We start from the raw sequence: 288,358 nt of genomic DNA, 5'->3' as shown, positions 1-288,358 counted from the left end.
TCAAAGAAAAGTTTACTTTTTGGTACCTTGGCTACTTTATGCTCCAGGAACAAAGCCAAGGTCAAGGGAGATGGTATAGATAGGTAAAGAGATAGATAGATGCACACATATGTATATAACTGTCAATTTCTCCGGTATACTAAACTCCAAGCATACTCAGTCTGTGTACGTATATATTCACCACTTTGATGGGACTACTGCAATATGCACATGCACACACTAGTGTATGTATATATGCATATATACAAACACATACGACTTGATGTCAATAGATATGTCTATCTGTAGATATATCTCTATATATACATACACAGATATGTTTGTGTATGTGAGAGAGGATAAATATTTATATAAGAGAAAGTAGGAAAGAAAAAGAGAGAACAGAAAGTCAATATTCCATGTTAATAAATTTCTTGTGTTGGACACACATCTAATCTTAGGTGGGTGTCGTAAAGTTACCTTTTTTTAAAGCTAATTTGGAAATTGGTATTTCAGACACACTTCAAGTATTCTTCTGCTTATCACTGAGAATTATATTAAACAGTACATAATAGGCATGAAAGAAATACTTGTGGCTGACCAGGCATGTGCTTCTGGTTGAATCATAAGAAAGTCAGTGAAATAAAATAAGATTTGGAAATAGATTGTAAATATTTTAGATGAGACCAATGAGTTTGAAATCTTTGCAAACAGTATGTTTACTGGTCCCCCTGCTCACTCTAGCATGCTCTATGTTACCTGGTTGGGAACACTTTTTTTTTTTTTTTTTTTTTTTTTTTGAGACAAAATCTCGCTCTTGTCACCCAGGCTGGAGTGCAGTGGTGCTATCTCGGCTCACTGCAACCTCCACCTCCCAGTTTCAAGCAATTCCGCCTCAACCTCCTGAGTAGCTGGGGTTACAGGTGCCCATCACCATGCCTGGTTAATTTTTGTACTTTTAGTAGAGACGGGGTTTCGCCATGTTGGCCAGGCTGGTCTTGAACTCCTGACCTCAGGTGATCCACCCTCCTGGTCCTCCCAAGAGAACTAACACTTTTTAATCGAACCATTTAATCATATTATTCTCTGCCCTTTTTTTTTGTTTTTTCAGAGATAGAGTCTCACTCTGTTGCCCAGGTTGGAGTTGTGTGGCACGATCTCGGCTCACTGCAACCTCCGCCTCCTGAGTTCAAGGGATTCTCCTGTCTCAGCCTCTTGAGTAGCTAATTTTTTTGTATTTTTAGTAGAGTTGGGGTTTTACCATGTTGGCCAGGCTGGTCTCAACCTCCTGACCTCAAGTGATCTGCCCGCCTCAGCATCTCAAAGTGCTGGGATTACAGGTGTGAACCACCACACCTGGCCTATGCTGTGCCTATTTAAAAGCAGCCTGCATTTCAGGCTTTTTGCCCATAACTTTACTATAAGTAACAATGCCTAGCACATCACTCTTTTGTTGTTTTTGTTTGTTTGTGTGTGTGTTTGAGTTTTCCTAATGTCCTAAGCTGTGTTTAGGTAATAAATCAGGCACTCAAGCAAAGAGCAGTATACATTAGCATAATCCAACCTCAGTGATGCAGACATTAGCTCAAGCAGCGGAAGGGCGTTGGTCTAGGTCTGAGGCACTGGACTCAAGTCCTGACATAACCAGGGCCTGGCTGTGTGGTCTTGGCCAAGGCTCATAATTTCTCTGAGTCTTTATTTTTTAATCTATAAAATGAGAAGGCTGTCCCTACATGATCTCTAAGGCTCCTTTTAGCTTTAAAAGTCTTTGAAATGAAATCATATGGAAACTGTCATTTGGAATAATTTAATATCCGTTTTCACAGATTTGGGGTCTAGATCAGGGGCTAGAGTGACAGTGATCTGATGGAGAAGAAGCCACTCTGTGGAATATGCACGTGGACATTCTGCATCCTGGAGGCAGACACAGAGCTCCTGCAGCCCTCCCTTAGCCTCCTCAGAGAACATGTGGTTCCATGTGACAGGCAAAGTCAAGAACTCACAAAACAAAACACAGTGGCTTTGAAATGAGCGCTTGCCACAAATCACAATTTATCAAACTACCTAAATGGAATGGTGGTTTTCTCTCAGCAGCTGTTTCCCCTCTTCCTTTCAGCGAGTTATAAATTCAAGAAGCTTGGGATGCTTCCACGTGGCCTGGGACATCCTCTGCCAATAACTCAGCCCCCGTGATGTATCTCTTAGGTGCAGCTTTCACAGAAATTACTTAATAAATCAGTGTTTGACATCCATTTTTATTCGCCGGTGTTGTGCACTGAATATCCTCCACAGCCCTTGGGTTTATCACTCTTAAAGACATTGAGCTTGGAGATGGGATCACTTTGAATTCAATGAGGCATCAATGTAATGCTTTGACATAGGTAAGAATGTCATGAGACATATGCCGGTTTATTTGGGCATTTTAAGAGATGGGGCAGGACAATGCCACTTTCCTTAAAAGGCACTGTCACAATCCTTTGTTCTTCCACCACAGTCTCTTGATAGGGCCTGCATCTGTCTTCACTCTATATGCATTAATATTAGATAATTAGCACCCACAAAGCTCCAACTCTGCCAAGTCGAACAAAGAATGTGGTATTCAGCTCTTTGAGGATTCCATCAGAAGTAGTTCTCTGTTCCTTCTGGAAAGCTTTGGACAGAAATTGAGATATTGAGAAAAATAATATTTTGTACCTGTAAAACACAACCTTCAAATGTTTCAAAAATGTTAATTCTATAATATTAGATTGCTGCAAAAGTATTTGCGTTTTTTGCCATTAAAAGTAAATTACTTTTGAACTGCAATTATTTTGTACCAACCTAAATATTATAGAATTAATCTTAATGTCAGTTTGAAGAGGGTAAGAAAGTACTAACATCATTATTTTATAGCTATAAAATTCAAAGAGAAGTGACGGGAGTTCTCTAGAATTTTACTGCAAGTATGAAGTTCATCAGGAAAAAGAGTAAGACTTTTTGCTTTTTGAGATAGTCTCGCTCTGTCATCCAGGCTGGAGTGCAGTGGCACGATCTCAGCTCACTGCAACCTCTGCCTCCCTGGTTCAAGCACTTCTCCTGCCTCAGCCTCCTGAGTAGCTGGGATTACAGGTGCCTGCCACCACACCTGGCTAATTTTTGTACTTTTAGTGTTTTCATCATGTTGGCCAAGAACTCCTGACCTCAGGTGATCTACCTGCCTTGGCCTCCCAAAGTGCTGGGATTATAGGTGTGAGCCACTGTGCCTGGCCAAGACCAAGACTCCTTGGTTGTAGTGTATGTTGTTATGCTTTTATCTTTCACTTTATTTCTGTGTCATCGGTCTCTCAACAATCCTTCCATGCAATATCGACTGAACGTCTGCTAGCACAGGACACTTTAGTAATAACCAATATTTATGAGTATATTTTGTATTCAGGCATTGTTACAAGCACTTTGCAAGCCTTAACTGATGGAAGTATCTTCACCACAACCTTTTGAGGTAGATGCTATTATTCTCATTTTAAGGATGAAGAAACTGAAACACACAGAGGTTGAATAATTTTGAGTAAATTACTCAAAATCATCTAGCTAGTAAATGATAGAGCCAGGATTTGAACCCAGGTAGTCTGAGGCCAGTGTCCATACTCTTCACCACTCACCATGGATTCTTCCAACAGAAGTGGGTATTTATGGGAGTGGACGAGGCAGTAGATTGTACCTAGACTTCTAAAACTCGGAAGATGAGGATAATATTATAGGAAAGATGAAACTATGTTCAATGTACATACAAAGGAGAGAGGGATGAAGGAATGATGGTTATGGGATGATGCATTATTGTAATATTATAGGAAATTGGTCTTTCTAGATACTCAAGATAAACTCTTGAGTATTAAATTTGTACTTTCATGATATTTACATGTAGGCACAGTGAATATTATCACTATGCCAGTTACACAGATTATCTACTCTATTTGAAGAAACACTTTGAAGGTATTCTTCACAACTGCATGAACTTATTAATAATAACTCATCTTCCTTCACTGTTAATTGGATTTTTTCTCCAATTGACCCAATCTTTTTGTTAATAAAATGACTGTATCTACATTTTGATTTATGACTAAAAGTTGTGCAAGGGCAGTAAGCCCCCCCTGAATCTACTAAATCTTCCCTAGCAAAAGCAATACTAAGTAACTTAGGTGCCTATCTGTCAGAATTAATTGGATTGCTAGTGAAAGATTATGAAATGTCATTCATTGCCTTTTGAAATACTCATAATGTCAAGTTTACATTCTGCTGAATCTTGTCTCCTTGGATGATCTTTTCCAGAGTTAACTCTCATTTTTTCTGAATTCCTTGTAGCTCTTTCAGCAAGTTCTTCTAGCATTAATTGTATTTTGCATTGCATGTTCTTTGGCTTTACATTTAGGAGTATTATGTTTTCTAAGCAATTTGTCATCATCACCAACATCATCATCTCAAGAAGGAAAATATCTGCTATTTCTTAGTATGGTCAGTTTCTGCTAGCATTGGGCACACAGGAGTGTGAATGAATAAATGCTGTGGACCTGGTTCATCAGTGCTGGTTAATGATCTGCTGATGTTCTTAGGTGTAATTCAATCTGGTGGTCAGACCACTGGGCTGGGAAATGGGAGGCTTGGATTTTATATCCCATTATCTGTGACTTTGGATGGGTCACTGAAGCTCTCGTTTTCTTCCCAAATAACTTAGAGGAAGAGTCTTCGTCTACACCAGTACTTCTCAGCCTTGACTGCACATTGGAATCACAATGACATGGCCTCCCACTTCCAGAGATTTTTTACTCCATGCATCTGGGCTTGAGCATTTTAAACAGCTCCTCGTGTGCTTTTGCGATGCTGAAGTGCAGAAGAACTTGTCTAGGGGATCCAAGAAGTGTTAATGAGATGCTAATAGCCTGGTGTAATACTCATCACCACCCCCATCACTACTCACCTCCAAGTTCTGTGAATTTGCTTCCTGACTCTTTCTGAAGTCTACCCCTTTCTCTGTATTTCTTGTGGCACTTTCTGGCATTATTTAAAAGTTCCTGCCTTATCATTTGTAAAATAAGTGTCCAGGGCAATTCTCATTCTCTGATCATCCTCCTGCCACATTGGTGGGCTTCTGAAAACACAAATATAATTGTGTTCATTTTAGGCTTAGAACTCGTGGCTGTGGAATTGAATGCTATCTCCTCAGAATGTCAGGCTGGGTGGGCCCTACGTAATCTGCAATCTGCCTGCCTCTCTAACCACATGTTTCAACACATTTCCTGGCACATCTGTGTCCATTCATGATGTTTCATGTCTCTGTTCTTGAGCTTGTGATGCTATGCTATCTTCCTAGGGTAATTATCTTCTCCTTCCCCATGATTTGCTCATTCATCACCAACTATTCATCACTGAAGCTTCAGCTAAGATGTCATTTCTGTCAGGAAAACTTCCAGAACTTGTCTTAGTAGGCTTGATCTTCCCTCCTTTATGATAACTGGATATTTTACATATATGTATCTATCTATCTATCTATCTATCTATCTATCTATCTATCTATCTATATAATATGTATGTATATATAATATATGTGCATATATATAACTACCCTTCTCATGCTATATTACAATTACTTATTTGCATGTCTAATATTTGAGAATAAGAAGTATGTCTAGTTCATCATGTTTTCTTAGCGCACATCATAAAATCTTGCACAGAGTAGAAACTCAACAACCTTGGTTGAATTAAATTGAATTAATGTTAGTAAAGAGTTTGGAATTCCTTAAGAGTAAGTACAAATATGCTTGGCTTAAAACAAAGAATCAGCTGGGTGCAGTGGCTCACACCTGTAATTCCAGCCCTTTGGGAGGCCAAGATGGGAGGATTGCTTGAGGCCAGGAGTTGGAGATCAGCCTGGCCAACACAGTGAGGCGCCATCTCTAAAAAAAAAAGAAAGAAAAAAATTTTTAATTAAAAAAAGTCCATTTAATGGGTGGACTCCTCAAACCGAATTTTTCTAAGATAATTTTAAGCACACATTCTGTCAAGGAATTTGTAAAGTTAATTGACTCCCTATTTGGCTTTTGCATAAATTCACATTTTATAGATTTTTTAAAATAATGTTTATTGAAGTTGACTGAACAAATATTTATTGGGTGTGTTCTGCGTGTAAGACACTGTTGTCATCCTCAAGGAACTCAAGAGATACAGACAGGTCAACAAGCAATTACAATTGTAGAATGATCAACTGGTATGATAAGCATAAGCACAGACTTCTTTTTATGGTCAATTAACCATCTCTTGGGTATCAGAGAGAAGTCTGTGAATTTAAAAATGTTAAAGAGTACATAATTGTTTAATACTATTTATTTCAGTCTCTTTTTCCATCTCGATGCACATGAGTGCTGGCATGCACACAACCAACACCCACATGAGCAGACCTAGATCTCGACAAAACTGAACACAATTGTGTGGGGCTAGTGAAACATCACAATCACTTAATTATCACACCATGATTATAAATAGCACACTGACAAATCAACCAACTTGAGCTTTGGCAAACTTGGCCATGGATTAAGACAATTCCCAATATAATGGCTGAAATGTCATCCTTTTCTGTCCCACTCAAGGAAGCATGGTTAAATGGAAATTAATAAAAGTGATTTTATTGTAGGGAAAATCTTGCACCAACTCAACATTTTTTTAAAGTAAATAATTCACAAATCTTGATACTTTAGCTATAAGTAGTAACACATTCCCTGTGACATACTATAGAACGAATTGGAAGACACAAGAGACATAGGAGTGTCACATTATCTACTTTTTTTTAAGAGGGAAAGAGAACTACTTCCTTCGTGTATTTGTGATACATTTAGTTTTGTACAAATTTAGATTATATAGTTTTTTAGGAATACATCCATGCATATTGTAACCAAGAGAAAGCCTGGTCCTTTAGGGAATTGTAAAGAACTCAAATTTAACTGTTGTTGCCAGTGTAGGGTAAGAAAATAGTTGTAATTTTACTTCTTTGTTGCCAATTCTATCTTCTTCCCTCAGTTATTTTTGTGGATCTGACTCTGAAACAGGAATCAGTGTACCATTACATTTGTAGGAACCCTAATTTCAGTTCCTTTATCAGCACTGAACCTTCCCATATTTCCTTTAATTTCCCTAAGACCACACTAAGGATTAATGGGCTAAGATGTGGTGATAATGTAAAAGATACACTCACATATAAATGAAAGTAACTGCATTACTCAGAACATGCCAGGTATGAATGAGCTAAGGTCATTATATTGAAGCGATTTCACTTAATCTGTAAAGTACATCAGTCATGTAATTAGGGCCATTAATCTCAAAGGGCAGATTGGACACATACGCAGCTTAGCAAACAGTGTTTATAAGAGTCCTAGAAGTCCTACCTGTATCCAAAAACCCATCACACTTTAAAGATTTTGTAAATCTAGTAAAAAATAGAAATGAAATGCACACTGTTGAGATGGCACAATGATCTTAGAACTCATGTTAAGATGTGAGACTGATAGAATGCCAGAACCATAGTGAACTCTCATTCTGTGTAAGTTCACAGAGGAACACACTGAAGAAGGACCATGAGTGGTTCCATGAATCTCGTCTTTCAGGAACCAGCATATTATGGGGCTCAGTGTAGTACAAGGTCCTGCCTTGATTATTGAGATTTCTTTTCTAAAACTCCTAAGTCTATCTAGCTCATGGCTTTTCGACCCCATTTAGAACTGTTTTCAGGAGATATGGCTGCCAGAGTGTTTTAAGCTAATTTCCAACCACCAGATTATGATAACCAGACTGTCGTTGTACTCCTTAAATCAAACAAAACCTATAAGACTATTGCCGTCAGATGTGTAATTGCCCCCTTAATTTTACCTGACTCCATTACAAGTATTTCATTAGGCAGAAGGAAGTCGAGTTTTTCAAATTCCTTAATCTACTGTAGCCCTCCAAAATACACTGTAATATGCTACTGTATCAGAATGTTGAATGTTAAAAGACATACATATGTGTGTGTGTATATATATTTTGTTTGTTTGTTTCTTTCCAAGTCCCTCTTCACCCGCCGATGAGAGAAGATTAAATTAATTCTCTTATACAAAAGTATTCTGAAAACAATTTTTTGCGGTAGAGTAAAAAGTCAGTTTCCTTTTTACAATAACAAATGTAACATGTTACTCATGGAAATATAATAGAATCGCCTTCAGAAAAAGGGCCATTTCTTTGATTTCTCCACTCTATGTTGTCATTTTAAAAATACTTGATGAATTTTTGGCTACACAGAGAAGAACAGCTTTGGCTCAACGTTATTGTTGTAAATTGAAAGGGCAAGGCTGAGACTGAAATCCTGTAATGCATAATCTGGAAACAAATGGATATTTTCTAGACACAAAGATTATTTTTTGAAATTCTCCATTGCTTTTTATGTTTGTTGTGCCTCATTTTCCCATTTCCCTCTATCAATGCAGTGAAACCTGACTTCCAGGTATGTTGGGTACTGACCTGAAAGCAATTTGTTCTGCATGGACCATTATCTTAGTAATAGATCTAGAAAACAGTGTTTAGTTGGCCAGGCACGTTGGCTCATGCCTGTAATCCCAGCACTCTGGGAAGCCGAGGCGGGCGGATTACCTAAGGGCAGGAGTTCGAGAAAAGCCTGGCCAAAATGGTGAAACCCTGTCTCTACTAAAAATAGAAAAATTAGCCGGGCATGGTGGCAGGTGCCTGTAATCCCAGCGACTCCGGAAGCTGAGGCAGGAGAATCCCTTGAACCTGGGAGGCAGAGGTTGCAGTGAGCCGAGATCATGCCATTGCACTCCAGCCTGAGTGACCGAGCAAGACTCTGTCTCAAAAAAATAAAAAATAAAACAGTATTTAATTAACTTTAAGGGGGAAAATAGACTCCTCGGTGAATGTTTCCCTCTGCTCACAAAGCTTATCTTTCTATTTAATTTGAAAACCCTAATTTGACTTTACATTTTCTGAGGTTGTTTTACATAATTACATAGAAGTGCTCACATCTTGCTTTTTTCCCCAAACCAGGTAAGAAGTTTTATTTCAATTCGAATTCATGTGTAAGGTGATTTTTTAAAGACCATGATTATGCAAAGGAATAGAAATATAGTAGGAAGTAGTAAAATCATCTTATCCTTTTTCTAAAACTTGTATCCCTACTGATTTCATGCCACAGATATAAAATTGAATTTTGATCATTTAAGTCCAATCCAAAGTTTACTTTTGGAGGAGATTAAGTTGCTACCTTCTGACATAAGCCCTAAGTGGAATCTGGTTTTAGAGAGAAAGAGGAGTGAGGTATTACTTTCCTTCTTCTTGTACTATAGTTCTCATTTTTCCCCCTAAGAGGACCTCTGATCTGTGTGAGAAAGTCATTTTTAACCGGCATGCAGATGAACAGTGAATGGGTGCTAAGGTCCTTTAGCACAGGGCACGTCCATTTCTGTTCAGCAACAGATTTAGCTTTGGGGGGGTCATTAAATATCAGCAATAAGTGACTTTCCCCTTCTTCATTTATTCAGTGTCTGCATTGGGCCAGGTTTATGCTAAGTGTGGGCATGCAATGTTAGGCAAAAGCAGACAGGACCCCTGCTCTCATGGAGCTTGCAGTCAAGTGCACCAAAGAGACATTAATCAAGTAATCAGCCATATAAATGTAATGTAATGTAAGTAAGTGCTAAGAAAGTGGACGCTTCGTTCAATGACAGCATTGCTAGAAAATCTGAACTCATTAAGGAGGTCAGCTGAGGCTTGTTGAAGAAATGAGGACGAGGCCAGGATTTGAAGACCAGGGTCTTGTACTAAAAGGTCAAGCAGAAAGTAGAAATAGAAATCTAGGCAATTGAGGCCTGACTTCCTTCTACATCTCTACTGTTGGACATTTTACTCGTCTTATCTGGGTAGTTGAAGCAAAAGATTCTGAAGGTCATCACTAAACTGGGAAATGTCCTAAATATCTAAAGCTGGAGAAATTCTTTCCCCAAATCTGCTTGCCTGCAAAAATCAGCAAGACTGTGAAAATATTATGGATGACACTCAGGCAAATGGTACAAAGGACACTGTATTTATAACCTTTCTGTGTTTGCTCTTCAGATGAGGGCCAGCCTGCCCAGCTCATTTTGGAGCAATTTCTGTTCTAGTTCATGAACACACGAATGCCACTGAGGCTTGGTGGTCTCAGCAGTACCCCGGTGCACTGTGGTTTAGCTAAGACACTCCTTCTCCTCTGGCCTCCAGTTACAGGTGACCTGGGATTTAACTGCCAGAGCTCCTCGTTAGCTGTTTTAACTACCCTCCACTCCAAGATGATCTGACCATACTGTGACTTTGTGAAGTAATGCCCTGGTTAATTCTTTGTGCTGTACTTTTTTGTGTTGATTTTTCATTAATATTCAGGTTGGTTTTGCTTAAGGAAACACGGTGTTCATGGTTGAGTTGACATGAACAGTTAGGAGAGAAGCAAATGGCTTGTTAGGACCCGAGAACACACACAGCTGATGTTGCGTTGTCTTTCCTTTTGTATCCAGCTCCCTGAGCCTGGGGCAGGCAGCAGAGGCCAGCAGTAACCAATCTTTTCAAAGTGCACCTTCAAAGCACTGAGCGAGCCTATTTCATCAGCAAGCCAGAAACAACGGTGCTTGAACTAGCTTCTAAAATAGAGGGAACCTTGGAGGAGGTTTAAATGTGTCGCTAGATGGCAGCATTTCTGAAGTTCCTTGGGAAGGAGCCATAGTTGGCATTACAGCTGCTGTTCTATTGAAACGTCAGAGTAATAAATTATAACTACTATTTATCGAGGGCATATTAGGTACCTAGCTGCGTGGTGTCTTATCTCCTCTTATGTTCACATCAACATGGTAAGTTAGTCAAAATAATTATCCTCTTTTCACAGATAAGAGAAAAAATGTTTAAAATGGTTAAATGATAACAATAGGAACAGGAATCTAGCTATGCATTTTTCAGGTATTATATTGTTTCGCTCCCAACTGGTCTATGCCATAGGTATTAGTACAGTCCTCATTTTGAAGATGAGGAAACGGAGGCAAAAAGAGGTTAGGTCACATGCTCAAGGTCACACAGCTTGTAAGCTGCGGAACCATGATCTGAACCAGGTCAGTCCAACTCCAGCCCATTCTCTCTTTTTAATTTCTCTCTTTTGTTGTTGTTGTTGTTTGTTTGAGACGTAGTTTCGCTCTCTTGCTCAGGCTAGAGTGCAGTGGCGCGATCTCGGCTCACTGCATCCTCCGCCTCACAGGTTTAAGCAATTCTCTGCCCCAGCCTCCTGAGCAGCTGGGATTGCAGGCGCCCGCCACCACGCCCCGCTAATTTTTTTTTTGTATTTTTAGTATAGACGGGGTTTCACCATCTTGACCAGGCAGATCTTGAATTCCTGACCTTGTGATCCACCTGCCTTGGCCTCCCAAAGTGCTGGGATTACAGACGTGAGCCACCGCGCCTGGCCTCCAGAGCATTCTCTTAAACACTCCTTCCTTCTTTGACTGGAAAAGAAAAGGATTAAATATGCCATTGTTTTTCCTGACCTACATGGGCATTAGTAAGTGATAGAGTATGAACCTAAGCTCTCTATGCAAATTATTTTTAGTGACGGTAGTGAGAAAACTAAAAATTATCAGAGGAGAATGCTGTTGTCCTAAAAATTAAAGCATAATATTTCTCACAGATTCAAGACAAATTCTCCAGAATTGGTATATAAAATTCTCCATTCTTTAATAGTATAGCTTCTTAGAACTCCTTAAAAAGATGGAAATGCTGCTTTCCTGTTCTTTTCAAAACTAAGATTGATGAGGTTATGCCCCCAGCATTCTTATGCAACTTTATAACTCAAATTAAATTTCTCAGAAATGTACACCAAAGTACTACTGCTGCCATGTGATAACATACTTCTCTTATGAGACATTTTAGCCAATTTTCTTAAAATTATTCACGATGACTCAAAGCTACACAGGCAGTGGGTTTAGGACTTTTGTTTTTCTGTTGTTTTATCAGTCTACTGACACAAGGTGGTTTGCTGACATTTTGTTTAATCATGGTGAACAGTTTCACAGAGCACTGCATTTGTGGTCAGTGAAGTTATTCCTAGAGTACAGTGGTGAAAAGAGTCTGTAATTTATTGATTTTGGAGAAAGGGTTGGGGTGGGGGGGGCGGTGAATTAACAAAAAAAATTGGCTGGGCACAGTGGCTCATGCCTGTAATCCCAGCACTTTGGGAGGCCCAGGTGGGCGGATCACTTGAGGTCAGGAGTTGGAGACCAGCCCAGGCTACATGGTGAAATCCCATCTCTACCAAAAACACAAAAAATTAGCCAGGCATGGTGACAGGTGCCTGTAATCCCAGCTACTCGGGAGGCTGAGGCAGGAGAATTGCTTGAACCTGGGAAGCGGAGGTTGCAGTGAGCTGAGATCCTGCCACTGCACCCCAGCCTGGGCAACAGAGTGAGACCGTCTCAAAAAAATAAAAAATAAAAAATAAAAACCCAAGAGGAATTTGCCGACTGAAATGCTGTAGGTGCCAATTTTGGTAGAAACATCTGTATTCCAAATTTCACTCTTCTGAAATATTTCTCACTTAATTAAAATTTTTCTGGAAGTAAAATTTAATTGATACCTACTAGTACGAGCTGCAGGCACCCTTGTGTTCCAGAGACGTATTAAAGAAGCTGAGAAGCTCAAACACAATAAATCACTTTAAAAACTAGCCTCTAACAATACCTAATCTAAAATGCCCAGACGTCTTCCAGATTATGTAACAAACTTGGCTGTGACTGGCTGCCAGGTAGGAACAATGGCCCTGTAGTCAATGAGATGATAAGGAGGGGGATGACAACAAAAGCTTTTTGCCATTCTTTTCAAGTGTCACTTCCGAACTAAGTGTTCTCTTAGTCTTTGAAACAAACAAGAAAGGAATTTCCCAATGTCTTAGCAAAGATTCATGTTCACTGGCATTTGTGACCCTCTGGATTGCTTACATGTACACTTTTTCTTTAAAACGGTTCTCTAAATTTAGTTCATTTGTTTTGATTCGGTGTAAGAGTAAACTTAGGAGGGATGCTGTATTGAAAAGCATTTGTGTTTCTTAGCAGCTGCAACAGAGGAGGCAGTCATTGGAGGTTCTGAGATGAAAGAGAACACAACCTTCCGCTATCAATAGTTTCTAGAACAACTCTGATTATCTTCAAATACTTGTTTGAAATAGCAGAGAAGCTGATTACTTATGTTTTTCTCTTTCTCTCATTTTCTTTTTTTTTTTTTTTCTTTTGAGATGGAGTCTTGCTCTGTTGCCCAGACTGAAGTTCAGTGATGTGCAGTGGCACTATCTCAGCTCACCGCAACCTCCACCTCCCAGGTTCAAGGGATTCTCCTGCCTCAGTCTTCCAAGTAGCTGAGATTACAGGTGCCCACCACCACACCCAGCTAATTGTTGTATTTTTAGTAGAGATAGTGTTTTGCCATGTAGCCCAGGCTGGTCTCAAACTGCTGATCTTAGGTGATCCACCCGCCTTGGCATCCCCAAGTGCTGGAATTACAGGTGTGAGCCACCGTGCCCCACCTCTTTCTGTCCTTCTGTTTGTGCCTCAGGTATGGGAGAGAGAAAGGAAATGCTGTGTGAGAGGAACACTTGCACACTGCCTGGAGTGTAAAGCAAGGTGCTTTCAGATGCAATACTGTCTCTTCAAGGCGACATACTTTCCCATTCTACCAGGATAGTCCCTTTTTGGCAGACAGCGATGCTTTTTTAAAATTATCCATTTCACTTAATAAGAAGGTTAAATCAAAAAAGAGACCTCTGGACAACAAGCAAGAGAATACTCTTCCAAAATATACACAATATATGTGTAATTAGAATACAGTAGCAGCCACAATGTAGTTTCTTCCTCAATACTTTGGGCAGTGAGACTCTGGGGCATTGCTTGTAATATGGATAACCGTAATAAATGCATAAGAAAAAGTGTTCCTATATGTATGATCTCACCAAATTGAACAAATGGGAGAACAGCTTTGTATGGGCAGGCAACAGATTTTTTTTTCAGGCAAAGATTTTTCTTCCTGCAGAGGAGTAATTCATAGGATAAATATATATATATATATCTGAGTATTGGGGGGGGTTGAATAATTTTATGGGCTTTAATATCTTAGAAGAAAGAATGACATTTTTGATAGGTGGGGTCAAGTCATCATCAGATGTTCATGTCAAATACATAATGTGTTGGGAGAAAGCTACAAAATACTTTTTAAGTATTTCATCTGTTGAATTTGGCCTCTGGCTGTCTTCAGGAATTTTTGGGCTGGGTGCGGTGGCTCATGCCTGTAATCCCAGCAGTTTGGGAGGCCAAGGCGGGTGGATCATGAGGTCAGGAGTTCAAGACCAGCCTGGCCAACTGGTGAAACCCAGTCTCTACTAAAAATACAAAAAAAAAAAGTTAGCTGGGCATGGTGGTGAGCGCCTGTAATCCCAGCTACTCGGGAGGCTGAGGCAGATAATTGTTTGAACCCAAGAGGCGGAGGTTGCAGTGAGCCAAGATCGCACCACTGCACTAAAATGTATAAAACCAAGCTGTACCCTGACCACCTTGGGCACATGTGGTCAGGACCTCCTGAGGCTGTGTCATGGGTCCGTCCTTTACCTTGCAAAACAAACTTTCTAAATTGATTGAGACCCGTCTACAGATACTTTTGGTTCACACGTTTCCTACTCTAAGTCACATGTGTTATCCTGTCTTCTTTGCTTTGCCAACTTTCTCGACCAGTGATTTAAGAGATGGACATTTTTGATCCTTATACTTCACCTTCCCATCCCTTCTCTCCCAGTTCAGTATCTGAAAGCTATATTGTTATTTTCAGTGTTCAGAAAGGCCAGACCAGATAGTAACCACTTGATTTTCTGCCATTTTTTTTCTCTTGCTCTACTTTATGAGAGGTTTACACCTTACGAGAGGTTTACACATCTTTCTCAGTACTTCTATTACATTTTTCATTTTGGCAATAATATTTTTTAATTACCAAGGAATATATTTTTCTAGCATTGCTCCTTTTTGATAGCAGCCTACGGTTTTGTTTTATGGTTTCAATATCTTCTTATATATCTCTGAGGATATCAACAAGAAATTGTAAAGCTCCCTTCTATCTTCTGATTTACATCTGTTTTCTCTGCAGCTAGTTGTTCTGCTTATTCATCTTGGTTGTTCTTTTTTGTGCAAATTTACTCTTTTCCCTAATCTTATTTGTGCATGAGGTTAGGATGGTAAATACAGTAGTGGTTCACAATGCTCAGTGTTAGGAAGAGTGGAGCACCAGGGTCTTTTGTACATTGGTATGTATTTATGAGGGAAATTAAACAATATGTATAAAGAATCTCAAAGTTGTTTGAATCTATTGACACACAGGCCTACTTTTAGGAATCCACCTTTTTGGAAATAAGCAGATTATGCACAAAGATATTCACATAAATACAAATAAATAGAGGACTAGTTAAATGTATTTGGTGGAATATTATGCAGCATTAAAGTTTATGTTTGGAATGAATTTTTAATATTATGGGAAAGATTATTCATGTATATGTATCTTTATTTATTTGAAGATTTTTTTGGTTATTCTTTTAAAAACCACATATGTAAGTATATAATGTGTCAGCAGTTTAAAGCATAGAAGTTACTTAAAAACAAGTTAGGATCTGATGAACAAGGGCAGTTGGAACACGCCAACGAGCCACGCCTTGCTCCCCTCTCTGAGTTATCCGAATTCCCTGTCCCTGACTCCTGGATGAGCTAGTTTCCTGCCTTTGGTTTTATACTGGGAATATTGACTGACTGACTGGAGATGGATGTGATTTCATTCTCAATCCCCAGTCCTGTGACTCTCTACTTCGTCATTGTATATGTGTGTGTGTGTGTGAGAGAGACTCCTTTTGCTCATCCTTCTCTTTTGCCTTAACTTTTACCCCAAATATGTTTCACCAGCTTTACTCTGGGAACTCCAAATCTTGACTATAGTCTGTTGAAAGATAAACTTAGGTGCACTGAAATTTTAAAGAGTTTATTTGAGGAGAGTGTGATTCATGAATTGGGCAGCACCAAACAAAAAGTGGTTTGGGCTTCATGGAAGGGGTGTGCAGGGAAAATTTTATGAGGTGTTTGCAGAAGCAAGATAAAGAACACATTTGATTGATTAAAGTGGAATCCTCCTAGTTAGAGGTTAGTTGGTTGTTTCTGATTGGTTACGGTTAAGTTTTATTTTACTGTTTACATTGAATTGCTTACATAAGAAACCAGGGTACTGGAGCCATCTCAGCCTAATGGGTCCTCAAATGATATTTCTAAACAATTCCTTTGGCATATTCCTTGAGGGAGTAGCTCACCTGTCCTCCCCCACCTCCTTTTTTTTTTTTTTTTTTTTTTTTTTTGAGATGGAGTCTCACTCTGTCACTCAGGCTGGGGTGCAGTGGCACAATCTTGGCTCACTGCAAACTTTGCCTCCTGGGTTCAAGTTATTCTCCTGCCTCAGCCTCCCAAGTACCTGGGATTACAGGCACCCTCCACCATACCTGGCTAATTTTTTTATGTTTTTGGTAGAGACAGGGTTTTGTCATGTTGGCCAGGCTTGTCTCAAACTCCCGACCTCAGGTGATCTGCCTTCCTTGGCCTCCAAAAGTGCTGGGATTATAGGCATGATCCACCACGTCTGGTCTCACTTGCCCCTTTCTGCAGAGCCTCCCTCTGCCACTTCTCTGTGCTCGCCCTGCCTAGTGGAACCCTAGCAACTGGTAAAAACCAAGATTAGGAGGAACTGTTGATAAAGTTGAAAGAGAAGGACTTTATAATTCAGGCCCTGCTTCCTACAGAGTGAGGATTCACTGGGGGTTTGTACATGAGATTAATGTGATTAATATGGCAGTTTTAAGAAGGCTGATTGGAGGGCAGTGTAAAAAACTGATTAAGTAAGAAGAGACTGAAGAGGGAGAGAAAAATTAGAGCACTGTTCTAGTAATCCAAATGTGAGGCAGTGAGTAGCTGAACCAAATTGAAAGAAATGTCAATGAGAAAAGAAGGCAGAGATAGAAGAAAGATTGAGAAACATAATGAGAACATGGTAACACATGAGTCAAAGATGAGCTTGGGTTTTTAAAAACTTTATTCTGACCCACCCTGTTTATTGTAGCAGTATTCAAAATAGCCAAGAGGTGAAAGCAACCTCAATGTCCACTGATGGATGAGTGGATTACGAGAATGTGGTAGATACACACAATAGAATATTATTCAGCCTTTAAAAAAGAAGGAAGTCTCATCACATGCTACAACATGAATGAAACTTGCAGACATTATGCTAAGCAAAATAAGCCAGTCATAAAAAGACAAATACTTTATGATTCCACTTATATGAGGTATCTAAAAGAATCAAACTCAGAAACAGAAAGGAGAATGGTGGTCACCACTGACTGAAGGTTTATTCATCAGATATATAGAGTTTCAGTTTGCAAGATGAAAAAGCTCCAGAGATGGGTTGCACGAGAAAGTCCATAGAGTAAACACTGTTGAACTGTACACTTAAAATGGTTAAGATAAAAAATGCACTAAAGATATGTACCCCTGGACATAGAGAGTGGAATGCAGACAATAGAGACTCAGAAGTATGAGGGGGCGGGAGGGAGATGGGTGATGAGGAATTACTTCATGAGTACAATGTGCATTATTCAGGTGATGGATACCCTAAAAGCCCTGAGTTGACCACTATGCAATCTATGCATGTAACAAAATTACACTTGTACCCCGTACATGTATATATCAAAAACATTGAGATAAAATAAAATTTTTAAATGGCTAATATAAGATGGAATACATCTTTTGCCTTTTACAAAAAAAAAAAAATTAAGATGGTAAATTTTATGTTCTTTTACCACAAGAAAAAATTTCTGAAATATTTCAGATTTACAAAAAATGGTTTAAAGAAAGTAACATGGCAAACATTAGGTACTGATCATTCATAAAACTAAATATTACCAATACAGTTGACACTCTTTGAGTAATACTCCAAAGTTTTAAGATTTTATTTGTTCAACAATTACTTTTTGAGCGCCTACTAATTGCGAAGCTCTGTCGTGGCACTGGAGATGCAGCAATATCCCTCTCCTCCCCTTTGGGAGACATGCATGGTGTGGAGAAGGATCATACCTTGACAGATATAGAGAATTGAATGGGAAAATTGTTTTGGAAGGTAATGATGCATTATGCAATTCACAATATTTGATTTGAGGTAACAACTGAAATGTCCACATTTAGCTGCACCTCCAGAAATAATTCTAGGAAATCTATAAAATATTGAACTTCTATTAATACTCCTATACAAAAAATTTACTGAGTAATTACTCTGTGTAAGTCACTTTGCTGGTCACAATATTTAATGAGACTCTACCATGTGCCATTCACCATGGCAGGTATTGTTCTCTAGTGTGTGAGACAGACAAGGATAAGACAACCGCAGTAAAGATAGACAAGGGTTAAGGTAATGAATATGGTGGTGAGTGCTGAGGTAACACCAACCATGTACCAATATTTACCCTAGCTGGAAGGAAGATTTCCTGAAAAAGTGACATAGAACCTGAGATCAGATAAAAAATATATAAAATAGTAAGATTCAGTTCTTTCCCTTTAGAGTCTTCTGGTATACCACAGAAATAGATAAAAACAAAACCCAGCAGTAGGTGCAATAATACTTTTCTGTATAAAACACAAATGAGATGAGTTTGAAAAAGCAATGACCTAGACCTAGAAATTAGGCCTTTCATGCATTTCTAAAGAGATAAAGGTCATTTGGGGCAGAAAGTAGAGCAAGAGCAAAGACGCATGGGTTAAAATCTATGACATCTGAGGATTCTCATGAACTTCGCTTTGCCTCTATCAGTGTACACTTATAGAGGCTCTATCCACTAAACACTATACACTCTATCCATTGTATCCTGTAATTTTTATTATAAAAATGTTCTGATTTGACTCCAACCATAAAATAGTGATCAAATATGTGTAATCGTATACATAAATAATATGGGAAATAATATACATAAATAGTATAATACATGTATGTGATGGCTCAGGACACATTATGCCAAAATATGACACCTTGGCATAGTGAATGTTTTAAGCTGAAGAAATTTGAGAAACGGCATGTGCAGGAAGGACTTTCTGATGTTCCCCCAGCCTCCTCCCCTGAAGCAGGTCAGAAGACCCTCATATGAGTGAGAAGTGCTCCCCCTATACCTACATGAAAGGAGCATCCCTGTCTCCAAAGATGAAGGGGCACGGAGAGGACTCTGAACCAACAGGTCTTGCCGAGTTCCCTCCAGTTCGCTCACACCCTTTGTCTTACCACATTCTCCATGACTCTGCTCTTCATCAAAGCTAGCAAATCAACCCCCAGGTTCAACTGCTTCATTGGGTCTTAATTTCCTTATGAAGTCTCCTGTGTTGTGTCAAACTTACATTAAATAAATTCATATGCTTTCATCTTGTTAATCTTTCTTTTGTTATGGGGCCCCAGCCAATGAACTTAAGGAAAAGTTCATTTGGAGCAAAAGGAAAACATATTTTTGCCCCCCACATAATCAATAATATATGAAATAATAAGTGTAAAATTACTATGTAGGTGACACAGTGCTCAAGCAGTTCTGCTTTTGTCATCCCTTTAAAAATCGTAATGACATGATTATTTGGCATTATTATTTGGTCTTTGGCATGGAATTTTGTCAGAATTTTTTTGAAATCCTCAGTAATGTCTTTTAGATCTTTTGGTCTGCTCTTTGTCCTTTAGGACATGGGTTCTTAAAAGCATTGGTTGTCTCTGCCATCATGCTGTGCTTGCCTAAGAATCCAGTGGTCTGACACTGAACTTTTTTGTACACAACTGGTGCCACACGGGTACTAGCATTTCTTCCGGGACACACAGATGAGAATGAGAGAAACTCCTCAGAAGGTCAATTTTGGCTCAACATATGGAAGAACATCCTAAGTTGCCCAAAACAGATTGAAAAAACGGTGTTTATGTAAACTTCATTTGCATAGTTTTACATAAAACTAAAATTATTTGACTTATGAGATCGTCCTTTATTCTGAGATCATATCTTTTCAGTTTTTTTGTTAGAAAATATTCTTTCTTTTAGAAATGATGACATTAGTGAATTATAGTAGTTTTATTTAAATGTCCTTACTTGGCAAATAAAGGCTGAAAACACATTATTTGAAATTTTATACACCTTGATGTCCATAAAATCTGACAACCCCAGTTCCCCTGACTGCTCAACTCTGTTCCAACCATCACATGATGTCAGATTTTCAAGTTGTTTATCTTATTAAAAAATAAGAAGGAAAAATTTATTTGAATAATTTCGGAAAATTGTTTGCATATATTGATTTTTACTTTCTGGCTCATTCAAGTATTCTGCCTTTTCTAAGAAGAAAGTTTATTCCCTAGGAGGAAATAAGCTAACATAAATGAATCAGGAGAAGTAGAACCAAATCTAGTTAGCTGCACAACTAATGAGAGGTGTTTGCTTATTCTGGTTCTTAGTTTTATAGTCTGAAAAATAAGGGAATGAGAAAGTGGTAAGATCTATTTTAGTAATAAAATTTAATTAAAAAACATAGTGTATATGCATGTATATATATGTATGTATGTGTATATCTATCTATATTATACACATATATACCTATGTGCACTATACACACATTTGTACAACATTGGATTCTGTGAGGATTAATCATTTTTGTTAGTATTAGAAACTCAATCTTTGAAACGCTGAAAACTTCACGGGGAATTAACGCTTCGGGAGGTTTTGTTTTGTTTTGGTTTTTGTTTTTGTTTTTTGAAAAAACAAACCAAAGGTTTTTTAATCTTAGAACCTTGGGGAGTATAAGAATATTGCCAATATTTGCAAGGTGAAAAGAAATTGGACTATAAGCTATGATCGGAAATTTTTTATGTGCACCAATTTGCTGATGGGCTAATAAACATTTACGTTTGCTGATCTTGTAGTTAGCTGCTTAATTACCAATTTGTGCATGCAAATGGTATCGTTTGAATGTAAATGGATGCAGGTGCAAATCGGCATGACTAGTATTAGGGTCTTATTTGAAACTTGCTCATGATCCTTCATTACTCTATACAGTACTTGAAAAAATCAACCCTGGTTTTCAAAAATAGTCCTGAAACAAAGTAAAATCCTTATGGGCAAGATCATATTTTTAATGTGTTCACTCTCCCTAGATTTCTGTTTTGGGATTTTCATTTTTTATTTCTTTGAGACAGATTCTCACTCTGCCGTCCAGGCTGGAGTGCAGTGGTGTAATCACAACTCGCTGCCGCCTTGTCCTTCCCGGTTCACGTGATCCTCCTGCCTCAGCCTTCCCGAGTAACTGACACTACAAGCGCACACCACCACACCTGGTTAATTTTTTGTATTTTTTGTAAAAATGGGGTTTTGCCATGTTACCCAGGCTGGTCTCAAACTCCTGAGCTCAAGTGGTCTGCCAACCTCAGCCTCCCAAAGTGCTGGGATTACAGGCATGAGCCACTGCAGCCAGATGGGATTTTCTAAAGCTATTGTCTTATGGTGATCTTCGTAGCTAATTTATAATAGCTTGAAAAAAATAATGTGTTATATTTAGAGTTGTTAACATAAGTTCTCAAGAATATTTTGGGTCTTAGGGACTCAAAATCAAAATCATAAGAATATGATTAAATGCAGTGAGAAATCCAATTTGACGATGCATTTTCTAGATTTCATAGATTTTCTCTGCATTACTCAGCCATTATATGTTGTGTTAAGCTAGATATCACAAATAACTCAGTGGCCACCATGTTAGAAAAGTGTGATGGGGAATATCAAGTCTATACTGTACAATTTGGTATTCATAATACCTAATGTTGGGGGTGCTTTGAAGCTTACAAAACACTTGTCTACGTACGTTATCATGCTTGATCCTATGACTTTGCTGTGAGCTTGACCCCTATCTTAGAGATGAGAAAAGTAAGGCTTAGTGAAATAAAATTAATAGCTGCGATTTCACAAATACTAAGTTGCACAGCACAGCAGGATACTCTGTTTTATAGTCTGACCTATTTCAGTTATTTTACATTACTTTGATTTTATTGTTTGCTCTTGATTTGGCATGCTAATTTCCGTGACCTTCACTCTTGCAACAATGTTATAAAACTCTTAATTGTAAAGAGCATAGTTTATTCTTAGCTTTTTGTACAATGCTGAGGATAGATCTGCACACTAATGAAACACTCCCAAAATACTTGTCCTTTGTTTTTGATGAGGGAGGTAAAGACTTGGTAGCTAAGCAATGAAATTTAACTCATCAGTAACCTTCAATGAAGTTGGGAGTTAGAGCTTGGCTTTCCTCAGTACCCTCATGCTTCTAGCTTGTGCCTGCAAGGACAGTAGGAAAATCTTGCCCCAGAATGTAATGAGGAATGACTGGCAGAGGTGGCCTGAGATATACATTTCAGCAATGCAGAATGTACTCAAGATGTGATAAAGGCATTTTCATCTCTAACAGACATCCAGGTATCCTCTAGTTAACAAGTCTGGCGTGCTTTTCAAAAACAGAAATTATGAAAGTAAGGACTATAAAAACTCCAAAGCAATCTCATAGATAACAGATTCTCATCCACAAACATATGATTTCTCATATTAGAACAGGGAGCCTAAGGCGTTTCTATTTCTCTACTCTGAAGAAATCCTTCCTTCTTGGGAAATCAGCTCTGATATTCTCATCAGGGTACTTTCACCTCAACATCTAATTTGCTTCTAAGATGCAAGACTGAATGAAGAGCTCAGGTTGTTTAAGAAAATATTTCTGGAGGGAATAAATATTCTCAGATCTTGCTAATCAAGCTGTTTTTATTGTGCTCTGTGGAGTGCAGGCTCAAGGTTTTACCACATGCCTCTGCAGAGGGCAGCGTAAGGAAGATGACCTAACAATTCTGGCTCCCAATTTCCAAGGCAAGCATGCCCCCAGGATAGGAGAGGCCACATTTCCATATGTACAGTCAGGAGTTTATGTGAAAACTCCTCTAACCTTTTGGGCTGCTCTGCCCAGTTCCCACTGGAGGCAGGCGATGGAGTAAGTTGGGAAGAGGGCTCTGTCTACTTTCAGGATCCTCTGGTTTCTCTTCTTGGCCCATCTCAAGGCTCCCAGAGGTGCTGCTTGCTTGCTGATATCCAACCTGCTTGTTGTTGGGCTTGGTTGGAAGGATTTATAATGAGATGGCTCATTTATTCAATTGACACTAAAGGAATATGATGCTAAGAAACTGCCAATAAAAATAATAACAGCAGCAGTAGTTATTGTGTTCTGACACCACTCTCCAGACACCAGTAACTACATGTTATTTAATTCCCGTAGCAATCCTCCTACAGGTAGAAAAATGGGAACATTAAGGTTTGAGTAATGTGAAAGAAAAACAGAATCTCAGGACCCCAAACTCACTATGCCAAAGGGAAAGTTAACTTGGTAACTGAGCCATACAAAAACTGTCTTCCTTTTGTTCCCAAACAGATAGCTGTAATTTCACAGGCTTACTTTTATGGAAAATGTAGATTTACCGAGCCACAGGAAGAATTCATAATTGACATTCTCTCACTCCCTCCTTTTTATATGTAAAATGTAGATTCACTGGGCGCTAATCAGAGCCTTATCAGAATGTAATCACTTGCCTCTTTGCCTACTCCCTTCCTTTCTGGTCTTCCCCTCCTGCTTGCTCTTTCCTCTTTCAATATTGAAGTTCCCCAAATCTTTATAAGAAGCACAGGTCACAGATGCTATTGTGACTTGTGTTGCTTTTTTCTGGGTGCATCCTCAACCTTCACAAAATAAAACTCTAATAGATTGAGGTCTGCTTCAGTCACTTTTTGGTTTACAGTAACTTGCCAGAATTCACATGGAAGAATCAGGTATTGCACTCAGACCTGTCTGACTCTAAACCAATGCTCTAATCACTAGGCCACGCTAACCTTGAGTCTGACAGACAGACTTCTTAGAGAAAAATATGTATGTATATTTAATTGGGGGAAAATACCTGCTTCTAACGTTTGGTAGCTTTTCCTATTTGGTAGCTGCAGCCCAAATGGATAAATAGGAGGGGATTTTCAAAAGGGAGAGGGAAAGAGTCTAGCTCCTTTTTGGAAGATGTGCATAAACAAAGGTTTCAGTCCTTCATGCCACTTTAAAAATGCTCCCTCCTGTCTCCCTGCCATTTTATTGTGACTGACCTCCTGCATTCTTCCTTTAGATTCCAGCAAGCTCCAGCTGCTTCTGTTCCTGGCTTTGTACACCAGTGTGGATGTGGCTCCCTCTGCCCAGACTGCCTGCAGCCAAATTCTTTCTCATGAGAATTACTGATTCTTCAAAGTCCTCTTCTGCTGTCATCTCCTCTGGGCAACCTCCTCTGAGCTCTGTAAGTAGGTGCTCACCACCACCACCCTGCCTCCAAGGACCTCTTTTCTGTCTCTTGGGTGCACACTTGTTCTTGCATTTATCACAATGGGTTATCACTCATTCCCGACTAGCTCTCACATCTCCACAACTGTAAAATAAAATTTGTAAGGGTTGTGTTAAGTTTTATTCATCTCTGTGTCTCTGCTGCACAATCTGAAAATATAGGTGCTTAATGAATATGTGCAAAACCAACTTGCAAACTCTTCTATATGACACAGCTAAAGCCATGAGCTACTTTCAATAGCTTTCCAAGACAGATGATGTGAGTGTCTTGGTAGCAGTGCATTATGCTTTTTTCATCTTCGGTTGTAAGTATATTAAGGATGAAAGATGTGTTTGTACTACTGTGAATGTTGCTGGAAGTAGCCCAGAAAGGAGAAATGAGATATCTAGCCCACAGCTCACTGTTCCAGAGGCCTTCGTGTTGAGAATTATTTCTAAGAAAAACAGCAGCATTTGATTGATGCAAAAATCACCCACCCGTTTCTCTCTGTGTTGTCATTAAGAACTGTGGGTGTGTGGGTTTTTATGTTTTATTTATTTTGGCTTTTCTTGCAACAGGCAAAGGATGTAATGCTACAAAATGATGTATGATTTGTAGTTGGTTCAGCTGGGTAAGCATTGCTTTTTCTCAACCACTATGAAGTTATTTGTTCAATCAATCACTTTAACAGTGTACTACAAACCAGGAAATAGATGGTTTAAAAAGAATAATACTTTGACAGAATCTGCTCAGAGCCCTCTGATGTTTATGAAACTCTGACTACCTACTGTGTAGATTTGTCTTAAAGAGAAAGTTTACAGAAGTCAAAATTATTTTATTCAAGAGGCTAGATATTTCTAAATTTGAGGAAATTCTCACTCTAATTGAAATTCTCACCTGCAATCTTTCTATTTGCCCTTATCCCTTGTAACTCCTCCTCCTAGGAGAGACAAGAGGATCATAGGAAACAAGTTTGGGTTTGAAAATAGAGAACAGATAACATGACCAGCAAGTGTGGGTTGAGTTTGGGTACTTTACCTACTTCAGTGACATTGGACAAGTATATCACCTCTTGGAATCTGTGTCCACAGTTGTAATTTTGGAATAAAATGTGTCCTGATTATATCTCAAAGAAAAAAATGAGTTCCCAAAGAGTGTGACCTTGAGGTCCTAGGCAGGCTGCAAATTTAGTTTTTGTCACTTCAGATATGAGACCTTTACTCTCAGGCTGTTTGGAATGAACCTGAAGAACCTGGGAGAGTTTTTCTCCTCCTGAGTTGACGTACAGACATGTGTGGAAACTCATTTGCAATTTACACATATTTACAAAACATGGAACTGAACCACATGGCAGAGTGACTATAGAAAAACAATTTCTTTAAAATTCTCCTCAAGTTAATTGGTGCTTTTTGTGTTGTTCATTGTTGTCAGATTAGCAATGTCTTCATAATCACTATTACTCTATGTCTCCAAATCAAAAGTTGCCAAAGCCCACAGACTTAAGTCATGTGGTATCCTGGTATGCAGCTATCGATTTGGAATTGCCCTGCTGGCGAATTCAAAAAGGACCATGACTTGAGAGTACAACATTCATTACTGCAGCTATACAGTAACAGAGCGGTGTTCTGGGCTGACTCTTGGACTCTTACTTTGTTGGTGCTTATCCCTTTTCCAAAAAAGCACCTGGCCCAGAGGCTCCACAGGTAGTTTGCCCATTTCCCTGCACAGCCAGGTTGTGTTCAGTGCTATAGAGGATTACTGCAAAAACTATCTTTCGAGATAGCTTTGGGATAATCTCTTTCTCCCGCCGTCTGCTCCATTCACTCATGAAGTCAGCTTCTCTCCTGACTTGCTTACAAAGTTTTAGAAGATGAAAAAGAAAGGAAGAAAAGCACAAGTGATAAGCATAGGCTAGGTATGAAAATGAGAAAACAAGTTTAAAAGCTCAGAGCAGTCTAAGCTGCGTAAGGTATGCAAAATTGAGCAGATCCAGAGAGAAGAGTATGAGACTTCAGTCATGGCCCCTACACCCGTGTCTGGGTACAATTGTTTAAAGGCTTTTTTTTCCTGACTAGCTACCTCATGTATTATCTTAATATCCCTGAAATTCGTAGTACAAAAAACAATGACTAACCAATCAACAGCTTATATTATTTTAGTGTAAATTCTTGGTAAACAACTTAGGAATTGCCTCTTCTTTTTTCCTTAAAAACCCACTTATAACTGCTGCTAATCCAAAGATATATTCCAGGCAACTTGAATCTATGTTCCCGGATGCCAACCTCAAACTTTGAGTTTAAATTAAACTCTAAACTTCATTATATTTCATTAATTTTGTTATTTAGGGTTGACAAAAGTAGTGCTAGAATTTATATATAGTGATTATAGTCCCTGAAACAAACATTGCAATTTGCAGTCTCACAAAAGGATAGAATATTTAACATCAAGACTAGATTGGAAGACCAGAATGCATGGTCTCCTTATTGGCCACAATTACAGTAAGATGTCCAGTATAGTTTTTAAAGGTAACAGAAAACTAGAATGGTTTTAAAGAGTTGGATGCCTCATTGTCAGAGAGGATTAACGCACAAGGTAGAGAGTTGGATGTGCTGACATTTAGTTTTGTTCTAACAAATTCATTCTTCATTTACATACTTGTTTGATGAACAGTAATTGAGCACCTACCACATGCCAGAGACTGATGGAAGAGAGGTTAAAAATTAAGGTAAATTTTAGACAACAAATGATGAAATCTTTTGTACCATGAACCTATGAACTGGGTTCTTTATTTACTACTTGCTGTGGCTAAGTTGAACCATTTATTATATTTTACTCTGGAGAACATTGTGTTCAGTTCAGTTTGGCCTTCAATTTTAAATCAGATATTTTGGAAATAATTACAAATGTTTCTATACAGGACAAGAATGATAATTGAAGGAAAGCAGGATCAATGAGAATACAGTAATCCCCTCTTATCCGCAGGAAAGGTAGACCTATGCGCTAATTTCAGAATTGCATGTCCCTGTTTGCATGATTACTATATGAATGAATGCTGTGTTTATACATGTTAAATATTTATGCAAATAGAGTTTGGTTTAGAGTCACCAGGCTCCTCTGGCAGGGATGATAGAGAAAATATTACATCATTAGCTATTAACTATTTCCAGGCTTTTATTGTACCAAGAAAGAAGGACACAAAATGATTTTGTCTATGCCTCATGCTCACTCTCTAAGTAACCCCTGTTGCTCTCAGAGAATATTTTGTTGTTTTCCCTTCCTCAGTTTTTTAGTGAAGGAAACCATGTCTTAATCATACTGAATTCCCAGGTCTTAGCAGGCACTCAATAAGGTGTAATGAATAAATTATAGCTATGTAATGTGTGCCCTGGTAGTGAGGGCTGAAACCTCTTATTGAGTTGCTAGGCTAGAGCCATCTATGCTGGTGAGATCCTGGTTTTGGTAAGAGGTGACTGTGGATCATGGGGAGTAGGAGAGGCTGGATCTGTTTTGTGATGAGACCCAAAAGCAGCCCTTAGACTGAACTGTTTCACTGACACTTGTCAGCTGACGAGAAGATAGCAGGTGGAGGATGGAGCAGACATGAACAATGAGGGGTAGAAGGGCGTGGCCTCTGTAAAGAATAAGTGATCTCTCCTCACCTGGTGAGGACAGGTCAGACTACAGAGTAGATGCTAACAGAACTGGCAAGGTCTGCTCGTATACTATGATGATTCAATAAATGGAATCATATTTACACAGGTATGTTTTCTAAAATCTATCACCGACATCATTTTCACTATCCTTTCCTTACATGATTACCTTCGCAATGTTATATTTGACAGCAGTGAACAGCAGTCGTAGGAAATATGTGAAGAATGGTGCCAAGGGATATTTCTCATCTTTTATTAAAATTTTTATGTATCAAGAGCTGATATCTGATATCTGACTGTCTCTGATATATTCAGATTGCAAGAGTGTTCATCTTCATGGCTGTCTCATAGCATTTTTCTTGATTGATATAACTACTAGCATTATTTTGCTTTGAGCATCTGGAGGGCAGGGGATATGCTTTATTTATCTCTGTGTCTTCAAGCTCTAGGACAGCTACCTGGAATTATAAACTCTCAATAAATATTTATTATAGAACAAAATAAAGGAGAAGAAAAAGAAGGGAATGTTGACATTGTGACAGACCTTTATGAATGCCACCTGTTGGTGGCTTCTGTGGAGGTCTCCCATCCACTGAGGGGTGCTGCTATGTTTAGTGTTTGTGGGAGTCCTGAAAACAAGTAATCCTACTGTTGCTCACCTGAGATACAAATCCCTTGGCCTGCTCTCAATCAAGCAAAATGATCAACTCCTTCCAGAGAGGCCTGTGCCTTTTTTTAGACTGGACCTGCTGGGACAAAGTCTTTTAGCAATACTGAGGTTGGAAATTCCACCATGCTTCACATTTTTTTTTCAAAGTATTATAAGCCCTTTGGGCTTCTTTCCTTTCTCATAATCTCATGCCACGTGTCACTGTGTGAATTCTTTCATCTGGCTCAAAATTATGTAATTCACTGCTCTTCCTTTTCCTTTGCTTCCCTTCCATTTCATTCCCGCTTTCCCCTTTGAGAACTTGGAGCATTTAATGTAGTAAATGAAATCTTTGACATCTGTGTTAAGTTGTTCTTGCGTTGCCATAAATAAATATCTGAGACTGGGTAATTGATAAGGAAAAGAGATTTAATTGGGTCATGGTTCTGCAGGCAGTACAGGAAGTATGGTGCCGGCATCTGCATAGCTTCCGGGGAGGCCTCAGGGAGCTTTTATTCATGGCGGAAGGCAAAGTGGGAGCAAGTGAGAGAGTGTGGAGGAGGAGGTGCCAAACACTTTTAAAAGACCAGATCTTGTGTGAACTCAGGCTGAGAGCTCACTTACCAACAAAAGGATGGCCCACGCCATTCATGAGGGATCTGTCTCCATGATCTAAACACCTCTCACCAGGTCCCACCTCCAACACTGGAGATTACATTTCAGTGTGAGATTCAGGTACAGACAAACATCCAAACAGTATCAACATCTTTAACTTCTTTGTTGAGAACCCCTTGCACCTGCTTTGCTTGAACTGAAAGCTGGCATCCCCTTGAAGATACAGAATGTTAATTGGCCCTTTTAGATGGATTTGGTCTATTCTTCCAACCTTGAGTAGATTCAGGCTGAGATTTAATCTTAGTAATCTTTGTATTCTCCATGCCACTCTTTTCTGTTTCTGTTTCTTCTTTTTCTCTTGAGACTGAGTCTCACTCTGTCACCCAGACTGGAGTGCAGTGGCATGATCTCAGTTCACTGCAACCTCCACCTCCTGGGTTTCAGTGATTCTCGCGTCTCAGCCTCCTAAGTAACTGGGATTCCAGGCATGTGCCACCATGCCCAGCTAATTTTTTGTGTTTTTGGTAGAAATGGAATTTTACCATGTTGCCCAGGCTGATCTCAAACTCCTGGGCTCAAGTCATCCACCCCTGGCCTCTCAAAGTGCTGGGATTACAGGTGTGAGCCACCGTGCCAGACTTTCATGCCATTGTTGAAGCGTTTGTCCTTCTTCCTCGTGTAAAAACTATGGCTCCTTAAATTCAGCACCTCTTCTGGCAGCTGTAAACTCTTAATATCTTCTACTTGCACTGTGGCAACATTTATTATTCTTAGTATTCCAAAGTCTGTGTCTCCTATCCAGATCTCCACTTTGAAGTTTGGATGGCAATATTCAAGCTCTTCCTCTACAATTCTATCTGGATGGCCCATAGACATCTTAGACTCCAAGCGACCAGGACTGAATTCATTTTGAACCACCCTCATGTTCACCTGCAAGCCTGCTATTATCTGGACTGATCCATATTTTTACTGATAGAAGCTATCTGATTAACTCATTCATCCTTATTCGAGCCATAGGGAATCATTTGAGCACAGGGAACCAGATAGCAATGCATAATAACAAAGAATTCTACATTCTAATTATGCTCTCCTGGTCTCCCTTACGATCACCACACAATAATCAACTTATGAATAACATTTATCCTGCCCTTATGCTAAAGTAAATAGATTTTCCAGTCTGTATTATTTGCATGGAACCAAGGAGCTATTACTACTTTTATGTTCATAAAACATAAGTACCATCTTTTTTGACCTAATACAGGTAGATTCCCAGTAGTAAAAATAGCAGTGGGGCTTTATATGAAATAATTTCTAACAGGAATTTATTCTTTCTTCGAATCTTCAATCTAATTGATATTTGTCTATGGCATATTTATTTATGGCAACGCAAGAACAACTTAACACAGATGTCAAAGATTTCATTTACTACATTAAATGCTCCAAGTTCTCAAAGGGGAAAGCGGGAATGAAATGGAAGGGAAGCAAAGGAAAAGGAAGAGCAGTTTAATCTAATTCCTTGGGTATCTATTTCTTTGTGTGGAATACAGGGATGATTTCCTTAGGTTTGGACCCCTTGCTAAGTAGCATGATGCCTCACGAGTGGTAGATTCACAGTGCATGCTTGGTGGTTGTTATGAGAAAAACCTGGGATTGTAATTGCCCCCACCTCCGAACTGGGAAGGGGCCAAGAGACCAAAGAATGACTTGGATGAATCCAGCTTGATGAGTAGATGAGTTTATTAAGACTTATATACAGGGCAATCCTGGGTGGCAGCACACAACTCCCCTGTCACCCGTCTCTCAGCAGCTTTTAAGCTAATTTTCTGGCTATTTGCCTACTGTGTATTTGCAATGAGACTATTTTCCTTGGTATGTTCCCACCTACATTCTGGGATGTTTGAGTTCTCAGGGACACCTGCTCCTCGGCTGGGCACCATGGTCTTGGCTCACTGCCTGGCCTTCGTGGTTCAAGCAGTGGGTGTATACCCTTAAGCAACCTGATAGGGGACCTGTCACACTACAGTGGTGGTGTGATGGTCTCCTCACTGACTTCTCCCAAGCCTTTGCTTTCTAATGCACCAAATAACAACAGGAGCAATTTATGCCACGTCTTCTGTCCCGTCACTCCATGTAAACAAATGCAAACCCATTGAGGTGTTTTGGGGGAAGTGTGTAATCCTTATGGTTTGGTAAATGTTTAATCATTACAATATTTTTATCTGGGTCACTGTCATTGCTGGCCAAAAATGCATATTCTAGGAAGATGCTGTGCTTGCATGGATTCACCCTCAGTTCTTAACTAATCTTCCTTGTGACATTTGTACTGTACCGGATGGCATTTGTATCATAAAACAGAATATAAATAAATACACACACTACAAACTACAATTTGTTACAGTGGTATTAACGAACACACACAGTTGTACTTTATTGAGATAGCAGCTTTTTATGATACTGGGGAAATCAAGATGAAGGGATGCTTCAGGGTCTGCTCATAGGGAAAATACATTCCCTGGACAACTATGAAGAGGAGTTAGGATTTATTTATTTATTGAGACGGAATCTCACTCTGTCACCCAGGCTGGAGTGCAGTGGGCTCACTGCAACCTTTGCCTCCCGGGTTCAAGCAATTCTCCTACCTCAGCCTCCTGAGGAGCTGGGACTGTGCCGCTATGCCTGGCTAATTTTTTGTAGTTTAGTAGAGACAGGGTTTCACCGTGTTGCCCAGGCTGGTCCCGAACTCCTGAGTTCAGGCAATCTGCCTCTCTCGGCCTCCCAAAGTGCTGGAATTACAGATATGAGCCAGCGTGCCCAACCAGGAGTCGGGATTTCATACATGCATCAAGAGAGCTGCTGAGGCCAGCAGATATATGGGGGGTTTTCTCTTCGGAACCCTCTCATTTTAGCAGATCCACCAAAATGACCATAAGTACCCTCTCCCAATCCAGCCGTTGAAGAGAACTCATGTGCATCTCACAGCTTCCTCTGACAGCAACAGCATATAGCCTGTCATACTATCATTTTGCAAGTGTCCAACTTTGAAAAGTTTTACATTTTAGTGAACCTTAATTAAACCATTTTATGAGCGTAAAGGATCACAATTTTTAAATGATTATAATTTCAGTAACTAAAGAAATACAGATAGACAAAATGTCCTTTATATTAATCTCACTACACTCAGACACTTGCGATCTTGAAGTATTCTAATTAAACTTTCATTATCTTAGTGCTTAAAGGAGAAGTCCTGTTCCTAATGCAGGCAGTTTGCATTTGTAAGTTCTGACAAGCTGCTTGGTACTAGACAGTCAAAAGTGATGAACAGTCTCGGCAGATTAAAATGTAAATTTGATTGAAGAAAACAACCTACAAAAATGTATGCTTCTGTATAATCTATGTGATTAAATGTTACTTGTTGCAAAGCTAATGTTTCTGACACTTTCAATTACAGCTTTTGGAAGTTTTATTCCACATCATTTAATCTATTTTAAATAACTCTCCCTTTTAAGCTTTGCACATAGTGATGTATATTTAGCATCAACCTCAAATGCAAATTTGGAAATAATCCAGTCCAGTCTACAACAAAACTCAGTTTATATGGGGATAACAAGCTTTAAAAGCTAAACCTTCAATTCTTTTTCTTAAGAGTAAGGAAGTATTTAGTCTCAGCATGACTACTCTTGTCCTTTCTAAAAAAATGTTAAAAAACACATAACATAAAATTTTAGTAAAGCTGTGATAACTATTATTCCCATTGTCATGTAACAGATATCCAGAACTTTCTCATCTTGCAAATGGGAAACTTTGTACTCATTGAATAACAACTCTCCATTTCTCTCTACCCTCAGCTCCTGGCAACCATCATTCCACCTTATATTCTGATGAGTTTGATGACCTTAGATACCTCATATAAGTGGAATTATACAGTACTTGTCTTTTTGCGAGTGGCTTATTTCATCTAAGATCATATCCTTTAGGTTCATTTATGTGGCAATGTGTGACAGGATATCCTTTGTGAAGGCTGCAGAATATTCTGTTGTATGGATATACCACGTTATCTTTATCCATTCATCTGTGGATAGACATGTGGGTTGCTTCTACCTCTGGGCTGTTGTGAATAATGCTGCAGTGAACACAGGTATACAGAAATCTCTTTGGGATCCTGCTTTCAGTTCCCTTAGATATATACCCAGAAGTGAGACTGCTACATCATATAATAATACTATATTTTACCTTTAGAGGAACCACTACAGTGTTTGCCATAGCAGCAGCAGCACCATTTTACACTCCCACAAAGCTATTGCCATTTTTATGACAGATTATATTAGCTAAATATTGAATAATACTAGTAATTATTTTAAAATAAAATACTAATCATATAAGATTGTTAGACAGCCATAGAGCTGAGCTTCCAGTGCTTGCATTAGTTTGTAACAGTGAATTTAGTGATGTGCTGTTTTGCCACTGTCCAAGTTTTGCTTCGTTTTGTTTTAATTCATGGATTTGAAGTGTCAGAATGCTGTTCTATCATAAGCCAATTGAAATGAAATTTTCATGTAATGCAAAGAAAATTATAAGCCTAGGAAGAAAATTGCCATTTCTAAATTATTTCCTCAGTCTGAGGAAAATTAGAAGTGAGCTTCTATGGTTCAGGTTGACTGATAATGCCCCACAAAGTGAGTCAGGCCTCCCTGTCAGCTGTGACCTCCTACTGAGATAAGAGGCTCCTTATGTTGACATTCAACCTAGGATGTGGCATTACATCTCATTATAGAACTTTACTTCTTGTTCTAGTTCCTATTTGAACCAGTGTTATAGGGTAACTCCTGTTGCAAAGGGTTCTGCAGTCTTCCTTGCTGTATATGAAAAAACAATGCCCAACTCTCATGGAATTTGTGTGTGGGGTGTGTGTGTGTGTGTGTTTGTGTGTTTGTTGTGTGTGTGTTGTCAATATGGGAACTTTATCATGGGTTTCAAGGTGGGAAAATGATTTTGTACACATAAAAGCATTTTAGCCTTTGATTAATCTATAAATTTAATTAAATTCCTATCAAAATTCAGCAAAGTTCCTATAGACAAAAACAAGCTTATTTTAAAATGTATGTGGAAAGTCACAAATCCTATAGTAGATAAGAAGATTTTGAAAAAGAAGAATCAAGTTGGAGGAATCACTGCACCTGATTATTTTTACTATATAGCAGTTATCAAGATGGTATGGTATCGTGAGAGGGATAAATGCATAGATCAATGGGATAGAACAGAGAACCTAGAAATAAACCACACACATATGCTCAACTGATTTTAAAAAGCACCTTGTGCCTCATATGAGCACAAAATCATATTTTTATTGATTTCAGCCTCTTGTGCCTCTGGGTTTTTGTTTGCAGTGTCATCTCCACAAACTGCATATTTCTCCTCTCTTCAGAGAAGCCTTTGCTGACTCTTCCAGGCTGAAGTAGTATCTTCTACTTCTAAGATTAGGAAGAAGCATTTCATATTTTGGCTTCTTATTCAAGCCAGGGGTCCATAATAGGAAATTAAGAGATTTTAGCCTTCACAATGAAAGCAAGAGACTATAGTAGAGGAAAAGCTAGGACTGCTGAGATTATTATAGCCTGGTTTTCTCCACTGAGCTTCAAAACGTTTCTGAGAGTGGTCAATAGAATGGGCTGTAAGCTCATCGAGGCAAGAGCGGTTTCCGTCTCATTCAGTGCTACATGAGTTTGCCGTGTGAATTGAGTGCCCATCAAATATTTATATTTGATGGAAAAGTTAAATATTTTTGGTGGTATTGTTATCAGCAAATCAGGTGATTAAAAATGAAGGAAATTTTAAAATGTTAGAGTACTGTATAAACACAACATAGTTTAATATTTCTCTTACTAATCCCAGTGTGCATATTTAATGATTATATTTTGCTATTAAAATAATTTCATCTGTAATAAAATCTTGCCAGATGTGATTCTCTGCATTTTTGTCAATGGGACAACTGGACTGCAGATATTGAGTAGTTCAAGGTCACACCACAACAGGAATGGGACCATCCCACCAGAAGGTTTCTGACCCCTAGCACAATGTTGTTCCAAAATACCTTGTGAAATTAATGGAGAAAACAGTTATACTCATCCTTTTTCACTTATTAAAAAACTTTTGTACTATAATAAAAATGTGCAGATGGCAATAAAAGCACCAAGGTAAGATGATGTCAAAATGATTGTAGAAAGATCTTCTGTGATAGTCATCATGCCTTTCCTTCATTCAACAGTTATTTATTGCGTGACCACATGTCACACACTGTGCCAGGAGATACAGTAGTGACAAACATGAGAGACACTGTTTGTACAGAGTTCCCAATAAGAGAAGAATTCTAGAATTTTTTCTTTGTTGTCATTTGATCCATATTACTTCTTGTTTCTACACAGCTATTCATTGACTTACAAGATAGGGTAGAAGAGATTTAAAAAATTACAATAATAATTGACCTTTTATCCTCTATGAGTCTCATCATCTGATAAAGATTTATTCTCAATTATATAAAAATCATCAGTTATTGTTGAATAAGAAACTCAATATATGTAGACTCCTCCAATCTCTTGAATTTACATATATAGTTTTAATTGTACAATACTATTGTAAAAGTTAATATCTTTTCAATGTATCTGATTTAAAATTACCCCAGAGCATTGCGGGATTAAAGGAGTACTGTGTCAAGGGAACACTGATTTTTAGTCTATATAATTCAGTGGAAGGAATCAGAAAACAACAGCTCCCTGCAGGGCCCCAAATGGTTAATTAACATTAGCTGAGTGACAGACTTGGGATCTCTGAGCTGATGTGGTATGAAGCTAAAAGATCTCCAGTAGCAACTGACAAAACAATCATTATAATTTGCCTCAATGAGACAAAGAAGAAATCAAACTCCTGAAGGAGCTGAAAATTTTCCCTAAGCAGACATTTACTATAATTATTATTTTTATTGCTACTCTTCATATTCCTAATAGTTAATACTGTTACCATGGAGTTTAAAATCAACTGGTGGCATTGACTGGCATGAAGATGAATGTTCCTAATAAAGAACACACACCAAAAGGGGTCTTCCCATGATGATATCTGACAGGGGCAGAAATCATTGCTTTTAGGTTCTAATGAACTTGAAGTATTATGTTTTCAACTGTTCCATAAATTCAAAAACTTCCTAAATAATACATATTTTCTTCTAAAATGTGCTTACTTTCCCTTCTTTAATTTTTTATTTGAAATTAGTATTAATGCATGATATTGAGTGTTGGTATCTTCCAAATAATGTTCAGGGTGGATTTTTCTTGTAGGAATCCAATATCATTTGATGAAAGTAATTTAGAAAGCTATCACACAAATTGCTACAATATCCCTTTCTTGGTATGATTTGAACATAGTCCCACATCATCTGTGTTTACTGGCATTTAGGGCTTAGCTTTAATTACCATAACCTCCACCCAGGGCCTTTATGGATTAACCATTTACCATTATAGCTTTGACCTCAAAGGTTGATGACATGTAGGAAATTTGTATATAAATTTATACCACACATGCTGAGTTATAGGGTATGGGAGTGGATTGCTTGGCTCCTGAGCACAGCTACATCTGTGGTTTCTTGTTCTCTACTCTTTTGAAATGATACAACCTTATTCCTTTTCAAAAAAAGAGACTGAAAGAAAGCCAACTGCTAGTCCTGATAATGCATGTAAAAACAAAGTGAGGAAGATGTATTTAGAATTAATGTTTTGTATAAACAGTGGAATTATCAGGGAAATGCAAATTAAAACCACAACGAGATACCAACTCACTCCTACAAGAAGGAGTAAAAAGTCAAAAAACAATAGCTGCTGGTGTGGATGTGATAAAAAGTGAACACTTTTACACTGCGGGTGGGAATGTAAATTAGTACAACCACTATGAATTCCTTAAAGAACTAAAGGTAGAACTATCATTCAATCAAGCAATCTCACTATTTGGTATCTACCCAAAGGAAAAGAAGTCATTATATGAAAAAGACACATATGCATGCATGGTTATAGCAGCCCAGTTTGCAATTGCAAAGATACGGAATCAACCTAAATGCCCGTTGACCAAAGAGTAGACAAAGAAAATGTGGTATATATACACCATGAAATACTACTCAGTTATACTACTCAGTTATAAAAAGGAACAAAATAATGCCTTTTACAGCAACTTTGATAGAGCTGGAGGCCATTTATTCTAAGTGAAGTAACTCAGGAATAAAAAACCAAATAGCATATGTTCTCACTTATAAGTGGGAGCTAAGCTATCAGGATGCAAAGGCATTAGAATGATATAATGGACTTTAGGAACTCTGAGGGGAAGGATGGGAGGAAGGTGAGGGATAAAAGGCTACACATTGGGTACAGTTTACACTGCTTGGGTGATGGGTGCACCAAAATATCAGAAATCACTAAAGAACTTAGCCATGTAACCAAAAACCACATGTACCCCCAAAACTAGTGAAATAAAAATAAAAATTAAGTATTAAAAAACCCAATGCTAATAATACCTGAGTGACAGACACCAGAGGGAGCAAGAGATTAAAAACTGATGAAAAATGAAACTGGCAAATCTCCCAAGTGAGGAATCTACAAGCACGCATCCTGAAAAGTCACATACACAAAATCGGTTTAAGAGGCCCCTATAACTTCTAGCATGACTGATTGGTACAGGTCTTTCTCTATACAAAGCCAGTCCAAAAGGACTGGCAGAGGTGGCTGTTTTTTTCAAATACACGAATACTTACACAGAGTTACAATAAATATGAAGAAATAAGAGATGAGCCAAGAAAAATGATGCATAAACAAAATGAGAATTTCTACACAGAAATAGAAAATGTAAAAAATAACCAAATAGAAATTTGGAGCTGAAGAATGTAATAACTGGTCTCAAAAAAAAAAAAAAACCACTAGATGAGTTCAAAAGCAGATCTGATCAAGCAGTAGAAAGAATCAGTGAACTTGAAGACTAGTCATTAGAAATTAACCAGTCAGAGGAGGAAAAAGGAAAAAGGAATGAAAGAGTTAAGAAAGCCTAAGTACTTATGGGGTTTCTAACATACTCATTATGAGGGTCCTAGAAGGAGAACAGAGATAGAAAAGTACAGAAAGCTTATTTAAAGAAATAATGGCTGAAAACTCACCAAATCTGAGGAAGAAAATTTACATTTAGATTTAAAAAACCCAAATAACCTAAAACAGGATCACCCTAAATACCTAAATCCCTAAATCCAAAGGAATCCATACTTAGAGACATTATAATAAAATTGTCAAAAGTCAAGACAAAGAGAGAATTTGAAAGCAGCAAGAGAAAAGCAACTCGTTTCATAATGTGAACCCCATAAGGCTATCAGTGGATTTCTCAGCAGAAACCATGCAACCCAGAAAGGAGTGGAATAATATATTCAAAGTGCTAAAAGAAAAAATACTACCAATCAAGAATACATCTGCCAAAACTGTCTTTCAAAAGTAAAAAGAGACAAATACTTCCTCAGATAAACAAAAGCTGAGGGAGTTCATCATTTTTAGAGCAGTCTTACATGAAATGCCAAAGGGAGATCATCAAGCTGAAATGAAAAGATGTTAAATAGCAAAGCAAAATATATGGAAGTATAAAGCTTATTCATAAAGGTAAATATATAGACAAATACTGAGCACTGTAATACTGTAACAGTGGTGCCTAAGTCACTTTAAATTGTTCTACAGAAGTTAAAAGACAAAGCATATAAAACCATAAAAGTATGCTAATGGATACGCAATACAAAAACATGTAATTCATGACATCAATAACGTAAGTGTGTGCAGAAGGAAGTAAAATTGTAGTTTCTGTATGCTATTGAAGTTATCAGCTTAAAATTGTTTGTTGTAACTATATGATGTTTTATGAAAGTCCCATGGTAACCACAAAGAAAATGCCTGTAGAAGATGCACAAATGGAAATAAGAAAGAAATCCAATTATAGCACTTAAAAAAATCAACAAAACACAAAAGAAGACAGCGAAGAGAAGAAGAGGGACGAAAAGGACAAGGCAGACACAAAAACATTTAAATTGTTTTAATAAGTTTTCTGTATCAATGATTACTTTAGATGTAAATTAAACTTTCAACTAAAAGACATAGTAGCTGAATGGCTAGCATCATGGTCCAACTATATGCTGCTTACAAGAGACCCACTTTAGATTGAAGGACACACATAGGCTAAAAGTGAAAGGATGCAAAGAGAAATTCCATGCAAATAGTAACCAAAGAGAGCAGATATGGCAATATTCATATCAGACAAAATAGACTTTATCAGACAAAATAGACTTTAAGTTGTAAACTGTTACAAGAGAAAAGATCATTACGTAAGGATAACAGGGCCAATTCAGCAGGAGGACATAAAAATCATAAATATATATGTATAGGCAATATCACAGCACTTTAATATACAAAGAAAATGTTGACAGAACTGAAGGGAGAAAAAGACAGCATCACAATAGTAGGAGATTTTAATATACCATTTTTAATAATATTACATTGAGAACAAAGATCAGTATGGAAACAGAGGTCTTGAATAAAGCTATAGACCAAATTAACCTAACAGATATTTCACTCAATGGTAGTGGAATACACATTACCACAAGCACATGGAACATTCTCCAGGATATATCCCATGTAAGGTCATGAAACAAGTAAATAATTTTAAGAAGATTGACATAATAACAAGTATCTTGTCTGGACACAGTAAAATGAAGTGAGAAATCAACTGCAGAAATAAGACTGGAATTTCACAAGTATGTGGAAATTTATTTTTAAATGAGTCAAAGAAGAAACCAAAAGGAAATTTTTAAAAATATCTTGAGACAAAGAGAAACGCCTTTTTGTTCTAGTCAAGTCTTCAATTGACTGGATAAGGCCCACTCACATTGGGAAGGGTGGTCTCTTTTACTCAGGCTACAGATTCACATGTTAATCTCATTCAGAAACACTGTCACAGACACACCCAGAATAACACTTAGACAAATGTCTAGGTACCCCATGGCCCAGTCAAATTAACCATTACATCTGTCATATGCTACAACATGGTTGAACCTTGATGACATTATGTCAAGTGACATAAGGCAGTCACAGAAGGACAAATATTGCATGATTCCACTTACATGGTATATCCAAAGTAGTCAAATTCATCTCATATAGTTTGGATGTTTGTTTCCTCCAAATCTCATGTAGAAATGTGATTCCCAATGTTAGAGGTGTGACCTGGTTCAAGGTGATTGGAACACTGGAGCAGATCCCTCATGAACGGTTTAGCTCTCCTTGGTGATAAGTGAGTTCTTGCTCAGTTCACACAAGTTCTAAATGTTTAAAAGTCTGTACCCTGCCCTTTCCTCTTGCTCCTGTTGTTGCCATGTGACATGCTTGTTCCACATTTGCCTTTCACCATGAGTAAACACTTCCCTGAGGCCTCCTCAGAAGTCAAACAGATGCTGGTACCATGCTTGTACAGTTTGCAGAACAGTGAGCCAATTAAACCTCTTTTCTTTATAAATTACACAGTCGTAGGTATTTATAACAATGCAAGAACACCCTAATACATCATCGAAGCAGAAAGTTGAATGTGATTGCTGGGGCTTTGGGGAAATGGGGAATTATGTAATGGGTATAAGGTAGCAGTTATGCAAGATGAAAAAGGTCTGAAGATTTATTCTACATCATTGTGTTTATAGTTAACTAATGTCTTGCACATTTAACAATTTGTTGAGAGGGTAGATCTCACGTTTTGTGTTTTTTTTACCACAATAAAAAAGTGATATGAATTAGTTTTTTAGTAACTATTTACTCTTATAGATTATTAAATGCCCACCTTATGTAAAATCATTAAAGTAAAGGTCATGAACCAACTTGTAAAATAATTTACAAAGTTTCTGTTTCCAAATAAGATTTCATTTTCAAGTTATAAGAGTTAGGACTTCAGCATATGTATTTTTTGAGTGGGGGCCACAATCTAACCATAACCTCAATTTGTCATTCATTCATTCATTGTAAAAATGTCATTAAAGCAACTGTTATGGACTGAATTGTGTGCCCTCCTAAATTCATAGGTTCAAGTCCAAATGCCCAATGTGACTGTATTTGGAGATAGGGCTTTTAAGCAGGTAATAATGGTTAAGTGAGGTCATAGGTTGGGTCCTTAATACAATAGAACTGGTGTACCTATAAGAAGAGGAAGAGATACAAGAGAGCCCTCTCTCTCCACACATGCACAGAGAAAAGGCCACGTGAGGACACAGTGACAAGGCCCCAACTGCGAGCCAGGAAGCGAGGCCTCAGAAGAAAGCAATGCCACTGGCACTGTGAGCTTGGACTTGGAAACAGGTGTCTGTGGTTTAAGCTACCCAGTCTGCAGTATTTTGTTTTGGCAGCTTTAGCCAACTAATACAACAACTTAACAATGAAAACACCATGTATATTTTCTAGTACCTTTCACATATCCTATATCACTCTTCAAATAGGTGAAAGGATATAGAATAGGATGAAAGAGTAAAAGAGGAAGAACATTTGTAGCCTTTTAGTACCTGTGGCTGTTATGATTTCTTTACATTACCAGTGTTAGCAAATTCTCAATAAATATCTGAGATTAATTAGGCCTATAGATTTTCAGATACAAGTTATTAATAAGTAATTGTTTAGAGTATCCTTCAAATTAATTGCTAAAGAAAAAAAAGCAAAAGAAAAAAAATTTTATTTCTCATACCCAATATGACAGTAATTAAAAAGAGGTAAAAAGTGACAGTTTGATAAGTTACTGATGAAGAATATCTATAACTCACACCTCGCCCACAATCTCTTACATTATAAACTAATGTTTAACATTGGTGTAATTATTTATGATAGGACTGGCATCCCAACTTCTAATGTAAACATCCTCTTAGGATTTCTAGGTCCAAACTGTTGCTGGATCTGTTTCCCTTCACTGGTAGTATGGATATTGGTTTGGCAGCATGGTAGACAGAATCCTATGTTCTCTTTAGGGACTTAGAGACCTTCAGAAAGCCCCCCCACCCTGCCCCAACCCACCACTGTAAGCTTGGAAGGAGGTCATGTGCCAGGATATATGGACAGCCCCTAGAAACTGAGAATGACCCCTAGTTGACAGCCAGCAAGGCACCAGGGACCTGAGTTCTACAAATGCAGTGGACTGGATTCTGCCAATAACCTGGATGAACTTGAAAGAAATGCAGTCCTGCTAATGCCTCGATTTTGGCCTTAAGCTACTGGGAGCAGAGAACCACCTGAACCACCTGAGCCATGCTATAATAAGACTTCATATCTACACATCTATGAAATAATAAATATGTCATCTTAAGATGCTCTATTTGTGGTAATTTGTGACAGCAACTGTAGAAAACTAATAAAATGAATACAGGAAGTGATGGATATTGAACATTCCTTCAATGCTACAGGACAATTGTTTTTTACCATTGAATATTTAGCAATATATATTACTGCAAATTGTATATTTAGTTTTCTAATGTTCACAAATCAGGGAAATGACAAGAAGAGAAAAACAAGTAAAAAATCAGCAACATAATAGGAAAGGGAACTCTTCTGCTTTTTGAAAATTAACATTAATAAAATGAAAGGACAAACTGCATATTGGCAGATAATAGGCACAACACATTTATCTCACAAAGGACCATATCTACAATATGTAAAGAATTCTAACAATTCAATAAAAAGAATCAACCCAATTAAAATGCACAAAACATTTGACTAGACCCTTCACAAAGGAAGATGTATGAATGGTCAATAAGCATAAAAATGCTTAGTTATCAGGGAAATGAAAATGCAAATCACAGTGCATTACCACAACACACCCAATCAAATGGCTATACGTGTGTATACATATATTTAAATATGTATATGTATAGAATGCGAAGTGTTGGCAAACGTAAGAGCATCTGGAACACTCATACATTGTTGGTGAGAATGCAGAATGGTTTGGCCACTTTGGAAAACTATTTGGAAGTCTCTTACAAAGTTTAATATACCCTTAACCTTACAACCCAGCAATTTCTCAGATATTTACTCCAGAAAAGTGAAAACAAATGGCCTGTACTGGAATATTAATAACATGTTTATTCATATTGGCAAATAATTGGAAGCAATCCAAGTGTCCATCAAGAAGCAAGTGGATAAATTGTGGTACATCTATACAATGGTATATTTCTCAGTGAACAAAGGCAACACTGATAAATCTCCACGTATCATGCTAAGAGGAAAAAAGGACCACATACGGTATTATTCAATTTATATGAATCTCTAGGAATGAAAAATTTATAGTAATAGAAAGTAGATCAATATTCTCGGAATGGAGGATAGAGGAATAGAAATGGAATGGGAAGAAGCACAAGAAAACCCTTAAGGTGATGGCGATAGTTGATATCTTCATTGTGTGACATGTATATAGATGTGTACATTTGTCAACACTGAGTGATCTGTACACATTTTATAGCATGTAAATTATAGCTCAGTTTTTGATTTTACAAAGAAAGAAGAAAAGGGGCTGGGTATGGCGGCTCATACTTGTAATCCCAGAACTATAGGAGGCCGAGGCAGGCGGATCCCCTGAGGTCAGGAGTTCAAAACCAGCTTAGCCAACATGGTGAAATCCATCTCTACTAAAAATAAAAAGAAAATTAGCTGGATGTGGTGGCACACACCTGTAGTCTCAGCCACCTGGGAGGCTGAGACTGGAGAATCACTTGAACCTGGGAGGTGGAGGTTGCAGGGAGCCGAGATCACACCACTCACTGCACTCCAGCCTGGGTGACAGGGTGAGACTCTGCAAAAACAGCAACAACAACAACAAACAAAACAAAACAAAATAAAAAAAAAAAAAAACAGAAGAAAGGGAACTAATAAATACTAGTAATGATGACCATTGGTTTGGACTTCAAGAGAAACTTGATCTATAACACAAAATAAAAACCTGACCATAACTTCAAGGTAGGTATTCTGCTGAATTGATTTATCCACGCAACCTTTTTACAGCATGGAGAGACTAAGTAATCAATTGGAAAGCCTCTCTACTAAATGCCTCTCTGCCCTGCTTCTGTACTAAAAATACGACCCTGTTCCAAATCTTCTCATTATTGCCAGGCTTTTCTAGATCCACCCCTTCGAACCTCAGGAACCACAAAATACTTGGTCACATGTGAAACCGTGTACAGGTTGTGGGTAAGAAATAGGGAGCAATAGTGGGTTGGAGAAAGCATTCTGTAGAATTTCAGTTTCAGCCTTTACTTCCAGCTATTGGCTGCTGAGATGTTTCTCTTGCAGCCAGAATTGATTGGAGAAAATTGCATCTGGGTAGAGGAACACGGACCTGAGTCTGGAATAATACCATTTGGTTTCTGGCCATATAAATAAGGTGAAGTCAGGTCGCTGATGAATCATCAGCTCAGAAATAAATGTTCTGGCTTCAAGTCTTGTCCTGAAGCCACTTGACATAGTTCCTTCTTCCTTTAGACTGCTTATGCTTAATGCGACACTAGATGAATTTTTCTTCCCTAATAACGTGAACCATTATAGCAGTATTAAAAGTACCTTTTCATCCTTCAATTTCAGTTCAAACATCATCCTCTTAGGGTGGGCTTCTGTACCTACTTTAGCTAAAGCAGTCATCTCTCACCCTCCACTCATGTCACACTCAATCACAGTATCTTACATTATCATCTTCATTGCACTCATCAGTATCTGAAATTATCCTGCTGCATATTTATTGTCTGTATTGTCTTACTAGAATGACATCTCCATGAAAAAGGGAACTTGTCTGTTCATAGTATCCTGAAAACAGTACTTAGCTCAAGTGGGTAATCAAGGACTATTTTGGAATGAATTTAACTAAACAATATAGGAACACATTTTTTAAAAAAAAGTTAGGTCGAACCTACATTTAAATCTTTCAAATATTTCAAACATCTCTATTCACATTCTTTTTTTTTTAGATGGAGTTTCGCTCTTGTTGCCCAGGCTGAAGTGCAACGGTGCAATCTCGGCTCACCGAAACCTCCGCTTCACGGGTTCAAGCAATTCTCCTGCCTCAGCCTCCCGAGTAGCTGGGAATACAGGCATGCGCCACCATGCCCGGCTAATTTTTTGTATTTTTAGTGGAGATGAGGTTTCTCCATGGTGGTCAGGCTGGTCTAAAACTCCCCACCTCAGGTGATCCGCCCACCTTGGCCTCCCAAAGTGCTGGGATCATAGGTGTGAGCCACCACACCTGGCCTCTATTCACATTCTTAAACAGTCACAATTAATTAATTAATTAATTAATTTATTTATTTTTCTGAGAAAGGGTCTGGCTCTTTCACTCAGGCTAGAATTCAGTGGCATAATCTTGGTTCACTGAAACCTCTGCCTCCCAGGCTCAAGCCATCCTCTCACCTCAGCTTCCCGAGTAGCTGGGACCACAGGCACACACCACCATGGCTGGCTGATTTTTGTACTTTTTGTAGGGACAGGGTCTCACTGTCTTACTTAGGCTGGTCTCAAACTCCTAAATTCAGGCAATCCTTCCACCTCGGCCTCCCAAAGTGTTGGGATTATAGGCATGAGCCACCGCGCCTGGCAATATTTGCTTACAATATAAAATTGTGTTGCATATTATTGTAAGCTACTAATGAGAGCGCTATAGACAAAAGTTACTAACATGCAAATTGCTTTCTTTAAACTTTAATTTCTTTCAAAAGAATTTTTAAATTCTTAATGTAAGATCAGAGTTTAGTCTTACTGATATATTTAACATTATTTAGCTCTCTAGCAGATACACACATTTGCTTTATGGAGACATCAAAGAACTTCAGATAATTTTTAGTCCTTTTTTATGGTTTAGAGATTCTTCTTTCAAAACTGTAAATAAAAGTTAACTGAAAATGTGGAAAATTTCAGGATGAAGTCACTTGGTGAATAAAGTTGTAACGAAGAAAGGAAAAGTAGGCAACCAAACTAGGCAACGTTTTGTCTTTCTTTGATTTATTGCTGTAAGAGAAAGAAAAGTGTGGTGATGATGCAACAATTCTAAAAATCTTCATCCATTTTAAACTATTTAATGAAAAAATATTTTTAAGTAGAAAAATGCAACATACAGAAAAAAATATAAAAAGAGGTCTCTCCATCAGAGACTTTAGAAAGAACTCTGGATAGAACACCCCAAAAGCACTCATCTGAATAGAGCTTTGCTACTCCTCTTAGGTTCAGAGTTAGATCAATGAATTCAAGTTCCAGTCTCATTGTCCCTGGCCTCCTGGGCAGCACAAAAACTTGGTTTTAGTAACTACTTCCTTTGGAAATAATAACAAGTAAAACTTGTTGTGAAGGATTACATTGTGTCCCTCCGACCCCCCAAATTATGTCCGTGTCCTAACCCCTGGTACTTGTGAATGTGACCTTATTTGGAAATAGGGTCTTTGCTGATATAATCAAGTTAAGGATCCCAAGACGAGATGATCCTGGATTTTGACTAGGGCCTAAATCCAATGACTAGCATCCTTGTAAGAGAAATGGGTGGGAGATTTGATACAGAGACACAGAGGAGAAGACTGAGAGGGAGACATGTGAAGACAGAGGCAGAGATGGCAGTGATGCCTTTACACACCAGAGAATTCTGCATTGCCAGCAAGCACGGGAAGCTAGGAGAGAGGCATTGAATAGATTCTGCCTTTGAGCCTCCAGAAAAAGTAAGCACGGGAAGCTAGGAGAGAGGCATTGAATAGATTCTTCCTTTGAGCCTCCAGAAAAAGCAAGCACGGGAAGCTAGAAGAGAGGCATTGAATAGATTCTTCCTCCGAGCCTCCAGAAAAAGCAGCCCGGTAGACACCTTGATTTCAGACTTCTGGCCTCCAGAAAAACTGTGAGAGAATACCTTTCTGTTGTTTTACACCACCAAGTTTGTGGTCATTTGTTATGGCAGTCCAAATACAGTTGTATATTGTTACAAATAGGCTTTCTTTTGTGGTATGGAAAAGTTTGCAGAAAAAGACATCTTGTTACTTTGCAGACCACTGTGGGGTACTATAATCTGTATCTTTGGGAAGCAGTCTTTAAACGATCTTAATGAAAGGTTCTGTAGGCTTTGCCGCAATAGAGCCTTTATTTCAGGGAACAACAGTGATAACTCGAGACTCAGGAAAAAAAATTTTTGAGCTAGCTTGGGGCCCATAGAAAATCTACTTTCCCAGTTAATAACACATAATATTCTCAGGGAAACGAAGTTATCATTTAGTAACCATTTCCTTTGGAAGTAAAAGTAAATTTTCTTTGAAATGATTGCTTGGCATAGCTGTTCTTTGTTCAGTGGTGCTGCAATATTTTATTTTAATGTGCCATATGAAAATTAAACTTCAAATGACCAATATAATAACAGAAAGTAGGGCCAGGCAGAGTGATATGTGCCTGTGAGTTCCCAGCTGCGTGGGGGGATTGCTTGAGCCCAGGAGTTCAAGACCAGCGTGGACAACAGAGTGAGAATATCTCTTAAAAAAAAAAAAAGAAATGAAAGTAGAAGAGAAGGGAGGTTGATAGTCCATTTTCTTCAGTGTTTACAACATCCACTAAGGGCTTAGGCTATATATTAAATTTATGATACACAAAGTAAACATTTAGAAGCTATTCTATTTAAAACGCATTTGATCTTTCAGAGCTCAGTACATAACTTTACTATTACTCAGTCATTTAAACAAGAAATGTTAGAAACATTCCTGACAGTTACTTCTCTTCACCGCCATATGTAACAATTCTGCAACTCTCATTTAAATATCTCTTCTTAGTTCCACTGTCTTAGAAAAGGCTCATGCCATCTCATGACCAAGCATTGTAAATGCTCTCCCAGCTTTATCATCTGTTTGTTCCAATTCATCCTCCATCCATAAGACTTCTAGGTTATATTTTTTCTAAAACAAATCACATCATCTGAATACAATAGTACAGAAGATCTTTTGTCCTGGCACCTGCCTAGTTTTCTAGTCAATTCTAACAACTCTCCCAACCCTCATGCTGTGCCTGTTTGGGCAGATGTGCACAGTTGCCTACTGAACATCTCATCTTTCCTTTTTTCTTATTCTTAGAACTCCAATTGACTTCGAGGCATCATCATTCCTACCATTATGTTTATGGCCTTACTGTGAGAGTTTTACATATATGTACATCATTTAGGACCTCAAATGGACTACTTTATGGATACATTTCATGACTTCTCTCCTGGTGCTTCTAGCAGTAGGGGGTAACACCTAAAATGAATATTTACAATTCAGGTTCATTCTGTGAAAAATGCTGCTTCATTCATAGGACTGTCCGGAATCTAAACCTTACCTGAAATTGTGCATGGGTCCACCTGACTTGGATACTCTCCCCTTAGAAAAGTATGAAAAAATTTAACTTATAATCTATTATGTCAAAGAAAGAAAATAATATTTAAAAGAATTGTTTTTATACCAAGAAATGAATAATATATAGAATTATAGTTGTATATATGTATATACACATATCTGAACATACAGCCTGTGTAGTTTGTTTATGTACATATATGAAAGATATAAACATGCACACAAAGTGTGAATTCTATATAGCTAGAACAATAATCCTGAACTAACATGAATCTCTCTTAACCTAGGACAATATCTCTCAAACTTTAATGTTTATGAAAATCATCTGGGGATATTGTAAAAACGCAGACCAGCCGGGCGCGGTGGCTCAAGCCTGTAATCCCAGCACTTTGGGAGGCCGAGACGGGCGGATCACGAGGTCAGGAGATCGAGACCATCCTGGCTAACACGGTGGAACCTCGTCTCTACTAAAAACTACAAAAAACTAGCCGGGCGAGGTGGCGGCGCCTGTAGTCCCAGCTACCCGGGAGGCTGAGGCAGGAGAATGGCGTGAATCCGGGAGGCGGAGCTTGCAGTGAGCTGAGATCCGGCCACAGCACTCCAGCCTGGGTAACAGAGCGAGACTCCCTCTCAAAAAAAAAAAAAAGAAAACGCAGACCAAGAAGCTGGGGTGGGGCCTGGGATTCTGAATTTCTAACAAGCTCCCAGATGTTGCCAGGTACCACACTTTGAGTAGCAAGGATGTAGTGAAGCTTTAAGCTAATGAAATCTAAGATAAATGTCTGTATCTCAATACAGGTGTGAGTCCTCTGCTATCTCATTTTTGGTTCTCTGCTATCTTCTCCACTGAGAATCCACCTTGGAGAGCGAACTCTTCGAAGAAAAGGACTACATTTTCTCCATCATTGGGCCCATCGTGCAGCATCTAGTGCAATGCCTGGAACTTAGCACTCATTCCTCACACTGTCTACCACTATGATAAAAAGTTACACGAGTTAAGTACCACATGGGCTACACAGACATTGTCCTAAGAAGCCAAGAAGGAAAGGAGCTTGCCAAAGGGGGCAAGTTTTATGAAAGAGGATGTCTTTGCACTGTTCCATAATGGATAGATGGGATTTTGCACAGCAGACATTGGGAAGATGTCAGTGAAGTCAGAGGAATAGAAAATTCAAAACATGCTCAGAGAGCAGTAAGAATTGAGATAGGAGGAGCAATTAAAAGTATTGACATAATTTATGTACATAAGAAAAAGATTTGAACTAGAGTGGAAAAGGAAAAGAGGCAGTAGATGTAAGAAAACAAAACTCATCATGTACATCAGGCCAGCACTGGTAGGTAGAAAAGGTGAGGAAGTCTGCTCAAAGGAAGCAGGAGTTATGTGTGGGAATAGAGTCTCCTATGAAGCCTTGTAGATCTTCCTTCCTGTGTCTCTTACTGGGTTGAATATCCAGTAGGATTTAGAACAGAGTAACCTCAAAAAAGGCTTAGACTCTTCAAGAAGTTAGATTTTAAACATGTTTCATTACTCCATCTTGTTTCAAAGAAATTGGGCTTCTTAATCTACAAGAAAAGACAGAGGACTAAATTCTGTCTTCAAACCCATGAAGGTGACACAAGAAGGGAAAATGAGTAGCAAGACCAGGAGAGCAGTTTGTGTCTTGGCCGGACACTGGAGAGTGTGTGTCAGGCAACTTTTGGCATGGCCCTCACCTAGTGTTATTTGACCAGAGAGGGACACCCAAGGAAACCACTGGGAAACAGATCATAATTTTGTACTTGATACAATGATGGGATTCCCATGTAGTTTTTCTTCTTTAAGCTACGTTTATTTCCTGCATAATGGGCTTCTCAGTTCTACCTGACCATGGCTTTTTCACCCCTACTGACACCTCAACAGGAATGTTTCCACACGCTTATCCTAAACCTGAAGGCTAATGATGCCAAAAAAAAAAAAAAAAAAAATGGATTCCTATATGAAGATAAGAATTATCAAGACAATGAAGCAATGGAGTGTTTCTGGAGCCCCTAAAAAATGATATATGAATAGAATATTTATTACCCCTGGAACTGAACATATTCTTGAGTTGAATGCCCAAAAAATAGAATATAGTGATTAAGCACCTGAGTTCTACAGACAGATGGACCTCAGTTTGCAATTAAGTTCTGCCCACTATTAGTTTATATGACTTTAATTGACATCTCCAAACCTCAGTTTTTTTAATCTGTACAACGTATACCTACCCACAATGGAGGCAAAGTGTTTCCACAGTGCCTGGCATAATAAAAATGCAATTAATGAGAAAGCTTTTTTCTCTCATGCACAGACTCTCAGTGTCTCTCATGTATGGTTGCTAGTTCATTTTTGGATTGCAAGGGCTCTCAAGAAAAGCTAGGTTTGATCTAAAATTCAATCCTTTCTTCTAGAAAATGGTCACTGGGCATACAGACATACTTTTATATGACTAGGGGCTACTTACTAATGATCTATTAAGTTCATTCTAATGTTAACTAAAATTCAGTGCTTATATATTAAAATGAGCACATTCAGCTGGGCACGGTGGCTTATGCCTGTAATCCCAGAACTTTGGGAGGCTGAGGCAGGCAGATCACTTGAGGTCAGGAGTTAAAGACAAGCCTGGCCAACATGGTGAAACCCCGTCTCTAATAAAAATACAAAAATTAGCCGGACGTGGTGGCAGGCACCTGTAATCCCAGCTACTTGGGAGGCTGAGGCAGGAGAATTGCTTAAACCCAGGAGGCAGAAGTTGCGGTCAGCCGAGATCACACCACTGCACTCTAGCCTGGGTGAGAGAGTGAGACTCTGTCTCAAATCAATCAAACAAACAAACAAAAAACAAGTACATTCTTGAATTTTCTGATGATAAATCTAGTATTCTATTAGGTGTTTTATTTCTCATGGAGCACTTAACAAATCTTTGCAGAGATCATGCTTTCCATGAGCAATCACAAATATTTGATGTGGCAGAGGTTGGCTGCCTGCTCTCTAAACTCTTTTTCTCTTATTCTAAAACATATAGTTCCACTATTTTCTCCAGCCTCTATTTGAGTTAGGTGTGGCCACATCACTAAGTCTAGCCAATGGGATGTAATACACGCTACTACCAGTCCTGGCCCAAACAGATTTTCCATATATGATCCCCCGTGCTTTTTCCCTTTCCATTGACTTGGTACAGATGTAGAAAAGGGAAAATGCGACTTCTCTCTCTGCCCACTTTAGGTTCATTGACTATGACTAAAGCAAAGACAGATTAATAGAAGAAAAGCATACATGTTTATTTCATATATATTATCTGTGACATGGGAGCCTTCACAAGGAAATGAAGACCTAAAGAAAAGGGTAAGCCTAAGCATTTTTATACAAGGTGTGATGAAGAGTGGAGTGCTGTGAAAAATGGGATAGGACAAAAGGGGAATGAATTAAGAGTAGTAACCTGGAGACACCTAGCAAAGGCCTCTTCACTCAGATTCCGCTCAGCATCCCTCCTTTTTCAGAGATTGCTCCTTTTCTCTGGGTATGGAGAGGGCATCTCTCACATGGGGGTCTTATTGTCTGCTCCAGGGGAAGGTCAGGGAGTTTATCCTGCATGTACCACTTCTCAAATTCCTTCAGCCTAAAATATTCAATATGCCAGGGTGCCATATCTTGGGGTAGGATGTTCTGAACCCCATTCCAGATGAGCAACACCTGGAAACCACGTGTTAAAATGACAGAGACGCAGACTGAAAGGAGCTTGTGATTCTGTGTGACTGCACGTTGGAGAGTCACCTGCTATTTGGGATCATTCATTTTTACCTTATGTAGGTGAAATATAAAATTCTATAATTAATAAGCCATTATACACTTTAAGATATGTTTTCTTTTTCTTTTTTTTGAGATGGTGTTTCACTCTTGTTGCCCAGGCGGAGTACAGCAGTGCGATCTCAGCTCAATACAACCTCCACCTCCTGGGTTCAAGTGATTCAGCCTCCCGAGTAGCTGGAATTACAGGTGTGCACCACCACCCCTGGCTAATTTTTTTGTATTTTTAGTAGAGACGGGTTTTCACCATATTGGCCAGGCTGGTCTAGGACTCCTGACCTCAGGTGATCCGCCCACCTCAGCCTCAGAAAGTGCTGGGATTACAGGCATCAGCCACCACACCCAGCTTATGATATGTTTTCATAGCAGAATTCCTACCCTAGAAAGGGTATCATAATATCAGTGCTGGCCAATATTGCTTTATTCTTGCTCTAATGGTTATCGTTTTCAATTGTCTTAAATAAAACATTTTATAAAAACGTGTGTGTGTAAATGTAAATTACTGTTAAATTAGCTTTCTTTTATTAGATGAACCAGGCTAATTGTAGGCCATAAAATAATTCATATTCTAATTTGAATAGTTGCTGTTTTATTCAGAATGAGAAACACTGTTTAGAATGCATCTAGTTTTACCAATGAAATGATACATAGAAATTGCAGGAACTTTGTTTGTTGTAAAAATTAATAGCAATATTAGGAGTAAATTTCATGATACTAATTGCTCTTTAAAATACCTAAAAATAGAGATGCCCTCAAACTAATGAACAGATTGCCTTTTGAAACTAAATTTCTAATGATTAATATTTGAAAGTATCATAAGAAAGGACATGACAATTCAAAATTCCCTCTATAGGTAAGCAGTTCCTATAAGATGTGATCATTCCTAAATTGGAAAGTAAGAGGGATGTAGAAGTATTAGAACATTTGTAAAGTCTCAGAGACATAAGAAAAGAGTACAAGGGATAGAAGGAAAAGCAATAGATTCTGTTAGAAGTCACAACTAATTCTTGTACTTTCACTTGTATAGTCACATTGTTTGGATAAAAGCCTTTCATATTTCATAGGATTATAACTACTGGCTGTAAAACATATTGTGCATCTCTTAAAATAGATGAAATTAAAGGGATTTTTGAGCCCTTTCATTCCAGGAATGGAACAGAGAATTGATTTCCATATAATAGACTATTTTTGAAATAAATTATTAAATGGTCAGACTTGCTTCACTTTTTATCTCTGAGTATCATTTGTGGCCAAGGTATTATTTATAGAAAAACTTGGTTAATCTTCAAATGTGAAAAATATGAATAAATGTATTTTCTTATATCACACATTTTTGTAAAACTAAAATAAGCAAAACTCTATTAACCTGTTATCCAGAGCGACAGACTTTTAGATAATCGCTTATCAGCTGTCAGAGCCTCCAGGGTACTAGAAGACAGGGGACATTTGCATTAGTGACAGTCGAAATGACCTCCTCAGCGTCCTGTTAGTCAAATGTTTCAGCTTTTACCTGCACCAAAGATTTCCTTCAAGCATCAAGCAAGTAATAAGCTGTAATACTACATGATTTGAATTTTGAGTCAAAATCATTTCTTCTCTTTTTGAGAAGGTTTGAACGAAATGTTACAAGGTTTAAGCAGAGTCAGTCAGCCAAGGAGTACAGGCTGAATCTGGACCGTGGAAGTGTCCTGTTGACCTGCATGCTGTCATTTATTTTCTCAGGGAATTAGATATAAAAATCCAGACTGGGGCTTTTCAAAAACACTTGAAGATCTGTTACCAGTGGGCCAGTATCCTGCTTGGGGGGCCACCTGCTTTTGGTGAAGAGAAGCCTCCTGTGTTCTCTTCCTGTTTATTCTCTCAAAGCTTAGATCATGCCCTTGCCTGCCCAGCCCCTGATGGCATTTCAGGTTGTAATTGCTGCATAGGGACAGGTGGGGGTGTAGGGCAGAGGGCAGGTGATAGTGACAATAAAACAAACAGAAAAAATTTAAAAATCCACTCTTTGGATGTTCACTCTAGAGGAAAAATGAGAAGTCATGGCACTAATACCATTTCAAAACAAATGCATCTTTTCTTATAACAGATTTGATCACCCACAGCAGGTAAGTTGAAAGTCAAAGACAATAAAAAATACTCTTTTGTTAGCTAAGAAACCCTAAAATACCTCAAGTCTTTGTTGAGTTTTCCTTCAAAGAGATGGGTAAGGAAGGCTGAGACAAAGATGTAACAACTTAATTTAGCACCAACGTGTTTATCGTTTCATCTACCCTACTTATCAGGATCTTCTGTCTTGTTTAGTTAATAAGGTACAAACTGAGAAAAGTACATTTTCATCTTTAAATTCATGACTTTGTAGTTTTCACAATGAATCTCTAAATTGCAACTCAGAATATAGAAATCTTAAGTAGAAAATAAGTCAAAAGATTTGCAATCTCTCTAAATACTTTGCAATTCTTAATGTCTAAATAGTTGCATTTATGTTTACATTGTGTACCTTTCAAACCATTTTAACCATCCTCTTCTTATTTCTGTTTCCATTAATGGCTTGTTAAAAGAAAACTTTAGACAAGATGAATTTAATAGACGTTGAACATTTAACAATTCATGAATCAGGCGGTACTCAAACCTGAAGAGGCTCAGAGGGCTCTTCTGGGCAACGTGGGCAGAGAGTTTTTATAGCCTGAACTAGAAAGTAAAATACAGAAATAGCTTGATTGATTACAGCTAGGTGCTTGTCTTTGAACATGGTCTGATCAATTGGCTGCCTGTGACTGGCTGAAGCTTGACTGCTTGTGATTGGCTGAGACCCTATGATCTGTTAGAAAAAATATACTCCCACATTAGGTTTTGAGTTGTTTATGTACTGTTAGGTTGCAGTTCATTATGTACAAACAGAAAGTAACAGGAGAGCCTCAGGCTATATCTACCTGTTTATTTAATCTAATAATGAATCTGATTGATTAGTTAAATTAATAATCATTAATCAAAGGCTCTACCCCTACTTGTGGCAGCTCTAAGCAGAAGAAAAAAATAAAGTCATTCAAATGAAAGCTAAGATGAGCACACTGGATATAGATGCATTGCACATTTCATGGTCTTTCGTTAACTACAACCATTTAAGAATTGGGAACAATTATACATTTTTTTTAAATGGCATTTTTATAGATGAGGACAAATGTGATTAGCTTCTTAAGTTACACTGTTAGACATAAGAAGGATGAATCCATCTTTTATAAATGTCTTTGCTTTTTTTTTACTTAACTTTCCCTTCTCATTGCTCTTATTCTTTATATATTTCAAAAGAAAACCAAACCAAAACCGAACGGTAGTAACAACAGTGACTTTCTCTAGTGTGTTCTTTCTAGACACAGATTCTTGAATTTCCAGTCAGAACCTGCTCATTTCTGAGGAGGGTTACTTTGATTTGGGGAAATTTCAGACTATTGTGGTCTTAAAAACTCCACATCATGGCGCACACCTGTAGTCCCAGCTACTCGGGAGGCTGAGGCAGGGGAATCGCTTGAAAGTGGAAGGCAGAGGTTGCAGAGAGCCAAGGTTGTGCCACTGCACGCCAACCTGGCGACAGAACAAGACTCTGTCTCAAAAAATAATAATAAAAAATAAAAAATAACTCCACATCAGCCTGTAATTCCAGCACTTTGGGAGGCTGAGCAAGCGGATCACTTGAGGTCAGGAGTTTGAGACCAGCCTGGCCAACATGGTGAAACCCCTGTCTCTACTAAAAATACAAAAATTAGCCGAGTATGGTGGCGGGCACCCGTAATCCCAGCGACTTGGGAGGCTGAGGCAGGAGAATAGCCTAAACCTGGGAGGCAGTGAGCTGAGATAGAGCCACTGCACTCCAGCCTGGGCAACAGAGCAAGACTCCGTCTCAAAAACAAAAACAACAACAAATACAAAAAGCATTCCACATCAGAGGAAGAGCCCCTCCTGTCAAAAGTGGTGATGTTTTTCCTGTTTCTGAAAGGGATCGTTACCAAGGTGGCAAATTACCCACACCCTTGTCCTTTCCATGTTTTCCTTCCAGTTATTTGCTGTTTTGTTTCTTAATTGGCAATTTATTGATTACCTGTGTATTTATGCATATCCTGCCAAACACAAAAAGAGTTAAGGTTGTTAGACACTTAACATTTTGCACAATAAATTGTAAAATGGTTGAAATAGGAAGTGACAAAGGCAGGAACGTAAGACTGGAGATCATATACTGCATGCACCCCAAGATATTGATGGGTTGACTAGAAGAAGGTTCCCCATTACTCTCAGCCACCTACCCTAAGAAAGGGATGCACCTGACTGCAGAACTCACCTGGTCACTGTTTATTGCTACAACCAGATGTGTGGCAGGACGCAGGAAAGGGAGCAAAATCTAATGATTTAAATGTCCTCCATGAAAACTTCCCAAGTCAGTCAAACTGTAATTGAACTTGAACCTCTATAAAAATGTTTGAAGCTCCATTAAGGCATTTATCACTTACTGCTTTTATGAGAGCTATTTGCATATATGCTTATAATTCCATAAGCTCCTTGAGAACAGAGGCTGTGTCTAATTCATCTTGCACCCCCTTCATGGTATGCATCAATTGATTTACTCATTGATAGTACTCAAGGGTGGTCCTTTTGTAGAGGAACATTATAATTAAATTCTGAAGTTCTCTGCAGCTGACTGGAATTCTTTTCTGTATTTCACTCTTTTCTCTGATCCTTACCGTCTTCTCTTACTCATTATTGCAATATATTTTAAAACAAAATCTTTACATTTTTCAGAGAAAAGGTACTATTTAGAGATCTCCTAATTAAATACGTATTATTTTGAATTTTTACAAAAGAAAGGTGATTGAGAGAGTAATTATTATTATATATGTAGTAGGAGGAAGTTATAAACAGTAACAACAATGAAATATGAAAGCAAGCAAAATTATGAAAGCAACTCTGAACAAGAGGTAATTATAGAAACAAAGGGATTTAAAAGCTTCAGGCTCTGACTTTTTATAGGGAGTTTGATACAAAGGGCATATTACAACTGACGGAGAACAATGTGTAAATCCGAAGGAATATGACTTTAGATAATCTAAAAGTAGATTTTTCTTTTAATTCCAGAGACAGCAATATAGTTACGCAAATTCCAACAAAATGAAAAAGTAACATAGAGTGTGTAGCAGCCATTTAAGCACACAAAAGTTGTTTTGGTATAGTGCCTAGACTTCTGGACAGAAATATTGTTGAAAATGATCATAGATTCATTATAGATTTAGTGATTTCTTACTCTGGAAACCCAATAGCAATGATACTGGAATCCCAGATTTCTTTATCACACTCATAAGCAAACACAGGGCTCAAGCTAACTTGAATCCATTAGAGATTCTGCAGGTTAAAATATAAAATAAAGGGCCGGGTACATTGACTCATGCCTGTAATCCCAACACTTTGGGAGGCCGAGGCAGGTGGATCACTTGAGGTCAGGAGTTCGAGACCAACCTGGCCAACATGGCAAAATCCCGTCTCTACTATAAATAAAAAATTAGCTGGGTATGGTGGTGCATGCCTGTAATCCCAGCTTCTCTGGAGGCTGAGGCAGGAGAATCACTTGAATCCAGGAGGCAGAGGTTGCAGTGAGCTGAGATCATACCACTGCACTCCAGCCTGCGCAACGGAGGGAGACTTTGTCTCAAAAAATAGAAAATAAATTTAAAAATATAAATATAGATAAATATATACCTGTCTCTTTTTTCTCCTTCAATTTTTCTGTAATGAACATTTGTTGCCTTATAACCAGAAAAAAGGTAGAACAATTTCCAACTCGAGTATTGTAGAAAAAGCAGCAGCTGTAACTTGGAGGTGGTTACTCACTGTCTGGCATTAGCCATTAACACAAGCAATAGTTAAATATTTATCAGTCAGAGACTTGCACAGTGGCTCAGTGGTGAGACAGTGGACTAAAAAGTCAGGTGGTAATAGTCCTATTATGCTCATATTTCTGGATGATTCTGTCAAAGCACAAATGACTCCATTTCTACATTTCTGTGTTCTAATCTTACTAGATTTCAGTTTGAATGCCTAGAGTAAAAATTTATATCATTTAATTATTAATGGGCCCAGGAAGTCCAGTTAACCTTGGACTATCTCTACTAAAAATACAAAAAATTAGCTGGGCATGGTGGTGCATACCTGCAATCCTAGCTACTTGGGAGGTTGATGTGGGAGGATCGCTTGAACCCAGGAGGTGGAAGTTGCAGTGAGCTGAGATCACATCACTGCACTCCAGCCTGGGCCACAGAGTGGTACTCCATCTCAAGAAAAAAAAAAGAGCTAAGATACTTGAGGGCCAGAGTCATTAAACATTAAAGTGATTGCAGCTGTAGTTTACCAACCCCAAGGACTTTATTTCCTCTGTAGCAATTTCTCATATCCCATATATTCAAGAGTCTGGAGTAAAATTGCTAGATAAAATACAGGGCACTGGTTAGATTTGAATTTCAGATAAACAGATTTTTTTCTCATATAAGTATGTCCCTGGCAATATTTATTACAATTTCAAATATTGTCAGAGACATACTTATACAAGAAAAAAATCATTTGTAATAAATTTTGCCAGACATACGAAAAAGCTATCTGAAATTCAAATTTAACTGGACTTCCTGGGCCCACCACACTATTTCTCCTTCTTCAGAACCCCCAACAACATTGAAGCACATGTCTTCAGCCTCTGCCATCAACCACTCCTCCTTATTGAAGTTGTCTGTCATGCTTATGGTCACTCTTGCCAAATCATTGATCATTCTAGCACTTGGTCCTTCTCTTTCTTCCTCTCAGTACTTATTTCCAGTATCATTCTTTATGATTATGATATCCACATAGACCACAATTCACTATCTCTGCTTCTGATTTCCTTTACCTTCTCATTTCAAACACTTCCTCCATTTCAGTTCAAATGGAGAGAAGCATAAAGAAGATAAAGCTTTTTTGCAATATTAAATAGGGTGGTCAGGGAATCCTCAGTGAGGAGACAATACTTGAGCCATCATCCTGAAGGAAATGAGGGGCTCAACTCTGCTGACTCTGGAGAAACATAGTCCAGGAAGAGGAAACAGTAATTACCAAGGCCCTGAGGCAGAAGCCTTCCAGGCTTATTATAGAAAGTTTCTCGAGAACAGGGATTAAATCTTACACTTGGTGATGTGGATAATACTTTGCCTGCAGGAGTAATTCATGTAATATGACGATTCATAGAAGAGCATGATAAATTCTTGATTAATAAATAAGAGGTACTTTGGTGAAAGGTTATTAAGCATATTTGGAAATCATTTCCTGCCTGTAAGACCTTGTAATCAAATGGCAAGACTTAGGGTTCTCAACAATACACAAAATAAAAGCATAAATTAAATAATGAATTAATATTATGTACAATGAGTAAAGTGCATTTTGAGAGGCACTATTTGAAAAGAACTTCAAAATTGCATATGAACTTCATATGCAGAATATTTTTCTTAAGGGTTCAGATCGTTCTACACATTTTAATTGGAGGGCTTTCAAACATTCTAGGCTTAGAATGCATATTAACCTCATGTCTTCTCCCCTACAGGCCACATCTCGGTAGTTTTTCCATGCTCTTGATTCTTTTGCTTCTAATTCAATAAGAATATTGAGGAATAGAGGTAACAAAGGATAGTGAAGATCAGACATTTTCAAGCGATTTATCCAATGAAGCATTATTGGGTACCTGCCAAGTGAGTGAAACCCTGAGATGTATATTTAGTGCCGAAAACTGAGTTCCACACCTAGCAGATATTTAGTAAATTTTTGTTTAATGAATTAAGTGAATGAATGAATAAAGGAAAGGAAGTGTCTTCTCTGAGGTATCCGGATGTAACGCCAAGAGGGTAAGAACCACATTTTCAATCCGCCTGATAATTTCTAGAATATAATAGAGAGTGCGAACAAAGAGAAAACAAAGCAGTGAACTTCAGACCTAGAAAGCACCAACGCGGCGGCTGATTTTGTCTGCACACGGCCCCCGTAGCCTTTGCGTCCTAAAGTATTTAAGGAGCCGCGACCGGTAGTGACGTCACGAGATTTGGCGCTCGCGGGAAACCTTGTCTCTGTGTTTGGAGGAAGACGCGGGCTCGCGCGGGACTTTCAAGCGTAGGTCCCCGGGAAGTCGAGCTGCCATGAGCCTCTGGGTGGACAAGTATAGGCCCTGCTCCTTAGGACGGCTGGACTATCACAAGGAGCAGGCGACCCAGCTGCGCAACCTGGTGAGTCCGTGGGGGCCGGGAGCATGGGAGAGCGGAGGCCCCCTGGCTCGGGGTTTTGCCCTCCCCTGAGGAGCAGTGCTGCTTCCTCCTGCATTGGAAGGCGATAAGTGCTATGGAGAAAAATAACAAAGGGAAGGAGGAAAAGGTGTGGGAGGCCGGCTTGTATTTTTAAACAAGAAAAGCTCCACTGAGAAGTGGCATCTGAGCCGAGACTTGAAGGAAATTGAAAAGTCATAAATACAGAAATCCGAGCAAAGAGTGGAACAGGTAAGAGGGGACAGCATGTGCAAAATTCCCGAGCAGGAATATGCACGGCATATTCTAAGAACCTCAGGAGGCTGGTGTAGCCGATAACGGTGAACCAGCGGGAAGGGTAGTCGGAGTTGGGGGTGCAGACTCAGTAAGTCTCAGAATAAGATGGGAAGCTGTTGGAACATTTTGAGCATAGGTGACACCATGAGATTTGCTTTCTAACTGGCTTAAGATCTCTCGATATCAGTGTTGTCATTGACAAGTAAAGTGTTGTAAATATGTATTTACTCCAAAGATCATAAAATTCTCAAGTAAATTGTACTAGGACGTTCCTGAGATTAGTTGTTGTTGTTGTTGTTGTTGTTGTTGTTTTTGAGACGGAGTTTCGCTCTTGTCGCCTAGGCTAGAGTGCAGTGGCATGATCTCGGCTCACTGCAACCTCTGCCTCCCGGGTTCAAGAGATTCTTCTGCCTCAGCCTCCTGAGTAGCTGGGATTACAGGCGCCCATCACCACGCCCGGCTAATTTTTGTATTCTTTAGTAGAGACGGGGGTTTCACTACGTTGGCCAGGCTGGTCTCGAACTCCTGACCTCAGGTGATCCACCTGCCTCGGCCTCCCAAAGTGCTGAGCTTACAGGCGTGAGCCACCGTGCCTGGCTGAGATTAGTGCTTTATGAAAGATTCCCTCCCCTCTATCCTGATGCCTCATTGTCTGTTGTGGTTGATAAAAGTGTCTAATGGCAATATTTTGTGAGGAACGAACTGAATCTTTCAGGGAGTAGAGAGTAAAGAAGGATCTTTAGGAGACTAAGTTATTTAGTGTCTGTGGAAGACATTTGTTCACTCCTATTAAGGACCTCAAATTAATATATGATGCTGTTGAAACGTTTTTGCCCAATACCCTGGTTTTCCCTTACCGACCTTTCTTAGGTTTACAGATACTATTTGTTAAGTGCTTCTTAAAAATGAGAAATAATAAGAAAAGACTGTACATACGAAAGTCATTAGACTAGTTGATAGTGTTGCGAGATTGATCTTTAATTAATGATACTGCATGTATACTAATTTAAAGTAAATTGATTATGGCAGTATCCATAATTTATAGACAAATTACATTTTCCATCAATAGCTTTGTCTTCAGTTTTCCTAGTCATAGAATACATTTTATTTTCTGTGGCCACTTTTTGTTGTACAGAATTTGGAATGTATATTTTGGACATCAATTTTATATAATGATCTTAAGTGTTAAATTTGCTTTTAAGAAATGTTCACCTGTTTACTCTTTTATTTGCAGCTTAATCAAACTATGAAACATTTAAAGCATAATCCTTATTTTTGATTAGATTGAAGTTTAAAAAACAAAGGCAGTAAGTGTCTGTGGGACACTTACCATTTTCCAGGCACTGTATTAGATTGAATAGTTTTTTCCCTTGAGACTTTTCTGTGACAGAGATGGATGAGTTTACAAGGTATTAAAATTCATTGCAATAAGCGCTTCTCTTAAGATATGTATTCCATTTTTTCTTTTCTTTTTTTTTTTTTTTTTTTTTTTTTGAGACAGAGTCTCGCTCTGTCGCCCAGGCTGGAGTGCAGTGGCGGGATCTCAGCTCACTGCAAGCTCCGCCTCCCGGGTTTACGCCATTCTCCTGCCTCAGCCTCCCAAGTAGCTGGAACTACAGGCGCCCGCCAACTCGCCCGGCTAGTTTTTTGTATTTTTAGTAGAGACGGGGTTTCGCCGTGTTAGCTAGGTTGGTCTCGATCTGCTGACCTCGCAATCCACCCGTCTCGGCCTCCCAAAGTGCTGGGATTACAGGCTTGAGCCACCGCGCCCGGCCTCCATTTTTTCTTTATTTTATTTTATTTTATTTTTATTTTTATTTTTAATTTTTTGAGACGGAGTCTCGCTCTGCTGCCCAGGCTGGAGTGCAGTGGCCAGATCTCAGCTCACTGCAAGCTCCGCCTCCTGGGTTTACGCCATTCTCCTGCCTCAGCCTCCCAAGTAGCTGGGACTACAGGCGTCCGCCACGTCGCCCGGCTAGTTTTTGTTGTATTTTTTAGTAGAGACGGGTTTTCACCGTGTTTAGCCAGGATGGTCTTGATGTCCTGACCTTGTGACCGCCCGTCGCGGCCTCCCAGAGTGCTGGGATTACGGCTTGAGCCACGCGCCGGCCTCCCATTTTTTCAAATGGTAGACTTGCCTTAAGTTTAGCGCTGAGGCTAGGTCTGTCACCACTCATCGATAGCTTCGTAGCTCTGTTCCCAAACAGTTCATCAGCACCTGCGCGGCGCGGTGGCGCGCCTGTAATCCCGCGCTTGAGGCCGAACGGCGGATCACGGACCACCTGCACAGGTGAACCCGTCCGTACTAAAATAAAAAACTAGCCGGGTGAGTGGCGGCGCCTGTAGTCCCAGCTCTCGGAGCTGAGGCCAAACCGGGGACGGACTCATGCAGTGAGAATCCGGCCACTGCCTCCACCCGGGGACAGAGCTAACTTTCAAAAAAAAAAAAGAAAAAAGAAACACTGAAAACTCCTCCATCAGCAGATACGGTTAGTGCCCTACCCAGTCCTCTTCCTTTTAAGTGCACACAGACTGACTTCTGACTTCTAACTTTGTAGATCTGTACTTTGCCTGAGGGCTTTTCTCTCTGTGACACCCATCAACAGATTGGAAATGCCTGAAGTTAATGCTCTTTCGTTTCCCCCATCCACATTCCTAAGCAGACTTCAAGGAAGAACTAATCAGAGATCATCATATTGCAGCTTCCCCACCCCCTGGGTAGGCTGACACTGGTGGGTGTTTATGTTGGCTTCAAGAGTTTCCCTAGCAGGATCAAACACAGATACCTGGAGGCATTCAACTTGAAAACACACTCTTAGTGGCTGCCTTCCTTTCCCTGTTTCGCATCCCCACTCTCCTATGAAGTTTTCCTTTATCTCACAAGTAACCTGCCAAAGGAGCCAAATACACTGAATTGTTATCACAGGGACTGTTTCTAATAGTTCAAACTAAGAAAGGCCTGAATCTCAGAGTTAACAGAATCCTAATCTCATGGATGATACGGTCTATTCATTAGTCAGTCCTTTATTTAAAAAGTTTTCTAGGTGCTTCTGATAGCCAGGTTTAGGAGTTCTTGCTTTCTAGCATTTAGTTTTGTGTCTTGCATGTGCTGTGTCATGTATGTAAGTTATACAAAATTAGTGCCAGGCGAATAGTAAACATTTCAGAATATATATACATATATATGATACACAATATTTTGTTTACCCATGAAACTCCAGGTTTTACACATATATAAAAACTTGGGTATATCTACCCATGAACTTGGAGTTTCATGGATAGATACATAAAATATTTGATACTTAAAAAGTAGTTTGGTTCTACCTAGAGCAGCTCAGTTTGACTAGGGAAAAATGCCTTGTTCTTTTTTTCAGGTGCAGTGTGGTGACTTTCCTCATCTGTTAGTGTATGGACCATCAGGTGCTGGAAAAAAGACAAGAATTATGTGTATTCTACGTGAACTTTATGGTGTTGGAGTGGAAAAATTGAGAATTGAACATCAGACCATCACAGTAAGCATTTCACTTTGAGGCCCTGAAAGTGATTTATAGCAGGGACTTTCAGTCTTGATCATGTATGCCCCCAACCCAGTTGCTTCCTAATGTATAATTTAAATAAGAATTCCACAGGTAGTCTTGGGGCACAGGATTTGAGAGGTACTGATTTATAGACCTGTTATAACCAGAGCAAAGCCATTTATGTTAGATAGGAAATAAGAGCAACAGAGGATTTGGGGTAAAATGTAGAGGGTGAGATTAATTTCAGATTGCCTAATAAGACAATGTTTTAGCTGGAATTAGAACTCAGGTTTCCAAACTTCATTTTTCTGAGAGCAGTAATGAGGATAGAAAGAAAGAGAATCATTTTGAGAAAAATGTTAAACATGGTATCAAGTGACTTGTTAAAGAGTGGGCAACTGACTGACTGGGAAAGGAGGCCTGAAACTCTGGGATGTTGAGAGGCTTCCTATGTTCTTGCCCTTGCCAAGATGTCCAGCTTCATACCATGTAGCGCATTTTTATGCTTTTCTATTATGGATGATGTTTAAAATCTAGCTGAAATGTATCCTTCTTCTTCCTGCCCCATTAGAATTAACTTTTCTTCTACAACTTGTAGTTTATACTTTTAAGAGTACTTACTTTGTTTTGCTTTGGTTGTAGTAGTTTATACATCTTCTACTTTGACAAGATTGTATTTGTTTTGACTGTATGTCAAGAACATATATTCATTTTCATATCCTCTGGTATAATGTCTTTACATATTAGGCATTGAAAAAATCATATGCTGAGTGTGGATGGCAGTGCTATAAACAGAATCTTCGGGAAGGTAACTGGATTTTAGGCTAGTGTCGATTAGCATATATTTAGATACATTGAGTTTGAGATGCTGGTTGTATGTTGTGTTGGAAATTCTTATATAGGGACAAATTTAACAGTAATGGTGTGGGATCTGTCAGAAGAAACTAATATCTTATAGAGAGACAATAAATAGCCAATCAAATGGAATGTTGCAGCATGTTCCCAGATGGGAGGCTTAATAGTTTAAGTGATCTGTTTGCCCCAGGTGACACTATAAATTTCTATGAAATTCTAATTAAAATTCAAGTGGTTGTTATAATTGTATGAAATGATCTTAAAGTCCATCCATATGGAACAGTACATTTCTAAGACTAGCTAAAGTAATTATGAAAAAAGGCTAGTGAAGTAGGGCTTGTGTTACTGTATGATTATTGTAAATAAAACAGTATTATATTGGCATGAAAATAGAGAATTAGACAAGTGAAAATGGAAAGAGAGCTTAGAAATGTGATAGAGGTTCTATTTCAAATCAGTGGAAGAGGATGAGCCAGCAGAGTGTGTCATCATAACTAGTTATATATCCAGAGAAAACAAAATTGAGTCCCTATGACGTACAATTTAGAGACAAATTCCAGATGAATTAAAGACTTAAATGTTAAAATGAAACACTAAATATCTTAGAGTAAAATTTTTTAGACTATATGAATTGCTCATGGATAAATAAAACCTTTTATAGGAAAACATGGAAACTGTAGAAGAAAAGTAGACACCTGGATATATGAATTTGAAAAATTGCGGCCGGGTGCAGTGGCTCACGCCTGTAATCCCAGCACTTTGGGAGGATGAGGTGGGCGGATCATGAGGTCAGGAGATGGAGACCATCCTGGCTAACACGGTGAAACCCCGTCTCTACTAAAAATGCAAAAAATTAGCCGGGCGTGGCAGCAGGCGCCTGTAGTCTCAGCTACTTGGGAGGCTGAGGCAGGAGAATGGCGTGAACCTGGGAGACGGAGCTTGCAGTGAGCTGAGATCGCGCCACTGCACTCCAGCCTGAGCCACTGAGTGAGCCTCCCTCTCAAAAAAAAAGAAAAATTGCTATGGCAGAAATTATACATAAAATCAATAGAAAAAGTAAAGATTGTTACAAAATATTTGAAAGGAATGTATAAATAAGAGATTTTTGCAAATTGATAACAGAAAGACAATCTGGTAGAAAACTGAATAATAGATTCTTCTGTAACAAATAGTCACAGGAGAAAAATATAAGTGGCAGTAAACACATGTAAGGGTGTTTGACCTTTGTGATTGTCAAGCAGTGTGAGTCTATTATATACTCACCAAACTGGAAAATTGGAAGGCATGATAAAACCTACTGTAGATGGGGAATGTTGGGGAAGAGAGTTGCCAGTGGAAAAGTGAATCGTTAGACTGTTTTATGAAGCAGACTGGTCAGTACGTACACACACATATGTATTATATTAAAGTTAGAAAACACATTCCCTTCAATCCCAAAAACTGGGAATCTCTTACATAGAAATGAAAGCAGTATATGTACACATATGTTAATTGTGGAATTGTTTGATTTCAGAAAACAAAATGTCTATCAGTGTGACCAGCTTTGGAACATCCATGCCATAGGTTGGTGTGTGACTATAACACTGTGCTAGTTGTCTGAGAGGATTGCCAAGATATATTAAGTAGGAAAAGCAAAACACAGAGACTTGTGTATGATTTCCTTTTTTTAATTTTAATTTTTTACAAGAAATTGACACTCCATGAAAATATATTTGTGTATGTTTATTTTTGTGTTAACATGGAAAAGACTAAAAGGAACAGATCGTTTGCAATGATCTGTGTTTCAAATGGTATACAGATTTGGTTTGGGGATTTCTGGAGATAAGGAAAAGAAAAAGGTAGTCACAATAAAGCAGGATGTGTGATTTGACCCAATTTGTATAAAAACGTGTATCTGCACATTGAGAAAAGAGTGGGATTAACAAAGTTAAAACATAGAATGGTGGTTATCTAGAGTTTTACTTTGTATAATAAAAGGAAAACCAATGGAAATACAAAAGAGTGGGGAAATAGGCAATAAATAAATGTTAAAAATACCTTTTTCTTTGTCCACAGACTCCATCTAAAAAGAAAATTGAAATTAGCACCATTGCAAGTAACTACCACCTTGAAGTTAATCCTAGGTAAGTTACTACTATATAGAAATTAAGCATTTTTAGGGAAATTGGTTTTGGGCTTTCTTTTTTTTAAAGATTGAAACCCTTTTTTGAAGTAAATTGATACGTGTGGAAGCACAGTTTATAAAACAGATTAAAGTGGAGCTGCCCTGCTTGAAATGGGAATCCTAAAGCCCTTCCCGTTTTGCCTTTTGTGTCAAATAATTTCAACGATGTATTTACCTTTTCTAGCTCTAGGGAGCTTATTGATGTACACACAGTATATTATATTGTCAGTAAATTTTTGTTAAATTATATTGGCTCATTCATTGCTGATGAGCAGTGTGTCTAAAAAGTTTACAGTGTTTGGAGTAAATATTTCAGAAATTGACTTTGGGTTGCCAAATCTTTCTTTGTCGCTCTGTTTGTTTAAATTTCTTGATTGGAGGTATTATAATAGTCCACCAACCAATATCTTTATTCTCTGTCATGCAATAATAAGATTAGGAACTTGTTGGAGAGGCAGCGAAAACTCATGCAACAGCTGTTAAGTATTAAGTGGTGTAGAAATGATTCTGGGAGCTAACTGGGTAAGCTGCAATGATCTGTGGCACTGTATGAGTTCTTAAAGGAGAACAGAATTGAGGATATTGTCAGGCATACTCAACATAGGCAGTGGCACAGAGGCAAGAGTGAACACCCATTTCAGGGAGAGGGAGGAGACCAAATGGAGCAGGAGGAATAGCATTACAAGCTAATGTGTGTGTTGTTTTCAGTAGCAGGCACTTTGTGAGAAGCTTTACCTGGATTATTACATTTAATCCTTAAAACAACCCTAACAGATAGGTATTATTATTTTCTCTAGGCATCTCAAAAAAAACTAACAGAAACAAGGTTGTTGGGAATGGGTTTGATCATAAAAACAAAGGGAGTGTTAATTCCATAGACAAATGGAGAATGTTTTGGATTCTTGGCTAGGAAAATGATTGTAAGAGCAACACTGTAGGTATATTGATCTATAATAGTAGTAGTGACTTGGGAAAACTTAGTGGCTGTTTGAGAAAATAAAGTTAACCGCTTTGACCTGTTTTTATCATTGTGCGTTCTTCTGAAGCATAGATAACCCATTGGAGAATAAGCCAGTTGCTTTTGGGGTGATTGAAATTAACATTCATTCAGCCTAAATTGACTTCTGCTGGTTTGAGAGGTCCTTGACTGAAGTGCTAAAGCAATAATATTGGTGTAAATGACAGATCAATACGGAGTTTTGACTTTGTGTCCTAAACTCAGTTTGCTTATCTCATCGCCTTACTGAATCTCCGAATCAGTTTCATTCTAGTGCTGGGAGCAGACTTCTCTTTGTTCTCTCTTAGATCTTTGCTATTTTGGGGATGTGGAAGAGGAATAGGGATTGAATTTCTGTTTCAAAGAGTTATTTTTTGTATTTTCAACAATTATAGATAGTTGAGAAATGAACTGTAATTGGGTATTAATTTTCTATGGTCAGTACAGAAGTGTCAAAGTATTTGCTAAACTGTTACCTAATTATTAGTAGTTGCTTTTTTTATGTTAACAGTAAACTTAATGTAAGAACATTTTTAGTGTTTTCAGTGATGTTAATCCAATTGGAATATTGTTAGTATTTTTAATGACCCTAAAACTTTTTACTTTTAAAGAGCTTATAATTATAGTTAGGTGATATTAATTTTGATTAAAATTTTGACCACTTAAGAACCTCAACATTTTCCTTATAATAACAATATTAAGGGCATACTATATGCCATTATTTTTGTTTTGTGTAGTGATGCTGGAAATAGTGACCGAGTAGTCATTCAGGAGATGCTGAAAACAGTGGCACAATCACAACAACTTGAAACAAACTCTCAAAGGGATTTTAAAGGTAAGTGATCAAAAGACTTTGTTTTATGAAGCTGCCAAGCATTAGTGCCCTCTCTCTCTTTTTTTTGAGTTATGAAAGTGAACAAGAGAGAAGTATGATCTCTGTTCTCATGGGAGTTTATAGTCTAATGGAGTTGAATTTTATGTGAAAGAGGATTATTTGTGCCATCCATTTGATATTTTAGAACAAGATGAATAAAAATATGTGATTTCAAATCAGAAAGTACATGATTTTAAAATAACTGTTCTTATGACCTGAGTCATATGTTCATTATCAAATATTTAGATAAAAAAGAAAATAATATCAGCTATATTCCCACCATCCAGAGACAGCTACTATTAACAGTTTAGACTTTTATCTTCCAAGCGTTTTTTTCTGTATATGTGCATACATTCTTACTGGTGAGATTTTGTGATAATAAATGTGCCATCATTTATTGCTTTTGATATTTTTTGCCAAATTCTCTATCTGAAAGAGGGTATAGATTTATACTACCAATAGCAGTGCTTGGGAGTGCTCATTTCTCTGTGACATTTACCAACACTGAAGACAATTCGTTTTAACCTTTGTCAGTTTGAGTGGAGAAGGTAGTGTTTTGTTCCACCTTACTGAGTGTGATAAATTTTTCCTTTGTTTAATATTGCTCATTTTTATTATTTTGTGAATTCCCTGTACATATTCTCAGCTGATTTCTTTCCTCAGTCTCCATATTTCAAAATAAATTTACATTTATGAATTTATTTTTTGCTACTATATATGGAGTCTTATATTTTCTGAATGTTTTATATATGTAAGTTACTAACATTTATATCCTACTTTTATATCTTGCTGTGTTACTAAATTCTCTTACTGTTTGTAATTGTCTTTTGATAGTTTGAGGTTTTTTTAGATGTATATCCATATAATCCGTAAATTATTTTTCCTTTTTCTTTCCAATTTTTATGGCTCTAAATACTTTTTCTTCTCTAATTATGTTGGCCAACCCTCCAATAATGTGCTTAATAGTAATAGAGATAGCAGATGTCCATGTCATGACTCTGGAAGGAAAGCCTTAGTGTTTTCCCATAATTAGTTGCTGAATTTTGGTCTGAGGTATATATATTTGATCGTGGTAAGAAAATATTCTCAAGCTCCTATTTTACTGAGTGTCTTTAACATAAATGTGTGTTAAATGTTGTCTGATGCTTCTTTTTCATCCATGAATGTGCTTTTATGATTTTTCTTTAGTTCATTAATATCATAGGTTATATTACTGGATTTTCTATTACTAAAACTTTTGCTAGGCACAGTGGCTTATGCTAGCAATCCCAGTGCTTTGGGAGGCTGAAGCAGGAAGATTGCTTGAGCCCAGGAATTCAAGGTTGCAGTGAGCTGTAATTGCACTACTGTACTCCAGCCTGGGTGACAGAGCGAGACTGTATCCCTAAAGGAAAAACAAAACTGTTCTGCATTTCTAGAGTAAACGTCACTTGTCATGTTGAATTTTTAAAAATATGCTGTTTTCTGCCCAAGTACTGCTTAGTCACTATTTCCAACATCACTATACAAAATAATGATATGTATATGTAAATATAGGAAATACTGTGCCGTTATCCTCAATCTGTTATTAATATTATAAGAGAAATGTTGAAGATCTGTTACTATAAGAAATTTAGTTGAAGTTTAACATTTTAGTCAAAATTAATAATACCTAATTATAATTACAAACCTTTAAAAGTGAAATGTTTTAGGGCCATTAAAAATACTAACAATATTTTACCACCCAATTACAGTTGAAATAACCTTTCACATGAAGCTTACTGTTCCTTTAAAAGAACAGTAACTATTAATTAACAGTTTAGAAAATACTTCGACTCTTTCATATCCATAGATGTTATTCTGCTCCTCTGCTCGACTCTCTTACATAACTGTTTAAATTTGGCGATGATCCTTTCGTGTTGATCATTTTGTTGAAAGTAAAGTGAGTTTTCCTGTACTTAGGAAGCAGAGGCAGGCCAGAGAGTTTTTTCTAGGTCTGGGGCTCTACAGCTACCTCTTGTATTAGTTTTACAAAGTGATCAAAAATATATGACACTTTACCTGAGGCCAGGAGTTTGAGACCAGCAAGACCTAATCTTGCCAAAGGGGGAAAAAAAAAAAAGGCTCATGCCTGTAGTCTTAGGCTACTTGGGAGGCTGAGGTGGGAAATTGCTTGAACCCGGGAGTTTGGGATTGCAGTGAGCCATGATCGAGCTACTGCACTCCTGCCTGGGTGACAGAGTGAGACCCTGTCTCTCAAAAAATAAAATAAAATAATAAATTAAATAAATGACCTTGTGTTCTGAGCTCTATTCCCTATCTTATTTTCTGTCACCTTTATTGGGATTCTTTGTCTCTCTTTTACCTGTTCTCAGTTTGGATTCTGTTTCTGGAATTTCTTCTCATTGTGGAGCATTGTCTTATTCTCGAACTCCTGTCCTCAAGCCATCCTCCTAGCTTGGCTACCCACAGTGCTGGGATTGCAGGAACAAGCCACTGCACCAGCCACAGCCACATGGAACATTGTCTTAGGAGGGAGGTTCATTTTAGTATTCTCAGAGTCTACTGTTCTGTCAAACCTTACTGCGTTAGGGTTCCCTTGGTCTCACCCATAAATTGGGCTCTGTCGAATCTCCCACCTCGGTAAGACTGCTGCTTTCTTTGAGACAGTGTCTCACTGTGTTGCAACAGGCTGGAGTGCAGTGGTGCCATTACAGCTTACTGCAGTCTTGACCTCCTGGGCTCAAGGAGTCCTCCCACTTCAGTCTCCTGGGACTACAGGTGCAAACCGCTAGGACTGGCAATGTTTTGTATTTTTGTAGACATGCAGTTTTGCTGTGTTGCCCAAGCTAGTGTTGAATTCTTGGGCTCCAGGGATCTGCCTTTCTCAGCTTCCCAAAATCTTGGGATTACAGGCAGATTACAGGCATGAGCCACTGTGCCCGGCCAACTGCTGCTTTCAAACTGGCCCCATCATGGTTTCTAGTATATTCCCGTGGGTGATTTTGAGCTTTTCCTGTCATAAAGTCTGTCAGAATCTTCCTCCCACACCGTTGCTGATACTATGTGGGCCTTTGCAGTTTTAGTTTCTTATTCTTGTTTGCTCATATTTGGGGTTCTTGGATAAAGCTTGTTGCCTAGTTTCTGTAAAATGTTCATGGGTTCTTTGTCTTGGAATCTTTAGTTGTTCTGTTTATTTTTATGGGGCAGATCCAAATGCTGCATGCCACCAGTTCATCTTCTAGAAATAATTTGTTAATGTAATGAAAAATACAATACTGGATTCAGTTTCTGTCTATACATTATTCCTGAACCGTGTTAAGGCTGATCTGTGATTGTGGCCAGATGGAATCTTACTTTATGGTGGCCAAATATCTTTATGCCTTGTTGCCTACATCTCTTGCACCACTGTTTTCCAAAGTCTATTCCTTGGAATTTAATATTTTAGATTAAGATGTACCACAGAAATGTGCTGCTGAGTAAAGTTATTTTGGGGAAATGTAGCACAGTACTTCCTTGTCTTGGTAAATTTTAGTGCATATAAAGAAAGGTTGCAATGATTTCTACTACAAAGTAACCTTTTAACTTCATTTAGCCTAGTGTTTCTTGGTCTTGTTTGATTATAGATTCTTTTTTTTTTTTTTACTAGCTCTGCCAATGCAAGGTCTCACAATATTAAAAACTCAGAACTGTTCCTATCCATAGAAAGCTTTAGTAAAAGGCAAAAGATTTATATGATCTGAAGAGAAACCGGAGTATGATTGTAGTGTTTTAAAATAAAAAATAATTTTACCGTACTTATAACTTTATCTTTGCCAAAGGGAGGAGTAGTATATCAGGCTTATTATTTAGGATTTCACCCTGGATAATGGGGAGGAAGAAAGAGACAAGTTAAAGTTTGAGTGAACTCAAGTTAAAGTTTGTTTTGTTTCTCTTTGACTCAGTGGTGTTATTGACAGAAGTTGACAAACTCACCAAAGATGCTCAGCATGCCTTGCGAAGAACCATGGAAAAATATATGTCTACCTGCAGATTGATCTTGTGCTGCAATTCTACATCTAAAGTGATCCCGCCTATTCGTAGTAGGTGCTTGGCGGTTCGTGTGCCTGCTCCCAGCATTGAAGATGTAGGTCAAGTTACACTTTTCTGAAAAATCAGTTCAGATTCTCTGTATACTGTATGCTTGTTGTAAAAGAAGAGAAGCATATCAGTAGTTCAGGAACATCTACAGACCTGGATGCAAAGCATTAATATATGAACAAACCAAAGCGTATAGTTATAAATACCAGATGCCAATATATAGAAAGTGTTTTTGCCTTTAAACCGTCTTTACCTTGAACAAGTAGGTATTACGAATTCCACTAAACTAGGTAAGGGCTAGTTATTTGCTGTCTTCTTTCTCAAGCTGATTTAGTTGGCTTTAAGAGGAGGCTGGAGCCGGGTGCGGTGGCTCAAGCCTGTAATCCCAGCACTTTGGGAGGCCGAGACGGGCGGATCACGAGGTCAGGAGATCAAGACCATCCTGGCTAACACGGTGAAACCCCGTCTCTACCAAAAAAAGTACAAAAAGCTAGCCGGGCGAGGTGGTGGGCGCCTGTGGTCCCAGCTGCTCGGGAGGCTGAGGCAGGAGAATGGCGTGAACCCGGGAGGCGGAGCTTGCAGTGAGCTGAGATCCGGCCACTGCGCTCCAGCCTGGGTGACAGAGCGAGACTCCGTCTCAAAAAAAAAAAAAAAAAAAAGGAGGCTGGATTATTGAGGAAATAGATTTTACAAAGAGATGATGTGGGAATACCTAGTCCCTAGGAAGGGAATTAAAGTTACTATGAAATAACATTAATATTTATATATACACACACAGATATATTTTTTTCTCTATCATTCTTAACAACCATCAGCAAAAATTATGATTCCTCACATTAAATATCTTTCCTGCTTTTAATAGATTTGGGGAGATTTCATGCAAAGTAGGGATAATATGTAACATTGTGTTAGATGCAGAGTGGTAAGTTACTTTTATATAAGTTTCACTTACAAGAATTTTGAGAGTAATACAGTTATAAGGGTCTAGGAGGATATCAACAGAAATTACTCTGCTTTTTAATGGATTGCCCATTTTTGTTAACTTTATTTGTAGATTTGCCACGTGTTATCTACTGTGTGCAAGAAGGAAGGTCTGAATCTTCCTTCACAACTGGCTCATAGACTTGCAGAGAAGTCTTGTAGAAATCTCAGAAAAGCCCTGCTTATGTGTGAAGCCTGCAGAGTGCAACAGTGAGTGGAAGGGGTAGTTACATTCTAGGACTTCGGCTGCCAACCTTCTTGGCACCGGGGACCAGTTTTGTGGAAGACAGTTTTTCCATGGACTGAATAAGGGTGGGGAATAGTTTCAGGATGAAATTGTTCCACCTCAGATTGTCAAGCATTAGATTTTTGTATGGAGCATACAACCTAGATCCCTTACATAAGCAGTTCACAATATGATTCATGCTCCTATGAGAAGCTAATACCATCACTGGTCTGACAGGAGGCGGAATTCGGGCTATAATGCTGGCCTATCCGCTGCTCACCTCCTGCTGTGTAGCCCAGTTCCTAATGGCACAGACCAGTGGTTGGGGACTCCTGTTTTAGGACATAAGCGCACTTCTGTTTAACTTCTTGTGTTCTCTTTTTGTTGTGTAGATATCCTTTTACTGCAGATCAAGAAATCCCTGAGACAGACTGGGAGGTGTATCTGAGGGAGACTGCAAATGCTGTTGTCAGTCAGCAGACTCCACAAAGGTACCAGTATAAAATGATGACAGTAAAGATTTCATTATCAAGATATCATAGAACATGTATTAACTACTTTATGCTAATGCCACATCACTTTGAATTATAATTAAATCCTGAATCTACATATTAACCTTTTAGGGAAAATGTAGGATTCAACTTCAGAAATTTAGTGGTTCAGAATAGTTAGTGTGTGATATAGTGGCTTTTATTAAGCCGTAATATCGTGGCTTACATGTGATCATGTAAAAGTGGAGTTTATGTTAATTTTCCTTTTAGGATCTCAGATGACTTAATAGTAACATATAACACAAAGCTAGGCATAATGTGTGTAGCTTTCTAGGAAAGGACAATGTATAACTTTGCAATTGATGATGCATCTTGTGCTAGAAAGACACCAGACTGTAAGTCAGACTTCTAGTTCTTGTTCTGAACTTCTAGCTAAGTGTTCTTGATCAGGTAACTTCATTTTAGAGTTTTATCTTCATTTGCATATTAAAGATATTATTATTGCCTCACCAAGGGTACTTGTGCCTTTCTTGTGAGGAGCGAAAGAGTTATTAATGGTTTGAATAGATGACCATGGGTTCTACTAAGGATAGTATTGTGTATATACCATTTTTAGAAAGTATTTTTTGACACATTTGCTGCAAAATTGTTTCCATTACTTCTGTAGGTCTATTATTTGTAGGTTGACGATTTTGAAAATACCTCAGCCGCTAGTAGTTTCACTTATGGCAGCTTTGATTGAGAAGCACAGTTTGCTTTTCTCCAAATAAAAAATGACGACGTTAAGGCCCGCTAACTTTGGAGAGTATGGAGAAGGTTCCTTAGACTTGCTGAAGCGCAGTCTCATATCCTTGTTGGCTTTCTGAGCTTAGATATGATCTTTGGACCTTACAGAGGGTAGTTGATCATTTTAGGGTTCTGAATAGACTGAGTTCAGGATATAGACTGAATAGGCTACAGCCAATAGAACTTATGCTTCCCTGGTCTAATGAAAATAATAGTGAGAGGAATATGCCATGTTTCTCCTTTTAATGATACATCTGATGAATTCTAATTTTTATGAGAAATTCTTCAAAGGTATTGTAATATATAGATTGGTGGAGGTGGATAGTGAATCATACATAGTGGGTACTTAGTATTTCATTTAAGGTTTGCTTTGAATTCTCAGAATTCAATTATTTTAGTTGAAGAAATCAGTATTTTTTCTCCAACAAGTACCAAACATAGTAAGTAGTCTCATTAGAAAAGAAACTTCGTCTTTAGAAAAAAAATGTTCATTTTATTTTATAAAATGTTGATTATCAATAAAGAGACCTCACCCTTTAAAGAGATAGAATTCAAATAAAGCATGTCTTAGGGGCCTTTTACTTTTATAAAAGATTTCTGCACTGAAGATGACTTTCTGGTTTTTGTTCTGATATTAAAGAAGAACGATTGGTAGTAGTAGAACTTACCTACTTTTAAGGGATTTAGGTACTTGATGCTGTAATGTTTTTCAGTTATCACATGCATTTTTAAAACTACTTGATTATTCCTTTGCTTAATTCTTCTAGCTGCTGTTACAAATTTCTTCTGGTTTTCCTAACACATTTTGGCAGCTTATAAATGAACTTGTGCAAGAAGAGGTGCTCCTATTTCCTGTTCATACTAACAGTTGTAGGAATTGATTCCATTGTGCTGCATAAAAAGAAATTTTGCTCAATTCCCGAAAGCCCTGGGGCTGGCCAGAAGTCCTGCAAGTCTGATTTTCTGATCGCTGGGCCGCACAATTCCAAATGATTACTTCTGATTTCTGACTCCTTTGTCTTGCTGGAATATTTGTGGTCTTGATTTTTCATTTAATCTGTCTTAGAACAGTCATAATTTTCTAATTTGAATAGCAGCTAATATTTCATGAATGATTATGTCAGCTCTTACACCATGTTATTTAATTGATATAACAGACCTATGAGAAAATATTAACTTTTTAGATAAAAAAATGATGCTGACATTTGCGGAGATTAAGTAACTTGTTTAGGGACATTCCGTTATTAGTAGAGACAGTTCTAGAATACCCATGTTTCTCTGACAGGAGAGTTTGTACTCACTTGTAAGCTATTAGGAAATAATGACACAGACATGGTAAATGTAGAATATATTAATTTTGTAAAACAGTAATAAGACTAACAAAAGATACATGTTAACATGTATGCACTACACACAGTATAGTTACTTCAGTTGTGTAGGTAACTACATCGTGAATCAACTTTTCAGAAATAAGCTATATGCATATATTAAAATAATTTCATACCATATGTCACTTATTATTCATGCTTTAATAATCAAGTGTTATCCTTGGGATGTCAGAGAAATCACAGGCTTTTGAGTCAGGACTGAATTCAAATGCTGGCTGGAATACATGAGTCTTGATGGAAGCCTGACCTTTCTGGACTTCAGGTTTGTTTCAGTAAAAGAGCATCATTGTTGTGGGGAATTAATAGCGTATTGCAGTGAACCTAATACAGAATTAAGGTGTTAAATACTTTCACAGACATTGGAAAGGGTGTGGACTTTGGAGTAAGACAGATAGATCTGTGTTAAATCATGCTTTGCTGTGGTCAGTTTTATCAGTTACTTAAACTATCTGGGCCTTAGTTTTTTCATCTGAAATAAATGAGCTAGAGTAAGGACTGAGTTAAATTATTTGTTTCAATTCTTACACATAGCAGATACCCCCAAAATACTAGTTCTTTTTTTTTCCCCCCCACTTTTTTTAAGATTTAATGTGCCAGGGCTTCATATTCCTGATGTCTTTAGGATTGACTTCTGCTTTTTTATCTGAGGTATGGAACATCTGTACTGTTATTTTAGTAAAAATTTAGAAGTTTTTTCCCTTTGAGATATGTGTATTTGGAACTTTCTCTCTCTCTTTTTTGGTTTTAAAATGTCGTATGTACATTTCCCTCCTCTTCCCCTTTCCCTCCCTAAAATATGAGAAGGGCCTACAATGAAGGACCCAGAGGCTTGAATGTTCCCTGTTCACTTAGTCTGGTTCCATGCTTACCTGTAAACCTTTGTGCCGCCGCTTTTATGACAGGGACAGCTCTGTATCCCTGCCACATTGCTTTTTTACTGTGCAGTCTAGGCAGTGGCATTATATTATATTTCATGCGTGTATTTTGTCACCTATGTAGTTGACTTTTTAATCTTTTCGTGACCATTTTCTGGATGTTTCAGGTATCTATCTGGAGAAAAGAAAAGAAAAACATTACTTGACATGTCATTAAAGTTTGTTAAATTCTATGGTGTGAATAAGCTCAACCCTCGCTCTTCATGAAGTCTCAATTTCTGTCTGGTATTTTCATGGTTGTTTTGATATAATTAGGAACCCTGAATATAGACGTCTCATTTTAAAAGAGTTCTGAAAATGTTCTGTTTGAAAAATGAACTGAAGTTAGGAGAAGCCTCCATATGTTTATCCTTGTATGATAACCTGTTTAAGAAACAACTGTTATTTCTTACTGGATTGTTTGTTAATTCATAAAGTTAGTTTATAAAGTTGTTAATTCTGTATTGGATTGTTTGTTAATTCATAAAGTAAAACCATACAGTGGGAACTTGGAAAAATTGCCCCTTATTTTCTTCACAAAAGATCAATTATTTTGTTTTATGTAGACTCCTTGAAGTTCGTGGAAGGCTGTATGAGCTTCTAACTCATTGTATTCCTCCTGAGATAATAATGAAGGTAACCCAATTTCAGATCTTGAACTTTTTACAGCTATAAAATTTGGACGCTGGGTATGTGATCTTAGGGCTTTTTGCAGTATCAAGATATCACCTCTTTCTCTCCAGCTCATTAATTGCACATATTTACTGAACCTCTATTGTGCCAGGCACTATAGAGGAATGCTGAAGAAAAGAAGGGAGGGCCTGCCTAAAGTGAGGTTATATTCTAGTGGTGTGAAAAGGAGAACAAATAAGTAAGAGAATTTCAGAATGTTGTAAGTGCTATAAAGGAAAGAGCAAGATGCAGTGATGATAATGGAGGGTGGGGCTACAAAGAAAAAAGTGAAGGTCCACCCTTCCATTTTCACAGAGGTAACCACTTTTAACAGACCTCTTTTCTGTTCACATAAAAACAAGTATGTGTATGTATGTGGTTTCACAAAACTGCTTGGTCTTCTGCCTTTAGTATGGATCTTGTGTCATGACCATATGTATAGATTTACTTTGTTCTGTTTAGTGGATAAATGGTTTTCTGTTGTGTGACTGTATCATACTTTTTCCACACATGACCTCCATTGGTGGAACTTTAGGTTGTCTACAAATTATTATTGTTATTATAAATAGTGCTGCAGTAAGTGTCTTTACACTTGTATTCTTGCACCTTGTGCAGTTGAATATTTGGAATTTAGAATGTGGTTGATACCCACAACATTTTTACATCATGGAAAAGGTACCACAGTTTTTGCTTTTGGATAAAGGTTGTTGATTCATGTAAAAAATTAAAGATTTCACATATATAAAAGAGAGTATGTTTAACTTTGATCTTTTTGTGAATGGGAGAAATAAGGCATGCTTAGCTATTTTGTTAATGATTTTTAAACTACTAATTATTTTTCTTTAGGGCCTTCTCTCAGAACTGTTACATAATTGTGATGGACAACTGAAAGGGGAGGTGGCCCAAATGGCAGCTTATTATGAACATCGTCTACAGCTGGGTAGCAAAGCCATTTATCACTTGGAAGCATTTGTGGCCAAATTCATGGCACTTTATAAGAAGTTCATGGAGGATGGATTGGAAGGCATGATGTTCTGACTTCTATCAGTTATTCTTGCAAAGATTTCTCAGTATCAGTATTTACATACAGCTTATATTTAAGAGCTGTGGGTAAATTAACTGTACTTAATCATGTTGTATTTGTGTTTTTCTGGTAATAACTTCTCTGTGAACTATTAATCATCCTCTAAGTTAAATAATTGCTCCTATACTGTAGAAGTATGTAGTTTTGTACATAACTTAGAGACTTTAGAGTCTTAAGAAAATGATTTTAATTTACTTTAAACATTTGTTATTCAAGTATTCATTGTTGATCCTCCTATTCTCTTCCGTCTAATCTCTCACCTGCTAAAGGAGATTTACACATTAGAAAGCAAAGATTATATTCATTTATCCAGATGGCCATTTTCTGCCACAGGTAACATAATTGTTTGACAGGTCATTATATTTAATTCTAGTTTCTCTCAGTGAATAATCATAGTTTTGTAGGAATTGTAAGAATTCATTCTGAAACGTAATCCTTGGTATGGACAAAATTGCAGATACCATTTCTGTTGAGGCTGCAGATTTCCAACTTTTATTTCAGTGGTTCAGATTAGTATTAGGTCGGTACTAAGAAGTTTTCATTAATTTAAGTACTTGAGACTCTTGAAGAAAATTCAGAATGAAGTTCTGGAGAAAGGTATGTTACTGTAGTAATTACTCTGAGCAGGTTTTGTTTTTTGTCATTAGTTCTGCCCTTTTTAATTAAATATTTCAGTTCATAGACCAAAGGGTTTACTTGGCAAATTTGTGTGACAGACTCCGAACAATTCCTTTACTATGAAGTATAATTTATAAAATAAAATATACCCATTTTAAGGGTACAGTTTGAGTTTTGACCAGTGAAACTACGATCCCAATCAAGGTATAGATTCCGTCACCGTCTGTATCCCTACATATCCCTTTGCAGTCAGTTCATCCCTACCCTGGCCCAGATGATCACTGATCTTGTCATGCCAGTTCAAGAATTTAATGGAATCAGATATTGTAAACATTCTTGTGTAATACTTCATTCTCTCTCATTATTGAGATTCATCCATGTTGTTGAATGTTTCACTAGTTAATGTTTATTGTTCATTATTTTTGTATATACTTTTAAAGCCTATTCACTTGTTGATGGGTCTTTGGTTTGTTTCCAGGTTTGGTTATTATGAATAAAGTTGCTGTGAATACTTATGTGTAAGTCTTTTTGTGGACAGGTTTTTATTTGTCTTGAGTAACTACATAAGAGTGCAATGACTGGGCGTACAGTATTGTAAACCTTAACTTTTAAGTTGCTAAACTTTCCTAAAGTTGTATTACTTTACACTTCTACCAGCAATATAAGAGAATTCCTGTTGTTCCTATAGTATTGGCTTAATTGACTTTCTATGTTGTCGTCCGTTTATATTTTATTACCTTTTTTATCTTCTACTTTTTCCCTCTACTTATTTTTCTAGATTATGAACTTGGAAATTTAGATAATTAACTTTAGACTATTCTTTTCTAATGTCATTTAAAGTTATAAATTTCACTCTGAATACTGATTAAGCTTTTTAACATTCTCCTACAAATGTTGGTATTTTAGGTTTTCATTTCTACTTAGTTCAAACTTTTCTAATTTCACTTGTGATTTTTTTTTAACCCGGTGGATTACTTGGAACTGTGCTGTTCAGTTTCCAAGTACTTAGGGATTTTCCAAATCTACTTTTATACCTCCTCTGTCTTTCTTACTTTTTAGTCTTTTACTGAGAGAAATATTGGAATCTCCCTCCATAATTATGCATTTTCTAATTCAGTTCTTTTGGACTTCATGCATTTTGAAGATCATTCTTAGGTACCTGCATATTAGGATTGTTATGTCTTGATGTATTGACTCCTTTATCATTATGAAGTGCCCAGTCGCTTCTCCGTCTTTTGGCTAAGATCATGTGTATGAAATGCCCTTTTTTATTTCTAGTAATATTCCTTGATTTGATAATCTCCTTTTTCTAATATTTATGTAGACACTCCAGCTTTCTTTTGATTAGTGTTTGCATGGTAGGAGTATTTCCTATAGCGTACGTCTCCTAACAAGTTTCTCAGTTTTTGTTTCTCTGGAATGTAGTTTACCATTTACAGACTTCTTGGTTGATTTGGGTGTTTTAAACCCCCACCACTTTGAATTTGTCATTCTGCTGCCTTCAGGTTTCTGTTGTTTCTGGTGAGAAGTTAGCCAGTAGTCTTGAGGTTGTTTCCTTTTACATGATGAGCCAATTTTCTTTTGCTGTTTTCAGTATTTCTTTTTTCTCTGGGTTTTGGTAATGTATGATATGTCTACATGTAGTTTTCTTTGTATTTCTCCTACTTGGGCTTTGTTGAATTTCTCGAATCATTATTATGAGTTATGTTAGTTGCTTTGAAGTATTTGTTAAACATCTGGCCCCACTCAGAGTCAATTTCTTTTGGCTATTTTTCTCCTGTGTACTGTTAAACTTTTCTCTTTTTTTCCTGTCTGATAATTTTTGACTGAAAACTTGACGTTTTAGATAATATATTTTAACAACTTAGGATTCTCTTTTCTTTTTCTGATATTTTTTCCTCGTGACGGTTTTTCTTTTTTTTTGTTTCATGGATTGCTTAGATGTCAGCTGTGTGATTTGTCTCCACCTCATTGTGCAGTCACTGATGTTTCTGCTCAGTTGCTTTTATTTTAGCCTGGCTTCATCTTTCTGTCTGTGTAGTTTAGTGACCAACCAATGATGTGAACAGAGTTTATACTTAGACATCATGAGACTACAAGACAACTGAACTACATGTGGAATGAGGAATGCATTCAAGGTTGCAACCAGTCCTCAGTACCCCTTGGTTTTTATTTCCTTGTTCAGCCATCCATCAGGTATATGTGTGAGCTTAGCTTAACCCCTCTATGGTTCTTCCACTTCTAGGAACTCGCAGTTTAATTTCTGATTTGTCTGTCAATGGCCATGAACTAGGCCTAGCAACTTAGGGCTAGCAAAGCTATTGTATGGATTTTCCCCATCCTTTTTGAACCAAGTCTGCCATTTGTGTCCAGCAAAGCAATGAGTTTTCCTTGCCCCGACCTGAATCAAGTCCACTGCTCTGGCTGCATCCAGCCCTAAACTTATAAAGCTACATTTTTGCTGGCCAAGTGACAGGTATATGGTTGTATCACCAGGCATAGAGGGTCATAATGTTGCTGCCATTTTTATCTGCAGCTGATCAGTTTTGAAATAATAGACATTCTTCAGTTTGTTGTTTGACTTTAATCAAGTTTGAGTATCCTGAATTTTTTTATGTTTTTGATGAGTTTGTTCACTGCTGTACTTAACTGCAGTTGGAAATCACCCGGTATCTTCCTGTTTCCGTTAGTAGAAGTAGCCATCCACTGATTCACTTCTTCATTGCTTTTGTAGATTCAGATTTCAGTCTGGTATCAGTTATTTTAAAGCCCAAAAAAGTTTGTCATTTCTTGTAAAGCAGGTCTGCTGGCAAATTATCTTAGAGTTTTTTGGCTTAAAAATGTCTTTGTTTTGCATTCCTTTTGGAAAGCATTTTCAGTGGACAAAATACAGATGGTTTCAAAATACAAAATACAGATGAAATACTGTAGTTTGACAGTTTTTCTTCCCTGTCTGTATTTTGTCTTCTGGGTTGTATTGTTTTTGAAGAGAGATCTGTAGTCTTATTTTTAATTTTATTTACTACTATGGCTGCTTGTAAGATTTCCAACTTCTCTTTATGACTAGTTTCCAGCAGTTTGAGTAAGAAGTGTCTTGGTGCGATTTGTGTGTGTGTGTGTGTTTATCTTGCTTTACACTACTTTGGGTTTGTTGCACTCCTTAATTTATGAGCTTATGTATTTTATTAAATTTTGAAAAAATTGATTTTGAATATTTTTCTACCCCCTCCTCTAAGACTAATTACATCTCTATTTGATAGTGTTGCATAAGTCACAGAATCTCTCTCTTTTCCTAGCTTTTTTCTCCCTGTTCTACAGTTTGAATCATTTCCTTCAAGTTTTCAGCTCTGGCAGTTTGATTTGCTGCTTTTTCATATTTCTCATTGTTTTTATGTTTCTCTTTAAATCTTTTGAACACATTTATAATAGCTCTTCTGGAGTCTGTCTGCTCATTGTATCTGTCGTTTCCGGGTCTATTTCTGTTGACTGATATTTTTCTGGTCGCGGGTCAGATTTCTTGCCTTTTTGTATGTGCATTAATTTGGATTGGATTCTGGCTCTTTCATTATTACATTGTCATGTTACATTATCAAGTGTCTGAATTCTGTTTGTTTTTTTCTTAAACTGTTGGACTTTGTCTTGGCAGACAATTACAGTTGATCCTTGAACTACGCAAGTCTGAACTGTGTGTGTCCATTTATACGTAGATTTTTTTTTCAATAAACAAAATTTTTTGAGACTTAATTTGAAAATACTCATAGAAAAACACATAACCTAGGAACATTTTTTAAATTTTTAAAAAGGTACATCATAAATGACTAAAATATGTATAGCTATAGTCTGTTTCATCATTTACTATGGTAAAATATATACAAATCTATTATAAAAGGTTAAAATTTATCAAAACTTTCGCAAACTCAGATCATACATGGTACCACTCATAGTCAAGAGAAATGTCAACAAATGTAAAATTCAGGGGTCCTGTGCCCCCCATGGCCTGTTAGGAACTGGGGCCACACAGCAGGAGGTGAGCGACCAGTGAGCACCAGAGACTATTACCACCTGAGCTCTACCACCTGTCAGATGAGCGGCGGCATTAGATTCTCATAGGAGTGGGAACTTTTGTTGTGAACTGTACATGTGAGGGACTTATGTTGTGCCTCCTTATGAGACTCTAATGCCTGATAATCTGAGATGGAACAGTTTCATCCTCCTCTCCTCCCCAACCCAACCTGGGGTCCATGGATAAACTGTCTTCCACAAAACTGGTCCCTGGTGCCAGAAAGGTTGGGGAGTGCAGCATTAAATCATAACTGCATAAAATTACAGTACATACTATGCTGCTGTCATACTTTTGTAGCCACCTCCTGTTGCTATTTTAGTGAGCTGAAGTGTTGTGAGTATTCATTTAAAATGCCATGTAGTACTAATATCTCTGAGTGAGCAGTTCATCTCTCCAGTAAATTGCATATGGCAATAAAAGTGATCTCTTGCCGTTCTGAAGTATCTTTCACTATGTGTAGTGCAATAACATAAGCCTTGAATAACACCATGAGACCCATACAGAGGTTACTGGTGGTGGTGCTGCAAGTGCTCAAGAAGCAGAGAAAAGTCATGACATAAGAAAAAGTTAAATTGCTTGTAAAGTACCTTTATAGATTGAGGTCTAAAGCTGTAGTTGCCCTCCATTACAGGCAGTGTATTCATCTTGAAGTATCAGTACAGTACTGTAGGTGTAATTTCTCTTCCATATCATTCAATATTTTCTGTAGCTTGTAACAACACAGTACATAAGACATAAACAAAATGAGTTGACTTTATGTTATTGGTAAGGCTTCCAGTCAACAATAGGCTATTGGTATTTACATTTTAGGGGAGTCAGAAGTTATACAGGAGTTTTTGACTGCTATGCCTTTAACTCTTGTATTGTTCAAGGGTCAACTGTATTTGATTATCAGCTTGTTCTTTTTCATGCTTGTTTGTAAACTTTGTTGGAGTTGGCCTGGAGTCATCTTTAGTCCTAATTTAACTGTACAATAGGGGCATGATATTTCTGGGGTCTCTGCTGCATGCCCTAGAGATCATTGAGGTGTAACCATTCTGGGTCACCAGAACTCAAATATCTTCCAGCCTTGTGGGAGCTCTGGAAACTATTCAGCTTACAGTTTTTATTTTATCCGTGGTTTTAGTTACCTGTGGTCAACTGCAGTTTGAAAATATGTGGCCAGGTGTGGTGGCCATGCCTGTAATTCCAGTACTTAGGGAGGCTGAGGCAGGAGAATTGCTTAGCCCAGGAGCCCGAGATGACCTGGGCAACATAATAAGACCCTGTCTCTACAAACAATAAACAAAATAGAAAATTAGTTGAGTGTAGTGGCATGTGCTTGTGGGCCCAGCTGCTAGCGGGGCTGAGTTGGGAGGATTACTTGAATCTAGGAAGTTGAAGCTGCAGTTGGCTATGATTGTGCCACTGCACCCCAGCTTGGGCCACAGAGCAAGAGCCTGTCTCAGGAAAAAAAAAAGAAAAAGGAAAAATCCAGAAATAATTTTTAAGTGTTAAATTGCATGCCATTCTGAATAAGGAAATACAATCTAATCTTCCACCATCCTACTCCATCCCACCTAAGATGTGAACCCTCTTCGTCCAGTGGATCCAGACTGTATCTGCTACTTGCCCATTAGTAATGAACCAGAGATACAAGGTGGCTGTGACGTAGGAGTGCTTTTCTGGGTAACGCTCTGCTTTCCAGATCTCTGCCCAACATAGGCAGCCACCTCAGCCTGTCTGAATTCTGCTCCTTTTCCTCAACTCAGTGTTATCACAGTTCTCTATCTGGGTTTTTCCTTCCTACCTGCAGCCAAATGTAGGGTGGGAAGGAAGGTTTTTCTTTCCCACCCCGCAGCCACTTTCCTCCAGGCAGAAAGCCAGAGTGATGGTAGAGTTGACCTCATTGGTTGCTTTATGTATTTTGTCCAGTTTTCTAGTTGTACAGTGGGAAGGTAAGCCCATTATCAGTCAGTGGCAGTATAAGTCTTGAAGTTAGGATTCTAACCTGAGGCCCTGGTTTCCATGCGTGAATCACTGTTTCATACCATTCTTTAAAAATCTATGACTTTATGTTTTATAAGTTAAAATTTTGTTCATGGGGTTTGTAGTTGTGCAGTATACATCACAACAGAAACTTGTGGTTTTAAGTGCTGTTTTACACTCTCAAATTTATCAGAATTGAGTAATAGTACAGTAGATTTTTTTAAAATTATAGCACTCGCAATCACAAAACACATTCCTTAAAAAGTAAAACACAAAACAAAAAAAAACCTCAACTGTTGGCAGCAATTTTCTTTGTACTTTGTTCCCAAGTAAAACATAATCGTCTCATATTTTTCAAATTGATTAACAGATTTCTTTAGTGATTTGCTCCTGTTTTTTTTTTTTTTCCCCTGTTTACAATTTCTGTGGAAATTTGGAGCATTATCACAAGATGTTCTCTGTTTGATTATAGTGTACAAGACTTAAAATAAATTACTTTCCTTTCTGTAGCTTTGCAAAAATAGTGGTCTGCACAAACCTCAGCTCCTATCTAAATTGCAGCCTAATGCCAATTTACAAACACTATATGGTATCTTTGTGGCTTAGTAGCTTGTGCGCCTTTTGCAGTTGTTTAATTAGCTGATTGCCCACTGAAGTTACCTTCTCTGTAATATAGCAGCCCCAGAAACTTAAGCAACTTCCTGAAGAGCAGCTGTGCAAAATAATTACTAGCTGTAGGCGTGGAAAGAACTTGACACAGTTTTTCCAGAATAACATTAAGTACCTTTATGTGATGCACTATGCTAGATTCTTCACAGGCATTCTCTCATTTAATTCTCCTAACACTCTTTGAACTAGACCTTATGATCTTGTTTTGCAGATGAGAAACTGGATCCAGCTGATCATGGGTGCCGCTCTAATAAATTCACAGCTACCAACCAAGAAATGGGCTGTCAACACTGCCCAACAGACATATGTTTCTCTGATCAAGTCTCCACAATGCCTTTTTCAAAACTTAATTTGGAGCGAATAACTTTACCTTCTTGTTAGCTACCAAAACCAAATCCATATGCATCCTATGTTACCATATCCTCATTTGTATGCATGCTGTTACTATGTCTACATTTATATGCAACCTATATTCTCCTAATACAGTAGAGAAGCTGCCCATCTTCCTTCTTAAGCTTCCCATCTTGTTGGGGTTGTTCTATGTTGATTATCTTTTTCTTTTGATAATTAATCATGTTTTTCTACTTCCTTGTTGAGTAATTGTGAATAGCATCCAGTGGTTATGAATGGTCTGGGCTTTAGAGATTACAGAAGAACGTATATGCAGAATTAGGGTTCAAGCTCTCTTGTTCTCTCTTTTAAAGGATTGCCCCTATCATTTTCTAGCAGCAGTGGCTGCCCTCTAGTCTTCTGGTTCTTTAATCCAATAAGACAGTAAAGTTTTCATAAGAATTTTAGCTGCCCATATTAGTGATGACTGTGACCTGCCCTCAGGCTAAATGTCCTAAAAAATTAAAAACTCTAGTGCTCTGCCCACCTTCCAATAGTTGACTCCCTTCCAGTTTCTGCTGTTCTTCTCTCTCCAACAGTTGTTTTTTCTACTACCATTTTATTATTTGTTTTCTGGTTGTTTTGTGACCTTCCTTCCCTCCTCCTTGCTTGCCTGCTTGCTAGATTTTCTCAGTGGTATGTCTCAATATCTTGCCTTTTCTTGTTTGTGTATCTGTTGTAGGATTTTTTATTTGAGGTTACTATCAGGTTTGCAAATAATATAACTCATTATTTTAAACTGATGACAATTTAACACTAATTTCAAAAACTAACATAGAAAACTAATAAAAATTCTACAGTTTAACTTCACCCCTTCTGCTTTTTAACTTTTGGTTATTTCTGTTTATATCTTATTATACTGTCTATGTTCTGAAAAGTTGTTGTTATTATTTTTGATAGGTTCATCTTTTAGTCTTTCTATTCAAGATATGGGTAGTTTACACAGCACAATTACAGTGTTAGAATCTTCTGTGTTTGTCTGTGTACTTACTATTGCCAGTGAGTCTTGTACCTTCAGATGATTTCTTGTTTCTCATTAACATTTTTCTCTTTCAGAGCGAAGAAATCCCTTTGGCATTACTTGTATGATAGGCCTGGTGTTGATGAAATTCCTCAGCTTTTGTTTATCTGGGAAAGTCTATATTTCTCCTTAAATGTTTGAAGGATATTTTCACAGGATATAAGTCTAGGATAAAATATATTTTCCTTCAGCACTTCCATGCCACTCTCTCCTGCCTGTTAGATTTCCATAGCGAAATCTGCTGCAAGACATATTGGACTCCCATTGTATGTTGTTTGTTTCTTTTCTGTTGCTGCTTTTAGGATCTTTTATCCATGACCTTTGGGAGTTTGATTATTAGATGCCTTGAGATAGTCTTATTTGGGTTAAATCTTAGTGTTCTATAATTTTCTTGAACTTGAATATTGATATCTTTCTCTAGGGAGGTTCTCTGTTACTATCCATTTGACTGAACTTTCTACCTCTGTATCTCTCTCTACCTTTTCTTTAAAGCCAGTAACTCTTAGATAGGCCCTCTTGAAGATATTTTCTAGATCTTGTAGGCATGCTTTGTTCTTTTTTATTCTTTTGTCTTTTGTCTCCTCTGCCTGTATATTTTCAGATAGCTTGTCATCAAGCTCATTAATTCTTTGTGATCAATTATGTTATTAAAGGGCTCTGATGCATTCATTAGTATGCCAATTGAATTTTTCAGCTCCAGAATTTCTGCTTGATTTTTAAAAATTATTTTTACATTTATCTGATAGTACTCTGACTTGCTTCTCTATGTTATGTTGAATTTCATTGTGCTTCCTCAAGACAGCTATTTGGAATTCTCTGTCTGAAAGGTCACATATCTCTGTCACTCCTGGATTGGTCACTGATACCTCATATAGTTTGTTTGGTGAGGAGGTCATGTTTCCTGGGTGACCTTGATGCTTGTGGATGTTCATAGATGTATGGACATTGAAGAGTTAGGTATTTATTGTGTGGGCTTGTTTGTACCTGTCCTTCTTGGAAAGGCATTCCAAGTGTTCAGAGAGAATTGAGTTTTGTGCTCTAAGTCTGTGGTTACTGTAGACATATATGCATTAGGAGGCACCCCAGTAAAGCTGGGACTCTTGCAGACTCATAGAGATACTGCCTTGGTGGTCTTGGGTAAGATGCCAGAGAATTCCCTAGATTACTAAGCAGAGACTCTTGTTCTCTTCCCTTTTCTCCAAACAAATGGAGTTTCTGTCTCTCTCCATGCTGAGTTGCCTGGAGCTAGGGGAGAGGTGATACAAGCACCCCTATGGCCACCACTGGGACTGTGCTATGTCAGAACTGAAACCAGAACATCTCTGAGTCTCACCCAAGACATACAGCAAATACTGCCTGGGTGCAACTGATGTTTTTCAAGGCCCAGGGGCTCTTTAGTCAGCAGATGAATTCTGCCAGAGCTGGGTTCTTCCCTTCAAGGCAGCGAGTTCCCTTCTGGCCCAGGGTGTGTCTACAAAGGTCATACAGAAGCTGGGGCTTAGAATGAGGCCCTCAGGACTCTACCAAGTGTGCTCTCCTGCTGTGACTGAGCAGGTCTCCAAGTTGCAAGACAAAGTCCTCTTTACTCTTCTCTCGCCTCTCCTCAAGCGGAGGGAAGGAGTCTCTCCTGCAGCTGCAATTTGTACTGCCTGGGATTGGAGGAGGGGTGATGCAAGGACTCCTTTAACTGCCTGGCTGGTGTCTCACTGGGTCTTGTGTATCCCAAGTCTGCTGACCCAAGCACAGTACAGCACCAGAGCTTGCCCAGGAATTGCAGTCTTGTGGCCTAGACTGCCATTCAGGTTTATTTAGGGCCCCAGAGTGCTTTAGCCCATGATGGTGCTAGCTGGAACTCAATTTCTGACCACTGGGATAGATAGTTCCCCTCTAGCTAGGGCTAGTCTAAATGCTCCCTCTGTGGGTTCTGCCCTGTGTTGCTCTCCACTGTGACGGGGAAGCACTGAGTTGCAATGCAGATTCTCTCTCTCTCTTTTTTCCTTTTTTTTTTTTTGATGGAGTCTCACCCTGTTGCCCAGGCGCTGAAGTGCAGTGGTGTGATCTTGGCTCACTTCAACCTCCGCCTCCTGGGTTCAGGTGATTCTCCTGCCTCCCCCTCCCGAGTAGCTGGGATTACAGACACCTGCCACCACACCCGACTAATTTTTGTACTTTTGGTAGAGACGGGGTTTCACCATGTTGGCCAGGCTTGTCTCGAACTCCTGACCTCAGGTGATCCCCCTGCCTCGGCCTCCCAAAGTGCTGGGATTATAGGCATGAGCCACCACGACTGACCTACACAGATTCTCTCTGCACCATGCTGCAGCTGATGGGGGATGACAGAGGGGTGTGTAGGCAATTCAAGACTGTCTTTCCTACCTTCTACATTGCCTTTTTCTTTAATACAATGTTAAAACCAGGTACTATGATCACTCATCTGATTTCTTGCTCTTACGAAAGTGCTTTCTTTTGTGGGTAGTAATTTAGTGTTCCTGCGGTAGGGGAGAGGAATAATCTCTAGGGGGTTCTGTCTGGCCTTCTTGCTTCAACTCCTCCAGCAGTTGCTTTTTATAAGTTTGTTCAAAGCTTATGGTTGTTATCTACTGGAAGATTGTCAGCCATACCAGAAGCAGAAATTCTATCCCATTGTTTTATAAATATGATCGAGTATCTCATTTTTTAGAAAAAAAAAATCATTCATATACCTCACATCCTCATCTTGCACCCTCTCTCTACTCTTTACACATTTTTAAAGTGTTTTCTGTTAATATTGCCTACGTTTTCTTAGTTTACAATCCGTTTTAATCTGGTTTTCCCTCTTATAACTTCAAAAATACAATTTAGTCTAAAAGATAGGGATGTATGTATGTGTGTATCTCTATCCAGTGAATTCTTGCTCTGTATCTAGTGAGTTTTTTAATTGACCTCAGCAATATGTGCTGCCCTTTCTTGAATCTCCTTTTCCTGTGGTTTCCCTGAGACAAATACTCTCTTGTATTTTTTTCACCTACATCTTTGGCTGCTCACTTGACAGGCTTTCTTACCAAGCCATCAAATGTGGAAGAGGACTTTATTCTCGACTCTCTGCTGCTCATAAGATTCTCTCCCTGGGTGACCGTATACATGCCCAAGGCTTCAAATACCATCTATTAGCTGATAACTCCATTTATATGAGCTCAAACTTTGTCTGAATTTCACTTATACATCTAAACACCTATCTGACATTTGTTCACCGATACTTCAGAGACATCTCAAACTGAACATGTTCCACACTGAGCTTTTGATCTCTTCCAGCCCAAACTATACCTTTCCCATTGTTCCTTTCTCGATATCATCTTTTCTGATTCTTTTCCATGTTCTACAGCAGTGGGGATTATCTGGGGTTCTACCTAATTTTCTTTATTCAATGACCAGCTTAATATCTGTCTTTTCCTACGCTCCTTTCCCCTTTCTACTTCTGTTGAGACAACTCAGTTTTGAGTTCAGAAAGAGTACATGTGCGGATGATTCCCACGTCCAGACATGAGCTGCTTTTCCTAATACAACCGTCAGCCATTTTAATTTTGGTTTATCTAAAACAAACTCACCAGCATCTGTTAAACCAGCTGCTTCTCTTAGCTTATTGCTTGTGTCAGGGTGCTACTTTTCCTCTAGATACCTGGTGTAAACTTTTGGCGTAAGTTGACCCCTCTCTCCATTTTGTCAGTTGTCAAGTTCTGGCCTTTATCCCTCATAGATGGACGTTGCTTTCTTCTCTACCTGTACTTGCCATCAAATGAACCATAACAGGCAGACTAGATGGACTCATGGTTAGGCATACTCAGATGAGCATAAGAGATTTAAACCAAAAGCATGGGTATCATTCAAAATATAGCTATTTGTGCATTTAAAAATCTATAATTCTTCATACTCAACCTGGCAAGTAATTTCTATTAAAAAGAGATAGAAGTGTAAATATTTAGATTTAGACCACTAAGGACAATTTCTATCCATTCGTTCAGAAAAATATTTATTGAGTATCTGCTGTTTGCCATGACTTTTTAAAGATACTGGGGATACAGCAGGACAAAACTGACATCAGTTTCCTTTGTGGAGTTTACATTCTATCGCAAAGAGATGAATGCAGGATGTTAGATAGATAGATAGATAAACTGATAAAATATTGTATGTCATGTGTGCTGTGGAGGTGGAGAATTTTGGTTTGTTGTTTTACATAGAATGTGTTACACAGTAATTTACATAGTCCAGGCAGACTAAACAGTATATGCAAGACCCGAGGCAGGAAGGAAATGCCAGTGGAGTAGGTTGGGCAACTGGGAAAGTGGCAAAAGATGAGGTGAGAACATTGAGCTAATGTAGAGGTAAGGTGGGATATATCATGTAGGGTACTGGTTTTCTAGTGAATGTTTAGCAGCTGGCTCTCTGGGGAAAAAAGATCAATAATAAAAGGTCCTGATCTGTAGTGTTTGCCAATTTTTCTGCTGTAAACACTCTCACCATGGCCAATTTCAAGCTAGCAATGTAAGGTCATCCAGCTCTCAAAAATTCCTGAAAATTTAAGTCAGCTCTTGTGAGCTGGTATAACCCTTCTCCAGCCAGCATTGATATAGAGCCTTGTAGGACAATTGCAGTGATTTTTTTTTTTTTCAAGTGAGAAAGGATGCCACTAAAGAGTATTAGAGTAGGCCAGACACAGTGGCTCACTCCTGTAATCCCAAAGGAGGCCGAGGCTGGCAGATCAGTTGAGTTCAGGAGTTTGAGACCAGCCTGGCCAACATGGTGAAGCCCCGTTTCTACTAAAAATGCAAAAAATTAGCTGAGAGTGGTGGAGTGTGTCTGTCATCCCAGCTACTCAGGAGGCTGAGGCAAGAGAATCACTTGAACTGGGAGGCAGAGGTTTCAGTGAGCCGAGATTGTGCCACTGCACTCCAGCCTGGGCTACAGAGTAAGACTCCGTCTCTAAAAAAACAAGCAAACAAAAAAGTATTAGAGTTATGATGTGATCAGGTTTCTGTTTCAACAATCAACTGGCTCCTGGGTTGAGAATATTAATTACATGTTAACATTTGTCTGCAAACTCAAGGCTTATAAAGTATTTTCTTTGATTTACATAGTGCTAGCTTACACATTGTTTTCAATTATTAATTGTCAATATTTAAAAATAGAAACATCCTTCAAAAACATAAATTTCTTGATTTTCTTAAAAAATCAGATTTAATCTTTATGTTACTAATTTAAATTGAGGAGTGGCTATCTTTTTTACATAGGTATGCATTTTCCATTTCTCACCAATTTTAGCTATTATTTTACATAGTTTTTTGTTTTTAAAATATGGAGATGAGAAAAATAAGCTTTCTTATAACCAACCCTTTTATCAAAATTGGTGTAAAATGAGAGGTAAGAGAGGGTTATATGGTTCAAAAAAAATTGAACATGCATATTTCTTTACAGATGTAAAGGATATTTTTAATTTATAATAAAATATACCTATTTTGAAGAAATATAGTTTAATACATCATGAAACAAATCATACAACAGGTTATGATTAGATATGAAAGATGATTTTTTAAATTGATACACTGACAAAACATCAAAATTTAATCAGGGTTTGATTTCAAATTGATTACAATAAATTATGTTCCTGTAAAATTAATATTTACTATATGAAAAATTGTCCGAATAGCAGAACAATTTGCAAATGTCAGTTTCATAAATGAGTGAGTACAATATATATTGACTTAGAAAAACATTAGCAAAGGTATATCTAAATGTAAGTATTATTTTGAAAATACAGTTAATTTATAGGACAGTCTGTCATTTTATGCTGTTTTTAATGATGATCAAAGTGCAGATATTTAAAATACACTGAATTAAGTTAGTTTTGTAAATGATAATTTTAATAAAGAATTTGAAAACTTGATGCTCATGAGAATCACAACTTTTTTAATTTTGAAAAGTCAATAAGCTTAATATACATTGATCAAAATTAGAAAACATGACTAAGACAATTCTTCTGTGGTAGTTAATATTAATTTTGGATTTTTTTCCTCACAAAATAAATTTAGTTGGAAGGGTATAAAACTTAGATTTACTAATTGCCTGATTCAGCATGAATTTCTTTGAAAAGCAAGCCAAAACCCTCCATGGAATGAGAAATTAACATCATGAACTAGATTGATTCTTATGGCTTGATAGCATAATGCTTTGTTGATAACTTGGGTCCATAATACAAGCGTCTGCTGTAGTTACACAGAGATACATGCAAATGATTTTTGAATTGTTCATGTCATCCAAGGGGAGATCTACTAATTTTTCTCTACCCCCATCCCCTGCCTTACAAATATTGGATTCCTTAGTTTATAATATAGTTGACCCTTGAACAATGTCGGGAGTTGGATCACAAACCTGTCCCATTTGAAAATCAACATATAACTTTTGACTCCCCCAAACTTAACTATTAATAGACTAATGTTGACCAGAGCCTTACCAACAGCAGAAATACTCAGATAACACATATTTTGTATGTCATATATATTATATTCTTACCATAAAGTCAGAGGAAAGAAAAGGTTATTCAGAAGGTCATGAGGAAGAAAAAATATATTTACTTTCTAAAAATATGTATTTACTAAGCAGAAGTGGATCGTTGTAAAGGTCTTCATCCTTTTTGTCTTTGTGTTGAGCGGGTTGTGGAGGAGGAGGGGTGGGCTTTGCTGTCTCAGGGGTGGCAGAGGCAAAATAAAACCCACATATAAATGGACCCATGCAGTTCAAACCCAACGTTGTTCAGGGTCAACTGTATAACCCATCTAAACAGTGACTATTTTTTGTGTAAGGTCATTCTTAAAGCATTGCACACACACATGATCCAATTCACACATTCTGCAGTTGGCTTGTAAGGAAACTATTTGGCTGGGAATAATGTGGTCTACAGTCTTATGGGAAAAGACTACCCAGACATTTAAACAACAGACCTAAGTATGAATCCGTTCCCTAAACTGTGAAGTTGAAGACGGAATTCAACAATTGGCTTTTGGATATCAAAGTTTATAAAAATGAATTGACATTGATATTGTGAAACATTGATATTCCACGAATGATATCTATTAAACTGAGGTGCAACAGTGGTATTGAAAACTAATTTTGAGAGTATTGCACTATCAGAATTGCACAAGTATCTTGACAAGTTACTTTCAATATAAAAACCAATAAGCAAAGATTTTAACTATTTGTAAGTTATTGTCATCCAGGAATAACTGTTTACCACTTTAATCTTTCTTTCCTGGAAATAAGCTTCAATAGTATTACTGCAGGCCTGTCTTTATTCATCCAACTCTTAAGAGAGATGGAGTATCTTATTTAATTGTCAGATTTGAGAAGAGTGAGTGAACCTACTTGATGTGGCTTCAGCTGTTTTTCTGTTGGGAATGAGCCTATGTGTAAGTAGTCAGGCTTCTTGCCTGTAAGGAGGCCTAAAATCTAGCACTTCCCCCACCTAAAACATGATTTATATCAGTAGCAGGTTATATTTTGGATTGCCACTGAACTTGGTTTGTTGATCTCAACTTGTTCTAAGCAGAGTATAGAATAATGGTGCCATGTATTGGGGAGTAATCCTCAGAAACCTCAAAATTTGGTATATTCACCAGGAACATTGAGAAATAATAATAGAAAGTTTGGAAGGAGAAAGTTTTTGTGCATCCAAGGCCTACAAATGTGGGTCTTGGACTTTCGGGAATAAGTGTATTGAGTATAATAATTTATAGAGACTTACAGTCATTTATAGAGACTTATAATAGTTTATAAATAGAGACTTATTTTAGGCCAAACAGATTTTTTACATGTTTGCATTTGGCTTTGAACTTCTGTAGCCTGTAGCCTGGGAAGAAAGCTCTGGCTGTCATGAGGAATTTTAAGCTTGGCAGGTGACTGCAACCTATGACTTATGCAACTCATGTGAGAAAATAAGGCAGTCCTTTAGCTGTGTTGGGTGCTTCAGGTAGAGACTGCTTTAGCTTAATGCGCAGACCATCCTTGTCCTAAATTGAGACAAGATTCCATTGCAGAGAAGAGTTTTACAGGCATTTTAAACCTTGGTGATCAGAAGAATATTTGCCACTTTTAAACTGAAAGGCAACTAGCTCTGCATGTGTAACAGAGCACTAGAGGGGCTCTAGGTCTACATGGTTAGTATAAACACCAACTAGATAATCAAGATTGGGTATTCCAGATTCAAGAGAAGACCTCTTTCAGGATCAAGGAGGGCTGTGAAGGCACCTGCTAACCTTTCATGTGGCATTTCCACAGACTTTTAAGACTCCCTCTCCCATTATAGAATCCCGAATTGGCTCCGAATACATTAATATCTTAAGTTCTAACCCTGACTTGCTAGCTGAGACCCAAATTGTGATTTCACCATAGATGTGCATTAGACTTAATTAGGAAATAAGAGATGTGGGCTCTTATTAGAAAGAAATTGCTATCCCCTTGAGACAGAAAATCAGCTAAATAACATTATTAGAAGCCCAAACACAAGGATATCAAACTGTTCTGTGCCTGGAACTAGTTGCCTCCAATTATCCCATTTGCTCAAGAAAAAAAATAGAGCAGTTAAAAGATGGTACTTCAATTCCATTAAATCCAGAAACAGAGGAAGATTAATAAAGGAACGTAGGCAGGATAAGCTGGAGGAAGAGATTATTCACTTTAAGAAAGAGTACAGGGAGAAAGGTACCTTGAAGATGGAGTTAGACCAACATATAAGGGGCAGAAAAAGGTACCCAAATTCTAACTGCTTTTAAAGAGGGAAAGGTATGTTTGTTGTTACTAGATCATAGATGGTGTATGGAACCTAAAGATTATTTATTCACTTTAAGAAAAAGTACAGGGAGAGAGGTACCTCGAAGATGGAGTTAGACCAACATATAAGGGGCAGAAAAAGGTACCCAAATTCTAACTGCTTTTAAAGAGGGAAAGATGTTTGTTGTTACTAGAGCATAACGTGTGTGGAACCTAAGGAAATCTAAGAGAGAGAAGTCTAGGATGATAACCCCAAGAAAACCCAAGTCACTGAGAGGTGACTTTCTAAACCCACAGGACCTCACTTGGAGCAGCTGGGGAACTACTACTTAAAGACTGGAACAGCTGTACCAAGGAGTTATACAACTCTGGACAGACTTAAAAAATGCATAAGAGGTATTCAAAGTATTTCTTATGTGAGTTTCCATGTTATACAATCATCACAGTGGAGATACAAGCATTGCATTTACTCTGGGAGAACTTATTGACCTTAGTTGATGAATTTATGAAATTAGGATCTTAATGGAAGGCAGTAGAAAGATATGAAGAAATATAGATGTGACAATCAGAGACCAAGTTCAGGTTTTTGTTAAGTGTCTGATGGAAGAATCTCTTGGGGAGATTATCCATGTCATCGAGAGCAGAGTAGAGAAAATTTGAACAGTGAACAGAGGGCTTGCTATTTCTTCTCTGTTACTATGGTAGACCTCACAGATGGATCCAGAGTAGTTATAAAAATAACTGCCTGGGACAGAAAGCAAAGACAAAATAAATGGAAGGGAGCCACTCAGTTCCAGCAGGCAGCATTAGCTCTTACACAGACTAGAGAAGAAAAAGGACCAGTTTAAGAAGTAGACTAAATTGTTAAGAAACTCGGCCGGGCGCAGTGGCTCAAGCCTGTAATCCCAGCACTTTGGGAGGCCGAGACGGGCGGATCACGAGGTCAGGAGATCGAGACCATCCTGGCTAAAATGGTGAAACCCCGTCTCTACTAAAAAATACAAAAAACTAGCCAGGCGAGGTGGTGGGCGCCTGTAGTTCCAGCTACTCGGGAGGCTGAGGCAGGAGAATGGCGTAAACCCGGGAGGCGGAGCTTGCAGTGAGCTGAGATCCAGCCACTGCACTCCAGCCTGGGCGACAGAGCGAGACTCCGTCTCAAAAAAAAAAAAAAAAAAAAAAAAAGAAACTCAAGTAGCCTTCCTGAAAGGGAGAAAGGGATTGGAGACTAGCACAGGGAAATTAAATACCAGTGCATCAGAAATTTAATTTCAGAAGCAACAAAATTGCTTTAGTGCAGGGATATGTTAGTGATGATTCTTCAGCTAAGACAAATTATGAACGAAGAAGTCTTTCCTAGCAGATGGGTTTCATGTCCCAAGTAATTCCATAGCTACGGATGGTGGAAATAGCCCCTGTGACACAGGACTAAGAATGGCTGCCCCTGAGAGATGGTGCACGTGTGGCATGGATTAGAGACTGAATTTAGGGCACCATCAGGGACTTAAAAACCCAAGATTCTATGGGAAAAATGGAAATAGAGGTTCTGGATATGCTCGAAGGGAAGAAAGAACCCACAGTGATTTTGGGAACTGGCTGCTGCTATTTCGGGTGTCTATTTCAAATTTGCAAGGAGACAGAAATGCCTCAAATGATACTATTAAAGAATATGGAAGAACCAAGGCCATAGTTTAGATATACCCTAGGGCCAATTGCCCATAACCATATAGTCAAAACTTAAAGTAATCCTGATTTCCCCTTAATGCTAGCTCTAATCATGACCGAAACACAAAACATAAGCTTTATGAGCACGGTTTAGTTGAAATCAAAACAATCAACTAGAGACAAATGAGCTTAAACAACTGTACTTCCCTAAAAGGGATGGCAATATACAACAAGCAAGATTAAAAAAAATAAAAGGTTAAAATACTCCTCCTTTGTGCTTTATAATCTGCACTGTGGCTGCTATACTCGAGGCTTACTTCTTTCAGTTTGAGGTCTCCCAGTTTGAGAACTGTTCTTAGTATGCACAATAAACTTTCAGTATTTTTTTCTAAGTTGATCTGATTTTATATTTCTTAATGCTCTGAGCAAGCACACAAGAAACATAGATGGATTTTTTTCCACAAAAATGGAAATGTAAAGAAACGGTGTCTATGTGCCTTATTTTCTTTACCCAGTCTATCATTGATGGGCATTTAGGTTGATTCCATGTCTTTGCTATTGTGCATAGTGCTGCAGTGAACTTATGTGTGTGTATCTTTATGATAGAACGACTTATAATCCTTTGAGTATATACCAGTAATGGGATTGCTTGGTGGAAGGATAGTTCTGTTTTTAGGTCTTTGAGGAATTGCCACACTGCATTCCACAATGGTTGAAATAATTTATACTCCCACCAGCATGTATAAGCATTCCCTTTCCTCTGCAACCTTGCCAGCACCGGTTATTTTTTGATTGTTTAACAATAGCCATTTTGAGTGGTGTGAGATGGTATCTCATTGTGGTTTTGATTTGCATTTCTCTCATGATCAGTGATGCTGAACTTTTTTTCATATGCTTGTTGGCTGTTTATGTGTCTTCCTTTGAAAAGCGTCTGTTCATGTCCTTTGCCCATTTTTAATGAGCTTGTTTTTTTCTTGTAAATTTGTTTAAGTTCTTTATAGATGCTGGATATTAGACCTCTGTCAGATGCATAGTTTGCAAAAATGTTCTACCATTCTCTGGGTTATCTGTTTAGTTTGTTGATAGTTTCTTTTGCTGTGCAGAAACTCTTGAGTTTAATTAGATCCCAGTTGTCAATTTTTACCTTTGTTGCAATTGCTTTTAGCATCTTTGCCGTGAGATCCTTGCCCATTCCTATGTCCAGAATGGCATTTCCTAGGTTGTCTTCCAGGGTTTTTATAGCTTTGGGTTTTACATTTTAATCTTAATCCATCTTGAGTTGGTTTTTGTATATGGTGTAAGGAAGTGAAGCAGTTTCAATGTCCTTTGCAGCAACTCGGATGGAGCAGGAAACCATTTTCTTTAGCAGACTAATTCAGGAACAGAAAACCAAATACCACATGTTCTTATTTATAAATGGGAGTTAAATAAAGAGAACAGATGGACACAGAGAGGTAAACAGCAGACACCAGAAGGTGGAGGGTGGGAGAAGGAAGAGGATCAGGAAAAATAACTAATGGATATTAGGCTTAATACCTGGATGATGAAATAATCTGTACAACAAACACCCAAGATACACGTTTACCTATGTAACAAACCTATGCATACCTGAACTTAAAATAAAGGTTAGAAAACTGATATGGAAATGTAATTGTAGATGGTAAATACAAAATAAACTTATTCCTGGGGGAATATTTTTCCACTGGGCTTAAGTAAGCAAGTCATGGAATACAGACAGTTGGTCTTGAATGAGAGATGTCCTGTTGAGATTGACTCCAGAAAGATTTTCCTTTTCTCTCAGATACCACGATTACTGGGGTCATGGTAGCTCTGGTTCTGGAAATGCAATTTTGCCTGGAATAATTGACCTATGCGCAGGAGACTGGCTTTCTAAATTGGGTGAGTGTGGTGTGACAAAGGGGTGTGGTAATTTTGTGAGTCCGGTTAGCTGTTTTGATTCTTTAAAAGTAAGGCTCCTGAGAGACTGGGCGTTGAATAACTATGACTTGAGAGGCTTTGGAAGCTCCAGACCCATTCCAGAGAGAGACAGGTGGTTACTGGAGGAACCTCAACTCTACCCAGACAGCAAGTCTTGCCAACTAAGCCTGCGGAAAAGACGATGTGAAGGGGAAGGGTATTTGTTTTGTAAGTGGACTTTGTACTTTGAACTTCAATATACAGGCAAGAGAATTTTATTTCAAACTTTAGTTCTTTTAGATTTTCATGTCTTTGAACTTAAACCTGTAAAGCAATCTAATCTTTGGATATAAATTTCTTCCTTGGAATTTAATAATAGCAAGGAAATTGTCTTCAAATAAGAGGCATCTCTTTATGGATGTTTGGTTATTGAAATATCTTCAAGATAGCATCCAATCTCATTGCAGAATCTCTGACATGCTACATTAGACAGTATGCCTGGACATAATTTTGGACAGAAAATAGAATAGGGGATACATTTTCGGCTCTTCCTACAGAATGGACTCAAAGCTGACATATGGAATGTATGGTTCTGACTCACTGCAGATTCTTTTGGGGATGACATTTAAGCTGCCTGCCCTTGGAACCTCAAGGAAACACAAAGCCCTAGAGCACAGTGCAGGGTGTGGTCTCGTGGAGATGGGAGCAGCGCTCTCCCGAGGCAGTCAGCATCTCTGGCTGACCATAGGCTTCATGTTTAAGCCCAATGAATTAAGAAGATGAAAAACTGGGGAGTGTTAGTGGGGCTAACACTGAAATTAATATTTTTGCTTCATTTTTTCCTCTTTTGGTTGAACGTTTGTTATAAATCTTGGCTGTCTTTGCTCTGTCAAAACCCAGTGTGGTAACCTTTTCAGAGTCCTTAATTTCCTAATGTGATACGTGATTCCATTCAACAAACAGTTGTTCAGCACTTACTGTATATTTCTGTTCTGGGTACTAGGAATATAGAAATACATAACATTGCGTTAGATGCTGACTTTATTTACACGTTTGAGTCCAATAATATAAAAATATATAAATCTTAAAGAGAGCATGAAGAGAAAATAATCAACCTGTCTGGGAGTTTGGAGGTAGACAGCTTTCATCAAAAAGGGAATTTTTGAGCGAAATGGCTAAGCAGAGAAAGTGTATTTTTAACAGAGGGACCGGCACATAATTAACACATGGGGAAATGATGTTCATGTTTTATCAAGATACTAACATGAGTTGACAGTTCCTGAGGATAATTTCTATATTGTGAAATAAGAATGGAGCAGAAGGAACCAGATCATAACCATCCTGGAAGCTGAGATGTGGACATTATTTTATGGATGACCAGCCTTAATCCAGAGAGATTTGATCAGGTTTACAAAATAGAGCCACTTGGCCAAATGACTTCTCCATTTCTTTTTAGCTTCACAGTTCTCTGTTGTATGTCTTGGTCCCCTACTGTAGCTTGAGAATACTTAGCTCTCAGCTATTCCAAATCAGCAGGTACCACACCATATTTGGTAGGGTTAGATTTGGCTGCATATAACAGAAAAACCCATATTAAAGAATAACAGTAGATTAAACATGACAGAATTGCATTTTCCTCAGGTGAAAGCAATTCTGGGGCTAGTCTGGCAAGTTGGCAAAATTGTTGGTAACCAGGCCCCTTCCCACTCTTCACTGCACAAGCCCAGGAGCATGAACTTGTCCTCATGTTCTGAGATGGCAGCTGAAGCCCCAGATATCATGTTCATGTTCCAGGATGGAAACTTTTAAGAAGATTTCCTAGAGTCACCTGATACACTTTTAGTTATTTCTCAATGGCAAGAATTTGGTCCCATGGTCATAGCTGCGGTTGGAGAAGAGTGGGACATGTCATTGTGCTGATTATTATTTTTTTTTTTTGTCAGAGAAAAAGTGGAAAATAAATATTGAGATAGACAATTAGCTATCTCTGTTCTATTCATGGAAAAATGAGATATTTATCTATTTAAGTGGAAATGAACATGGTATGCTATCAAAGATTAGAGAAAGAATTTATCCCCAAAATTATTTTTCTAATTCTGTTTCTTGGACCTCTCTTTCCTTTCAGCTGTAGCATCGCAGTCCTTGAATGTGAAACTCCATTCACAACGTACAATATACACATCCTCAAATACTGAATGCACACTCAGTCGTATGTGGCCACAGCATCCTTCTCTCCCTGACTTCTGGGACTTTGGATGAACTGTGTTGACTGTTTTCACATGCTTTCAAATTTATTGTTCCTGGTATAAATGAAATGCCACAAATACACCATGATTTTATTTGATACTCAAAAGTTAGGCTTTTGAGACTCAAAAATGACCTTTACTTCATGTTTGCTGTGAGAGTCAAAACTCCGTTATAAAACTCCGAAGCTGAGCATGAACTCTAAATCTGTGTATCATCTTTTCCCCAAAGCAACATCTAAAGGCTTAAAAGAGAATTGTGAGGCAAAACAAGAATTTTGAGGGATAATAAATGCATTGGTTAATAACAAACTACCCCAACATACTTATAGTAGAGACAATTGATAATCTAAATGCCCGATAATGAAGCCTACATATAACATTATGATGACAACTATAAAGTCATTAAATATTTTGAAGGATGGTAAATAATATCAAAACATTTATATTTTAACTGAGTGAAGACAACAGTATACAAAAGTAACTATGTATAGAAATGACAAGTTTAGAAATATACTCAGGAAAGTCATGAGGAAAAGGAGCATAATTTTAGCAGTGATTGGGTGGCAGACTATGGATAATTCCTATTTTTTGTTTTCTAAATTTTCCATCTGAGGAACATGAATTATTTTTATAATAAAGCATTATTAGGATGCACATATATGTGTGTGTGTGCATATATTTACAGTTTGAAATAAAAAATAAAGTTGCCATCCCATACATAATGGTGGATAAATAACTCACTTCTGTCTGGGCATGTTATGGACTGAATTGGGTCCCCCAACCTCCACATTCGTATGTTGAAGCCCTAACCACCAATATGAATATGACTATATTTGGAGATAGGGCCTTTCAGGAGGTAATTAAGGTTGAATGATGTCATAAGGGTGTGGCCCTGATCCAGTAGGACTGGTGTCCTTACAAGACGAGGCAGAGACACCAGGGGCATGCATAGATGAAAGACCATGTGAGAACACAGCTTGAAGGTGGTCGTCTGCAAGCCAAGGGGACAGGCCTCAGGAGAAGCCAACCCTGCAGTCACTTGGATCTTGGACTTGTAGCCTCCAGAACTGTGAGAAAAATATGTTTCTGTTGTTTAAGCCACTCCGCCTGTGGCATTTTGTTTTGGCAGCTGGAGGAGACTAAGTGTGTTGCATTTTTTTTTTTTTTTTGAGAAGGAAAAAACCAGGAGAGAAACCTTAAGTAGCAAAATGAGGACTCAGGAAAACCAAGGGAAAGAGGAGGATGGAGGCTTTTGGCCACCACACACTCACTTGCTTGGAGGGGTAAAATTTGCCCTCCATGACTGCACAAACACATTTAAAGACATCTACCTTTGACTGCTCCAGATGATTGAATCAGTGACTGTAATGCTCCTTACTTGCCCTTCCCCTCTACAGAGGACGCATTCCCAGCTGCCTCCAGTGTGCATCCTATGACTTGGACCCCAGACTCCTCTTCCTTTTGGCTGCCTGCTTTGGATGTGTTTTTGCTTATCCCTCGGCTTTTTAATGTGACAATCGACTCCGCATATGTCCCAGGCAGCTGTGAGGAGGGAGAAACTCCTTGTTCTTTCCCTGCAGGCCAAGCCAAGGAGAGAAGAAAGGGAAATGAGTCGTGTTATATTTGTCTGCAGCATGATTCCCTGTCATGATTTTCCTCCAATCAGGGGAGGTTACTTTGGCAACCGCCAATTCATGTCCCTTTAAATAACTTCCTCCTGGGTAGTTCATTTTCATAAAACCAGCAAGTCCCACAGAGATGTCTTAAAGTAGTCAAATCCTTTTTTTTCCCCCTCTTTCATTACTTAAGAAACATATTAAATATAATTTTTTACTGTGTCTTGCTCTGTTACCCAGGCTGGAGTGCAGTGGTATGATCCTAACTCATTGCAGGCTGGGACTACTGGGCTTAAGTGATCCTCCTGCCTCAGCCTCCTGAGTAGCTGAGACTACAGGTGAGGGCCACTATGCCCACCTAAGAAACGTATTTTAACAGATCACATAACATTTTAAAGTATATGGGCATAAAAGTGAAATATACTAGTTAAAGCTTCATGTCATTGTCCTTAAATACTAAGGGGAAAAAGATTTTTAAAGTATAAAAATAGAGGCTGCGTGTCAATTTCAAGATTTCTTAGAGCATTGATGATAAACTTGATTTTAATGTCATGTTGAATTAATAATATCAATAAAGTGATCTCTGTATTTTACAAGCATATTAATTGTTGCTGATTGCAGGATGACTTTGAAAAGGAAGGCTGGGTGCAGTGGCTCATGCCTGTAATCCCAGCACTTTGGGAGGCCAAGGCGGGTGGATCACCTGAGGTCAGGAGTTCGAGACCAGCCTGGCCAACATGGTGAAACCCCATCTCTACTAAAAGTACAAAAATTAGCTGGGTGAGGTGGTGGGCACCTGTAATCCCAGCTATTCATGAGGCTGAGGCAGGAGAATCGCTTGAACCCAGGAGGTGGAGTTTGCAGGGAGCTGAGATCATGCCACTTCATTTCAGCCTAGGTGACAAAAGCAAAACTCCATCTAAAAAAAAAAGGGGGGGGAGGGAAAAATGATCCCATTTTTGTGTTTGAAATAACATGTACAATCACTGCACTTCAATGGTAAGGAGGTAGCTCAACCTGTGAGAACACACACACCTCCACTTAGAGGCTCCCAAAATGATTTTTCACTTAACAATTTTGTACCAACACTTTGGTATGGTATGTGCCATACCAAAGTACTGCAACCAATTACAGGTATTTACTGCAGAATACCCTTTGCATTAAAATAACCCTGAAAATGTAAGAAATTGTTTTTATGAGCAATAGAAATACCTATTCTGGAAGCTCTAAAAACATTAAATTTTACTTCAGGTGTAGAAAGTTGCCTGTGAAGCTATGCTTCTTGCAATTTCAGATGACACGGTAATTCACAGGATTATCCAAAAAAATGCTGTAGAACAGCATTATAGGTTTATTTAATTCTATACGTCTCACCTTTAGACATTTTAAGATGAAGCGTTTATCCTTTCAATTAATCAAAAATGTTTTCCCTTCCACTTAGCTAAGTCGCTTAGGTCTCTAGCCCAGTCAGCATTTTCTCCCAGTTATTTGGCTGAGTGCCATACTGAAGAATTAGGTCTGGTAATTAAATCCAATCTCAGCAAGGTGGTTGTTTTTTTTTTGTTTTTTTTTTTGTTTTTGTCAGATACTTTATTTAGGTTCTATGCAAAATGGAATCCCATAGGGACAGAGAATGAACATGTTGTGAAGTATAATTGCAATGAAATATATTTAACAGTTATTTTTGAAGAAAACGCTTAGAGATTTCCCGTGACTTGACTCAGCTTCGATGTCTTTATGCAGCTTTTTCCTTTAATGCTTCCCATCCTTTATAATTAGATATGTTTATCTATTTTCTGCTGGTTTTCTACATTAATAAGCTGCTTTTGTCAATGACTTTATGTAAATCAGTATGTTTCCCACTGATTCATACACACACATATCAAAATATTTTAAAAGTGAGACACGTTATAGGTTAAAATATACATATAAATATAATATGTATGTATTACATATTCATGTATTTTTGACATTCTATATTTTGATATATTCATATATCTTAATATACATATTGAAAAGCATGTCTTCTATAGCTGTGTCTTAAATTTTCAAGTATTTTGATCTGATTGCTTTCTGCAGTTGACAATTTAAATGTTCCCAAATTATACAAGGAGTAGGAAAATCAGGATCTAAAAATATAACGAGGGTTGCTGTTTTGGAGTCATCTCTAAGGCCATCTTATTTAGTCCATTTCCCAAGTTTCCAGCCGCACTGTTTCATCATAGAGTGGATTTTACAAATTGCCTCCCAATGCTGTCAGATTCTGTTATTTATGATAAATTAATTCTTACATGCGTTTCTAAGAGAAGTTGTGAAAATAATTTTCTGGAGGTCCTTACGTATAGTGTTTCCCACAGAGAATGTGTGCGTCTGTTTTGCTGGTTAGTTGGTTAGCATGATTTTATACCTAGAAGTACAGTCTTTGGAATGATGTTCCTTCCAGTCACAAAGTGCTTTTAACTGATAGACTGTTTTTCATCACAATAGTTATATCTGCATCAGTAATGTAATGAATGAAAACAATACATACTTATATACACAACGCACATATGCAGATATGAATCTCATGTGCAAAATCAGGCAGTTAAGAAAAGAGTGTTTCTATTATTCCTGTCTCTAGGTTTAATTTCTGTTTGGGGTCCTCACTACTAGGTAACAGACAGTTCATCTTTATGCACATAGCACTCTTCCCCACCCTGCCTAGGTTGCATTTATGGGAGGACAGAGGGTGTTTGGGAGAAGGCAGCATGGCTTTGCAACATTCAGGTACTGAGTGGAGCCATATGTTCTGTGGGTCTGTGTCATTTAACCACACCTGCATCAGCTGAGCCATTCTCATTCCCATCAGTCTTGAGTCATTTTACCCAGGTAATTGCTGTGTCTTCCTGGTTCCAACCAGAAGAATTCTCTCTGTACAGAGGCTGTCCATGCTGTCCATGTGGTTGGCTGCTCCCTGGTACAATGACATCATTCTCTTGCTTGATACTGCATGGATACACAGGCTCTCCATGAGACCACTAAGTCCCTTGTTCCAGATTTGTCACTGCTCTGCTGTATAAGTACTCTTTGTTCTTTGTATGTGAGGTTGAGAACCTTGGGATCTTGCCAATTTTCAGAGTTCTACTGGGCATGGGGCATAGATTTCCTCTACTCTCAGTCTCCCAAACGTCTATCCAGAAGTTTTTGTCATTTCTGCCCCCTCCTCTCTCTGACTTAGTGTATTAGTCCATTTGCACTGCTATAAAGGAATACTGAAGACTGGGTAATTTATAAGAAGAGGTTTATTTTGGCTCATGGTTCTGCAGACTCTGCAAGCATGTCACCAACATCTGCTTGGCTTCTGGTGAGGGTCTCAGGAAGCTTCCACTCATGGTGGAAGGCAATGGGGGACCTGCAGTATCACATTGTGAAAGAGGGAGTGAGAGAACGAGGGAGGAGGTGCCAGGCTCCTTTAAACAAACAGCTCTCCTGTGAACTCATAGAATGACAAATCATTCATTACTCTGAGGACAGCACCAAGACCTTCCTAAGGGATCAGCCTTCCTAACCCAAACACCCCCTCCCACTAGGCCCACCTCTAACATTGGGGATCACATTTCAAAGTGAGATTTGGAGGGGACAGTCATGAGACTCCATCTCAAAAAAACAAACCAAAACAAAACTCGGTGTACCATAGACTGTGTCTAGCAGAGACAGGAGTTCTTGATTGGCTAATCAAGTGTGGTTCCCATAACTACATCCTCCAAGAGGTCTTAGAAGGAACTGTCTTCACCAAGGCTTTGAGAAATATATTGATGAGATGAGCACCTTTGAGATGTGGTCCAGAGGTTTTTTTCTGCAGGCAGAGATGCCAGTGGGAAGTGCTGCCGGGGCAATCATCTCATAAACTCAATGGGACGCAGCCAGAGACCCAAGCAAGTAACAGCAGTTACTTGGGAGAAGTAATGTGGTGTGCTTACCTTCATGGTCAGCTGGAAGGATGTGATCCATACGGTTTAGAGGTGGATAATTGATCATGAGTTCTTTGATTCGAAGCTCACTATAGTTTTCTTAATGAATTCAAATAAGAAATAAAACCATCTCTAGGTATTGCAAAGAGTCCTGACTTGAGATTTTGTAATGGAGAGTCATTGTGCCTCATACAATTCTCAGCCCTGAGCCACATCAAAAAGCTGCAGCCCCTTGAGTGAAGGCGGGTCTGAGCCCCCTCAGAAAAGGCCGGATAGAAAGTCACAAGGGGATACTCTTTATAGGCCTACTAGTTTTTCCTTAAAAGCCGCCTTGGTAGTGATTTACCATGGTAACTGGACCCTGGGCAAAAGGAAATACCTAAATATTCCAAGGGAAAATTTTCCAATGACTCTAATCTAGACTAATTTCTGAAATTCCACTAAGGCCTACCAGGAGGAATAGGTATTTAAAAAGCCAGATAATAATTAGGGTCCAGTTTAGGGTAAATAGGGTAAATAATCATGTTTTTGACCATGGTTAGTTCTTATAAATATATATGTATACATAAGTGTGCATATTCTGTACAATTGGAATAGATTTCCTGAGTAATTGGCAAATATCTTCATAAGTTTCCTGACCTATGAAAGAAGGACTGTTACAGTAGGAAGAGCCAACTGGAAGTTTAAGTGCAATAAAAGAAACAAGGCAATGCTAATACTCTTGGAGTTCCCTGATCTCATCCCATCCCCATCACTAGAAGCAGTTAGCTTTATAGAATAGTGCAATGGACAATGGAATATGTAGTAATAGTGCCAATACCTGATTTTACAAAATACAGAATATACTGTAAACTGTCAACTGAAATACTGTACTCTATCTTCCAAACTCAGAGATATGCATGTTCGGGAATAATGAATTGGAAGTGGGAGTTGATTCTCTACCTAGTAAAGCTAATGACCCATCTATAAAGTTTGCTTTCTCTCCCTGTGATTCTGTTAGTCATTTTAGTACCTCAAGGAGAAATGCTTCTTCCAGAGGATGTACTAACAGTTTTCAGAAGAATTGGAAAGTAAGCTTAATCATTTTAAGCTACTCATGCTTCTGAGAGAAGAGGGGAAAATAAGAATCATGGGATGATTGATTCTGTCAGGAGGAAATAGGGCCTCACTACCCAAAAGAGATGAGTATAGATGATTCCCTGGGCAACATCCTATTATTACTTTATCAAGTGGTAAAAATTAATGAAAAACTACAGCTACCCCCTATAGGCCAGACCCACCAGGTGTGCAACTGCCAGATGGGAAGGAAGGTTTGTGTCACCCGTGAGCTAAAGACCCCACACCAGTTACTACACTGGCTGAAGATGAAAGGAAAATGAATTGTACAGTAGCGGGGAGGAATCACAACTATCAGCTACAACCCCAGGACTCATATTTCCTTCTTTACCACGTCATGTATACATTGGTATATTTTGACAAATTTTCTTTGTCTTTCCTTACTCCCAACTATGCCATTTAAAAAATAAGTTTTGTTGGTTAACTTTACATTTCAGGCCACTGGCTACAGAATATTAAGGTGGAATCTAACAGAAATAGAGAGGAAAATAACATCGCTCAGAGCTCTTAGACTTTGAGCCGGAAGCAGTAACTGACAAGGCTTAGGGTTGCCTTCCTTTGCTGGGAGAGCTTGAAAATGTCTTGATTGTTTAAGGAACATTGCATCATACGAGGCGTAAGTGTTTTTAAGTGAAGAATACACGTGGATATCAGGTATGAAGATAACTGGACCTGCGCAGGACATCAGCTATTGTTTGGAAAGTCAAGCTCCAACACCCTTCCCTTCTATTTGTGCAGAGACCTTTAACATGTGAGTCTTGGTGGAACGCGGCCTCAATTCCCATTACAGAAGCTGAAATTGAGGCAGAAGAATAGGGTCTTGGAGGCAGGGAACCTAAGGCTGATTCACACAGACTTCCTAGAACTGAATCAAAAGGAAAACCCTACCTCCTCACACCCGAGTTACAAAGGGATAAGAGGCTACTGACTTTGCACTGCCTCACAGATGAAAAATGGAAAGTACCTTTGATTGGTCCCCTCCTGCAACCAATCAGTCTGGTCATGGGGCAAGTCTTCACTTGTAACTTTGTAACTTCACGTCAGCCTCTGATTGGTCACCTCTCCCAACTAGTCAGACTGGCTGTGGGCCATTCCTTCATTTACATAGGGTAACTAAGTAACCAGTGGGAAACCTCTAAAGGGTATTTAAATCCCAGAAAATTCTGTAACCAGTGCTCTTGAGTGGCTTGCTTTTGCTCCCACTCTGTGGAGTGTACGGAAGTCTACTTTCATTTCAATAGCTCTGTGCTTTTGTTGTTTCATTGTTTTGTTGCTTCGTTTGTGAATTTTGTCCAATTCTTTGTTCAAAATGTCAAGAACCTGGATGACTTATAGTCAAGACCCTCCACAGGTAACACAAAGGCCAGACACTCCCTTCCTGTGACCCCTGCTCCTGGAATATGTGTCCATTGCCTAGGCTTAAATATTCAAATGTTCCAGTGATACAAAGCCAGCTGAGAAGTGCTAGGTTGAGAATAAATGTGGAATCCAGCAAGGGCAGTGGCTAGTGTCAAAATCCTGGAGGCAAGAACAGGAGGTGTCTGGTGGTGGTGACACTGAGTTCTTACTGTCAGCAGTGGTGGTCACCAGAGGTGGCTTCCCGACAAAATGTTTCTGGTTCCCTGCTGTTCACTCTACTCTGGTCCTACCCATTTTCTCAGCCGGATTCTCTGGCCTTTTTGCTGATTGAGTTAATGACACAATATCCTTTCAGCAAATGCCTTTTCTCTTCATTAAGTTAGTGACATTTGGTCTCCATTGCTTGTAACCAAGAGCCTTGACCTTTACAAGACTGATTCATGGATAACATTTGATTTCTGTCTAGGGACAGGGAACCACAAAAAATTGAGAGATGTATATAAAACTGTGCCGATTTTTTTTTTTGTGGGGTGAGGGGGCATGATTGTTGTTTTGTTTACTCAACTGCTCTTTTTCACAGAACAAACTTAAAAATATAAAAATGGAATGACTTCTATCAGTAGAAAGTAAAATCCTTTTCAGGAAGATTAATGTTTATCTGCAAAGAAAGATATTGTTGAATGTCTCTTGTGCCATCTGTTCCTAAAGTTCTCCCTTCTGTCTCACCTCTAGTGTGAGTTCTTTGCCTTTCTTTTCCTCATCTAGTTTTGCTACTGGATGGGACTGGCCTGGGAAGTACAGGGGAAGGAGAAGTGGATGCTTCAAATCCTGCAGGGAAAGTGGGGAGAGAGACAAGGACTTCATTATTCAGGCCTTTTCACGTTGCGAGAGTTAATCTTTTCCTAGCCTATGTCCGGTGTTCTAATATGTTAAAATAAGGTCTATCACCTTCTTAACCTCAAGTCATATCCTAGAAGGCCTCCGTTGGATTACTTAAGCCTTCAGAGGCTGAGCAAGATGGTCAGTGTAAAACACCTGACCCTCTACAAGTCTCGGAGAAAGAAGTCTACCAGTCTAGCTCGCTTATCCGCATTTGGTGGTTCCACAAAGGGAACGAGAAATCCTTGGTCAAATGGACAAAATACCATGAGTGAGCTACTGTCAGAGTTGCTAAGTACCTAGAATCTAGTTCTTAAATGTGTGCTTGGAATATTTTGGATTCTGTTTTGATTTTGGTGAAAATCCTCATAAAATCTGACAGATTGAAAGCAATGAAGAGCTCAGCCTCATAAAAAATAATTTGCATGGAACTGGTGAAGGGCAAAGCATTGCCTGGCTGTCTTCAGCTCAATTCTAGTGCCAGGTACCTGGGTGGGCTTGTTTATTCAGAAGAAATGAAACATAAATTGGCGGGATCCCTTTAATCCATTTAATTTTCTCTTGTGTATACAGAATGGAGATGGGTGTGAAAAGTGATCTATTTTGGTGGAAAATTCAAGTCACATGACATCTCAATGATGGCAAAATAAGAAATAGCTGACATCATGTTTCTAAATATACCACATTTTGCAACAGCTACCTGGAGCAAAACCAGAAAGGTTGAGAAGGCAGAATAATGACTTTTCGTCTCTGGAAGGCATCCATGTTCAACAGTCTGTCAGGAAGAGAGACAGGTGGGGCTGGCTTGCCACCTGGGGTGAGGGCTGCTGCAGGGCTTTTATTAAAATTATCGCACAGGAGTGGAGAAGATAAACACTCAGTGGGTGCAGTGGAACAGCCGGCCCATATGTCTGGCCAGAACTAAGGTCTTTCTCTAAAATAAAACTACCTAAGATATCACCATTTTCTTTTTTCCCCCAAAACATCTTGTATACTAGTCAAACAGATCCCAGGATTTATAAATGCATTTTATATGCCTCTGTGTCTTCAGTACCAATGTCTGGAATTTATTATCTGGCTTTATCATTGCTTGAGGTATAATAGGGGAAGGAGAATATAAATTAAAATTGAGAATATCATCAGGAGGACAAGGAGGATATTGATTTAAGTGTCTCTGTGCATTTCACACTATGTCCCCTGTAGACCCTCAGAGTTAGAAGGTGGAACTCTCTGGTATATGGTAAATCGAGGCCCAGAGAGGCAGTGTGACTCATTTAGTGACACAGCTAGTAATGTCAGAGACAAAATTGGAACCAAAGTGTTCTGATTCTTAGTCCTTTGGTCTTTGTAACTAGAAAACAAAGGTTTATACTTTTATTAGTTTTACGTAGCTGCCATAACAAATAACCATGAATCAAGTGGCTCAAAACAACTCACATTTATCCTTTTACTGTTCTGGAGCTCAAAGTCTGCAATCATTCTCAATGGGCTAAAGTCAAGGTGTCAGCAGGGCTGGTTGCTCCCAGAGGCTCCAGGGAAGAATACGTGTCTGTGCCTTTTCCAGCTTCCAGAGGCCTTGTGCAATTGTTGGTTAATGATCCCTTCCTCATATCCCTCCAACTTCTTGCTTTTATCATCCCACCTCCTGACTGGCCCTCCTGCTGCCCTCTTCCAACTACCCTTGTGATGACATCGGCCACAGCCAGCTAATCCGGGATAATCTCCCACCTCCAGATGATTAATCACATCTGCGCAGTTCCTCTCATCATGTAGGGCAACATATTCACGGGTTTCAGGGAGCAAGACGTGGACATGTTTAGAGGCCATTATTCTGCTCGCCACATCCCTCTACCTTGCATTATCGCCTCTCCCGTTCTCTGAAAACAAACAATATAGAAGGCAGAAGAGATTTCTGGAGACTAAACCATGTAGTAACATTTATGTAACATTGGGGCCATTCTCTTCACTTGGCACAGCACCTTTGCTACTCAGTCTCCCTGACCTCTGGATGAGCAGGAGGGCCAGTATCTCCACTATTTTACAGATTAGTAAAAGCAAAACACTTAAGATTTTGGTTCAGTTAGAGTTCTTAAAGCATACCTGCTTGTACCAAGTAGTATTTAGTGGTACTCAGTGTTTATAATAGTATTTCAAAGTCCTTTGGTTCTTAATCCTTTTATTAAGTTTCAGACAGGAGGTTGCATTTGTTTCTTCAATTTTTTTGTTTTACTCTTGTGGCAAGAGATAAGAGAACACTTGCCTAATATCTACTTGTTTGTTCGACTTCTTGTCTCTGGGCTGTGACAAAAGGCAGAGTGTGTGGTAATGAAAACTTATTCATAATCTTAAATATGATGTAAGTGGCTGAATTGGAAAGGGAGATGCCCATTACCAAAGGCACTGGAGGGGAGAAGGCCTGATTAGTGTTGGAAGGTCGCCAGCGTGGAGAGTTCAGACATGTCTGTGCTATTCACAGACAGTGCAAACTCATCGCACTTGGAATTTAATTCTTGGGAAATGATTGAAAGAGGGAGTAAAAATATTTACAACTTTTATGAACTTTACCGATCTCCAGATATTCTGAGCACTTGGCATTATATTTTATTAAAAATAGACAGTGGGGTGCAGTGGCTCACGCCTGTAATCCCAGCACTTTGGGAGGCCAAGGCGGGCAGATCACCTGAGGTCGGGAGTTTGAGACCAGCCTGATCAACATGGAGAAACCCTGTCTCTACTGAAAATACAGAAGTAGCCGGGTGTGGTGGCACATGCCTGTAATTCTAGCTACTCAGGAGGCTGAGGCTGGAGAATCGCTTGAACCCGGGAGGTGGAGGTTGCGGTGAGCTGAGATGGCACCACTGTACTCCAGGCTGGACAACAAGAGCAAAATTACCTCTCAAAAAAAAAAAAAAAAAGAAAAGAAAAGAAAAGAAAAAAACCAAAAATACCCCCCAAAAATACATAGGAGGCACTCAATAAATGTTTGAATGTTTGCAGGGTGTTAAATGAATGAGTGAATCATTGGTGATTACTTCTATCTGAAAAATAAATGAAGAATGTTTTCATTTGGGCTTGTATGTTTCCTCTACATTCAATGATGACTTAAAGAGCCAATTAACTTTTAAAGCTGGGCTAAACAACCTAGGCCTGTGACTAGAAGGGGCTAAATTTGGTTTGTTTAGGAGACAAAATTGAGCGAAAAGATTTCTCTGAACTTACAGGATCCTCGAGAATGTTTCAGATATTAGCAAAGAGATTTATTGTATCAATCCAATGTCTCAGTGACCAACTCTACACCTCCACGCTTCTTATATGCAATGGAGTGGAGTGGGGGGTGCCAATTTTAGAGGGGGTTGTGGAGTCCAGAGACAGTCATTGAGTCGGAACCAACAAATGTTTGAGCAACCCTCATGTCCCAGGGCTTTTTAAAGATATTATTTCATGAAATTCAACAACTGTGTGAAATAGATGTTGCACCCATTTTACAGATTTATAAAAGTTCAAGGAAGATTAAGTGACCTGATATAGTGGAAGATTAAACTATTCCAAAGCGCCTGTTTTTCAACTCCAAATACTCTGCTATTTTGACTTCACTGTGCCTTATTATTATACCAGAAATTTCTGTTGGGCAAAAGGACAGCAAAGACATCCATGGAGTGTCTGAGAAGTGAGGTCATAACTTTGATACATCTTTAAAACATTTTAGGGTAACAAACTGACAGAGGGCATGTTTAACTTTTGGTTTTGCAAAGGGACATGAAAGCAGGCACTCTAGACTCTGGTGCCTTGAATCTTGGGTCCACTGTTTACTCACAATGAGACTTTGAACAAGACCCTTTACCCTCTTTTGCTCCATCTCCTCATCTTTAAGATGAGTGTGAAAACACCTACTTACCAGGCCCTTGTTGTTGGTGATGGTAAATAGGATAGTCTATGTGATGTGTTTAGTTCATGGCTCACAGGAAATGCTCTGGTAATTGCCTGAAATAATTACTTTGAGGAGGTCAAAGTCCTGTAAAAATGTTTATTCATTTTAATCAGAGTTAGTTTTCCTTTAAGCATCTTTCTTCTTTAAATAGTCTAAGATTCTGAGGTTGTAGATTATTATTTGGGGGATGAATCGACTTGCCTGTCAAAATTTAATGGTTTTGTATATAAAAATTTTCACTGCAATTCTAATCTCTCTATAAAACTTTAATGTTATTGCTCTTTCTCTGCAACATTTTCAAAGCATCCCACTTTGGGAATAACTTTATGTGCCATCATCCTCTTCTGGACCTCACATAAAGAGAGAAGTTGCATGCTAATTATGATTAGTCCATAACGAAATGAGCTAAACAACAACATGGCATCATTCTGTTCTACCACACACTAATCATAGCTCAATTATTAACAAACCCAACTGTGACAGCAGAGGCAGCGTGATGGGGACACTGGGCCAGAAATGCCACTCACTAGCTTTGTGCTTTTTTTTTTTTTGAGACAGAGTCTTGCTGTGTCACCCAGGCTGGAGTGCAGTGGTGTGATCTCGGCTCACTGCAAGCTCCACCTCCTGGGTTCAGGCCATTCTCCTGCCTCAGCCTCCCGAGTAGCTGGGACTACAGGCGCCTGCCACCACGCCTGGCTAATTTTTTGTAGTTTTAGTAGAGATGGGGTTTCACCGTGTTAGCCAGGGTGGTCTCGATCTCCTGACCTTGTGATCCGCTCGCCTCAGCCTCCCAAAGTGCTGGGATTACAGGCGTGAGCCACCGCGTTCGGCCTGGTTTGTGCTTTTTTTTTGGTACAGTCTCACTCTGTCATCCACTCTGGAGTGCAGTGGTGCAATCTCGGCTAACTGCAAGCTCCACCTTCCAGGTTCCACTGGTTCTCCTGCCTCAGCCTCCTGAGTAGCTGGGATTACAGACATGCGCCACCATGCCTGGCTAATTTTTTGTATTTTTATTGGAGACAGGGTTTGCCACATTGGCCAAGCTGGTCTCGAACTTCTGACCTTGGGTGATCCACCCACCTTGGCCTCCCAAAGTTCTGGGATTAAAGGCCTGAGCCACTGTGCCCGGCCACTAGCTGGGTTCTTCTCCAAACTATCTGCTTTCTCCTTCCATCTGAGCTCTATGATTGGAAGTAGGCTGTAAATCCAACTGAGAATGATTCAGTCCATGAGCAAATATATACCTGGAAAATGTCCTTCCAGATGGTAAACCTAAATAAAATCCTTTGCTCTGTAATGGAAGTGGACAAGGCAACTGGCTTGTCTGGTTTAAGTGACTCACTTCTGTTTAGAGCCATATATTCAGGTTGATTCCCTTCCAACCATTTCTCCTGCTTTGTGTTAACTAAGCAGGAAACATTGAACTTGGAGATGGGGTCTTATTTTTATTTTAATGTTATCCAGTGCATGGAGTAAGGATCTTGAAAGTCCACCTGTGCTTTTGGTATTGAAAATGCAGCAGGGGATTAAGACTTTATGTGGCATCTTCCAAAAGGCCACAAGATGGGGATGTTACTCCATACACTTAGATCTTTTCATTCATTCTACAAATAATTATTGAATACCTACTGTGTGCCTGGCATTGTGCCACGCTTTGGGAATACAGTGATGAATAAAGCAAACCTTGCTAATGGAGGTTATGGAGTCTCATAGAGAAGACAGATGTTTGAAGGTGGATTTATTAGCATACTTACTACCGTGATGACAAAAATAGAGGGGGGCAATAGGAGTGCATAGTGCATAGTAGGGACCCTAAAGCCACTTTGGGGAGGGCCTGGAGAGAACTCATGGAAGATTCCCTAAAGGAAACTATCTAAGCTGAGACCTGCAGAATGACTAAGCATTACCGAGGAGCAGTGCTGCAATCTAGGCAGAAGAGTGGCACGCCCAGAGACCCAGCAAGGAAAGCAAACTTGGTCCTTTAAAGAAACTGAAAGACGTTAAACTTTTCATTTAACTTTTCAGAAGCCTATGAGTAGATAGAGGTAAAGAGTTGAGGCTGGGCCAAACCAAGAAGGGACTTGAAGGCCATATACAATCCTGAGGACAGTGGGAAGGCGAGTCCTCTTTCACTCACTTGCCTACTTGAAAGGTGTTTCTTACCCTCCTCCAACCAGCATGATCCCAATTCACCTCAGGTTTGAAGGCTCAGGGGCCCTCTAAGGAAATGGGCACTGATCCACTAAGCCTGGGTTAGGAGCCTCTCTTGGGGGTGCCGTTGCACGTTATATGCTCCCCGTCAATCACTCATGGAGCAACTGTCACTTACAGATGGGATGTGGGCTCAGCTGACCGAGGTTTGAGTCCTGCTTTTTGGCTCAGTGGCCTTGGACAGATTCCTGGCCTCAGTTTTCTGAAGCTAATCAAAGCAGCCCTCTGAGAGGGTTTTGTGAAACAATTTGAAAGTGTTTAGTATAGTGCAGGGCACATGTTTCACAAATGTTAACTGTTGATTTTGATTATCCTAAGCGTTAACTACTGATATCCATTATCCTGGATTGCAGCTTCTTTATCATTTGTCTGCTTCTCCTATTGTACCCAATGATTCTTGAAGACAGGGACCCTATTTTATTTTATTATTTCAGTTCCCACTCCTACCACCATGCCTGGAGTAAAGGAAGTTTTGATCAATAGTTACCCAATAAATGAGCATACTTGGCATATTCAAACAGTTTAAACAATTGGCTCCCAGGTGATACAGCTGAAGATACAGCTGCTAGAGAAGCCCTTCTGTGGTCTGTCCTGTCAGGGAATTGGCAGATAGGATCTCCCTGAAGGCAAAAAGCACCCCTGACTCAATTTTAATATCCTTACTTTATTTTTCAAAGTTTTTGTTGATGATCCTTATTTTAATCAATGTTCGTTGCTTTCTGAATTTATTGAGTGGTTTTATAAAACTCATTTAATCTTAAAAACCTTAACTCAATGAGAGTATTGATATTTTTATCTTAACCCATTTTAAATAATTTGGAAACGTGTTTAGTAGCATATAAAGTCCCTTTTACTTGAATTTTAAAAAACTGAGTCATAGTTTATTTAAATTAATATAATCACAGACATTTGGGAACAATGTGACTAGCGATTTATTTTAGAATTTCTAACACATGAGAAGGTATGGAACCGACCTCCAAAAATGTGTCCATTTTCTCGTAGTTGAACGAGCATGGGATTATAAACGAGAGGTTGGAATCTACTCTTGGGTTTGCCTTAAATAAGCTTTGCAGCATCGGGAAGTGGATTTTCTTTGATGAACCTCTATCTTATCTCTGAACTTGGCCAGATCGAGCTAGATTTCAGCTAACGTTCTCTCTGAGCTCCCAAATCCCATGGGTTTGCTCTCTTTCTGTTCAGATGATAAACCAGTACACTTTTCGCAAAAAAGCCTGGTGTCTATATAAATGCAGTGGATGAAAAGCAGACACCGATTTCTCTTCTCACTATAACACTTTTATTGCAATTCTGCTTTCCTGGGGAGGAGGCCAGATACAGCTGAAAGCTACAATTTATTGATGGCTTACTAAATCATGCTAAGTGCTTACGTGCATTATCCAATTGGATTCATAGGAACTTCATGATATAGGTAGTATTATTATTAGTCACATTTTTACTTGTGAGAAGGCTGAGGTTCAGAGAGGTTGAGTGACTTAGCCAAAGTCACACAGCATTAAGGAGTAGAGGTAAGCTGATTACGCAGCCCACTGTCTTAGCCATTATGCTGTATTGACTGTTTCTTATAGAGGGTCTACTCTTTGTCAGGCTCTGTGGTAGGCAATCCACAGGCATTCTTTCATTAAATGATCACAGTGCTCCTATGGAGAAAATCTCATTAACTGCATGCATTTTCTTTGTAAGAGCAGTGAGAAATGATAGGACGAAGGTATATTAAGGATAATTAGAGCTCACAAACATAAATAGGAAGAACCTGATGCTTTGATATGGCAGCTGTTTAAGGAATATGAATGCCATTCTACAGGCCATAGCTTTCCTCTGGCTTAGACTGTTTGTCATGATCTATAAAACCAGCCACTGCTTTGTCTGATTTTTTTTTTAATTCTGGCATTAATAAAAATGAAAAGTTTTTATTATGTTATGATATAATGTTTAATATATAAACATTGTATTATAATGGATTATAAACATTTTATAATAGATTATAATAAAATAAGTTTATATATAATATATAATATATGGCACTTCGAATTTTTTAAATTCTGAGATTAAATAGAAAATAAAAAGTTTATATTATTATATAATATAGTTTATATAATATATGAGTATGTTGTTATGGATTATAAACATTTCACTATAATGGATTATAATAAGTTTATATTATATATTTATAAATATAGTTTATTACAATATTGTATAATATAGGCTATTATTATAGCCTCTGCCCTCAAGAAATTCAAGTTTCTATTCAGGACTGTGAGATCTTGTCAAGTTAGTAACTTCTCTGACTCTGAGCTTTCCATATCTACAGCTATACAATGAGTATAATTCCTGCCTGTGGGGCTGTTATGATTATTAGGGACAATGTATGCATCTGTAACAATGCCAAAAATATAAAAGACGCTCAATAAGTAGTAACTGCAGTTATTTTTATTATTGTTCTGTATTATTATTCTTCCTGATCCCTCTAGAACTTTTTGATATCAAGGGACATGTCTTTGTACAGTGATTTTCAGACAACAAACATACAAAAATATTTTTAAATAAAATAATTTGAGCGATGTCCAGTGGTTATACATCCTTTTCACTGACAGGACTAGTTAGGAGGGACCAATTACAGTTTCCACAAGAACCCATGAGATTAACGAGCTTTGGAAGTGAGCTCTAGAAATGAATGTGAAGTGCGTGTACCTAAAAGGTCAGAGGAGGAGGGATGGTGAGGATTTGGTGATGGGCTCGAAATGGTGAGGGGTGGAAGAGGGAACGAGTCAAGGATCACTGAACTTTCCAGCTTGAATGGTTGGGTCAGGAAAAATGTGACGAGGAGCAGGTATGGGGTAGAAAGGAATTCGAATAGTTCAGTTTGGGACATGTTGAGTTTGAGGTGTGTGGTAGGCAGCTGGACACATGGGTCTGAAGAGATGGAATGTAGCAGATCTCAGAGGCTCTGAGAGTGGACACAGGCTATTCAGGGCTGTTGGCAGGTTCATTCAGAATAGATTTGCTGAAAGAAACTGACCAAGAAATTGTCTATCATTTGCATACCAGCTTCCATGAACTTACCTGCTGTTTGGTTTCTTCTGTCATCTATCAAAACCTTTCCTTTGTTTATTCATTTTTGGCCTTTCCACTTTTGTCAATTCCATTTTGCATTTTAACATTGGCCTTTAAAGCTTTGAGAAAACCCTGTCAGTTCATAATGTGAAAATTTCAGCAAGCATGAAAGGGGATGAGTGTGCGAATTTTCAGAAGGTTTAGAAGTGATTTCTTAGCACTTACTAAACCATGATCTTTTGGTACATATGAGAACTCTAGGTTGTATTTTAGCATAGGTCCCTACAAATTTCTTCTCATCCCAAATACATTAGACCTAGTTTACTACTTTGATGCTAAATTCAGTGCTTTATTTTCTTATGTTTATTGTCTGCAGAAACACATTAAACCAAAAAAATGACACATGGGATTAAAAACTCATAACATAAATCTCCGTGACTAAACACAATAGAACAATTGTATTATTGCTATTATAAATGAAATTACTCCCTAATATAAATTATGAATTTCCTTTTCTAATGTTCTTAAAGATTATATAATTTCCTTGCCCATTTCCTTAAGCAAAATAGGCTAGCTAATTTTATCCTCAGTCGTTTCCAGGCAAACAACTGTACTACATTAGCAACTCTATGCTTGGATACTCAGCTCAAGGCCTGCTCTCTTCCTCTGCAAACCTTTCTTCCATTCACTCCCACAAAGTTTTACAAGGCCAATTTTGAAGCTTCAAAGTCTAGGGGGAAAAATAAAAACAAAAACTAAAACAAAAAACTTCCAAGACTTAAAAGTATCATTAATACTTTTACAATCTACTTCCCCACAGCTACCAAAATAAAAAAGAAATAAAAAATTAAATTAAATAACTAAATAAAAGTTACATCAATTATATTAACTTTTAGGAAACCTCTCTATTAGATTCCTATTGTTGCTGGAACAAATTCCCAACAAACTTAGCAGTTTAAATCTACATATTGCTTATCTTCTACAGTTCTGGAGTATAGAAGTCCACGCTGATTTTGAGCTAAAACCAAGGTGTTGGCAGGGTTCTGTTCCTTTTCAGCCATGGCTTGACTCTTTTGCATATTGCATCACTCTGACACTGACTTTTCTTTTCCCCTTCTCTTCCACTTTTAAGGAACCTTGTGATTATATTGGGACTGCCTAGATACTCCAGAACAATCTTTCCCATTCAAGATCAGTTGATTAGCAAACTTGATTCCATCTGCTGCCTCAATTCCCCTTTATCGTGTAATATAAAACCCATTTATAGGTTCTGAGGATTAGGACATAGCATCTTTGGGGCATTGTTATTCTGTCTGACACACTTCTTACCATATTAAACATATATTATGAGATTAATAGTCATAAAATCTGATATGTTTATATAAAAGACAACAGGATTCTAATACAGTCAAATTTTATGTACTTGTGCTGAAAAGTAACCTAATAAATGTTAAGTGCAGCATTTTGGATGTAAGGTGCCCACTGAGGAGTGGAGTACTAAACTTAGGTGACACTATGGTGTGAGGGAGGCAGGAAAGGATCAGAAAAGACAAATTAGTGAGTCATTGTGGGTTGCTCTAGGCAATGCTATTCCATATAACTTTCTGAGATGATGAGGGTGTTCTATATCTGCACTGTCCAATAAGGTAACCATTAGCTACATGCTGTTATTATGCCTCTGATATCTGGCTAGTGCAAATGGGGAACTGAATTTTTAGTTTTATTTAATTTAAATCTCAACAGCCATATGGTGTTAGTGGCTACTGTATTGGACAGTAATGTGTGGCTAGTGCAAACGGGGAACTGAATTTTTAATTTTATTTAATTTAAATATCAATAGCGGCATGGTGCTAGTGGCTACTGTATTGGACAGCACAACTCTAAAATCAAGACCATGGTAGATCAACTCTGAATACCGCCTTACATTTTAATTCTCTGAATGGAAAGGTGTGTGTATAGGTGTGTGCATACAGATGTGAATGCATTATAAGATGTTAGTGGCTGGGCGCGGTGGCTCACACCTGTAATCCCAGCACTTTGAGAGGCAGGGGTGGGCAGATCACAAGGTCAGGAGTTTGAGACCAGCCTGGCCAATATAGTGAAACCCCATCTCTACTAAAAATACAAAAATTAGCTGGACGTGGTGGTGGGCACCTGTAGTCCCAGCTACTCAGGAGGCTGAGGCAGGAGAATTGTTTGAACCCTGGAGGCAGAGTTTGCAGTGAGCCGAGATCATGCCGTTGGACTCCAGCCTGGGCGACAGAGCGAGACTCAGTCTGGGAAAAAAAAAAAAAAAAAAAAAAAAAAAGATGTTAGTGATAATCAGAACTTTGTGGGTTAATATTTACTTTATAATATATGACACCTAAGATGACAGTTTAAACAAAATTTAGTAAGCTGCTTCATCTTTATTATGGAAACTGATATTAACATATTTTTAGATGAAATTTAATGGTCATTTTGGTTCATGCTGATCAACCAAAGCTACTCCCTCATTGGAAAATAGGGGCTAAATAAGAGTCAGTAACTGTTTCAGGTTCTTAGGGCATGAGAACATTCATTCATTAGTTCAGCAAACATCATTGGCACTCTAAGTCCATGGTGTTGTTGTAGGCTCTGTGTGATGAGCAAATATAAATAAAGCACAGTACCTACCCCCAGGATGCTTATACTGTGGGGAGGGATAGAACTTCGTCTTCCTGTCCACCACATTCTTGCATCATTCTGGCTCACTTGAATGTCCCAATGGACCACTCACTTGACTCTTAGGCCTCGCAATTCCTTGACCATCTCATACTCAGACCTTTACTTTCAGTAGGATCCGGCCACTCATCTCCTCTCTGGGGCTATTTCGAGGGTCTATCATCATCAGGAGTCACTCCATCTTCAAATCAGGCATCCTGGTCACAACCTACACCCTCTCCTTCCCTCTGTCCCTGTTCTTGTCCCCCTCATGGCTGCAGTTCTCTCAGCCCCATGCTTTCCTCTGCCCATCAGGCTTTGATGGTTTGTACTTTCTTTCCTTTCTTTTGTTTACCTCCTGACCTTGAACATGTTCTTCTATCTACTTAAATGACCTTCAGCTGTCACTTGAATGTTTATCTGCTCAAGCTAAACACATGGCTAATAGGAGCATTGTGGTATAAAGAGCCCTGAATTTGGACTCAGAAGTCCTGGAGTTCAAATCTCAGTTTAGCCTTTTACTGGCTTGAGGGTTTTTAAAAATAAGTGTAAATTATTTAACCTATTTGAATATTAGCTAACTTCTCTGCAAATTGGGGAGAATTTTTTGTTTTGTTTTCATTTTTTAATTTTGAAATAATTTTAGACTTCCAAAAAGTTGTGAAAGTAGAACAGATAATTTCTTTGTATCCTTTTCTCAGCTTCTGCTGATGTTAGCATCTTATATAAACATAATGCATTATCAAAACCTGAAAACTGGCACAGGTATAATATAATGCTATGAACTAAAGTATACACCTAATTCCAGTTTCACTTGTTTTTTTACATGCAAACATGTTTGGGAGGGGCATATATAGTTGTGTAAAACTTTATCACACGTGTAGATTCATGTAACTTCCACCATAGTCAGGATGCATAACTGCTATGGACTGAATGTTTGTGTCCCCCCAAACCCACCAAATCCATCTGTTGAAACCCTGATCTCCAGCGTGATGGTGTTTGAAGGTGAGGCCTTTGGGATGTGATTAGATTATGAGGGTGGAGCCCTCATGATGGGATTAGTGCCCTTATAAGAAGAGACAGAAAAGGGTTTGCTTCCTCTCTCTCTCTCTCTGTCTCTAAGCCTGCCATGTGAGGGTACAAAGAGGAAGCAGGACCTCACCCAACAATGGACCTGCTGGCTCCTAGATCTCGAACTTCCCAGCCTCCAGAAATGTGAGAAGTAAATGTTTGTGGTATAAGCCACCCACTCTTTCGTGTTTTTGTCAAAGCAGCCCTAAGACAGCAACTGTTCCACCACCACAAAGAAACTCCATAAAACTTCTTTTATATTCACACTTTCTTCCCAATCCTGACCTTGAGTGACCACTAATCTCTCATCATTCTAATTGTGTCATTTTTGAGAATGTTTTATAAGTGGGATCATACAGGGTGTATTTTGATTTGCTTTTTTCACTTACCACATTGCCCTTGAGATCCATCCAAGCTGATGTTTGTATCCATTTTTTTTCCTTTCGGTTGCTGAGTAGCACCCCATTGCATGGATGTTCCAGTTTGTTTATGCATTCATGCACTCAAGGACATGTGAGTTACTTCTAACTTTTGTCAACTACATAAAAAGCTGCTGTGAATATTTGTGCACAGGTTTATGGGCAAATGTAACTTTTCATTTCTCTAAAATAAATGCCCAGGCATGGAATCAATGGGTCATGTGTGTTATAATGGAAGTAACTGATTAACAACCAACTATATACCTTAAAATGACCATGCAAAAATATTGGAACTCTGTGAAGTCAGATTAATTATATTTTGTAGCAGTCCAATCCAGGAGAGAATATGGACATAGAAAGTGAAAGAAACTGGAAAATGAGTGTTTAAAATTGCATAATTTTTTGTTAGTTTTTCCCACTTAATTGAAATAATGAAGTATTTCTCACCTTTCCTTTAAAGGTTATTAAAATGCTACATCAAGGGCAACATGACAGACCCTTGAGGTGATGGAACTGTTTTGTATCTTAACTGTGGTGGTAGCTATATTAATCTATATATAACTAAAATTCCATACACACACACACACACACACACACACACAAAAACACACACGTAAAACAATTGGGGGAATCTGAATGAGGCTAAAGGATCATATTACTATCAATATCCTGGTTGTGACATTGTGCTATAGTCATGTGACATATTACCATTGGGAGAAACTAGGTAAAGGGTACGTGGATCTCTGTATTATTTTTTAACAGTGGAATGAGAAGTTACCATTATTTCAAAAATAAAAAGTTATGTTTAAAAAAGCCACATGGATACATATGAGGGAACGATACACACTGGGGCGTTTCAGAGTATGGAGGGTGGGAGGAGAGAGAAGATCAGGAAAACAACACTAATGGGTACTAAGCTTAATATCTGGGTGATGAAATAATATGTGCAACAAATCCACATGACAGAAGTTTACCTATGTAACAAACCTGCACTTGTACCCCTGAACTGAAAATAAAAGTAAAAAAAAAAAAAAGCCACCTCCACCATTTGCTTTATTTCTGGGGTTTTTCACCAATGTGTAGCCTTTGAATAATCTCTGAATATTCAGAGTGCATATGGCACAGTCAAAAAGCTCAACTGCCTATCCTGAAACATCATTTGTTGAGCAACTACACAAATGGATAATTTGCATGATCAAAATGTACTGAACCACCTATAACTCAGAAACATGACATTCCACCCTTTGTTCATCTCATTCTTTTCAAGGATACACGATAGTATCTTAGGCAAAGTCTATTCTCGACCTCTCCCATTCTTTAGATGCATACTTCCGAGTTCTGCTTGATTGGGTTCTGTGCTGACGAAAGTGTGCTTGCTTTGGAGAAATTTTATTTTCACTTCTCTAATAGCTAATTCTTCAAGGTGGGAAATGAGGTCAGGTAAACATTTAGCCACAGTCCTGAATTATAGCTATAGATACTGGGAGCTGTTTAGAATCTAGCCTGATTTAGAAGAGCGGTCTTTGAAAGCCCCAGAATGAAGTGACCCAGTTATTCTCATTTCTACTATGTCTTCAAATGCACCGTCTTCTGAATTGTCTCTGACTGTCAGAAATATGCTGGAGATGAACTGTGTGAGGGTACCAACCCTGTTTTGTTCATAAAGCATTTCTCCCAGCAATCTATCAAGCTGAACCTTGTAATTACATCCAGAGCCCGCTCACCATGGCGACCGCGGCCACTCTATCGAATATTAAATCTATTGATCTTGAGCACAGAGTCCATCTCAGTTTTCAAATGGCCTGTGCAGTCTCTTTCCCCAGGGCTGAAGTATATCTGAGCTTCTTATGGGTTTCCAAAGGCTCGTCTTATCTCTTGGCACAATATGTTATTTTGACTTGCTGGTGATTTTGTTATTTCATGTGGACAGATGCAGACCAGAGGAAAGAAAAAGAGAAAGGAGTCCAAGGAATGTACAGTTCTTGCTTTTCAAGATCAACTTTTCCTATGCTCCATTGCTCTCATACCCAGGTCATTTCCTGAACTCCTCGACCTCTTAGTGTGAGAGCTAACTCTTTTATTTCTCTCAGGCACTGCACCGTGCTGGGAAGAGGCACAGTGGGCTCCTAGAACAAAGAGTGCCCTATTGAACGGAGCTACCTTTGAGCTATAATGAAAAATGCCCACAAAGTTGATTAGTTGGCCTTGGGCTGCACTAATCAGTTTGAAACATGGCAGAGTTTAACTCTTATGTTATAGTATCAAACTGCATTCTAGGGTATGGAATTCTGTCATGGTATCACATTATATTATCACATCATAGAATAATGTCATACTATGAAAATATAAATATTTGAGACATCATAGGAAAAAAACTTGATCTAATAGTCAGAATACCATGAACCAATTCCAGGCTTTCTTTAAAAAAAAAAAAAAAAAAAAAAAAACTTGCATAATTTTAAGGAGTACAAGTACGATTTTGTTACATGCATATACTGCATAGTGATAAAGTCTGGGCTTTTACTGTAACCCTCACCTGGATAATGTACATTATATACATTAAGTAATTTCTCAGCCCTCACCGCCTCCTCCCCTCCCAGCCATCTAGGTTTCATTATTTAATTATTTCCTAGCTGTGTTGCTTAACTTTAACTCCTTCTCGTCCCACCTCTGCAAATAGAAATTAAGTCTAATTATACTGATCTCAGAGGTGTCTTGATAGAATAAAACAGGATGTTTAGCTGAAGCATACTACTCTTGAGAAAGTAAAAGGAAAAATAATTATCTACCACAAATTATTAACACCCAAGTGCAGTTTTAGAAGAAACAGACAAAATAACCTTAGTATTTGTCAGAATATTTGGTTCTGGAGACCAAAAGTCATAATCCCTTTTTAACTGTTGAATAGTCTGGAGCCACTGTGAGTTGCCTACCCCAGAGCTCCATGAGCCCTCTTTCCGTCCTAGTAGACGCTGAGTCACACAATTGAGATGAAAGACATTACTTCCTTTTCCAGTCTCCCTTGCAACTAATGATGGTCATATGATAACTGCTGGCCAATGAGACATACGGTAGATTTTCTGGGTGACTGCCATGGAGGACTTTTTCTCTCTTAAAAAAAAAAAAAAAAAAAGTCTTTTCATCTGCCTGACTCCCTTCTTGTAATTGAATGTGGTAAACCTGAGACTTCGGAAAGCATCTTTTGACCACAGGGTGATAAGCCCAAGGATAGAAGCTGCATGTTGAGGACAGAAGTAAAATGATGGAAAAAGCCGGGTGGACATAGCCACATGCTTAAACTACGCTAGAACCACTTTTTTTTTTTTTTTTTTTTTTAAGATTTTTAAGAAAATAAAACCAGGCCACACGCGGTGGCTCACGCCTGTAATCCCAGCACTTTGGGAGGCCAAGGTGGGTGGATCACAAGGTCAGGAGATCGAGACCATCCTGGATAACATGGCGAAACCCTCTCTCTACTAAAAATACAAAAAATTAGCCGGGCGTGGTGGCACGAGCCTATAGTCCCAGCTACTTGGGAGGCTGAGGCAGGAGAATCGCTTGAACCTGGGAGGCAGAGGTTGCAGTGAGCCACTGCACTCCAGCCTGGGCAACACAGCAAGACTCTGTCTCAAAAAAAAAAAAAAAGAAAAAGTAAAAAAAAAAAAAATCATTATTTAAGCCACTCTCTGTAGTATCCTGTTTTCTTGCATCTGAAAGCATCCTAACTGAGGTACAAAGAGTTTCTTCCACTGGCACACAAGTTCAGGGGGCACCATTACATACAACGGGAATTGTGCTCCTTGGAGTTTTATAAGACAGTGGCTTTGGTCTTGGTGAACTCTTACTCATCCTTCAAGATTTACCTCACATAGTGCCTCTTCTGGGAAGTCCTCCTAAACAGAGTAGTCACTCCTAGTTAACCACAGTTTCCTGTAATTGTATATTGTTGTAAAGATTGTAATTTTGTAATATATTGAATTGCAGTTAAATATCTACGACTCTATTTCTCAAGTGCAGAAGCCAAGTAGCCACAATGCTACGTGACTCTATGGATGGATAAAATGAATGATATTCCTGTATACAATAGATGCTCACAAACGGTTTCTGGAATAAAAGAACTGGTAGTGATAATGAAAATTTAGTATAGTAAAAACTATCCGTATCTCATATAGCAGATTCCTGGAAAATACTGATATTTTTCTCCATATGGATTTAGAAAAAAAGATCTGTGATGAAAACATTCATTGATAGTAAATATTTATTTTAAAGGAAATCTTAAATTTGTATTACAAGATCATACTTTCTTCATGCCAACTCTTACTTTTCCTGCATTTGTTATTTGCAGCTGAAAGACGAGACTGGACTTAACATGATAACAACATAGCTTCATTGATCCAACACATCACTGAACGATGCAGTTATACTGTCCTTTGTAAGACAAGGAATAATATACAGACATTTTGAGGAACATTTAGAAGTCGTAAGAGTTGAACCAACAGGGCTGGGCTACTTTTTAACCTTTAGTAAGATTTTTTAGCTCAATAACTCCACAGGCTGGTTGATAATTCAAAAATTTGCAAATTGAAAATTAGTAAGCAAATATCCTTTTCAAAAATTTGTTTTTAACATTTTCTTTATAGTTCACACATAATGATTGTACATGTTTAGAGGGTAGTGTGATGTGTAAATGCATGTGTACATTGTATAATGATCAAATCAGGGTAGTTGGCATGTTTATCACCTCCAACCTTTATCACTTCTTTGTGCTAATGACTTTCAAAATCCTCTTTTCTAGGCATCTTGAAATATACAATGAATTGTTATTAGCGATAATCACCTACTATGTAATAGAGCACCAGAAATTTTTCTTCCTTGCTGACTATACCTTTGCAACCATTGATCACCCTCTCCTCCTACCCCAGGCTCCCTCCTCTACCGGAGTGGTTAGCCTCCGGTAACCACTATTCTACTCTCTACTTCTACGAGAGCAACCTTTTTAGATGCCACATATGAATGAAACCATGCAGTATTTGTCTGCCTGTGCCTGGTTTATTTTAAATGCAGTATATACACAATATACTATTGCTCAGCTATAAAGAAGAATAAAATCCTGTCATTTGTGTCAACGTAGATGAAGTTGGAGAACAAAGACATTTTGATAGCCTACTATAGATTATATTCTTTTTCTGAGTGCTAGGGATATATTGGTGGTCAAAAGTTTCAAGGGTCCTGACTTCATGAACTCTATATATTTTATATATGTATTTATTAGTACTTTGGTGATAATGGAGATAATGACTCTCTTTATGGTCGGGAGCAGCCTTATGACCTCCTGTTAAAGTCCCTGAGGGTGTTTCAGTGTGTAAACTGTGTGGGGTGGGTAGGGTCCCAGCTTTGACTTGAGGCTTGCATAACCCTTGGTAATATGTCACCTCAATAGAACTGTTGTGTAGCAAATGATGTTAATTTATGAATTCAGTCATTTGGCCAGAGCCTACACCAATATTCCATTTGTGCCGATGGTCTAAATTCAGTTCCATCCATGCCTAGAAGCAATATCAGAGCTCATGTATGTGCCATTACTACCCTATACGGGTAGTTCTGCCTTATTTGATAATAGCAATGTTAATCTGACTTCATCAGACTAGAAGGGATTATATTCTAGATACTTCACAATGGTGATTTGGATGCCATTGTATCGACCCAGTGTGATGAAACGAGCAAAACAATTGCCCTGAAATGGTTTAGCAGTTTCCCACCTCTCTTTGGAAAATCTATGAATCTTGGGACCCTAAGGTTTCTTTATCATTTACTATGTTTGTGTCAGGCATTGTGCTGAGCTTAGTTATATCATCCCCTTTAAGCTTACTACAAACTGTTAAGATAAATAATCTTATTGATGATGAAACTGAGATGGCTTCACCGTCTTATTGATGATGAACATTGGCTCCAAGAGCTTAGGTTACTTGTCCAAGGTCACACAGCTTGTAGGTGGGCCAGTTGAGATTCAAACTAGGCCAATGGGATTCCTTAATCCATTCCTATTCCTTTTATACCATGCTTTCTTCTAGATATATCAATATGTAAAATTAACCTAATTTTTAAAAAATGCAAATGTCATAGGTAGGAGACAGAATATTATTGGGTATCAATCACATACCTCATGAAATAACGTAAACTTTGTGTTACATATAATTTAATTCACATGCAAGGTGAAAAATGTTATAATTTTCAATCATTTTTATCTTTCTAGTCCTTCTAGGTCATCATTACTTAAAATAACTGAAGACTCTACCACGTTTAGTGGTTGTAAAAAATTAGTAAACTAAGCATCTTTTACAATCTTGCTTGCTAAGTCTGATATTAAATATACAACTAAGAGTGGCAATGGTATTTTTAAGCTTCATTATGCCTTCAAAATACTGGCAGAAAATCATAGTAGGAATTCTAATAATAGAAACAACTCTACCAACCTTCGTTTTAATGCATTCTTTTTATTCGTATGCCAGGTTCCCTAAAGGTTTTATCTTGAGGCGTTAACAGGGAAATCTGTCACCAGTGGAGGACTAAATGAAGTCACAAGTCATATAACAAGCAGAGCAGACAAGTAACCTTCACATAGATGCTTAAGAAAATACTGGCAGAAACCCTGATACAATAAATTTGCAAATAACTTGAAGACAAGAAGGTACTTAGCAGATAATGACTAATGTGTCCCACTTAAAATCAAATCCTTTTAAGCTAATCTAATATGGTAGATCAAGGAGAAATGATAGATGTATTTTATCCTGATTGTAACAAATCTTTGGATTATCTACATATTACACCTATCAATGAACAACAACAAAGTAAGTGACCTAAGCACACAGTCAATTGGATTACAGCAACTATATAATATCAAACATGTGGATGAAAATACCAGATGTTCTACTTCTACAATGTCAAATATATATGTGTAAACACATACCACATATAATTGCATAAACACACAATAAATACATAAAGAATACATATCTATTTGCATCATATAAATGTGCTTAAAGTCCTATGTCCCATATATTAGGAATAAGAATAGTTGTAAGAACTTTCACAGGAATGCAAGGAAAATTATCAAGACATCCGAAAATAATTTCTAGGCACAGAAGTTAAATACATCAGGACGATTCAATCTGGAATAAAAGCAGATTAGATATAATTTAATACCATTATTCAACTGTATCTACATAATACCACAATAACCAAACAATTTGGTCAGATAACTATCCAAGTAAGTCAAATGAATGTTTTAAAAATCCAGTAACTCCATCATCATAACAATTCATATCCTGTAAATGTATTGATTTAGCTTTGAGAAATACCTGAGACATCTGAAATACAGAAATTTGCTGTTCCTTAGGGTGTGTTGCCTTGAATGAAGCAGGTAAGCTAAGCTTAACTAAGACAAAACTTAGAGGAAAGTTGAAGAAAAGATCCAAGAGAGAACATGAAAAGCAGAGCTCCAGAAGCCAGAATAACGGATGTGGGTCCCTCATATGTCAGTAGAAGGTTTCATCCAACTGAAACTGGAGGGCCTTAAGACTTAAAGAAAGACAGCCTCAGCCTGAAAACATCTTATATTCTTTCTGCTCCAAATAAAACTGTAAGTATTCCAAAGCTGGGTATTTGTGCCGTCTCATTTCTGTTTTCCTACTTCATTCTATCTCTATTTTCTTTTTGATATCCCCATCAGTCATTCCACTTAAGATTGTTACCTGACCTCATCCAAACACCTGAGGCCTATAATTCTCGAGTTAGTGTTTTTGTGTCTCCCAACTCCCAGCCATTACCACCAATCACACTTTCACTTATGAACAATTTTTTTTTACTTTCAAACCTCAGGCAGTTCCAAAATGGCAGTGTAGAAGCCTCACTTCCCCAGAGAAAACCAAAAACAAATAGACAGCACCAAGATTATCACCAGCAATGTCTCAGAACTCAAGTACAAAAAGGAGACAGTCCCTGGGGCCACAGAGAAATGAAAAATCTCTGAGAAGGCTGTGAGATAATTGAATTTCTATATCAGCAGTGCCCCTCCTGTCCAGCACCAAGTGCACAAAATATTTCCCTCCATTCACAATTTCTACACTCAAAAAAGTGAGATCAAGGTGGACAACCAGGTTTTCTACCATCTTGGGAGCCTTGGCAGGAGACCTGTTCCTGCCTTAACTCATGGAAAGTGTGTCAAATGCCAGAAGGTAGAATATCACTGAAGACAGGCAGAGAGAAGGGAAGGAGGTGGAACTACCATCCCCAGCCCTGGAAACTCTGATCTGTAACTTGAACAAAGGAGATGCCAAATCAGAGTGGTTGTTCAGCCGCACCACACCGTTGAAAGGTACATTCCTCAGGACCCCTGGGCGTGAACCCTTAGCCAGCCTTCCCACACTGCCAGGATATCCCCTTTGGGACCCCCTCTTTTGGGACTGGCAGTACCCCAATTATTTACTAGAGCCTAGGTGAACCTTGGATTAAGGAATCACCAAGAGCCAAAAAGGTGGCAACAATCTAGCACTGAAGAATCTCTCAGAAAATATATCTAATGAAACCAAAAATATCCAGACAAAGAATACTGAAATAAATAACTAATTCTTTAACACAAAGACATACACATACATTCTCAAGAAAAAAAAAAAAAAAAAAAAAAAAAAAACAGCAAGCAGGATACCATGACCTCTTCAATGGACAGAGTGAGGAACCGGTGCCTGACCTCAATGAGAAGGCAATATGTGAGCTCTCTGACCAAGAATTCAAAATAGTAGTTGTAAGGAAACTCAGCAATCTCCAAGATAACACAGAAAATCAGTGTAGAAATTTATCAGACTAATTTTATGAAGACTGAAATAATAATAATATAAAGAAACAAAAATTTTGGAACTGAGAAATACATTTGCTGAATTGAAAAATTTATTAGAGGCTCTCAATAGCAGAATGGATCAAGCAGAAGAAAGAATCAGTTACCTCAAAGACAGATTATTTGAAAAATATGGTTAGGAGAGAAAAAAGAAAAAGGAATGAAAAAGAATGAAGACAAAGGACTAATATTCAAAATCCGTAAGACACTCAAATCAGCAAAACAAATAATCCCATCAAAAAGTGGTCAGAGTACATGATAGACATTTCTCAAAAGAAGATGTACAAATGGTCAAAAAGCATATAAAAAATGCTCAACATCACTAATCATCAGGGATATGCAGATCAAAACCAAAGTGAGATACCAGCTTACTCCAGCTAGAATGGCCATTATTAGAAAGTCAAAAAACAATAGATGTTGGCATGGATGTGGTAAAAAGGGAACGCTTATACACTGCTAGTGGGAATGTAAATTAGTGTCACCACTATGGAAAACAGTATGGATATTTCTTAAAGGTCTGGATATTTCTCTATTTCTAAAAGTAGATCTACCATTTGATCCAGGAGTTCTACTTCTTGATATCTATACAAGGAGAAAAAGTCATTATATCATAAAGACAGCTGCACACATATGTTTATTACAGCACAGTTAATAATTGCAAAGACACGGAACCAACCTAAGTGCCCATCAACCAAAGAGTAGATAATGAAAATGTGGTATATATACACCATAGAATACTACTCAGCCATAAAAAATAACTTTATTCTAAGTGAAGTAACTGAAAACCAAATACCATATATTCTCACATATAATTTGGAACTAACCTATGGGTATGCAAAGGCATACACAGTGGTATAATGGAATTTGGAGACTCAGAATGGGGGAGAGTGGGAGTGAAAGGAATAAAAAGCTACATATTGGGTACAAGGTACACTACGCAGGTGACAGGTTCACTTCAGTCTCTAACTTTGCCACTGTACAATTTGTCTGCGTAACAAAAAAACCACTTGTACCCCAAAAGCTATTGAAACAAAAAAAATATATATGTATATATATAATTTTTAAAAAGTTTCTATTCTAATAAAAAATGAAAGTATAAAATAGTTTAAAACAAAAAGAAAACTTTCCAAATCTTGAAATAGATGTAAATATACAGGTATAAGAACATTAGAGAACACCAGATAGTTTCAACCCAAGTAAGATTATCCCCAGGGCATATAATAGTTAAACTATCAATGTTCAAGGACAAAGAGAAGACACTAAAAGCAGCAAAAGAAAATAAGCAAATTGGTTAGGTGTGGTGGCTCATGCCTGTAATCCCAGCACTTTGGGAGGCTGAGAAGGGTGGATCACTTGAGGTCAGGAATTTGAGACCAGCCTGGCCAAAATGGTGAAACACTGATTCTGCTAAAAATACAAAAAGTAGCCAGGATTGGTGATCTCCAGTTACTTGGGAGGCTGAGGCATGAAAATCACCTGAACTCAGGAGGCAGAGCTTGTAGTCAGCTGAAATTGCACTGCTGCACTCTAGCCTGGCCTACAGAGTGAGACTCTGTGTCAAAAAAAAAAAAAAAAAAAAAAAAAAGCAAATAACCTATAAAGAGGCTCTAGCATCTTTTTGTCTAGCAACAGATTTCTCAATGGAAACCATATAGGCCAGCAGGGAGTGAAACTGCATTTTTAAAGTGCTGAATGAAAAAACCTCTCATTCAAAAATACTGTATCTAGCAAAGCTATCCTTCAAATATGCAAGAGAGATAAAGTCTTATTGAGACAAAAGCTGGGAGAATTCACCACCAGTAGAACTATCTTACAAGAAAGTATAAGGGAGTTATTCAACCTGAAAGAAAACAAAAAAAATCATGTACAAAAAGAAAAGAAAAACAAAAATAAAATTTGAAGATATAAAACCCATGGGTAAAATTCAGTACACGTGAAAATCCAGAATACTCTAATACTGTAACTGTAGTGTACAATTCACTTATAACTCTAGTATGAAACTCAAAAGACAAATACATCAAAAATAATAATAGCTATAGCAACCAGTTAAGAGATAGACAATACGAAAATATGTAAATTGAGACAAAGAAGAGTCAAAATGTGGGGGAATGAAGTTACACCGTAGATTTTTTTTGTTTCTATTCTTTGTTTCTATTTTTTGTGTGATCTAAGATAAGTTGTTGACGCTTTAAAAATAACTTGTTATATATATGAAAATTTTTTGGTAAGCCTCATGGTACTCATAACATAAAAACCTATAATAGAGTCACTAAAAATAAAGAGCAATGAATGAAAACATACTGCCAGGGAAAAAAATTACTTAACCATAAAGGAAAAGAGTAAGAAAAGAAAGAAAGAAAGAAAGAAAGAAAGAAAGAAAGAAAGAAAGAAAGAAAGAAAGAAAGAAGGAAGGAAGGAAGGAAGGAAGGAAGGAAGGAAGGAAGGAAGGAAGGAAGGAAGGAAGGAAGGAAGGAAGGAAGGAAGGAAGGAAGGAAGGAAGGAAGGAAGGAAAGAAAGAAAGGAGTTAGAAAACAAACAGAAAATAAGCAACGAAATGGCAGTAGTAAGTTCTTACTTATCAATAATGTAAATAGAATGAATTATCCAATTAAAAGGCATAGAGTGGCTGAAGGGCTAAAACAAGACCCAAGTATATGCCGCCTTCAAACAACTCACTTCATCTATAAAGGCACACATAGACTGAAAGTGAAGGGATGGAAGAAGATATTCCAGGCAACTGGAAACCAAAAAAGGCAGAAGTATCTATGCTATGTCAGATAAATAGACTACAAATGAAAGACTGTGAAAAGAAGCAAGGGAGTTCACTATATAATGATAAAGGGGTCAATTCACCAAGAAAATACAATTATAAATATCTATGTACCCATCACAAGAGCCCAAGCATATATAAAAACAGTAATAATAGCCTGTATCAAAATACCTTATGTACCCCATAAATATACATACCTACTATGTACTCATAAAAATTAAAAATTTAAAAAAACACTAATACATCTAAAGGGAGAAATAGACTGTGATACAGTAGAAGGAGGGAACTTTAACACACCACTGTAGTAATGGGCAGATCATTCAGACAAAACATTTTTAAAAACTCAACCATCAGAGTTTAACTACACACTAAACCTAATAGGCCTAACTGATATTTACAAAACATTTCACCCGACTGCTGCAGAATACACATCCTTTTCATCAGCACATAAAATATTCTCTGGAGTAAACCATATCTTCAACCATTAAACAAGCCTCAACAAATCCAAAAAAGTAGAAACGATGTTAATCTTTTCAGATCACAATGGAATAAAACAAGAAATCAATTAACAAGAGGAATTTTGGAAACTACACAAACATATGTACATTGAACAGCATGCTACTGAACAACCAATGGCTCAATAAAGAAATAAGGAAATTTAAAAATTTATTGAAACAAATGCAAATGGAAATAAAGCATACAAAATCTATGGGATACAGAAAAAGCAGTGTTAAGAGGAAAGTTTATAGCAATTTATGCCTATATCTAAAAAGTAGAAAGCCTTTAAATAAACAACTTAATGATGTACCTCAATGTACTAGGGAGGTAGAACAAATCAAACCTGAAATTAGTAGATGAAAAGAAATTATATCTACTCATCTGACAAAGGGCTAATATCCAGAATCTACAAAGAACTCAAACAAATTTACAAGAAAAAAACAAACAACCCCATCAAAAAGTGGGCAAAGGATATGAACAGACATTTCTCAAAAGAAGACATTCATACAGCCAACAGACACATGAAAAAATGCTCATCATCACTCGCCATCAGAGAAATGCAAATCAAAACCACAATGAGATACCATCTCACACCAGTTAGAATGGCAATCATTAAAAAGTCAGGAAACAACAGTTGTTGGAGAGGATGTGGAGAAATAGGAACACTTTTACACTGTTGGTGGGATTGTAAACTAGTTCAACCATTATGGAAAACAGTATGGCAATTCCTCAAGGATCTAGAACTAGATGTACCATATGACCCAGCCATCCCACTACTGGGTATATACCCAAAGGATTATAAATTATTCTACTACAAAGACACATGCACACGTATGTTTATTGCAGCACTATTCACAATAGCAAAGACTTGGAATCAACCCAAATGTCCATCAGTGACAGACTGGATTAAGAAAATGTGGCACATATACACCATGGAATACTATGCAGCCATAAAAAAGGATGAGTTTGCGTCCTTTGTAGGGACATGGATGCAGCTGGAAACCATCATTCTTAGCAAACTATCACAAGAAGAGAAAACCAAACACCGCATGTTCTCACTCATAGGTGGGAACTGAACAATGAGATCACTTGGACTCGGGAAGGGGAACATCACACACTGGGGCCTATCATGGGGAGGGGGGAGGGGGAGGGATTGCATTGGGGAGTTATACATGATATAAATGATGAATTGATGGGTGCTGACGAGTTGATGGGTGCAGCACACCAACATGGCACAAATATACATATGTAACAAACCTGCACGTTATGCACATGTACCCTAGAACTTAAAGTATAATAAAAAAATGAAAAAATGAAAAAAAAAAAAAAGATCAGAGGAGAAATAAATGAACTTGGAACTAAAAAAAAATACCAAAAAATCAACAAAACAAAAAGTTGGTTTTTTGAACAATGGAATCAGCAAAACTTTAGCTAGACTAAAAAAAAGAAAATCCAGGTAAATAAAATCAGAAATGAAAAAGGAGTTATAAAAACTGAGACCTCAGAAATACACAAAATCCTTAGAGACTGGTATGCTATTATGAACAACCGTAGGCCAACAAATTGGAAAAGCTAGAAGAAATTAATAAATTCCTGAACACACACAACCTGCCAAGATTGAACCATGAAGAAATAAAAAACCTCCACAACCCAATAACAGGTAATGAGATCAAAGCTGTAATAAAAAGTGTCCCATCAAATAAAAGTGTATGACCTCATGGTTTCACTGCTGGATTCTACCAAACGTTTAAAGAAGAAATAACACCAATTCTACTCAAAGTAAACTCTTCAAAAAAATTGAAGAGGAGGAAATACTTTAAACTTCTTTGAGGCCAGCATTACCCTGATGACAAAACCAGACAAAGACATGATAAGGAAAAACAAACAAAAAAAGAAAAAAACTACAGGCCAATATCCCTGATGAACACAGAGGCAAAAAAATTCTCAACAAATAATTCAGCAAACTGAATTAAACAATACATTAATAAGATAATTCACCATGATCAAGCGGGATTCATCCCAGGGATGCAAGGATGGTTCTACATATGCATATGTTGGTATATATACACAACGAAATATTATTCAGCCATAAAAAAGAAAAATTGCCATTTTCAGAAACATGGATAGAACTGGAGGTCATTATTTTAAATAAGACAAGCCAAGCACAGAAAGACAAATAGTACGTGTTCCAGTCATACATATCAGCTAAAAAAAGTGGTATCATTGAGATAGAGAGTAGACTGGCAGTTACCAGAGGCCGGGAAGGGTAGAGAGGAAGGAAGGATGAAGAGAAGTTAATTAATTCTTCCCTGAATTTATGTGTGTGTACCCACAAGGCTGTTTCAGTACCAACTTCTTTTATATCCCTTTGTTTAAAATACTTATTTCTGAAATGTTATTTGAATTTGAACTACTAAAATTATTTATGGTCAGTTTTAACTCTTATTTCTTTGCTGTACTTTAGGGACTTTGTCTTTCTCATAACTGTATGCCCAGCCTCTAGTGCATTTCCTGCATTGTGGTAGACTCTTAAAAAATATTGACTAAATGGATGATTGCATCTTCTTCCATGCTCAAAACTACATAGTTTCTAAAAAATCAGTTGTTCTCCCTGACTTTCCTGTTTTTTTCTTCCTAATGGTACTTCTCATTTTTTGGTTGCCAAAACTCAAATCCTGCATTTTCTTCTGAGCATCTTTCTTTCACCCCCAGTTGTCACCAGTCTTGGTAAGTGTCCCAACATGTGTTCTCCTTTGGCCCCTTTAAATTCTTTTTAACTCTGTCACTGGCCCATCTTAGAGCCTTATCATCATTCACTAGGCTGCTATTAACTCTCTTCTAGTTAGTTTTCCTACCTCCAGTCTTTCTTCACATTAATCCATCTTCTTGGTGTCAGAGGAACCCTCCTGAAGCAAGGCCAGATCATGTCACATCCTTTAAAATAGACCAGATGGCTCTGACAGCATCAGGATAGAATCCAGATTCCCTCATGTGCCATTCAGGCCGTTCCACAATCTGGCCTCAATCTGCCTGCCCGCCCTTCCCTCGCAGCAATTTCTTCCACATTTAACATGCCCACGTCTCCCAGGTGACTTCCTCAGAACACCATTTCCTCAGAAAGTAATGGAGGTTGCACTGAACACATTCCCCATGGCCAAATAAACCAGGGAGGCAATGCTGGCCTAAACAGAGCCGGTGAGACTCCTTAGAGCCTAAGTACATTGAAAAATAAGATCCAACAATATATTGTTTGGGGCACACATTTAGCAAAACTATAGAGAAAAACAATGGAATGATAAATACAAAATTGAAGGCAGCAATTATCTTGGGTGGAAAGGAGAGATGTGTGACCAGAGAGGGATATACCAGTGGCTCCAATGATGTTAGAAATTTTTCTGTATCTTAAGCAAGGTACTGGGTATCCGAGTGCATGTTATTTGTTATTATGTTGCTTTTCACATTTTAACATCTCTGAAATCAGGATAAGCCTACAATCATGGATAGCCCAGGTGACAATTGTGCTGTAGTTATCTTCACCTTAAAAACGTCATTGCTGATTTCTTTCGCTTGTGTTCTCCTTTTTTTTTTTTTTTATGCATGCATGAGTGTCATAAGGCAAAAATCTAAGCATGAAAGACCTCTTTTGTTAAGTATAAAATAAAAATCGAAATGGCAGAAAATAATTCATCTGTGAGTTTGTAACAATATCTACATTCTTGTTTTATGGAAACTATAGGGTCTTCAGGGCTGAAGCAGTTTTCCCACAACCTCTTCCCCTATTATAGTCAATGTTCATGGTACAGATGATTGCTACAATATCAAGCTCAGTGTCTTACACCTAGTAAGTGCATTCTAAATATTATTTATTGGATTTCCAGTGACTATATTAATATCGAACTCAAATGATTCGCTAACATTCTTCGAAAAATCTGGTCATTTCTAAAAAATAAAAACAACAAAAAACCAAACAAACCAAGAACAGTGATTGGAAAGCCCACTTTGATAAATGTCTGACCTGATAAGACAATCCATATTTATGTGCTAACAGGAAAAAGCTACCAGAAGTCTTAAAGCCATATTGATACTAATCTTCTCTGAACTGTTTCTGTGCTTAGTTTTCTATGATGTGCCATGTAGTGAATTTTGTCTTCACAAATTACTTCGGTTTTTAACATAAAAATCATAATATGCTTGAGGGATTGTGGCTTATGTTTTAGCACCACTTATAATGCTATGCATATAGTGTTACTTAATCTGTTGTTTGGTTGATTAATGATTCTCTTTGTGTAAGTGTCACATTGATCATATCCTCAAAACATAGTTCTTAGGCTGTAATTCAGCTATGTTCTTATTGCCACAGCATCTTAAAATTCTACCTGTGAATCTAAATTGGAAGTCATTCTGTAGTGTGTGATTCTTATTTATTTGGCTTATAGTAAATCAAGAGAGATTGACTGGTAGTTCAGTAAACTGATTTATAAGAAAATCCCCAGTCATTGTGTCTACTGACCTTCAAGGTAAGAATGTTGGTTTGACCCATTGTAGGTTCACTAACATTGGATCTGACTTTTCAGGAGGTACCCAGAATCTCCATATGACCAAATATGGGCTTCTAAGATTCATATAGACACCGCCAATTCTGATCATCACTTTCCATGAAGACGCAAGTCTCAAATTATATTGTAATAGAATCAGCCATCATCTTGCAGTCTGTTTTACTGTTGACTTTTATTTTCACTTGCATATTTTCCCTTTTATGAAAGGGCTACTCCTTTTCCTTGGTTCACTTGTGATCTTTATTTATTTATTTTTTCGTTACATGCTTTTCTTGCTGTTGAACAAGGTTTAAATTGGATCACTAATCTAAAATATTCATTTTGAAAATTATTTCACAAAAAATTAAAAGATTAGTAGTTAATGCTTTCAACTGTGCTCTTTAGTGAGAGCCAAATGGTATTAAAGTTTGGTCTTCATTGTCTTTTTGTTCTAAATAATATCTATTAGGATGGTTGGTACCAATATTTAAAATAGCCAAAGAAATGATTTTGCTCTGTTGTCCAGGTTGGTGTGCAGTGAAGCAATCATAGTTCACTGCAGCCTCTACCTCCTGAGCTCATGTGATCTTTCCACCTCAGCCTCCCAAGTAGCTGGGACTACAAGTGCATGCTACCGTGCGTGGCTAACTTTAAAATTTTTTGTAGTGGTAGGGTCTTACTATGTTGCCCAGGGCTCAAGTGATCCTCTTTCCTCTGCCTCTCAGAATGCTGGGATTACATGCGTGAGCCACTGCCACTGGCTGTGATCTGTATTTTTCTGTTGCTCACATACCATCGTAGTGCTAACCACTTACTGAGTTCTAGTTCTAATCATTTGTGGGGTAGAGACTTTGGGTAATATGTTCTATTCCTAAATACTTGCTTTTGGATTGTGAAAATGGAAGACTATTTAGAAGTGGAAACAATTGAGTTGCAATCTTTATACACCTAAACCAGGACCAGAAATCCTGGATTGCTGCATTTGCCATTGGTTCTTAAAAATAAGAATCTTAATATTAATCTTATTATTCTTAAAAATAATAAATAATCTACATAATAATAAATCCTAGAACATATTTTATTACTCCAAGTTATTACATATCAAAATTAAATCTTCCCAAGACAAATAAAATAAGTGAAAAGTTAATTGTGAATGTAGCTTATTTCAAAAATTACACTTAAATCCATACCTGAAAATACTTTTCTTTAGTGAAGAAGACATCACTTAAATGTTATGTAAAATTTTAGAATGAAAAACTTCTTGTAGATTTAATTCGTTCTCATTTTAGAAGAACAGAGTTAAAATTGCTTCTTTGGTTAATTTAAATATTGGTACTAATCATCCTAATAGATATTATTTAGAACAAAAAGACAATGAAGAACAAGCTTTAATACCATTTGGCTGTCTCTAAAGACCACAGTTGAAAGCACCAACTATTAATCTTTTAATTTTTTGTAAAGTAATTTTCAAAATGAATATTTTAGATCAGTGATCCAATTTAAACCCTGTTAAATAGCAAGGAAAGCATGTAATCAGAAATAATTCTTCTGTCACATTTAAAGTCAAGGCCTTTTACAAACCTTTGAAAAGTATTTGAGAATAAGCTCATTATATTTTTAAAAATTCTTTTTTTTCATAGCATATGCATGTTATATGTCACTTCTCCGTGAGATCTTTTGTAATAGAAAGTCTTCAATGTGTTCAAAATAAAGAATCTACATAATAAAATTTTATTTTCTTTTTAAGGATATGCTGAAAGTCAGAAAGGGTATTAAAGTATTAAACTACTCAAATAACTCCCCAAAATATTTTCATTAAGAAGATTAATAATTTGCACTGCATTTATCTGAAAACAAAAATACAAAAAAACCAATGCTAAATTGATCAGTTTGGCAGTTGTTTTAAAAGGATAATGTCTTCTGAACAACCTATTAGAAGAGAGAGACATGATGCAGACTTGGAAGTTCAGCATGTGGAAACCATCCAGAGCATCACACTGAGGAGCCATAGAGTAGGCTTTTGTGGCATAGAGCCCTAAACTTTTTGGAAATTCTAACTTGAGTGCCAAAAGAGCTGTGGCTATCTATGATTTCAGAGGCAGCTCACTGGGTTTTCCATGATGTAGAAAGCTTGAACCCTAGTTCTCACGGAGATCATCAGCTCCACAAAATTGGTTGGAGGATTATGATGATTGCAGAGAAGGAGGGCAATTGTCAGGGCTTGCTAATCTGTATTCTATAATAATCTGGGTATTGATTAGGGTTCTGTCTTCAGACTGAAGGTGAAGGCATCATCTCCCCATGATGGTTCCTGTTTTGAGCCACGCTCCCAGAGACATAATCAAAATAAGAGGCCGGGCGCGGTGGCTCAAGCCTGTAATCCCAGCACTTTGGGAGGCTGAGACGGGCGGATCACGAGGTCAGGAGATCGAGACCATCCTGGCTAACACGGTGAAACCCCGTCTCTACTAAAAAAATACAAAAAACTAGCCGGGCAAGGTGGCGGGCGCCTGTAGTCCCAGCTACTCGGGAGGCTGAGGCAGGAGAATGGTGTGAACCCGGGAGGCGGAGCTTGCGGTGAGCTGAGATCTGGCCACTGCACTCCAGCTTGGGCGACAGAGTGAGACTCCATCTCAAAATAAATAAATAAATAAATAAAAATAAAAAATAAAAAATAAAAAAAATAAAAATAAGAGTGTACCTCGAGGACTTTTGAACTGCATATGTAACGCCCCTTTGGGTGACACTTGACATCTTATAAGATTGTTCAGGGCATTTGCTCAATAAGATTCACATTTAATTAGCCCATACTGTATGCTGGGTACTATGTTAGGTATGTCAGCTCAGGTAGGAGGAAGAGAGAAGTCTGGGAAGGTCTATCATAAAAAGGTAGTAAACTTTTAGCCACTTTTTCAGCAAAGGACATAAAAATTATAGATTAGAAATAATGATAATGATGCTTATATAAGTTTTTCAAGTTTTGTATTATCTGAGTGTTTGGTATTAATTAATTTCATTTTTATTATTGCACTTCTTATTGTGTTATTATTGCATCTTTGACTACATACCTTAATTCACTTGTTTATTCATTCAACTACTTACCCAACTATCTAACATTTACTTAACTCCTACTCTGTTCTGGCCATGGATTAGTAAATAAGACAGATTTTTCTCTCAAAAAGAGATAACATAGCATATACTAAAAAATTTGGACCCTGAAACTAGAAGACTGGTGTCTGAGGCCCAGTTTTTGTCACTCACTTAGACATTATCTTTTCAAGCCTAGTTTGCTCATTTGTAAAGTGGGGATTAGTAGGACTATGGTGAAGATTGAAGGCATTTTAGGAGTGCTTGGCACATAGTAAGCACTCATGAATGTTCATCATTGTTATTACTGACAGCTGGCTCAGGGATTTATGGAAGTAAATCAACAATAGAGAACAGTGTAACAAATGTCAGTGCAAGGAAGCACTTGGCCCCAGCTAGAGAGATCACTGAAGTCTTTCTGGAAGACATGACACTTAAGTCAAGACCATAGGCAGAATAGGAGCTACCTGACAAGGAGTCTGGAAGAGGATATTTCAGGCAAAGGAGAACAGCACTTACAAACGCAATAGGCTATAAGAGCTTGAGGCAGGAGTATTAGTCTGTTCTTACACTGCTATAAAGAAATATGTGAGACTGGGTAATTTATAAAGAAAAAGGTATAATTGACTCATGATTCCACAGGCTGTACAGGAATCATGATGCTGGCATCTGCTCAGCTTCTGGAGAGACCTCAGGAAAACTTGGTGGAAGGCAAAGGGGGAGCAGCATTTAAGAATGGCCAGAGCAGGAGGAAGTGGGTGGGGAGGTGCCGCACACTTTTAAACAACCAGATCTCATGAGATCCCTATCATGAGAGCAGCACCAAAGGGGGAAATCTGCACCCATGATCCAATCACCTCCCACCAGACCCCACCTCCAACACTGGGGATTACAATTTGACAGGAGATTTAGGTGGGGACACAGAAGCAAACCATATCACAGGGCTTGGAGAAGAGCACTGAAGAAGAAAGGTTTTATTTATTAAATGGCAGAAGCAGACTTTGTAGGGGTCAGTGTGAGGTAGGACGGTTCAATCACCCATTTTATAGATGAGAAGACTGAGGCCCAGCTGCCTTGGTTGAACTGAATAGACTAAGGTCAAACAGCTGGTGAATGAGAGAGTTCATTTATACCATAGCCTCCATCACCAGTGCAGAGCTGATGTGGGGCAACAGCCTGCTGTAAGTGTACAGGCAGGAGGCAAGAGTTTATGTAGAGAAGTTTGTATCAATAGCTGTGTCTCTCCATGACTTATACTGTCTTTCTTAACTAGCTGTGCATTTAAGATTATTAAAGCAAGTGTTTTGGGGTGTATTATTGTTAGACACCCGTCTTTGTCCATTTTGTGTTGCTCTAACAGAATACCTGAGGCTGAGTAATATATAAAGAAAAGAGGTGTATGCAGATCACAGTTCTGCAGGCTGGAAAGTTCAAGAAGCATGGCACCGGCATCTGCTCAGCTTTTGGTGAGGGCTTTTGTGTTGCATCAGAATATGGTGAAGAAGGACAAAGGGGAAGCGACACATCTGAAGAGGAACTGAACCCAAGGTGTGTCCTGGCTTTACAACAACCCACTCCTGAGGGAACTAATGCATTCCTTTGAGAACTAGACCTGTCTTGCCGGAGTAACTCACTCACTACCACAAGAACAACACTAAACCATTCATGAAGGATCTGCCTCCATGACCCAAATACCTCCCACTAGGACCCGCCTCCCAACACCATTATATTGGGAATCAAATTTTAACATGAGCTTTGGTGAGGACAAACAAACCATATCCAAACTATAGCAAAGATATTAATGTTTCTTCTTGTCAGAGCTCATCCACACTTGATACTACCACTTCTCATCGCAAATCTAAGAACTATTTGGTTGGTGCAAAAGTAATCACTGTTTTGCCATTAAAAGTAACGGCAAAAACTGCAATTACTCTTGTACTAACCTAATGTTTGCAAGTTCTTAGCCACGTGATCTGGTCAAGATGAAGAAAGGGATCTGAAGAATTAATGATGTGTAATCAAGAAGAAACAAAGTTCAAATCTAGATATACTGTTTTGCAGATTCCAATTTCTCATCATTAGTATTTATTTAGTCCATTAGTCATTCAACAAATGGAGCTTTCATTGACTCTGTGTCCTAGGTCTTAGAGATACCATAGTGACAAAAATGAACTGCCCCACCCCACAGTGAGGGTAGCAATGTGACAAGTAAGTAAGTGACTGCAAAGTAGTGTGACAAATGCAATAAATGTCTTAAGATGGACATTTATTCTGATCCAGAGCATCAGGAAGGGCTTTGTAGAGACAATGATTTCATCATTGAACTTTAAAATAGACAGAGGTTGGAAGCCATTGAGCTGGAAAGAACTGGTTGGTAGTTAGGCAAAGGAGGCCTGGGGAACCTCAGGGCAGTGTCCTGGAGGGAGGAGGCTGTAACTGAGGAATGAGAAGACAGGCAATGTGACTGGATTGTAGGGGATTCATTCATCTCTGGAGAGGAGGCTGGAGAGACGAGACATAGAAGCCAGATATGAAGGGCCATATGAACCTGAGAAAGGAATTGAAAATTCATGTTAGGAACACTGTGGGATCATACAATATTTATGCAGGGGAGAAAAAGATCAGACATTGGATTTTAGAAAGGTCCCTCCTGTTGCAGTGCTGTCACAGAAGAGATTGCCCTGACCAAGAGCGGATGCAGGAATATCGGCTTGGGGACTTTTATGAGGGTGGCCTAGGGATGAAGGGAAGAGGAAGGATGGGAGTGGTAATTAGCTTAATAACTGGGTGTGTGGGTGGATGAGCGAGAGAAATCATAGATAAATTGCACTCACCACATGCTACTGAGTCTATCTGTCTCTGCTAGTCCTGTTCACAGAAACAGGGGACACTGGGAGAGGGAGAGCCTGAGACTATAAAGAGGATCAGAAGACAAAGGAGTGAGTTTAGCTTTAGACCATTTGAATTTGAAATGTTTGTGGGTCACCCAGGTGTGACCAGCATAAAGCAGGCCAGTGAAAATATCAGTGTATGTATATAAACGTAATAACTAGTTATTTTATGAATACACTCCCTGGATAAGGAGATCAAATTCCATCTAGGAGCTGAGTGGTTTCTCAGCACTCAAAGCAGCCCCAACAGGCTCTAATTGAGGTCAGAGTGCCTAGCCAGGCACTGGGGGGACGGGGGAAGGAGGAGCAGAGAAAAATCTAGATGGAGCTGCTTATGTAAGGCCAGAATTCAGAGAGAAAGCTAGAGGCACTGCAGAATCTCTTCTTCATAGCCATGGGAATAATAGTAAAATTGTTCATGAAACACCAAGTTGCCTGAGTAGTAAATGAACTAATTTTGTGATAAGCTCAAAGGACACAGAAGCCAAGAACATGGACTTTTGAGCAGGTAATTCTGGTTTAAAATCCCATTTCTGTCCCTTTCTATGTGACCTTAGGGAAATTACTCACTCTCTCTAAGCCTCAGTTTCTTTATCTTTAAGTGAGATGACACTACCTAGTTAGATACAAAAACACCTAGCTTATTGGATTGCTGAAGGATTAAGTGAAATATATATGAAGTTCTGGCAAGTTTCAGTGTTTGTCAATAGTGAGCCCTCAATCTCTGGTAGTTACTGTTGCTGTTATGAGATATCCCAAGAAGGCAAATATCTTCGTTGCCATGTTTACTACAGCAGCAGGGAGGAAAGGAGCAGGCAGCCATACCCATTCACATATAGAACATGTCACTATACACATATTTATAATAACAGAAGACTCCATTTTTTTTGCTTTAAAACTATAGCCATGTAATTTTATGAAAATATGAAAGAAGAGTGCATCCCGTTGCTAAGTGATATGCTCATGTAATTACTGGGGAAACAGATGGCCAGTCAATAGTAGACAGCTAATTGCCCTACAAATGGATTTAGTTAAAGATTGGAAATGATGATAAAAGTGTGTTGTCCTTATGATAGTGGTATTACGGCGGTTCATGGTCAATTATAATAATATAAATCACATTGAAAAAGCATCTTTATTTCTAAATTAAGCTAATAGGAAGCCACTGCTTGCTGTATTGTTGAGCCAAGCTTTGGAAGAAAAATGGAACCACTCATTGTGCTAGACAAGTGCTTTATTCTAGGCTACTTTTTCTTCCAAGGAAGATGAGCATTTGAAAAGTAATTATCTATCCATTCATTCAGCCAACCAACATTTAGTGAAGATCCACTATTATCCTTTCATGCAAATTTCCTTCTTCCATACTCTACCTTCTTCCTCCACTTTGCTCCTAAAAAGTCCAAACTACCAGAAAAATGTAGAAGTGGGCACCCTGTGCACACACATGGCTAATGACAAGGTAATTTGGAACAATCTTTTAAGAAAACAGTATGCCTCTGTCAGTCAAGCACAAAAGCATTATGCCATTTGGTCCAGTAATCTCACCTTCTTGGAAACTTAATGTGGAGAAAATAATTCAGCAGAAGAAAAAAGCTGCTTCTAGGAAGATATTTATTGTGGAATTATTTATAAGAATACATTGGAAACAAATTATATGTCCAATGCTAAATAATAATTAAGAATGACAATCCCATTTATTCATTCTACATAACATTATGCAGCTATTTATAATGTTTACAGTCTTCTTAGAAATCTGAACAAAATTAATGGTCTCGTAAATAAGGTAGTTTGCAAGAATTCACCAGTTCTGTGTTTATAGCTATGCAAAGAATAAGTATAAAATATGAAAATGACTGAGAAAGAACAAACAAAACTGAAAATAATTGTGTTAGGACAGTGGAATATTCTTTTTTTGATATTCTTTTATGATATATTAAATGTGAACACCACGAAGAATTGTTCTGTATGTAGTCAAAATCCAAGATGGCACCTCCCAAACAGCAAATAAAAAGCCTTCCTTACTTTTAGAAGTCAAGTAATGTTACAGAAATAAATATTTCTGTTTCTTCATGTTTTATCTCCTTTGTTTTCTATTGTGAGAGGCATTTACAAGTATATTGAATTTCTCATGGTTATGAATTCAACTGCTGCTGCTTTTCGACAAACAGCCTTAATCCTTTGTTTGGCTGTCATAGTTGCTACTGTAGGAATTATGATGCTGCCAACAGAGAATTCAGGAGCTAAAATGAAGAGGTTTGTAAATGCCAGTACACTTGCACCCTTTTCTGGATATTACCAACTGTATATACATGTATATCTCTTTCTATGTATTTGTGCTATTAAACTCCAGCCTTGTTCAGTGCATGGACTATAAGGTTTATTTAATCTGAAAACATGCTCTGCATGCTATGATTATTATTACAGAAGAAAATAAATATACTCACTAATCAGAATATCCACTAGCAATGAAGAAGGAAAATGCTGCCATCCTTGGGGGTAGATTTCCATAATGTTCCTCATGCCCATGCCAGAATTTTGTCTTCTTTCTCTTTCAACTTCCTAGACCCTAATTTCCAATGTGAGAATAGTTTCCCAGTCAGAATTGGATAGGAGAGCTGGAAGTCTGTTCCGGGTACTTTTATAAATATTATGTGGTTGTTATTTTAGTGTGATTGGAAAAGAAAACAATGAGTAAAATTAGTCATAATGATTCATATTAACACTGTGAAGGAATAATTATATTTCTATATATATGTTTTTTGAGACAGTCTCACTCTGTCACTCAGGCTGGAGTGCAGTGGTGCGATCTCGGCTCATTGCAACCTCTGCCTCTGGGGTTCAAGTGATTCTCACGCCTCAGCCTCCCAAGTAGCTGGGACTACAGGTGCATGCCACCACACCCGGCTAATTTTGTATTTTTAGTAGAGACGGGAGTTTTGCCATGTTGGCTAGGCTGGTCTCGAACTCTTGACCTCAGGTGATCCACCAGCCTCGGCCTCCCAAAGTGCTGAGATTATAGGGTAAGCCACCACACCCAGTTGGGAATTAATTATATTTCTAAGTGACAGAGCTTCATTAGGGTTACACATTTGCAAGGAACATGCTCGCTTACTGGAGATGCTTGGGTTGCGGGTGCCTCCCATTTGCATGTTGTATAACGCACATCTGACCTTTGGAACCCTTCCTACCATCTGCCATAAACTGAAAGGTGCAATTTCCAAAACTGTTTTCCTTAAGACCCAGGATATGAAGAAGATTATTTGAAAATCCCCTTGGAGATAGAAAGAAACAAAAAAAGAGAAAGCAATGGTCCTTTTGCTTGTGTATTATTGTATTCACTCCTCACTTTAGACAAAAATCACTGTAGGCCTTCGGTGACAGAAACAGATGTCTCAAAAAGGACTGGATGACACAAAGTCAGACTTCACCTGGGTAGAAAGCATTCTGCATTGACAACCATCTGGGTTTCAACTAGATGAAATGTGATAACACAAAATATTGTCTCATAATCCTTATGGATGTTTGGCTGATAGCACCAGTGATGATTCACCAAGGCCGCTCACAGGGGATAGCTGAGCAAATGTATGTATGTAGACGTCTGTGTGTCTGTGTATATGTAGGCGTGTGTGTATATATAAGCAAGGGCATGTTTATATGTATATATGCGTGTACACATATTTGTGTATGTGTGTACATATGTGTGTACATATGTGTGTACATATGAGTGTACATATGAGTATGAGTGCATGAGTATGCACACACATATACATGCATGCATAGGTATATGTGTGTGTATATATGTGTGTGTATGTGCATTAAATGTTTTTAATTACATTTGCCAAATGCATTTTGGTTTATGTAACTTCCCGCATTTCCAGGGTTACTGACATAATTTAACACACAACATGTGTCAGAGTTGTTATTTTGACTTTTTAAAAATTAAAGATGCCATCTCTAAATGAGTGCAGGAGACTTCAAAAATATTAGTGTGCTGAATTTCAAGTTCCTGAAACTTTAAAACTCAGAAAAGAAGGGTGAGATCTTAGACATAAGCTCCTGTTTTCAGTTGCTTAAAATGTGAATGGATCGCAAGGCATCCAGGATCCACATTTCCCCAGTAAAGCCCTTGAGTCCTAAGGCACTATCACAGGCAAAGGCAGTTTCCCTGCTAGCCCCCTCATTTCACAGAACACAAGTGTAACCTTTGTGTAGGTGAGTCCAGAGTGTCCTGGCTTCTCGTGGGCCTCTTTATTGTAAACAGAGTAGACTTTTAAATAAGCCAGAGCTTTAGTTTCCAGAAAGATAATCCGAGGCATGGAAAGGATGGTTAGTCTGAAGAGCTAATTTTAGGCCCCGGAATCTCAGCAGCATCCTTTTAATATTGCAGCACACGCTGCTGTTTCCAGGGCCTCTTCAGGATCTATTTAAATAAATTAGGATTTAAAGAGCCCTCCTGTTTCCTTAGAGTTAAGCTAATGCTGCCAGCAGTACCATTTTGGTTCCGCAGTTGCTCTCTGTACGCCTCATAAGGCCCTTTCTCAACCCTCCACATGCTGGGCCAAGCACAACCTGGTGGTCATGGCTCAGACACCATTTAATTTCCTTCTCAAACCATCTTGTTTTATGTAAGTTGTCCTTTTCATGACTGTAAAATTTCCTCATTAGAAAATGAGGCTCTCTGGGATTGGAAACCTTTCCTGATAACACTCTGTATAAAGGTGTCTTTGTAAGATTTTCCTCATTTAAAAATGAAAAGAGACCCTTTCATCCACTCCACTAACAGCTTTCAGAGCACACAGACAATCCATCTGAATTTTGTTTAAAACAACAACAACAACAACAAAACAACACCAGAAAACCTTTGCTTGTTGGGGCAGCCAGTAAAGGGGTGTCAGAGATGAATCTAAAGGATCTGGTTTTAAGGAACTCAGAATCATTATCCACTCCATTTTCAGAGTAACCATTCTCTGTTAAGTATGTAACATATGCCACTGCTAGAATTTCCTATCGCTCTACAGGATTCCTATTACAGTTGAGGAAACGTGGATTCAGAAAGGTCCAGAGGCTCGTCCAAGGTTATTGAGCAGGTGAATGGCAGAGCTAGCACTTAAACCTAGGTCCTTGTGGCTCTGTTCTTTCCACTGCATCATTCTGCCTCTCAAGGCAATAATTTCTCAAAAAAATAAATTTCAGACAGACATGCTACAGATGCCTTGGTTTACATGGAATACATGCTATTAACCACAGTTATTTGGATTGGAGAATTACTAGGGTTTCTGACCTCTGCAATTGGAGTACCTTTGCTACAGTACCAGTCCTGAGCCAGGCTGCCAGGATTCAAACCCTTTCATGGCCTCTGGCTGGCTGTAGGATTCAGGGTTGTCACTTCTCTGGAGTGAGGTCTCTTGAGCTGAAACATGAGCACATGTAACATAATACCTTCCTCATAGCCTTGTTGTAAGGAGTAAATGAGAGAATGTTTGCAAAATGCTGTTGGATAATTAATACAAAGTAGCTGTTATTATTACCAAAATGACATAGAAACATTGCTGCCTCCCTGCCCACAGGAAAAAATTTGGGGAGCAAATCAACTTGTGACTTGCGAGAAACCTGAAATAATAGTACCAAATAAAGAAAGCTGATGTACACACTTTGCCAACAGTGGAGGGCATTGCGACAAAAACAGCCTGACAGGAAGGCCGAGGCTGTCACATCCCATTACTCCAGAGCTGTGACTTCATGCTGACTCAGCCAAAGGCAGGCAGTAATCACAGCCAAGTTTATATGCTCAGAATTGATGTGGCCATATTTCCACATTCTCAAAAGCAAAGTCAAGATAAAACGGTGATCAGAAAGTTTTTATGGGCCTCATCATGAAATGCTGACAGCTCCAGCTTATTGATTTGCCTTTAGTTAACCTCTGCAATTCGAAGTGATCACCCCGCCAAAAATGAAGGTATATCAAGGGAATCCTTTTTACCTTTTGGTCTTTTTGGAACAAAGACCTTGTCAGTTCTTCTTTATTCTATAGAGAGTAACTGATTTGGGGTGATGGTAAGTGTTCAGATGAGACTTCTGGAGGACATTTATCTGAGTCGTCCCAGACAATCAATATTGTTTATATTAACGATGTGATTGCCTCACCCATTCAGAAATGACTCAGTACACGCATGGGCGCAGTCCAAGCACAGTTTTCAATTATCTTTTTGTATTTCTAATTGGTAGAAATAAATTAGAAGACATGTATTTGACTACTATTCTGCACCAGCAAATCCATTTTTTTTAAATGGTGCTAATTGTGGTTGTCATGGAAACCCTGAATGTAGTTAGGTTGAATTGCTCAATGTATTTCTTTTTTCTCTGTAAGTGATTATTTCTTTGGCTGATATTGAAGTTCCTCCTCTAGAAAGCTATTATGCATATGCTCACAAGACATTTACTCTAAGTTAAGATGCTCGATAAATCTGTTACACCAATTATATTTGTACTGTGGTTATGAGAATCAATATGCTTGAGATGTAAACTGATCACCTAGAAAAGTGAATAAACCAGCTGGCTTGTTTTTTTTTTTTTCCAACTGAAAGTAGTGATGTAATGCCTAGATGATTTTCAAAAAATATTCTGCTTGCTTTAAACTTTTGGTATTATTTAAGGTCTGTGTGTATGCTTTTCAAATGTCACTTTGCTGTAACTTTTCTGAAAAATGTCAAAATTATATAAAGAGTCATGTCTGCTTCTTGTTAATCCTGTTGGCATATTTCACGGGGGAAAAAACAGATATACATGGAGGATACAGGCCGAGGTAAAAAGCCTCTGAGTCTAAATTGTCGCAGATAAAATACTAGATGCACCATTTATTAATTGTGTGTACTTACCCTGGGTTGTAGTCTTCATGTGTAAAATGAGAGTCATAATCTCATTGGGTTGTTTAAAGATGAAGCGTAACTATACATGTCATACTGCTCATATGGTGGCAGGCATATAAAAGATGCCCTAGAAATTTTACTCTTATTCCTACCTAATCAACCTTCCCTTCTGCACACCCTCACAGGGACTCACTCCTGGGTTTCTGGAATTACGTGTTTGGATTGAAGGGACAGAATGTTTGGCTAGCAGAACCTCAGCAAATTTTTAGCATCCTTACAGCATCCCCATGTTATGGGAAAAAGCAATGTCCTGGGACAATCCTGATCTGAAAAGATAATCTTCCACAAGGATTTAAAAAGTTCTGTCACAGTAACTTCCAACCAAATATACTCTCAAGAAATTTATTCTTCCAAAACAAATATCCTGTTGATTGGATGATTGATTTGGGGTGGGGAGAGAACTCTTTAGGAGCAATAATCAATAGTTTACCCTTGCATGTGTGAGTTTTAGAATTTGTACAACCAAACTTTTTTTTTTTTTTTTTTTTTTTTTTTTTTTTTTTTTTGCAGTAAGATCCTCACTCTGTCTCTCAGGCTGGAGTTCAGTGGCAGGACCATGGTTCACCGCAACCTTGACCTCCCAGGCTCAAGTGATCCTCCTGCCTTAGCCTTCTAAGTAGCTGGGACCACAGGTGCATGCCACCACAGCCAGCTAATTCTTAAATTTTTTTTTTGTAGAGATTGAGGGGGATGTTGTTATGTTGTCCAGGCTGATGTCAAACTCTTGGCCTCAAAGTGATCCTTCTACCCTGGCCTCCCATACAGGTGTGAGCCACTGCACCCAGCCAACCAAACATTTTTAATGCAATAATAGAGCCAATTTCTGAGCTCATTACACTGGTACAGAATCTTTCTTCTTGGGATCATGAGGTATTGGTAGCATGTCTTTATCTTACTAAATGAGTCTTTATCTTACTAAATATTCCCTACTACATCGCTGGTTCATATTATGAGTCTTATTTATTTTAATTAAAGTGAATATAGAGAGCAAATTTATGTTTCCAACATACCTTGTATATGCCTCAGTTATAGCACTTACCACATGGCACTATAATAGTTTGCATATATTTATCCCCCATAGATTAAACAATTTAGAGATGACTGCATTCTGTGAAACCAAACAAAACTAAAATTTGAAATCTTCAGTATCAAGTAAGTTAGGCTCTTCACTCATTCAGTGATTATTTAATGAGCCTCTACTATTTTCCCTGTGCTGGACTAACTGTTGGGAATTCAGGAGTGAATGTGGCAGACACGTTTCCTTCCTCATTAGGCAATGAAGCTCGTATCTACTAGAGCAGCCGGTAAGTGCTGTCAGCAGTGAACGTCCAGCTCTATAGCACTCAGTGGCTCCCTAACCTGCTTGGGACTGCCCAAGAGTCAAGTAAGGCTTCCTGAAGGCAACGGCTTTGAAGCAGAGAACTGAAGATACACAACTTAGAGGGTTAGGGAGAGTGTTCCAAACCAAGGGAAAAACAAATGTAAATGGACACAGTCAGAGGTCAAAAAACAGTTTCTTGAGTTCCTGTGCCTACATGTTCCTAGGGAAGGATCTCAACCCCTGCATGAAACATACACTGATGACATGAATTTGCTGTTTTTAGGTAGGAGATTGCATTTGTTACATAAACTGCAGCATTAGCAGCTTGGGATCTGTGTTTCTGAGGCTGAGGTGACACCCCTGAGGGTCCCTGATGGTGCAGCCTTTCAGGATGACTTTGCAGCAACACAGCGCCCTCCCAGTGCACCCTGGAATGGAGCCCTGGGAGAGAACAAAGGCACCCTCTGGGGTTTCTTCGAGATTTCTATTTGTTCATCTGTTCCTCCAGACTTCAAACACATTTTGGTTTCTCAAGGGGTTGCTCATTCAATTGCCAAGTACACAAGGATTTGAACTAATGATCTAATTTTAAATAAGGTGTAGTAGGGACGTGTAGAAGTAAGGGAATTATAGGAGACAGCATGTTGTTTGGAGTCCAGTCGGAGAAAACTGGTTTTGCCTCCTGATTCCTTCTCTCAGGTCTAGGTAAACTTCAGCACGTTCTTCTTTCCATCTGTCAGGCAGGGATAGGAACACCTGCCCAGAGGGCTGCTGGAAGATGGAGTGAAAATGACGCTTATTACCTGTTTAACGTGGTACCTGGCATCATCCACAAGTGATAGTTAGGAAAGAGAGTAATCTTTAGAAGCTTCAGCTTTGTTTTCTTTCTTTTCACTGCTGTATCTTCTTTCTGTGTGTGTGTGTTTTTTAAAGCAGCTTTATTGGAACATAATTTACATACCATAACATCCATTTTAAGTGTATAATTCAATGAATTTTAGTATATTTAGAGTTGTGCAATCAACATCACAATCTAATTTTAGGACTTTCCCATCATCCTAGAAAGAAAAGATTTGAATTTTCTTTTTTGTATCTATGAATTCCAAACTATGCTCAGGAAATATTCAATTTAAGGACCCGTCATCATATTTACCTAATGACCACGAGTGTCATATCTCATGATATTGTGATAATTATCATCAAGAATGTTAATTCTTTAAGTATGTTACTACTTTAGATAATTTGTTGATATTGTTAATAAATGTTAAAATGGTCTTTTTTTTGACAAACAACATTTAATGATGACTGGTGGTAGTTAATCAAATAAATTTTTAAAAATCTTGCCATAAAACCTTTGGGAAAAATATCTTTTCTGGTTTGTGTTGTTATGAAAAAGTAGCTAGTTAAATAATCTTGAATATGTTACTAGAAACTCATTGGAAAACGGCAGAGTTAAGTAGAGAGGCCATGGGATTAGGCACAAGGGCTCTTTAGAGCCAGAGTTCAAACCCAATTCAGCCAGTTATAGGCTGTGGAATATGAAACTCTCTGGCCCACAGTGTCTTCATATGTAAAACAGAGATGATAGTAGCACTACCTGTCTCATAGGGTTGCAGGAATTAACTTATGATATATGTAAAGCCATTAGTATTGTGCCTGGCATACAGTAAGTGTTCAATAAATGACTGCTGGAATTTTATTGAGTATAGACTCCCAGGGAATTGATAAAGGGGACCTTTTTTTAAAGTTTAAGAACACATTAGGAAAAGTAGAGAAAGAAGTTGCTTTCATCTTAAGTAGGGAATCAAAAAAGCCCCCACCCCCCGCCCCCACCCCCGACTGGAAAATGACAGTTTTTAAAGAACTAAATAAAAATAAACCTTGATGTGTGTTCTCTGTGACATAGAGATAGAGCTATTGCACTGTAATCTGATTTTGTTCTTTTAGCTATGAAGAAAGGAGATGCGAGAGACCAAAGAGACAGCTGATCTTGCTAGGAGAAACGCTCCTAGACAGACACCCTGAAGCCTTGCCTTTACTTAGGTTTATTGACACAGGGAGGGGGTCATCCATCTGCAGCTGGGCCAGAAAAATGCCAGGAATAGCCACAAAAGGCTGGAGACTATGACTGGCAGTTTGAATGTCATCCTTGCTCCTGGATGTAGTGTGGCTGGTGCACAGTTGGGGGTGAGGATATTAACACGAAAACCAGTGGATTCAGAACAAGTGGGATGGCCTAGTTTCCACGGAACTTCAGACCACATGGTCACTTGTAGGATTGAATGAAGAGGTGATATTGACTAGGGCTGATGCCCTGTGATTCTGGGGATTTTGAACCTAAGGGCTTGAATAACAACTCAAATTATGGATGGGGTTGTAAATGGGGAAAGACAACCACAGGAGGAGGTGAGGCAGGCTGGCGCCATGATGAGAGGCCAGAACCAGGGGCCGTGGACACCAGGCTCTATCACTCCTAGTTGGTATTCACAGCCTTTTAAAATCTGAAGGTACTTTAGTCTTTCCTGGCCCCTTCTACACCAAGGAGAGCTTTCTAAGCCCCAAGGTGTCCCAGGCTGCCAGAGAAAGTTTAGTTCCATGTGTCTATGGTATTGACTTGTGACTCCTTGGTTTTCCTTCGGATTAGAGCTGGAGTTATCTCTGAAGGCTTAATAGAAGCTGATTTCCCAAGATCCAAAAGCTTCCTTTGTCAGGGCTGGCACCAGGGCTCAGCACTTTCTTAGACTTCTGGTTCAGCCCTGACAGGGTTTTGAAAACCAAATTAAAAAGAGACTAAATACAACTTGTAGAAAACCAAAAACCTAGGAGGAAGATGCAATCAAATCTTCTGAAAACAAGATAATTGATTTGAAAAGACAAGTGTAGATGTATTAGGTGGAAGCACACTCATTCTCTTATTCTTTTTTTCATTTTATTTATTTTTATAGAAACATTATTGGCTTTCTATGAATGGAAGGTAGTGAATTATCTGTGTAGAAGTTTAAGAAGATTCAGACAAAATCTGCATTCTCAATGAGTTTCTGTTCTTGATCAGGGATTGGCAAACTATGCCTGGCAGGTCAAATCCTACCAGCTGACCGTGTTTGTAAATTGAGCTTTACTGGAAAACAGCCATGCCCATTTACTTACTGCCATTATAGTTGTTTTCCTGCTATAATGACAAAGTGGAGTAGTTGTAATAGACATGGTATAGCCAGCAAGGCCTGAAACATTTACTGTTCGGCCCATTACATAAAAAGTTTGCTTCAGATGTAGTCAGCAAGATGAACAGATAAAGAAATGATTGTATATATATATATACACACACACACACATATCGTTTATTGGTATATATATCAATGATGGTATATCATATATATATGAGATAGATATACATACATATATATGTACACACACACATATGTATAATGGAACATTATTTGGCCAGAAAAAGGAAGGAATCCTGCCATTTGCAACAATGTGGGTGAATTTTGAGGGCATTATGCTAAATAAAATAGAGAAATAAAAATATTATATAATCTCACTTCTAAAAAGGTGGAACTAAGAGAAACAGAGTAGAATTGTGGTTATCAGGGCCTGAGATTTGAGGGGAAAATGGGGAGATGTTCAGAGAGTACAAACTTTTATTTATAAGTTTTGTAGACCTAATATATAGAATGGTGACTATAGTTAACAATACTGTATTGTATACTTAAAATTTGCAAAGAAATTAGATCTCAAATGTTCTCACCAAAAGACAAAAGCCAAAAAATAACTAGGTGAGATGATAGATGTGTTAACTGACTTAATCATGGGTGAGGTGATAAATGTGTTAACTAACTTAATTGTGGTAATCATTTCACTATATATATATGTACACACACACATATATATGCATACACATACACACACATATACGTATATATGTATGTATTTCAGTAGAGTAGAAATAGAAAATGATGATGAAAGAGACTATGGAATGAACCCCACCCCACCATGTATCTCCTGAAATCCTGAGTGACATGAGACTGCAGAGTGTCTGGCATTGTTGTATCAACACCAAATAAGAATGTAAAGACTAATCTCTAAGCCAAAGGTTTTATTTGGGAATACACAAATAATAGAATTGCAATTTGGGGCACACACCCCGACCTGGATGGCCTCTCATAAGTCCTAAGACCAAAGGGAAAGGTTAGGATTTTACTGGGGGAAAGAGGAGGTTATGCAAGTTGTTTTGAAAGAAAATTCATTGGTTCTGGTGATGTCCTCCAGGAGCTGCTGAGCTCTGATTGGTGAGTGGCGGCATTGCCAGGTAAAACTTGTCATCTTAAAGTCATAGCAGGCTGTTTCCTTGGAATGGGCTTGCACGACAGTGAGTGGGGCAAATTTAGAGTTGAAGTGTTTCAATGTGTCTTTACATGATATGTAGGACTTAGATGCTATTAATGTTCTCACTTTTGGTTTATGGATCCGGGATCTTGGACATATTGAATTGTAAAAAAAATTCCCAGAAAGCAACACAGTGAGCGATTATCCAGATCAAAATAGAATTTTCAAGAGCTGATTGGCTGAAGGGCCGTGAGTGGGAGAAAATGACCACTGGGTGTAAAAATGATACACGCTGCTCGTAATGGCAATGAAAGTAGAAGTGAACCAAGAAGTTGTGGATTTAGTTGTAATGTGGATGATAGTTTGTTTCATCTAAACCAGTGGTTCTCAGACTTTAGCACACAACAACATCGCCTAGAGGGGCTGTACCCTGGAGTTTTTGTTTCTGTATAGGTCTGGTGTGGTTACGATGATGCTGTTGCTTTCAATCTGGGGACCACACCTTGAGACCACTGATCTAAGCCATCTGGGGGCTGACTGTGAGACAAGATATTACCTTTTTCCATGACGTAGACACATATCATGAGATGTGTAAATTCTAAAATCTTGCCAACAGGAGACCAAAATTACTGTCACAGTGTGGGGGTCCAACAAAGATATAATGTTACCTCCAGGGGGTGCCATTTCCTTGTGAATGACTGCCTTAGCCGTTGTGTATAAGCTACGTGACCATACAGAGGCCCGGAAGTCTGGTAGTGGAAATGCATTTTCCTTTGTGATATCTGACATTACTTTTAAACATGGAAAGTCCTCCTCCGTTTCCTTTAGGAGTCTCCTACCTGCAATCCAAAGATCAACTTTATAGTCACCTACGTTTGCTTTTCTTAATGAATTCTTTTTAACACCTTCATTATAAAGTCAAATTCTGTTCATGTATTCTGTGAGGTGATGATTAAAACAGCATGTTGTTTTCCTAAGTGACAATTTTCTCAACACTTTTGGAATACACATTTGTTCTTCATTCACTGATGGTGGAATCTTTCTCATATGTTGTGTGTGTGTATTTGTATTCTGAGACTATTTATATAGCCTTTGTTGTGCTAGTTCATTAATTCTACAAACGCTTACTATGTTCCAAGCACTGTGGAGACATCAGTATGAATGAAACAGTCATGAATAAAACACATGTGGACTCTGCCAGCATGAAATTTACCATCTCAATAGTCTGTTCCATTGTTCATCTGTCTATTCTAGCTCAAGCATCACATTAGTTTTAATTGTCATAGCTAAAGAACACATTTTCACTTGCTGTAGAGAAATTATTCCTTAGTACCATTAAAAATGTTAGTAATTTTTGTCTATTTATTCTTCTTAATATACCTTGGAATAATTTTTTCAGAAATTCAAAAAGGAGAAGAAAGCTCTCTGTGATTTTCATTGGAATTGTCTTGCAGTATATATTTGGGAAGAATTGATATTTTTTATAAAACAGTTTTCCCTCCCAAACCATTTTTATTTATTGGAGTCTTCTTTCGTATCTCTGTATTATAAAATAACATGCAAATACTAAAATTTGTTAGTCTGCTGAATTTTATGAAATGCTTTTTATCAGCAATATGAGAAATTCCATGAAACTGTAGAACTGGGCCCACAGGGAAGGAATGAGAATTGAGGTTATCAAATAGAGAAGGGAAAGTACAGAGAAAGAATACTCTAAAGCAAAAACAGTAAGAAAATTTTTATGTTATCAAGATAGTCATGTGAAATAATGCATGGTCCACGTGCATAAACCACATCCAATGTTAGTCTGTGTATTTTTTCTTGAAATGTCTGTTTCTCCTGCAAAGTACATTGCCATATAAATTTTAAACAGTGAGGACATCAGGCCCTGAGCAATATTCCTGCCATTGTGACAACAATGACTGGCTTTTGCCGTGCATGTTTGCAAACATTGGTTGAGACTTGTAGACTGACAATCTAAATGGACAATATGTCCATAATCTGCATGCCAGCTGGCACACACTGATAACATCTGATAGGCCTCTCTTGTCAAAGCTTTTGAACACCTAATAAATACAATTGTACCCTCTTTACCCTTTGAAAAATCTGAGATACTGGTTTTTCCCTTTGAGTTACAGATGGTGATATCATAAGTGCTTTGAGACAGCTGTTCAGCCTCATTGATGGAAATGCTTGTGGCAGACAATACATTCTTCAAATCTGTGGTCGTCTTTCTTTTATCTTTTCCTGCTTACTAATGCCAAGCTGATGATGCAGAATATGGACCTCAATTGCAATTTTAGTATTAGAGGTCAGAAAACACATAGAGATCTGGGTGAGCAAAGAATGTGCAATAACCACATTTTACCTGTCCTGCATTGTTTGGGAATGAGCTCCTATTGTGTTAAAATGAACTGCTGGTCAGTGCTGTGGAAGCAATTTTTCCCAAGAACTTATTATTGGTTTAGTGATTGTTTTTTGTTATCATGGCGTCTACGGCCACTGCTATTATTGGGTTAGATGCTCATTTCCTTTGACTGTGATGCTTTAAAAAACCCTAGCTTAGGTGAATATAATTGTTACCATTTGTAATAGTAGATTACATTCTCATCTTCTCTGTCTCTGGTGTAACAAAGAGATAACAAATCAATGAGATCATAGAATTTAATAACGTACAAAGTATTTTGTTGTTAGTGATGCATTTTCAAATGATGACCTACGAAATTTGAAAATAAGAAGGGAGAAACTTTTTTTCCCCTCTCCTATTAAGGATCACTGACCAGCTTGGAAAAAAAAAAAAAATCCCAAGTCAGGTGGATGTAAAAGGAAAATAATTTGTTTGCATTTATCTTTTTATTAAGAGAGAAAGAAATATGAACAGCTAAAGATATTCTTTTAAAGTTAAAATTGGGGGTTTTAAAGTTTCATTGGCTACCTACATTAAATTAAGAGAAATATGTAATTTAATGTGAGAATAACAGGAGACTCCAGGATTGGGGGAGGGAGATGAATGGTATGGGGGAGGGCGAGAGACAGGCAGACAGAGACTGCAGGGGAGCTAGAGGAGAGGGGAGAAGGTGGTGGGGGAAAAAAAGGGAAATAAAAGAAAGGGTAGAGAAATTAAGTATTTAATAATAGAGCCAAGGGACAAAGAAAAGAGCATATAGGAGGATGGTGTGAGCTCAGGAGTTTGAGCTTGAGCTCAGGAGTATGTCAGCCTGGGCAACATATTAAGACCTCATTTCTGCAAAAAAAAAAAAAAAAAAATAGCTGAGTGCAATGGCGAGCACCTATAGTCCCAGCTACTTGGGCGTCTGAGGCGGGAGGATGGCTTGAACCTTGGCGGTTGAGGCTGCAGTGAGATGAGATTGTGCCACTGCACTCCAGCCTAGGTGACAAAGTGAGACCCTGTCTCAAAAACAAAAACAAAAAGACAATAATTGATAGAAAGAAGGTGACAAGGATGCATGATAAGGCAGGAAGAGGGAGAAGGAAGTAACTGCAACTGGAACTAAAAGAGAAAAGCTCTGAGGGCTTTCCAAGCTCTAAGATGACTGTGTGTCTTGGCTTGGGTTCATCTCTTGTTTCCCTGGATGTCCGAATCAGTTACTACCAGATCCTCTTACAGCCCAGCCTGGGAGTCTCTTCTTTCTACAGCTGGTGCCCCAGACTCCCAATTGCTTATCACTATAACCTTGGTCTTTATGATCAATGCTGTCCCCACCTGGACTTGGTGGCCATCAGTCTTGCCTCTTGCCCAGTCCTGATTTTGTGTTTCATTTTTTTGTAATTGGGTTTTTTGTTATTGTTGTTTGTTTGTTTGTTTTCCTGTGCCAAGCATCTGTCTTTGGTAATCTCCCTACTACTTTCTTCTTTCTAAATGCAAGGTATTGCCTTTCTCCTATAAGCACCTCTTCTGAGCCTGGGAACCTTTGACTGCAGCCCAAGCCCCATGTCCTATACCCAGTGCTGTCAAGATGGGAACTACTCAGCCTGGATGGCTGAATCCCCCCATTCCTCATAGTCTGCTCACATTGTGATACACCCTGCTGAACCTGACACGAAGACTGCCTGAAACTCTACATTATGGATATTTTGGCTGACTTCCTTGTTTGGATGGTCTTATTTGGTTACCAGATAACTGGATCATGTCAAGGTCCTAAAATATGCCAATTTTTCCTTTGAAATATTATAATAATATATTATTTTCTGCCTTGAGATTTTTTTTTTCAAATGTGGAGGGGGTAGGGACAATGTTTTAAATAAACTTCCTTGAGATTCTGGAAATGATTATGAGGAAACAACTGAGGTTTTAGAAATGTAACTGGAAAACGTAAAAATGCCATCAGCTTCCTACTTATTCCCAAAAGTCTCTTTAACATTGAAATGATGCCAAAAATATATCATCTTTGTTCTTTGGGAAATTAGGGCTCTTTCATTCCATAATGCAAAAAAGTTGTACTTGCAAGTAATATCCCAGGCTACTTGCTAGAGATTGGATGAAATTACATAACTGCTGATCTGAAGTCATTTCATGTCTGACTTGTGAGTACAAGTGTTGGGCACAATTGAAGTTTTCTTTCTAATTAAAAATTAGGCTTTTTTCTTTCATAATCAACTTGCTCTCTGTAGTGGTTCACATAATTGCTGATAGTCGCACTTTCCATTGATCCTAATTTATGGAAGGTTGTAAGACGAGAGAACTTAGATTTTCACCAAAATTCACCTTTAAATAAAAAAGATGTAATATAAAACTTTGTTTGGTTTGTTTCCGAAACTTTTGTTCCTTTGCTCATCCTGTCACTCATGAGCATGTTCTGACTGACTTTGTGGGAAGAGGATACAGTATGAGCATTTCACCTGGTCTGTCAGGAACAAACAAAAAAACGAACCAACCAACAATGTCTTAAGAATACTTGACAAAACATAAATCTGTGGTCGAATCTACATAATTATGTTAGAATGGCCTGGTAGGGGAAAATGTGCTGGGCCTAAAGTGTTGTTTCACAGCTCAAGCTTGCTGCATGAACAGCATGGGCAGGTCCCCTGAATGACATGCTGGGAGCCATGCATGGTTCCACGTCCACTGAACTGGTCTCATCCTCCCCTTATGAGAGCTATGGTATGACAGGTGCAGTGTGTGCACTTGTATGGCATGACGGGTTGGGGTGACCTCAGGTGAAGGAGGCAGGAAGAAGCAGAAAGCCTTGGTCTTATGCACACTGCCCCCAAGGTGTGGAAGCCACAGGTGGTCATTATTATGAAATCTGGGAAGTGCAATCAATGGGCAGATCATAATAACAGGTAACCCAGGTGGCAGGTGAGGGTTACTATCAGGTGGCCACAGTGGCTTTGGGAGACAAGGCCATTAACCCCTAGATTGGACTTAGAGAAGATACTAGGGGTGGATTGCGTATGGAGTAATTTTCCTGGACCAAATTACTATTTATTTATAACCACGGATGCTATTATGGGTTGAATTTTGTACCCCACAAAATACATAAAAGTTGCAAACCTCAGTACCTGTGAATGTGACTTTATCTAGAAATAAGGTCCTTGAAGATGAAATTAGTTAAGGTGAGGCTATTAGGATAGGACCTAATCCAATATGACTGAAAAAAGAGGAAAATTTGTCCACGGAGTTGGAAGCACACACAAGGAAAACACCACGTGAGGGTAAAAGCAGAGATGGGGGTGATGCATCTACAAGCCCCAAAGAATATAGAAGATTGCTAGCAAATTACCAGAAGCCAGGAGAGAGCCCTGGAACAGATTTCTCCTCACAGTCCTTAAAAGGAAGCAGCCCTGCCAACATCTTGATCTTGGACTTCCTTCAGAACTGTGAGGCAGTAAACTTCTGTTGTCGTGAGCCATTCAATTTCTGGTACTGTCATGGCATCCATAAAGAATGAATACAGGGGCTAGCGGATTGGAGGTTTGGTTAACAGAAAATATTGGCACTAGAAGAAACCCTAGGAACTGTGTAGTTGACATAGGAAACACTACTGTACTGTATACTTAAAATTTGCTTAGAGATAGATCCTAAATGTTCTCACCACAGAAAAACGAGAGCAGCAGCAAAACTATGTGATGACTATGTTAATTATTGTGGAGAAAAGAAAGAGAGATCAGACTGTTACTGTGTCTATATAGAAAGAAGTAGACATAAGAGACTCCATTTTGTGCTGTATTTGAGATGCTGTTAATCTGTGATCCTACCCCCAATCCTGTCCTTGCAAGAGACATGTGCTGTGGTGACTCAAGGTTTAACGGATTTTGGGCTGTGCAGGATGTGCTTTGTTAAACAAATGCCTGAAGGCAGCTTGCTGGTTAAAAGTCATCACCATTCTCTTAATCTCAAGTACCCAGGGACACATACACTGCCAAAGGTCGCAGGGACCTCTGCCTAGGAAAGTTAGGTATTGTCCAAGGTTTCTCCCCATGTGATAGTCTGAAATATGGCCTCGTGAGAAGGGAAAGACCTGATAGTCCCCCCGCCTGACACCCGTGAAGGATCTGTGCTGAGGAGGATTAATATAAGAAGAAAGAAGGCCTCTTGGCAGTTGAGATAGAGAAAAGCATCTGTCTCCTGCCTGTCCCTGGGCAATAGAACTCCGTCAGTGTAAAACCCGATTGTATGTTCTATTTACTAAGATGAGAGAAAACCACCTTAGGGCTGAAGGTAGGCTGTGCTAGCGGCAATGCTGCTCTTTATGCACTAAAAAGGTTTATGGAAATGTTTGCATATGCATATCAAGGCACAGCACTTTTCCTTAAACTTATGTCACAGAGATCTTTATTCGTATGTCTTACTGCTGACCTTCTCCCTACGATGATCCTATTATCCTGCCACTTCCACTTTTCTAAGATGGTAAAGATAATGATCAATAAATACTGAGGGAACTCAGAGACGGGTGCCCGCGTGGGTCCTGTGTATGCTGAGCGCAGGTTCCCTGGGCCCACTTTTTCTTTCTCTATACTTTGTCTCTGTGTCTCATTTCTTTTCTCAAGTCTCTCATTCCACCTAACGAGAAATTCTCACAGGTTTGGAGGGGCAGGCCACCCCTTCAAATTATCTTGATTGTGGTGATAATTTCATGGTGTATATGTATACTAAATCATCAGATTGTACACCTTAAATACAGTCATGTACCATATAATGTTTCAGATATGCGAGGGACCAGATATGTGAGAGTCGCCCCGTAAGATTACAATACTATTATGTTCACCATACTCTTTCTATGTTCAGATATGTTTAGATATACAAATACTTATCATGGTGTTACAGTTGCCAGTAGCATTCAGTACAGTGACATGCTGTACAGCCTGGTAGCCTAGGAGCAAAAGGTTAGGTGTGTAGTAGGCTACACCTTCTAGGTTTACGTAGGTACACTCTGTGATGTTTGTAAAATGATGAAGTAGCCTAATATTGCATTTTCTCAGAATGTATCTCTGTCATTATGAGATGCATGACTATATATACAATATTTTTAAAAATTGTGTCATTGAGACCTCTTACATTACCAGTGAATAACTGAGGCCTAGAAAGGTCAAATGAATTAATTGCTTGAGGTCACCTAGCTAGCATGTGGCAAGGCTGAGACTAAAGCCTCTGTCTTTTGACCCTTGGTCTGTGCTTTTCCTGTACTTTTTGCTCCTGTGCAAAATTACCATGTAGCATGCACATAGAAACGCAGATTAGAAATACACAGAAGAAGATAATCACGTAACTTAGAAAGTGAGTTTTGAAAAGGTGTAGCCCTATTCCTTTTCTAAAATTAATCTAACTGAAATTGTATTTTAGATTCACTTTGCTACTTGAAAAATGCTAAGTGGCTGCCTGAGAGCAATGAAATGTCTTCCTCTAATGTGCTCCTCAGGGCAGGTAGCCCTTATCATTGTTTTCCAAACCACTAGTCATTAACATTTATGGGGTGCCTGTGGAGTATCTGGCTCTCCTAGTATCTCAGCTCTCTGGACGGTCAGAGGGGTGGCTGCTTTCTGCCCTTGGTCACAAGACAATGCCCCATTGCGCTTGCTTATCCAGAAGATCAATCAGGAAGAGAAACAATCCATGGGCTGAACTGCAGTTTCTGTTGCCTGACTTAGCTTAGATGTATTTCTCCTCTCCCTCCAATCCCTCCCACTAAGTCTAAGGATGTTTGCAAATGTTCTAAAGAATATTGGAGTAGCTAGGATCTGGCATTTTTTTTTACAGCCATAGCTCGAGATAAAGCCCAACTGCAAAATAAATAAATAAAAAAGTAAGAGTTGCAAATGAAAATGCCTTCAAAGCCATGAAATATAAAGTAATCGTAAGTTTGCATATTAACTATGTTGGCATATTCTTCACTTTCTCAAGGAAATATGCTCTATCCCATTTTTAAAAATCATAAATATATATTTTAACTTTTTATTGGAGTTTGACACACATACAGAAAAGTACAAAAATCATAATAATCAACCTGATGATTTCTCACAAAGTAAAAACCACAAAGAAGCAACAGATTAAGAAACATAACATCATTTCCAAGGTATAATGGATTAAAATGGGTTTTTAATTTTTAGCACCATAGTGTTAAAAATGTTTGTCTGTTTTGGAAACTTATGCAAGTGGAATCACACAGTATATACTATTTTGCTTCTGTTTTTCTCAACATTGTGTTGTATATTTGTAATTTCTTCATTCTCATTGCTAAATAGTATGCCATTGTATGAATATCTCACAATTCAGTACATTTCCGTTTTTTTTTTTTTTTTTTTTTTGCTATTACAGTCAGTGCTACTATCAACATTTTTGTACATATCCTTTGGTGGACAAATGTATGCATTTCTGTTGAGTGCTTCTGAAGAGTGGAAAGCTGGGCCATTGGGGATACATGTGTTCAACTCTAGTAGCTACAACAAAACAGTTTTCCAAAGTGATTATACAAATTTACACTCCAACTGGCAGTGTAATAAGCTCTTCAATCTTTCAGGCTCTTGCCAACATTTGGGATTTTTCAGTTAGTTTCTTTTTAACCACTCTGGTGCATGTGTAGTGGTATCACATTAATGGTTTCGATGTGCTAATTTTAATGATGATTAATAAAATTGAGCATCTTCTCATGTGTGTGTTGACTCTGTAGATCCTCAACATGAAGGGCATGCTCAGGTATTTTGTCTATTTTTCTCTAGGAATTTTACCATTGTAATATTACTTTGTAGTTTTAAAATATATGAATATATATTTTGTGGCTTGTTTTTTCACTTGGTTAATCATATATTTTGGTGAACAAATATTCTTAATTTAAATAGAGTCCAATTTATCCATCCCACCTGAGTCTGTGCTGATGAGGTGACTCAGGGTAGAAAGACCAAGTTAACATGAGAGTTGGAACTTTCAGGCCCATCCACCACCATTTGGAAAGAGTGGAGGGGAGGGAGCTGGAGATTGGACTCAGTATATACTCTTGATAGTGAGGCTCAAAGAGCTTCCAGGGGGGTGAACACACCACGGTGCTTGGAAGCTATTGCACCCAAGAGGGTAAGGAGGCTCTCGCTGTGTGACCCCCTCACTCTGTACCTTGCCGTGTGCATTGCTTCCATTTGGTTCTTCCTGCATTGTATCCTTTATAATAAACCAGTAAATGTAAGTTTAAAAGTGTAAATAAGTCAGTTCTGTGAGCAGCTCTAGAAAAGTTTTAAACCCGAGGAGGGGTGGTGGAAACACTTGCTTTACAGTTGATTGATCAGAAGTACAGGTGGCTCAGGGCTTGAAACTGGTGTCTGAAGTAGGAACAGTCTTGTCCTATCGAGTCTCTTACTTTATGGAGTCTGTACTAACTCTGGGTAGATAGTGTCAGAATTGGATTGAATTTTTGGACACCCAGCTAGTATTATTGTGCCCAGACCGTTTATTCCCCGAAGAAGACCACCAGAGTCCAGAGTCAAAGCCAAGCGGCAAGGATCTTTAATGCAAGTTCGAACTTGGTCCCTCCGTTCTACAACATACAAGAGGGCCCCGAACGATACATGTGCCCACTTTTTATAGCCCGATGTATACAGGATATGTAAGGTTACAGAGGAACAAAGGAATTCTTTTGATCGCAGCATCACAATTGGTTAATATTCTAAGTTATACATTTAACAGTTTTCTATTTGTTCCCGCGCATTTAGTAAAACTACAAACGGTTGTGACCTTATCGGGGGCTCTCTAGGTGGTGTTTCTGAGATATATGGGGGGATGTGTTTGTGTTGGGCTCAGGAAGTTGGGACAAATAGAGGAATGTGTTTGTACTGGGCCCAGGACTGAGATATATGGCAGACACCGGTAATTAAAACAGAACAGAGCAGGACAGGGATTTTCACAACGCTTGTCCTTACAACGTCTGGAATCTATAGATAACCTAATCGGTTAGGTCCGGGGTCGATCTTTAACTAGGCTCAGGGCGCCACCTGGGCTGTCAGGGCGCCGCCCGGGCTGTTTGCCTGTGGACTTCATTTCTGCCTTTTAGTCTTTTCATTTGATCTCTTTCAGTATCTACAGAATCAGAGAATAGGTTGTTGGTGTCAGAGAAAACACCCCAGAGAACAAAATTCTCATAATTTCCTCTTGTCTTTTTAATATTTGTAAGACCTGAAAGGGTGCTTCTTTTGTATATTTCTGTTATTGGCAATTTATGTTCACTCTATTTTTTTCTGATCCATCTTCCTAAAAGTTTATCCATTTTATTAATACTTCAATTAAAAAACTTTTATGTTATTGATTTTCTGTATTGAATAATTGGATTTTATTCCATTAATTTTTATTCCTAATTTATTGTTTTCTTCCTACTGTCTTAATTTTTATTATGGGGAGAGTTAATTTGTTGAATTTTTATCTAAATTCCTAAATTGAATTCTCACATCATTAATTTTGAAACTTTCTTCTGATCTAATATGTTACTCAAATGTTATAATTTTTATTTTCTAAGTATGGCTTTAACTACACTCCACAAATTGTATTATGTCTGATATTTACTATCAGGTTCAAAAATTATTTGCTTTTTCATTGCAATTTATTGTTGATCCATGGAACAATTTAAGATTATATTGCCTCACTGCCAGACACTCGGGGATGATTTCAGCAGAGAATATTCTCTGGATAATTTCGGTTCTTCGAAAATTTGCTTTATAGCCCAGCATGTTGCTAATTTTGGTAAATGTTACATGTGCATGTGAAAAGCATGCATATTCTGCAATTGATGTGCATAGTATTCTGTATATGCCAAGTGGGTCAAGTGTGTTCATCGTGCTGTCGTCATAGCCATTATCTTACTATAATGTTTCTGTTGAAGTCATAAAATATTTTTATGTTTTTATTTTAATTTCTCTTACCTTGTCTGTCATATCTTATTTTATTGTTATTTAATGCTTTCCCTGACTTATAGTCTAATAAAATTACTTTCATCAATTCTCTGAGCATGCTGAAATCTTAGAATAGTTTAGAAACCTTACAATACTTTAACCCCATTCATCTACATTCTGCCTCTCACATTATTGCCATCATACATTTTTATTACATTTTGAACTCTTTAGCACGTTACTATTATTGTTTTGTATAGCCTACTTTAATTTATATTTATCCACATATTTACAACTTTCTGCTGAGACAGCCAAATGCCTGGGCAGATAAAAAGGGGTCCCCAGAGAATCTCCGACCCATCCCACAAGTGTTTACATCAAATGCTTTTGTGCAGATGAGGAAACCTGCCCAGGACTTGTCATGGCGTGCCCACAGTGGACGGGAGCTGGACATGCGCACTGAGGGAAGTGGGTGGAGCCATGGGGAATTCCTGCCTTAAGCAGGGAGAAGCCTGTTCTCTTCAGCTGGTGTGCTAACCTGGGAATCAGTGTGAGGAGGAGGGCCTGTTAGCAGGACTCTGTGTCACTTTCGTGAGAGGTTTTTTTTTTTTTTTTTTTTTTTGCCCAATATATCCCTCTCTAATCACCCTTCAATGTGTCTGCGCCCCTAATCCTTCCTGGTCATAAGACAAGAACCCGGTTTTTTCTACAACACTACCACTCTTTATTCCTTCTTGCATTTTATGTTTCTGTTTAGGAATGTTCTCCTTTACCCTGAGGAATTCCCTCAGGCTATTACTTTAGGAAAGTCTGATGGTGGTGCATTTTCTTAATTTGTATTTGTCTGCAGCATATTCATTTTACCCTTGTTTCTGAAGGACATTTTCAAGGGCTATATTATTCTAGTTTGGCACTTTGTTTTTGGCACCATAAATATATATATACTTTTATTGTCTTTTAACTGCCGTCGTTTCTGTCAATAAACCAACCCAATTTTGTTTTCTTTCATCTAAGCTGCCTGTTTTCTCTGGCTATCTTTGAGATTTTTCTCTCTTTGGTGTTTAACAGTTTTGCAATAATGTGACTAAGTGTAGATTTAAGAGTTTTTTTGTCTTCTTGGTGTTTATGAAACTTCTTGAATATATGGGTTGACAGCCTCCATCCGATTTTGAAGATTATAGGCAAACATCTCTTCAATATTGCTTCCACCTCATTCTTTGTATTATCGTTTGAGGACACTGATCATGTGTATTTTAGAATTTTAGAATCTCTCCCGTAGATTACTTATGGTGTTTTATACATTTTGAAATGTTTTTATCCTTTAATTTGCATATTTTCTATCTTCCTGTTCAGTAACATCATTTATTCAGGTGAGCCCAACCTAATGATCTCTTGAATTGTCAATTTTAAATATAATTTCTATTTGATTTTTACAATATAGTCTACTTTTTCTCTAAAATTCTCTTAGTTTTTGTACGTTGATTATAACTGTTTTAAAATGTGTGTCTGATAAATCTAATGCCTGGATCACTTGTTGGCTTGTTTCTGTATCCTATTTTATTTTCTTAATAATGCTTCTTGGTATGCATTGTAATTTTTTTGCCTTTTATTTTTATTTTTTAGTAACTAATATTAGTAACAATAATGACTGAATGGCCTGAAGACTGAAGGTATTATTTTATTTTATTAACTTTTTCTTTAATTCTTACAGCTACATAATGGTTATCTATGTTTATGGGGTACATGCGATGCTTTGATACAGGCATTCAATGTATAATAATCAAATCAGGGGAATTGGGGTACCCATTGCCTCAAGCCTTTATCATTTCTTTGTGTTAGGAACATTCCATACATTTTTATTTAATGCTGGAAATTTTGTATGACCAGAAGAATATGTTCATAGAAATAATTAATTTTAGGTTATGGTAGGCAGTTAGAGTAGGGGAAAATCACCTTACTCCAGTCTGCGATAGAAATGAGTCTAGACTGGACTGTAGTGTTTTAAAGGCCTTGACTGTTTTTAGTTTGCTCCCAGGATGTTGTCCTTCAAAGGTTGTATCTGAGAGTCAGGGTATTTGCTGGGACTTCATGTCCTTGATGAGCTCTGAAATTAAATTTTTGTCTCCCTAACGCAATGAGACTACTGATAGTTCTGCCTAGCTTCTCAGCCTACAGGCCTGCACGTTCTTCTGGCCTCTTTAGCTTCGAGTCATACTCTGTTCATGAATCAGCAAATACCTCAAAGAGAAAAAGCAGAAAACATTTTTGGTTTTACTTCTCTGCCCTTCCATTTTGTCTGGAACATCTGAACCTTAAGCTCTAGCTTCTTAGTATGATGCTTGCAATTGAATTTTTTTAATTTTGCACAATTTTTCCAGTTGCACTTGTAAGGAATATTCTTTTACTGAAAGCTACGGTTTGCATAACCGGAAGTTATGTTCTAAAGTCTTTTAAATGATGTTAGCCATATTGAGGTATCCTTTAGCATTTTGCGCTTTTCTGCCTCAACTAAGGGATATAGTAAATGAATGTCATTTGTGGTTCTTTATATGTAACTTAATTCATAACCTATTTGAAGTTTACTTAAAGCTGCCTTGTACTAGTCGGTACTATTACATGGAATTTGTATAACTATTGTTTTTAAGAATTATTTTCTTTTACAAGATAATCTAGGACGTCTTATGTAATACATCTTATATAGTAAATGTTTCCTGAAGAGGTTCAAAAACCCAGAATTCTCTTTTTATTTTAGTTTTGAAAGAATCTAGCAAGTACTATAAACTGAAACATATACAAAACCCGTGCATTTATTTAACTGTTCAGTGGCAAACTCCTCACAATTCATAATTAGCTCTAATACATGTTTCTTCAGCAAATTTGCTATGTTTCTTACAGTAATATTTGCTAAGACACGCATTTCAGTTTGGTATTATAATGTGTTTCTGGATATTATTTTAACTATGATTACTGTTTCAGGAAAGGTAACTATCTCTTCTGTGGTGTGTGGCTTTAAATCTCTTACTATTTGGCGGAAAACCTCCAAAGAAGTATCCCAACATTTCCCACTATGTTTTGTGGAATTTTGTTAAGTCTGAGATGAATGGAAACATTTAAATGTTTTTTTCTTCAACATGTTCTGATTGTGTTATCTTAAAAGTTTAGATCTTGATAATAATAAATTTTTTTAGAATAATTAGCTATTATTTCAAGGTACATTATGCACTGAGAGTTTCAACATCAATGGCAGGGTGCATGATTCCATATTTCACATACTTTTCTTAATTGTTTCACCCTTTTTTTACAGACTTTCTGTGATATCTGATTAAACTCTTGTAGTTTTATACCATAATAAGGTTATAAACAATACAGGAACAGAATTTAATATCAGCACAATTATTGTTTTGGGGTACATGCCACTAATTCATAGATTCTCCTGCTATTTGAATGCTAGGGTAATTAACATCTTAATATTTTTATCACATTAGCTGTATACTTGTAGTCAATTGATGTAGTGACTAGATTGAACTGGAATGACAATGGTTCTACATTCCCTGGAGAAAATCTTGAGAAGTCTGGTCCCCACCTTTAGCAGTTGGCCTGTTCCAATGATATGAAACTTTGACTGCTAAGGTGCAATAAAGCAGAGCTGTTTCTGCCTTGATGAATGGAGTAAGGCATAGGAAACATCCTCAGAGTGGCTCCCATCAATGATCATTGGAAAATTTCATAATTTTGATTGTTAAGATCGACATGTGGTAGTTTCCATGATTTTAGTCAAGGCCTTTAACAAAAAATGCCATGTGAGCTAGTATGTTTATTAATGACATTTCATAATTTAATTTAGCATTCATTTTTCATTGCTGGGCAGGGATAAGCCCTGCCTTAGATTCTGCAAGTTTCTGAGGCATCTTGCCTCAGAAATAGACCTAGGGTCTCTATTTTAAGCATATTACATATGTTAACTTCTTTTAACTTCATAACAATGGCATAAGGTATGTAGTATTTTCATTTCTATCCTGTAGGAAATAGAAGCCCGTACTAGTTTTCTGTTCCTGCTTAATAGATTACCACAAACTTACTGACTTAAAACATCATACATATTTTCCACCTCACATTTACATGGTCAGGAGTCTGAGCATGGCCTACCTACGTGGTTTTTGCAAGGTTTCACAAAGCTGTCTGGAAGCGAAGATTAGGAATGTTTCCAGCACAAAGAAATGGTGAATATTTGAGGTGATGGATATCCTAATTACCACGGTTTGATCATTATGTATTGTATGCATGTCCAGATATCACATGCACCCTATAAATATGTACAATTATTACATATCAGTCAAAAATAAAAGATGTTGGATGGGGTTGAAATTCCATCTTAGGCTTGTAGTCCTCTTCCAAGTTCACATGGCTGTTGGCAGAATTTATTCTCTTGAATCTGTAGAACTCCTGGGGCTTGCTTCTTTTTTGAGGCCAGAAGGAGATTCTCTTGTTTTGATTAAAGTCAACTGATTAGAACTTTAATGACATGTGAATAATCCCTTGACTTTTACCATATTATATTGGTTAGAAGCAAGTTCACATGTTCTGTTGGGCAGAAGCAAGCATTCAAGGGGAGGGAAACATACAAGGGCATGAGTCATTGGCTCTCAATCTAGGGTGTCTTTTGCAAAGTCCCCCAAAATTAATTAACCTGCCTCTAGTCAGTATTGGTAGAGGGTAGGATATGGCTCCAAGCTGCTTGGCCCTAGAGCCTGAGCAATTTGCTGCCTACTTTCTCGGGGTTACCCATTCTCATACACTACAGCCTGAGAAAGGATTGATAGGAATTTGTTTGCAGATCATGTATTTTGTGTATTTGTGTCCTCTATTCATTTGGTCATTATGAACTCTCTTTATATATAAACTACTCTTCTAGTTTCTGTGACAAGTGACATCTTTTTTCTTGTGTAATTAAAAGTGCTAATTTTTTTTCAATCCAAAACACATCCTTTGCAAATCTCTACATTTGTAATATTGAACAAAGTGAGCAGTTATGCCATTTAAGTAACAGTTCCTTTCTAAGGCTGCTCATTACATGTGTAAAATTTAAATCTTTGATCAATGAGTGATGACTATGAGTGTGCTGTTGCTAATGCTCTGAGGGCATCTACTTTTAGGTGAAGGAAAGAAAGCAAGGATGTGGAACCACTTTAGTCAGTTATGTTTAAGCCCTGGAAACTGTTGGTTATGTGGTTCATTTGCCATCTCCATCCTCTATTTTGCTTGTTTTAAACAAGGGTTGAAAATCTTTCAGCCCAAGAATTTTGTGAAGTCACAGACTGACCCTTGAAAAATACCAGTAATCATCCATTTAAAAATATATTTAAATACATTTTTGTTTAAGTTCAAGGTGCAGGAATCTTCAGTTGTGCACCCAAAGTTAGCACTTGGGAATGGAATTGCATTGCCCCACCCACATGCACACACACATACACAAAACCTTAAATTCCTACATATTCCTTTCTTTTTTGCCAAGAGATGGAAATATATTGCCCTCGATATTCAAGGAAACAGTGGGGGCACATGCAGCAGCAACAGTCCATGATTGTTACAAAAAACTTCAGATTATCCCCTTGGAAACAACCAGAAGACTTAACTCAGCATCTCAGAAAGATCAAAATCATTGTCATGTAGCCACAGGGCTCCAGGCATGACATATTTTGTTCTTGTTATTCTTCCTCTCATCTTGAGTTTCTGAGACCTCTTTCCTCCTCAGATACCGGCTAATCTGTTAGCCTTGTCAGTCTTGCCCTGTGGATCAGACTTCTCCCATTTCTCTGCCTTGTTGATTAACATCCTGCTTTCTGATCCCAGCTCACATCTATGGACTTTGCCTCATATTGTTTCATGCTGTTATTTCCGTTTTAACCATTATATTCTAATTCTGTAGTGTGATTGGGAAAACCATTGGCAAGAAAGATAGAAAAACAGAGTCCTAGGGTTAAGGTTATGTCCTTGTGATTTTCCATATTCATGTAGTACTTAGCACTTCATACATGTTAACTCATGAGACCTTAATATATCCCTAGGAGCAATTCTGATTCTTAGATACAGTTTGCAAATTAAAGAAGAGAAACATATAGAGAAAAAAACGCAATAATAACAAATTTGATAGGAGAGGATTAACTTCTAGGAGCACAACGTGAAGTTCTTGGCCTTAGCCCACAGCTCCAGGAAACTCCAATGAACTGAAAATGGCCTGTCTGGGTAGCGAGGCTCTGTGCATCTCTCTTCATCCTAAAGTTGAGTCAGTGAGGCATTATGATGCTTTTAATTTCTCAAGTGACATTAAAATACGTACCCACAGACCCCATCTGTTCTCTTGGAAGCAGAGAGATTGGCAAATGGTAACACTACATGCCTTTAGGCATATACGCTGCCTGATAATCCCCATGTGGTTTCAACTAGTTCATGCTCAGATGAACCTGACATGAATTTAGAAAGGGCAAACACTCCTAATGAGACGGTATATTCTTGACTTACTATTTTAAAGAGCACCTTCTTCCTACTACCTGCAAACACCACATTTGTATCCCTTTCTAAGGCGGGACATCTTGGAGTCATCTTTGCTTCCTCTTTCCATTTATCTTCTATATATCCAGATGGAGAATCTTACGGTTTCTTTGTGATATGCCTTGTGCTTTCTGATCTTACTGCCGTCACTTGAGTGCAAAGCTTCAGTATCTCATCTGGAGTGCTGCTCCGTCAGCCTAGGAAGTGGCTCTGACTCTGGTTCTCTACACTTGGATAATCTCATGTTGCCTGGGGAAATATTTCTAAAATGGCCAATAGGAGAATACCTGTCTATAGGGTACAATTGCTATATTTGCCTTCCCAGTACCACTTTCCCATTTTTCTTTTAATAACACCCTGCATTTAAAGGAGAGACTTATTACAGCACTGCTTTTTCCTTCCATCGTTATCAATTAAGTGTTCCCATGATCCAAACCAGCCCAACCATTGTCAAGACACATGACTCAGGCAGTCTAATTGGAATTTGCCCTGGGATTACTCGAGGGACATTGGTATAGAGCAGTAGTTTCCAGACTTTTCTTTCAGAAACTCCTTGTACTGTTAAAAGTTATTGAGGACTCCAAAGAGCTTTTGTTAATGTGGCTTATATCTATACATTTCCATATTATAAATTAAAAATGACAAATATATTTATTATTTCATTTAAATACAAAATAGTAAGTCCTTTACATGTTAACATAAATAACATACTTTTAAGCACATAACTTTTCTAAAATGAAAATATTTTGTGAGAAAAATGGCATTGTTTTATATTTTTGTAAATCTCTTTAATAATTACCCTAATAAACAAATCTGCTGCACCTGCAGTTCATAAAATATGTTGCTATGGATGAAGTATATGAAGAAAATCTAGCCTCACAAATGTGTAGTTGGAAAAGGAAGAATCATTTTAATAGTCTTTATATGTATTATGGATATTATTCTTTGGGACTCTCCTAAAACTTGACAAGTGGCAGTTTCTTAAAGGTTAGTTGCAATGTGAAATCTGAACCCATATCAGTGAACTTTTTGTACTCAGCTATAATAAAATCTGTTGGCACTTTGTACAGATCTTTTACATGTTCATGATTTCATTTGGAAATGCATTGATTATTTGGAAAGTATACATTCATCAAGATATGCATATCTGCTAAATGATATGTGTTCATTTTATGATGTCTTAAAACCACATTTATTAACATCACCTCATCTGAAAATTGGGATACGATCCAGCTTAAAATGCCACATACATGTCGATATGGTTTGGCTCTGTGTCCCCACCCAAATATCACCTTGAATTGTTATAATCCCCAAATATCAATGTGTCAAGGGTAGGACCAGGTAGAGGTAATTGGATCATGGGGGTGATTTCTCCCATGACTGTTCTCATGATAATGAGTGACTCTCATGAGATCTGATGGTTTTGTAAGTGTCTGGCATTTTCCCTTGCTTGCACTTACTCTCCTGCTGCCCTGTGAAGGGGCGCCTTCTGTCATGATTGTAAGTTTCTTGAGGCCTCCTCAGCCATGCAAAACTGTGAGTCAATTAAACCTCTTTTCTTTATAAATTACCCAGTCTCTAGCATTCTTTATAGCAGCTTGAGAATGGGGTGCTGCTATAATGATATTCAAAAATGTTGAAGCAACTTTGGAACTGGGCAACAGGCAGAAATTGGAACAGTTTAGCGGGCTCAGAAGAAGACAGGAAAATGTGGGAAAGTTCAGAACTTCCTAGAGACTCGGAGGACTCAGAAGACAGGAAGATGTGAGAAAGTTTGGAACTTCCTAGAGACTTTTTGAATGGCTTTGGTCAAAATGCCGATAGTGATATGGACCATGAAGTCCAGGCTGAGGTGGTCTCAAAAGGTGATGAGGAACTTCTTGGGAACTGGAGCATAGATGACCTATATACTATGCTTTAGCAAAGACACTGGTTGCATTTTGCCCCTGTCCTAGAGATCTGTGGAACTTTGAACTTGAGAAGGATGATTTAGAATATCTAGCAGAAGAAATTTCTAAGTGGCAAAGCATTCAAGAGGGAACAGAACATGAAAGTTTGGAAAATGTGTAGTCTGGCGATGTGATAGAAAAGAAAAATCCATTTTCTTGGGAGAAATTCAAGCTTGCTGCAGAAATTCACATAAGTACTGAGGAACCAAATGTTAATCACCAAGACAATGGGGAAAATGTCTCCAGGGCATGTTAGAGACCCTCAGGGCAGCCCCTTCTATCACAGACCCAGAGGCCTAAGAGGGAAAAATGGTTTTGTGGGCTGAGCCCAGGGACCCCCTGCTCCATGCAGCCTTGGGACATGGTGCCCTGCATCCCAGCTGCTTCAGCTCTAGCTGTGGTTAAAGGGGCCAAGGTACAGCTCAGGCCGTTGCTTCAGAGGGTTCAAGCTTTAAGCCTTGGTGGCTTACCTGTGGTGTTGGGCCTGTGGGTGCACAGAAGTCAAGAATTGAAGCTGGGGAACCTCTGCCTAGATTTCAGAGAATGTATGGAAATGCTTGGATGTTTAGGCACAAGTTTGCTTCATGGGTGAAACCTTCATAGAGTACCTCTACTAGGGCAGTGTGGAAAGTAAATGTGGGGTTGGATCCCCCGAAGTCCCCACTGGGGCACTGTCTAGTGGAGCTGTGAGAAGAGAGCCACTGCCCTCCAGACCCCAGAATGATCAATCCACCAACAGCTTGCCCCGCATGCATGGAAAAGCCTCAGACACTCAAAACCAGTCTGTGAATTCAGCCAGGAGAGGGGCTGTACCCTGCAAATCCACAAGGGTGGAGCTGCACAAGGCCATAGGAGCCTACCTCTTGCATCAACATGACCTGGGTGTGAGACATGGAGTTAAAGGAAATCATTTTGAAACTTTAAGGTTTAATGACAACCCTATTGGATTTTGGACTTGCATGCGGTCTGTAGCCCCTTTGTTTTGGCCAATTTCTCCCATTTGGAATGGGTGTATTTACCCAGTCCTTGTATCCCCATTGTATCTAGGAAGTAACTAACTTGCTTTTGATTTTGCAGGCTCATAGGCAGAAGCAACTTGTGTTGTCTCAGATAAGACTTTGGATTTGGACTTTCGGGTTAATGCTGGAATGAGTTAAGACTTTGGGGGATTGTTGGAAGGGCATGATTATGTTTTGAAATGTAAGTACATGAGATTTGGAAGGACCACGGGTGCAATGATGTGGTTCGTCTCTGTGTCCCCATCCAAATCTAACCTTTCCCCACGTGTCAAGGGTGGGATCAGGTAGAGGTAATTGGATCATGGGGGGCAGTTTCCCCCATGCTGTTTTCATGATAATGAGTGAGTCTCACGAGATCTGATGGTTTTATAAGCGTCTGGCATAAACTCAATTCTGTCTCCTGTCGCCCTGTGAAGAGGTGCCTTTTGCCATAGTTGTAAGTTTTCTGAGGCCTCCTCAGTGATGTGGAACTGTGAGTCAGTTAAACCTCTTTTGTTTATAAATTACCCAGTCTCAGGCAGTTCTTTATAGCAGCCTAAGAACAGACTAATACACATGTTTTCCAAAATCAGCAATTAGAAAGCTAAAAATTTATCATTTGCATTAAGCACTGTACTCAAGTCTGAATACTATAGTTTATGTATTGGTTATTCTTTCAAATTGAAATAGTATTCCATGCAAATGTGGCTCACAACTAACATTTGGCTGAGTGCCTTTCCTCGCAATATGATTGTACTGTGGTGTGCAGTAGAAGTGCTTTAGGTGCACGTGATGATTAACTTTATGTGTCAACTTGATTAGGCCACAGCGTGCCCAAATATTTGGTCAAATATTATTATGGCTTTTTCTGTGAGGGTGTTTCTGGATGAAATTAACATTTAAATAGGTAGACTGAATAAAGCAGATTGTCCTCCCTAATGGGGGTGGGCCTCATCCAATAAGTTGAAGACTTGAATAGAACAAAAGACTGACCTTTCCAGGAGTAAGAGAGAATTTCTCTTACCTGACAGCCTTCAAATTGAGACATAGGTTTTTTTCCTGCCTTTAAACTCAAGCTAAAATATTGGCTTATCCTGGATCTCAAGCCTGCTGGCCTTGGGATTGAAACTAAACCAGGAGCTTTCCTGGGTCTCCAGCTTCTGACTGTAGATCTTGGGACTTGCCTGTCTCTCTCTGCTTTCTCTCTCTCTCTCTCTCTCTCTCTCCCGTCCCCTCTATACACACACACAAACACATGCACACATCGTTATGGTTTGGTTTCTGTGGAGAAATCTAGTACAGTGCACTTCCCATTTAATTCCATAGAATATTAAAAATTCATGTGCTTAGAGTTTAGATTTGATAAAATTAATAACTTTTACTGTTTCATCAGGGATGTTCTTAAGTAAAAGTGGTTTTTAAAATTTTTTACTATAACTGTGTAGCAGTAAAGAATAAAATGACTACTAGTATAATTTTGGTCTGGCTAAGGCACTAGCAGTTTTAGCACACGTTGATTTTGCACTATTAGTGAAAATATTGATATAAGGAAAAAGGAAAAAAAAGTCTTTGTATTATTATAAAAATAGTTTTGACCTGTGGATCCCTAAAAGGGTTTTAGAAACTCTCTAGGGGTCTGCAAACCATATTTAGAAAGCCAGTGGAATAAAGAAATACTCCTTTCACCAAAATTTCTAAGCTTCTAACTTGATAATTTGGACTTGCCCCAGCCATGTTCCCTGACAACATGGAAGAAACCGTCTGTCGTCAGGAAAGAACGAGGCCAACACACAGGTCAGTTGAGCTGAGAGAGGAAGAGAGAGCTCTGATAACATCTTTTTCTGTCTTGGATTTAGCCCTGCCTGGAGCAAGATCTGGGCTTTCTGCTTAACAGAGCCAATGTATTCTCCCTTTATTTTTCTCTCTCTCTCTTTTAACCTAATCCAGTGTTAGATTTCTTCTCCTTGTAGCCAAAATATTTCTATAGGATGGTCCCATCTCATTCACCCAATTTCTTCCTCTACTTTGTTATTCACCATAAGCTCTTCCAAGGTTTCCACCCACGGGTTTACTCTTCCCTTCACTTCTTCCTCATGTGGTTCTTCCTCTTCATGCCATACAGCTTCTACCTGTGGCTGCCAAAGCTCTTGAAGACTTCCCTGATGTCTCCAGCCCACTCTGATGGCTCTTTTTTTTTTTTTTGGAAATCTGTCAAGCTCCTATCAATAGAAAAGTTTTTAGTGGTAAATCACTCTCTGGTTTTCTTTTCTAATGGGTTTTGGGCTTGTTATTCTAACTAGAATGTTTTTTAACCCAGGGGATTTCGTTTTTCTCACATTTCTTAGAAAAATTTCTTCCTTAGTTGACTAAATGGAGAAATTACCTTTAGAACATTATCCACAGGCAGCCTTCTGGAAGAAAGAAAAGGTTTAGAGTAAATCATCTAATAGAACTAACTGGCAAATCTCTATGGATTCAAACTCATACAGGTGTTTAATATAATAACAAGTTGACGAATCAAAGATAATAATAGCTGCTATTTACCAAGTGACTTCTATGTGATAAGCTTAGATTCTTTGCATAAATTATCTTTAATTTCCACAACAATCATGAAAGGGAGATGTTATTATCATTATCTCATAGCTGAGGAATTTGATCTGAAGAGCTTAAATAACTATTCCAAGGTGGCACAGCTTATCAACTGGAAGTCAAGATTCACAAAGTCATTGGCTTTAAGGCATGTAATTGTTCCATTTACATATGTTGTAAACACTCCCAAGAATAACATTGGATTCAATTGAACATTCATTTGTTGAATGCCTACTAATGTAAAGCAATGTACTTGGTGCCACAAGAGATTCTGAAATGAAAAAAAGAGCTCATGGTTTAGCTTGTTTATGTTTGGAGAACATTTTTCTCAGCAAGCGGTCAATAGACTTGAACACATAAGTGCACAATCCTCATTAAAATATGGTGACCAGCTCCCAGGAAGCAGAAGGGAATGACATGTGCCTTGAGGATTCATTTTTATTGAAAAATCATCTAAAAGCAGTACTCTTTAAATCTCTAAATTGATCTTGAAGACTACTGATAATGGAAGCAATTGCAGAGAAAGAATACCAGAACCGTATGATGTGTAGAAGCAACACACACTTTGGAATCTGAAATAGGAGACTTTGGAAAGTAGGATAAGGTTCAAATGTATTAGACTATATCTTAGCCAGTTCTGAATCTCAGGTTTTCATCTGCAGATGCTATAATATGTGTCTCACAGGAGTGTTGAACTGATTAAGTAAGTAGGAATAAAGAATATTGTTCACATACAGAGTTGGTACTAAGTAGAAATCCCACTACTTTCCCTGGTGAGCTCTTCAAATCACCCTCTTAACCACAACCTTGGATATGAGAAAGGAATGTCTTGGTCCTAGCTGAAGGGAGATGATGGCCCTTTTCTCCAGCCTCCAATTAAAAACCCAAGAACAACCTGTGTGGCATTCTTGCTTGGGCCAGTCCTTGAAAATCATGAGGGACAGGATTTCACTCCTCCCAAAGTACCTTCCTAGGCAAATTCTTAGATTTTTTTTTCCTATCACAATGTAATTCCTATCAGAATATCTTTGTAATTTCCAGCCCTTGGTCACAGAAGCTACCTAGAAAATATTTCATTCCTTTGTATGGGGAGACATTCAAATATTTGAAGCCATAAATCCGCTCCTATAAAAAATTGGCTAAATAAACTCTTCTTTGACTGTGTAGAATAAACATGCATACAGTTGTCTTTGAAGTCGTTAGCTCACATTGAAAAGAAGAAAAAGTTGAGAAGAAATTAGATATGTAATTTTGGGGGAAAATTTATCTACAATTTTAGCTCATAGTTTACAATTCCTGTATAACTGTTTGGAAGGTATTTATTTTAGAATGGATGGATGTTCCTTATTAACCTGTAGGAAGGGTTTGTGAACGTTTTGTTGGTCTGAATTATGTGAACGTTTTGTTGGTCTGAATTATTAGGATCCCTAGCTGTCTAGATCTAAGCTGGATTTTGAGAAATATAAAATAAAAAAATTCCTCTTAGGAGTGTAGTGTTACTCTTTTAAAAAAAGGCCAGTGAATAAAAGGAAAACCCGGTCATTTCTCCTGGAAGCCTTTTAATAGTGACTCAGTGGCAATGTTGTGGTTGAAATTGTTGCTCCTAGATAATGGAAAAGTTAAAGCCATCTTCTCAACAGTGACTAAAAAAATCTTTTAAATTTTAGAGATGTCATAAATATAGTCTTAAGAAAACTGTTGGGAAAATAGTATCTTGTTTTATTTGCTTATTTCCTGAGGAACAAAAACGATTGCTATTTTACAACTTTATCCCTGTAAAGTTGTAGCCTTCATGGTGACATAATTTCCGAAGTCAGCTAGAATCCCAAGAATCAAAGAAGAAACTGAAATCTCATCACAGAAAGCAAATGCAACGGGTCAGTTGTATTTCCAGACAGTTTTGGCTTGCCCAGTTCCCTAATTTTTCATACTTCTCTTTATTCATTTTTTGCTTAAAAATTGAATGGAATTTTGATGTGACATTTTGGAATAAATTTTAAAGAAGCATAAAACTAAAAACCTACTTGGAGAATTATGAGTGTTAGGTAATATATACAGTGTTAAGCAGAATTTTACTAATTGGAGAATTTTACTTGTTCCCTTTTAAATTTAAAAGATATGTGTTGCATAACTCTTGAAAGTCTGGGATGATGGGAAGACCTCAGGCATATTCTAAAAACAATGATTTTAAAGGCATGTCAAGTCTGGTACTAAGAAAATAGTTTAAAATCTTTAATTTCCTTTCACCTGGCTCCCAATCAAGAAAATAATTGACCAAAAAAATTGATATAAACCTTGTAAAGAGTTAAGGTCAAAAAGAATAACCTCTCATTACCTTTGTTTCTCAAGCAAAATGTACGTTTCAGTAAACAGATTTTGGGGGAAAAGAATGGAATATCTATATTTACATGGCATCTATAAAGGGCACAATTGTTAGTTTCATAAGTGTAACTGAGGAAAAAGATCACAATTCACAAATATAAATTTTTGTCATTTCGAGAACATAGAAGACCCCTGAGTGATGGTCATTTCATCAAATGTCCATGAGCTTTGTGTTCCAGGCAACAGAGACCTTCACAGTGCTTGGACTATGATAATCCAACTATGACTTAAGGTTAATTAGGCCATTATGTGCAAAATTTGAGGATAAGGCCAATTTATCTCAATCCACTTCCATTTTCATGAAGCCTGTCTTAGTTCGTTCAGGCAGTTATGACAGAATCCAATAGTCTGGGTAGTTTAAACAACAAACATTCATTTCTCATAGTCTGAAAACTGAACGTCCAAGATCAAGGGTGCTGTCAGATCAGGTGTCTGCTGAGGACCCACCTTCTGGTTTGCAGGCAGCCATCTTCCAGTTGTGTCCTCACAAGGCAGAGATTAGAGAGAGAGCTCAGGTTTCTGGATCCCCTTATAAAAATACAAATCTCCTCGCAAGGGCTCCATCCTCATGACCTAATTACTTTCCAAAGAGCTCATCTCCAAATACCATCACACTGGTGATAAAGGCTTCAACACATGAATTTTAGGAGAATGCAAACCTTCAGTCCACAGCAAAATCCATTGCCTACTGTTATCGCTTTTCAAAATTCAGCACGAGCTTAATATTTATGTCTCTCTAGCAAACATTTTGCTTAAGTTGAGACTCAAAGCATTTGAATGGGACTTAGCAGTTTGGTTTGGATATTTCTCGTGCAGCCTCTCTACATGGCCCTGTGTGTAGCAGGAACTCTAAATCTTATGGTGCTAATTTCCCCTCCAGTGTCTAGAAATGGTTTCAGAAAGAATGATTACATCACTGAGCTATCAAGACAGAAAAAGTATAGGGTTAATGAACAAGAGTGAGGAAGGAGAAATGAAGGCTTCTCAGAAGCAAGTTACAGCAAGATTAATGTGTGAAATTCTACAAACTAACCAAGTTTAAGGAAGCAGTTGCAAGAGATAAATGATGGAGGACTTGTAAAAAAGAGGTTTAACTCTGCCTAACAATGATATTTGTGGGTGTTTTTTTTTTTTTTTCTTATGCTACTAGTACAAGTTACAAGGGAAAGAGTAGAATGAAAAGAGCTAAAAAATTGCAACAGTGCAACTAGCTGTCAGGTAGAAAGAGTATATCCACATCATAAACAGGTGGTTACCTGAAGGAAGAGTGTGAGAGGGAAATAAATCTTTTATTCACTTTGACTGTAAACCTAATCCTGATCTCACTTCCTCCTGACTAGTCCTTATCTTGCCCTTAAAAAACACTTATTTTGCTCATCATAATTATTGTCCAGTAAGTTCTAAAAATATCAGATTAGCTGAGTTAAACATAAGAAAGTGATTGAACTTAAACATGAATGTACTTCAAGTAGTAGCTTAAGGTATATGCTATGACTAATAAGAGTTTTCCTCAAGAAGTAGGTTTCACAGCCAAATAACTTCATGAGGCTGGGCTAAACCAGTTAAATTTGCCCCACCCACCACCCAGATGTCTCAAGGGCTTCAGGAGGGCCACATGCAGGCCACGTGCAGGAGAATGCAGCATCTCCCAAACAACTTTCTAGCACTGCCCCAACTTTTCAAAAAGTTTAATGAGGAGCCTAATCTATAAAGTGTTGGTTAATAATGCATCTCTCAAAATATAAATAAATTATAACACTCTTCAAACAGAAAAACACACCAAAGTTTAACAACTGTATCATTCACCAAATATCTACTATTTCTCTCTTCTTTGATCTATTTGTTTACCCTTCAACTCTTTAAATAAACACAGACCTCTCTGCCAGTTTCCACCGATGTGTTAAAAACCCCCCTCTATCTTGCCTCCTCTTCGAAACGCACACAAAGGACACAAAAAAAGAGAAAAGATTAAAGAGTGTTTTCCTTTCTTGCACTGAGGTTAGTTAAAAATACACCAGAAACATTGAAACATGGAAATCAGAACACTGGATTGGAAATTAGTGGTTGGATTTCTGGGAAGGGTAGGTTAAAGTCCTAAGTATTAGTTTAATCTTAGAAGTAATCACAGCAGTGATTTCGGGGCCCACATTGGTATATTTCCTGATGACAGCTTGTGAATACAGATGAACACAGCAAATTGTACATCATTTCAGGAATACTGAAGCCCAAACTAATAAATTTCCCTAAACTCTGCTAAACTAGAAACATATGCTACAGGAGATGTTCTAACCTACAAATAAAATATATTATCTCATACCAAAAAGTATTTCCAGATGCCCAAAACTTAAATGCGTGACTGTTGTGTAGTTCAGGGATTTTGTTTCTTAGAACTTCTGTATCAAGGACACCTAAAGAAGAGTGTGGAGTTCCAGGAGGCTCTTCCCACTCTTAGCTGTGTGAAGTTGGGTAAAGCACTAGATGTCTAGTGAGGCTGTTTTTGATAGTTTGTAAAACAAGAAAATAACCCCTGCTTTAAGTATCCACACGTATGTCCTCATAATCAAATGAGAAAATTTAGAACATAATAAATTATAAAGTTGTATATGTGTGTTAGTTGCGAATAGGATATAATCTTGTACATCTCTCTTTTTTCTTTTCCTTCTGTCTGTATGTTTAGATCTATGTGGAGATCTAATCTGTCTCTCTGTCTGTATATATCTATTTTTCTTCTCCATCATCATCTCATCATTTATCATCTAACATTTATCTATTATCATCTATTTATCATCTATCCATGATCATGCTAAGCTATCATCTATTTATCTACTTATCTATATTTAAACATGTCCTTTTGTTATGCTTCTGTATATATACAACTGTATTGGTGACTTTTTTACATGTTTCAAGGATGACTATAAATGTGTAGGTTATTTATTTCTTTCTCTTAATATTCTGAAGCATCCCCAAGACTATGTAAAAAAATTATGGTGAAAAGCTGAAGATAGTAATTTATTTGCATCAATTTGCCCAGAGCCTCATTGGATGATCAAGCCTAAATTTCTTTTCTTCTTTGTTATTATAAAGTATTAGTTATGCCAGAGAGGAGAAAAGCATAATTGGATTATTTAGGACCTATATTTTGTAATATCACCTAATTTTATAATATAACAGGTACCATTATGGCAATGCAAAATAAAATATGGGATGAAGTTGCTCAGGATGCAGAGCACTGTAGTTGGTGTGCATTTTGCCCCGTTTGGTACCACTTATGACTACTGAATATTCTACAGATGTGCACAGAAATGGGTGCCATTTGTTTTGGAATAACCTGGAAGAATGAGGCTCAATTCTGCTGCTCTAAAGGATGAATAGTTCTTTTGAAAGCTAAATACGTAACTGTGAGGCCTGGAAGCTCTAAATTCACTTAGACAAACATGTCACTGTGATGGCTGGACTTTAGCACAAGCCCAAGCCCACTGCATTGATTGGCCCAGAACTCAATGAAGTCAAATGTGAAGGTCTTCTGTATACCATGGATGGTGGGGAGAGGAGGGCAACCCCTCTAGACCTGGAGTCCCTCTCTGGTTACCAGTCTCCCAGACTGGCCAGGTGGCAGCTGGCCTGCCTGCTTCTCTTTCTTCTACAGGTTGTTCCTGAACATCTACTATTATACCATACTATGCTGTAGGAAATTAGGAATACAGTGGTGAGCCAGGCAGATGTTGCACCTGTGTTTATAAATCTTATATCCTAGTAGAGATGAGAGTTTTAAAAAAATCATACTAACAAAATCAGACTCCAAATTATTATAAATGCCAAGAAGGAAATTAATAGACTGAAAGAACAAATAAAAAGCAGGTGGTTCCATGGATAGGGAGATCAGAGAGGGACTCTCTGAGGAGGTGAGAGTGAAGTTAAGACATGAAAGTTGGTCTCAGATTAAATGCCAGAGCACGAAGAAGTTTCTGCTGGAAGAGGGTGATTGAACATCGCAAGTAAAAGAAACGTCATGTACAAAGGCCCTGAGGTGGGAATGGGCCAGGACTTTTAGAGTGTAATGGCAGGGTCCCGTCTAGGGAGGACAGCTATAGCTTTTGAATTGTCATAGACCCATGCGCCAGGAGCAGTGAAGAAAACAAGTTAGTGGGGATTTCTGGAGGTATTTTCACTTTGTTCCTGTTCTTATAATCAAGTGGAGCTTTTCAAACTGACATGGATGGGTTTCAATATTCTCACAACTGACATGATTGTACCAGATCAAACTGGATGAGTCTTAGCCCCGAGAGTTGGAGTTTTACTGAACATTCTTTGGAAACATACTCTCTTCAATAGCATAGAGACAGAAAACAGATGGCATTTTTCAGAAACAAGAAATAATCGTATTTGCTATAGAGAGAGTATGGGATGATGTCTGGTTTCAGGTAAGACCTGATGTGGCTTCTGGGCAGCTTGTGGAAAGCTCTGAATGTCAAGTATGTTTTTAATCCACCATAATGTTGACACCAGCAACTTGATCTTACTTGCAGAGATGGATACCATGAGCATCCTGGCTGCCCTCTGCATCCTGGCTGCCCTACCGCCATCCTTACCTGGCACTTCCCGTTTGCCTCCATGATCTGGGACATGCTTGGTATTGCAGAGGGCCTCCAAGGCCATGCTGGCATTCATTCTGACTAGTTGATGTTTATTCATTACTGGTTATTAAATATTTTAAATGTCACTTATATTAATTCCACAAAACTATTATTTTTAAAAATTCTGCATTTAAATAGGTTTGGAGATACAAGAAAGACATAAGTTTCTGTGTCTCCAGACATGCTTGAGAGCCTCTTTCACCCCCAAGTTGCTGTTCAGGGACCCAGAGATCCACAAGAGTACCCTTTGGTAACACTCCTGAACTACTTCAGTGACCTTATTTAAATGTCTCTTGTGTTAAATTCCTCCCCCATGTAAGCCACCTCCATCCTGTGGCCTCTGCTCTCTTTCTTTTTTCTTTTTCTTTTTTTTTTTTTGCTATTATTATTATTTTTTATTATTATACTTTAAGTTCTAGGGTACATGTGCATAACGTGCAGGTTTGTTACATATGTATACTTATGCCATGTTGGTGTGCTGCACCCATCAACTCCTCAGCACCCATCAATTCATCATGTATATCATGTATAACTCTCCAATGCAATCCCTCCCTCCTCCCCCCTCCCCATGATAGGCCCCAGTGTGTGATGATCCCCTTCCCGAGTCCAAGTGATCTCATTGTTCAGTTCCCACCTATGAGTGAGAACATGCGGTGTTTGGTTTTCTCTTCTTGTGATAGTTTGCTAAGAATGATGGTTTCCAGCTGCATCCATGTCCCTACAAAGGACGCAAACTCATCCTTTTTTATGGCTGCATAGTATTCCATGGTGTATATGTGCCACATTTTCTTAATCCAGTCTGTCACTGATGGACATTTGGGTTGATTCCAAGTCTTTGCTATTGTGAATAGTGCCGCAATAAACATACGTGTGCATGTGTCTTTGTAGTAGAATAATTTATAATCCTTTGGGTATATACCCAGTAGTGGGATGGCTGGGTCATATGGTACATCTAGTTCTAGATCCTTGAGGAATCGCCATACTGTTTTCCATAATGGTTGAACTAGTTTACAATCCCACCAACAGTGTAAAAGCGTTCCTATTTCTCCACATCCTCTCCAACACCTGTTGTTTCCTGACTTCTTCATGATTGCCATTCTAACTGGTGTGAGATGGTATCTCATTGTGGTTTTGATTTGCATTTCTCTGATGGCGAGTGATGATGAGCATTTTTTCATGTGTCTGTTGGCTGTATGAATGTCTTCTTTTGAGAAATGTCTGTTCATATCCTTTGCCCACTTTTTGATGGGGTTGTTTGTTTTTTTCTTGTATATTTGTTTGAGTTCTTTGTAGATTCTGGATATTAGCCCTTTGTCAGATGAGTAGGTTGCAAAAATTTTCTCCCATTCTGTAGGTTGCCTGTTCACTCTGCTGGTAGTTTCTTTTGCTGTGCAAAAACTCTTTAGTTTAATTAGATCCCATTTGTCAATTTTGGCTTTTGCTGCTGTTGCTTTTGGTGTTTTAGACATGAAGTCCTTGCCCATGCCTATGTCCTGAATGGTACTACCTAGATTTTCTTCTAGGGTTTTTATGGTATTAGGTCTAACATTTAAGTCTCTAATCCATCTTGAATTAATTTTCGTATAAGGGGTAAGGAAAGGATCCAGTTTCAGCTTTCTACTTATGGCTAGCCAATTTTCCCAGCACCATTTATTAAATAGGGAATCCTTTCCCCATTTCTTGTTTCTCTCAGGTTTGTCAAAGATCAGATGGCTGTAGATGTGTGGTATTATTTCTGAGGACTCTGTTCTGTTCCATTGGTCTATATCTCTGTTTTGGTACCAGTACCATGCTGTTTTGGTTACTGTAGCCTTGTAGTATAGTTTGAAGTCAGGTAGCGTGACGCCTCCAGCTTTGTCCTTTTGACTTAGGATTGTCTTGGCAATGCAGGCTCTTTTTTGGTTCCATATGAACTTTAAAGCAGTTTTTTCCAATTCTGTGAAGAAACTCATTGGTAGCTTGATGGGGATGGCATTGAATCTATAAATAACCTTGGGCAGTATGGCCATTTTCACAATATTGATTCTTCCTATCCTTGAGCATGGTATGTTCTTCCATTTGTTTGTATCCTCTTTTATTTCACTGAGCAGTGGTTTGTAGTTCTCCTTGAAGAGGTCCTTTACATCCCTTGTAAGCTGGATTCCTAGGTATTTTATTCTCTTTGAAGCAATTGTGAATGGAAGTTCATTCCTGATTTGGCTCTCTGCTTGTCTGTTACTGGTGTATAAGAATGCTTGTGATTTTTGCACATTAATTTTGTATCCTGAGACTTTGCTGAAGTTGCTTATCAGCTTAAGGAGATTTTGGGCTGAGACAATGGGGTTTTCTAAATATACAATCATGTCATCTGCAAACAGGGACAATTTGACTTCTTCTTTTCCTAACTGGATACCCTTGATTTCTTTCTCTTGCCTGATTGCCCTAGCCAGAACTTCCAACACTATGTTGAATAGGAGTGGTGAGAGAGGGCATCCCTGTCTTGTGCCAGTTTTCAAAGGGAATTTTTCCAGTTTTTGCCCATTCAGAATGATATTAGCTGTGGGTTTGTCATAAATAGCTCTTATCATTTTGAGGTACGTTCCATCAATACCGAATTTATTGAGCGTTTTTAGCATGAAGGGCTGTTGAATTTTGTCAAAAGCCTTTTCTGCATCTATTGAGATAATCATGTGGTTCTTGTCTTTGGTTCTGTTTATATGCTGGATTACGTTTATTGATTTGCGAATGTTGAACCAGCCTTGCATCCCGGGGATAAAGCCCACTTGATCATGGTGGATAAGCTTTTTGATGTGCTGCTGAATCCGGTTTGCCAGTATTTTATTGAGAATTTTTGCATCGATGTTCATCAGGGATATTGGTCTAAAATTCTCTTTTTTTGTTGTGTCTCTGCCAGGCTTTGGTATCAGGATGATGTTGGCCTCATAAAATGAGTTAGGGAGGATTCCCTCTTTTTCTATTGATTGGAATAGTTTCAGAAGGAATGGTACCAGCTCCTCCTTGTACCTCTGGTAGAATTCAGCTGTGAATCCATCTGGTCCTGGACTTTTTTTGGTGGGTAGGCTATTAATTGTTGCCTCAATTTCAGAGCCTGCTATTGGTCTATTCAGGGATTCAACTTCTTCCTGGTTTAGTCTTGGGAGAGTGTAAGTGTCCAGGAAATTATCCATTTCTTCTAGAGTTTCTAGTTGATTTGCGTAGAGGCGTTTATAGTATTCTCTGATGGTAGTTTGTATTTCTGTGGGGTCGGTGGTGATATCCCCTTTATCATTTTTTATTGCGTCTATTTGATTCCTCTCTCTTTTCTTCTTTATTAGTCTTGCTAGTGGTCTGTCAATTTTGTTGATCTTTTCAAAAAACCAACTCCTGGATTCATTGATTTTTTGGAGGGTTTTTTGTGTCTCTATCTCCTTCAGTTCTGCTCTGATCTTAGTTATTTCTTGCCTTCTGCTAGCTTTTGAATGTGTTTGCTCTTGCCTCTCTAGTTCTTTTAATTGTGATGTTAGAGTGTCAATTTTAGATCTTTCCTGCTTTCTCTTGTGGGCATTTAGTGCTATAAATTTCCCTCTACACACTGCTTTAAATGTGTCCCAGAGATTCTGGTATGTTGTGTCTTTGTTCTCATTGGTTTCAAAGAACATCTTTATTTCTGCTTTCATTTCGTTATGTACCCAGTAGTCATTCAGGAGCAGGTTGTTCAGTTTCCATGTAGTTGAGCGGTTTTGATTGAGTTTCTTAGTCCTGAGTTCTAGTTTGATTGCACTGTGGTCTGAGAGACAGTTTGTTATCATTTCTGTTCTTTTACATTTGCTGAGGAGTGCTTTACTTCCAATTATGTGGTCAATTTTGGAATAAGTGCGATGTGGTGCTGAGAAGAATGTATATTCTGTTGATTTGGGGTGGAGAGTTCTATAGATGTCTATTAGGTCCGCTTGGTGCAGAGATGAGTTCAATTCCTGGATATCCTTGTTAACTTTCTGTCTCGTTGATCTGTCTGATGTTGACAGTGGAGTGTTGAAGTCTCCCATTATTATTGTATGGGAGTCTAAGTCTCTTTGTAAGTCTCTAAGGACTTGCTTTATGAATCTGGGTGCTCCTGTATTGGGTGCATATATATTTAGGAGAGTTAGCTCTTCCTGTTGAATTGATCCCTTTACCATTATGTAATGGCCTTCTTTGTCTCTTTTGATCTTTGATGGTTTAAAGTCTGTTTTATCAGAGACTAGGATTGCAACCCCTGCTTTTTTTTGTTCTCCATTTGCTTGGTAGATCTTCCTCCATCCCTTTATTTTGAGCCTATGTATGTCTCTGCATGTGAGATGGGTCTCCTGAATACAGCAGACTGATGGGTCTTGACTCTTTATCCAGTTTGCCAGTCTGTGTCTTTTAATTGGAGCATTTAGTCCATTTACATTTAAGGTTAATATTGTTATGTGTGAACTTGATCCTGTCATTATGATATTAACTGGTTATTTTGCTCGTTAGTTGATGCAGTTTCTTCCTAGCCTCGATGGTCTTTACATTTTGGCATGTTTTTGCAATGGCTGGTACCGGTTGTTCCTTTCCATGTTTAGGGCTTCCTTCAGGGTCTCTTGTAAGGCAGGCCTGGTGGTGACAAAATCTCTAAGCATTTGCTTATCTGTAAAGGATTTTATTTCTCCTTCACTGATGAAACTGAGTTTGGCTGGATATGAAATTCTGGGTTGAAAATTCTTTTCTTTAAGAACGTTGAATATTGGCCCCCACTCTCTTCTGGCTTGTAGAGTTTCTGCCGAGAGATCTGCTGTTAGTCTGATGGGCTTCCCTTTGTGGGTAACCCGACCTTTCTCTCTGGCTGCCCTTAAGATTTTTTCCTTCATTTCAACTTTGGTGAATCTGGCAATTATGTGTCTTGGAGTTGCTCTTCTGGAGGAGTATCTTTGTGGCGTTCTCTGTATTTCCTGAATTTGAATGTTGGCCTGCCCTACTAGGTTGGGAAAGTTCTCCTGGATGATATCCTGAGGAGTGTTTTCCAACTTGGTTCCATTTTCCCCCTCACTTTCAGGCACCCCAATCAGACGTAGATTTGGTCTTTTTACATAATCCCATACTTCTTGCAGGCTTTGTTCATTTCTTTTTCTTCTTTTTTCTTTTGGTTTCTCTTCTCGCTTCATTTCATTCATTTGATCCTCAATCGCTGATACTCTTTCTTCCAGTTGATCAAGTCAGTTACTGAAGCTTGTGCATTTGTCACATATTTCTCGTGTCATGGTTTTCATCTCTGTCATTTCGTTTATGATCTTCTCTGCATTAATTAGTCTAGCTGTCAATTCTTCCACTCTTTTTTCAAGATTTTTAGTTTCTTTGCGCTGGGTACGTAATTCCTCCTTTAGCTCTGATAAGTTTGATGGACTGAAGCCTTCTTCTCTCATCTCGTCAACGTCATTCTCTGACCAGCTTTGATCCGTTGCTGGCGATGGGCTGCGCTCCTTTGCAGGGGGAGATGCGCTCTTATTTTTTGAATTTTCAGCTTTTCTGCCCTGTTTCTTCCCCATCTTTGTGGTTTTATCTGTCTCTGGTCTTTGATGATGGTGACGTACTGATGGGGTTTTGGTATAGGTGTCCTTCCTGTTTGATAGTTTTCCTTCTGACAGTCAGAAGGACTGTCTGTTGGTCTGTTGGAGATTGCTTGAAGTCCACTCCAGACCCTGTTTGCCTGGGTATCAGCAGCAGAGGTTGCCGAAGATAGAATATTGCTGAACAGCGAGTGTACCTGTCTGATTCTTCCTTTGGAAGTTTCCTCTCGGGGTGTACTCCACCCTGTGAGGTGTGGGGTGTCAGACTGCCCCTAGTGGGGGATGTCTCCCAGCTAGGCTACTCAGGGGTCAGGGACCCACCTGAGCAGGCAGTCTGTCCGTTTTCAGATCTCAACCTCCGCGTTGGGAGACCCACGGCTCTCCCCAAAGCTGTCAGACAGAGTTGTTCGCGTCTGCACCGGCCCCCGCTGCTTCCCCTGTTGGTCTTCAGCTGTGCGCTGTCCCCAGAGGTGGAGACTACAGAGACAGGCAGGCTTCCTTGAGCTGCTGTGAGCTCCACCCAGTTCGAGCTTCCCAGCGGCTTTGTTTACCTACTTAAGCCTCAGCAATGGCGGGCGCCCCGCCCCCAGCCTCGCTGTTGCCTTGCGGATAGATCGCGGCAGACTGCTGTGTTAGCAGTGAGGGAGGCTCCGTGGGCGTGTGACCCTCCCGGCCAGGTGTGGGATATATTCTCCTGGTGTGCCTGTATGCTTACAGCGCAGTATTGGGGTGGGAGTTACCCGATTTTCCAGGTGTTGTGTGTCTCAGTTCCCCTTGCTAGGAAAACGGATTCCCTTCCCCCTTGCACTTCCAGGTGAGGCGATGCCTCGCCCTGCTTCAGCTCTCGCTGGTCAGGCTGCAGCAGCTGACCAGCACCGATTGTCCGGCACTCCCTAGTGAGATGACCCCAGTACCTCAGTTGAAAATGCAGAAATCACCAGTCTTCTGTGTCGCTCGCGCTGGGAGTTGGAGACTGGAGCTGTTCCTATTTGGCCATCTTGCTCCGCCCCCCTCCTCTGCTCTCTTTCTAAAACACAACTATGATTAGGTTATTTCCCTGCTTACAAACTCGATAACTTCTCATGGCTGCAGAATACAGGCCAAACTCCTTATTAGGACTTCTAAGACTCTTTGCAAATGGTTACCTCTCCACATGTCAACACCTGTTATTCCCAGTTCTTCCCTCAAGGCCCCGTGACCTAGACACAAATGACTATTTTGAACATAGCAGAGACTTCATAGCTCCTGGCTTCCTCTTTGTTCCCTTGCCATAGACCCCTGATCTTGCAGAGCCTAGCATAAATTGCATTCTTCCTACAAAGTCATTCTCAATCTCCTCACTCCCAGTGAGTCTCCCTACTCTCGGCTCTCATGGCAATTTGTTTACATCCAGAACATTTATCTCAGGCCCAATTGTACTTATTGTTAGCCATGTCCATTTTGGTCTCCACCAGACAGTGAGCTCTGGCACTACATAGTGTTCATCTCCTAATGACCCACCCTGCCCCTTCCCCTACCCCCAAGGTATGGCTTTATACATTGCACCCATTTGCTGTTGTTTTGTCAGCCTAGGCTAACTGTGTCAGGCCATTCTTGCCCCGCTATAAAGAAATACCTGAGAGTGGGTAATTTATAAAGAAAAGAGGTTTAATTGGCTCATGGTTCTGCAAGCTTTCCAGGAAGCCTCACTCGGCTTCTGGGGAAAGCTCAGGACGGTTTTACTCATCACAGAAAGCAAAGCGGGAACTTGCAGGTCACATAGTGAAAGCAGGAGCAAGAGAGAGAGTGGCAGGGGAGGTGCCACACCCTTTTCAACGACCAGCTCTCGTGTGAACTCACTGTCGTGAGGACGCCACCAAGGGGATAGTGCTAAACCATTCATGAGAAATCCACCCCCGTGATTCAGTCACCTCCCACCAGGTCCCATGTCCAATACTAGGGATTACATTTCAACATGGGATTTGGGTGGGGACAAATATACAAACTATATCAGTAACCAAAAAACAACAAAACAAAAACAAAAGTCAAGTGATGGTATTGACAGGGCACTCAATCAAAAGATCTGGTCTTCAGGCCAGTCTCTGAGCCTGAACAGATATATGGCCTTGGGCCCACTCCATAAGATCAGGGGTTCTGGTACCTCAAAGGATAAATGAAGAGTCCTGCCCAAGTGTACCTTCTCTGCGGAAACTTGAGCCTGTGCCTGACCTTATATGTGTAAAAATGCACTGTAATTACTTTTTAAATTTGCGTTGTTAGGCCCATCCGACACACACAGCCAGTGTTAACCTACCTTTCTTCTACTGTCAGTGAATTCTTCACCTACAAAGACTGGGCGCCCTTCACCTAAGATTTCTGGTCACATTGGGTCAATATCAAAGGTGTTTTGGGCAGTTCTTCTTATAGGTAAACTGTCAGGACCTCACTGGAAAATCAGTACACAGAAGGAGAATGACAAATAGCCCTGGGAGGCTCCCCTTCTCCCACTGCCTCAATTCACACATCATTATTTCTCACCTGGGGCACCCCAGCAGACTGGCCTCCTGCACTCATGCCCCAGATGGAGGCCCAGGTGACTCTGAACATGCAAATATGATCATTATTGCCTCCCTGAAACCTGCCAATGATCTCTAGTACTTTTGGGGACATGTTTAAATGGCTCTTTAGGATCTGATGCCTGCCCTTGTCCTCTGGCCACTCCGTTATTCACTTCTTATTGCAGTCCATACATCACTAGCCGTCAGCTTAGGGTGGTCCAATGAAATCCAGGACACCCAATTAAGTTTGAATCTCAGATAAATCACAAATAATGGTTTAGTATAAGTATGCTCCAAATATTAAATGGGATGTTTTCATACTTACACGAAAACATTTGCTGTCTATGTGAAATTCAGATTTTACTGGGTGTCCTGGATTTTTACTTGCTAAATCTGGCCACCCTGCCTATTACACACATGGTCTCAAGGACCCCTGCCTGCTCCCCTGCTGTCATTTCTTCCACGGACACATTTTTCTCCCTCTTCTCCTGCTTCACATCTGTGCATCATTCAGAACTCCTTCTATTTCCTCGGCAAACCCTCCGTTACTTCCCAACCTAATTTGGGTGCTTCTCTATAGTACCCTGGGCCTATGTCTAATAATTTATTTATACAAATCTACTGTAATTATTTATTTGTATTTTTCCCTGACTCACTAAACATTTCCTGAGGGCAGGAATCATGGCCTCTTCTTTCATCTATTTCTAGAAACAGAAATAGAATAACAGAATGGCTGGCACATCATAGCTGTTCAATGTTGTTTGTTTGATGAATCAAATGATGTCATTTACTAGCTTTTGAAAGCACACAAAAACACAGGGGCAGAGGCCTAGGTTTCCAGGGTAAAGGAGAAGAAGATACCAGACATCAAAGCTGCTAACACATTTCTGGATGGCCATATTTATGGGACAATTAAGGGGACTGCAGTTAGGAGGCAGGTTGCAGATACAAGAGGAACACTCAAGTCAGCACAGTCAGAAAGCCCACGGCCAGATATCAGCGACTGAAAACATATAGACCAGAGATTGGAAATAGTGCTTTGGAAGCCTTGCATCTCAGTAACCCCATGGAAGAATAAGCCTTAGGATAACGTGAATTTGACAGTAAAGATTGATGACCTGGCTGACAAATAAAGGCTATACCATGAAATCTTTTCCTCTGTAAGAATTTTAGCAAAAGAGAAGGAATAGGACAATCTGGCCACACCTATCTTAAACAAACTGATCTCATCAGCCATGGTCCCAAGAGGAGTCATGAACAGTGGCTTGGGAGTGTCAGGCAAGCTCTTCTTCTGGCTGTACAAAGTGATGGCGTGGCCAGTGCAGGCAGCAAGAGCTTGCAGAGGCAGGTGGTAACTTTGATGTTTTCTCTGTAGGACCCTTTTCCCAAACTTCCTTTCCTTTTACTAGACTGTTCATGCCACTTCAAATCTGAATTTGAGAATTAGCCAGAGCTACTGGGGGGGGGGGGGGGGATATGTAAAGAAAGATTTGATGTATGTAAAGGAAGATTTGATGGATTTACCAAAGAAAGGAGATGAAAAACACAGGCCATTAACATAGCAATGCCTCAGGTTCCCAGCTCATCCTGTCTCCTTCACTTCTTCAACAGCTTTCCCCCATTTTTCTCTTCTTTTCTCTCCTCTTGCTTCTTATCAACCTAACCCTCAGCCCCACACCCCAAGTGAATGACTTTTGGCTTAGTGAATGTTTAATAATGGATATGCTACTGTCCTACACTTTCAGAATAAATATTGAGAATCTGACAAATATTCACAACTTTTACAATATACTTCGGGGCATATCCTAAGGAACCAATCAGAGGCCAAATATTTATGTTCACTGATGTGCATTACAATATTACAATCTGAGATGCTCATGCAATAAAATACTATCCAACCATCAGAATAATATTTTCTGGGAGTATTTAATAACAGAGGGAAATACTTGTGATTGCCATCCTGAAAATCAAAATAAAAGACTCTAAGTTCCAAATAGTGTTATGCATGTATGTATGTATGTATAGATACATACATAAGAGACAATGAAGCATTGAAGTTAGAAGCATGAGACTTGGAGCTAGACTCTTTCAGTGACACTTTTACTGTTTTTTCCGTTGAGATTCTCTGAAAATTCACTGGGCATCAGGGTGTCATTATAAAACCAGAGGAATAGAATTTGTCTAATAGAACGTTTTTGTGAATTTATATGAATGATCCTTTGTCAAATGACTACTCTAGTCCCACCCACAGCAGGAATTCAATAAATGGTATATACATATATACATTTAAAATATTACTACCAAAAATATATGAAAATCTTATTACCACAGGTTACCACTAAGTAGTGGTATTACAGGTTTTTCAATTTATTCTCCATGTTTATTTTTAAGTTACATATAGTAAATGTATACTACTTTTATAATTAAAATGTTAAATTGACGTAAAGTTTGCAACAGCTAAGATATTTATTTTGTTTTCGTCTTTATTTTCTTTTCTTGCTAGAGACAAGATAAAAAGATCTAGGACTATTGCCAACAACATGCCAAGGTCAAATAGGAGACTCTGTGTGACCTAATATTTCCTGGCAGACATGAAGGCTCAGGATGGCTCTTGCCTACTTAAGCAAAACCTTAAGTCAGAAAACAGGTCTGTAGGAACTGTTTGTGTTATATTTATAAAACTTAAAACTACCTAAACAGTAAGATACTGTAGTTTCTGAGAATCACGCTCTGCAGTGAGGACACCAAATTAATTATCATTGATGAAAGACTGTAAGTGAGAGCAAAACTTAGCAACTCCAGACACACCTTTCCCTACTCACATGCCTGATTACAAACCTCGAAATGCTCTATAGAGCAGTGTGCGTTTACTTAGGGACATTTTAATTTTTTTTTGTTGATATTTCCCCCATCCTCTGTTTCTCTAATGGACTTCTGGGCTTCCCTGACTTGTCTCTGTTCTTCTGTGTTCATGTTTCTGTGGAATGACAGTTAATGAAGAGAAAGTGAATGTGTTATCACGGCCAACACTGAGATTGCAGGAAGAAAGATAGGAAAGCCACAGGAAAGATATGAAAAACTCACCAAAGAGGAAATAAACCACCGAAAATAAAAGGCAATTTTGTTTGTGAAATGTGACAAATGTGGCAATGTACTTTATTTATGATGGACTACATGTTAAAGTGTGGGGTGATAAAAAGGGCCGACTTCTGTCCTCTGGCCTCTGCCTTCAAGCTGGTCTTGACCATCATCATCATCCTTCAAATGATGAAATTGCTGCAGTAACTTTAGGGCTGTTTGCTCTGCTGCTGGCCTCGCTGTATGCAAATCAGCCCTTCTTCTGAGGCTCACCTGTGCTATGTCCATTACCCTAGTTACTGCTCACAATCTACATAATGTGACAAATCACGAAACATGAACTAGTAAAATGTGTGTTTATAAAGGAGGGAATACCTTTATTGTTTTCAGAGGAGATGACAGTATGTCTAGAGAGCTCATAAAAAATAGAAGAAATAGAAAATGCATATTCCAAAGCCTAGACTTTTAAAAAGCAATTATCAATCGTAAGTTATAATGCAAAGAATGTGATTCACAACAGTGGTTCTTCTGTGAGCCAGACGGGTGTGCATTCCGTTCAGAAGTAGTGCATAGTCCCCAAACTTGCACCTCACTTGAGCCCTGGATCCCTAAACCATTCTGTTTTTGTCCAGAGTTTCACAGGGTTGATTTTGAAAACGTTCCCACGAGCTCTGGCTATGGGAATCACAGTGGGAAATAAACACCATAGCATCTTTCCCCTTAATCCCCATCTCCTCTGAGACAAAACATATTTTCCCCAAAGTGCGAACTGGGCTGTCTGCCTCCAGCATAGACAATCTTTTACATTGTTACCACAAAGTAGTTTTAGCTGCCTGGACCACGTCACCAATTGAATAGCATGATGTTTTGGGTAAGGGCAGAGTAGTGGGTTGAATGGTGATCCCCAAAAATATAGGTCTATGTCCACTTCTCTAGAAACTCTGAATGTCACTTTATTTGGAAAAAGGATATTTGCAAATATAACTTAGTTAAAGGTTTTCAGATAAGATCACCCAGGCTTATACAGGTGGTCTCTATAACCAACGAAATGTGTTATTTTAAGAAACACAAAGAGGACAGACAGACAGTGGGGAGGCAGTGTAAACCTGGAGGCAGAGATTGGAGTCGTATGGCCACAAGCCAAAGGATTCCACAGAAGTTGGAAAAATTGGAAGAGACAAGAAGCAATCTTCCCTAGAGTCTCTGGGGGAAGCCTGGCCCTGCTGACACCTTGAATTTGAACTTCTGGTCTCTGGAATTATGAGTCAATTTCTCTAAGGCATCTACTTTAGGATAATTTATCACAGTTACTTCAGGAAACTCAGATAAGCAGGTTCTAGAGTTAGCAAACCAGTATTATAGTCCCAAATTCGATATGACCTTGGGCAAGTTGATAAACCTCTCTACATTCGCATCTGTAAGGTGGGGATGATAAAAATAATATAGTCATGAGCTATTCGGTCAATGACAAGGTGGTCCTATGAGATTGTAATACTGTATTTTTATTGCACCTTTTGATTTTAGATACACAAATACCATTGCCAACAGTGTTCAGTACAGTAACATACTGTGCAGGTTTGTAGCCTAGGAGCTATAACAAATAGTATAGGTGTGTAGTAAGCTATCCTATGCAGCTTTATGTAAGTATACCCAAGGAGGTTCACACAAGGGCAAAATTGCCTTACAGTGCATTTTTCAGAAAGTATCTCTATCATTAAACAATGTAAGACTGTATGTTCCTCACACAGGTATTGTGAGATTTAAATAATAAGTCTATATTATTATTATTATTATTATTGCATTTTTATAATGAAAAGGCTGAGGAAAAGGGTTTGCCTGAACAAGGGAAGACAGTCCTCTAAAGGTGTATTGGATCATCACCTCTTATCAGATAGAAACTATCTTCAGCATTTAAACAGTGGTTCTGTTTTAGCATGTACCTAGCACATTTTCAAATACCCTAGAGTCTGTTTTCTGTAAGCACCTGGACACGGCTTTGCAGGTATCCTTGACATATGGCCTCAACTTGACCCACTGAGTGGACTGACCTAGCTTCACCACTCTCTCTTATATTCTGCATACTGTTTAATGACATTGAATATTTATTTGTCTTTGACTTATTTTCTTCATTCATTGGTAGCTTGCTCCTGAGTCTTAAATTACTTTGAAGTATATTACACATCCTTTGTATGCTCTATGGAATCTCGTTCATAGTAGGTCTGTGATAAACAACTGATTGGATAGTGAATGCCTCTTACCGGCATGTAAGGAGGAATCAAGTAGCTGTGACATATTCTGAGGACCTCCAAAGAACGACTTGCTACTGACTGGACCGCTCTCATCTTTTAGCATGTGAAGTTTTGCAAATACAATCCACTTTGCTCTGAATGTCCTGACACCCGCTTCAGAGCTCAAGATTCAGACTCCAGCCTGAATGTCATTTCCCGAGAAATTCCCTCCCTGACCCACTGTGCTGTTTAGGTCCACCTGCCAATCACATCCACAAAACCCTCTGCTTCTCCTTCAAGACACTCATCTCCTCTGTAACGATCAGAGTAACTCATGTCTTTCTCAGAGGACAACAAATTTGATGAATGGGGACCAGGGAAGTTTATTTCCATCTGTATCCCTGCATCTACCTCATCTCCTGGTACCTATTTGTCGTGTATTTAATAAATATAACTGCCTGTGCCACCCTGCGATAAAATACTGTAGTTACTTCCTCTTCTTTAGCTTTGGTCTGCTATTTTCTCACAAATTTTTTTCTATGCACATTGGTTTGTCAGGGGGTAAAATGTCTGACATGTATATTATACTTTTGTTACATTCAAATTACAGCTTAGGAACTTAATGGACTCAATGAAAATACTACTTTTCGAAATGAGCACTTTGAGTTCTCAATTTTCCTCTTCAATACTTTGTAACTCTATAGCGTGACATGAATTTCTATAGCATCAAGGATACAAGACCTCAATTTCCTGGACAAACCAACATGCAAGTAAATTATATTTTTTTCCAGGAAAATTTCATAGAAAAATTAGAAAATGGCCAGATGTGGTAGCTCATACCTGTAATCCCAGCACTTTGGGAGGTCAAGGCAGGTGTATCACTTGAGCTCAGGAGTTCAAGACCAGCCCGAGCAACATGGCAAAACCCCGTCTCTACTAAAAATACAAAAAATTAGCTGGGTGTGGTGGTGACGCTTGTGGTCCCAGTTACTCAGGAGGTTGAGGTGAGAGGATCGCTTGAGCCCAGGAGATAGAGGTTGCAGTGAGCTGAGACCATGCCACTGCACTCCAGACTGGGTGACAAGAGTGAGACTCTACCTTAAAAAATACAAAAATTTTTTAAAAAATTTAAAAAATGGAAAACATTAGGGATAAACTAAAGCTACAAAATATATTGGCATGGAGATAAAGACCTAATTAAGAGAAGCCAATGGAATTTTATTCTTTTCTAATACCCAGTTAGTATTTCCCATACTGTATTCTGTGGAGTGTCAGTCCTTGAGATGGTCCAGGTAAAGGAGCTTAATGCATAAGTTTGTTTAAGAAACACTGCTATCTATGATCTCTTCTGGAGAGTACAATATATATGAGTCCATTAAATGCTCTGCAGAATCCTACATTGAGAAATTTTCAACTTAGTTTAAACCAGCAATTCTTTTTTTTTTTTTTTAATTATACTTTAAGTTCTAGGGTACATGTGCATAACGTGCAGGTTTGTTACATATGTATACTTGTGCCATGTTGGTGTGCTGCACCCCTCAACTCGTCAGCACCCATCAACTCGTCATTTACGTCAGGTATAACTCCCAGTGCAATCCCTCCCCCCTCCCCGCTCCCAATAATAGGCCCTGGTGTGTGATGTTCCCCTTCCCGAGTCCAAGTGATCTCATTGTTCAGTTCCCACCTATGAGTGAGAACATGCGGTGTTTGGTTTTCTGTTCTTGCGATAGTTTGCTAAGAATGATGGTTTCCAGCTGCATCCATATTCCTACAAAGGACACAAACTCATCCTTTTTTATGGCTGCATAGTATTCCATGGTGTATATGTGCCACATTTTCTTTCTTTCTTTCTTTTTTTTTTTTTTTTTTTTGAGACGGAGTCTTGCTCTGTGGCCCAGGCTGGACTGCAGTGGCCGGATCTCAGCTCACTGCAAGCTCCACCTCCTGGGTTCACGCCATTCTCCTGCCTCAGCCTCCCGAGTAGCTGGGACTACAGGCACCCACCACCTCGCCCGGCTAGTTTTTTGTATTTTTTAGTAGAGACGGGGTTTCACCGTGTTAGCCAGGGTAGTCTCGATCTCCTGACCTCGTGATCTGCCTGTCTCGGCCTCCCAAAGTGCTGGGATTATAGGCTTGAGCCACTGTGCCCGGCCAATGTGCCACATTTTCTTAATCCAGTCTGTCACTGATGGACATTTGGGTTGATTCTAAGTCTTTGCTATTGTGAATAGTGCCGCAATAAACATACGTGTACATGTGTCTTTATAGCAGCATGATTTATAATCCTTTGGGTATATACCCAGTAGTGGGATGGCTGGGTCATATGGTACATCTAGTTCTAGATCCTTGAGGAATCACCATACTGTTTTCCATAATGGTTAAACTAGTTTACAATCCCACCAACAGTGTAAAAGTGTTCCTATTTCTCCACATCCTCTCCAGCACCTGTTGTTTCCTGACTTTTTAATGATTGCCATTCTAACTGGTGTGAGATGGTGTCTCATTGTGGTTTTGATTTGCATTTCTCTGATGGCCAGTGATGAAGAGCATTTTTTCATGTGTCTGTTGGCTGTATGAATGTCTTCTTTTGAGAAATGTCTGTTCATATCCTTTGCCCACTTTTTGATGGGGTTGTTTGTTTTTTTCTTGTAAATTTGTTTGAGTTCTTTGTAGGTTCTGGATATTAGCCCTTTGTCAGATGAGTAGATTGCAAAAATTTTCTCCCATTCTGTAGGTTGCCTGTTCACTCTGATGGTACTTTCTTTTGCTGTGCAGAAGCTCTTTAGTTTTAATTAGATCCCATTTGTCAATTTTGGCTTTTGTTGCCGTTGCTTTTGGTGTTTTAGACATGAAGTCCTTGCCCATGCCTATGTCCTGAATGGTACTACCTAGATTTTCTTCTAGGGTTTTTATGGTATTAGGTCTAACATTTAAGTCTCTAATCCATCTTGAATTAATTTTTGTATAAGGAGTAAGGAAGGGATCCAGTTTCAGCTTTCTACTTATGGCTAGCCAATTTTCCCAGCACCATTTATTAAATAGGGAATCCTTTCCCCATTTCTTGTTTTTCTCAGTTTTGTCAAAGATTAGTTGGCTGTAGATATGTGGTATTATTTCTGAGGACTCTGTTCTGCTCCATTGGTCTATATCTCTGTTTTGGTACCAGTACCATGCTGTTTTGGTTACGAACCAGCAATTCTTAAACTTGTATAAACAAGCAGTTCTCAAACTTATTTGACCACTAACCTTATTTTATTTTAAAAAGCAAATCATACTTATTGATATCTTAATTTTATTTTAAAAAAACAAGTCATAACCATTGACATCCATAAAGCTCTCTGGAATACATTTTGAGAAATTCTTTACTAGGGTAAGGATGGCTGAGATAAAAATGTGAATTTATAGAAAGACAGGTATAATGATTTTATTATCACCCATGAAGGGTTATCTTGAGTTGATTGTGCCCCTTAACCACTACATAGGGTCAACACCTTACTCCTCTAAAGCCAGCTCTAGTGCAATAGGCATTTACTCCTTTTTTTTTTTTTTTTTTTGGACGGAGTCTGGCTCTGTCGCCCAGGCTGCAGTGCAGTGGTGCGATCTCAGCTCACCACAACCTCTGCCTCCTGGGTTAAAGCAATTCTCCTGTCTCAGCTTCCCGAGTAGCTGGGATTACAGGTGTGCACCACTACACCAGCTAATTTTTGTATTTTTCATAAAGATGAGGTTTCACCATGTTGGCTAGGTTTGTCTCAAACTCCTGACTTCAAGTGATCCTCCCGCCTCAGCCTTCCACAGCGCTGGGATTACAGGTGTGCCACCATGCCTGCCCCAGCATTTACTCTTTACAAATGTAGTTAAGAACATGGGGATAGGATGATAATTTAACTAAATGATCAGTGAGTAAGTTCACAGAACGAAGGACAGCCAGACTGTCCCAAAGCTTAGGTTGCCTTGTTTTTAGCCACAATCAAAAGTTTTTCTATGTGCTTTCCATGTATAAAGTACTTAATAATTAGTAGAAGAATCAGTATCCAACATTTCTGAAAAATGTTCTCAACTCCATGGAATGATCGTGCCGACCAAACAGCAAAATTCAGAGAGGACACTTTGTAAATTATAAAGTGCTCGACTAAGCACTTTGCCAGTATATTCAGTGCAACCTTTTCAGAAAGAAGATTGTCATCAATATCCTTGAAATCGCCTCTTACGTTGTCTTGGAAGTTCTGGTTATTAGAGAGAAGAGACACAGAACAAGGCTCTGAAGCTTTATCTTGACAAATTGACTGCATGGCAGCTTGTTCACAGGAGCTGAGATTTCATCTGAATACTAATGTCGTCATTGTGTTGACTTTACCAGGTCAAGCTCAAACACTCCAGCTCACAGTTCACCCACCGTACAAATTTTCTTCATTACTGTCATGTCCTCACATTTTAAAAGTCTGCCTTGCAAGAAATTACACACATTTGAACACTGTCAACAAATGAGATCTGACAAGTAAACATTTTGCAGCAATGGGTTTTGAAATCTGGACTTTGATTGCTTTCAACTCCTGATGATATTGTATCACAGATTCTTCACATGCTGGATTTAAAGTGTCCTTCCTTTTTGAAAAGCCACAGGGAATCAATAAGGAGTAAGAATTTTTAACAAGCTGCAGCACCTCAAAGTTAAAGCAATTAGTTCACGAAGCTTGACACTCCACCCTTTGAAGGTGAACCTTGGAAACTTTGAGACAGGAGACTGGAAGAAAGTGTTTCACCAGCGATTTTCCTACAGAAACTGGGAGCCTTTTCACCTTGTTTGTTGCTCCCAAAGAATCGTCTAAATAAGCATTTTCACCAGCTGGCACTCAGGAAAACCCCAGAGTCCTCTGAACACACAGACAAAGCCCCCTTAGGACACATGTGTGACTATTTCCAAGGCAGTTACAATAAAATCAAAGTAGCACCATTTCTTACAGATTCAAGGTCTCTTAATACAGCCTACACTTACACAGTGGAAACGGAGGGCTGAGAATGATGTCCTCAAATAGAAGATCACAATAGAAAGATTCGACCCAAAAGTCAGAAGACTTGCATCTTAGTCCAAATTCTATTTGTTCTGTTTTTTGTTGGTGGTGGTAGTGGGAGATTAACTTCTTCAGCCCTCAGTTTCTTCTCCTGTAAAATAGAAAATTATATGCCCTGTCCAACCTACTTCACAAAGAGGTAACTAGAGAAATTATATGTGAGCATGTTTCTGATATTACCAGTCTTTTTATGGAAGCTATTCCAAAGATATTAAATGGCTACTTACTGTCAGGTTTTTTTTTTGCCTTCAACTTTTATTTTATGTTCCAGGGTACATGTACAGGATGTGCAGGTTTGTTACATCGATAAACATGTGCCATGGTTGTGTGCTGCACAGATCATACCGTAACCTAGGTATTAAGTCCAGCATCCATTAGCCATTCTTCCTGATGCTCTTTCTCCTCCCACCCTCCGCCCTCCAACAGGCCCCAGTGTGCGTTGTTCCTCCTAAATGTTCATGTGTTCTCATCATTCACTATCATTTATAAGTGAGAACATGTGGTGTTTGGTTTTCTTTTCCTGTGTTAGTTTGCTGAGAATGATGGCTTCCAGCTCCAACCATGTTCTTGCAAAGGACATGATCTCATTCCCTTTTATGGCTGCATAGTATTCCATGGTATCTATGTACCATATATTCTTTTTTTTTTTTTTTTTTTTTTTTTTTGAGATGGAGTCTCGCTCTGTCACCCAGGCTGGAGTGCAGTGGCCGGATCTCAGCTCACTGCAAGCTCCGCCTCCCGGGTTCACGCCATTCTCCTGCCTCAGCCTCCCGAGTAGCTGGGACTACAGGTGCCGCCACCTCGCCCAGCTAGTTTTTTGTATTTTTTAGTAGAGACGGGGTTTCACCGTGTTAGCCAGGATGGTCTCGATCTCCTGACCTCGTGATCCGCCCGTCTCGGCCTCCCAAAGTGCTGGGATTACAGGCTTGAGCCACCGCGCCCGGCCATATGTACCATATTTTCTTAATCCAGTCTATCATTGATGGGCATTTGGGTCGATTCCATGTCTTTGCTATTGTGAATAATACTGCAATGAACATACACATGCATGTATTTTTATAACAGAATGCTTCATGTTCCTTTGGGTATATACCCAGTAATGGGATTGTTGGACCAAATGGTGTTTCTGCTTCTAAATCTTTGAGGAACCAGCTGTGTGATCATATTTTATAAAGTGTAAAATACTGTCTTCATTTGATTTCCCCAAGAAACAGATGCTGAGACAAGAATTTGAGTGCAGTAGCTCACTTGGAAAATAATTCCAGGAAACACCAGTAGGGGAAAGGGAAAAGAGGCAGTACCAGACGTAATATCAAATAAATTCTCACTGTTTGCAACTGACTTCCTTTGGGTTGGAACTTTGGGAAGCAACCTAGGACACATACCCCAGGGTTCTCTCACTGTTGGTCCTGCTGAGAGCATACACACCAACTCTTCAGCCATTGAGAAGGGTCTTCTGGGTGAGTGGAAGTTAATACTTGACACTTCAGCCTACTACGTGCAGAGACTGATCGGGTTCAGAGAAAGTCAGAGAAAGCTGCTAGCCAAAGAGATGTCAGTCCTGGGAGTTGGAAGGGACTTGGTGTGCACTTAAATGGCAACAGCCAGGTGGGTATGAGCCAAACCTTGACAGCTCTGAGATAGAATCCAGGCTTTCTGGAACCTAAGATGATCTTTCCTCTTTTTTATTAAAAAAAAAAATAGAATAGAACAGAGAAAATATAACAAATATCAATTATGCAGAATTAACAAAGTTGATATATTTGTTAAGTTTCTTTTAAATATATTTTAAGAAAACAAAAGAAAAAACCTTCAGACCAACTGAACTCTCCTTTATGATCCTTTCAGTCCTTTTACCTTTTCTTACTTCAGAATTGGGACTGCTATTATGAATTGGATGAAAATGTTTACCTTTAAGTTTTTATAAAAGTTTTACCAAAAAAGTTTCTATAACCAACTTATACTGCTTTTCTGTTTGTTTTACAAATTAGTAGGAATAAAATAAATGGTGTGCATCATTCTGAATACTTGTAACTTTCACTCAAGATTATTTTTGAGGCCGGGTGTGGTGGCTCATGCCTGTAATCCCAGCACTTTGGGAGGCTGAGGTGGGCGGATCACGAGGTCAGGAGATCGAGACCATGCTGGCTAACATGGTGAAACCCTGTCTCTACTGAAAAAAAAAAAAAAAAAAAAAAAAAAATTAGCTGGGCGTGGTGGTGGGCACCTGTAGTCCTAGCTACTCCGGAGGCTGAGGCATGAGAATGGTGTGAACCCCGGAGGCGGAGCTTGTAGTGAGCCGAGATTGTGCCACTGCACTCCAGCCTGGGGGACAGAGGAAGACTCCGTATAAAAAAAAGAAAGAAAGAAAAAAAGATTATTTTTGAAATCTGTTCATGCAGAAACATTTATCTTCAATTGTTCTACAGCAAGAGTCAGCAAACATTTTCTGTAAAGGGCCAGATCATAAATATTTTAGGCTTTGTGAGCTACATAGTCTCTGTCACAACTACTCAACTCTGCCATTATAGCGTAAGAGCAACCATAGGCTGTAAGGTGAATGAAGAAGCATGTTTGTCTTCTAATAAAACTTTATTGACAAAAACAGTCAGTGAGCTGTAGTTCTCCTCCGCAGTATTTCATCACAAGAACATAGCATGGTATATTTATCTATTTCTCAGCAGCTGGCCATTTAGATCATTTCTAATATTTTGCAATTATAAATAATGATTCAATAAATATATATGTCTCTTTAATAGTTATGTAAGATTTTCTCTTGGTGTTTACTTAAAAAATAGCATTCCTGGCCAGGTGCAGTAGCTCACACCTGTAATCCCAGTACTTTGGGAGATCGAGGCGGGTGGATCACTTGAGGTCAGGAGTTCGAGAACAGCCTGACCAACATGGCACAACCCCATCTCTAATAAAAGTACAAAAAAATTAGCTGGGCATGGTGGCGTGCACCTGTAGTCCTCGCTACTCTGGAGGCTGAGGCAAGAGAATTGCTTGAAGCTGGGCAGTGGAGGTTGGCAGTGAGCCAAGATCGCACCACTGCACTCCAGCCTGGGCGACAGAGCGAGGTTCTCTCCTCACTAATAATCAGAGAAATGCAAAATAAAATGGTAATACTTATTGATGTAGCCAACTTTTTCAATTTATTTTATAAATTATGTTTTTGAACTTTTTCCCAAAATCCTCAAGATAGTATAAAATATTCAAATCTTAGTTTACCTTTATTACAGTCCCTTCTTGGGGTCTATGTTTATACACAGAGTCCAACTACAGCTCCTTCTTTGTCTCTGGGCCCACAACCTCCACTTCCAGCCCTGGGAGGGTGTTGAAATCCAACTGTCTTCAGAGTATGTTCAGTCCTCAAAGACAGGCAACTCCACTTCTCCTAGATTGGAGTTCCTTTCTCATGTTTAGCACCTGAAGATTCCTCTTTCTTGCTATTAAGTTTGACTATATGTTTTTTGTTCTATTTTACCAACTATGTTTATCTTTTGGAGTAGGAACGGGAGCTTTTCATTTCTGCTTGGGTCTACCAGATGTTTGCAATCCCTGTCACAATATATTCACATTGTGCCTCTCCAAATGGACACCAAACTCTGTACCTGCAAGATTCGTAATAAAATTGGTAGCCTGGAAATGTAGCTAGCAATATGAGCTCTACCTAGTACCACATTACGGCCTGTTAAGTCTAAATTATGAACTTCTTGAGGGAAGGGACAATACGTTATATATCATTTTATCTCCAGCATCTATCACAGTGTATTAGATGCTAATATATTGTGTATATAATACAATAATATGACATTGTCATAGGTACTTGGTCAATGTAAACATAAAGAGTGCATGAAATAGAAAAATGTCAAGAGGCTTTATGGGGCCTACCTTGCAGAATGGCATAAGAATTGTCCACAGTGATTTCTGGACTGGATACTAAGAATAAATTTACTTAATATTATTCATTTAGTGCTATTGTGAGTAAAATCCATCTCAGCTTTGAAGAATGATATAGAAAATAACACAAATTATTTTGCTCTGCAAAAGCCATAGACTCCTTGCTGTTTCATAAAAGAGCAAAGATAACATATGAAACATTGCAGAGTGTGTGTGTGTGAGTGTGTATCTATACATAGGTAATAGACTACAGTAATGGTTAAACTGCAAGTTCTACAAGAGTTTAGGAATTTGAGAGATCCCTATGGAAAGGCATTTTAAAGGAGGAGAGATTTGGTCAGATTTTTCCCGGAATGGCAGCATTTGGATAGCTCACCAGAGAGAGCATTCCTGGCAGAGGGAACAGTACATGGCCAAAGCTCAGCAGATAAAAAACAGTGCAGTGTCATGGAGGTGATTTATTTCTGCCTCCATTGAAACGGCTGAATATTACCCAGTCTTCTCTACTTTTGCAGCTACATCTGGAAAGGGAGATAGTATGGCATACCTAGCAACAAGTGAGGCTTATAAACACATTTTGTGGGAGACACTGAAAGGAGAGGTGAAGACTGCATCTCATAGGGTGTAGTACCTGGTGACTATAAAAGTCATTTTCTTTTTTTGGCAGGGAGGGTTGAGAAAATTTACTATACCTGATAAAGAATATACACATAACTTAAAGAGTGCAATTTAAATCCATTGTTTCAAGAAAATATCATAAATTATTTCTAGGTCATTTGCATGAAGAGGGATTTTCTTAACACACACACATCCAGTGTTTTTTAAAAGCACAGAAAAATATGACTATAAAATTGAAAGTTTATGAAGTTTATGCCAAAAGACATTACAAAGTTAAAATATATAAGAAGACTGGAAGAAAATATTTACAATACATACAATAGAGGAATGGCATCCAACATATATAAATAATTTTTACTAATCAATAAAACAGTAACCCAACTTAAAGAATAATTGAATGGCTGGAATATGCAATATAAAAATTGAGGTTTAGCTCAATAGTAATCAAGGAAATTTGAATTAAGGAAGAAACCATTTCAGCTATCAGATTAGGAAAATGTTGAGTATGATGATATTAAATGTTGGGGTAAGAATTTTGTATAAAAGTCACTTTCAACCTTCCTTCTCCTCCTCCTCCCCTCCTCCTCCTCCTCCTCCTCCTCTTCTTCTTCTTCTTTATCTTTCTTCTTCTCCTCCTCCTTCTCCTCCTTCTTCCTCCTCCTCCTCTTCTTCTTCCTCCTCTTCCTCTTCCTCCTCCTCTTCTTCTTCTTCTTTTGACAGAGCCTCACTCTGTTGCCCAGGCTGGAGTGCAGTGGTACAGTCTCAGCTCATGGCAACCTCTACCTCCCTGGTTCAAGCGATTCTCCTGCCTCAGCAGGAGTAGCTGGGATTACAGGAATGTGCCATCACCACTGGCTAATTTTTGTATTTTTAGTAGAGATGGAGTTTTGTCATGTTGACCAGGCAGGTCTGCAACTCCTGACATCAGGTTACCTGCAACCTCTTTTTTTGTTTCTAGGCTTTATCCCAGTAGAAGACTCAAAGGCGCCTCTGATTGTCTCTCCAGCATAGTAATTCTGGAAATTGAGATCTGTATTTTGTTTTTCCATAGGCCATATACTCCAAGGGCAGAGATACAGGACTGGCAGTAACAGTGGGTACTAATAAGAGTGCAGAGGCTAATAAGTGTGCAGAGGCTAATACACACATGGCTAATAAGAGTGCAGAGTCTGAGGGTATCTGAAGAAGACACTGATTTTTGGCCAAGGTCTGGTGAATTTGCACCCTTGGCTGTAGAAATCATCCTGGCAGCCAAACAAGCTTCAAATCTTTGATTTGGGGGAAACAATCATGAAAGTGCCTAGAAAACAAGTGAGCATATGATATACTTCTTTTTTCTTTTTATTTACTTGACTTAAGGCAAACTGCTGTAGTAATAAAGAACATTGTTTTCCACTTGCTCATCTCCAGTCTAATGTTGATTGTATGTAGACACACTGCCCTGGCTCTCACAAGTAGCTCATAAGCAGTCACATCTTTGTGTATTTGGGGCCCGGACTGCTGTTTTTTTCTGCTGCTAAACAACTCTATTTCCTTCCCTAACCTCTACCTCTTCTCCAGCATGGAATGATGGTCCCTGAGTCTTTATTTTTGTCGTGAATAAAGGTACTCACGATTCTTACCTGACTATATTTGCTAACTTTACAAAAGAAGAGAATAGTGACCACCTCAAGTACATCTGAGAACAATTCTCCAAATTTTAAGTGAGTAAGAATATGCAGTGTCAATTAGTGGAAAACTTACAAATTCTTTGATTTATCAGAGTAGATTTTAAAAATGAAAAAGGCTCAGACGAATTAAAAAATGAGCAAAAATGTAGACACTGTACTGAAGAAGAAATAAAGATGCCAATTAAACATACAAAAAGTTCCCCTTTATCAGTTGCATATTTCAAATTAAAACAACAATGAGATATCACTATGTACCTTTTAGAATGGTTAAAATTAAAACAATAGCAACAGCAACAACAACAAAACCCTGACAAAACTAATTGCTGGCAATTAGGTGGAACAAGAGGAACTCTCATTCATTGCTAGTGTAAATGAGAAGTGGTACAGCCACTTTGGAACACAGTTTGGCAGTTTCTTGTAAAGCTATACATTGTCTTACCGTATAATCCAGCAATATAATGCTACTAGGTATTTACTTAACTGATTTGAAAACCTAAAAACCTCGTATAAATGATTATAGCAACTTCATTTATAATCACCTCAAACTGAAAGTAACCAAGACATCCTTCAAAGGTGAATTGATGAAAAAACTGTAGTATGCTCATATAGTGGAAACTAATCAAGAATGCAAAGACTGAGCTATCAAAACTGCCAAGGCAAGGAAGAATCTTAAATTAATATTGCTAAGTGAAAGAAGCTAGTCTAAAAAGGCTACATACTCTATGATTCCAATTATATGACCATATGGAAGAGGCAGAATTATGGAGATGGTAAACGGATGAGTGTTTTCCAGAAGTTCCACAGGGGAAAGGAAAAGCTTTGAGTACATGAGCATAAAGAATTTTTTAGACCGGTAAAAGTATTCCATATAATACTGTAATGGTAGATACTTGCCACAGTGTATTTGTCAAAGCCCATATAACTTTACAGCAAAAAAGTAATTTATGCAAATCTTTAAACATCTCTTAAGAGGTCTGGAAATCCCAGGATTGAATATAGAGTGTGGCAACATTATCTCACCATATTACAAATGTATGAAACAAGCTCACTGAGGGACATAGGAGTAAAGGTGCTAACCTAAGTAACTTTGACAATGAATGGAATCTCTTAGACTAAAGGCCGAAAGAAGCACACAGAAGCACTGCACTGTGGCTGATAAAATTGCTGCCCAACAGGTATGTGGATTAATGATTCTGAAACCCTTATACATGTATACTAGAATTGAACAAAAACTAAATTAGTTTAAATTAATGTATATGCATGTAGAATTCTCAAATATATTTCCTTGCTCTGTCAGCAGAGAGGGCCTAGAAGCAATTATATTCTGGGAGCAGAGAGCCTACATAGCGCCCAGATTTTGGTTTCTGATAATTATTCTCTAATAAAATAAACCAAGGTTCTTTGGAGAAGTGGCTGATTGTAGAATGAGGACAGGAAATATTCAAGATAAACTTGGACTAATTTGTGCTGCGAGAAAATAAGAAAGTGCCAAAAAGTAGTTGAAAATCCCCACAATGATGGGGTATACCAGAGAACATAGGGACTAACTGAAAGGGCTCCCAGTGAAAGAAGTATTGGATTATAAACATATGAAATAAAAATTCACAAACTCATACTGATATAGAAAATTATGGAATACAAACTATCCATCTGGGAACGGACTAATAACCAGAATATATAAGGAAGTCAATATGGTAGCGAAAAAAAGAAAACTAACAATAATTCAATTAAAGATGGGCAAAAGACCTGAATAGACATTTCTCAAAAGAAGACATACAAATAAGCAACAGGTGTATGAAAAAATGCTCAATACCACCAGTCATCAGGGAAATGTAAATCAAAACCACAACGAGATATCATCTCACCCCAGTTAGAATGGCTAGTATCAAAAACCACAAAAAATAACAAACCCTCGTGAGGATGGGGAGAAAAGGAAACTCTTACACAGTGTTGGTTGGAATGTAAATTAATACAGCCATTATGAAAAACAGTATGGAGGTTCTTAAAGAAAATACAACTACCACTGCTGGGTATACATCCAAAAGAAAGGAAATCAGTATATTGAGGAGATATCTGCACTCCCATGTTTAGTGCAGCAATATTCACAATAGCCTGGATGTGGCATCAACTTAAGTATTCATCAATGGAGGAATGAAGAAAACGTGGTAGATGCAAACAATGGAATATTAAAATGAAGTCCTATAACTTGTATCAACATAAATGGAACTGGAAGTCATTATGTTAAGTGAAATAAGCCAGGCACAAAGAAATATGGCATGTTCTCATTCATATGTGGAAGTGAATCTCATGGAAGCAGAGGGTAGAATGGGGGTTATCAGAGGTGGGAAGGAAAGTGAGGGAGAGCAGAGATGAGGAGAAGTTGGTTAAGAGGTACAAAAATACAGTTAGAAGAAACAAGTTCTAGTATTAATAGAGTAGGATAACTATAGTTAACAACATTGTATTTTATACTTTAAAATAGCTAGAAAAAAGATTCATAATATTCTCATCACAAAGATAAATGTTTGAAGTGATGGATATTCCAATTACCCTGATTTGATCATTACACATTGTATACAGGTATCAAAGTATCACATGTACCCCCCAAATGTGTACAACAATTATATAGCAATAAAAACAAGGTTAGAAAAATAAAAGGGGGAGAGGAAATAAATGCCCTGTGTAGACTAAATCCAAATAATTACTGTACATATTCTGCCCTTAGGAAGATGGAACATAACTCTCTACTTTTTAAGTGTGGGCTGTTCATGGTGGCCTCCTTCCAAAGAGTTCAGTATGAACAAGGGAGAAAAAAAAAACCTTGTAACTTAACAGAGGAGAAACCTGACAAACACTACCTCGCCAGGTGGTCAAGGTTAGCAATAGTGATGAGTCCTGTTGATTGTGATGTGATTAGAATGGCGCTTTACTTCTGTGGGCTTCCTTCCAAAAATTCACAATACCAATCTAATCGTGGGAAAAAAATCACAAAATCCCAAGTGAGGGACATTCTGCAAAATGCCTGACCAGTATTCCTCAAAACTGTCAAGGTCACCAAAAACAAGGAAAGTCTGAGAAACTGTTGCAAGCAAGAGGAACCTTAGTCAACACGGTGACTAACGTGTGATGTATGAATAAAGATTGACTAGCTAATAATAATGCACATTCTTGGTTCATTAACTGTGGTGCATCTATCATAGCAATAGAAGATGTTAATAATAAGGAGAATCGGATGCGGAGTATATAATGGAATGCTCTATTACCTTTCCAACTTTAGTGTAAATCAAAAAACTATTCTGAAATAAAGATTTTATTTAAAAACAATAAGGGTTTAATAAAAATTTCTATTACTTTAAAAAGTACTGCTCCACCCTGGCTTAATACACCTTGTAATAAGACCTGAATAGGCTTTATTTTACACAAAAGATTAGGTACTCCAGGGATCTGATAGAAATGTACTATCAATTTTGTTTAAATATATTCTCACTGTTCAAAATCAGAAATAAAACCAACATGCTTCTTAAAATGTATTACATAGCGTATTTCAACATGGGAATCAACTGATGTGTTATCCTGTCCCATCAAATAGATTCATGTTTGTGCAGCGCTTCCTTAACCACCTCTATATAAGCAGAGGGTATTGTGATAATGCAAGGTAAGTTGTTTAAAAAAAAATCACCATTTGCAACTCCCTATCTGTATGAATATGGACTCTCTCCAGGCTATGTAAGCAAAAGCCATGACAGATGTTGGCTGCAGGTTCATTTATCCTCAACTCTCTGGTATAATCTCAATTTTGGATTGTTTGTGTTTACTGAAACAACTTCATGAGTGACTTTAAAAAATACAATGTAAAAATATATTCTATAATTTCAATATGTTATAAAGTACATTTATATTAGTATTATTATTTATATCCTGGAATGCTGTTTTATATATTGGTTCTGTGTATTATATTATTTAACTATAAGGGGCGTTTCTGTTGGTTTTTTAAAAAAAGCCTTGAAAAGCTACTTTACTACAACAAAATCTAGTCTCTACTGCAGCTAGGAATTGATATAATAAACAACTCATTTATGACTCTTGTCACATATGACTGTTTTCATTCAAAATTCTCCGAGTTCAGAATTGAAACTTGCATGCAAAAAGAAAGAGGCCTGAAACTTAACAAGCAAGATAGTGCGGACTCTCAAGCCAATTACTAGTAAACAGTGTTTTCTTTTCTGATAGGAAAGGTAAAAGGATAGGCAAAGGCCTGATTGTGGTGTGTTGGGGGATGTTTTTTATACCTAACTAAATATCACATGAATCACTCTGTGAGCCTCAGTTAATGTGTCTATATGTAGGTATGAAAATACCTGACCTGCTTAAAAGAGAAAGGGTGGGGACACCAAAGGCCCCGAGACTCCCTCATGGTTCTAAGATCAAAAATATTTTTGGCTTTTATGCAATTTACCAAATGACCAAGCATAAAGAATTGTATTTGTTTGGTGCTATCCTAATTGAACAAGTTGCTTTTGTTCTTCCATTTCCTATTTTTCTCATCTATTACATCTTTTCTACATCCTTTACTCTTTTCAGCAACCCTGAATGCTCCCAATCCTAATGAGTTGCATCCCCCAATCTTATTGGTCCATAATTTTGTTTGAAAGTCAGATGTGGTTTTTGGCCTGTGTAATATTTGATAATTAATTTTCCCCTTCCTCTCTCCATGGCACAGCTGTCTCCTAGGTCCTCCTGCATCTCTGGCTTGTTCCTTTGTGGTCCTCTGGGGTTCCTCTTTCTCTGACTCAGGCCTTAACAGAAGCAGCTCCCTAGGGCCCATTTAGATTTTCTACTCTTTCTACTTTTCACACACTCCTGGGTGACATAATCAATATCTGGGGCTTCGACTATTAGGCAGCATGCAAATAACTCCAGAAGCTTAGATTTTTGGTCAGGATTACTCTAGTGAATTCCAAGTCTTTATTCAAGTCTGCTAAATTCTTGCACTTAGTTGTCTCACAAGTATTTCAAATTCTTCATGTCTGAAACTGATCGTATCATACCCAAACCCAATTCCCAGCATATTATTATATCCCTCACCCAGCAAACCTGAAGCATAGGAGCATTTTAGAATAAATTAGCACAATGCTGTGCTAACTTACTGTGACGTCGTCTATTTTGCTGCTCCTGCTTCTCCATTTCCAGACCCATAGTATAACACTCTTATTACTCTCACCTGGATCTTTCAACTAGTTTCTCTGTTTCCAGTCTGGCCTCCCCTTTAATCCGTCTTTCTCTGTTAGCAAAAGAATTTTCTAAAATATAAGCCATTTCTTAATAACATCCAGCAATAGGATATTTTAGAATAGACATTCTTCTTATTTTAGGACATAAAATCATCACCCCATTCCTATATGTGGCATCTGCCAAGACTCCACCACCCCTCTGTCGTTTTTAGAAAATAGATTTTTATTTTTATTTATAAATCAACACATAATAATTGTACATGTTTATATAGTACATAGTGATGTTTTGATACATGCAATGTATAGTGATCCGATCAGGGTAATCAGCATCTCCACCATCTGAAATATTTATTATTTCCTTGTGTTGGGATACATTGTGTTGGGATACAAGAGAGGATACATTTAGTATCCTCTCTTCTAGCTATTTGAAAATATATGATGTATTTGAAACATGTTCTTTCTGTCTGAGATCGCTCTCTACTCCCCTTTTTCATCATCTAGGCTTTCCTAACTGGCCCCATCTTATTTATTTATTCTTTCTCTATCATATCTTTTACCAAAGTAAAGTATAACCACTTATGTACTTATTTCAACTCTTCATTAGACTGTAAATTCCTTGAGGGCAGGAATGTGTCTTATTTGACTTTATATTCCCAACACATGATTCAATTGTCCTGATACATAGCCAACATTTAAAAATTTTTGCTGACTGAATGACACAAATAGGCACATTATTATTATTTTTTTAAATAGAAGCACATCACATGCTATACAGTTTATCACCTCAGTTTATCTACTTCAGGAAGTCCTGATTTTCTTTTTTCTGTAGGGAACAATTTGTAACCAAACAGCTTTTATTTAGTCAGCCAAGCAATAATAATGAAAGGAAACAATAAATGAATTCACCCTGCTACTAAAAGAAAGGTCGATCTTGTATATGATAGATGGTCATTCATAAAATTCCCTACTCAATCTTCAGAATTTTAATCAAATTGTGGAAGTGGAGGCAAGAGAAAAAGATGATTTTTGTCCCATTTATCAAAGCTATGTTCAGAAGAAAACAATAAGCAGCAGCCATTTGGGAGTAATGCTGGACAGGAAGAGGTCGAAAGCAGGGAGAGAAAGAGATGATGTTTTAAAAAGTCAGACGCTTTCATTTTAATGGTCATTTTTTATTGGCAAGACCACTGTGGTCTTTCTAACAGACTGTGTGCTGCTTGTGACTGACAGAAGCAAAGAAGACTGTGAGAGGGAGTGACCCGCCTAAAGAAAACTTCAAGAGTTGAAGGTGCCACATAAAACTGGTTTTTCAGTTATTTAAGTTATTGAGGTTGAATATAGGCCAGTATTAATAATTGTTAATAATTTACTGACAAATGAAGGGCTGTAAAAAGAACATATTTAGTATACTCATCCACAAATATATCCAAAAGCATATGAAATAGAATGCTTTCTATGTTACTAGAAGTGTCACATTTATTATAATAATTATTATTATAAACAAAAGGCTACCTTGAACACCATAGCCTATGAAGAAAAAAAAAATCCATGAAAAGATACAAATCAAATCAGTTATAAACACTTAGAAGAGTAAATGGTACTAGGATATATATATATATATGTGTGTGTATATATATGTATATATAAAAGACTAGAGTATATATACACACACGGAGGTATATATATTATATATACATTTGAATGGAGATGTATACACACTATATATTTTCTCTCTGTCTCTCTATATACACATATATATACACACACATATATATGTATATATAGAGAGAAGCATATATATATATGCTTCAGTCTTTGAGCGTGTCTTATGATGAACGAAAGTTCTTATTTTAATGACATTTAAAGGCAATTTCTACCTTTATAGTTAATGATTTTTGTCCCGTTTTAAAAAACCCTGGCATATCCCAAGGTCATAAAGATATTCTTTTATGTAGCCTTGCAAAAGTCTTATAATTTTTCGTTCCTTCCTCCTTCCCTCCCTCCCTCCCTCCCGTCCTTCCTTCCTTCCGTCCTTCCTTCCTTCCTCCCTCTCTCCCTCCCTCCCGTCCTTCCTTCCTTCCGTCCTTCCTTCCTTCTCTCCCTCTCTTTTTTTTTTAAGACATAGTTTTGCTCTTGTTGTCCAGGCTGGAGTACAATGGTGCGATCTTGGCTCACTGCAGCCTCCACCTTCCGGGTTCAAGCAATTCTCCTGCTCAGCCTTCCGAGTAGCTGGGATTACAGGCATGTGCCACCACACCCGGCCGTCTTTCTTGATTTGACTTCAATTCATCAAAAATTGCTTTGGGGCATGGTAAGAAGTAGGTTCCTACACAGATACCTAACTGGCTCAGCACCAGTTGTTAAAAGAACCATTGTTTTCCTATAGCCTTGCAGAGGCATTCTTGTAACAAACCAAATGTCTGCATGTGTGGGTCTATTTCTGGCCATTTTCTTCTGGCTTATTGGTTCATATTTTCATCCTTGCATCATCACTGTGCTGTCTTAATTATCTTGCTTTAAGGATTTCTGGCAATGGAAGTGCTTCCACATGGGTCTTCTTCATGATTATTTTGGCTAGTCTTCTAATTTCATATTTATTGTAGAATAAACTTATAATTTCTACTCTCAAACCTTGCTGGGATGTTTATTAGTATTACAATGAATCTATGGATTAATTTGGGGACATCTCTGCAATATTGACTCTTTTAATATTAAATTCTTAAATAGAGGTATTGAATGATTTCAGGTTTTCTGCCTCCCTCCTTCTATCTTTGACTCCTATTAGCAACAGAGAAATCACAATGCTTACGTTAATACAAAAGTCATATCTTGTCCTTCCCAATCCCCATCCTTTTCCATCATGTTCTCCTGCTCCCTCTTGATTCCCACCTGTCTCCAGCAACCATGGTTTTCTTGCTGTTCCTCAAACATTTCAGGTGTGCTCCCACCCCGGGCCTGCACGGACTGTTTTCTCTCCACATAACACCCTTTCTCCATATTTGTGTAACTTTCCCTCCTTCTCAAGATTTATTCAAGTTTTTGATTTCTCCAAGTTTTTATTCAGAAATAACTCCTCTGACAAATTAGGAGGGAAAGGATATTTCTTCAATTTGAAAACAAATATCTTCTCAAAACCTTTAGTAAATATCATAGGTAATGGTGCAATAGTAAATACTTTCCATTTGAGATTGATATGAGACAAACATATCTAGTAACATTATTTAATTTTATTAGAAATTCTAATATAAACAATAAGGCAAGCAAAGATATTAAATGTATAAGGATTGACAACAAAGACATAAAAGTTATTACTCACAAATCACAAAACTGTGCCTGTAGAAAACCCAAAAATTCTACAGATAAACAGTTAGAATTTAAAAGTGAGTTTCCCAACATCACTTTATATATGTTGATAATATCAGATTATTTGTGTTTCTATAATTCATCAGGAATAAGTTTTAATCATAAAAAGGATACCATATACAATAACAAAAACTAATACAAAAATAAATTTAATGGCCACAAGATCTCTACACAGAAAAGTATGAAACATTGTTGAGGTAAATTAAAGAATATCTAAGTAGAGAAATATATCATTGTCTATTGGTCCAAATTTAATACACTTTAAAAGTGGAGAAGACAAATAAACAAAAGTTAAAATCGACAAGAACAAAAGTAGGTTTGGCAAACATTAATAACAGTGATAAACCCCTAGCAACATTAATCAAGGAAAAAACTAAGAAGACACAATTTCCGATATCAGAAATGAAATAGGGGACTTCACCAGGGATCCCCTCAATATTAAAATGATAATAACAAAATACTATGAACTACTTTATGGCAATAAATTAGACAAACAAAACTGACAAGTTCCTTTAAAAACAATTTACCAACTCCCACGAAATGTATACAAAAGTAAATGAAAAGTCTGGATATCCCCATATCCGTTAAAGACATTGAAATTTTAATTAAAATTGTTTCCAAAGGGTGGCGTTAATGGTAAATTCTAAGGAACATTCAGGAAAGAAACAAGGCCAGTCTTCCACAGACTCTACTGATAATTACAGAAGCAGGAACAACATTTTCTTATCTGTCTAGAAGACTACCAAGACATTTTTAAAAGAGAGACAAATGTGTCTCATGAATACAGATGCAAAAATCCTTAGCAATATAAATAATCACATCATGGAAAATATTTTAAAAAGTATTTTGAATAAAAATAAAAGTAGAATATTTAATAAATATTCCATACTATTTGAATGTATAGTCAATTTAAAATTTTTAATAACTAGCACGTTAAATTTAATAAATTGAATTATATTTAAAGTATTTAACCATTGAATATTAAAATCTATCATGATGTCTAAAATACTTAATAATAAATATAATGAATAAAATATTTTTAAACACCTAGAATATAGTATTGTAAGTGAAGTTTATCTCAGGAAGCAAAATGTGTTTAGTATTCAAGAACCAATCAACATAATTCATTGAACAACTGATAAAGGAAGTCATTATATTATTATCTCAAGAGATACAGAAAAAAACATGAAAACATTCACTTCCCATTCATGATACAAGAAAAAAAACTTCCAGAAAAATCAATAATAGAATGCAAGATCCTCAATCTCATAAAGTATGTCTACAGAAATCATACAGCTACAACTATGTATAATGATATAATGGTGAAATCGTTTACATTTTTACCCTAAAATCAGGAACTAGACAGGGTTTCATTCTCATCACTTCTAATCAAAATTGCCCTGGAGGTCCTTACTAATGAAGTAAGAAGTGGAATAAATAAATAGAAAAATAAATTATATTATTACATTATTTATCATTGTATAAATTCATTATGCAGTATATAAATGTATATATGTTATATATATGCAGTATGCACACACACACACACACACTGTCTTTATTCAGAGATCACATGGTTGTGTTGCTAGAAAACCCTGAGAGATCTGCAAAAGAAATATTAAGACTAATAAGTGAATACAGCAAGATCACAGAAGACAAATTGTACCATATGAGAATATCAATTGGCGGCGCGCGTGGCTCAGCTGTAAAGCACTATGGACCGAAACGGGATCGCGAGGTCAAGAGATCGGACCATCCTGGCTAAACGGCGAATCCCGCTTACTAAAACAAAAAAATACAAAAAACTACCGTGCGAGGTGGCTGTGAGTAGTCCCATGCATAAATGGAGGCTGAAGCAATGGCCACAGGGGAGCTTGCAGTGAGCTGAAATCGCCACCTGCACTCCCAAAACATCCGTACACTAAAAACAAAAGAAGAAAGACTGAAATAAATGGAAACATACTTGTGGGTTGAAAGACTCAATTTTGTTAAAATATCAATTCTCTTCAAGTTAGTTGAACAATTCAATACAATCCCAATCAAAATTTAATAAGGCTTTTTGAAATGATTAAAAAGCTGATTCTAAAATTTATATAAAAATGCAAGTGAGCTAGAAAAGTCAGAGCATTCTCGAAAAACAAGTATGAAATTGCAGCTCTTATGCTATCAGGTTGCAAGGCTTGGTATAAAGCCACAGTTATTAAGGCAGAGTGACAACAGTCTACAGAAATGAACTGACATATTTATTGTCAGTTAACTTTTCTAAAGGAAATTGAATGGGGGAAATAATTGTCTTTCAACAAATTACTCTGTACATAGAGAGCAATTCTAATTAAAACCCAAATGAAATTTGATAAACTGATTCTAAGGTTTATTTTGAAGAGAAGATGCAGGAAAATAGTCAAGGACATTTAGATAGTTAAGAGTAAGTAGTAAGAATTTGTTTTATCAAATACTAAAAAATATTTTAAAGCCTTAATGACATAGTTTGATTTATGTAGACAGAGGAAATCAATGAAAAATATTAGAGCATTTCTATAAAACTTTTATCAGAACAGTAAAGAAAAGATGGTTTCAGGACAAGTAACTCTACTTGGGAAAAAAAATAGTTTGATCCCTAAGCCATACTATATATACAAATATATTCTGTAGATATCTGAATGTAAAAAAAAATTGAAAAGAAATGCATTCACAAAATATAATAAGCTGTTGTAAATAAATAAGAAAGTGTCCAAAAACTTACTATAAAATAAGTGAAGGTGGCCGGGCGCAGTGGCTCAAGCCTGTAATCCCAGCACTTTGGGAGGCCGAGACGGGCGGATCACGAGGTCAGGAGATCGAGACCATCCTGGTGAACATGGTGAAAGCTCGTCTCTACTAAAAAATACAAAAAACTAGCCGGGCGAGGTGGCGGGCGCCTGTAGTCCCAGCTACTCGGGAGGCTGAGGCGGGAGAATGGCGTAAAGGCGGAGCTTGCAGTGAGCTGAGATCCAGCCACTGCACTCCAGCCTGGGTGACAGAGCAAGACTCCGTCTCAAAAAAAAATAAATAAATAAGTGAAGGTTATAAGTAAGCAGAAGAAATAGAAATAAACTATAAACAAATGAAATAAGCTCATTCTTTTCCCCCTAAAAGTTTCCATGGCCCCTGGGTTTGGTCCTAAATGATGATTAGGGATTTCCAAGCTGGGCAAGATGGAATAGGGTGAGGTAAGTTATTCCAGGGATGGTAGCCAGGATAAGCAAATGAAGCCAACAATAAAAGTACCTGGTGCTCCAAGGTGAGTACAATTAGCTATTGAGAGTTTATCCTGAGGCAATAGGGAAACATGAAGTTTCTGATGAGGAGAGGGATATTTAGATTTATAATATTAGCAAAGCTACTCTGGCAGCAGCGGAATTCGAATTTGTGTATGAGGAGATGCAAATGTGAAGACCATTTGTGTGACTAGTACACTAATGCAGGTGTGATAAAGTCCTGAATTATAGCAGCAATCAGTATCGTTGAGGCTGAGAAAGGAAAGTTGCAGCTGATGAAACTCAGTGACTATAAGTGCTGAGAGCTGAAGGAGAGAAAGAGGGAGAGAGAGAAATTGAAGATTGCTCCCAGATTTTTCTGTGAGAGTGCCAATTGCTGAAACAGACATTCCAGGAGAAGTAAGCTTGCTAGGTTGTGAGTGGTGATAATGAGTTTAGATTTGGCCGTACCTAGTCAGATGGGTAGAAGCACAACTGATCGCTAAACGTGAAGGCTTTTCACCTCTCGTCTATGAAAGCAAAAAGAAGATAGTGATGAATTTGAAGTGAATCATCAATAACTTCAGTGATTTGGGGGGTAGTCCCATGACTATTATAGTGGATATGATACTTAACCAAGTTAAAACCTTATGAAACTGCTAATATTGGGCCATTTTTGTTTTACAAGAAGTGACAGTTTCACAGGGTTGATCAAATAGTTTGCTGGCTTTGGGAAGAAACTTGTGAGGTATCTTCCTTAGATTTCACAAAGGAAATAAGGATTATTGTTAAGTGCTAAAAATAATGTTTTAAGAGAAATAAAATGTGACAACATGTATCATCAAAAACATCTACCTTATGTTAGTTGACTTACAAGGTGTCACTCCCCATTCTCTTGGGACAAGTTAGTGGTACCCAATTAAGCCAGTAGAGAGCTTGGACCCAGAAAGCGGTGGGGATTTATCAGGACTTGACATCCAAGAACTCTGCTAGGGGAACTGGATCCTATCACCCTATTTCTCCTGAAACTCCATACCAATGTTCCATAGCAGTCACCATGCTGTGCAACAACTCCTGGGAATTTAAAGAAAAAGAAGAACCTGATCGAATAACTCCTGAAAATATCTTTTACCTTCATGTAATTTAAACTGAGGAATTCTTCTTTGTTAGCTAAAAGGAGGAGCAAAACATTTTGGGGCTTTTCAAATAGAAAGAAAAAAATACTTGAAGGAATATTATTTTTCCTGGTGACTGATGCCAGGAACATTTTGTTTTGATAAGTTCAAATCCGCCATCATTATATTAAGTCAAAATAGAGTTTTTGACTAAATTATACATTTCTCCCCTAAGCTGCTCCTGCTCTCTGAAACTGACATACTTTCAGATCAAAATTCTGTCTTTCAGATTGATACCGACATTAGTATAAACTAAATAAAGAAAAATGAAAATATATTCATGCAGCTGTTTCTGCATATCACCTTTAATCTTCCATCCACTTTAAAATACGTGCTTCTCAAAGAGGAAGAAAGAGAAAGAGAGACAGAGAGAGAGATCTATTTTTGCTTTATGTGAATATAAAAGTAATTTGTTGCCATGGCGATATATTTTTTTCCATCCTGTATTTTCCAAACACAGCCTTTGCTTCAGGTTTTGGGTAAACAGTCTCTCTCGCTGTCCTCCATTTACAATGTCATGCTCCACTGACCACTGCAGGTCAAGCACAAGCTAGTCTACAAGATCAAACATCACATTTGACAGAAATTTTTATTTTTTGGTGCTTGTATCAGTATGAGCCTCTTGACAGAGTCAGGGACAGGGTATTTCAGATTCCTGAAACCCATCATTTGGCAACTGCTAAAATTTAGTGTTCCAATTTCCATGTCTTTGCAAAAGAACCACTGCTTATGTTAACCCTATGCAATCCAACCTGGTCAATATTTACCTACCATTACATTCAGCAGCTAGCTAGTCTACAGAGATTGTCTATAGACATGCCCAAAAGTCTATAGACTGTCTACTAAAAGGTTGCTACTAAATTTTAGTAGGTAGCAAAATTTTAGTTGCTTTGTAAACAAACAAAAATCAGAGGTTAACTTGTTTTCTACTTAAGGAAAATATAGCAGAAGAAATAAACAGAGCTTGGAGAGTCAATTCATAGGCCCCAAGAAATTAAATAAATCAACAGTTAAGGGGAATTGCCTTAAAGACACAGCAAATTAAGGAAGATGGGAAAAAAGAGGTGTGATCAGAGAACTATGTTAGTTCAGGATCTGGAGATGTACTGTCTCTATGGTGGTAGTGGGAGGTAGGGAGGGCAGGGCCACAGGGATGGAGAAGAGAACCAAGAAAGGTGGACAGGTAGCAGCAAACACAGGCCATTGTGCAATAGGTGAGCGATTTTAATTCTAATAATAGTTAAAACAACAAACCAACATTACTGGTTAAAGCCAAGGGTCACTTATAAGTTCATCTGTATAGTCTGTTCTTAGATAGGACAAAAGGCATGAATTCGCAGAAAAGATTATTCATAAATAAGTTAAATATTTTGTGGACATTTACGTGGGGCAGGTACTATGTTAGCCTTGATAAAGGTAAATATAGAATCAACAGAATCAACTGAAAGAGGAGATGATATGTCAACATGAAAACATAGCTAATTATACAAAAGCCACATGAATTATACAGAGAGATGAGGCTTATTGCAGTTTCAAGGCAAAGAATCAGAGACCACAATTACAGCTAACTTTTGAACAGGCTGAATTTAGAGAGATGCAAAGAAGAGGGAAAAGGAAGGCCTCTTCTCTGAGTGCCCACCAGTGGATCATACACGAAAGAAAGTAGTTGAATGGAATAGAGAGTTGGACTGGACACCATGTCTTAGAGTCAAGACTGAAACAAGCTTCTTACCTTCTACTCGGAATCCTACTGGACCTGCAAAATGGACTCAAAACTTCTGTGCCCACTCAGCTGGAGGGAGGAGGACCTCAAAATGCCTTACATATTCATTTAGGGGCAGGAAATGAAGTGAGGTAGTTACCTCTCAATAACAGGCTCGTGTTTGACAGAGTACTGAGAGTGAAAAAGGAAACGTGCACCTGGTCTGGCTGTAGGCACCACCACCATGACCACCAATAAAATGGCTCAATGGACGCCAATTTCTAACAACATTCACCATGGCCCTTTCCTCTGTGAGGAATGTGGGCATCAGAGAGGCTGTGAGTTTTACTATTGATGCTCTCCTAGGTAGAGAGCAGGGATTTGGGATATTACCCTCCAAGAGTGGAGGCAGTAAGAAAGGAAAAGGGGGAATAGCTGCTCTCTCTTCTCTCCCTACCCTCATTCCTGCCTAAAGCTAAGCTCTAAGGCAGTTTTTTTCCATATGCCATCTAGGTGGATCTTCGTAGTAACTGAATGATAGAAGTGTAATTGGCTCCGTGTTACAGGTAAAATGAGACTTGGGGCTGAAGTGAAGAAATGTGCCCAAAATTAAATGACAAAAAAGTGAGGACACCCAATATTTTAATTCATACTCATAACTCCAAAATACATACTTTATATACATATACACACCAGGGAGGTCCAGCTGAAGGCAGGAAACCTATAGGAGACAGTGAGAGCTAATCTGCAAAGACTCAAAGCAAGACTGAGGAACTTAAACTTGTTTTTCAGACACTTGGAAGCATCTGAAGCATTTGTTTTTGAGCACAGGAACAACTCAGCACAGCACTTTAACTGATTTTGGGTAAAATTCAGCCCAGAATGTGTATAACATGGGATGAAAATAAGCCATGTTGCAATTAAAAGCTGTTAATAATTTCAAAATAGATTTGGAGGTTATGAATGATTCATCATTATATGGCTTGCTATTGCTCACAACAAAGTATCCTCAAATTCCCTGGCTTAAACCCACCGTCATTTATGACAGTTTATATATCAGCAGGATGGCTGGGCTTGGCTGGGTGGTTTTACTTTAAGCCGAAGTTGCTGGGCAGCTCAGCTTCTCACTGCACATCTGTGGGCTACATGGGATGGCTGTGCTTCATGTGCGTCTCATCTTCCTTGGCTCAACGATTTCAGAAAAGAAATGTTCTTCTAATTGTGATGGACATGGCCCCAGACAGCAAGTCGAAACCCACAGACCTTGGGAGGTCTGGGTTTCCATATGGCTCCCTCACTGTCTCTTCCACCTCAGTTTATTGAACAGCATAAATCACTTGGCTAAACTTAAAGTTCAACTTGAAGGATCAGGGAAATATTCTCCATCCTTTTCCTGGGAGGAACTGAAAAGTCACATGTCAAAGTGTGTGACCATAAGGAGGGGTGAAGAATGGGGCTAAAAATAAAATTGTCATCATCATCATCATGAATTACCACTGTATCAAGTACTGAGTGGTTCTGAATTTATAGGTTCTGTTTGAGAGGTTATTATTTTTAGTTAAACCCAAAGATAATAATACAGTGAGAAGAGTAAAATTTAATTTCCTGCCTCTGGGGCCTTGATTTCCCTATATATAAAATGAAAGGTATCAACTAGGTAATCTCTATGGGTCCTTTGAATTCTATGATCCTAGGCTTCTAGACTCATATTCCTTTAAATGATAAACGCACAGACATGGTCAAAAGAAATTTCTGATTGAATGTATAGTATATAATAACTTAATGGAGAAATACTTAGAGAAACTGTATACAAAAATTTAGAAGAATTCCAATTATAAGTTTAAATGTCAGTTTTGATTAGAAAACTTGTACTCTTCACAGGGTAATCACAACTAAGACTTTGGAGTCACCTGTTCCTAAATACATATTTAGTATCAACTTTATATGAAAGAAAATATGGATGGAATATCATTATTGTGGAGCCCAGTAGTTCAAAAGTTCTCTTTTAGCAAACATCCGTAGAATTTTTAAGCATTACTTGAAATAGCAGAACATTGAGAAAATACATTTGGGCAACCCCAACATGAAACTTTTTATGGCTCTGGAACCCCTCCCTCTTCCCAAACCTCTCCATATTATTGTTATTATTACTATTATTATTTTTATGTTAGAGACACAGTCTCACTCTGTTGCCCAGGCTGGAGTGCAGTGTGACTCAACCATAGCCCACCGCAGCCTTAAACTCCTGGGCTCAAAAGATCCTCCCACCTCAGCCTGGGACTACAGGCATGCACCACCACCCCTAGCTAATTATCTTATTATTTGTAGAGATGGGATCTCACTGTGTTGCCCAGGCTGGTCTCTAACTCCTGGGCTCAAGTGATCATCTTGCCTCAGCTTCCTAAAACATTGGGATGAAGGCATGGGCCACTGTGCCAGGCCCAAAGCCTCTGCTTGACAACAAGGACTGCTACTCCTGGGGATTTTCTGACATGGGTGGGGATAGGGGAGCAATGAGAAGGAAGCCCAGTGCAGGGATCATGAAGGGAGCTGCTGCTGGCAGTGTACCATTGCTTCATCAGACTGTGCTGACGGGGTCATCGCATGAAATACTGTATCTATTAGCCACCATCTCTTCTCGTTGCAGCTGTGCATTTCCTTCCATGCCCTCCTCTTGTTTCCTTCCATCATCCCTTAATTTTTATTTACTTTGTAGGAAATGTGATCTCTCAGTTGGAGTTTTGGGAGTGGATATTTTGGCCACATATGACCTTCTTGTTTATGACCCATGTCCTTTAGTTTTCCGAGACTACCATGCGCTTTTAAGATTTAACTCAAACTGGTTTATGCCCATTACATATATAAAGGGAACCCAGCATCATTTCTGTTGACTGTGGGGATTCACGGGGGTCCCAACCACTGCTGCATTCTTGCTGTCCCTTGAGCAGCTCTGCCTAGGACATGCTCTCCCCTTCCACACCATGCGATCCTGCTGACCAGCCCCTGCCTCCTCCTTCTCTCTTCTCAAGTTACACACACAGTAGGCTGGGAGTTGGGTAAATTTCACTAAAATGTTGGGAAGGTGGAGGGGCTGACTGTACATACCACACTGCAGATAATGTGACAGGAAATAGTAGACAGCTCTGTCATGAACAGTCTTTGAGCCACATTCTCTAATGGGCCTTTCTCTAGACGGTCTCTCCACTTGAGTCCTTGCTGATCTTACAAAGCTCTCCTCTCCACTGCACCTTGGCTGCCTCTCAAGAAATAACAAAAGAATCCCAGGCCTTCTAGAACAATTCACTGCAGACCTTACCCAAAATTCAATTCTAAGCTGACTTAGATATACCTGCACTATACAGGTGTATCACTTTTATATTTTATACCATATGTGTATTGTACCTTTTCTATGTTTAGATGCACCTGTACTTACCATTGTGTTACAGTTGCCTACAGTATTCAGTACAACAACATGCTGTGCAGGTTGGTAGCCTAGGAGCAATGAGCTATGCCATGCAGTCTAGGTGCATAGCAGGCTCTCCCCTCTAGGTTTGTATAAGTACACTCTGTGATATGTACACAATGATGAAACCACCTAACAATGTATTTCTCAGAACATATTCTCGCCATTAAGTAATTTATGACCACACTAAACCATGAGATTTCTGTTTTAGGACTGCATATTTCAGCAGCACAAAACCTTGAAATAACAGTGTTTTCCTAATCTGGGCTCAAATGCTTTGATAGGACCGTCTTCTTCGAATATGAATGTTGCTAACGCTACATTTCACATCTTGTCGTCCCCACACCACCATTCAAAGCAGGAGTAGCTACAGTCACTTTGCTTTTGTAGTTTTTTTTTTTTTTTTTGAAAAACATTTTAATTTCTGATACAGATACATAAGATATCTCAGATAGATGAGTGAAGATCATTCTCAGTGGATAGAATAAGTCACCAGAGTCCATACTTAGAGGCAGAGATCCTGGGAGACTGCTGTGGAAGCAGCCCCATTTGTGCTACGTCCACCTAGGCAATTAAGGGAAGAAGAATCTGGAAATGTAAATTGCACCAGGCTAAAGAGGCCTGGATGACAGGCATTTGGACTTTCTTTTGTGAGTAATGGAGAGCCAATGATGTTTTTAGTAGGATTTTTTTCATCTTTATGAATTTGCTTTAGGGAGAAATCTCATGAGTCGGATGAAGTTGATGAGTATGGCCAAGAGGGAAAAGGGAGAAAGAAAAATTCATAGGAAGATGATTACTGGAGTTCCTTTGTATACATTAAATGTGAATAATAAATACAGAATTCAAGTAGTTTCTTTTAACACCTTGGTTATTTGCTGACCATCCTTAAAGGCCTGGAAGATTATTTAACTTACTGTTTCAGTGAATTGAGGAATATCGTGTGGGTTGAAAAAGTGATAGCTATTATTCTGATTGGGTAACTCTCAAAAAAAGCAGTAAGAAATTTAGGAGTTAGAAAGATCTTATTAACTAATATATCGTAATAAAAATACTTTGGTAATTTCTACAGAGTATAAATTTGTTTCCAAGGGAACCAAAAGGCATATTCACACGGGTTTATGCAGGAGTGACAGAAGTGGCTATCAAGGCCCCTCAAGGCAGCCTCAGACAATATAAAGATTAAAATTCACTTTCCATTAGAACCATCTCCCACCAAATATCACAACCCTGAGGCTTCTGAACAGCGAAACTGGCTTCCAAAGAAGTGCAATTCATGCAATTCAATATGTCACCTCCTCAGTCTGGACGTCAGACTCCAAATCTGGTGTGTGTGTGGGGTCAGCATTTTGGTAGAAGGGGAAGGGAGTGGGTCTTCAGAAGACTTTCACTTTCTCCCTCACACTACTTTTCTGTATTGTTTTCGTTTTTTTGTATGCATCACTTGATTTACAATAAACAAATAGCAAAACAAATAAAAGAAGTCACCTCAGGTTGCAAAGTTAACCTTATTGCTTAATAGTAACCCAACGAGGGGTCTAAAATTGAGAGACTAAAAAGATAAGAGCTGTGTTATACCTCTGCTTTAATGCTGCTCAACTACTTGGAAGTGGAGGAAAGAGGAGTAGGAGCTAAGGGAAACTGTACATAACATGGCTTCTGGAGCTTCTGTCTTTGTTCTTTGGTCTGTTGCATCTCTCTCAAAAGACCAGCTGCTTAGATGAATCAACATAAATAGTTTCACACAATTAGCAGGAGATCTGACTTACAGCCACCTTGTACCAAATTCTGTTTCAGCATCAAAGCGTGTTGGTGTAGTTCTGGTCTATGTAGCAAGCCCTAGAAAACAAGAGGAAAGGGAGAGAGGTATATTTACTAATGTGAAGGAAGGTACATTTACTAAGAACAAATATTTTCTCTAGCCCTGTGATATGTACTTCCCTTGTGTTAGCTAAGTAATGCTCATCAACAGCCACTGTGTAGGTAAAGAAACTCAAATTCAGAGAGGTTGGGTAATTTATCAAAAATCACACAGTAATTGAAGTCATTTTTTTTTTAGCATCTTCTCTGTGTCCAGAATCCATACTTTTCCCCATACAACATGCTACTCATTGGTTAAAGTACAATTCCTTGTGATTTATCTGAAGTGACTGAGTGCGTATATCCCAGAAAAGACAGAGCCAGGAGCTGGACACTGTATCAGCACCTCCCTTTCCTGCCAGTGCTCAACTTGGCAAAATTATTCCTGGAGGCTGGGCTTCAGAATGATAAAGCAGTCACCAAGTAGGGGTTTTATTTATTCATTTTTATTGAATTGGTGCAATTACTCAGGCTGAGCCGTAAGTAAACATCCTGCCGGAGACACACAGGGAGGGAAGACTAATGACAATAAATTCCTAGTTCCTTTAAAGTTGTTTGATGTAATTCTGGTTGGCAGTCCAGGGAAGATGCTGTTTTCCTATAGAGTTTTTATTATGATTGCTGTGAGTTGTTTGCCCTCCTCTCTGACTTTGCATGCTCACTGCTCTCTAGGTTCAGAAATAACTCCATTGCTGACTTTAAAGTGAAGAAAGTAATGACTGGAAAAAATGCTGTATGAATTAAAATAACTAGAGATGTTCTGTCAGCAAAACGGGAGCATTGAGTTGGTCATACGCAACTGGAAGAGGGGCAAATCCATGCCGTGGGTGGAGCCCCATCCAGATCTTACGAGAAACAAGAATGTACCTTCCTCCCCGTGATTTCCTCTCTACTCCCAGCCCACACTCCACATTTCCTGCATGACTGACTTCACCTTGGTTGCAGTGGCCAGGTCTCCACTGCAGGGCCCAAAGGTTTGTGGCAATTACTGTACCTTGAGAGTTGAGATGAAAGTGCTTTTCTCCTGAATTACTTGGAAAATTGCCTCTATTTCCTTTTTCATGTTTTACTAGACTAGGCCTAGCCTTTAGCTGAGAGGGTCTAGCCCAAGTAGCCCATTACTGAATGTCTCCTGCAGGGCCATTGCCAAAATGGCATTGTGAGGTCACTGCAGTCTGTTTTAGCCGCCAGAATATTATTGCTTTGAACGTTGATAGTTTCTTCCCTCTGAACAGCCCAAGCTACTTGTCAAATATGCAAAAGGGAAAATGGAGAGTACCTTGCGATAATTAGGTGTTCCCATATTTATTAACTTGGATATGCACAGTCTAGAAGTTCAGGTGTGTTTTTAATGTTGTACAATTTATGAAGAGGGTCCTTGATCCTCTTAAATAAGAGGGTCCTCATAAGGAGAGCTTACTAAGCTTTCAGATAAGACCCTACTGAAGCTATTGAAATTGATCTGATTGTTATATATGCAAATTTCTGAAGATTCAACACAGGGACAATGTACATTGAGTGCCTGTGTACTATTTTTCTCTTCTCTCATCCAGTTCTCAAAATAACCCCATGATCAAGCATTTAGCCCTCCTTTTTATAGAGGCCTGTCTCTAGACCATAATCTCTATTGGAGCCCAGAGGGTGCAATTTATTCACTGCTGTATTGATGAGAGCAAACACAGGTCTTGCTTATCATCGGAACTCTATGAATATTTGTTGAATTAGCTCTGGCCTTCAGTTGGGTGTTTAAATGTTGAACTGAACAACTTGAAAACACTGAAGATCAGAAAAATGAAGTGACATGCTCAGGTCTCCAAGTTATTAAATGGTGGGTCAGAATTCAGGCCAATCCCAGCCCCCTTCTATTGAGAACAGAACAGTGAAGAGCATTTCCTGTAGATCATGTCTCCTGTTTCCCTCAGCACCTCTGCGAGTGGGCACCATTAGCGACAGGTTTCCAAGCCTGTGTGCTTTTTCTACTAGGGCACGCTGTCTCCCAACTCACAAGTCTGAGTCTTCTTAGTACTGACGCAGAAGCCTTTCTCATGCCTGGCAGAAATGGCAGCTCAGTGACACCCAAGTGGAGAGTGACTGATTTATTTTTGGCAGGAGAGAGGCTGAGGTAGATCATTCATTCTCTGTGACTGAGAGATAGGTGGACCCTCATGTTCTCTCTTCTCTGCCTTTGGCAGACAAAGGATGTGACAGGCCTGACTACTTGGGGAGTTAGTTTGTGATGGGGAAGGGGCTTTTCTGGAGTTAGCTAAAACGTTTCTCTTGTGAAGGAAACAGTTTTCTTAAGTCCCAGTGACACAAGAGCTGAGCATTTGTCTGGGAATTTGATAAGAAGATGAGACAGGCTAGCCAGAGGGAAAGGCAACCAAGGGGGCAAAGCTGCAGGGATTTTGGCTCATGACAAAATTTGCTAAGGGACTCAAGTGCCTAAAACAAGCAGATTCCAGAGCAAGAGAATAATCAAGAATGAGGAGGAATGTGGAAGAAGGGGTAGTGGCAGGCAATATAAATATTAGTCAGCCAAGTTTTCTAATACAACTCTGATCTTTCCATGATTTTCAATTTTCGGCCCTAAATTATCCAGGTCAATACAGATAACACTGTAAATGTTTAACTCGTCTAATCAATCCTTTTTACCTAAAAATGTATAATTGAGGGAAGAAATAGAGCAAGTCTGTTACCCTTCTTTGCTCCAACATTTTGTCTCTGATCATTAGACCAGCAGTTAAAAGCCTCATGTTTTAGTATTGAATATTCCTTTGTTTATGAGTTGAGTCACCTTGGAAAATCCTTTTGGTCTCTGAACCTCAGCTCTTGCACCTGAGACAGTAGTGTAGGCTGTTTCCCTAGGTTTTTAGCTTGCCTTGAAGCACTAAATACCTAAATTGACCTCAGACATCTTTCTTAGCTTCTCTGAACCTTAGTTTCCTTGTCTCTAAAGGGAAAATGATACCAGTGGCTACCTCTCTATGTCCCTGTAAGAATGCCATGCCCCTCACAACACATAAAGGCTTGTGCAGAGGGCATGTCACAGTAAATGTTTTCTGTGGACACAACTGTGGGGCATCTTGGGGGTATTGCTCTGTTCCACAGTTGTTGCCAGTATCTATTTAAAGGATGCACTTTGAAAACTGAATATGCATATGCACGTGTGCATCTGTGCCTAGGTAAATGAGAACCACTCCTGTCATTATCCTATGGTTTTACATTTCTTATCTACTTGCTTATTTTTATCAAATTGCTTGATGATGCTATTTCTCCCTAAAGAAATAAGACCCCGATGTTAGGATCTCTGTATAGAATTTATTTTCTGTTCTTTAATATCACTCAATAATATTTATGTCATTTTGCTGTTTTCAAAGCCCTTTCAAAGACATCTCAATCACTCCACACTGCAATCCTGAATGGTACATGTTGCTGTAATTCTTCCCTCACAGATGAGGGAACTGGGGCTCAAGGAGGTAATTTATTTAGCATCCCTGGGGGGTGGCAGGAAGCGTGTAAGAGGAGGCATATCTTTGTTATGAACCTAGATTTTTCAATTCCAAGGTATGTATTCTCCCCTCTTTTAAAAGGCTGTCTCCTATAAGTGCTTCCTGGTCCTCTGTGCCATCAGTCTGGACTGTGCAAGGGGCTGGGCTGCTCTAGGGCAGTTTCCTTAGCAAGGCAGGAGTTTAGAAACACCATCTGACTAATATGGGGACCTCACTGCGTTCCCCACTCCTCGCTGCCTCTGTTTCCCCTCACTCTGTGCAGATTCACAGTGCCCACCCGTCACGCGGCCCTGAGCATGGCCACGTGGGACTGCACAGTGAATGCCATGATTGGAGTAGCAGCTCAAGGTAAGGTATTTTTAAAGTTCCTACTTTGCTGAATCATTGCAATCATTGCACCACCAACTATGCTGTGTGGGGTTGCCCTCAGAGGGCAGGAGACCAGCAGCTAATCAGCTGTCCCTTGCTCCTTGGAAAGATTTGAGAATCATGCCATAGCAGCTAAAGAGGAACCCGCACACCAAAGGCTCGGCCTCTCTCCCGGTTTCTAACTTTGTATTCCCATCCAGGCGAGCTCCGCTCCACCGAGGCGAGGGGTCACAATACTCTCCACAGTCTCTCAAATCACTCCACAGTAATACTCTTTATAGAGCCTATTATTGTCAGTAGAAAACAATTTTGAGGCCTGTATGTGATTAGGGCAGATGGCCAGCTGGAGGCATTTGAAGAAAATATCTTTTTACACTTCCTTTTATTGAATTTGGAGAATTCGTGGTTTAATGCAGAGTTTTCCACTGCATTTCAATACAGCAAAATTTGGAAGAAAATCTCTTTTAAAGCTACAGATGGATCTTGGTAATGCTTTGATTAAATAGTTGTTAGACATAAACCGTTTCCCTGCACTCATCACAGGCCCTTCTCTAATCATGGTAATTCTCAACTTTGATTTCATTATTTTATGAAGGAAGACAGAAGAAAAGTGAAATAAAATTTAATGAGTTCTTCGCTTATCCAGTGCGTCACAAGAGAAAACTAGAGGACAAAAACCAAAAAAATTAAAATGGCGTACTGTCAAGCTTTCTAGGCATGAGATTTTTTTTTGTATTTAAAATCACTGGTTATACAATTAATACATTAGTTTCTGATAAAAATGTAGTCAATTCTCAACAGTTTCTTCTCTTTATCCCTAAACCACTCATGCATGCTGCATATATGGTGATGAATCAGGAAATTCCCAGCGATGCATTGCTTCTCCTCTTCTGTAACGAGAGGAGATTTAATAGTGTACTTTTAGATCACTTTTATCATGTCTGTGAATATATTGAGTCTCCCTTTTTTCTGGAAACTTAATTACACACGTCTGAAGGGCAGAGATCGTGGGTTAAGTCTCTTCTGTCGTCTCCATGCTTTGAGTGTGGTGAGAACTGATCTCACATTTGGGAGGCAGGAGATGGGCAGAGGCTTTAAGTGTCCAAATGCTGTAACATACGAAATACGTGGCTCATATTCAAAGACAACTTTTTGGTTCTTTAACCTGTGGGATGAATATTACCAAAAATGGGAAGTGAGAAAAAAATCTATAGAGAAAAAGGGTCTATTTTTGCTATGGGGTACCCATAAGCTGTTGGTCTACATAATATTTCTTCCCATCTGTAGCTGAGACTGCTAGCTACTTCCATTTCTGCTGCCAGCTTCTCCTTCGCACTCAGCTAGAACCTATTTCCCAGTTTCTTTTATGGTTTGATATGGCCACATAACTGAATTATAGCTAATGGACTGTGTGCAGAAGTCATGTTTGTCGTATCTAGGCCTGGCATAAACATCTTCCACCCATGTTCTTCCATATTCTTTTCCCGTTTTGGCTGGCTGTGGAAGACAGGCAACAGAGAAGGCAGGGTCATGACCAGTTTGGTGCCAGGAAGGGAGCAGACAGTCCTCACTGAGCTGAGCTGCCCAGGAGTATTTTGACTCATAAATGAGAAGTTTCAGCCAGTTGCGGTGGCTCACGCCTGTAATCCTAGCACTTTGGGAGGCCGAGGCTGGTGGATCACCTGAGGTCAGGAGTTTGAGACCAGCCTGACCAACATGATAAAACCCTGTCTCTACTAAAAATACAGAAAAATTAGCTGGGTGTGGTGGCGGGTGCCTGTAATCCCAGTTACTCGGGAGGCTGAGGCAGGAGAATCGCCTGAACCCGGGAGGCAGAGGTTGCAGTGAACCAAGATCACACCACTGCACTCTGGCCCCTTGGGCGAAAGAGCGAAACTCCGTCTCAAAAAAAAAAAAGAGTGAGAGAGAAGTTTCTATTATGTTGCATCATTACATGTGTGGGTGTATTTGTTACTGCAGCCTGATATCTTCTAACTACTACACCATGCACTTATTGGATCAGAATAAATCCAACTTGTAGCTGAAAACAAACAGATCATTGGACTAGGACTCTCAGTAACATTGGAAGGCACATTATCCACAGAGACAGAATAGACAATGCTGACGTGATTTTAAAGGCCCTACCTTTGCCATAGCATTTCTCAAAACGTCATTCCATAAAACTCCAGAGCAGAAGCTGAGTGGACCGTAGAATCTGCGGAAGCTTCAGTGCCGAATTAATGGTAATGGATGGAAGAGCAACACTCTAGACTTCGGCAAGAAAAGTAATATGGAGCCCAGATGAATATGTGAACTCTCTGTGATTCTTCTAGGGAATAGGAAGGGGACTTGAGAGTTGACAGTGCCAATGATATTCCTGTGTGTATATGTGTCGGTGTGACAGTGTGTGTAGGTGGGCACTCAAAACCTTAGACTTTTTTCCTTACCTTTTCTTATCACTACCTTTGTTACGAGCCCTGTTTGGTGGCCGTGCCCAAGTAGATATGCCTGAGAGATGCAAGGGTTGCATGTTAATTACATCCTATGAAAGCAGAAGATAGATAAAGAGAGTATGTATAATTATTTTTTTTGGTTTTGGAAGATGTGAGCTTTATATCAACCAAGAGTTATGTAGCTGATATGCTTCTGTTTTACAAAAATGTCTAAAGTTTTCTGCTTTCTAACTTTGTACTTTTAACCTAGAGAAAATTATAGTTTTCATCTAATGCAAAAAGTAATGATTCACTGTCCTGTCTAGGTTTATTTGGCTAGTTATGAGATCTGGAGGCAGTTTGAGATGTTCATTTTTATCACTGTACATAAAAATCTGATTAACAAGTACTCTTCAGTGATCTTATTGTCTTTCAGAAGCAACTCTGCTTTCTTACATTTTAAATTGCACTTTAATGTTTAAAGGAACCTGCCTTTCTTGAGGACTCTTTAAAGATGTTTGCTGGTCTATTTATTGATGGAAAGTTCACAGGACGTACTTTTTTTCTTCTTATTCTGATTGTCTAAAGAAATAAGTGACACTTTTTTTATGTGCATGACTATGGTGAGCCTAAGATTGACCGCCTAATTCAAAAGTTACAAACAAGGCCCAGAGGGTGGTTTTTCTTTTTATTTTCTTTTTTCATTTGGGTCAAATCTTAGAAATTAATTAAATATCTGGTAGATCTGGCCACACTGTAGTCACATTTCCACCAGCAGTCATTGGCTGGACCTGAGTGGAGGCTGCTTTCTTTAGGTGGATCATGGGCTTCTCTGCCAGAGTGTCTAGCACTTGTCCACGGTACACAGACCTACTGAAGTGGCTTCATTTATGTATATTTGCTGGTTCGTGTAGAGATTTTAGTTTACATCCATGGGGTTTACCTGTTAAACTGTGAATCTGTGTTTGTGTTTATAAGGGCATACAGTTGAGAAATCAATTAGTACAAATTTGTGTATCTGAAGATTTTAATCCATTAGCCATATATTTTAGGTAGTTCAGCACCACAAAATAAAACTCTTATGCCATTCTAATTTGTAAAAGTGCATGTAAAAATTCAAAATAAAATATTAACAGTGTATTAAAAGACCAAGAAGTGTTTAGTCAATGCAAGAAACATTAACATGAGAAACGTATCATTGTAATTCATTACATTAACAGATCAAAAGAGCACAAAAATCATTCAATAGTTGCTAAAAAGGAATGCCTAGCCATGATTTCAAATGACAAAAAAAACCTTTTTCCAAAGTAGCATAGAAGAATATTTCTTTAATATTATGAAAAGTATCTACCAGAAATGAGAACTGATATCAAAATTCATGATGAAAAGCTGGGTGTGCTCCCATTAGGTTATAAAATAAGAAAAGAAAGCCTATTATCATCGACAGCGTTCAGTGTTGTATGGGAAATTCTAGCTAGTGCAATAAGATGAGAAAATGAAGAAATATGTATATATATTGGCAAGAATAAAATAAAATGAATAAGATGATTATGTTTAGCAAGGTGGCCGGATACCAGATGAACTTAAAACATCACTAGTTTTAGCATCACTAGTTTCTATAGTGACAATGATTAATTACATGATAAATAAAAAAATCTCATTCCCTCTAGTAATAAGAGTTTTAAAACTTTAGAAATAGGTTTTAAAAATATGGAAATATTTTAAGGAAAAATCCTTAGAAGTACCTACCAACATTAGAGGTATATGTATTTATGTTTTACTGCTCCGTTACAAGTTACCACAAATTTTGTGGCTCAAAACATCACTCAATTTTTATTTCACAGTTCAGTAGATCAGAAGTCAGGGCATGGTGTAAATGGGCTGTCTGCCATGGGTTTCACAGGGCTAACATCTAGGTGTTGGCCAGGCTGTTTTCTCCTCTATGGCTCTGAATTTTCTTCCAAGCACATTCAGATGATTCCCAGAATTCATATTCTTGTGATTCTTTGTCCTTTTTTTTTTGAGATGGAGTCTTGCTCTGTCACCCAGGCTGGAGTGCAGTGGTGCAATCTCGGCTCACTACAACCTCTGCCTCCCAGATTCAAGCAATTCTCCTGCCTCAGCTTCCTAGGTAGCTGGGATTACAGACACGTGCCATCACACCCAGCTAATTTTTTTCGTTTTTAGTAAAGATGGGGTTTCATCATGTTGGCCAGGCTGGTCTCAAACTCATGAGCTCAAATGATCTGCCCGCCTCGGCCTCCCAAACTGCTGGGATTACAGGCATGAGTCACCGAGCCCGACTGGTTCTTTGTCTTCTTGATAGCTGTGAGCTCAGAGACTGTACTCAGCTCCTAGAGGCTGCCCTCAGTTCCTTGTCACGTGACTTCCCTCTGCTCACAACAGCAATTTACTTCCTCAAGGCCTGCAGAGAGTGTCTGCTGCTGCTTCTTGTCTCTTAAGGACTCACCTGATTAGATGAGGCCCAGCTCCAAATAATCTCCCTTTTTATTAACTCATGATCAACTGATCAGGAACTTTAACCACATCTGCAAAATCCCTTTTGCCACATACGGTAACATAATCATGGGAGTAAAATCCCATCATATGCACAAGCCTTGCCAGTATTCAAAGAATAGGGTTTATATAGGGCATGTACACTATAAGGCAGGACTCTTGGGGCCACCTTAGAATTCTGTTTGAAATATTATACCTCTTCACCAAGATTAAATAAAAGATGTCTAGTCTCTCTAAAAGAATCCATAAATTCAATGCATTTCAAATCCAAATTCCAATAGATTCTTCATGGAATTTGACAAGCTGATTCTAAATCCCATTGGGAAGACCAAAAATATAAACATAATCAAGAAAATTTTGAAAAAGAGGAAAGACTTGTCATCATGTATCAACATATTAAAAAAGTAAGAGCATTCTATTGGTGTTAAGTGGAGAGGTTGATAAATAAATTGGTGAACCTAATAGTCCAAAACCAGACCAATGCATGATTATAAATTTGATATTTGTTGGTGGTATTTTTAATTAAGAGAATGAACAGCTCCATAATTTTCTTAAAGAAAATGAAAATTGGTCATAGCAAAAATATGGTTGTGGTATATAAAAAAAATCACGGAGCTTCTAACACTTGAAATTGCCTGAGTGATAAGACTGTTTTGTTTATTTATTATTTATTTAAGACAGGGTCTCACTCTGTCACCCAGGCTGGAGTGCAGTGGCATGATCATGGCTCACTACAATCTAGACCTCTTAGGCTCAAACGCTTTTCTCACCTCAGCCTCTCGAGTAGCTGGGACTACAAGCATGCACCATGATGCCCAGCTAATTTATTTTTTATTTATTTTAGAGCTGGAGTCTTATCATGTTTCCCAGGCTGGTCTCAAACTCCTGGGCTCAAGTGATCCTCCTGCCTTGACATCCCAAAGTGCTAGGATTACAGGAGTGAGCCACCATGCAAACATGAGTGTTTTTTTATTTTTATTTATTTATTTTTTTTGTATGGTTGATTAGATTACTCATGATGGAGGTCTTACCCTCAGATTAGGGACTTTTCCCTTTTGTGTATTCTTATATACTATTTTAATTTTTTTCTTTTTATCATATGCAGCTGTGACCTTAAGATTAAATAAAATAAAGAAAAATTAAGTCTTTCTTGTTATTGGCATATCACAGTTGAGAAAACTGAAGTTCTAAGTGGCTCACCAGAGAAACGAGCCATGTGATTAGAGGGTTAGAAATTTCAGCCCCACCCTCAACTTCTGGGAAGAGGAGAAGGGCTAGAGATTGAGTTTAATCATCAATGGCCAATGATTTAATCATAATGCCTGCATAATGAAGCCTCCATAGAAACTCGTAAACCATGACATCTGGGGAACTTCCAATTTGGTGAATACATCCAGGTGCTTGCCCGGAGAGGGTGTGGGAGCTCCATACCTCACCCCATACCTTGTCCTATCCATCTCTTCCGTTGGCTGTTTCTGAGTTATATCCTTTAAAATAAAACTATGAGTGTAAGTTTGGTGTTTTTTTAGTCATTCTAGTGAGTTATCCAACCCGAGAGGGAGTCCCAGAAACATCTAAGTATGTAACTGGCTGCTCAGAAGTGTGAGTAGTCTAGGGCTCCCATTTGCAGCTGGCATCTGGAGTGGGGCACTGTTAACCTTTCGGATCATTTCTATCTGTGTAGTGAGTGTCAGACTTAAATTGAATTATAGGATACTCAATTGGTTGGAGAGTTGGTTTTTGTTGAAAAGACATGAAAATCATTATCAAAAATAATGAGTCTTCTAGACGGAAAAATGTTAAATTGGCAAGTGTGAAAAATTATGCAAAATTAATATTGGCATGCAAAAATTTAAAAATTAGTAGTCAAAATAGCTACCATCAAAAAAGCTGCATCAGAATGTCACAACCAAAATATTATCTACCCATATTTTCAGTCATTATACAGTTTTCATCAAGTGTCATTGGTGTGCACAGAGCATAGCACTATTCTAATTTTTCAGAGACACACTCTCAGAAACTTATTTATTTGGTGAAAGAAACACCCTCCCACATAAAAGATGATTGATATCTACTTAAAAAAATGTCAAGACTCCTTAGCATAGAAGAGCTGAAGAGAGTAAAATATAAAGAAGAAACTGAATTGTTAGAACTAGGACAATTTAATTTTTAATTAAAATCCTATAATATTCTGCAAATGTCTGGAATAAAAAGACAGGACATATGCATATGCATGTATCCATATATACACATATGTATATAAATATATACAACAAAGCATCACTCTGGAAGGACTCGTAAGAGACTGGATTAGGGAGGGGAAATGGTGGAAGTAGTATTCGGATGGGTGAAAGAGGTGTGTTTCGTCCTTTTGTATCTCCTTATATACTATTTGACTATTTTTCACTTTATCATACACAGGTGTTACTTAAGATTATATAAAATAAAAAGAAATTAAAGCCTTATTAATGGTACTTCACAAATGAGGAAACTGAAGTTTCAAGTAGTTTAGTACTTATTTATGAAAGCAAGTGAAATAAATCTTCTTCAGAGCTCCTTCTAGACTTAGCTTTCAGGCATCTAAATCATAAATCACTGTTATTAAAGATCTGTATCAGCAGAGGAAACAACCATATTTTTAGATAACAAACAGCAACACCAAAAACAGTTATCCATGAGATTCTGATGTCTTCATAGGACAATAGGAGAGCTTAGCACTCATAAAGACATTCTCATATTCACAGGGACAGGGGGCAGAGAAATTCTAAGGAGAAAAGGGCGGGTGTCTGCCAAAACTCAGCTCTCAATCTGAAAAGCCTGAAACCCGTGACCCAAAGTGACAGCTTCTCTCCCTGTTTTCCCACTTGAATGTTGCCTTTTCCTAAACTACCCGTGGCCCACCCTGCCCCCCATCCTGTGCCCATAAAGACCCCAGAATCAGCTGGCAGAGGGGAGAAGCAGCTGGACATCAGGGACTATGGTTGGACATTGGAGAGAAGCGGCTTGACTTCAGAGGAACAGCTCGATGGCATAACTTCAGAGAAGAATCAGCTGAAGACGGCCGGACTTCAGAGGAAGATTATCTACATACCTCATCCTCTTTTCAGCTCCCCTCCCTCCTAAGAGCCACTTTCACTGGCAATAAAATCCCCTGCGTTTACCATCTTCAGTTTGGTCATGTGACCTCATTTTTCCCTGATGCTGGACAAAAGCTTGGGAGCCACGGGTGCAGAGGGCTGTCACACTGGCCCTTTGCCTTTACTGGCAGAGGTCAGCCGCCTCATGTGAAAAGGCAAAGAGCCCGCTGAGCTGTTAACACTGAAGCTGCCTGGGGACAGCAGAGCTAGAAGAGCAGGGTAACACACCCTCTGGGGCTTTGTGAGTCGCAGGTGCCCTGCCTGGACACTGCTGCAGGACGTGTATGAAATTTCCTCCTGTCAGGGTCCAAAAGAGGTTGCTCCAGCTTCTGCGCTTGCCTACCTATGTGTTCCCTCCTGTGAGGGGTGGAATGTAGTGGGTCTGAGTCAGTGGAGTTTGATCCAGCCGGCGTTGAAATGGCCAGTGCTCATGCACTCCAGTTCCCATCTTGTTCGCTTACACACACTCCCTCCCACAAGGATTGAGAGCAGTGAGCTGAGTAAATGAAGCGCCCCGTGGTGAGTCCCGTGAAGGGGTCAGGAAAATATCCTGCTTCCATATGAGAAAGGTGAATACTTCATTAAATATACACACAGAATATTTACTGTTCTGGCTAACTAGTCTGGCTTTTGATCCAGTGCATGGAGTCTCGAAGAGACAGATCTGGTGGTTTTCACAGAGCACCTTACACGTTTGTCACCTTTGGTGTTTCACCTGACTTTTGTATGAACAAGTGACAGGTGTACACACTACTCTTGGACTTGTTTTTCCTCTTTCTGTAAGATGAAAAAGAGTGCCACATGCCAGAGAAAGGGACTTTTTTCTTTACATTAGGCTAAAACTATTTATGTTTGATATTTCTATTTTTTCAATGATGAAAGCTGAGTAAAGGCAAAAGTAGCTGTATTAATTTAAGCTATGTGGCAGGTGAACCAGAAAGTATGTTGGTGGTACATTTCCATCCCTAGAGTATTTCTTGACAGATATCAACCTATAAAAGCACCGATTTGCAATGGAAACACCAACACAGCTTTCAGAATAGCAGTATAAATGACACCATAAAATTACAACTACATGACATGTTTTCTTCTCGTAAGATTTAAAGGATTCAAATAAAAAACAACAACCCAATTTCCTTTCTTCACTTGGAACACTGAAGAAATTCCCACCAGGGCTCAAAATTCAGAAACCAAATGAGCTGCCACTATCATAAGTGATTCAAGAACAACATCAATAACCAAATCACAGCCACAGGGATCTGCTTACTTAGCCAAAAAGGAGCAAAGCGAGAAATAACCTGGCTCAAGCCATTTGCCCAAGTCATCATATCATTTTTTCCCCCAGTTGCCTGCCTTGCTGCTGTTCCCCTTTGTATCCATAACTGTTCACTGCTTCATCACCCTCTACCCCAAATCTCCCTTCCAACAATGCCCCAGTGCATTCCCAATTGTGCAAGCGTTTGGCAAATTCGTTTCCAAGGAAAAAAGTCTGCTGTCTTATTGCAAATTGTGGAGAGACAAACGAATGTAAGACACACTAACTGATTTTACATCTTAAACCCCGAAAGCTCCTCTCTTATGCTACAGGCTGTCTCATCTATTGTTCATCACCAATGCAAGTCTTTACTGTGTAGCCCAATGCCTTGGTCCATTCTGGGGACTCTGCTGCACCAGGACGAAACTTCCCATTCTACTGAAGCTGCCAACACTGACCCTGGAGGGAATGGCACTTGGCCAAATGGAATCTACACATTACTGTTTGTTATCTTAGGATATTTTACTTTCTTGTTAATATTTGGGTTTGGGTGAATGTTACTTGGAACAGAAAAGTGAGAGAGGAGAAGAAATAGGTTGTAAAATGTGAAAAGGGAGTAAAATAAAGAATGCTTTATTTCTAAAATGCAGAGGTTCAGAAATAGGGGTAAAATAATACGAGGAGGGCACTGAAGAATCATTTTTTATGGCTCTATTTTCTATTAAATCTTTCTTTTGATGAAAAGAAATAAACACAAATTGCTCCTGCTTCCAAATCTGTTTGCTACAACCCCCCTCATGCCTACAGAGCCCATGCCTGGAAGCAGGGAGGCCAGAGAATGGGCTGCTGTTGACACCAGAGTAGAGAGGAGGTGGTGTGCCCTAAATTACACAGGGCAGTGAGGGCAGAGCAAAGAGACAGACTTCATAGATATTGAGGAGGTATGATGCCAGGAATTTCCAATGCCATATGAGAGGGGACTTGAATCTGGAATAGAGACAAAGAGTCAAAGGTAATGTCTTAATTTCTGGCTTGGGCATAGACTTGTTGGATTGGCAGGGCCATTCACTGCCATGCCGAGGGACAGGATTCGGAGGAAGGAGAAGGCTGATGCTAGAGGCAAATGAGATGACTGCAGTTTAGGAAATAATTCATTTGTGGAATGGAAGAGCAAATTGATCAAGCTGTTAAATGTCAGTGCAAGATGATGCAAGATGATCACATTTTCTTTAGTAAAGAGGAGAGAGGTGACTGCCTCCTCCAGGTTCTCTTCCCTACGGTATCTCCTTCAAAACACTAAGGTCTGCATAAAACATCTGACCTTGGATTTCACAAGGCAAGATCATAAGCCTTCTGCCCCTTGAGACTGTAAACACACACATCCATGATGAACTTAGAAGACTCTCTAGGGGTATATCTAGACAATCACACACAACAGTTGTGTCTTCTTGTCTCTCATGGAGATAAGATAATTGTAATTGTTCTGTTCCAAGTAACATTCACCCAAACCCAAATATTAACAAGAAAGTAAAATATCCTAAGATAACAAACAGTAATGTGTAGATTCCATTTGGCCAAGTGCCATTCCCTCCAGGGTCAGTGTTGGCAGCTTCAGTAGAATGGGAAGTTTCGAATGAATAAATGAAAACTTGCCATTATCTCCCAGTCTCCCAGGACCTGAAAGTGGGAGAATTCTGACCTGAAGGGCAGGGACAGTTCCCTGAGGCTTCGCATGCCTGTTGCTTTATATTTCAAACTGTCTCTTGATATTAGTATATAATAAACTTTGTAAGTTTAAAAAAATTTGTCTTAAAATAAATTTAAACTTAACAGAACTTTGCAAGAATGGCATGAAGAAATCCCTTGTAATCTCTAGCAAATTCACTAATTTTTAACATTTTGTCCCATTTGCTTTAGCATTCTGTCTCTCAAATATTTTTATTATCATTTTTGGGCCACTCCTCTTTACCTTTTAATACTTTACTATGTATTTCCTAAGAACAAGGCTATTTGTTTGTATAACCAGTGTTCAGCTGTCAAATTCAGAAAATGTAATGTTGATATATTTTTTATCTGTTGTAAAGTCAATACTCCAATTTGGCAACTGTCTCCAAATGTACTTTATAATGTATTTTTCCGTACAAGATTCAGTCTAAGATGTAAAATTGCATTTAGTTGGTGATGTATTTTTGTTCTCCTTTATTCTGAAACAAAATCTCAGCCTTTGTTTATTTTTAATGACATTGATGCTTTTGGAGAATATATGCCAGATGTTTTATAGAATGTCTCTCGATTTGAGTTTGCATGATAGTTCCTGTATTTTGCTGTAATGTGACATAAGTGATATATTGCGTCCATCTTGGGATTCCTGTCCAAAGACAGGGTGCGTTTGCTCCTCATTGGTGATGTTAACTTTGATCACTTGGTTAGGGTATTGATTGTCCCATTGTTCCACTGTACAATTACTAAACTTCTTCTGTAATTAATAAGTAATTCATGGGGAGATGCTTGAGATTGTGTTTTCCACCTAGATTTAGCATCCACTGGTGATTCCGGTCTCAATCAGTTTTAACAATGGTGTTTGCAAGATACTGATGTTTCTACTTCAATAACACCTTCAATATTTATTAGTCAAAATTACGTTACAAAAAAGAGCTTTCCCTTCTCTTTCTTTCATTCATTCATTATCAGTATCATCTCATGGGCTCTTATTTTATTCAATGAATTGCAACTTGCCACTATTGATATCTATTTTGTTGCTCAAATTTCCCCAGATTTGGCAAGCAGCAGCCCTTTCCATCTTTCCTCTATGTCTCTTTGTGTAAAGGGATTTATTTGTATACAAGAAAACTCTCCCATAAACAGGGTACCCATCACGACAATCAAGATTAGAACAGTTCTCTCATCCTGTAATGTTTCTGTGTTCCTTGCAATGGATTCTCTTCCCGGAAAGCTGACCGCTGCCGACCTCTGATCTGTTTCTGTCACTCCAGCTTGGCCTTTTTCTAGAGTTTCATATAAGTGAAATTGTAGGATATGTAGTCTTGGCATTAACTCAACTTGATGAGGATTTTGTTTTGAAAAATTTATTGCTGGATTTGCTAACAGTTTGTTTAGAATTTTCACATGCAGATTAATGAGTGAGATTGTATCATAACTTGCCTTTCTCATACTGTCTTTGCCAGGTTTTGAGATCAAAGTTACCATAATCTCATAAAATGATTTACAAAGGATTCCTTTTTCATAATTTCCTAAAAGAATGTGTAAAATATTAGAATAATTCATTCCTTAAAAGGTGGGAAGGACTCACAGCTTGATGCTTTCCTTGTGGGAAGGTTTTAAACTACTGACTTAATTTATCTAATTATTATAAGATTCTTCAGGCTTTTAATTTCTTTTTTAGCCTGATTTGGCCTGGTTATTCCTGCTAGGCCTCTGATCTTTTAATTGAGCTTTAAAATTTAATGACACATAGTTGTTCACAGTATTCTTTCTGAATTTTATAATCCCTGCTACCTCTGTAATTATGTTCTCTTTTTAAAAATTCCCAGTATGGCTTATTTATACCAATTTTTTATAAATTTTTGTCATAAATTTATAATTTTTACATTAAAAATATTACTACATATATTAATACATATATTAGTCAATATAGTAACACATATATTAGTCAGTATATTAATACATATATTGAATGTATTAGTCCTCTTTATTGTATGTCCGTTTTCCATCTGGAACCATATGGGGAGAATACATTTTCCTTGAAGAGTCTTTCTTTCTGGGATGTAGGTTTTTTTCTGGCCTATTTTTTCATGGCACTATAGTCAGCTTCGTGGCTCCCGACCCAGTGCACATCTCACCTCTAGCTTCTCCACTTTGAGGGTTGCCTGTCTTGGTTTCACCCCAGCCCTTCTGAAATGGCTCATCTCCCAAGCTCTCCTCTTGCCCTGAGGACAGAAACAGATTCGATTTAGGAGGTTATTACTCACTCATTTGCTTTCAGCTCATTTTTCGTTTTTTTTTTTCCCTTGTAGGTGTTTTATATGCTGTCTTGCAAACTCATCAATAAATTTTAAAATGTGCTTCTTATAACGTATCCAGAGGATATTATAATAGAAAGGCATTTAAAAATATCAAGCCTGTGTGCTGCGTAAAAGCTGAAGTCCATTTAATTAAAGACCAATTCAAACTAAATAAAAATTAGAAAAGAAAAAATGATTCTATATAGTCATGCTGCTTAAAGGAAATACAGTGTGAGCTATACATGTAGCTTTAAATTTTCTGATTGCCCCACTAAAAAGCAGAAAAAGAAATATATGAAATTAATTGTAATCATAAATAGATATTTTAAGATGTAAGTACCTCATCTTTCCTTTAATTTAGAAAATGTGTTTCCATGGTTCTTTAAAGGATATATGTCATTTAATCCAATATATCCAAAATATTACCGTTTCAGTGTAATATAATTGTTAAAATATTTTACATTCTTTTGCACTATATCTGCAAGATCCAATATGTATTTGTACTTGCTGTTCAGCTCAGTTTGGACAACATTATTTTAAGTGTTCAATGTCACATGAGGTTAGTGCTACTGTATTATTTAGTACAGTTCATAGCATCTTTACCAAGTTTTTATTGTATTTATCCAGCTGTTCTCTGTATCTTAATCTCTCAGATCTTTTTCTGATATCATCATTTTCTTTTGCTTTTAGAAGATGATTCTTATTTTCTCTATATGTAAAGAGAGGAAAACAGTTCAGGAGCTTCTTTGGGATAACAATTTTAATTCACATCACACCTTGATACTGTAAAAATATTCCTAATTGTTCCAACAACTCTGCCTTCTTAAAGTCTACTTCAAACAAGGAATGAGAGAGAAGCTCAACACTTTGGAAGTTTAAAAGCTTGGATTTGAAAATAAACCACCTTTGGGAGGCTGAGACGGGCGGATCACGAGGTCAGGAGATCGTAGACCATCCTGGCTAACACGGTGAAACCCCATCTCTACTAAAAAATACAAAAAACTAGCCGGGCAAGGTGGCGGGCGCCTGTAGTCCCAGCTACTCGGGAGGCTGAGGCAGGAGAATGGCATAAACCCGGGAGGCAGAGCTTGCAGTGAGCTGAGATCCGGCCACTGTACTCCAGCCTGGGCGGCAGAGCGAGACTCCGTCTCAAAAAAAAAAAAAAAAAAAGAAAAGAAAAGAAACCACCATTTTATGTGCTTAGAATTTTTATTCGTTTTGTTAAGGTGTCCACAATAGTTCAGAATATTTGTAAGTGTTGTATTTTGGGAGATGAAAGATGATTCAGTTTTTCCATGCGAATGGAGACAAAACTGAAATATCTTGATATTTGAAATATCTTGATGTCATAGTCAACTCTTCAAGGAAAATGTATTCTCCCCATTGGTTCCAGATGGAAAACAGACATACAATAAAAAGGACTAATGCATTCAATATATGTATTAATATATTGACTAATATATGTAGTAATGTATTGACTAATAGATGTGTTAATATATTGACTAATATATATTAATATATGTAGTGATATTTTAAAGTAAAAATTATAAATTTATGACAAAAATTTATAAAAAGATAACTTTACATTTGTGATCATACCAAATATATCTAATCATTTATTTCACTACATGTTTAAAAAGTAAATGACCTATCATATATAATGCTTACTATGGTACTAGGCTCTGTTTAGGCCCAGGGGATAGAAGTAGCAATGATTCATTCCTGCCATTGTGGTAGTTTCTATAGATATAGACATCTAGAGGTAGTTTCCTATAGATATAGACATGCATTTCAGTTTTGCACTAAGTATAATTAATGCTATCTATATATCTATCTGGGTATTTATCTATAGATACTCTCAGGTGGAATATAAACCCAAAATAGGTCATGCACAATTTTCCCTATACAGATTAAAAATTTGGAAAATTTCTACAGACAGACTGTATTTAATCCAGGTATTGAATAATGTTCAGTCATGAAACACATACTTTTTGTCAATGACTCCAGAATAAGTTTAACTTATGGAGGCTGAGAAGCATTCCTAAGTGTAACCATTTAGTAGCTAAATTTTGAAAATATTCACCTATTTGCTTCAGTGTCTTTTTTAGGTATAGCCATGATCATCCAGAAAATGAAGTAAAACATTTCAAAATAATTAAAGATTTTACCTTTCTTGATAAAAAATTGATAGTTTTTTAAAAACAGCATTTTTTCTAAGTAGGGAAGATATTCATTTTAATAATGTATTGACTAAAAATAAGTTATTCAAGATTTATGGAATAACAATGTGAAATGTTTTTCATAGTGTAGAAGGGCTGTTTCCTAGAATGTTTTTGCTTCTTAGTTCTTAATCTTCCTTTCCTAATATTTACAGACAGTCCTTTCTTTTCTCTCTCCCTCCCTTTCTTCCTTCTCAATGAGAAATCAAATTAAGTCCTTTAGTATGAAGATTGCAGCTCCTTAAGTGAATCAAGTGTGTCTCAATAATAGTTCCCTTGCCTTCTTAGTAATCTTGAGTAAAAGCAAGTCACAGACATTTTTACTAGAATGGAAAATGCATGAGAATAGAGTAAGTTGATTGTCTTTGACCTTCAGTAATTTTTAACAGCCAAGGAAAGTGGTTTGTATTCCAATTAACACCCTTCAGAAACTGCCACCAATGAATGAAACTGCCTGGGATACACTATGCAAAATAATCTTTCTGTCAGAGAAAATTGAAAGCTACCAGAAAACACAGAACAGAGAGAACAACCAGGAGACTATGACATCAAGATATTTCAAATGTAGATATCATGACTGGAGAGTCATTTCAAAGGCATCTCAATCCCTTTGATCTTAACTGTGGCAGGACCAAAGTCCCATTTGGCCAGTGAGTAAGATCACTGACATGGGTCTGTTGATGCGGCTCTTTGGAGCAGCAAGAAGAGCACCGAAAAATATTCCTTCTGTGTCCACTGTGCTCAAAAAGAAAGATCGTGCATCATTTCAACCAAAATCACAGAAATTTACTAGTGGTTTGCGATTGGATTTTAAATGCCCTTTCATATATGTATTTACAAAGGAAATTATAACAATATGCAATCATTTAGCACCCAATATTCCTAAAAGTGGCCACTTGAAGGAATAATTGCATAGCCATGGCACAATTCTTCTAAAGCCAAAATACATAATTGTCCCTTGATTCCCTTCCCAAAAGACGTTGTGTGCCTCATAGACTGAACTGAGAAAAAGCATTGTGCTCAGTGGGAACTCAGGCAGGCTTGCCTGGAAGGTGCTGCTCTCTCTCCCCAACGCAGAGCAGGAAGTGAGAAGGAACGCAGCTGGACAGGATAAAAATGCTAAGCAGCTTTCCAGCGCCTTCAGAGCAAGTCTTGACAGTGGACTTCATTAGTTTTATTAGAGCATCATCAATTCCCTAAATGTCACTTGGAGCTCTATTCAAATATCAGCAAAGAAATATAATCCAAAGACAAACATATCTTGTTTGGTGATTATTCAGTGTTTATAAATATTCACATCCTGGCTCTTCTCCAGGGAAAATATTAAAAGTGTGGAGAACTGATGATTCTTGATCCTGATCAGTCATTTATCTGTTGGGAACTCAATTTCCTTATGTTAAAAAGAAGGGGGATGTTAAAGTTAGGATTAAAGTAGCCCCTTCTAACAAAGTTCCAGCAGGTTAAGTTCTGAGACTCTAAGAAGTTAATATCTTAGGCATCAAAGTGATTCACCACACCAAGCCTCGGACCATTGTTGCCTTTCTTGCCATTCCTATAACCGAACTTCGTTTGGTTTGTCTTTTCCATGCCCTTACCACTGCTAATCTCTTATACTGTTAATTTCCTGATAGAACTCATATAATATTCTTGTAAATGATCTCATTGATTTCATTGAAACTCCCCAATTTATCCTATACACCTGCATTTTCCACAGTGTCTACTTGGAACCTTAATCCCATGAGATATTTGGTGAGAGAAAAATCCAAAAGTTTCTTCATGAAATGGGTTTGGGAAAAGTTGCATGTTCTTTTTCTTGGAGAAACAAAACAAAGATAAGGAAGTTAAAGATTTTTGAGAAGTCTTAAAAATTGTTAAGTATGCTTACCCTTCATTTCCAAAGTTTATTTGACTGGAAATAATTTTGAGTCATGACTTTTAATATACAAAGTTCCCTAGAAATTTTCTTTGCAAAACATTGCTATATGTTTGTGTTAAAGTGATACTTCTAAGATGTAAATTGAATATGTCCCAGTTGTGCTTAAATATTACACTGACCATCTATTCCCCATAAGATCAAGTTCAAAACTACCCAGCAGGGATACAAGGCCCTTCATGCTTTTGTCCCTGGTTACATGTCAAGCTAACTTCCAAACTTTTCCTGACACATACTTCACCTGTTTTCAAAGCATACTCTGCTCTCCAAGACCTCCTATGTGATACTTTTTGTCTGTATTCCCCTTCCTACCTTATCCAAATAGAAAATCCATACTCAGCCTTTAGATACAGCTCAAGCATTAGCTCCTCTTGGAAGATTTCCCTGTCCAGCACACCTAGCCAACCCACAATCTGCAAGATTTCTGTGCTTTCCTCCAGGCTTGTGGAACACCCTGTGTCTGAGTGTCTACTTGTATAGGGCTGTTCGTACTGTAGTTTTTGTGCATATCCTCTCCACTGTGCTTCAAGCTTCTTGATAGTAGGGCTGTAGTATATTTGTATTAGTATCTTTTTTAAGTGGGTTAAAGGAAGACTGTAAGTAAAATTTGTTAAAAGAACAAATAAGTACATGAGGAAAATTGTCTAACAATTAGAATAGTAAATGGAGAGAGGTTGAATTATCTTGAATTCAATTAAAAGAGATTAGATTGACTGTAATATTAAAAAGATAGATGAATTCTTTTAAATTCTCTTTGAAAGGGCAGAAGAAATATGTAGAAACTATTTTAGGCTATTGGATTTATTTCCTGCTTTTGGGGCTCTAATTCATTTTCTTGTGAGCTGATTCTATCCAGGCAAATTTATGAAAATTCTATGTGAGTTGAAGGAAACCTCACACATATTACAGTGCACTTATTCAAACATATAAACAATTACAGCACACTTTGAGGAGGGCTATGATTGGCTTTCTGCTGTGAAGTGTGATCAGCATGGTGGTCAAGAAAAGCATCCAATAGGCAGTGATGTTTATGCATAATCACAAGGTGGATTTAATTCTCCATGCCTAGAGACAAATACAAAAGCTGAAGGGGCATTTGCATCTTAGGAGAATACTGGAAAGCAATGTTGGAAATAAGATCAATGTTTCCATTAGCACAGAATCCTCAAGTAAAGTCAAAGCCAAAGCTAAAATATAGCTCTGCTGCAGCAAATGGAGTGTCTTTGCTCAATACCCTTGTTTATCTTCCTGCACTATAGTGATAAATGAATTTGTAACTGCCTTTGAGATTTTATAACTCTCAGAAGCAATGCTTTTCTTTTTAAAAATGATTTCAAAGGAAAAATAAAATATTCCAAAAACCATGTAGGCAATATTTAGAATGCTTGGGAAAACAAATGCGTCTCTTCATGGTTAATTACAAAAGAAAAAAGAAGGCTTGCCTTCTATCTGTTTTCCATCCAATATTGTTGTTTTTTTTCTTCAGCAAACTGGATATAGTTCAATAAAGGTATGACCTTTAAAAAATTTACCAGTGATGACAGTGTTTGGTAGGATGTCACTTAAGCACTCCTGATTGGTGATGTATGTTATTTTAGATTTAAAGATGATATTACTGAGCTACCGTTAGTCAGTCAAGCACTTTAAATTCTTTCCTGGATGGAAAAGGGTTATAGCAAACCATCTGCTCAGTTGTTTTCGTGAAAAGTTAGACACTCATTTTTCTCTTTAACAAGAATGTTTTGAGCTCTGCTACATGTTAGGTATTGCATCAGAGATACATTGATGAATGAAGATGGTTCTTGATATTTACTGGAGAAAGAAATAAGTAGGGTTTTGCAATACAATTGTATAATTTTATTCTAAGAGTGAAAATAGAGGATGCTATGTGAGTATGTAGCCGTGCATCTAATCCAGATTTCAGAGACACTGGGATGGGAAACATTTATCAAGGCAGCACATACCAATAGACTAACTGACCAGCTGAGTTAGATGTCTGGTTTGTGGCTAGGTCACAAAGTCCCTCTTTATGGATTTGTTTAGCTCCGTGGTCTTGTTAGAATGATGCTAATTTTGCCTCTTATTCTAATGGCAATGTGCAATTATAGTTGCATCTGTTAATGAAGCTAGAAAGCTTTTCTTTTTTCATGTCTATGAAAATCAACATTTTAACACCTTTTGTGAGAAACTCTAGTTTACACATATTTGAAAGTCTTTTCATTTGAATAAGACACTCAACAAAAATATAAATGAAAGACCAGCACATTTTCATTGTAATGACAGCAATGCAAATTGATGGGAGTAGTGATATCTACCTCATTCTTGTTCTCTCTCTCTCTCTCTCTCTCTCTTTCTTTTCTTCTGGCTTTCTTTCCCTTTTGTTTAGGACACTGAGCCATGCAGGAAGGCAGTTATGTGTTCTGGTTTACACCTTTAGATAATAAGCCCATTACAGATGAACTTTCTTAGTCCTACTGAACAACAGTAATAAAATTTACCATTATAATCACTATCATAGTATGACTAGTTAATAAATATATTAGGTTTAAGCATGACATTGTCAATTGGTATGTAAAAAATGTTGAATATTAGAAATTTTAAATGATTCATATTGATATTAGTATATGTTTAAAAACCATAAATGTATCATAATTGATAAATAATGAATAGCATATTTATTATTTATTACTGAGAATAGATTTGTGGAAGTACTGTACCACAGAAGCGGATAATAAGAGGGTATGTTTCCTATAGAGAATTTCAAAACAAGAAAACACAAACTGACTAAAAATCATCCTCCTTTTTATTATCACCATGGGTTGGCAATTCTAAATAATGTCAGATAGAAGATAGTCCCCCTCCAAATAGCTTTTGTTGGTTTAAGTTCCAGACAATTGCTATAGTTACTTGTGGATACACATATGTGTGTGTACACACACACACACACACAGACACACTTCAAATTAGCTCATTTTATTTTTTAGCCTTAAATAACCTGTGTTCTATGTGGAAGTTAATTGGGAGAACTCCTATTTTACAGAGAGTCTTTACCTTGCAGCCTCAGTGACACATGTTAACCTAGAATGGCTCTGAATCTTTTATGCTTGCTTTGATACAACCACTGTATTTATTAGTGTCCCTGCATTTAAACCATGTGTTCTACGTAAACAATAGTAGGATGAGGATTATGAAGATGCAAATAAATAAACAGAACTTGAGTTACTTCAATTCTGGCCCTTTTCCTAAAGCAATGAATCAAACAATACTATAGAAACAGAACAGAAACAAATTGTGATATATCTGTATGCTGGGATACTGTTGGAATGGAGCACTGATACACAAAACAACCTGGGTTAATTTCCAAATACTTATGCTAAAAGAAGTTGTCAGAAAAGAGCAGATGCTGCATATATTCTATGTAAATGAAATTCTAGAGAATGCAAATTGAACTATAGTTACAGAACACAGGTCAGTTGTTGCCTGAGGTTAGGAGTGGGTGGAAAGGGGTGGGAGGCGGGGATTATAAAGAGGAATAAGGGAACTCTGGTGGTGACGGATTACAGGTGTGTGCATATATATATATATCAAACTTATCAAATTGTATACTTTAAATGTGTGCAGTCTACTCTTTGTTGATTGCACTTCAAGAAATCTGTAAAAATGCTAAGTATGCCACTGTTAAATATAATAAAGCACTGATATGTTTATAAACAATTTTCCACTTATCAGGAATTTTACTGTTTCTCAATCCTGTCTTTATCCAAATGAATCAATGGCTACACTAGATTGGATTTCAGAACTCATCTGGTCCAACAGAAAGCCATTGTCCATTGGAGTGGCTGTGGGGCAGGAGGAATTGTTTTGAGTAGGGATGGCAGTTGTAGATGGTAAACTGCAACTAATTACTTGACTTTTTTTTCAAACCAGTACAAAATGATTTGAAGTCTCAGGCCAATTTTCAGTAAAATATCAAAGGAAAAGGCCAATGATGAAAAGATACATAATTTATAATAATCTAGCTGGACACTTACAGAAAATTCTAGGTCAATGGGGGGTTTTTTTGCTTTCTTTATCATTTATAGCCATCATTGCAGCATTTGGGATGTTGATGAAGGATATAAATTAATGTGGGATGAAATAATGCATACAGGTACAAGTTAAGACCTCCCCAGGTCCTTTTATATTTCTTTCTTTTTGTGGGGGAAGGGGTGCAGGGTCTCACTCCTGTTGCCCAGGCTGGAGTGCAGTGGTGCAATCACGGCTCATGGCAGCCTTGACTTCCCAGGCTCAGGTGATCCTCCCACCTTAGCCTCCCAAGTAGCTTTCCAATGCCGAGAGAGTGAAGTGATATATTTTCTCGAATGGCATTTTTGAATGCCCTGCATGCCCTATCACACCCAGCAGATTCTCTGTATTTTTAGTAGAGATGGGGTTTCACCACGTTGCCCAGGCTGGTCTCAAAGTCAGAGGCTCAAGGCATCCACCCAGCTTGGCTTTCCAAAGTGCTGGGATTATAAGCACGAGTCACCATGACCAGCCCCCATGTCCTTTTTAATCCTCAGAGATCAGATGACTCAGATATACAAAGGAGAAACAAAGCAAATACATCACCAGGCTATAGAAGCAGAAATTCCTGTGGCCTTCCATTCTTGTCGTGAGAATTGTTCTTTATTGCCCCAAATGCTCCAGCCAAAGGAAACAGGAAGTTCTGATACTATTAGGGGACCTCCTTGTATACAAATCAGTAGTGCACAAACTGACAGAACATTTCCCATCTATGAGGCAGCAGGAGAGGAAGGGCTTCTGTGACACTTGGTACAAGTGTCTCTCCTTCGCCACACTGCCCCTACCCAGGTCTAGAAAGGATCCATATATCTTGTGGCCAGCATTTCACTCTCCTTTTAGGTGATGGCTCACCTGACCTGTCTCAAACCAGGCAGGAGTTAACTCAACTCACTCCTCTCACAGTTCTCATCACTAGGGATGTAATTGCCTACTCTCATTGCATCAGTTGGCATTCCATAACAATCAAAAACAATGAACAGAATTAAACTCAGTTGGTTAAAATGTTATCTATAGCCCATTGAGATTTGTAAATGATCTCTACTTATTGGGCCCAGGTCTTAGAGTATTAAGGTGACTGAGTGACAGCATGGTGAGTCTAATTCCATTGAAAGAAGGTTTTCAATACAGTTCCCCTCTAAACAAGAGGCACAGCATGCACCAGACACGGCCACATGGGAAAAACACCATGGTGCTCAGGATGCAGAAAATAGGAGCAAGGGAGAAAGTATAGGCCACAGTTTGTAGTTTCTGAAGGTACAGGGCACAGTTTGTAGTTTCTGAAAGAAATGCAAGTTGTGGCAGGGCAAACAGTCTAGGATTGGCTCGTTTGAATAACTGGTTGTTCTGGTGGGCTTTGAGCTATAGTGGTGGTCTGTGGTTGCCTGGCACCTGGCTCTGGGATGATCAAGTCAGAGAAATATTGCCTCCTGGGGTGGGAAAACCAGATAGAGTAGGTATGGTTCTAGATTGATAAGTTTGCATATCAAAGACATACTCCTGGTTAGGTTATTTGTTATCTTTAAAAATTGGCTGGTCCCAAGAAGGGCAGCCTCTCCTCAGCCAGAAAGGTTTTTCAGGATGTCACAATATGACATTATACAAAAAAATTAAAATATATACTTACAGTACACTTCAGACCAGATTTCAGTGGCTCCAGGGACCACAAACCAGCAGAATTTATAATCACTCCACACATTCAAAAATGCCATTCGAGAAAATATATCACTTCACTCTCTCGGCATTGGAAAGTTTCCTAAATAGCCCCTCAGTAATGTCGTTCAGAAGATTAAATACCATCTGAACACAATAAGGTTTTAAACTATGAGCTAGTTTTAAATTATGAACAAACACTTCAAAATTTAAGAGTAATTGGAATTCTTTTAGACACATGTCGTCTTTAAAGATGAGATCCGAGTATATTGGTTTAATTCAAATTTTAAAAAAGACTAAAACATCAATTTTGAAGTTGTGTAGCAAACAGAGAAAATATCTCTTGAGAAATCAGTGCAGCTTGGTAGAGGACTTTGCTGTGTCAGAGGTATTCTGCACTCACTTTTATATGCTTCCTGGGTGAAGCTGTCTTGCCTGCCTCTGGGCTTCTGTACTGTCCCCCATGCTCTTCTAACTCCCTTCATCCAATCAAGCTCCTCCTCATGAAGTAAACACTCATCTCTTATGAATCAGCCCAAGGATTGTACCTTCTTTAAGAAGGCTCTCCTGATACTGACCCTACTTGTACCCAATTGTCTCCATACAATTAAACTCTCTGCCTCTGCCTTTTCTTGCCCAGTTGCCAATCATTGCAGTTTTAGCATATAGTGGCCTTCTTTGTGTCCTTAATTTTATTTGATATTTCATCACTAGCATTTTCAACAATGCTCAGTGCATTGTGATGTTTAATAAATGCATTTGGAATGGTTCTGTGGAGTTGAAATACCCCCACCAGTTCCTAATGTAACTCCTTTTTCTCTCATTCAAATATTTTTAATTAAAAAAACTTTCATTTTGAAATAATTTTAGATTTATAGAATATTGTAAAAGTAGTACAGTTTCTATATACCATTCTTTCAGCTTTTCCTGATGCTCATATCTTACGTAACCATGACACAGTGATCAACAGTGAGAAATTAACACTAGTATAATATATTATTAACCAACAATATATTATTAACCAATATTATATAGATTTTGTTTGGACTTCATCAGTGTTCCATGGAAAAACTGTGTCATTTTTCTTTTACAAAATCTAACCCAGGACACCACATTGCATTTAATTGTCTTCTCCAATCTGTGATACTTTCTCTGTCTTTTCTTGTTTTCCATGACTTTGACACCTCTGAAGAGTACTGGATGGACTGGCTAGGTATTTTGCAGAAAGTGCCACAATTTGGATTTGTTTAATGTTTTTCTTATAATTAGATTGTAACTGTGGGTTTGGGAGAAGAAAATCACAGAAAAGATGTGGTGATCTCATCACTTAATATCAAGAAATACATGATATCAGTATGACTCATTCCTGGTGACATTAATCTTGATCACTTGGTTAACATGGTGACTGTCAGATTTCTCCATGGTAAAGTTATTAACTAGTGTAGCTCCTCCTTAATAATAGATTCTTAATAAATATTTCAGTGCTTTATTCAGCAGTAGTCAATGACTTTCTATAATGGGCCAGATAGACCTGGTCTAGGTATTAGAATACAATAATTTTTAAAAGAGCCCCAATTCCCTTTCTCAAGTAGTTTATATTCTAGTAGGAGAGGCATACAATAAATAAGATAAATAAGAAAAATATGAGGTATACAGATAGTGACTACTATTAAGGAGAAACACAAAGGAAGGGAGTCGGGGAGAGTTGGCATTTTAGGTGAGCTTGTCAGAGAACGCCTCCCTGAGAAGTAAAAGACTGAATATACAGATGGACAATGGTCAGACTACATAAAAAACTAGAACTCAGGGCCACAACCTGCAGCAAGCTGCCCAGAAAAACAACCCCAGTATCTACATCTACAATAAACAGCCCAGGAAGCCTGCCTGCAACCTATGAGTCAGAGTTATAAGAAGTCAGACTACTATCTTTGATAACAATCCAGGAAGCTGAACAATAACCCCTGTAATAATCATCCCCACATGGCTAGGACTTGATTAATAACTGACAGTTTTCCTGATTTTCCCCCCCTTCCAACGTAGGACAAATCAGAGAAAGCCAAACATGCATCTCTAACCAATCCCATAGGAAGCCCCACTTCTAGTTAGCCTGCCTATAGCTTCCCCACACCAACAGCCTCCAATCAGGGTGTATGGAAAGCCTTCCCTTTTTTCCACTACTAAGCTTTCCCACTTCTCTGCCTGCCTTTGAGTTCCTGCCAAAATGGAAGAACTCAAAGTTGATGGTGGCTAACCTCATTGCTCTAGCAAGCTCTGAGTAAATAGGTGTGGCCTGTTCTAATTTTGTTGGTCTTTATTTCCATGTGAGGTGACATGTGAATGAAGTCTTGGGGCAAGGACTTGGAGCCATTATGATACGTGGGGAAGAGCATTGCAGGCAGAGAGAAAGACAAGTGCAATGACTCTGAAGTGGAAATAGTGAGAGGACAGGCTAATGGACTGGAACAGAGGGAGAGGGAGATGGAGAGAGTAACAGGAGTAGTAGGGGAAAAGATCAGAAGTGCAATGGGAAGAAAAGAGAGCAGATTGTGTAGGACCCTCTAGCTCATGGAAAGGGCTTTGGATGTTACTCTGCATGAGATCAGAAGCCATCAAGATTTTGAGCTAAGGAGTGGCATGATTTAGTTGACCTTTTAAGAAGATTGCTCTTGTTGCTGTGTTTTGGAAAAATGACATAGACAAAAATGAAGATAACCTAAGAGGCTGTATGCTTATTCAAGAGAGAGATGATGGTTGCTTGACTAAGGTGGGAGCAGTAGAGCTGGTAAGAAGTGTTGAGGCTGTGGATACATTTTGAAGACTAAGTTGTCAGGATTTTCTGATGGCTTATAATATGTGGGGTGTGTGAGAAAGATAGTGTCAGTCTTAACTACTTTTGACCTGAGCATCTAGAAGAACATGTGTGACTTTTACTGAGATGCAGAGGATTACAAGAGCAAAGGTTGGGAAAAATATCAGGAACTTAGCTTTGTATATGTTAGGGTTTGGGTGTTAGACGTCCAAGTGGAGATGTGAGTAAGTAATTGAACATATCAGTCTGATGTTCATGAAAAAGCTTCCTCCTAAAGATACTAATCTGTGAAGCTTCACTATTTAAGTGGTCTTCAGAGCCCTGAGGATGGATCAGGTCAACAATGCAATGAGTGTAGATAGAGAAGAAAACAAGGCCAAAGACCGAGCCCAGGAGAATTCCTGTATTTAGAGGTCAGAGAGATGGGGCTGAACCACCAAAGGAGACTGAAAAGCAATGGCTAGAGTGGTAAGAGGAGCACTCATGTTCATTCAATAGTGGTTCAGGAAAGGCGCTTGCACTCTACATACAGAAAAAGCAATGGGCTATTTCCTTAATGTAGCACAGCCTCCAGAGTCTACCATAGAAAGAAAGAGGATGTCTGTGCGCTAAGTGAGTCCATGGGAGTTCATGAGGATATCAGTGGCATCATTTATCATGGCACAGGCAGAATCAGAATTTATAAAGGATAAAGAAAAATGTGCGCTTATTTTATAAAAATGTATTTGCTGACTTCCTACAATAGTGCTATGGTTTGAATGTGTCCTTTTCAAAATTCATGCTGAAACTTAATCCCCACTGTGGTGGTATTAAGAGATGAGGCCACTTGGGAGGTGATTAAGTCATGAGGCATCTGCCCTCATGAATGGATTAGTGCATTATAAAAAGTCTGGAGGGAACTTGTGTAGGACCTTCTTTGCTCTCCTGCTGTTCCTTCATGTGAGGACACAACATTCTCCCGTCTTTGCTCTTTTACCTTCCACCAGGCGAGGACACAGCGTTCAGGTGCCATATTGGAAGCAGAGACTGGACCCTCGCCAGACACAAAACCTGCTGGCACCTTGATATTGGATTTCCCAGCCTCCAGAACCGTAAGAAATAAATTTCTGTTCTTTATAAATTACCTAGTTTCTGATATTTTGTTAAAACAGCACAGATGGACTAAGACAAATAGAGAAAGAAGGCATAAGTTTGTGTGTTTCTACTTTGAGTGGTTTTGGTCACAGATCTACCTCCAGAGAAGCCCTCCAGATACAGGGATTCCTCCACATAATGAGATCTTCCACTCCGGCACAGCTCAGGCAACCAAGGGGCAGTCCTGGGGGATGATTTCAGGGGAGAGCTATTTCCCGGCTCCCTGCTCCCTCATCATTTCCTCTCAGAATACCCTGATGGCATCAACACCTGAAATCTTTTCAGCTATTACTTCAGACTTTCTCAATGTACCAAAAACCATTATGCTAAGCCATATCAAGGGGGATAAAAGAGTTTTCCCCTCAACTAAATCAGAAGGGAAAACAAGACAAAACAAAAGCTGATGAAATCACAATTTACAGTTGTAGAATCAGAAAAGCTGATCATAAAGCGCCCAGTGAATTCAAAGCACTTTGGCCAAAGGCAGAATGTATATCTCTCCGGCAGGAACTCATGCTGCGCAGCTGTTTTGTCTCTGGCAGTGGCAAATCCTACACCTGCTGGAAGCAACAGGGAACCCAAGTTTAGGAGCACAGTTTTTTTTCTTACTCAGTGTATAAGGAAGAGCTTGGGACGCCTACAGAATATTTGCTGCCATGTATTTGCCTCAAAATCCTTTTAAACCAAGTAGAAGAGAAAACAGAAATGTTCCAGCATCTGAAAGAACAAAGAGTGTAGTCTTCTAGAGAAATAATGTTATTTGCATGAATATATAAACCCTGTAGTAAATTCTTTGTTCACGCCTCTATGGAGAATTCTTGAGCAAATAGACAGAAGCAAAATAGGAAGTAAAATGCTTCAATTGTACCCTTTCTTTAAAGCACATTTTAATTCCTTAGACATTGGGACAAATTTCAGAAGTCTTCTTGAAGAAGCAGCATAGTACCCCCTGAGGTCATCTTCCTGGGATCAGATGCCGGGTGAATTCACACATCTCAGCTCACCGGGGACTGGCAGCATCATTCCCATTTCTCTTACAGTTGGTAAAGGCATCCATCTGCCACTATAGCCAGTGTTTTCATGGTCTTTTTGAGACTGAGGCATCATCCTCATTTTTTAATAGATTTTTTAAAACTAAAGGAAAGGGTTCCTTGAGGATAAATAGCCCAGTCCTATTTCTCTAGAAATTTTACTTACTAGCTGTGTGATTTTATGTAAAGCATAACCCCTCTCTTGGCCCCAATTTCCTTAACTATAAAATGGCAATGATTATCTATGTTGTAAGAAAACAATGTAAATAATCTAGCATGTGAAAGAACTGAGCAGGGTATCTGGAGTATACAGATACTTAGTAAATCTTTGCTCTGTAAAGGAATAAAAAGGCCTGAATATTTAAGAGACTGATCATTTCCTGAGTGAGGAATAGTGATCCAGCAATACAAATATCTGATGGGAATGTTATTTTAAAGTGAGAGCAATGGTATCTTGAAATCAAAATCCAGAACAAAATGTTCCACAGATAATTAATTCATTTTAATATTTATGAAAGACAGACACCAAGTTTTATTACTTCTGTTTTCAGGATTTAGGAGATGTGCAAATTTTGTAACTTATCATTCAATTTCAAGACCAACCTAACCATTCCTTCCTCCCATGCTCTCTCTTCTGAGACTCCGACATCCCTAGGACTCAGATGACCAGAACTGGTTGCTTTTATGGCATCATTTTTCAATAACAATTATGCAATTCATATTTAGTTTTAATTATTATTTTAAAATCTGATTTACAGAACGTAAAATACTGAATGGTATGCATTTTCAGTGAACCTTTGAACTCTTGAGGAACTTTTGTAAAGAAGTTAACAAGGTCTATTGGACTGAAAGTTGTCACCAAATGAAACTATGCTGAAAATGTGTTTGTGTGTTATTGTCCGTGTTTATTTTTAGGGAAATGGACCCACTAATCTTACCATCTCACTCAACTAAATCAGTATTTCCACTTTCTGTGATTCATTCAGTAGTACTAATAGTTGCCCTTTGCAGAACAATCATTATATTCCAGGCTTTATATAACTTATCTCATTTGATCTTCACCACAAGCTGTGAATACTTTTCTCATCCCCATTTGACAGATGAACCAAGTTTCATAACTTGAGGCTCCTGAGATCAGTTCAAGTAGGAAGGGGAGATGTGGCATATTAATAAGGAATCGGGTGGGATAAGGATAAACTAGTTAATATCTGGACACAGTCTTATTTTTTTCTAATTATAAATTATAGATTGTTTCTGAAGAAAAAAGTTTTGATAAAAAGTACTTAAAAAGTTAGAGTTTGGGAGTTTTGATTTTATCCATGAAAGATTAAGTGCTCTGAGATTTGCCTTCCACCATACCCAACTAGAAAACCAAACAAAATATAGAACATAACAACTTTCAAACATTGAACAAGAGGCAGCACAGGACTGTGACTCCAAGAGAAGGGAAGGAAAGGTACTGAGTCCTGTAATTGCCCAGGTTCGAAGGCAGTTTCGATGCATAGTACAGGGTAGGAACCCAAACAAAGCCCAGTGGTCTTACTGAGTCTAGGAGGTAGACTTCAGAATTCAGGCAGCTAGAATTTTCAGTATTTACAGAATCCTAGAGCAGAGAAAGCTACACATACATATACACAAAGAGAGAGGACATGCTCTGGAAATCTTCAGGGTTCTCTGGAATCTTTGCCTTTTAAAATCAAGTTTAGCCTAAAGCTGCCTCCTTACATATTTTAAGTTTGGCTTAAACGTTTCTCTGTACACCGTGAACTATCACCAGTGGAGGTGTAAACAGACTGTACCCTACCCTTGTGCCAATCACCAAGTTTTGGCCAATCACATGTAGCTAACTGTTCAAATCATGTTCAAATAAGGCAAATGTGGAGCTGTAGCCAATCCGGCTGTTTCTGTCCCTCACTTCCATTTTCTATAGGTCACTTTCCTTTTTCTGTCCATAAATCTTCTTTCACCACGTGGCTGCACAGCAGTCTCTGAGGCTGCTGTGGCTCAAGAGGCTGCCTGATTCGCGAATTGCTCATTGCTCAATTAAACCATTTTAAATTTAATTCGGCTGAAGTTTTTCCTTTATGAGGCTGAATATCAAGTACAGGTACAGGGCTCTGTGAGGCTGAATATCAAGTGCAAGTACAGGTATAGGACTCTATGAGGCTGGGAGAGAAAGCAGTAGACAGAAGAATTCCTAGAATTCAAGGAAGATGTTGCCTGAATAATTAGGCTAAATTAGCCCTAAACAAAAGGCTACTCTAGACTTGCCCTACCAAGGCTTAAAAGAAAGTGTTGAAAGAATCAAACTTGATCCCAAGTAAATTAGCTCTATGCCAAAGTCCAACAATATTAAATGTACAAGATTTACCACTTACTAAAAATTACCAGGCATGTAAAGAAGTAGGAAAATATGATTTATAATCAGAAAAAAGTTCATTCAAAAGAAATAGACATGGAAATTTCAGATATGATATTATTAGCACACAAGGTTTTAAAAATAGCTACTATAAATATGCTCCATATATTCAAGGTATAGGGAAAAACGCAAACATGTTGAGAGGAGAAATGGGATATGTATATTTTTAAAAGATTCAAATAGAACTTCTGAATATTAAAAAAGTAATATCTGAAAAGAAAATTTGATGGGATTCTTGCAGATTAAACACTGCAGAAGAAAAGATCAGCGAGTTTGAATACATAACAATAGAAACTACACAAAATTAAATACAGAGATGAAAGACTGGGAAAAAAAAGAACCAAACACTAGTGATTCTTTGAGAACACATCAAGTGGACTAACATGAAGACAACTGAGCTCCAGAAGTAAGGTGGATAGAAGTGTCTGAAGAATAAGATGTGGAGGGGATTGATTGGCTCATAAAACTAGAAGGTGGACCTACCTGTAAGTGCTCAAAAGATGTCAGAAACATCCCTGTTTCTTCTCTCATTTCTGCTTTCTCCTGAATTTTAGCTTCACTTTGTAGGGAAGCTTTCTCCATGAGAAAGGAATGTCATTTAACAATCGCATCTTCGCAGCCCCCAGTTTAGAGATCCCAAGAGAAGAGGACAGCTCCTCCCTGTGTGTGAATCAGTCAATGCAGGGAAGGACTCCAATTGGCCCAGGTTGAGTCATGTGTTTACTTGGAGCCATTCTTTATATCAGAGGGGTGAAGAATCCTGACTGCTCTAAGCCAAATCAGGTGTCATACCGTGTGGGACTCACAGCCTGCACAACCAGATGGAATGGAAAGAGGAAAATTCTCCAAAGAAGATGAAGGCGCCAGGAGAATAAAGATAACAGGTCACCCAAATACCATCCTTCAGATTCAGTTCATCCAAGGGCTTTTTATGCAAACTGTTTCTCCTGAAATACTCAATCCTGCATTTGCTGATTCATTTCCATTGTGTCATCCGTGTGTCACTGTGTTCAGTCTGTCATTTAGCTCTCCGTCTGGTTCGTATGAGTTTTTCTCTCCAGCTAGATAGTGAGGCCTTGAAAAGCAGTGACCATGTCTTATATATTCCTTAATCTCTCCCAGTGGCTGTCAGAGTGTCTCTCATATAGTAGCAGAATAAATGTTTGTTTTGATGAATCTGTTACAGAGACTAGTCAAATACTCCCATTAAGCTGAGGAGAACTTAGATTGAGTAAATACCCTCAGCCTGTGTCATCCTGAAAGAAGACTAAAGTGTTCATTAACAACTAATTTGCAAATGAAACTGGTTTCTTTCTTTTTTTTGTTTTTTTTTTACTCTTCTCTTATTAGGATCCCCAAAGCTGTGATAAAAATGCCAGGAGCAAAGAAGTAGCTTTTTAAATTTCTTGATGCCCAGACCCTTTGGGCTCAGGCAGAGTGTGTGGGGGCCCACATGATAGGATTCGACGGGTACTTGAAATCCTTCTTGCCCTAAATATCCTTCCTTGCATCCTGAAACATCCTTCAATTCAAAGTCAATTATTTAATTAAGATGCTGTGCTTCTCAAAGAACCCTTTAAAATACCAATACCCCAGTAAAGCAGATATTATGATCCATTAACCTTTTTGCCTAAATTTATTTCTCCAAGTGGCTTTAATCACTTAACAGAACCCTGAAAGAAGGGGCGGAAGGGCACAGACGTTGCTGGGCTGATGGGGAGGTGGGCATGTGGATGTTGGGCTCCTTTGAGAGGGCACATGGCAAACCCAGTGCTTCAGGCACATTATACAGCAGGAAGAATTTGCATGTTAGACATCTGGGGGCATATATTTAAAAGTGACATTAGAAGGTAAACACGGGAAGTGCTCCTGTCACCACTCTTGTGTAGAAAAAGACCCTTTTTCTTTTAGTATAGCTATGATGGCTAAAGCTAAAACAAACCAATACAAAGATCAGGGACAAATGTGGGTGATTCCCTTATTCTAAGACAATTACCATGTGGTCACAGATTGGCTGAGCCAGCATGGATCATCCGTTAGAGGTCTGAGGGCCCCATCTCCTTGACCTCCACTTGTCTTGGCTACTTGACCCAGAACGATCAGGGTTGAGCCCTGGGCACTCTCTTCCTACTCACTTCTGTCAATTTCATTCTTTGTGGCCTTTAGAGGCTGGAGGCAGAGTTTCATTTTTTCCTGACCAGGATACTGTAATTATTCAATCGCCCCTGTTTAGAAAAAAAGAGTGGGAAAGAAATACCACAATATAGATTGCAAGGTATCAGTTGGCAATATCAGTTGTAAGATCTACCTCAATTTCAGAGTTTTAAAACGGAAAATAATGTGCATCTCAGCGTTCAGGAAGCACAGTAATAAGTTGAACAGTAGAAGGAAGCGGGTTGGTGGCTGTTACTGGGTAAATGAAATCTTTTGGAATTAGGAGCTTTCACATAATCATAGAGAAGACAGGCATAGAAAAGCTCCCCTACCTCCCCGGTATAGCAGCCAGATTGCTCAAGGAAGGTTCACAAAAGAAAAATCCCTACACAACTGTGCCTGGGTGACATCAGATTTCTGGAATGCAGAGGCTCATGCCTTTAGGGGCTAGTGCAGAACCTCCACATCAAAGCCTGAATTAGGAAGCTTCAAAGCTGGGAGCCCAACATCACCACGAACTACCCAAGAGGAGAGGCAGAGAGACCCCTCCTCTTCCAGGGCACACAGGCCTGCTCGGCTTGGCAGCATCGCAGCTCCTCCAGGCTGGCTCCCTGACAGTCCGTGAATATTCAGTTGGTGTTACTAAGTGAATGCATTCCGTCTTAATCATCTATTTGGGGACACTGCATACTGCATTGCTCATGATTTCTATGGTGTTTTTTGCTCTCATTTGTAAATAGCTTTCAGAAACCTGAAATGAAATTGCATTTACTCTTCATTTTCCTCCATCAGTCTGAGTCAGCTTCACTTGGAATCAGCTGTACCTTCTGGCCCTTTTAAGCAACCCTTATTTCCACGAGGGAGAAAAATGATCACTCTGCAGGATACTGTGCAACGGAAGGGGATGGCACGGGAAGGCAAGAGCAAGGCCACTGTCCTCACACTACTCAGATGAGCTCATTTCTGCCATTCCTTTCAGCCAAGAAAATGTGCACCAGCTCAGTTGCCTCAGATTAAAATGCGTAAGTGTGATTTCCTTGCACACATTTTAATCTGGTTAGCATTCAGCCTGTGGAAGGCCCCATTCCTTCCCCTGCTCTCCAATAGCTTCCCTGTGTAAATTGTGTCCTCTCTTGTAGAACTCAGGTGCTCATATTAGCCTTGCACAATTTTAGCTGAGAAGAGAGGGAAGGAAATCACCAAGGTAACATTGTCTGCCCACACTGCAGTTTGTGTGTATTTTAACAGAAATAAGAAGCAGATAGACTGTTCCTCCTTAGTGTCTGTAATAGGCTAAACTTTCCCAAGATTCTATATTTTTCTTAGGCAAATATGAAATTTAACCTGAGCCACAAAGGAGGGAGGCATTCATTGGTTGTGAAGGACCTAGGAGGGACAGACTGCAAAGCGGTATTACCCAACAGGAGCGGTGCAAAGTCAACACAAGTGCTTTCTTTCATGTGGCCCTGGGTATATGTGAATGTAAAGTTTAGGCAGAGTGTTTTTTAGAGCACATTAATGTACTCACAACCACATTCCTCACTGATCCACGCTTTCTAGAATGTAGATGGCATCTTATCTGCCATGCTCACCACAACACCTTCAGGACTGAGAACAGTACATGCATATAGAGGGGCTCAACAAAGACTTTATGAATAAATTGTATTCATTAATATGCTCTAAGCACAATCCTGTGGGGCAGGTATTGTTAGTGTGCTTTAAAAATAAGAAATCTGAGCAGTCTTTGTTTAAAGGATTGGTCTTTTCACAGGAGACGAGGGATCAGTTAGATCTAGTACATTTTAGAGGGATTTTATGGAAGCTGAACTACGTATAAAAAGGGCAGTTTAAAAATCAGTATGTTGTTTCCCACTCTCTGTTTGCTAGTATTCTGAGGAAGAATCCAAATAAGTTCTGCCTTTATGCAGTTTGAAATGAAGAGATGTGTTTTATTAACCTGCTAACCTTGGGTGACATCTTATTATAATAGTAATTTTTATTTCCATCATCAGTGTTCTCACAGCAGCATCCCTTTTCACTCACATCTATTTTGTACTAACATTGTAGACCCAGTATTTTTCATATCAGAGTGTATATTTAGAAACCAGGCAGGCATTAAGGCAGGGTGTTGCTACTGGCTTACAGTAAGGTAAATTATAAAATTTTAGAAAATCAAATATTTGTGTCTGGGCTCACTAATTATTATTTTCTTTCTTATCTGAATGATCTGCATAAATGACCATTAGGACACATAAATCAAGATCAATGCAACATTAACTTGGCTAAGGCACAGTAGTGTTGAATTGAGTAGCTGATGTGGTGAACTAACAGGAAATGTGTGAGAAGTCATCCAGGTACAATGAGGTCATTCCCAACCCTTACTCTCATCGCCCAGATGCTTAAAATTGTAGCTTAATATTTTTATTTTTCTTGTGTGAAAGAGGAACGGATGACACAAAAACCTGTCAACCCTAAATTGTTGGGTAAATGTGAAGTTCAGTTAAGGCTCATTGGGTCAGATTCCAAATAATAAAATGATCATCAGTGCTCTTGAAGTAGAGATCACAGTGGGATGGAGTGAAATTAGTTTCCCAATTAGGCAGCATTCTCGGGGCTGCGGAGCTGTGCTGATGTACACATCTTTGACTGTACACTCCCCCTACTCACCCATATGCACATAGCAAGAAGGCAGTGGTATCATTGCACGAATATTTGCACCTGCAATTTTCTGGACTGATATTAATAAAACATAGACATTTGCTTATCCCAAAGGCTGTGACTGAGATCACATATTTTTTTGCTTTTAAGTTGTTTTATGTTTTTTAATATTTATACAATGAACAGGAATTATATTTGTGATTGAAAAGGAAAGTGACATATTTTAAACATTTTAAAGGGTAATATTTGTATTTCTTAGCTATTAATTATCTCAGTAAATCATAGTTTCCATTGATAATCCAAGAGGCACAGTACTAATAGAAGGAACCATGTAAACTCCCAACTCTTTACAAGCTAACTGTATTTTTATAAAAGTTAATCATTTATATTTTATATACTTCAGACTTCAGGCTATTACCTACTTTTTAGTGGTTAAAATTGAAGGATAATTTATATACAGTGAAATATGCTGATTTAAAAAATATAATTTGATCCGTTTTAAAAATGTAGACACCCCCACCCCCGCCATATAATGTACAGCCTGCTATAGTTTGAATAAGTCCACCAAATTTCATGTGTTGGAAACGTAATCCCTAATGTGGCAGTATTGAGAGGTGGGGTCTTTAAGAGATGATTGAATCATCAGAGCTCTGCCTTCATGAATGGATCAAGCTATTCATGGATTAATGGATTAATGGGTCATTATGGGAGTGGGACTGGTGGCTTTATAAGAAGAGAGACCTGGGCTAGCATGTTAGCATGCTCAGCCCCACTGCCCGGTGACACCCTGCACCACCTCAGAACTTCAGAGAGTCCGCACCACCAAGGGGGCTCCTGCTAGATGTGGCTCCTTGACCTCGGACTTCTCAGCTTTCATAACTGTAAGAAATTCCTTTTCTTTATAAATTACGCAGTTTCAGGTGTTCTATAAGCAACAGAAAATGGACTAAAACACATCCTTATCAAGATATAGGCTATTTCCAACTCCTTATCACCTTTGTGACCCTTCTCAGATAATCACAAACACCTCTCCAAGCAACCACTGATCATATTTCTATTCTCATAGATTAAATGTACCAGCTCTAAAATGTCATATTGATGGAATCACGCATGGCATATGTATGTACCCTTTTAAGTTTGACTTTCTTCACTCAGCATAACGAGTTGAAATTTATCCACAAAGAAAGGAAATGCATCTTTATAGAAGTTAGTGAGACTTCCTCAGAAGGGGACCAAGGAAGCCATTTTTAGAAATCAAATATTGAATGAGGAGATTTTCTTCACAACCTCTGTTGGGAAGACCCACATAGCTGGGGGCTGGAGGATCCACTTCTAAGACCTTTTCACTCACATGTCTGGCCCCTGCCCTGGGATGGCTGAAGATGAGTTTAGCTGGGACTTTGAGACTTAATCAGCTACATGTGGCCTCTGTATGTGGGCTTCTCAAAGTGTGGAACTCAGGCCCAAGAGGGAATGTTTTGAGAGAGGCCCTCATGAGAAAGAGCATTCCAACTCAGTCAGGCAGAAGTGTCATACCCTTTTATGACTGAGCCTCGTGAGGCTCACACGGATCATCTCCATATGACTCTGCTAATCAAAGCAATCATACAGCCACTCAGATTCAAGGGGAAGGGATATAGACTCTCTCAATGGGAGGACTGTCAAAGAAGTTGCAGCAATTTTCTGGCAGCTTCTATGGATAATGAATGCATGGATTGTGTGTCAGAATTAGGTTGTCTACTACCTACTTAGGACAAGTTTAAAGGAGAAAAAGTTGAAATACATGGTTTTTGCATGATCGATTAGAATAGTTTAAGTGGGAATAAAAAGAAATTATATGCACAGGGAACTGACTAAAGTAAAGCTTCTGCCATGTCAAAAATGGAGGTGTTGACTGGGCGCAGTGGCTCACACCTGTAATCCCAGCACTTTGGGGGCCAAGGAGGGTGGATCACTTGAGGTTAGGAGTTCGAGACCAACCTGGCCAACATGGTGAAACCCCGTCTCTACTAAAAATACCAAAATTAGCTGGGCATGGTGGTGGGCACCTATAGTCTCAGCTACTTGGGAGACTGAGGCACGAGAATCGCTTGAACTTGGGAGGTGGAGATTGTGGTGAGCCAAGATTGTACCACTGCACTCCAGCCTGGGTGACAGAGCAAGACTTTGTCTTGGGGGAAAAAAAATGGAGGTGGTGAGTGAAAAGTGTCACAGTGCAGCAGGAGAGAAGCAGCAGGAGAGAAGCAGTGTCACAGAGCAGTAGGAGAGAAGCAGGAGAGAAACAGAAAAAGACCATTAAAGAATCATGGATTGGTGATCAGTTTCATACATTGAACAGTAACAGTATGAGTGTCTACTTGAGGAGAGTGATTTCCCCATGGTGCTAATTATGGCTGTATCTCTTACTGCAAAACTGTACAACAGAGGTTAGTGAGAGGAGGACTGTCGATAGGAGGCTGGACAAAATATAAAGGTTTCTTGGAGATACAGCAAGTGTTGATCTATTTATCAGATTTGTAGTAGGCAGAAGAATCCCTCGACCACCCCAGTCCCCAAGATGTCTATCTCCCTAATCCCTGGAACCTATGAATATATTAGATTGCATGACTAAGGGGAATTAAGGCTGCAGATGGAATTGAGGTTCTGTACTGGGTTGAATAGTATCTCCCTCCAGATTTATGTCCACCTGAAACCACCTGCATGTGGCCTTATTTGAAAATAGGGCCTTTGTAGATGTAAACATGGCAAGATGAGGTCATACTGGGCTAGGGTAAGTCCTGAATCCAATATGACTGATATTCCTATAGGAAGAGAATTCGGATGTAGAAACACATGCACACGGAGAGTTCTATGTGCAGATGGAGACATAGATTAGAGGGATGCTTCTACAAGCAAAGAATGCCAAGAATTGCTGGCAGCCACTAGAACTTGGAAAGAGGCATGAAAGAATGCTCCCCTGGGGTGTTCAGAGAGCGCCTGGGCCTGCCAACACCTTGATTTTAAACTTCTAGCCTTCTATAAAAGAAATTTTAAAAAATAAAATAAACTTCTAGCCTTAGAACAGTGAAAGAATGCATTTCTGTTGTTTAAAGCTGCCCCGTTTGTGGTGATTTGTATGACTGTTCTTAGAGACAAATACAGTTTTGAGGCAGTCCACTGTAAGGACAAGGGACCCCGTAAGTAGAAGAAGGAACTGAAAGAAAGAATTGGAGATGGCAGAGTGGAAAGGACTCAGTTCCATATTACTGGCTTTGAAGATGGAAGAAGGGGCCACGAGCCAACAAATGCATGTGGCCTCTAAAAAGCAAGGAAATAGATTCTCCCCTAGAGCCTTCAGAGAGAACACAGCCCCGCCAATGCTTGATCTTGCCCACTTGATGTCAGACTTCTGACCACAAGAACTGTAAGAATGGATGTGTTGGTACTTTGTTTACATCAGCAACAAGTGACTAACACGAGGTTAGTTGATATTGGAGAGAAGGGTGAGTCAAACCCTGTTATGAGCTGAATTATGTCTGCAAAATTTTCCTTTGTTGAAATCCTAACCCCCAGTACCTCAGAAACTTGACTGTTATTTGAAGATAGGACTTTTCAGGAGGTCATTAAGATAAAACGAGGTCGCATGGGTGGGCCCTAGTCCGATATGACTGGCATCCTGTTAGAACTGGAGATTAGGATACAGACACAGACAGGGAAAAGACCATGTGAAGACAGAAGGAAAAGGCAGCCACCTGCAAGCTAAGGCGAGAGGCCTCAGGAGACACCAACCCTACTGACACCTTGATCTCAGATTTGTGGCCACTGCAATGGTGAGGAATCATACTTCCGTTGTTTAAGCCACCCAGTTGGGGTACTTGGTTGGACATCACCAGCAAACTAATGTAGGCCCCAAATTCTTCACTTTTCTCACTTTCTAGATGAAGGCTCTAAGACGCAAAGTAGAAAAAGTAAATGGCTCAAGTCACATAGTGGCATTGCCTGAGACTGAAATCTGCATTACTTGATAGTGGCATAGAGGACTAATGAGTACTCTGGGGTTCTCTGTAGAGTTTTCACTGAGGTTTGGTGGTGTGGCTGCCTGTTTTTTAATTCCTTCACATCTGAACGTTCGGAACACATTGTTTACATTTGCTGTCCTGCCGAGTTGAATGAAAAGCAACTGATTAAAAAAGAAACTAAAATGGGTAAGTGGTCCAAAATTGGAACCTGAAAAAGAAAATATTCATTGGCCATAAGTCAGGTGTGATTTTCTGTAAGATTGCATTTTATGGTAGATTCCACTGAAAGAATATACCTCTCACATACATTCTTAATCTGCTTTTCAAAATTCCTTTTACTCAGGAGGACTGGATGCAGGAGGATGAGCCAATTAATGGCTAAACATGTCTGTACAATATGGTAACTCAATGTAACTCAACATAACTCAACGTAATTGCTTTGTATAGTTAACTTGCTAGTTAAGGCCACCGTTCTCAAGAAATCTGTACAGGCGGACTGGACCGGAAATCATTTCCCTACCTATCCTGTCATCCTGACACACTGCAAGGCATGTATATATTTACATAGTTAATCCAGTTGCAAATGGAAATTAATAATAGATATAACTATATCAATTACTGTATTGCAAATTAATGTCGATTTTTTTTCCTGCTTAATTTATTCAAATCAAATACCCTCAGCCTCAGGTCTTCCAAGACGAGAATGTGGGCTACTTTCCATCCTGGATATAAGAGAGTAATCTAAGCAGACTGTAAATTATTTAAACGGGTCACCCTGCTCTAATACATTCTAAGTAGTTCTTGAAATCATTAATGAGGGCATCAGATCCTGCAGTCTGAGTGGCAAATTTAAAAAAAGAAATCTATGCTGGCTTTAATTACTTTTAAAAGAATAGAATCAGACCCTGATCTTATTAAAATCAAGTCATAGGCACCTAATAACCTGGAGCAAGAAAAGAGATTGAGTTTTATACTACCCAAAGTTCCAAAACTTCAGCCCATAACATATAGGCCCATGCACTGTCTGTGGTGCCTCCTTACTTCCTGAAACTTTTTATATATTATTTCTGCAGATAACAGTGTTGGAGGTAGGTGTTGTTATCCCCGCTTTACAGATGAGGAAATTCATTCAGAGATTTAAATAATTTGCTCAACTTATACGTCTCTGAACTGAGATTCATTCTGTGGTCTATTTGATACCAAAGCCCATGCACTTTCTGCTGTATCATGGTTTGCCAAGCACTTTCAAAAATATTTTACTTGAGATGCCAGAAGCCCTATGAGATAATTTTCTTTCTTATGGTTGAGAAAGCTGAACGTTCTAAAAACTGACTACAAATAATACAGTAGGAAATGGCCTTGGAACACTTTCTTCTCTACCTCAAGCATGCATATGCATACGGATGCACACACGGAGAGTTATCCCGCATCCCAGCCTTGCCTTGCTTCAGGGCAAAGAGTAAACTAACTGGGTAGCCTGTGGCGAGGAAGGGAATGGGAACCATCTAGTACTTCGCCTCCAAGGGCCATCTATTTGTGAATCCTTTTCATAGTGAATGATATGCCAGAGATACCATTTACTTTTCATTACTTCATAGAGAAAGTACATGTGTGTTGAAGTCTTAGTCTTCAGAGCTTTCTCTTTACTTATGCTGTTCATTGTCCCTGGGTTAGAGGGCTGGAGTTAGAGCTGCCAAATAAAATGCAGGCAACCCAGTTAAATTTGATTTTCAGATAAACAATGAATAATTTTTAAGTATCAATATACCCTAAACATTGCTTAGGATGTACTTATGCTAAAAAAAAGTTAGTTATTTGAAATTCAAATTTAATTGGGTGGCCCATATTTTTATTGGCTAAATCTGGCAGCCCCACCTGACATGGAAGTAGAAATCTGTTGGAGGAGGGAGACCATGTGACCCAGTGGTCTGAGAAGTTGCTAGACCACTGATCACGATGTCAGAAACGCTTCTTTTTTTTTTTTTTTTTGGAACACATCAGAATTTATAAAACTTTATGCTGTAAACAATATCAACAAGAAAGTTAATAGAGAACAACAGGATGGGAGAACATGTTTATAAATAATATGTATGATAAAGGACTTGTGTCTAGAACTCTAAAAACTCAATAATAAAAATACGAATACCCCCATTAAAAATGAGCAAAGGGTCTGAGTCTTTTCAATCAACAAAGAACATTTGCAAATAGATAGTAGGCACAAGAGAAGATGTACAACATGATTAGGGGAATGCATATCAAAGCCACAGTGATCTACCAGAACAACGGAGAAGTAATAAAATATAAAACGAAACAAAACCCCACAGTGAGATAATATATCAAATCCACCAGTATGGCTATTAAAAAAAAGACAATAACAAGTGTTGACGAGAATGTGTAGGGATGCTCATATATTGCTGGTGGGGCTGTAGAGTGGTACAATCTCTTTGCAGAACATTTTGGTAGTTCCTTAAAAGGGCTAACATACAATTGTCCTACGACTTAGCAATTCCTATCCTAGGTATATACTCAACTGAAAACGTGTTTCCATGCAAAAAAGTACCCACAAATGTTCATGGTATCATTATTCATTACAGTCAAAAAAGAGAAACAACCCACATATTCAACAACTTATTAATGGATACATAAAATCTGGCATATTTATATAATGAACTATTAGCCATAAAAAGGAATGAAGTACTGATACATGCTACAAATCAGAATGAACCTTGAAAACATTATGCTAAGTTAAAGAATTCATGCAAAAGGCAACATAGTATATAATTTCATTTATATGAAATCTCCACAATAGGCAAATCCATAGAGACAGAAAGTAGATTAGGCCAGGCGAGGTGGCTCAAGCCTGTAATCCCAGCACTTTGGGAGGCCAAGGTCAGGAGATCGAGACCATCCTGGCTAAAACGATGAAACCCCATCTCTACTAAAAATACAAAAAATTAGCCAGGTGTGGTGGCGGGTGCCTGTAGTACCAGTTAGTTAGGAGGCTGAGGCAGGAGAAAGGCATGAACCCAGGAGGTGGAGCTTGCAATGAGCCGAGATCATGCCACTGCACTCCAACCTGGGCGACAGAGAGAGACTCCATCTCAACAATAAAAAAAAGTAGATCAGTGGTTGCCAGGCCTGGGGGAAAGGGACAATGGCTAAATTGAACAATTCGAGCATCAAAATCAATAATACTTTGAACATATCAAAATGTATTTAATATATATAAAAAGATGACACTGAAATAATACTAGAAAAAGATACTTTAAAAATAGGAGATTGGGGCCGGGCGCGGTGGCTCAAGCCTGTAATCCCAGCACTTTGGGAGGCCGAGACGGGCGGATCACAAGGTCTGGAGATCGAGACCATCCTGGCTAATACGGTGAAACCCCATCTCTACTAAAAATACAAAAAACTAGCCGGGCGTGGTGGTGGGCGCCTGTAGTCCCAGCTACTCGGGAGGCTGAGGCAGGAGAATGGTGTGAACCCGGGAGGCGGAGCTTGCAGTGAGCTGAGATCTGGTCACTGCACTCCAGCCTGGGTGACAGAGCAAGACTCCGTCTCAAAAAAAAAAAAAAAAAAATAGGAGATTGTAGTGATGGTTACACATTTCTGTAATTCAGTAAACAACATGGAATGATGTATTTTAAATGGGTAAGTTGCGTGGGATGTGAATCAAATCTCAATAAAGTTATACAAAAGAAGCCAATGTGCACCCATGTGAGTAAATAATGCCTTTGTCCTTAAAAAATAGTAAGAGAGGCCAGGCGCAGTGGCTCACACCTGTAATCTCAACACTTTGGAATGCTGAGGTGGGAGGACTGCTTGAGCCTACAAGTTTGAGACAAGCCTGGGCAACATAGCCAGACCCTATCTCTACAAAAAAAAAAAAAAAAAAAATTAGCTGGACATGATGTCACATGCCTGTAATCCCAGATACTTTGGAGGCTGAGTTGGGAGGATTGCTTGAGCCCAGAAGGTCAAGGCTGCATTGGGCCATGATTGCACCATTGCTCTCCAGCCTGGTTGACAGAGTGAGACCATATCTTTTTTTTTTTTTTTTGAGATGGAGTCTCGCTCTGTCGCCCAGGCTGGAGTGCAGTGGCCGGATCTCAGCTCACTGCAAGCTCCGCCTCCCGGGTTTAAGCCATTCTCCTGCCTCAGCCTCCCAAGTAGCTGGGGCTACAGGCGCCCGCCACCTCGCCCGGCTAGTTTTTTTTGTATTTTTTAGTAGAGACGGGGTTTCACCGTGTTAGCCAGGAGGGTCTCAATCTCCTGACCTCGTGATCCGCCCGTCTCGGCCTCCCAAAGTCCTGGGATTACAGGCTTGAGCCACCGCGCCCGGCCGAGACCATATCTTAAAAAAAGAAAACAAAAAGTAGGAGAAAAGAAAAGAAACTGATTTGTCAACACTGAAGTTTACCAGGGCACTCATTAAATAAACAAATAATTAAATGAATAGATGTGTGTGAGGACACAGTGTTCCTGCCCTTTGGAGGAAACAGCAATGAGGTACCATCTTAAAAGCATAAAGCAGCCCTTGCCAGACAACCAAACCTCCTGTTGCCTTGATCTTAGACTTCCCAGTTCCAGAACTGTGAAAAAATAAATTTCTGTTCTTTATAAATTACCTAACTACAGATGTTGTTATAGCAGCATACCATACACAGAGTAAGTGGAAAAACTACAATTCGGATGCTGGGATGTTTATTGCTGCAGTTTATCATTTCTTCTAGTCTGGTTCAGTTAGAGATAGGAAATACATACTTTTTTAAAGGGAGAAAATTATTGGCTAACAGTAATATTTTAAATTCAGATTTTAGATTACAGATCTCAATCCTGAAGACTGGGTTTTTACTAAACTACTTTTATACTATATATATATATAAAGTATAAATATTATATTAAGTATATATATTATGCTTTAAGTTCTGGGATACATGTGCAGAATGTGAAGGGTTTTTACATAGGTATACATGTGCCATGGTGGTTTGCTGCACCCATCAACCCATTATCTAGGTTTTAAGCCCCACATGCATTAGTATTTCTCCTAATGCTGTGCCTCCCCCCTTGCCCCACAACCCCCAACAGGCCCTGGTGTGTGATGTTCCCCTCCCTATGTCAATGCATTCTCATTGTTCGACTGCCAGTTACGAGTGAGAACATGTGGTGTTTGTATTTCTGTACCTGTGTTAGTTTGCTGAAAATGATGATTTCCAGCTTCATCCATGTCCCTGCAAAGGGCATGAACTCGTTCTTTTTTATGGCTACATAGTATTTGATGGTGTATATGTGCCACATTTTCTTTATTCAGTCTATTATTGATGGGCATTTGGGTTGGTTCCAAGTCTTTGCTATTATAAATAGTGTTGCAATAAACATACATGTGCGTGTGTCTTTATAGTAGAATGATTTATAATCCTTTGGGTATATACCCAGTAATGGGGTTGCTGGGTCAAATGCTCTTTCTGGTTCTAGATCCTTGAGGAATCGCCATACTGCTTTCCATGATGGTTGAACTAATTTACACTCCCACCAACAGTGTAAAAGCATTCCTATTTCTCTATATCCTCTCCAGCATCTGTTGTTTCCTGACTTTTTAATGGCTGTCATTCCAACTAGCCTGAGATGGTATCTCATTGTGGTTTTGATTTGATTGAGCTTTTTTTTTCATATGTTGGCCACATAAATGTCTTCTTTTGAGAAGTGTCTGTTCATATCCTTTGCCTGCTTTTTGATGAGGTTTTTTTTTTCTTGTAAATTTGTTTAAGTTCTTTGTAGATTCTGGATATTAGCCCTGTGTCAGATGGATAGATTGCAAACATTTTCTCCTGTTCTGTAGGTTGCCTGTTCACTCTGATGATAGTTTCTTTTGCTGTGCAGAACTCTTTAGTTTAATTAGATCCCATTTGTCAGTTTTGGTTTTTGTTGCAATTGTTTTTGGTGTTTTAGTCATGAAGTGTTTGCCCATGTCTACGTCCTGAACGGTATTGCCTAGGTTTTCTTCTAGGATTTTTATGGTTTTAGGTCTTACATTTAAGTCCTTAATCCATCTTCAGTTAATTTTTCTATAAGGTGTAAGGAAGGGGTCCAGTTTCAGTTTTCTGCATATGACTAGCCAATTTTCCCAACACCGTTTAATAAATAGGGAATCCTTTCCTCATTGCTTATTTTTGTCAGGTTTGTCAAAGATCAGATGGTTGTAGATGTGTGGTGTTATTTTTGAGGCCTCTGTTCTGTTGCATTGGTCTATATCTCTGTTTTGGTACCAGTAGCATGCTGTTTTGGTTGCTGAAACCTTGTAGTATAGTTTGAAATCAGGTAGCGTGATGCCTCCAGCTTTATTCTTTTGGCTTACAATTGTCTCAGCAATGCGGACTCTTTTTTGGTTCCATATGAACTTTAAAGTAGTTTTTTCCCAATTCTGTGAAGAAAGAGTAGCCTGATGGGGATGACATTGAATCTATAAATTACCTTGGGCAGTATGGCCATTTTCAATATATTGATTATTCCTTTCCATAAGCATGGAATGTTCTTCCATTCGTTTGTGTCCTCTTTTATTTCGTTGAGCAGTGGTTTATAGTTCTTCTTGAAGAGGTCCTTCACATACCTTGTAAATTGTATTCCTAGGTATTTTATTCTCTTTGTAGCAATTGTGAATGGGAGTTCACTCATGATTTGGCTCTGTTTGTCTATTATTTGTATATAGGAATGCTTGTGATTTTTGCATATTGATTTTGTATCCTGAGATTTTGCTGAAGTTGCTTATCAGCTTAAGGAGTTTTTGGGCTGAGACAATGAGGTTTTATAAATATGCAATCATGTCATCTGCAAACAGAGATAATTTGACTTCCTGCCTTCCTGTTTGAATACTCTTTATTTCTTACTCTTACCTGATTGCCCTGGCCAGTACTTCCAACACTATGTTGAATAGGAGTGGTGAGAGAGGGCATAGTATGCCCTTGTCTTGTGCCAGTTTTCAGAGGCATTGCTTCCAGCTTTTGCCCGTTCAGTATGGTATTGGCTGTGGGGTTGCCATAAATAGCTTTTATTATTTTGAGATATGTTCAATCAATACCTTATTTATTGAGTGTTTTTAGCCTGAAGCAGTGTTGAATTTTATCAAAGGCCTTTTCTGCATCTATTGAGATGATCATGTGGTTTTTGTCATTGGTTCTGTTTATGTGATGGATTATGTTTTTGACTTGCATATGTTGAACCAGCCTTGTATCCCAGGGATGAAGTCGAGTTGATCATGGTGGATAAGCTTTTTGATGTGCTGCAGGATTCGGTTTGCCAGTATTTTATTGAGGATTTTCGCATTAATGTTCATCAGGGATATTGGCCTGAAATTTTCTTTTTTTGTTGTGTCTCTGCCAGGTGTCGGTATCAGGATAATTCTGGTCTCATAAAATGGTTAGGGAGGAGTCTCTCTGTTGCTATTGTTAGGAATACTTTCAGAAGAAATAGTACCAGCTCCTCTTTGTACCTCTGGTAGAATTCGGCTGTGAATTTGTATGGTCCTGGCCTTTTTGTGGTTGGTAGGCTATTAATTACTGCCTCAATTTTGGAGCTTGTTATTAGTCTATTCAGGGATTCGACTTCTTCTTGGTTTAGTCTTGGGAGGGTGTATGTGTCCAGGAATTTATCCATTTCTTCTAGATTTTCTAGTTTATTTGCATAGAGGTGTTTATAGTATTCTCTGATGGTAGTTTGTATTTCTGTGGGATCAGTGGTGATATCCCCTTTATCATTTTCTATTGTGTCTATTTGAATCTTTTCTCTTTTCTTCTTTATTAGTCTGGCTAGTTGTCTATCTATTTTGTTAATCTTTTCAGAAAACTAGCTCTTGGATTCATTGATTTTTTAAGGGTTTGTTGTGTCTCTATCACCTTCAGTTCTACTCTGATCTTAGTTACTTCTTGTCTTCTGCTGGATTTTGAATTTGTTTGTGCTTGCTTCTCTAGTTCTTTTCATTGTGATGTTAGGGTGTTGATTTTAGACCTTTCCCACTTTCTCCTGTGGGCATTTAGTGCTATACATTTCCCTCTAAACACCACTTTAGCTGTGTCCCAGAAATTCTGGTACATTGTGTCTTTGTTCTCATAGTTTTCAAAGAACTTACTTATTTCTGACTTAATATCGTTATTTACCCAGTAGTCGTTCAGGAGTAGGTTGTTCAGTGTCCATACGTTTGTTCAGTTTTGAGTCAGTTTCTAAATCCTGAGTTCTAATTTGATTGCACTCTGGTCTGAGAGACTGTTATGATTTCCATTCTTTTGCCTTGGCTGAGGAGTGTTTTACTTCCAATTATGTGGTCAATTTTAGAATAAGTGCAATGTGGTGCTGAGAAGAATATATATTCTGTTTATATGGGGTGAGGAGTTTTGTAGATGTCTATTAGATCTGCTTGGTCCAGAGCTGAGTTCAAGTCCTGAATATCCTTGCTAATTTTCTGTCTCGTTGATCTGTCTACTATTGACTGTGGGGTATTAATGTTTCCCACTATTATTGTGTGGAAGTCTAAGTCTCTTTGTAGGTCTCTAAGAACTTGCTTTATGAATCTGGGTGCTCCTGATTTGGGTGCATATATATTTAGGATAGTTAGCTCTTCTTGTTGCATTGATCCCTTTACCATTGTGTACTGCTCTTCTTTGTCTTTTTTGGTCTTTGTCAGTTTAAATTCTATTTTGTCAGAGACTAGGATTGGAATCCCTGCTTTTTTGCTGTCCACTTGCTTGGTAAGTATTCCTCCATCCCTTTATTTTGAGCCTGTGTGTGTCTTTGCATGTGAGATGG

General features: G+C 38.5%; 1 protein-coding gene and 1 pseudogene across 2 annotated transcripts; one reads left to right on the top strand and one right to left on the bottom strand.

The window, feature by feature from the left end:
- Positions 1-60,699: 60,699 nt before the first annotated feature.
- Positions 60,700-267,252, top strand: RFC3 (replication factor C subunit 3). Of its 2 annotated transcripts, XM_010379535.2 has the most exons (9): positions 60,700-60,916; positions 64,603-64,740; positions 67,657-67,724; positions 69,500-69,597; positions 73,560-73,741; positions 74,750-74,886; positions 75,295-75,393; positions 79,048-79,117; positions 80,000-81,370. In XM_010379535.2, exons 1-9 carry the CDS (start codon positions 60,830-60,832, stop codon positions 80,189-80,191), a joined length of 1,071 nt encoding a protein of 356 aa, XP_010377837.1. In that variant the 5' UTR covers positions 60,700-60,829; the 3' UTR covers positions 80,192-81,370. The 2 variants fall into 2 exon arrangements, with proteins under 2 accessions (XP_010377837.1, XP_030778190.1); XM_030922330.1 differs by lacking the exons at positions 79,048-79,117; positions 80,000-81,370 and adding an exon at positions 267,152-267,252.
- LOC115894678 lies at positions 73,264-73,374 on the bottom strand (annotated as a pseudogene).
- Positions 267,253-288,358: the final 21,106 nt, after the last annotated feature.

The sequence above is a fragment of the Rhinopithecus roxellana genome, chromosome 18 (assembly GCF_007565055.1).
Source record: "Rhinopithecus roxellana isolate Shanxi Qingling chromosome 18, ASM756505v1, whole genome shotgun sequence".
Taxonomy (NCBI): Eukaryota; Metazoa; Chordata; class Mammalia; order Primates; family Cercopithecidae; genus Rhinopithecus; species Rhinopithecus roxellana.
The sequence above is the reverse complement of the archived record's forward strand: the minus strand, read 5'-3'. Positions and strand labels throughout refer to the sequence as shown.

What these genes read in the sequence shown, in the direction of transcription:
- RFC3 (XM_010379535.2), top strand. Translation starts at nt 60,830, where the DNA reads ATGAGCCTCTGGGTGGACAAGTATAGGCCCTGCTCCTTAGGACGGCTG. An exon ending in CTCTCAAAGGGATTTTAAAG is followed by an intron (nt 69,598 to 73,559) that starts GTAAGTGATCAA and finishes TCTTTGACTCAG; the next exon opens with TGGTGTTATTGACAGAAGTT. An exon ending in CTGCTCCCAGCATTGAAGAT is followed by an intron (nt 73,742 to 74,749) that starts GTAGGTCAAGTT and finishes CTTTATTTGTAG; the next exon opens with ATTTGCCACGTGTTATCTAC.